Source organism: Zophobas morio, unplaced genomic scaffold, assembly GCF_036711695.1.
Source record: "Zophobas morio isolate AGI-343-1 ecotype UQ-CSIRO unplaced genomic scaffold, CSIRO_AGI_Zmor_V1 ptg000030l, whole genome shotgun sequence".
NCBI classification, from domain to species: Eukaryota; Metazoa; Arthropoda; class Insecta; order Coleoptera; family Tenebrionidae; genus Zophobas; species Zophobas morio.
In genome coordinates this window covers 18,624,047-18,912,404 of record NW_026972135.1, presented here as the reverse complement: position 1 = coordinate 18,912,404, position 288,358 = coordinate 18,624,047, and the positions used below count along the sequence as shown (strand labels likewise).

The following is a 288,358-nucleotide window of genomic DNA, read 5'->3' as shown; positions in this document are numbered from 1 at the left end:
AAAAACTAAATCGTGTCGCAGCTAGTAACTAGCGTCAAACCCTCTCCCACTTCCCCACATTTCCAATTGTTGCACTCGTAAATCTGTCATTTCATCCCCCTAAAAAAATCGAATGTCTTTATTTGAAAGTAGCGTGCTTGTACGAACGATTCATGTAAATAGCTGATATTATCATGACTCGCAAGTACGGCAATACCGTATGTCGTATTGCCTTTCTGTCCGGGTCAGCGAATTCTTTGAACTTAAATTGTCGAAACACACGTTAACTACCGAATTGGTCGTTTGTCAAGAAGCGAATTCGAACGGTAGCCGGCGACACTATTTGCAAAGCCCGTCAAGAATTCAATTATTTATAGCTTCATGCATATTCATCCGCTTTTTTCGCCATGGTTAGCGATTATTGTAATTCCAGGTGTGATTCAGGCCGTCGTAAGACCAAGTTTTAAAATTTCAAGTGCGAACAAATACGAAATTGTCTCTAAAAGTTAAACGATAAAAGTTTAAGGGTCTTATTGTGCTTAACCGTTGGTATCATAATGGTAGGTTTTAATATGGAGCTGTATTCACAACAGTTAAGATTTGACAACTTGAGCAAGTTAATCTAAGAGATAAAATTTAATTCGCCGACTGGATTCTCAGAGGGGCATTTGAGCCTTTGTTGGGCTTTTGTGTCGGTAGCCCTGCCATGTCTTAAGATCCTCGTTTCTGAACATATATCATAAACACCGTAGCGCTCTTTAGTTGGCGGTCGGTAAACTTGCTGATGTATATTCCTGTATCTGTCTTCATTCTTGATAGACGGACTAATTATTACAGCCGCGTTAAAGAGCTCAAATCTCGGGAGCTAACGCGGATTTAGCTTACATGGAAGCGGATTGCATAATTAAAAACGACCCGAGACATATTACCTACCAAGAAAATTCACTTTTAAGAAGGCTACTAACACTAATACCCAGCTAAATATATTTAAAAAAATAGTTGCAATTTTTATTAACTTATTGGTCTACAAAATATTCCGATATCAACACCAAAAAACATTTAGCACTTTGTAAGTACTAAAAAATGGTATCATTTGCACATATCTTAAATTTCAAGCAACTTATAAAGTAAGAAATGTTATGAAAATGTTTGTGTGTAAGGTGTAAAAATTATAATTATTCATAAACATTTTATAGATTTTATACATTTTATCACCACGCTGTAATATATGAAGGTCGTTTTTAAGTTATTGATGAAATATTTTTATATAGCAAAACTTCCTTAGCACTCTAGACTAGAGCCTAGTCCACAATAGTCTCATTATCGTCAGCAAAAATACATTTCGTAGAGAAATTACTGAAGCAGTATTTTTCATTTTAATTTCTACATTTTATCATTATCAGTTGTACTTAAATTTTCCTTTAAATGACAGAAGTTATTTGTGATAAGAATACTGCGATTTACTCCGATTTAAATGGATTTATTTAAAAATTTAAATACAGTTAGGTTAATGTTAAAACTGAAATTTTTAAATTTGCATAAAATGCCAATGGATGGAAACAACACATTATGGTCATTGTGTGAGAACTTAAAGTAGAAAAGCAACAGGAAAAGCTAAAGAAGAAACTAGTACTTATAGGAATTTAAGTCTGAGGATAGAGCAGGCCATAAGTACGGTCTATTTCGACCAATCCAGGTATGTGCGGTATACCTACCGTAATATTACTTTTTACACATCTGACGCATGTTTAATAAACAGCCTGTATATTCAAGATTCAATATATAAATGACAAATATTTATCTAAAAATAAATTTTGAAGGCCTATGTTTCCTACATTTGGGTCCGAGGATTTTTAAAATTATGTTTTCTTTATTCGATAAACAGTCTTATGTGTCACCCTATATATTTTATTTTATTATTTATTGCCCTGTACAAAACGTTTTCTTTTCAAGGTAAAATGAAAGTTGAACTAAATTGATATATTCTATTCCAAAAGAGTCTCCTTACGGACTTTTTATTTTAATGTCAAGTTTATGTGAGACATAATAGTATAATAAGCCTCTTATTCTACCATAACTAAGGGTAATTAAAATAGTAAGTATATAACGGGAAAAAAACACGATGAACGTTGGCTGTGCTTTTAAATGTTTAATTGGTAATTGAGCTCTGTAAATGTCATAATGTGCTGAATGTATTATGTTAAGTTAAGTTTAGCAGTCATTTTTATATATTTATCTGACATGTATGTCAAAAATAGGTTTTTAAAACAAAAGTTTTAAAAACACAATCAGTTACAGTGCACACAATATAATCTTTGATTTAACTAAAATAATGGAGAAACCAAAATTTGCACATTAAAGTATCATTTTTAAAAAAACAACAGTTTTATTTTACATATTTTTTACTTTTTTAAAACCAACACACTAATCACATCATTTCAAAATGCTAAGTGAACCAACTTATCTAACATATAAAGCAGAACATTATCTGTTAACTCTGATTTAATAATCTACTCTGATTTTGTATCAAATATATAGGTTTGATTTATAACAAATACAAAACAAATAACAAATTTTGAGTAAATTTGAAATTTTGTGTCAAATATTATGTAGTCTTTTTTTAAGTGTTAAAACATTTGCACTGATTTTTAAATCAAAAACAACCATGTTTCAGACACATAAAAAATACCTAAAATAATATTTTCGCTTGTAATTTGCAGTCTGAAAGTCCACATTTAAATCTGTACACTAGAAGTTGTGTTGCGCGTTGAGATAATTCTGTTCAGTGTGTGTTTTTAAGATTTATTTATTTATTTTTTATTCTAAGAGATATTAGGAGTATAATATTTCATTCAAAATCGCAAATCATTTTTTATGCTGTTAAGAAGCTAGATTTTCAGGTAACAAAACTTTCCTTTTGAAGGGATGATTTCAAAAAATTACCACAAAAATAGTATTTCGTCATCGATATTAACAAAAGAGGGCAACATGTCCAACAAATTTTATTAATTTTTTTTTTTGACATTGAAATCTCTCAATTGATATCATTTACTTCTGTTCTATCTAAATCAATCAACTAGATTTCGAATTACACTATTGTTAATACTGTTTGGATCTCTGCCTGTTACGAATTACTGTTCAGTTGGTCTAAATAAATATGATAATGCAGCTATAAGGACTGGGGACTAATCATAATGAATTGTTACTCCGACCCCCACTTTTCTTTAAACAAACTATGCATCTTAAGACAAATTCCTAGCCCTTGTTTTGTGTCTTTCAATGTGTAACCTAGTAATTTTGCGTGGTTTATCCGGAAACTTAGTGGTATCGGTATAGTTCTTAGTCCATCATATTACTTGAATGAAAGTGATATTTTGTGACGTCATTTTCTGCCCAAATCAGCTGAGTGACATTATTCATTGATATCAACATTTATTTTTGCTTGAAGGAAACGCAGAAGTAAATTTACTTCTGTGTCAACGAGATTTTGCAAACGGTAGGGTCTATTTTGACTTGATAAAAATTATTTTTTCGCTATACATCATTACCTGGGTTTGATGATAACTCAAATAATAATTAAAAGCTTTTAATTTCTTTTTTTATGGGTGCTTACCCGTTGGGAATAAATACATATTATTACTGTTATTTCTGCTCTGTATTCGGTTCCTTTTGGTGTATCCCAAGGGTTTAAGCTGGGATCCATTTTAGGTATTTCTTTTCTTTACAGCAACCTTCTCGATATCAGCAAAAGAGTTTTATTGTACTCTGATGACGTTATAATATAGAGAAAACAAAAATGTTGTCTCATATCAACAGGCTTAAAATATTTCCAGAACATCATATTATAAACGCAAGATTTTATCTTAATCTGCTGCTTTGCTGTAAAAATATAATTGTGCAGTGAGTTGAAACTCATAAAGATCTAGAATCCATTTCGGATGAATCTGGAGTTCACGGTGGTATAAAATAAATATCCTTCCTCGTCTGTCAGATTTAAGGTTTGCGGTTAGAACTATAATCATATGTACCACAGTCCTATTTACAGGGCGCTTTATGTTGGAACTGCATCTATCTACCAAAATATTTGTAAGGCATGAATAGATAAAAAAAATTAAATTGTACACGATTTTCTTGTTATAACTGGTTAATTAATCACAGTATTGGCAGCATCTGTCAAAAACTTATAAAGTCATCTTTAAAGTTTAATTAAGTATTTATTTAGGGACGACATTAAAATGCGTTCATACTTTTAAAACTAACTAATTTGATAGAGATTTATCTGAAAAGCACAATAGGAACGATTTTTATACTAAATCTATTTACGAACAAGCCACCAAAACACCAAAAAAGCATTTATATTCTTGAAATTCGTTGTTCGTAGCTCTCGCAATATTGAATACGCAAAATAATGATTCTGTTGTTATGGTGTTGTTCAGAAATAAATCCATACGTCGCCCCGGTACGACGCCTATGGGTTTTCTAGTATTTGTGACAATGATGTGGTGATTCATCGTCGGTGATGGCGACCGGACAGCGTTCGCTAAAGAAGAGGCCGAAAGTGGAAGTCGCGATGGGTGTTCCAGACAAGCCTAGAAGCGGTGACGGAGGCCTTTCGAGAAGGACCGCGTGGCTGTTTAAATGGAAACCGTCGTCGGGAGCAGACAGTGGGAGAAGTAGAGTCTAGTCAAATACATTCCAGTCGAGTCGGAGTTATTCTGTACATAATCGCTGTATAGTTAATCGTGCAAATTTGAGTTACTGAGAAATGAAATTGTTGAGTTTTACCCACGCCGATTTTAAACCTAACAATATTATGGTATTTCTGTTTTAGAATACTACAAATTTTTTAAATAGCTTCTATGTAAATGTGACCACGTTTAAGTACCTACTTAGCGTAATTTTATTTGTTTAAGTGTGGACGAAAACATGAACAAACTTTACACGACATACAAATAGATAAGGTGAAGGACAAAAATTTATCAGGAGCACAATTTTGGTGTCTGAATCACTTATAGAACAATACAAAATTATATGAACAGTATGTCTTTTTCAAAAGTGCAGTCAAAATAATTAACTTTGGACAATTGATTAAAAAGAAACAAAAAATATAACAAATTATTCAGAGACAAAACATTATCACGACTGTAATACAGACTTCCAGATGTGTGCAATAAAAAAATGGGGAATAGCTCACAATAAAATTTCAATAAATCTGTGTAAAGTTCACGTTCCTAAGTGGTAGAAATGTCTAGAAAAAAACTATTTTAAATTAAATATAAATCGTTCTAAACACCACTAGTAGTGTTCCTTGATCTATCGTAACTACTGCAATGAATGGCACAGAACGATTACGATTAAGAACCAAAAAACCGGCGCAAAAACACGTGAAGGCCGAGTCAACTATCAGTTGGTTGCCATCGTATGTTCGGTTAACGTCTTTGACAATGGTTTGTCCAATTTAGAACGTCACGACATAGTAATGCCTTATGGTGTGGCTGATGGAAACGCCAAGTTAGCCCCCGTGTGCGCGAATATTTACATCAGTAGTAAACATCTCTGAGATCATGGTACCTTCAAGCCTCAAACTCACAATCATTGCCATGATAGGACCGAAATACTGCAAGCTGAAGAACATATTTTGTAACGAGTCGAACAAGAGCCCGAGATCAGCAATCGCCGACTTGCAGCTGAAGTTGGAGTTTCACAGTTTGTAGTGCATCGTACGTTAAGGGATAAGAATTATTCTACCCTCCTCGGATGAAACATCAGTTATTTTGTTGAAATCAACAGTGTCCAGAAACTATCGAAGAGCTTCAATATAACGAATGGAAGTGGCAGCCGCTACAGTTTGTGGCACTCCCGGAATTTTTTTACGTATCCGTGCAAACATGTTACGACTTGCTGAAGCCTGTATTGCTAGTCAAGGACAAAATTTTCAACATGTGTTGTAAAAAAGTTAGTATTCTACTAAATTGCTCTTATTTTTGTTCTAATACATAATAACCATATCACCCCATACACTTTTAATCGGATTAAGACCATGACTTACGTAGACCGTGGTAACAATTTTATATTTCCATTATCAAACCATTCTTTGGAGGACTAGAGACATGGATGGGTGAATGATCTTACTGAAAAATGCATTTATTTTTGTTAAACAAAAGTAGTGTAAAGTGCACTTCTAGGATTTCTTGATAATCTGTGGTTTTCATTTTGTTTTAAATGGGATGACCACAAAAATTTTCATTAGCTCTTTACCATCATCACGATATCCATAAAATCCATATAACAGTTCATAACAGTCAGTTTTCGGAAATCATTTGTGTAATAAATATCGACACAGACAGACGCACAGGCGTACAGACAAACAGACAGACAGACAGACAGATAGATAGATAGATATACTGACGGAAAAGGAAACATATTTCTTCATACTCTAAACGTCAAGAAAGTACAGTACTTCCCTATCTTAAGTTCGAACAAAACATTAACATCTTAAGAAATTCGCAGACTTCATCAAGAAGCACCAGATGATCAGAACATACTCATAACGATAATTTTAAAAGAAACAAATCATAATGAATGCTAGCTAAAAATGGATGATATATAAAATCTGAAATTAAAATATGTGACATTAAAAACACACGTTTACAATTACTAGTGAATTTTACAAGTTTTTACGAAATATGCTGCTTTCAGGCCTCCGGATGTTAGTGAACAGTAGCAAACAAATAGTACAGTAGCCGCCCACAAAAGTGTTGAATTATATACAGGACATTGTTTTCGACGATCATAAGCCATGACACTTGTTGATGCAGCAGACGTTACTACAGTAAAGCGATTCGGAAGACGGAAATTTACGACGGTGGCTGGCACGTACATTGATGAATCGTTAGAAAATAATTGATGAATCGTTAGGAAATAAAACATAAATTGCAGGCAAAATTCTACAAGTTCGTACGTTCATCATAAGAGTCCGCAAGTTCTAGTTCTACGTCAGCCACTAATGTGTGACATTATTGTAACAAACCAAAAACATAGAATTAGTCACTCTATAACAGTGCAATAAGTGAAACCTGTCTTCAGTATGGGATATTAGTGCACCGTTAACTTTTATTAATTGTTGTAATGTTACGTATCCAAACTCGATTACGTCTCGTGCGTTGATTAAATTCTGAATCTGCTTCAGAAATGTTCAATTTCTTACTGATGTATTTTAATTTAAAACTAATAAACTGAACAAGGTGAAATTTTTTAAATTAGATTATGTAAAATCGATCCAACTGTTTGAACAACAATAACGTGTTCTGGCCGTCTCCATTCAGTATTTGCTCGAAGTAATCGCGAGAATCGAGTCTGTCGCGACTTAATCAGAATTTATAGCAACAGTGGGCATACAGATCCAGAGTAGCGAGTAAATAATTCACAAACAAATTATTTTATTTATTAATTGTATCTGTGTAGGGGGCGTTGATTTAAATCGCGGCAACAGATATTAGCACGTTTAAAGAGTGCATTTGTTTTGAAATATGTCGTTTCGTTGTTTCCAGAACGAACTAACGATGAATTATGGAGACACGTGGGGTAAATTCTGAGCAGGACATATGGAACGGTGGCGGGTAATTCACTAAACCACGCCCGGTTTTTAATTTTAATATAGAATGATGTCACGTAATCAGTATATTAAAGCGGGAGCAGAGTATCTCCGAGGAATCATCACACTCATAATTACTTGGGTTGTGATTTAGAGGTGTTGCTTTATCAAGTTGGAGATGCATTTTTGGACGGGGATGGATGAGACGTGGAAACTGATAGCAGACCGAGCAGCAGGATTTTTACACTATACAGGGTCAAATAGAAAATATGGAAAAAATAAAATACTAAAGAGTCTGAAGTTTTAACTGTCCTTAAGGGGTAAAGTAATTGGAATTCCACGCTGCCGACAGTAAAAAAGTGGGGTTCAGCAGTAAATAATACCCACGAAATCAAAAGGCGCCACCTGGTTTTAACCCTAAGAAAGAAGTTCAAAAAGAAATTAAAAAGCGTTAACAATTTATAGCAGCTTAATAACAAAGTAAGGAGTTACAATTACTTAGAGTTATTATTATTATAAATCGAGATTTTGAATTACATTTCTATAAAAAGTATATCTAACGCACAAAAAGTTAATACTGAAGAACTAATAATTGTGAAAATTGGGACAAGTCTAGTTAATCATTAATTCTTTACCTATTTGAAAAAATTAAAACATTAACAATACATGTATTTCAAACATAGGTAGAGTAAAAAGCTTACTTTAAAATAAAAACTTTTGAATAAAATGAAAGGTGAAATCTTCAATTCAATCACTGAGCTGAATGCTGCACATACGTAATAAACGTAGTGAACGTGCGAAGACACAATACAAATTGGTGGGTTATTAAAAAACAAGTAAAGCGGCAAACGTTGTTCTTAAAGAAAATTGTAATGACATCAACTTTTTCGTGGTCAAATACGAGTATATCAAATTTGATATGTACAAGATAACCAGAATAGTAACAATTTTGTATTCCCAAAATTCGCTTTTGGTTTTATAGATAAAAATAAATTGTTCCGTGTCTTCATTTTTACAAGACCCACAATATAAACGATTTGAAATTTTTTTTGCGGAATGTTTAGACGACCTCATCAAATTTATAGAAAGAATGGAGCAGATAAATTTTGACGAGTGATTTACAATGTGCACAATGATCTTAAGTATTGTGCAAAGGTTGCTACCAATCAGTTTTACACTTTCTAAAATAAGTTGTAAATTCTTTTTTCTACAACGTGAACTTTCCTCAAAAAATCCGCTTGTAGGAATAATAAAGCACACAAAGCTACGGAAGCACACTAATCGAGTTCATCTGGCGATTTTCCACCTTCAGGTTTTCTCGACGTTTCATGATCTGTAGAGTACGAAATAAGTGGTCTTCCGTTTCGTCCGTCCGTCCGTCTATTTGTCGGTCGCCTGTACCAGTTATTATTAGACACAATCTCCGAAACCATTGGACCGATTGTTGTCCAATTTTGCATATCTATTAGGAACATCATATAGATGCTAAAACACTAACCAAAATTTGGCTGATTATCCCCAACACCAATGGGATGACATCATCTCCAAAATTTACAACTTTTTTTTATGATTACATGATGCTGCTACACTTGTGATATAAGAATCCCTGTTCTATTTTTACCCTAGACATCCAGATTCTTAAAAAAAAAAAATTCAGTTTGACTTTGAAACTGGAACACCGAATGGTTTGAAATCCTGCAAACGTTTTAAGGTTATCGTACTCATTGTAAATTGTTAATCAAAATTTATTCGTTTGTCCCCTTTCAAAAACTTGATGACGATTGATTAATTTTGCCTAATAAATGGTCTCTGAGATATTGTGATTTAGTTGTGATTTATCATGCAATCATAATTTTTGGAATTTTCACACATTTTCTGGAAAGTTTGGGAATACAGTACTGTTACTATTAGTAGTAGCGCATCGATCCAAATTGATATGTGTCCTTGGAAAAATGTTGATGGCGTCAGTACAAAATTTTGTAATGGAAAAACTCACTTGAAACAAACGTGTCGCATTTTTTACCTTTACTTTAACATTAAATATTATTTATAAGGGTTATCTTAAAAAGAAATAAAATTCGCAAAATCAAATCTAATAATTTTTCGAAAAACCTGGATTTGTGGTACTGTACTTCAGAAACGAGAGACGTTCTGCCGAAATAACCTTTGACCAATTTTTTTCCATTATTTAATACGATTTATTTAACAAAATTTTGGAATATACAATGTTTGATGGGGTGGTGAACTGAGGTAAGTTATACAATAGCCAGTTTGACTTACAAGGGTGCTTCAGCTTAAGCCGCTTAATTAATAAAAGTTTTACAAGGGGTATGTGAAGTGAGTTTTGTATAGTTGTCTAGGTTGAGTCGGATAATTAGAAAAAATACTAATTAGAATTTAGATCTTATCTGAGGGTTTGTTTACACAAAAGTCTAGTGCTGGAGTTATTAAACAATTATAATGCTGAATTTGGCAAAAAATACAATGAAATTTCCAACCTATATCAGGATCTCAACAACTACAGGACTTATGTTTTAGTAGGTGAAATAATCAAGGCCAAAACACAAAACCATCTCAGAAACGAATAGGAAGTGTTTTATACAGATGTAACTAAAGTTTTTTCCACCAGAAGAGACTAAATATGTAATCTGTTTCATACTATTACCATGTAAAGGTGTTTAAAATCGGAGTGGGTAAAACTCAACAATTTAGTTCTCAATAACTCAAATTTACATAACTGATTGCACAGCGATTATGTACACAATAATTCCGACTGGACTCTGTCTTGACTGAACCAACTGAATCATCGTTCCCGAAGGTAGGCTCTCTTTAACCCATACTTTCCTTCTAGGTGTTTCGTGATCGAGGTGTTTCTGGAATACCCATCGCGACTTTCGCTTCCAGGCTTTTCTTTAGAGAACGCCGGCCGGCCGCTGTCACCGACGATGAGTCACTCATCGCCGTACATACTAGAAACCATTGGCGTCGCATCGGGGTGGCGCATGGGTTTCTTTCGCAACAATATTATAAATTAAATATTTTTGATTATATAATTCATATAACTTTTTAAGCCGATCAAAATATCATATTTTCTTGAAAACCTATTTATTAATAATCAGTTATGCGGCTGACGACGTGATACAATCGATTTTGTGTTTCGTTAGGTCTATTTTGTGAAAAAATCAAGCAACTAACTTATAGTTTCTGTAGTTACGGGGGACACGGGAAGTAAATTATAATCAAAAATGTTTGCAAAATTGATTCGACCAAAAAAATTGATGAAGAGATAGAAAATTTAAAATCCGTGAATATTGTGAAAACTGAGCCATCCAATAGGACTTCGTAAACGAAAAGTGTGTGTATTATATAACCGCTTGTAAGCAAGGATATCTGACGAAATACCATAATTTAATAATTCAGGAAACATCGTTAGAAACTCACATTAGAGATGTAATCAATAGATTTGTTCAAATTGCCAGTGTCAACAAAAGGAAATCTCGTGGAAGATCTTCAGTATCTGAGGATGTTACTGATGCTTTGAGACGACGAATATCTTTGACAAAATTTCCTCGGCAGTCAAGAGTTCCTGTTGCAACATGAAATTGATCAATGGGCCTTGACGAATGGATTACAGAACATTTTTGAAATTAAAAAAAAGAGTGAACACTTGCCTTGAATCAAATCTTGAACATTTGTTGTGATGTTTCAACCAAACATTTAGGCAACCAGTCATACGTGTGTTATTTGTCGTGCGCCCTTGGGCATTTAGTAAGATCCAAACTGAGAAGCGACACGTGTTCATGACATACATCATTTATAGAAACTCGTAAAACCCGGAGAGCTAAGAAAAAGCAACTTCTGTCACTACTAGAAAAGAAAAAATAGTTCTACAGCTTTTATAAGTATCGAAATTCAAAAGATTTCTCAAAGTTTCGACGCCCAATTGCAGCTCTGTAGAATTGACCTGGCGTAGGAATGAAGCGACATCATGTGTAGTTGATTTTTCTTTTTTCTTTAAGAAATAAACAAGTATGGGATACTAACGAGTCGCTTAGCGTATAATACTATTTTTAGAAAAAGAACCCAAGGCGGTGAGAAAAATTTGTCTAAAAGCAAGTGACTGACACCAAACAAAGAAATTGAAGATTTATGTCCGATGAGAATGTTTGAAAAAATGATGGCCAAAACGAACTTCGAATGTGAAGACGAATCGCTTATTTTTGACGCCAACTAAGAACTGGAAAGCAATAAAACAAATGTTTGACACAGGAACGGAAATTAGTACGTAGACGCGTCTAGGAGCAGGAAATGTTAGAATAGACACTAAAAAAGCAAGAATTTCGAACCACTCTAACCGATCTTCGACTGTGAGTGTATTAGCTAGTTCTGGTGCAAATTTGCAAGAAATAAAGTCAATGGGGGTACCATAACAATGTCATAAGTATAAGAAGCTTATGCTTATACGAAAGATTCACTCTCGTATTTCAATAATGTAAATTTTACATTATTGAACCCGGTACATGAAATAACTACAAATATCAGAATAAAGATGTATTTATTCTTAAGTACATGCTGCCATGATTCCTCAAATAATAATTCTTTATAATTACAATAAAGTTATTATTCGTAGCTGTACTCGTCTAAATTCCTGAATATTTCTTATCTCGTGAAGCCATAGCCGTGGAAATCTAGAAGATCATGGAAATATAAATTTTAAACAAATTCGTGTTAAAAAAATTCTGTAGGTATATTATTTTCTAGAATGTGCGTTTTGAAATTGCTTACCAACAGGCTTGCCACCAGGGCTGCGTAGACAATAACGATGATTTTCATTTTGACAAAGATCAACACTTTTTGAAAAATAGCTAACCCAAACCTCTTTCTATAGGTGCTGGGATTGTGATAAATCATAACCTTGTAGCTACTCACCATTAACATAAAATATATCTACATGAATTTTGCTTTTCATTTGGATGAAAACTTCAGAATATGTAAATATCCGACAAATATTATAATGCCATGTTGTCGTTTTACCCATACATGTTACACTTAAAATTTCAAATTATCGTTTTTTCATATCTTTTTTTTTCCAAATTTTACTCTTTAACAGATATACAATTAATGGACTGAGCTTAATGGCTGTCGGGATGGCAAATATTACCGTATCGTAGATTTAACTTTCAAATCAAACCAAATGTGAGTAATACACGTGTGTGCTATTTCTGGGAAAAAACGATTTATAAACTATTACGTCATTGCGTTTTGGACTGCAAAAAATTTAAAAAAAGCCCTTTAAAATAGGCCAATTAAAGGTCACACAAAATAACTTTTTATTGTTAATATTAACTAAATATATAAATTTTTCTGGCGTGTTTTTCCTTATTGCCAAAATACACATATTCGAAGACTTTGAGTTCTGTGACAGCTATAAAGGTGGTACCTTTAACATCCGTGATGTTGATACGAAAACCATTTTTTATGTTACCAATATGAAGAAATAGGTGGTGGACTTTCAATCAAGAAAAGTACTACCTACATTATGAATAACGATGAAAGTGTTATTCACGATATTATTTTTATTCAATTTTGACGTTTTAAACTATTTTTATTGAACCTTTAGCAGCAAGTTTTTATACGCAACTGAAATAAAAAAATAAATAAATTAACAAAACTCTACGTATATTCACAGTAACGGGAAAGTATTGTGATTTTTTTTTAATCTGAAATTGCACAGCAATCACGGCAGTAGTTTCGTAAATAATCTGTCTGATCAGAACAGTTAAATTAAAGTAACGGACCTGTGGTCTTGTGGTGTTTGAATAATTCGTCTCGTTAATCGGTTAATATTTTCGATTATTTTTATGCTCTCGTAGTAAGTATTATAACTCACTATACATTTTTACTTTCTGAGCGTAAGCTAAAGAAATATAGTAATGGAGCCCTTCGAACGAATAGTCACTTTGTTTTCTCGACGTTTCATACCCCTAGAATATGAAAAAAATAGTCTACCGTTTCAGTCTGTCTGCCTGTCTGCCGCTTGTGTCAATTTTTATTAGGCACGTAATCCCCGAAACTACTGGACTGATTGCTGTTAAATTTGGACCTATATTAGGAATATCAAGTAGATGGTTCAGCGCTAATCAAAATTTGGTTAATCATCCCCACCAATAACTTAATGACGTCATTTCAAAAAATTCTATTTTAAAATGCTTTAAGTGTTATACGCATTAACCTCCTAAACTAGAGGTGTACAAATCCACTGTAAGTTTTTTCCTAAACTACCAAATGTTCACAAAAAAATTAACGCAGTGTATGATCACTAACTAATATAAGCGACTATGGTCAAGTGATTAAGACGTCAAGATGCGGACCGGAGGTCGCAAATTCGACGCCAAACTTCAACGTTTCTTTTTTTCTGTTTTTTTTTCTCGCATTTATCTATGTTTATGACGTCATAACAAATTTCTTATTGATCAAATTAAATATAAGAATTATAAAATAATATTCAGAACATTCTGTTCGACTGTGGATTAATTAATAATAATTTTAGTCCTCTGTTTTGAGGCAACAAACACATTCAAATCAAACAAATTTCTACGTGACATTCTTCCGATATATGAACAAACACTTGAAGCTAAAGCTTATTATTGTTCAGAGACCGTTTTTTCCGTTGGTTATATGCTTCAAATATATTTTAGGTTGTCCCCAGTTTTACAATTTACACAATTCCTTGAAGTTGCATCGTAACATCTCAAAATCTTATTTTATAATTTTTCAGAGAAGCGGGATTTGTTGGACTTGGACTTCTCGAGCGAGAAAAGTTCTGTCGAAATAAACTTCGGCCAATTTTTTTTTTATTGTCGCTATCGGTTGGGGTTGCCATTCTGTCACTGTCACTGGGTAGTCATTCTGTGTTGTTTGGAGTATGTTTTGGCAATAAGGTAGTCTTTCTAAATTTTTGAACACTGAATTGAAAACATTCTAATTAATTTAGTAGACGTCAGCAGGTAAAGGAGTCTTGATTTTCAAATTCATAAGGTGATGGGCACTAAGGTAAAAAAAAATTGTAAAGGCAAAGAAAATATTCGGTACTAAAGGGCGTTACAACTCGCTTTTTCTTGCTCGTCGGGCAAGTGCTATTACCACTAAACTACTTTTCGTAGTTGTAGAGAGTAGGTACGCAATTCTTTGCGTCACTACTAACTCCAGTCGGTCCTATCGTTGTGCTCAACAGAAGATATGATTGTCCGCTTTTTGATCGGAAAACCTACGTATTAACATGTCCTACTAATTAGAAGGTTTCAACTAACCTGAAAATATAATGCGATAACATTTAAGAAACAGGCACCTGAATTTTTTGCCACTCAAGAAAAAAGGCAGAGAAAACATTAATATTTTCTTAATTAAGTTTTTTCAGCTGAATTATGTTTTATACTATACTTTCATCAAAGTTTTTGTTATTTAACATAAAATGAACATTTTAATTAGTTAATATTGTTCGTATTTATAATTCTTTTTATGATTATGAGGTCTTTTTTCAATATACATACATATGTTTAAATAATTAAGGGTGTAATATATAATATAGTTGTATAGTTATTTTTGCGACGAGCATAAATTTACGTTGTACATCTCAACGCAATACATATTATAAGTATTATTAATAATCACTACGAATATGAGATGTTAATCAGCTTTCTACTTTTTCCGAATGTTGTATGTAGTGGGTTTAAATTTCTTTTCACATAATAGTCCCCAAGTCATTATTGTCGTGCACGAAATTTGTACTTACCATAAAATTTAAATAACGTTTCATATAGGGTTTCTATAAATGATTATAAGGTCGCAGTAGGTCATATAAAGGTGCCGCCTCTCAGATCGGAACTGTACTAAATGCCCAAAGACGCATGAGAAAGATCACACGCATCTGTATAACTGGTTGCCTAAATGCTTCATATCTTTTTAAAAATAAAACCAATTGATTAAGTACCATAAAAAAAATTATTGCGGTTAAACATCAGAATAAATGTTGAAAATGTTCACCATTTTGTTCAAGACACATGTCCACTCTCTTTTTAAATTCAAAAATGTTCTGTAGTACTAATATCCTTTCGTCAATGGTTTGGATCCATTGTCCAATTTCATGTTTTTTTTTTTTTAGATAACCTTTGCTAAGTCAGATACGATGGAGTCAAAACGACACATTTCAAGTTTAAAAAATTACCATTGTTGTTCTCAAATAGTGTCGACTGCCTTTTGCGAAATGCTAAAATTCTTTTGAAAATTTTCTGTAACATTCCAAAATACCACAATAATTTTATTTCTCTAATTTAAATAATGTTTCATGTGTCTCTTAGCTTGTAGTTTCTGTATCAAATTTTAACAGCATTCTATGAAAGCTTTGTAATAATTTTAAAAATGAATAGAACGATTTATCGTGTTTTACGTGACACATCTCTAGAAAATGCAACCAAAATTTTCCCTAACGATTTCCAACTAAAACAAAATTCAACTTTTTTTGAAAATCAATGGACCAAGTGTACTTAATGTTTTATATATTTTTTTTGAACAATTATTTTTTACGCGCCTTGTAAGTGGTATTTGGATACAGAAGGCAGAATCCTTGAAAATCTTTCAGATTCTGAAACTGATGTGTTTTTATATGTTTCTGGTTCTACAAATATTGATTTTATGTGAAATCTAACACATTATTTCACACTTTTCCGTTTTTAGATATTTGCGAAAATTGTGTAACAAATTTGCAAATTGTAATTATTCTCATATTTTTCAAAAATTAAACACCCCCTATTTTATGATAATTTTTGATCTTGTCTCTAACTAAGCTTCCTTTTGATACCAAATTTGTTGAGATTTATTCCAATGTTGATATTATTATTAGGATAAACTCCAACAAACCAAGAAGAAACGGTACAAGTTCTAAAATATTATAACATTAGAGTTTGAAAACATGAGAACATACTGACAATTTGCAAATTTAAACAACTTGTACGGAATATTTCCTATAGCCCACCATAAATACGTAATTTTCTCCCACCCGGCTGTTGGGACACTCTGTATAATAATAAGAAAAATACCATGAGACAGACCACAAATAATCTCTACATTTTCGAAATTTTCGGATTCTAAGACTCTTGAAAACTCGAAATTAAATCTTCATCAGAATGATTTTATGTATTCTTCCCCTAATTGTTGACAGATGTGAACCGTCAAATTATAAGCGTTGTCGATGTCTGATTTATTTTTTATTCCCGTTAAGTCTCCAACAAACTTTTTTTTTGTAGCATGTCACGCCGCCATTTATCAATTCGTCTAGCAAGAAAATTCCAAAGTTTCGACCCTCTTCTCGTCCGTATTGTTTGAACACGTTGCCTGTTGGTCCTCGGTCGTGTTTTATCACGGCACCCTCCCACTTTGTACACAAAATTACAATATAATAACAATCTGCATGATCTCCTCCGTCGCCGTACTCATTTATACCTTATGATGGCGTGGTGTTTCTCACGGCAAGCCACTAAATTTAATCAAGCGCTTCTTGCCGGGCATCTTCGATATAATGAAAGGACTTTAGTAGACGTAAAGGGTTAGTTAAGATGAACGGGGTAGTAAAAAGAGGTGGGGGTGGTTATTTACACCCTCATCAGTTTACAATGACCCTCGAAGCCGGGACGGGGCCGGGGGCCGCTGCCGGTCGCGAGCTGGGGGCGGCAGGCCCCGAAATACACCGCCGCCCTGAATTTATGCCGATGTGAAACCCAATGCTCAAGATAAGCATTAAGAGTTAGAGCGCCGTTAAGGAGCTCGTCCTGTTGCTGCTTAAGGATAATAGTCTCGAGCACGGATCTGCTGGGGATGGGCATTTTTTGTCACGATTTTCGTCCTGACAGATTTTTATTGTTTTTATTGATATTTTTATGACATATTGAATAAAAGAAAAAAATTAAATTAATAAAAATTTGTTTTAGTACAAACGTATCATCTGAGATAGCAAACCATGCAAGGCTTGCTTCGGTCAGCTGTGTTATATATCTTATTTATTTATTTTGTTTATTTTGTCATAAGTAGTATATTCGTTCATCGACATGACTTTGTTCAAGAATTTAAAATTGAAAATTATTCATATATTTTGTAAGCTGAAATGGACAAAATAATGTGTTTCTTTAAATTTAAATTTTAACTTGTACTAGATGATAGAAAACAGAAGATTTATCTTTGAAAAAACTGAACAGATATACGTTTATTTGACAATTATTTGACATCAACTTTCAGGAGATGATGTATAAGAAATTTTTGATAAGCGTTTTACAATCTTCACGTTAATTTTGAGGTTCGTTTAAACTTCCAAAGTAACTGACAAACCCGAGACAGCGAGGAGGCAAATAGACAAACAGACAAAAACAGGAAACCTACATTTTTGTATTACACCAGCTGTAAAACGCCAAGGAACCGTGAAATTGGTCATTCGTCAAAGTGACCCTATTACACCCCTTCTTTCAGCTATCGCTTGGAAAATAAAAAGTCGTCAAGTGCGCGATTTCGCATAAAGATAAGCCTGCAGGCTAGTATAAAAAGAAAACAATTAAAATATCCGTAAGGCAATCGATGCAATTTGCATATCTCACACGAAATAATCAATAAATATTTCTAATTGCTAAGCAACGTATTTCCACACAAATATATAAATTCTATTGGGGTGTATGTACACGGCACCGATTGCTTCTTTTGTAGTTAATAAGGGTTGCAAATGCGGGAAAAGGATGGCAGCAGTGACGTCGTTTCAACGTTGACGAAATGCAACGAATATCTCGTGACTGTTTCCAATGATATCAGATATTCGAGTAATGTTTGAATTAAATTTTGTATAAATTTGATGGGAGATAACGGACTGGTATCAATTTGACAGGCAGGTTTTGTGATAAATGATGTCGTACTCTTGAACGTATGTTTTATAACGTTTAGATGGCAGTTGATATACAGAACACGTTTTTAATATTACCTTTATCTGAAGGCACCGATTCTATAGGTCATGACAGGATGGCTGGATATATGTGATATTTATTTTCTTTCTGTTGTGACATTGGATGGAAATAATATATGTAATTGCTTTTCCATTGAGTTAATGGAGAAAATAAAATATTTAATTAATAGTAAGCTTGTAATTTAATAAGCTGAGTAGGTATACAGAATCACTAAAAACATTTTAGTTGTGTTGTGTTATTTACTATTTGTCAAATTACTGAAAAGTTTAATTAATTGGATTAATTGGGTTAAACGTATATTTTTATCAACACATTTTTTAAAATACTTATGAACCAAAAAACACGATTCTACAGGCTGTCCAGTAAAAAGTTTGAGTGTAATTCGCACGTCGTCGCTACGCTTGACTTTCTTATGGCGTTGTTGACATATTTGCAGAATGTAATATCTCCATTATTAACAAACTTATTGTTATAAAATTTTAAACGTAGCTTGTCCACAACTTGCACTATATAATTCTGAAGGCAGTTTTTTTTTAATAATTTTGGTGCAATTTTGGTATGACGCATTTAAAAAAATATATTTCAATTACTTATGGAAATTTTGAAACACGGTTTTCACCACTGTTTCCAGCTTGCAAAACTTTAGAAATCGTACCAGATATATTTTCAACTTTATTTGTTGGAACTGAAATATAGTAAAAATAAACGTTCAGCATTTTTTTATTGTGTGTCGTTTCCAACAAAAAAAGTCGACGATATATTTGGTACGATTTCTGGAGTTTTGTAAGTTGAAAACAGTGTTGAAAATCGTGTTACGAAATTTCCTTAAATAACTGAGACACTGATTTTTAAAAATGCGTTATGAAAAAATTTCTCTAAAATAAAAATACGTTCGGAAAGTAAAAAGTATAATCATAAACTATTTTTTTATTTTTATAACGAAAGTTATGGACAATATTTAAAATTTCATAACCATAAGTCTGTTAACAATGAATATATCACATATTGAAAATGTACAGAAAATTCCGTGCAGAAAACGTAGCGACTGGTCTTAAAATTATTCTTTTATTTGTAAATACTTGACTTGTAGAAAATTTCTTGTCTTTTGATTAAATACAATTTTAAAATTAAATTTTACTTTATCTCACAACACATCGCACAACAGACTTTAAAATTTTAATAAAGCAGTAGGATTGACTTAAGGATTACACAGTATTACCTAAAATTGTGTTTATTCCCAGCTCGAGAAAGCTGGCAACATCTCAATAAATACTAATAAACATTTTTCGAAGAATATAACCCGATAGTTGGTATTGCTTATGTATTTAATAGTTTGTGTACGACCATTGACATTTTTGATCAATTACGGGGTGTGTTTCCACGGCAGTAAGTGTTATTTACTGCTGGGTAGAGGTAACACAACGATAAGTGAATTACTTACCGTCTAATCAAGATTGTAATGTTTATGTCTACGTGAAAGCACAGTAATGGAATTTGAAAACTAAAAATAGGCTTCGTTCATGTGTGATGAACTGATGAATTTCTTTCAATTTAATAAAATTAAATAAATACAAATTCATCAAAAGTTATTTCGACAGAACTTACCTCGCCCCTGAAGTACAATAAAACAAATCCAGCTTTTTGGAAAATTTATAAAATTTGATTATGCGATTTTATTTTTTTTTTATGAGAATCTTAACATGTTAAAATAAAGATATGTATGCAACGTTAAAGTGGAAGAAGTATGCTGCTTGTATGTTTCAAATGAGTTTTTCATTAACAAAATTTTGTGATGACGTCGTCAACATTTATACAAATACAGGTATATCACACTTTCGATGGGTGCAATGTACTACTAATGATACCGTTCCGGATTTAATCAATAAGATAAATTGACTCATTCATTAATTTTTATGAGTCACCCTGTACAAGAAGTTTAAAAACTTTTAATGCAGTGATAAATCACAAGTATAGACTCATCACATTTTGCACATTTGGATAGGATTTACTCGGCAAAATTTTGAGATGACGTCATCAAGTTCTCGAGGGACATAAACAGATATAGGTATTTTGGTTATAAAGTTACCATGCTTACGATAACTTTAAAAAGTCTGCAAGCATGTGCAGTTCCTGTTTTAATCAATGAAATAAATTGACTTTTTCGTTAATTTTTTTAATCTCTCTGTGTAAGTAATTCTAAAAACTATGAGTGCGTTGATAAACCATAAATATACAGTTATAATAAGTATTTTGAATATTTCAGAGAGGATTTATTCGGCAAAATTTTAAAATGACGTCATCGAATTTGGGGGGGATTAAGCGAATAAATTTTGCTTAATGATTTACCATGATTATGATATCCACACCCCAAAAGAATTAACGCAACACGTTGATTTTGCGAATTTACTATAAGAAATGTTTTCTTAGGCGACTATAATGTTTAGAGCAAAGTAAAATAAAGACAAAACGATCAAACACAAAATTTACTACCAGAAGTTGGCTTTTTATCTTAGCCATTAAATATTAATAACAATGCAACACAAACAAAAGTCAAATTAATACGAAGTATTTCCACCCCTAGCGTTAATAACAGCGTGCGTTCGTGGAGACATACTGTCGATTAAACCTCTAATGTACTCATGGGGAAGAATTTCCCATTCTTGCACGATGGCATTCTGCATGGCACTAAGATCTCCAAGAACCAATCTACCTACGCTCCTTTGACCTCCATTTCACATGGTCCCATACATGTTCAATGGGATTCATGTCAGGACTCCTGGCTGGCCATGGTAGAAGCGGAATTTCAATCTCTTAAATATTGTTGTATAATGTGGGTTATATGAGGCCGCGCATTATCGTGCATATATGTATAATTTAGTCCTATGTAGACTCCATAGGGCATGACATGTGGTCCAAAAGATCGGTAATATACCGTCCAGCTGTTAAACGAGCTCCTGGTAGCGCCACCAATTCAGTATGTTCGGTGTAGGAAATGCCATTCCAAAACATTATAGAGCCTCCTCCAAAATTCACTTGTGGAAGAATATTGATAGGCAGATAGGTCGTCTGTACACGGGCATACGGCGATCTGAGGTATACAGTATATAGCGCAAAATTGTGTCCCGTGGTGAGCGAGAGTGCTTTGGCAGGTACTCTTGGATGCATACCAACTTCTCGCAAACGAGTTCGTACCGTCTGAGTACCCAGCATCACATCGCAGGCACTTAAAATCTCTTTTTGAAACATTCTTGCTGTGCAGTGTCTCGTCCTGAGAGCTATTAAGTGCAAAATTCGGTCGTGTCGTCGTGATGTTTTCCGTTTACGATCTTGTCCTAGTCTTCTATTCACGCATAGTATGGTATTTTTGCATTAGACTAGAAATGGTCGAACGATCAACGCCCATAACGTTGGGTCCGACCATCTTCAACCAAAGCTACAACCTGGATGGCCGCTTCTTGAAATAAGTTACGCATTATGCTATTAGGAACATTCATTATATGCCAAAATGACGTTTTCAATTCAAACATTTCACAAACATGTGATTTAGTATTCGATATAAGGGTACCATGATAAGATAAGATCCTTTCTTTCTTTTAATAGATCTGTGGCGGCACAATAATAACTGGGTAACCGAAATAAAGATAAGCTCTGCAGCCTTGTGGTCAAGGCATTCGCCCGACAAGTGGGAAATGTGTGGTTCAATTCCCACCGGAGCGCAACAAACATTTTCTTCGCTTACCCAAATTGGTAACCACCGACAGGCAGCACGCTCGCTGCATCCTTCTGCTACCGCCCTGTGCTCGTTGTGTTCGGGGTCCGCAACACCGCCAGGGTTCGAACAATGAACGTAAGAGTACCAGGGGCGACGCCAGGATCTATCTCCTTCGCACACCAGAACGACCGTGCCGTATCGCGGGGGTGGGGGGGAGAGTAGTACTGTGGCGCCATAGTAATAACTGGGTAGCTCTGTAGCCTAGTGGTTAAGGCACCCACCCAGCAAGTGGGAGATGTGTGGTTCGTTTCCCACCGGGGCAGCAAACATTTTTCTTCGCTTACCCAAAGATCCATCAGTTACAAATGATAGGGAACGTTTTTTTTTTTGTGTAGATGAGAAATATTTCGTTGTAACTAATCATAAAGCATGTGTTTTCGTATATTGTGTATTTATAAGATCTCAGAACCTTCGGTTTTGCAGTTTCAAAATTAAATTTCAAAATACTGTTATACAATTTTTATTTTTTTCCAAAAATTTGGATGTGTAGGGTGAAAACTCAACACGGATTCACACCACAAGTGCAGGAGTATCTTATTTTATAAAATTTTGGAGAGGGCATCATTCCATCGTTGGTGGGAATGATCAGACAAATTTCAGTTAGCGTTTAACAACCATCTATATGATATTCCTAAGATACACACAAAATTTGGCAACAATCGGTCTGGTAGTTTCGGTGATTACGTGTCTAACAGAAAAGGATACAGACACCAGATAGACAGGCAGACAGACACGCAGACAAAAACTTTTTTTCGTAGTCTAGAGGTCATGACACGTCGAGAACATATGAAACTGGCAAATCCATTCTCTACACTATTAGCTTATGCTCGGGAAGTAAAAAGTACACCGATTTGAAGTGGATTCTTATTATCTACTAAACTTAACCGTAATTATTTCATTGACATTTTTTGATGAGTGGTTATTTTAAGTTTTCTCAACGTTGATAACTCCTAGAATACGAAAACATAAGTCTCCCGTTTCCGTCTGTCATCTGTGTCGATTTTTATTAGAGAAATAAATAACTTCGAAATTACCGGATCGACAAATGTAAATTTGTCAGATCGCTCCTACTATGAATGGGAAGACGTCATCTCCAAAATTTACAATAGTATAAGTGGTTTTTATGAATCCACAATGAGGTTAAAAATAAAATTAAAATAACTTAAACTTTATCATTTTTCGAAGAATCTGTACTTGTTGGCCTATACTTCAGGGGCGGGGGAATTGCTATCTAAATAACTTTAGACCTTTTTCTTGATATAGTTATTTTATTAGCTACAAAGTTATTTAGGCCCCGAAACAATTGCACACATGTCTAGATTTTTAGATACATTATAAAATAAATTGGTTCATTCATCAATTTTGCTGAGACATCCTGTATAAACAATTTTGAGAAATAGGAACAGACGAATAAAATACCTACATACATACATAGAGGCATTGTATTCTCCACATTTCAAATGATACCTATTTATTTCCCAAAATTTTGAGATAACGTCATCAAATTTAAAAATAAAGCCAAATTTTCTAAACGACTGGCACAAAGAAGCACAATTTTAATAGCACATACATTAAAAAACATGTTTTATAAGGTACATTATTATCACACGAGTTCAAGTTCGTAACCGTTAAGTAAAGTTGTGAACCGTTACGGCGAGTTTTTATAACAAACGAGTGTGACAATGACTTATATACTATTTTTTCCAATGGGAAAATTTAACATCTTTATTTTAAAAAGTCACCAAAATAAATGTAGTTCACACACAAAGCTCCGACAAATATTAAGTTTTATGTTAAATTAAAAAGGAACAAGATTTGCGTTCTCGTTTTGGGCGCTTTGAACAACTTACGGATTTGGTCATCATAGGTCAAAAAACCTATTTGGCTGCAAAAGGCACGCAGAAATAACATGAAAATGATTTGTTAAATTTAAATTATGTTCCATTGTGAAGTCAAGTCGTATGAATTCTATTACAATACTTCCTTAGCTTACTGTCGGCAAGCCAAAATCAAGAGAATAGAGGTCTTTTAAAAACAGGCAAATAGTGCTTAAAGAGAAGATAGTTTCAAATAAGGAACATACTGTTGATATTTTGGGAACGACTGCTGTGGATCCTCAGGTGTCCATTAGACATATATCTGAAAAAACAAATACATCTAGATTTCGATTAAACGAATTTTAAACCAAACCAATTTTAACTATTATAAAATTAATTTACATCAAGCTTTGACGCCAAGTGAGTTTGAAAGAAGATTAACTGTAATGGCTTAGCTCAGTGAAGCACGAGTAATAAGTAAATACCATAAGTAAATTCTGGTGATCAGATGCAGATGTTTTCATAATAATTAGATTATAAATGGAAGTAAATATCTGCAGAAAATCCTCACTAAATATAGAAACAAGAGACTTGGGGCGGCATTATGTTCACCTAGTTGTAAGAAAAATGACGTATTTTCACCTCATAACGCGCCAAAGCAACTATTTAAATCAAATATTTCATGGGAAACGGATTGGAAAAGTGGTGTGATTGACGTTGCTAACCAGGCGTGAACCACAGCATGGAGCAGAATGTAGTTCAGGGTTCGACATTTTGAACTATTTTCACTTTTGGACTATACTTGTTGGTTATTATACGAGGAAAACGTAAAAATGTATATATGTATATCAAACATATAATAATAGAAATCAACTCTGAAAAACATTTTCACAATTTATCACATAGGATAAACAAAAACAGGGTCGAAAATTCTCATTATTGATATATTTTTTGGAAAACAATACTATTTTTTGTTAAATATCTCACGATTAATATTCTAAAGACAGGGGAAAATCCGTCCAAACAACTTTTTTCTTTCAGCTTGATGTGGATTTTCCGACGCGAAACGACAAGATTTCCAATAAACTGCACAAAAAGGGAGGCGGCCATCAAAGAACTAATAAATTGACAAAGACATAAACGATGAATAATCAATTTTTCAAATATTTTACATGGAGCTTTTCAGGGAGAAAATGGCTTAATAAAAGTCTAAGCACGACACAATCGACCAGATGGGGACTCGAAAGGAGTCAAAGTTGCCGATTGGGAATGCGGGGTTTGTCAGCCTTGTGTCTATACACAATGATATCAAAGCCTCGAAAGATATCGCTAATATTTCATATATCTCGTAATTGACGTCTTTGACTTTATCGAGTGTAAAAGGACGCAAGGGGCGGGTGAGGATGTAACGAAGCTTTTTCATCGGGAAATTATGAACAATGAATATCAGTTTTGATTTGTCAGTAATTAAATATTGCGTAATGAAAATAAATACTTGATTCTTGAATTTTTATTTAGTTTTATTAAATCTCGAATGTTCTTTAAATAATGTTGCCTGCTTTGCTTTAAATCTTGCTTAACGAATTCCTGATCTGTAAAACAGCCAAAAACAAGATGTTTATCGTTTCCCAATACCGGAGCACGTTTTTCAACCCCCACAACCGTAAGCAAAATCCCAATTAATTCATAAGACGGAAATGGAGGGGGCAAAAGCTCTCCGGGCGCTTTCGCAGAAAATAAAGAAACTTTTTATCAATCAGCCAGCGATACGTTTCTAAATGGAACGCGAAGTCTTCGAATGAAATCCTCAATTATTAATACACCATTACAGACTGAATAGGAGCTGTATTGCAAAATAAACGAACCAACAGATTGCATTTGTATAGCGCCCACCTATGTCTTCTATAAATACTTGTCCCCAGGCCACGACCGCGTTCATTTCAAAAATAATATAATAGTAGGTACAAGCGTTGAAAAGCGTCCACTTTCCGCTTTCCTGCATATTTGTGTTTAGAACTACCAGAAAAAAGGAACTTTTAGCTTCAGGCCGAGTGTATCCGCTGTTGCAAGATAATTAGAGATCAATAAAAGTGTTAATGCTGAAAGCTGAAGCATTAATTCCGATCAGAATATATCTGTTACCGTTCTGTCTTTGATTTGTCCTGTCACAGTGACAAAGACCTTCACTTCGTTAAAGTTTTGAAAATTGTTCAGATTATAAAAAGAGAACTAAAGAACCTGTTGAACTGACATTTTTATTAAGCTAAAATATTAGTTTTTTACGAAAAGGGCAGTCAAACAGACAAACAAACGGAAAATGAAATACCATATTCGTCAAAACTGTCCTACAACAATACTCCATTAAAAACTAAATTTAAAAAAAATATATTCGTATATGCATTAAGTTTTAATGCCCCAAGTACTAGTTACAAAAATAATACAATAATGGTGCACGCTTTGAATAGGGCCCACTTTCCGCCTTCTTGCATATTTGTGTTTCGATCCGTCTGCAGAACAAACCCCGAGCAAATCGGATTGGGAATTGGCAAGATGAAAACCGAAAATCGTTAGCAAATATTTGAAGTTTGAGATCGCGGTCTTAATGGTGTCGGGGGAATTCGAATAATTGGATCATTCATGTGCACTATTTACCCATTTTTTATTCGATTTAGTGTGTCGAGGGCAAAACATGTGTTTCGTTTATTCACGAGGAAAAAGGGACAAATCCGGAATCGCTTATGAAGATAAATATGCGCGTTTCATTTCATCGGAAAAAAATTAACCTGAGGGTGTGTCGTCACATTAAAGCTTGTTATTCGTATATTAATATCATAAAGCTCACGTTATACATTTTACTTGCTAATGATGTTTGATCGATCTAATAGTGGATAATAATAATGACAGTGTATACCTACCCCTTTTATTTATCCATCATCAGGGTGTAATGTGTTTGTGGAAAAATTAAGTTGATTACTTGCTGGGTAGTTTTTAAGGAAGCGCTAAAGCGAGGAGGGTTAATAAATCTTTATCACACTTGGACACGTTAATAGAGTGATTATTGCGAATGTTTGTCATTAAAATAACCTATTGTTTATTTAGTTTTAATTTTTATTTTAATAGATGATAAGCATTTTTTGCACGATCGGGTTTTTGCGTACTTGTTAAGTAAGTAAATATTACAGCCCTAATTCTGTTATATACATAACACAGTAGGGTGACTGATAAGTGAGTGAAACCTTTATTAACATATTAAAAGAGAATTATATTAATTAATATTAGATTATGTGAAACAATTCGGGGATGCTTATTTAAAATTTGTAGTTCGATATGGGGGACGGCAAACAGACGGACACACAGACAGACGGACAGACAGACAAACAGACGGAAACGAGGTATATATTTCTTCGTATTCTAGAGGTCATGAAAGGTCGAGAAAACGTAAAAGGAGATAGTCGGCCGACGGACTCGATTACGCTTACGCTCGAAAAGTAAAAATTCAATTTTATAAACTACTTTACCAAAAAAACTATGATAATTACAAATATTGCAGTTTCGTAAAAGATTCCAAGCAGCAATAAAGTTTGCAATTTCAGGGATAGGAAAATGTTAACCGAAATCAGAATTTTTTCTGTAATTAATTTAACATTAATTTGCACTTTTTACAGTTTTTGAGATTCCAGCATTAAGAAAATATAAAAAGATGCCGGCGAATTGAATGGATTTTTATTTGTTAATTGTTTGTTACGCATGGCATATTCTTTAAATTAGTTTATACACATAGTTATGTGAGTTTTAAGTCATCGAATATCATAAAAGAATGTTTTTACTTCTCGAGAGTAAGCTAATAGGGAAGTATTGTAATCGAGTACATCCCAGTAAACACAGTTACGTCTTAGCGATGTTAATGCCATTTAACTCTGTCTACGATCTTGTTAGCTGTTACATCCCAAACTGCGTACATTTGCTTTCCCTGTGCTATGTAATGTAATCAACAGTGACCCATGCTTGTAACATACTGGTGACATCCACATTGTTTCAGACTAGAGACGTGCTCGCTGGTACATCATCATAACGTTGTGTTAGTATGTCGCTAGATTCTCTATATTTTGATGTATCTGTTACGTTTTATTTTAAACGCCAATATAACGTATTAAATGGACATAGACGTTACGTATATATCGCAACATCGTAAACATATGACTCTCAGTATATTTTATTAACATGATCTATGCGATATGAATAGGCATTTCAGAAAGTCTAGTTACCATTTAGGGATATGGATATGGAGAGTAAAATTTAGAGCTTACAGTAAATTATTATTTTATTCAGTGTTTGAAAAAATATAATATGTAATAAGTAATAAAATACAAAAATTAATATAAATTCATAATATAAATAAATAAATATATACATGATTTCCTAATTCGAAAATAATACAATATAATTTACACTTAAAAAAAGACACAGAAACTATAAACTGTCGTTGTTTTTTCTTTCTTCAGGCGTTGACTAGAATGCCTTAGCCACTCTGAGCAGCGTTGTTCTACTTCTTTTTCTATTGCGGAATGGGTCTTCATTGTAATTTCTTCAAAAATAAAAATTGTAATAATTATATTTATTGCAAAAAAAAATACCTTTCATAATATTCATTGTTTTTGTCCCAGCCATTTCGGAATTTTCCTACCGAACAAACAAGCTACAGCAAATTCGCTGATTTTTTTTTTTTAATATACGCCCCACATTGTTCTTTTTCCCATTACCACCTATCTGGGACAATAGCAGTTCCTGAAATAAGAAAAGAAGAAAATATTTTTATGTGTATATATCGAGTGACTGAAATAAGTTCGGAAAATAAAACCACAAGATCACGAACTAGAGAAAATTTTAAGTAATTTATCTAGTCCTAATTCAGGGGAAAAAAATATATCAAGATCTACACCTCATTCAGTGCCATTTGTTTTCATCTAAGCAACACACAGCAAAAATAAAGAAAAAAATTAGTCACAATGGAAACTCAAAAAATCATTGCCGCATCATTTACATTTAACAAGATGTTCCGTATTTGTTTCTTGAAACTGGAGCAGCAATTTAATTACTTTGAATCCGTGTGACAATTAAAGGATTTTTTTTTCCCAATCTATTTGGAAGTCACCGCGTATGTATAACATACAGGCTGCTTCATTATAAGACTTTTCTGCAACCCACTATGTATGTAACGTGTTAAGCGAAATGTGTCATGTTTAGTAGGTTCCTAAAAAGTGTTATATTATTACAGGCATCTACCTGTATATAATATCCAAAATTATGTTATATGTAAGTACATATAAATATATTTAGTCCAGTCATTTTAGCATAAAAAAGGGATCAACCTCGGAATGAGAGACAATAAGCTGAATTTTTGTGTAAGCCTTAATTTTGGCGTTCTAAAAGTTGTCTCAAAAGTCTCATGTATGCGTCGTAAGTTATTCAAGGTCAAAGGTCAAGAAAAACAGTTTTTTGCAATTATCTCAGTTTCTATTGCTCCAATGATGTTAATAATTATTATCATAATTGTAGAGCACAAAATTTGGGACAAATTTTATTTGAAATATTTTTTCATGCGCTCAATCGTTTTTGAGATAGAGGACAGTGAGCGCGCAGCGCTCGTCCATACGTACTGTAATGTTTGTATTATTAATCAATTAATACATTGTATTTAATAACATTTTACATATTTTCAATATATTCATAGAATAATACTTACCTACTTTGTGTAATTAAAAACTCATTTAATGAAATATTTATTGTATATCTCAATTTATTTATATCTTTAAAATGTGTAAGTTTTTAAATACTTATTTTTCTATCATGATTATAACTGGGAGGTCTGGAAACAACAATTCAGGGCACCGAAGATGACGATGATGAAACAGAAATTCCCGAACGTCCAGAAGATGACGGTGAAGAAGAAGAAAATTGATACTTTTGTTCTTTAAATTATTAAAAATTTATAGATTTTCACTGCAATCCAATTTCAATCGTAAGAAATATACAGCTGCTGAATAAAGATAAAATTAAAATATATTAACTCGTTTTACTTCCTTAAAATTTACTTTGAAAAAATTAATATAACTTTAAGATATATAATAATCTAACCTAAGATATACTTACAATAAATATGTCATTTAAAGAGTTTTTAATTACACAAAGTAGGTAAGTATCATTAAATAAATGTATTGAAAATATGCAAAATGTTATTAAATGCAATGTATTAACTGATAAATAATACAAATTTTTCAAAATTCAAGGTAGTATTCACAGATATTCACGGTTGATTGCATTACAGTATGTATGGATGAACGCTGCGCGCCCACTGCCCTCTATCTCAAAAACGATTAAGTGTATCAAAAAATGTTTCAAATAAAATTTGTCCCAAAGTTGTGCTCTACAATTATGATAATAGGTGTTAACATCATTAGAGCAATAGAAACCGAGATAATCGCAAAATAATGTTTTTCTTGACCTTTGACCTTGAATAACTTACGACGCAGACACGAGATTTTATGAGACTTTTGAGACAACTTTTAGAACGCTAAAATGAAGGTATATACGAAAATTCAGCTTATTATCTCTCATTCCGAGGTTGATCGCTAATTTGACTGGACTAATTGTATTTTTTTAACTTACAAAGAAGCCTGCTTGTTGTAGTAGGCAGAGATAATCTTCTAATTCCTCAAAATTTGTTTACCTGTGGTCTTAGCGGCATATCTTCTATTACTGTTTTCTTTTTGATTTGTCACATTTGATGACGTTTTCATATTGGAAATTTGTTCACTCGTTTCCTTTAGAATTTCTTTTGTTTGGCACATATTTTTTGTATTTGTTTCAAGTCTAGAGTAAAATTATGTTCATTAGCACCTAGTTCATAAAAAATTGCAGTAACATACCTTTGCGACATGTTGTGGCAAAGCGCCTCACTTTCAAAAACAATCACCATAAGTTCTTCAAAATCAGCGGGCGTATCTTCAGTGATTAATGGTGGTATTTCCAGCTTGTCTGAAAAAACTGTTGTTGTTATTTACGTACAGTTATCAAAAACAACAGAAGCATGTAAAAATTAAAATGATTACTTCATTAGAATTATATTAACTTACCTACTTAGTGTAAATGAATGAATGGCACAATTTTCACAAAACTGCATTAAAAATGAAGTGAGTTACGGATTCACGAGAAAGGTTCGGTGGTTGTGAACCAAATGGCTAAATGGAATTCGACAGCTTCACTGTGAGCGTGAAGTGCAATAACCATAAATACGGAAAAAAGGGATCGTCCGACTCATAGACAAACCAAACCAACAAAGGTCCGACTGCACCCCCCAAACATCCGGTGGATAGTACCTAAATGCAGAAGTTGAGCGTCATTTTTTCATTAGATAAAATAAATTTAATAATATCAAAATTAACCACTCTCTAGTTTTTTTGCTACCCTTCATCGCTTTATAAACGTCGTTATAAAATCAAAATTCGACGAATGAACTCTTCAAAACCTTGTCCCGTTTCAGGGACAATGGGCAAAGAATTTTTATGGCTTTGTTTGTGTCGTTGGGTCTTCCCTATATTACCCCAGATGTTTAAGGTGACCAGACGTTCCGATTTGATCGGAACTGTACCGATTTCAATACTCTAATAATTCCGATTTCAAATTTCGTCCAATAAATATTCCGATTAAAACATTCGTTCCGTGAATGTTCCGATTTCTATAAATCTGATAAGAATAAAGATAAATCCTCGGATAAATCACTAATTTTCATGAATAGTAATTTTATTTTGTGAAAAATTGGGAACAAAACTTGTATCGATACGGTTGTCAGCAGATGTCAGTACTGTTAGTATATTACAACTAAAAATTTTCAAAGCAGTTATATATCAGATTACGATGGAAATGGAAACTAATGTTCCGATTTCGGACTTTTGAAATCTGGTCACCTTACAGATGTTCTATTTATAATTTGCCAAGCAGGTACTTACAAAATAACATTTCAAGTGAACAAGTTTACAGAAATAATTCTTAGAAATTATTGCAATGAAAAAAACTTGTCTTTGGTATATTTCTAATAAAGCCGTTGTATTTTTCGCTCTAAATATAATTATTAATTAAGCATTACGAACTCACTGACGAAGGTCACTTTTTAAAGAATACGACGACCCACATCTAATTGACCATATAATCTTTAACAATAAATTTCAAATAATACCATAGTGGTTTTTTTAAATTTTGATAAGGTGTTGTAAAACTATTTCTGTTACTGTTTTCATTCCAGGTACTGTATTTACGTCGGCAAAGAATGCGGTACGTGGGATTTTAGGGGCGGAAACGTATACCTGCTTAAATACTCTACAGTGGTGTCGAACGAAGACAACAACAGAAACATACCCGATGTATTGGTTATTATTAGAGAGCGGATTTTATGAAATTTGCATATCCGTTATTTTTTGCATATAAATCTTGATATTTAATATGTGAACGAATTATGCTAATTAATAACTGGGAAAGGTTTGGGTTTTATGGTAGTTTGGAGGAACCACTGGGTGTTAAGCCATCCTTCCAGGTAAATTCGGGTCCTAATTACTTTTGGAAATACCGTTCATTTCAATATTTTTGTTCGTTACTTAAGTGTATTAATGGTATGTTTTATGGTGGTCGAAGGGACGTTATCCTATTATTTTTCATCGTGAGTTTGCATTTAAGTATTTAAAGCGATAGAGATGTGTGTCAATATGTAGATAACTCAAATTAATTTATGAATTAAACCTTTTCCTGAACTTATTCTTCAAGAAGGAACTGTGTTTTGTTGTGCCTGCTCTAATCCGATAAGTATTTTTACATCTGTGGACGCAATACGCAGTTTTTCTATTTACAAATACATACTTTAGAATCGCCGGAAAAATTTTTGTTAGAATATTTCGAAAAATATTTAAAAATAAATTGTTACCAAAATAGTAATTAAATAGTCGATTACTACTATTTTTTAATTCGTTCTGTTTACCTATATTTATTTTTGAGTATAAGAATATTATCTTAAAAAATGTCATTTATTTGTCAGTGAGATCTAATTAAACACTTTGCAATGTGATTTATGTATTTTTTGTAATAAAAGGTAAAGTTATTACGCTTTTTTTTATTTTTGGAGCATGTGCAACTGCATATCTCTGCATATGTTAAGAAAGTTATTGCATATTTGCATAAATTTGATGCATGTCATATGATCATATTTCCCAAAATTTTGCTGCATATTTTCCGCTCTCTAGTTATTATACATACACTCTATTACCGACATTAAAAAAAGTCAACACTATTTCGTCATATCTGCTGCTTTATTATCTGTTTTCAGTTAGTTACATATTGGATATGAAATTAAGTGAATTTTTTGAATAAATAATAATTTAAAGATCAACCACGAAAATACTCAATTATAATTATACATTATACATTACCAGTTTATTTTAGAGCCCAAGATTACATTGGAAAAATCTAAACTTTTGAAAATTTCATGTTAAACAGATATACCTATAACTGAATGCGAAAGTCAATACACAAAACTCGATGATCAATTATTGTTTCGTATTCAAATTATTATTTATTTTCCTTACGATCAAAGTGAAGAAATTATTTAATTCATTTTTATTTAAGAACGATATCGCTGACCTTGAAATAGATTAGTTTTTTAATTTCGATTTTTTTCTTTTTGTTGCTTTTGTTGCCGATCAACATATTTTGCATTAGAATTAATAAAATAATGAAATATATCATTTTATTTTTCGAGCTCATTTCAAAATTCTGTATATGTATAATTGTTCCTTTTTGGCAGTGACGCATAGGCAGAGGTTAAAAAATAATGTCTCATTACTAGTCTTAATTCGTATTACCTGTTAGATGGGACATTTTCTAATTCTGATCATAACCTATGTGCATTAAGTCTCTTGTTCTGTTTTATAAAGCGCAGGTCGTTATGGACATATAAAAATAAAATTATAAATAAATATAATTACAGGAAATATAATACGAAAAAAAAAAATTAAGAGCAACTCACTATTGGCGTCATCTCGCTTGTGTAAGATTTAAGACAGAGAAGAAATTTCTTTTTTTAAGACTCAGCATCTTTTGTTTATGAATATACTATTTACCTGCAACACAAACATAAATAATAAATATAAAATAGAGCTATATAATACTCGATATGTATGTTTTTAAATGTTTTTTGCTGTTGCCCTGTCAGAAACGTTAATTTTCGATTTAACATGCCATTTTGTAAAATCAACTGAAAAACACTTTGCATAATTAACTAATAAAAATAAAACATTCCGAAGCATGTATATATATATTAATCAGATAGTAACTACAGTTAACATTACTTATTGGTTACATAACCGTAGTACTCCATTGTGATGTTACAAGGCTTACCTGCCAACTATATCGCTGCGACACAATAATGAGATATCTAGTAAATGCAGTTAACATTAGGTGTTAGTTACATAACAGGAGTACCACAGTGTGATGTTTAAATGCTTATATGCAAGCTATATTGCTGCGACATAATAATGAGATATCTAGTAAATGTAGTCAACATTACGTGTTTGTCACATAGCATGAGTACTCCATTGTGATGTTATATAGCTTACGTTCCAGGTATATCGTTAAGACATAATCATGCGATGTACTTATTGTTCTTTTGTGAGTACGTACCTGACACGTCAACATCACAACTGTGTTTACTGGGATGTTTTCTCGACGTTTCGTGAACCATAGTGTACGATAAAATAGATGTCGCACTTCCATCTGTCTGTTTGGTCGTCTGTCTGACGGCTGTCTGTCGGTCTATCTTGATTTTTATTGGACAGGTAATCTCCGAAACTACTGGTCCGATTATGGTCAAATTTTATAGGTAATTATTTTAGGAATATGGTGTAGGTGGTTAAACGCTAACGAAAATTTTACTAGTCATCCTGATCAACCACGCTATGATGTCATCTCCAAAATTTGCAAAAATAAATCTTATTTACATGTTGTAGAATAAGATAGTCCTGCACTTGTTATTCATGAATCCGCGTTGTTTTAACACAATTGGATAACATTTTGTAATTTAACTATGAAACTGTAAAACCGAACGTTTTAAGGTTATCATAAACATGGTAAATCGTACATAAAAATATAAACGTTGGTCCACCCCAAAATTGATGACGTCATCTCAAAATTTTGCTGAGTAAATCCTCTCTAACATATGCAAATTATTCAAAGCTACTCAAGCTACAATTATGTACCTACATAACAGCTTTTGATATTTACTATCACAATTTTTTTAAATAAAACAGCTGTTTGGGTTTCATAATAATTCGGAAGTAATAATTCCGAATTTTTGCGTTAAAATCAAAAACAAACAAATTCAAAACAAGAGCTCTTCATGGCATCTCCTGTACGAACAATGTTCTCTACAAAACCATGAAGCACTCACCATAATATCAAAATCTTGTCAATCTTTTCTCCGTTTGAATACACTCTGCATCAATTCTGACGAAATGTCAGTTTTAACATGAGACTATTCGATACTACGACAATGTTGTTACACAAAATAGATAACTGTTTAACTTTTTACTTTCCGAGCGTATGGTAAGGAAGTATTGTAATCGAATCCATCTGGTGACTGGCTACTTTCATATTTTCTCGATGTGTTGACCCCTAGAGTACGAAAAAACGGGTCTCCCGTTGTAGATCTCCCCTTACCGTCTGTCTATCTGACGGCCGCGTGTGTCGATACTGGACCGATTGTTGTCAAATTTTATATGTGTATTATGAACATTATGTAGATGGTAAAACGCTAACCTAACTTGGTCTGAATCATCCACACTAACAATGTGACGACGTCACTTCAAAATTGTACTTAGTAACTGAGTTTTAAATTGTATACAATAACATAATCCTACAAGTGTGGTTTACGAATCCGTCTTGAATTTCTACCTGAAACATCCAAATTTTTGGAACAGAATTGGTGTAACAACATTTTGCAGTTTCATTCTAAATCTGTGAAACTGAATGTTTTGAAATCTTGAGACGCTTTAATGTTATTGTAAGCATGGTAATGTTAGCCTAAAATTTATCATTACGGTCATATTGTTTAGAACTACTGATACAGGGTGAACAAAAAAAATAATGAATGAGTAATTTTATTTTATTGAGTAAATCAGGAACTTCATTTTTCCAACAATTTTGGAATACAATACTGTTTACTGATTATTGTAGATATCTTTATATTAACGTATAGGGAACCACATGAAAAAATAAGTTCGCAAAATCAAATTTTATCATTTTTCAAAAAAGCTGGATATGTTTTTTGTACTTCAGGGGCGAGAAAAGTTCTTTCGAAACTTGGACCAATTTTCTTTAAATGGTATATGTAATATTATTGATGGCTTTGGTATTTCCGGTTGCGTCTTGATTTTTTTAGCCGTAGAATTTTTCTGTATTATGAATTTATATTTGTGGTTTATCAATGCATCCATATTTTTTAGAATTACGTATACAGGGTCACTCAAAAAAATTAAGGAATGACACAATTTATTTTATTGATCAAATCAAAAACGGCTCACCCTATTTTACCGAAAATTTGAAAATTGATTATGCTGTACTGTTATTACTAGTAGTACAGACACTGCATGTATTCAAGTTGATACATTTCCTTGCTTAAATATTGATAAGGTTAATACAAAATTTTGTTTTGCAATGACTCATTTGAAACATACGCATATAATGCTTCTTTAGCTGTACTTTAAAAATGTGCAGATATATTTATATTAACTTATAAGAATTACCATAAAAAAATAAAATTCACAAAACTTTATATTATAAGAATCTGTGATAGTCGTCTGTACTTAAGAGGTAAGGGAAGTTGTTTCTAAATAACTTTAGACCAATATTTTTCTATAATCTTTGACTCTGTAGGGTATTGAAGTTAATCTATTCTGTTTCTGAATTAATTATGTAATTTTAGGACCTTGAAAACGGTTATCGTTTTGTCCTTGTAAATTAGAATTTTAGAATTGATGTAAATAGAACCGGCGATCTAGCTCACCCTTGCACTTGGGTTGTTCCTACACTGGTATAAAATGTTAATATAAAATTTGGATTTTTTTCAGAAAATCTGGATCGTTGTATAAAATAAAAACTTAAGGCGAATTCATAAACCACAAGTAGAGGAGCATGTTATTTTATAAAATTTAAATGGTGTTTACCACGCTAAATCTTGGGGTGACTTCATTAAATTGTTGCTGCAGATGATTGAAAAAATTTTGGCTAGTGTTTTACAATCTACCAGATATAAAAATCGACAGAGACAGAAGACTAAGAGACAGACAGTCAAATAAAAACGGGAGACCTATTTCTTCGGACACTATGGATCATGAAACGTCGAGAAAACATTAAAGTAGCCATTTGCCGCATGGCTGCAATACAATTGAACGATGTTAACCAAAAACGTACTAAGCGCCAAATCGCAAAAAATGAGTTAAACATCCTAACAGTCAGAATTTCATTCCAAAAACTAATTTGTAAAAATCCTTTATTTGTCTTAATTATTTTTATACCAAAATTTGAGGTAGAACTATGCGCCTTTAATAAATCTGGGATTATGTTTTAATCAAAAAGGTACCAAGCGACACAGCACTTTTTTTAATTGATTGTGCAGAGTGCTTTGTTTCCTTGTAACTATCCTACAAACTTATTTTTTAGTGTTTTATAAGCGTCAATTTTGGCTTTATAACGAGGGTATTTACTCCGGTAAAACAAGGAAAGGACACTATTTTATTTGGAAAAAAAAGAAAATAGGTCGTGGCGCACAAAAGGTGAGATCTTGTCTTAAGAGCTTAATACCTACTGAAAATTTTACCAAAAAAGATATAACAGAACTGCCTCTGTGGTCTGACTCTTGTGGGCGTCAAAATAGTAATATAAAAACTGTATTCATGCTAAAATCAATTTTATAGCAACATTCTACTTAACAAACGAGTTATTTGAAATTTTTTGTTTCGGAACATAGTTTTTTACCAAATGACAAAGATTTTGGAGTCATTAAGTATATACGCCACAAGATTACGCCAATATTATGTTAAATGGTAGAAAGAAAAATCCACTTATTGTTTAGTTTATGCAGAAAAAACATTTTTGCAGTGAAGCCAATTTAGAGTCTAGTGTCACAAATAGAAGGCATACATGAACAAAAAATTAGATGCTTGAAAACAAGAGTGATTAAACTTACTAAAGATAAACTGCTTTCTATTTTTATGAAAAGTAATCAGGAAAATGAGATCTACAATGAAGTATTGATGCATAAAAGGAAAAGACTTCTAAAAATTTTGGAAAATTGTCTACATTATGGCCCAATGGAAAAGGAATATCGCGTAAAAAGTTTGTAAATCTAAAAACATTATGTCTTTTTATTCCCGAGGATGCAAAACTCTTTTACAAAAACTTACGGAGAATAAACTGTGAATTTTATGTGGAGGGTTTTTCAGATGATATCGATTTCGAATTAGGGAAAACAAATTTAACTTAATCATTTTTGTTTTTGTTTCATGGCATACGTTCCTTTTTATAGCAGGTCGTTATATTAATATAAATATGTTTAATATTTTTCAAAAAATTACTTAGTGCCGTTTTACGGAATAATAAATTTAATATCATGGTTTTCTCAAAAAAGAACCAAGCGCCAAAATGCTTCTTTAAAACTGTAAAGGACTGGGTGTTTTGGATGCTATTAACAAAATAGACTACATTCATAAAGTCATGTATTCTTAAGGCCAAAATTTTATTCAGACATTAATACAAATTTTTAGTTTTTAATGAGAGTTTACTCTAGTATTACTCAAATTGCAATTTTGTCGCTTAGTACGTTTTTGGTTAACGTCGTCCAATTGTTCCTTAGCTTAAGCTCGGGAAGTAAAAATGATTATTATCACTATCGTTGATTATGATTGGTTTTCGTACACACACATTAATCTTGTTATTCTTGAATTTAAATTTAAGTAAAAACAACAACTAGATTCTCTTCGCGATAAACTTTATTTGACAACGTTTCTTTTTTGACAATTGTATCCTTCCTCAGCTTCAAAGTCTGCGCTTCACCACATCTCTCACACAAGTCGGGTGTACAACTTTGGACATGAGGAACGAGAAAATTCACTACGAAATATTGTGAAATACAATAGCATTGAATTTGTGATGTTTTTCTTTGAGAGAAGATAATTGTTGTCGAATGAGTCCTTACAATGACAATTTCTACATTATAAATTATAGTTGCACATATGAAAATCGTATTCGCTGCTGAAGTTTGACACATTTTAAACCACGAAAATGGTGATATGTCCAATCAAAGAATTTGGTTCCAACAAGATGAGGCACTTTCGCATTTTTGAATGAAAATGAGAGTTTCTTGACAACATTTTCGAAGGAAGATAGATCGAGAGACGTAGACCGTTTAAATAGCCAGCTTGTTCGCCAGATTTAACGCTCCTTGATTTTTTTGTGAATTTGACTAGAAGTGGGCAATACAAAATAGTTACACACGTTCTAGTATGTGCCAAATGGTTCGTGGATGGAAGTAATTTATTGTTGTATTAGTAGATACAATATTTGTTTTTCCAATTTTAATAGGATTTGTCCAAAAAATGTTTATGTACGGTCAGTTTTTTTACCATTTAACTACTAGAAAGCTCTATCAGAATTCGAAAGAAAAAATTGGGATTCCCATTTAAATTAATTAATTAATTTTTAGAGTTCTTAATATTATATCGTGTGATAATTTAAGTTTCTGCTCTAGTTGGCATTGACGCTTACGTCAGCCGTTTCAACTACATTATTGACGTACGCGTGTCAACTAGAGCAGAAATTTAAAAATCACAAAAACAAATGTTGTATGATACTCAAGTGTAGAATGCTGTTAAGGTACTTGTATTACAGCATACCTTAAACGTGTATTTTTCAACTTGTATCATAAATAGCTATTTCTTAATTTAAACTTTTTAGTAGGGATAAAACGTATAAGTTTATTCCAATAAGAAATGTTCGCTGATCGTCAGTACGCTGTACCTTCGTCACTGCAAGAAACACCCGTTGGCAATTTAAAGTTTCACAAAACTCCCTCCATATTAAAATTCAATAAATCCTTCATTTCGATGTATACGAAATGAAATCTCTTTAAAAAACTGTCCGCAGTTGCATTGCCGCAATTTGCCTGTCTTGTACACCGTAAACGATCCCAGCAAATGAAAATCTCAAGCAAGGAAATGAAAATCCAAATCCCGATTAGTTTTGCATGCTGGTTGACAAGGTGCATTCACGCGATCGTCACACATTTATTAATACATAGACACAAAATCCCAACCATTCGTTCAAGCTGGGCAAAATTCCCAAGAATTGAAACATCTCGTCTCCGCAAAAAATTCCGCCTCTGTGAAAAATTCGTGAAATTTTTTGCGACTGCACATAGCTCGACAGAGCGAACGCCACACATTCGCAAATAAAAGAACAGCCCTCCAGGTAAGCAGAAAGAACCCGCAACCCTTTGTAAATTTAAATTCTTGAAATACAAGCTCGCAAAACCCTTTCACGTTCCGTCAAAGAACATGGGGGTTTATCGACTGCTGATGATTCGGCTGCGGGCAGAGAAAGACAGAAGGGTTGTGTATTACATAAACGATACCTATTCATCGACGATACGGGTTTGGTCCTTTGTCTTCGCTAATTAAAGACGCAGACCGATCGAGACGGGGCGACAGTTTGGGGACCCCTGGTCATCGATACGAGATTAAAGATCACAAAGGATGTCAAGTTCTTTGAAGCGGATGATGCACTGGACTGCGGTTAAAGTCCATTCTGCGGGCCGGCGATCACCCTCACCATTTTCAATTAAAGAAGGGTTGAGATGCTTTCAGCTTGTTTTACATACTTAATTATTGGCGGATAATCAGACCCAGTTCCAAGGAAAAGAGCCGCTCGCTTTCTAACTTGAGCTCTCATTTCTGCCTATATTTTTGATAAATTATTTTGTTCTTTATGTCAACGCAGTTTTTCTTGATTGCGCAACGTTACGTAATTTTTTCTTTGTGATGTTAACTAGGAGAAATACCTAGTGGAACACAGTCATTTTGATGAACGTTTAGTGTCATTGTCTTTCAAAAGCTTGTAGAAACGAAAATGTCATAAGTTTTCATCTGGCCATGTGGGATTTAATTAAATGTACCTACTTTAAGACTACACCGTTGATGTTTTTTAACCCCTTGAAGAAAACAATTACTTAAACAGTAATGTCTAATAATAATATTGATTTTGAGAGGATGGTAGTTTATAAAGTTGAATTAATTTATAATTCCTTATTCTGTTCTTATTTGCAACAGTTATGTCATCGTTATGGAAACTCGCGGTCACTTCTTTTTTTAATTTTCAAACACTATTGTTTACTCTAACAATCAAAAGAAAAATTCGCAACAACATACAAGACAATAACAGGTTTTATAAAATATTCAGCCTGTAAACCGAATCTCTCAAATTGATAAAGATAGCTTTTCCGAAGTCTATCATCGTCAAGTTTTATTCGGTAGTGCCTTTTACGAAGTTATCTTCGACTTGAACAAATTACTGTTTACTGCCGAAGTAATCTTTTACTTCTTAAACTTGCGGGTTCGTTAATCATTAGACTTCCCGAGCTTAAGTTAAAAAAATATTGTGTTAGAGTCCACTCGACGAATGGTTACTTTAATGTTCTTTCGACATTTCATGACACCTAGAGAAAGAAAAAGTGGGTCTCCGGTTTCCATCCGTCTGTCCGTGACCTGTCCGTCTATCCTTCATCTGTCCGTCGTCTGTCTGTCGTTTGCCTTTCTGTTGATCCCCGTGGAACCTCGGATTTTGACATATATTCACTAGATTTAAAGCCATTGCAAAAACATAGTTAATCTTCTTAGAAACATACGATTCCGTAAGTGTAATAAGAAAGGGGACAAGACCAAAAGCACTGAGTTTGTTTAATAATAAAATGTGGTCCACCGTGTCAAAGGCCTAGGGAAATCAGTATAGATGACATCTGTTGTCCTCGTTTATCTATTTCTTCAGGGATGTATTGTGTAATATTTAATAGGGGAGAGTTGCGTAATTTGAACCGCCTCCTATTTTGGGCCCAAGTCATTTTAGCTAATTGGGCATATATGTATAAGTGACATCTGTTGGTATGGAGCGAATTCTAGTTTGATTGTAAAATGATAACTTGTTGTGTTTGTAAGATAAGTACTTTTGAATTTTTCTACATAATGTTTAGAGTATTTTAAAGTATCTTGCTATAAAATAAAGTTGTTAAGTACTGAGATGAAAAGTGGAGGTTAGATGGACAGAAAATTCGTAAAGGTAGGTACCTAATTTGAACCTGATTTGGTATTTCAAATTGGACCAGGTCAGTTTAAGGCGAGTCGCCACGTTTGGCTCTTGTGGTGTATTCAATCTTATTCAGAATGTGATATTTCCAGTATTAACAGATTTATTGTCATTAAATTTTAAATATAGCTTGTCCATGACTTGTTGGATAAAACGTAATAATTGATTATCATCTTTTTCTAAATTTCTGGTGAAATTTAAGTCAATAACTTAATTATTTATGAAAATTTCGGGACGTTGTTTTCACCACTGTTTTCAGCTTACAAAACTATATAACTGTTTCTTCTTCTTTTCACTGACAAAAACGGTCGACAATGTTTTCCCAAGGATTCATATAGTTTTGTAAACTGAAAACAGTGGTAAAAACCGCGTTCCAAAATTTCCGTAAAAAAAATGGAGACTTTATTTTCAAAGATGTGATGCAAAATTTTTACCAAAATTAAAAAAAGACAATAAGTCTGTTAATGATAGAGATATTGCATTCTGAAAATGTATTAAAAATTCCACGAGCCAAAAGTCACGGGGCGATCTACTACGTTCACCAAAAATCAAGAAGAAGAATTAGCAAATTATCTTCTGCAATTTGAAGAGAACCTGTAGGGTTTAACCATTGCAGGTGTCACGAAGCTGGCTTTCAAATGGGCAGATAAAAATTAAATTCCCCACCGTTTTAACCGTAAAAAAAATGGCTGGCAAAAAATGGTTCTTCTATGGATTTATTAAAAGGAATCCCAAACTATCCTTACGCCAGCCAGAGTCAATTGCTCGGGCAAAAGGCTTTAATAAACAACGAGTCATTGAATTTTTTTTATAATTTAAACCAACTTGTGGATAAATATAAAATTACATCGAAGACCATTTTCAACGTAGATGAATCAGGTTATAGTACGGTTCAAAAAAGAAAACAAAAAATCACTGCCCAACACGGTAATTTACATTCCATCGATGATCATTTCTAAAAGAAAACAACGTGCTCCAGAACTAGGCATTGGTGCTCCTCCAGGTAGTATTTGCGAAATTTCTGACAGTGGATATATTAATTCGGAGCTTTTTGTTGTGTGATTAAAACACTCATTCAATAGTTAAATCTGGTCCTGAGAAACCCGTCTTGCTTTTATTAGATAGATATTGTACGCACGGCAAAAATTTAGAGGCTTTGCAGTTTGCAAAAGAAAATAATATCCATTTGCTCCTGTTGTCAGGTCATGCTACCCATCGACTTCAGCCTTTAGATGTGGCTTTTTTAAACCCTTGCAGAATTATTATGTGCAAGCCCAAGAACCATGAATGCGTGTGCCAATCTTGGAACACCGATATCTGTTTATAATGTGGCAACATTGATAGGAGAAGCGTACGGTTGTACAGCCACTGTTGGAACTGCACCAGGAGTCTTTAGAGGGGCAGGAATTTGGCTTGTAAATTCCAAGTTCATGAATCATGACTTTGCACCATCTACTATTTTACAGTCTGACTCAGCGGAAGGCATAGAACCTCCCACAGCAATTTTACCCCACCAGTTGTTGTATGGTCACTTCTTTCCCTCACCAACAGCAAAATCGCTCCTTACTTAGCTTAGCCTTTCCATCAACTATCTACATTAGAGATACTAGTGTATCTCCTATTTAAACCAGAGATTCGTCTAAAGTATTACATTCCCCAATTGATCATAAGGTCACTCCTACTCCAGGTCAACAACAAAGCTGCTCTTCACTTAGTTCACCCCTTCCATCAACTAGTTGTGCCAAAAATATGAGCGAATCTCTTATTCCGTCTTTCAGAAAACATTCCTCGCCCCTTCAGTCAATAAAAAAACAAAAATTTGTACGAGATTTCGCCACTGCCGACCGGAGGCAAAAGGACATGTGAACGACAAAGCAAGGCATCCCAATCTGCTATGGAATTAACAAGCACACCATATAAGGAAGAATTAGAGCAGAAAAAAAGTGAACAAAAAATTAATAAAACAAAAAAAAGGCAAAGCGTGAAGTTCTTCTCAGAAAATGCCCTGTGTACTCATTGACATGAGGGAGTTTTAAATATGAAGCCACCTCTTTTGCCACGTTGCCAATTTTGTGAATCCCCAAAACCATCCGGTAGCATCTACCACTTTCGTATTTTATAAAAAATCTGCATTCTTTAAATTCTGCGGGTCGTTGGGACACATATTTTGTGTATTTATTTATATCGACTTCGCTACCCACAGCGAAAGTACGATTTTTGCCTGTTTTGATATCAGGAATTTTCACCAGCAACATGGAACCAAAGTCTTCAATGGCATCCAATTTCATCTCAAAAAACTCATCGCATCTACATGCCCTCGCAATTCCAAATATTAATATGACCTGATAAATTGTTATTTTAATAGATTCTTGTAACACCACATCACGTTTTTACCTCTATTCCCAAGTACTTGTCATCTCAAGCATTGGAGATGAACTCATCGAACTGCTCGTTTGTTAAAACTCGTGCTTTTTTCGGCGAATAACCTTCATTTTGCTTCTTCAAGAAAGCACACAACTTAAAGTATCTTGAGATATCCACATCGTGTCTCAAGTTCAACAATGATTTAACCATCGAGTAATGAGACCACAAACTCGAACTTTTCATGCTTTTGCCCATCTCCGAAAAATATGCCAGAGGACACTTTCCATGTAAACGACTGCGTTTTTTTGGTAACACCAAGTAGTAAATCTCTTGAAAGCTGCTTCGTAAACAACACTTGATTTTGTCGGAAAAAGTTTTTCAATTTCAGCTTTCGCTATTACAACTATTTAAGGTGGAGTTTCTGTAAATTCAGACCGTGTGCAAAAAATTGTAACATTTTTTTTGTTTGATAAATTTCCATAACAATATCCAAACACGTTTTTGTAAATCGTTATCAAAATTTTCGGAGACCAATTATAATGTATATCTAAATTATTGATACGTTGTTTTTGATATAATCTTGTAAGTTTGAAGAAAAAATAGCATAAATTATTCAAAGTATAAGTACTTTACTTCTACTACGTTCTTCAGTCAACAGAGTCCGTGCTCAGCACATAAAGCTTTACTTAATTATACTCTTATTTAATAATGTAATTATTATTTTTATATCCCTTTCCTAAAATTCTACTGCTTAATTCAGTTTTGACAGTTTTATACAAGCCAATCTGCATAGGAGTCTCAAGATATAGAAATACTGTTTTAGTCCATTGTACCGTAATTAATATGTAATTCTAGTAGCCTCCTCTGTTTTTAGGAAAAAAATAATTTAAATTGGGCAGCTTGCTACGTGCTTAATCCTCGCTTGCTTTCGATGTATAAACATAAACAACTGAAGTTATGTACTACTAATATATTTTTCCTGTTGGTTATTTGCTTTTAATATTTTAACATTGTCGAGGGCTGTGTGGACTGCGCTCTGCGTGGCGCAGGCGCTGTGGGAGTGTTATTTAGATGTACTTACATATTTTTATTTTATTTAATAATCTCTCGCATTGGCTTTTAATGACGAATGAATACATGAATGAGCAAATGATAACCAGCAAAAAGTCGGTTTTACTTTTAATTGAAACTGAAAGCTGTATTAGTGGCATCGCATCGAGGGTGGTACATGGGAGGTTTGCCCCATTCGACTTTTAATTTGTTTTTTGTATATTTCCACATTACTACGATACGTGATGCTGTGGTTACAATTATTGGATATATTTCGAAATTACCCTGTATATATGTTGTTATAAATTAAAGACCGAAATTTGTTTTTTCTGAAGCAAAAAATAACATTTTTATGAGAATTTATATTATATATTACATATATATTTATATCATTTTGTCAAAAAATCAGATTTACTGCCAGCACGTCGGAAAACCATTTTTTTAAGTACGTTGTGTTAAGACTCTTTATTCATAAGATGTGCATTCATTTACTTTTTGATTTTTCCGAAATTTACGTGCTATATTTCGACGGTTCTGGAAGAATAATTTCAGGACGCTGGTTTTTCACTGTACTTACTTCATAAAAACGTCAAATTTGGGCTGTTCGATGTCTATGTGGGGTTTTGCTGCTCCATTATTGAAGAGGTAATTTGGAATTTTATCGGATAACGGGGCGGCATCCCCGCCGTGTGTTACCTTATTGGTATTTTCGCATATTTATGAATCGAGTAAGGTTGCATCCGCTTGGGTATACAAATTGAATACTTCCCCATGTATTATAAACGAACATTTGAGGCGATATCTATTCTTCGATAACTCGTATTTAAATATTAAGTATCTAAATTGGATGCGTCGTCTTTTTGCGACGAGATGGATTTTTTCAATATGAACAACCCCTAAGACGGAATAGATACATTCACGGGAAATTTTATCGAATAATTTTATTAGCAGGGGGGTGATTTTTTAATGCAAGGAGGATATTTATGGTTTTTATGTTTGGTATTGTGTGACTGTTAAGATAAAGTTATATTGCATCGTTTAGTTGTATCTCTATGAAAGACGTAAAGTTATTTATCAAATTGGTATAGAAATAATATTTCAGGGCTCTCTAACTATTATTTATTTATTTAATTATTGTTGGTTTTATAGATGTCAAAAGAATACAAAAAAATGTTCATGAAAATTATACTTTGACCGACGACAGCAAAATTTTATATAAAGTCGTGATTTTTTACACATTTTTTAAAACAACACAATTATTTTGTATTATTAGTTACATTCTAAATAAAAAGTAATCGGTAATCATTACAAAATGATACTCTATTTTCGTAAATGTTTATTCTTCCCAGTCGTTGTTAATGCTCTCGTTTCCAATCAAAGAATTCATTTTCCAAAATTCACATCAAAATGTAACAATTCGGGTCCTCTTCGTTGTGCCCGCCAACTAGCTTGGTTTCTTCACTAATTACATTCAGTTGAAAATCAAGTTTATGCTAGCCTATTAATTCAATACGTCTTAATTAATCTGGACGTTTCGTGTAAAAACTCAATAAGGAATCATAAACTACATGTGTAGGACTATGTTATTTCATACAATTTAAAACCCATTTAGGTACTATTGTACAATGATTAGGCAAATTTTGGTTAGCGTTTTACCATTTACATGGCATTACTAATATAAATACAAAATTTTGACAACTATCGGCCCAGTACTTTCGGAGATTATCTATCTAATAACAATCGGGACGGCAGACGGACAGACAGACGGACAGACAGATAAACAGACCGACGGGCAGACAGACGGACAGACAGACAGACAGACAGACAAGAACTAAAATTCTAGAACATTTGAATTTCATTATATTTACAAAAAGAAACTCACTGAAATCGGTTCATCCGTTTTTGAGCTGTGATGCCACAAAGGCTTCAACCTTGTAGCACCCCTCTTTTTGGGCCAGGAGTTAAAATCAGCCCTCGTGCTTTAAAATCAGCGCATATCATGTAGATATCAGTGTTGAGAAAACAAAATCAACCAAATTTATTTTTACTTCCCGAGCGTAAGCAAAGGAAGTATTGTAATCAAGTCCGTCGGCCGACTCTCTACTTTTACGTTTTCTCGATCTTTCATGACCCCTAGAAGACGAAGAAATAGGTCTCCCATTTCCGTCTGTCTGTCCGTCTGTCCGTCTGTCCGTCTGTCCGTCTATCCGTCCGTCTGTCCGTCCGTCTGCCGTCCCGGATTTTTATTAGACAGATAATCTCCGAAAGTACTCGACCGATTGTTGTAAAATTTTGTACTTATATTAAGAATATCATGTAGATGGTAAAACGCTAACCAAAATTTGTCTAATCATCCCCACCACTAATGCGATGACGTCACTTCAAAATTGTACATAGTAAATGGGTTTTCAATTGTATAAAATAACATAGTCCTACACATGTAGTTTACAACTCTGAATCGACTTTTCACCCGAAACGTCCAGATTTTTGGAAAAAAAATCAAAATTATAAAACAACATTTTGAAATTTAATTTTTAATCTGCTAACCAGAATGCTTTGAAATGTTGCAGATGTTTTAAGGCTATAAAGAGCATCATGAATCTTTAGTCAAAAACTATTTGCTTATCCCCTCCAAAAACTTGATGAGGTCAGCTCAAAAGTTTGTGGAATAAATCATATCTAAAATGTACAAAATATGATGAGTCTGTACTTGTGATCTATCACTCCATTCATATTTTTTGGATTTGCATATACAGGGTGACTCAAAAAAATTAATGAATGCGTAAATATATTTTATTGATTTAATCAGGAACTACAAAACCGAATGCTCTGAAATCTTGCAGATGTTTTAAGGTCATAAAGAGCATAATAAATGTTTAGTCAAAATATATTTGCTTATCCCCTCCAAAAACTTGATGACGTCAGCTCGAAAGTTTGCCGAATAAATCATATCTAAAATGTACAAAATATGATGAGCCTGTACTTGTCATTTATCATTCCATTCATATTTTTTGGATTTGCATATACAGAGTGACTCAAAAAAATTAATGAATGCGTAAATATATTTTATTGATTTAATCAGGAACTACAAAACGGAATGCTCTGACATCTTGCAGATGTTTTAAGGTTATAAAGAGCATAATAAATGTTTAGTCAAAATATATTTGCTTATCCCCTCCAAAAACTTGATGACGTCAGCTCGAAAATTTGCCGAATAAATCATATCTAAAATGTACAAAATATGATCAGTCTGTACTTGTGATCTATCACTCCATTCATATTTTTTGGATTTCCATATACAGGGTGATACAAGAAAATAAATGAAAGCGTAAATTTATTTTACTGATTTACTCAGGAACTACAAAACCGAATGCTTCGAAATCTTGAAGATATTTTAAAATTATCATAAGCATGGTAAATTTTTGAACAAAACGTATTTGGTCGTCCCCACTAAAAAATTTATGACGTCACCACAAAATTTTGCTGAATAAATCCTATCTAAAATGTACAAAATATGGTGAGTCTCTTCTTGTGATTTATCATTCCATTCAAATTTTTTCGATTTGCATATACAGGGTGACTCAAAAAAATTAATGAATGCGTAAATTTATTTTATTGAGTTATCAGGAACTACAAAACCGAATGCTTTGAAATCTTGCAGATGTTTTAAGGTTATAAAGAGCATAATAGATTTTTGGTCAAAATATATTTGGTTATCTTCTACAAAAAACTGATGACGTCAGCTCAAAAGTTTGCCGAATAAATCGTATCTAAAATGTACAAAATATGATGAGTCTGTACTTGTGATTTATCATTCCATTCATATTTTTGGATTTGCATATGCAGGGTGACTCAAAAAAATTAATGAAGGCGTGAATTTATTTTATCGATTTAATCAGGAATTAGAAAACCGAATGCTTTGAAATGTTGGGAATATTTTAAAGTTATTATAAGCATGGTAAACTTTTGTTCAAAATGTATTTGTTCATCCCTCCTAAAAAAATTGATGACGTCACCCTTAAATGTTGCTGAATAAATCCTATCTAAAATGCAAAAAATATGATGAGTTTGTACTTGTGATTTATCATTCCATTCATATTTTTTAGATTTTCTTAAGAGGTGGTTCAAAAAAATTAATGAAGTCAATTTATTTTATTGATTAAATTAAAGGCAACACTTATTATTAGTATTACACCCCAACCAACCCAATTTGGTAGACACAAAATTTGTTAAAGGAAAAACTCGGTTGAAACATAAGGGTAGCACGCTTATTTACATCGACTTTAACATTACAGACCTGCATTTGTTTTATGCGTTCACTTGGTTCCGCGAATGTGAAATAGACATGTTTATAATCAACCAATTGTGAATTTCACCGTCAAGAATTAAAATAAAACCCAATGTTTTATATAATAAGCGGAAGTCGAAGCAATAAAACCGATGGTCGTTTTGTTTACAATTTCTCTGTTTGACTCTCACGTATGCTGTTACGCCTGTCATCTTAAATTAAGAATGTTTATACATACACGATTTTCAGTTGCCTCTGATACGTATACGTGAGTAAATTGTTTCGTTATTTTATTGATTATTACAAATCAATATTCAAAACGACCCAATTCATTTTCCCGAAAATTTGAGAATATAATAATTTTATTCCTAGTATTACACTACATCTATCCCAACTGATATACGTGTCCTTGCAAAAATGTTGATGACGTCATCGCAATTTTTTTTTAAATTCCCACTACAAAAATGTAATGAGAAAAAAAACACAATAGGCATGCAGTCGTCAAGTTTCCGATAGCGAGGGAAGTATTGTCTAAACTCTTTAGACCAATTTTTTTTAACTGCTGATGCAATGGTGATCATTTGAACGTGCGTGACAATGTCTCGCTTCGTTTTCTGTGCTTTTAAGCACAATGCTGATCAACTTTCGCATTCAAATTGCCCATGAGTGAGGTAGCTTGTCGCACATTTGATTGACTTCAAGGACCTAGGTCTGTTTTTTCAGAAGTCGAAAACATTTTAAAGCAACCGAAAATTGAAAATATCACTGCTCTCTATGCGTTCATTATTATTATTAGAAAACTAGCTGACCCCGTGAACTTCGTTTCACCTACAATTTAATTTTGAATCTGCAAAACCGAATGCTTTGAAATCTTGCAGATGTTTTAAACATATGATAAGCATAATAAATTTTTATTCAAAATATATTTACTTATCCCCTCCAAAAAATTGATGACGTCAGCCCAAAATTTTGCCAAATGAATCCTCTCTAAAATGTCCAAGATAGGATGAGACTATACTTCTGATTTATCATTCCATTCATAATTTATGGTTTTGCTTATAGGGGTTGTCTCAAAAAAATTAATCACTGAGTCAATTTATTTTATTGATTGAATCAAGAATTGCAAAAATCTGTTTATCAAGCCCAAAAACTTGATGGCGTCATCTCAAGATTTTGCCGAACAAATCCTATCTAAAATGTGCAAAACATCATCAGTATACTTTCGTAATTTATCATTGCATTCATATTTTTTAGATTTGTTTTTACAGTGACTCCAAAAAATGTATGAATCATTCAATTTATTTTAGAGAATAACTTAAGAGTTGAAGAAATGACTTCTTTGAGATCTTGCAGACGTTTTAAAGTTATCGTAAGCATGGTAAATTGTTAAGAATATTTACTTATTCCCCCCAAAAAATTGATGGAACGGCCCACTCGATTTTCGCAGATAATTTTGGGAATACAATACAGTTACTCATACTCGAAATAGGAAGTATCTACTCGAATATCAAATCAAAATATTTCTAGTTTTTCTAGATTATGCTAATACTTCAGTAGGTAACAATTGATGCTCAAGTAGTATCTCGATACAACAAAAACGGAAAACAGTGACAGTGTTCAACCATCAAGGCAAAAATCGAGTCACCAAAATATAAGTTAGTATGGGGTAGACACCTTGAGTTGGGAATCTCTATGGTCAGTGTTAGAAAGAACGCACTGCACAATTTATGCATAAATAAAAGCTAAGTATCTTACGACTTCAGTTTTAATTTATCGGATTCCGTGATTCCTTCACTCGACAATGTTTAAATTTTGGGAAAATTTTCGAAACGATTGAAGTCGGTTGATCAAAGCTATACATTTGCATGATATAAATTATAGTAGCCTGCATAGATATTGTAGCCGTCCATAGAGTCGAAATTTGCGAATAAAAATAAAATAAAACCGGTTCAAACGGAGCCGACGGTGGCTTGCAAATTCTGACGTCACTCTGGCACACGTTGCACAGAGACGTATTTAATATTAAATGTCATCTTTTCCGTTATGGTATAACCTGTTTCATTTCTTAGCTCAATCTCGTCAATAAAAACAAAGCTCTGTTCACTGTACACAAGTTGTGGTATGGTATATTCATCGTTGCGAAGGTAGGTGGAGCGAAAAACCCGGTCATCTTAGCAGCAAACACGGCTATAAACTAATCCACGTGGACTGTTTGTTTCCTGTCATATTTTACTTTGCTTGAACCATTGATCTAATAAAGGAGTGGATGGAGCCTTGTATACATTTCCATACGCGAGCGAGTGTAATCAACACAGGAAAGAAATAGCAGGAGTTGTTATGCATCAGTGGGAAAAGGACGGCTGAACACGTAGCACGTGCTGGGTGGCAAAAAATGCTTCATTTGAACGGGAATTAATACGTTTTCTTACGAATTTGTTCAAACAATCAATTATAACAAACGTTTGTTAATGAAAACTATATTTTTACAGTTTACATTAAAATTATGTGTAACATGAAACATTGATGAAACAACAAAAATCATGTTAAGTGGTGGAGATAGTCTTTTAATAAAATGAAATATATATAGAATCTACCATATATATTACGAATTCAGTTAATACAATAATCTTCTATAAGTTAACTAATCTTGTAGTGTATGTTCATTGATAAATCTGAAATTTTTAGGATAAAATCAATTAAACTTTCGATAAAAATGACAGGGTGCCTAATTAAATTAAACAGATTAAATTGCGTGGAATTTTCTAGTAAAATCTATTTTCTAACTCCACGTACAAATAACTAAAACAATAATCAATAGATATAAAATTCCCTCTTTTTGTAGCAACAATCCATTTTTTTCGTAACTCGGAATATTTAGGGAATCTAACAAAAATTTTAAATTATAATTATAAAATCCTTCGTCTCTATATGTGATTATTACCTATGAAATGAAACAGGATTGCTTTCTTTGTACGTTCTTTGCAATTGTACGCACAACACGATCTCACGATGTTTAACAAATAGTCCGATAAAATACAACTTAAGAAGACTATAGTCATTTGAATAAGGTAACTTGAGCATAAAAATCGTAAATTTGCAAAAATACACCTTTAAACACCATGCGACAGCACAAAAGAAACCGCCAGGAACACAGTGCTCTGCAGTTTCGCATCAATGTTTTGCCACCCAGAGAGTCCTATCTCTGTTCCACTGTGTTGGCAACGCGCGTCTCTCTCTAAGTTACTTCCATATAATATTATTTCTATGGCTTGAACCAATTGCGTTGCACCAAACGGTTATTACACTTGTTGAAATACATTTTCAAACTTCCATCTTTCTCTAGATCGTCGGTTTCGTAGCTGTGTGACAAATCGTTTGTCGTAGATAGAAAATAGTAAGATTACAGTGACTCTAAGATTTTCTGCAATCGGCCTTAAATACACCCCTGTGTAATGCGACGCGTGCCGTAGTGACAGAAGTTGCAAGCCGTCGTCGGCTCCGTTTGAACCGGTTTTATTTTATTTTTAATCGCAAATTTCGACTCTATGGACGGCTACAATATCTATGCAGGCTACTATAATAAATTTTAAACATAATTAATATCACTTATAATGTTTAAATATGACAAGCATAAATATATATGATAATTAAACCGAAACTCGTTGTCCTAAAAGCCCGAAATTATTAAAAACAAATCAATTTGTTTAAACATTGTTAAATTATCCCCAAAAATGTGCATTTTCCCGGCCAAAATATGTAAAATAATTTTTGCAATCTCATCGTGACGTACGATGACGTCACTGTCACCTGAGCTACCTGTATAAAGGTCACGTTTTACGGTCCTTTATGTTCAGTATTAATTTCTGTTTGATGGCGGCAAGATCGTCGCGTCATTTTGGGGTAAAAGTGGAGCGTTTTAGCGAATTTCAATTTTATTATTAATACATATTAAGGAAAATTTGTTGTGTTAGTGCTGTGAACACGGACGAAAATGAATATTTTTCCGAAAAAGACCGAAAACAGGGTAAGTAGGACTTCAGTTTTAATTTATCGGATTCCGTGATTCGTTTGGTCGACAATGTCTACATTTTGGATAAATTTTCGAAACGATTAAAGTTGGTGGGTCAAAGCTATATATTTTCGCGATATAATTAAATAAAATTTAAAAATAATGAATAGAATTCATAATGTTCAAATATGATAACTATCAATATATGATAATTAAACCGAAACCCATCTTCCTGAGAACACGAGGTTAGCAAAAACAAATTAGTTTCTTTAAACATTGTTAAATTAACACCGAAAATGTACAATTTCTGATCTAAAATATGAAAAATAATTTTTGCAATCTCATCGTGACGTACGATGACGTCACTGTCACGTGAGCTACCTGATAAAAGGTCAATTTTTCCATCCTCTGTGTTTAGTTTTGATTCCGGTCTGGTAGCAGCAACACTGAAGCTCCGTTTTGGCTTAAAAGTAGCACGTGTTCGCGAATTTCTAATTTATTGTTAATAAATATTAGCGAAAATGTTTTGTGTTACGTGCTGTGAACACGAAGGAAAGTGGATATTTTTCCAAAAATGCCCGATTTTTTTTTTAAATATGTTGTTAATAACATGCATTCAGGACTGATAAAGTACGGCTTTGGAATATACAAAGTGCAGCGTTCATAATTCACAAAATACCGTATGCATAATTTTTAAACTACGGCGTCCAAATTTACAAAATACGGTGTCCTTCACCCATGTTATCAAACCCTTGTCCTCTCTTTTAATGGCAAGACGCACTCCAGACCTCCTCGTATTGTTTGGTTCTTGCTGGGCAACAGCAACGAGCGAGCACAGTCATCGCTCTTTGTTGGCAAACGTGGAGAAATTTGTATATTGTAACTGTTGTAATTGAAGCATTTCGTACTGTATATTGTATGTGTTACTAACTTAACTTGGGTCTTGCCAATTTAGCTCAAGTGGTGCAAATGCTTTGTTTTCACGGTGCATTTGCTTGGGTTTTAATTTTGCAACAGTGCATTCTTTGGTTCCGAGACTGAATTCTCCATGTCGTCAGACGCTCTGGCCTGGGGGGGTTCTGTTGGCCCTTAGACGCTGGGTCATCATCCTAAACGGATGAGGTTCATCATCCTAAACGGATGAGGTCAGTCGGCCCTGTATCTATGCGGCTACATTCTCCCTTGGGCGTGTGAGCGCTGCGACCTATAGATTTCGTTTCGAGTTCCATCGGTGTGCTTGCTTGGGTATTAATTTTGCAACAGTGCATTCTTTGGTTCCGGGTTTGAATTCTCCATGTCGTCAGACGCTTTGGCCTGGGGGAGTTTTTTGGCCCTTAGACGCTGGGTTGCATCGTTCTTTGAGAATGAGGTAAGACGACCTTGGATTTATGCGGCTGCGTTCTCCCTTGGGCGTGTGAGCGCTGCGACCAATAGATTTCGTCCCGAGTTCCATCGGTGTGCTTGCTTGGGTTTTTATTTTGCAACATTCTCAATTTTTGGTGCAATTTCTTCCGGTGGTGTATTGGGTACTAACTTTGCATTTGCATTGTATCTGAATTGTATCTGTATCTGTAGTGTATTCTGTATTGTAGCTAGATTGTAGGTACCTGTATTGTATTTCCGTTGTATTGTATTGTATAACATTCTATCCCTCATTAACAATTCCTAGCCCTCTCCTTTCCTAGCGAGATCTACTCCAGACCTTCCCGTGGTTCTTGCTGAGCATCAACTATCGAGGACAGAAAATTCAAATTCAAAACCAGCAAAGTTTCACAAAAATCATGAAAATCGCTCGTTGGTGGCCAACATGGAGCAAAAGAGACTTTTGTAACTCAACTAACTTTGTTAACTCTATATTCTTAAGGAAAAAAAAAATTACATTTAATTTATCATTTATAAGGACAAATAGTCATTTTTAGATTAAATGCTCACAAAACGCGTAAATGTTCAATTTGTGTCCGGGAAGATACAATGTTTGCAAGTAGATACCTACACAGTACATCGGGTAGATGCTCAGGTATATAAGAGTAATAATGAAGTAGGTACTTCGTACTTCGAATATGAGTATCTACTCAGTTTTATTCATACCGTCCAATGTCTCGCTTCAATGTTTGATTATGATGTTGATTATGAGCACAACGCTGATCAACTTCCGTATCCGAATTACCCTTGAAATAAATCATCGCGATTTCCACCTTAGGTAGTTCGTCGCACATTTGATTGACTTCGTGGACTTATGTCAGCTTGTCGTCTTCTCGGCATTGTAATGAACTTCATAAAACGACACAGAATTATTTTCACAGTCAATCAAATCTGTAAATTTTGTCTTGAGAATTTTAAAATATTGAAAACTTCAAATTAAATCCTCGAATAACGGTAAAGTTTGAAGTTTTGTCGAAACCAACAAAGTGAACATAGGTAAATAGAATGGCAGATCAAAATTAATAAGACACTTTCGCAATGTGTAACTAAATTCACTTTAACTAAGACTTTTCTTAAAATAAACGACGTTTTTTTTACGAAAAAACAAAGAACGATTTGAAATGCAATAATACTTTTTTCACAATCGCACGGAAGAAATAGTTTTATATAACACGTCAGTTAGGCGACAGGTCCGTCAGGAACGCCAACTATTCAAATTCATTCGAAGTGGCGATTCCCATGCAAAATTTTTAATTTTTTTTTATCTTTTAGCCGTCTTATTTTTTATAAATTTTCTTACATATAAACCTTGTCCTGACAATAAGGTACACGTAAAAAAAGAATCGTCCAATTCGGTGCAGTCGTTCTAAAGTTATGAGCGTACATACATTTCGGCGATTCATTTTTATTAATATAGATAAAAATTAATCAAATCTGTTTATGAAACGTAAAATGGGTTGCCTATGCAGAAATATTCAGGCGTGAACAGATAAAATGAAATTGTACAGAGATTAATTCATCTTGTACCAATTTTCCTTGAAACTTCACACTTATTGTATCCGCAACTGTTGTTTTCACATCCGTCATTTTTTGACATTTATCCGTATGGTTTAATAACCAACATGGTAAATCCTCTCCAAGGATGATTCGATAGCAAATTATGTTGTTCGCCCATTATAATAATTACAAGAACCTATGTCATTACTTAAACAGATGAATTAATCTTCAAATAAAATAAATACATCCCTGAAATATAGACAAAATTTTTAACAACATACGGCGACGTAGGGAAGATTTCTATTAACCTTTTGTTCTTGAAGACTTATCTGGTCTTGTTCTCGTCTTTCCCATATTTATCTGTGTGTTATTTTCAAATTATTTTATCTTTAACATTTACATGATACCTTTCAGATAAATTCTGAGGGACAAAGTGCGGATTATTACCCCCAGCACCCCACATGAGTTCAGCATAGCATTTATTCTATAAACTGCGAAATAAAATTATCTCAACGAAAGATTGTATCTCTGTTTTTCAACAAGTTTAAAGAAAACCACAAAAAACAAGTTTCACACAATACAAAAGTTATCGCAATCGCAAAATTTATCAAATGTTAGAAACACAACAGAACAACAAAAACTAACCACTATCAAATATTGCTACCACCATGTATAGCTAGCGTATCAATACCAGTAAAACTTTTGTATTTTTGCGGAAATTCCAAATCAGTTTTGCCGCTCTTGACAAAGAAGAAACCAACTTATACGTTGTCTTCTATTTAAACTGAATTCCAAGGGTGCTTCTTATACTATCCAAAGAACTTCGACTTCGTCATGACCGACTGCTCCTCATGGCTCGTTTGCCACTCGCTCGGCGAACACATAACCCCCTGTACCTTGGTAAAGCAAAACACGTAATGGTATCCAGAAAACCGTAACTCCATCATCATAGTAAACCCAGCATCTTCACTTGTTCTCGACGCTAGTAAGTATAACACGCAACTTCAAGAATATACAGGCAGTCCGCTTCAACTATGGCGCTTTGAGCGTACTGAGACGGGCAACTTCTTGATAAAGAATGTTGGTAACCAGTAAGTAGAAAAATTAAATATCTACGTGCTAATGTGTTATAATTTTTTCATTTTTGTTTGTTAGGAGATATTTGCAAGTACAGGGCGAGGGCAAAAATGGAAACGGGATACTCACTGAGGGAAAAAACGGGGGACCGAGTCAGCAGTGGCAGTACAATTATCTTGACCAGACTATTACTAATTCAGCCAGTGGTAGAGCGTTAGATATACTAGGATTTAATTTTATTGCAGGGACTGGGATAGGAATTTATGATAAACATGCTGGAACTAATCAGAGGTTTTCTCTGCAATATAAATGGGTTGATTAAAGACAAAGCACAAATTACGACCACGATGTTTGGAAAGAGTTGTATTTTTACAGTTTACAAAAATTGTATCCAATAAATATACCGTAGTATTTGTTTTTATTTAAATGTCATTCAAACAATAAATAAATAGTAATAATATTGAAATAGTTGTTTTTGTATTAAGTGCGTGAAATCGTGTTTTTACTCCTCGAGCGTAAGGGAAGTAAGTATTGTAATCGAGTCCGTCGGCCGACTCTCTACTTTTACATTTTCTCGACCTCTCATGACCCCGAGAGTACGAAGAAATAGGTATCCTGTTTTCGTCTGTCTGTCCGTCCGTTTGGCCGCCTGTCTGCCGTCCTGGATTTTCATTGGACAGATAATCTCCAAAAGTACTGGGCCGATTGTTGTCATATTTAAGCAACACAACCGGCGCGGGCAAGTGTTTCAGGAGTGATTGCAGCACATGCATTTCTAATCCTGGTTTTTAAATCTTCACAATTATTATGAATAGGACTTTGGTAAACTTGTTCTTTTACAATCCCCCAGAGGAAGAAATCTAAAGGTGTTAAGTTGGGACTACGAGGGGACCATGCAATGCCTCTGCTAATCCACTTATTTGCAAATGTCTCATTAAGATAGTCCATAACGACTCTGTGATAATGAGTCCTGCTGAAACCACAGCTTTTGTCAGAAGTTGAGAAGAACATTTTCTAATAACCCCGGAAAATCATTTTCCAAAAATGTTCGATATATGTGTCCTATTAAGTTGCCTTCGAAGAAGTATGGGCCAATAACGTAATCTGCAATAATACCAGCCCACACATTTATGAAATAAACATTTTGAAAATGAGCTGTTCTGATCCAGTGTAGGTTATTTTGGGAGTAATAGTGACAGTTGTGCCGATTAACAATCCCGTTGTTGCCAAATCTTGCTTCATCGCTGAACAAAACTTTGAATAAAAAATTGTTGTCCCACTGTAGTTGTTGTTCTTCTTTCAGATCTTGTACTAATGTCACATGGTAACTTGGAACTTATTCGCTCTCAAAATTTTTTAAACGGAAGATTGAGATATTCCTACCTGTCGTGCTATTAATCTTTGGCTCACACGCGGGTCATTGTCTACGGCTTCAATTACACGAAATTCATTTTCAGCACCAGTAGCGGTAAGTCCTCTATTTCTTGTTTCTTTGGGCCAATTTTGTCTTAATGTTTTTTCTAAACATCTAAAGATTTGGTTAACCCTCATCTTATCGCGAAGACTAAAAACTTATCGGAGCTCAAAATTAAGAAATAGATTTATTGCGAAAGTCAAAATTAAGTACTATGTAGCCATATATAAAACGCTAACCAAAATTTGTCTAATCATGTAGTTTATGACTCCGTGTTAAGTTTTTACCTGAAACGTCCAGATTTTTGGAAAAAAAATCAAAGTTATAAAACATCATTTTGCAATCTAATTTTGAATCTGCAAAACCGAATGCTTTGAAATCTTGGAAATGTGTTAAAGTTATCATAAACATGGTAAATTTTTAATCAAAATGTATTTACTGATCCCCCCTAAAAAAATGATAGCGTCACCTCAAAATTTTGCTAAACAAATCCTCTCTTTAATATACAAAATATGATGAGTGTATGCTTGTAATTTATCACTGCATTAATATTTTTTAGATTTGCATATACAGAATGTCTCAAAAAAATGAATGACTGCGTCAATTTATTTTATTGATTAAATCAGGAATTGCAAAACTGAATGCTTTGAAATCTTGTAGACGTTTTGAAGCTATTGTAAGCATGATAACTTTTTAAATAAAATGTATCTGTTTATCAACCCGAAAACATTTATAACGTCAACTCAAAATTTTGCCGAATAAATTCTATCTAAAATGTGCTAAATATAATCAATCTACACTAGTAATTTATAAGTGCATTCATATTTTTTAGATTTTCTTATACAGGATGACTAAAAAGAAATTAATAATAATAATAATATTTATTTATCCAACAGTAGCTTTACACTACACAATTACAGGATAAATGTTATATTCTGCAATAAACCAAAAATACATAAATAAAATATAAATTATAAAATTGATTCCTAAATAATGAACTCTTCAACAAATCATCTAAAATTATTTGTAATGACCGATTTCAGTCTACCTAAATAAATGGTGAAAATATCAACATCTGAACATAAATTATTTGTACTTCTACACATAGACAATATAGGTGACTGCGCATAATGCTTCGTACTCGCTGCAGATAAATAAAATGTGTCCCTCATCCTACTGATTATTTACATTACATAACTAATTAATTTTACAATAAATACAATTTCATGCATAATCCTACGATTGCTTAAAGATACATACGAAAACTCATTCAATAACAAATCATAAGGATAACCATGTTCAACGAAGCTTCTATGCCTCCGATAATACAAGATTTTTAGGTATTTGCCTTGCACTCTTTCAACCATATCAGCATATTTCTTATAGCATGGATTCCAAACAACAGAACAATACTCCAATTTGATATGAATGTAAGCATTATAGAAACTGACAAGTGCTTGATTATTGAGATCACGCGTATTTCTGGCAAGAAAGCCTAAAATACTGTAACACCCTTTGCACAACGTTTCGACATGACTGTTAAATGTTAATTTGGAATCAAATATGACACCAAGATCTCTGAATGTGTCACAACGTTTCAATGCTTTTTGATTAATTGCATATTGGTAAACAATGTTATCCTGTTTCCTTGAGAAAGTCATGACCCTACACTTGTCTTTATTTAGTACCAAACTGTTAGCAGTACACCACTGATAAAGCATGTTAAGGTCAGTTTGAAGTAACTCACAATCTATTGCCGATTCAATAGTTCGATATATTTTTAAATCGTCCGCATAAAGTAAATAATTAGAAGAAGAAAGACTCTGCACAACATCATCAATAAAAACACAAAACAACAAGGGACCAAGCATTGATCCCTGTGGAACTCCAGTCGGAGGTTCATATTTCCGAGACTTGACACCTTGATATTCAACATAGTTTTTCCTACCCTGCAGGTAGGAACGAACAAGCTTAATCAAATCAGCAGACAATCCAAAGACATGTAGCTTATGTAAAAGCAAAGAATGTTGTACCGCATCAAAAGCCTTAGAGAAGTCACAGTAAATTGTATCAACCTGTAAACGGTTGTCAAGGGCATATGATGCATAATCCGTAAAAGAACAAATATTAGTAACAGTAGATTTTCCTTTGACAAATCCGTGTTGTTTGGACGACAGTTGATGAACCATATGGAAGGAAATAGGTTTGTAAAGCAACGATTCAAAAGCTTTTGCAAAGTTATTGATAATCGAAATCGGACGATAGTGATTTACTTCACTTTTACTGCCAGATTTAAAAGCAGGTGTTATACGTGATATTTTCCAACACTCCGGAAAGATTTTTGTTTTTAGCATCAAATTGTATATATGTAAATGCGGCTTCATAAGCACATTTCTACAGTCTCTTACAACGAAAGATGGTACTAGATCAGGTCCTGCAATACAATTGTTCTTTAAATTGCAAAGTGCTGCTAACACCTCAGTATCACTGAATTCCTTTACTATGCAGACATTAACGTTAGAATTACGTAGCAGCTCACATGTAGAATTTACAGCAGATTTTCTTTCATACACAGACTCAAAATGCGACATAAATGCATCGGTAATATCCTGAGGACTATCAATAACATCACCGTTGATGTTTAACATAGAACCTGGAAAACGCATTTGCCCCTTGAGATTGTTTATAAACGACCACAGTTTTTTAGGATCATCTCGAATACAATTAGATACCATTGCAAGATAATTAACATGATCAGTCTTAATACTCGATTTTACAAGTTTGCGATAATTCTTAAATTTAACACAATAAACATTAGACTTGGTTGACCTCCACATTTTTAAGTAATGTTTCTTAACTCTTATGAGTTGCCTAGTTTTTGAAGAAAACCAAACAGGAAATGAACATTTACGTTTACAGACAACTGGTACAGTTAGATGTAAATAAGAATTCAATATAGCATAAAAATGTGTACATGCACTATCAACATTATTACATTTCAAAACCGGAGACCAATCAGTACTGAGAATAAGACTATACAATTCATTAAAATTACATTTCTTAAAATTATATGATGTAGAATTAGATACTACAAAAGGTTTCAATCTCTCAGACGGAAATTGAACATCAAATAACAATACAATATGATGAGAGTCTTCTTGTACTAAGGTAATTTCTGAGTGACCTAAACTATATGTTACATCTTTAGAGCAGAAAATCAAGTCTAAACATCCGTTATTAACATTCTTTACCTTATTAATTTGTACAGCACCAACAGAACTAATAAAATTTCTTATACTAAGAGATTTAGAGCAAGCTACCTCATTCAACAGCGGAACGTTGAAATCACCCGCAACAATGAACTGATCATTAAACAAATCAGTTAATTCTAGCTTATGAAATATATGCTCATATACCAAGGATGGGGTAGATGGAGGAATATAAGTTACAATAACTATGAAATTCAGTCCTCTAAAATGCAATCTTAAACAAATAACATCAACTTTGTAATCATTCAAAAAATTATCAACCAAACCTCGATTTTACCCCAATCATAACACCACCACCGACACCTGAGCTACGATCACACCTAAAAACTTGATAATCAACTGTAAACAATTCAGAGTTTAGTATATCATCACTAGCCCACGTTTCCGTAAGAAAAATAACATCCAGATCATCACTAGCTAGAACATTTTGATAAAACTCAAGAGTTTTAGTCCTTATACCCCGCACATTCTGATAATAACATCTCAGAACCAAAGTCTAACGGTTGGATAGTTACAGGTTTTTTGCAACAACTATCTGAGGCATACCATTAGAATATTTTAAATAAATATTTTCCGCCTTAGCCTTCCTATCATGAAAATCCGTGATAATTTTTCTCTTCAAACCCAGTTGCCTCACAGTTAAATCTTTATTGATAAAAAGTTTGGGGTTACGCCCAAAAATTTTTGAGATTTTTGCTCTTCTTTAATATCAATCCCACTTCATCTTTAGAATTTAACACTATCTTCAAAGGTCGAATTTTATCTTCAGATCTCTCTTTCCCTAATCTAAAAATCCCAATTTTGCCAGTATCTACTTTAACATCTAAATGTTTAAAAATATCATTCACCAAGTTTAAATCGCCGGCAGCTGACTCAGATTCATTCATATTAAAGATGATAATATTTTTTTCTTTGGCATTATGCTCATCAATCTCGCTCAGAACATCATCCATAGTAAATGATTCATTAATGAATCAGTCAGTTTATTTTATTGAATAAATCAAGAATTACAAAACTGAATACTTTGAAATCTTGCAGACGTTTTAAAATTATTGTAAGCATGGTAAATTCTTAATCAAAATATGTCTGTTCATTCCCCAAAAAAATTGATGACGACATCTCAAAATTTTGCCGAAGAAATTCTACCCAAAATGTGCAAAACATGATGAGTTTTTACCTGTAATTTCTCATTGCATTCATATTTTTCAGATTTGCTTAAACATGTGGCTCAAAAAAATTAATGAATGAGACAATTTATTTTATTGATTAAATCAGGAAGGAATTTTCCCAGAAAATTTTGGGAATAGAATATTGGTATTTTTAGTATTACACTGCACCAATCCAAGTTGATCTACGTGTCCTTGCAAAAATGTTGATGACGTTATCACAAAATTGTGTAAAGAACAAATTCAACTCGAAAATGGTGGATATGTTTCATTCGTTATACTTCAAGAGCAAGGGAAGTTCTGTAGAAACAACTTTCGACCGATTTTTTCAAGATAATATCTACAATATAAAATGGTATAGGCTAACCTGAATTTTTTACGTTTGAATCTTAATTGGTTCGAGCTTTCGAAAATAATTTTAGTCGTCTGTTCACTGCAACAATAATAATCTTCCGGTTCATACGTTTTCACAGAGGTTTGCGAATCAGATAACGCGAGATATGACAGGACATTCGACAATGCAGACACTGACAAATATCAAACAATAATACAACGTACTGTAAATCTACCCACATAAAACACTATACATTTTTAACTAACACACCAAAAATAACTCTTCTGAATATGTTCATTACATTGTCTCTAATTTATCAGGATTGCAAAAAGCGCAGCTGCGTTCTGTCCGTGTTTTCACAGTTTTAAATATTTTACACATTGTATGTGCAAAGCAATCGGATTATCTGTTTCTAAAACAAAATAGGCGACAAACACCTTCTAAAAATTGATTTTACCCGATTGTAAGCTAGGGAAGTATTGTAATAGAGTCTATCCGGCGAACGGTTAATTTCATGGTCAGAATGAAATGTTCCGTTTCTGTCTGTCCGCCGTTTGTATATCTGTCGTCTGTCCTACCACTAGCAGACTATATCACATTAATCTTTGAAAATGGCGAATATGAAGTACTTTCCTTCCTCGACTTATCCAAGGCATTTAATTGCGTCTCACATAATATCCTACTTGAAAAACTGGGCAAATGCAATCTACATGAGTCTAGTATTAAGCTCCTAAAATCATACTTTAGATCTCAGGTTGTCAATAAAAACGTAATGTCTCAGATTGTCTTAACATTAATCAAGGCGTACCACAAGGATCTATCTTCGGGTCACTCTTGTTCCTTATATTTATAAACGATTTACCGTCATTACGATAGTACCTTATTGAGTAAAGCAATGACCGCACAAAATAAAGATGAGAGAAGTAAGCTATATCCTAAGAAAGTTAGATTTAAAAAATCTTAAAAGTGTACAAATGGAGTAATTGCTACGCCATTAAATTTTACCAGAAATTGCTAGATCATATTAAAAAATTAGAGCTGGTAAATATAATAAAATAATAAAAACACATCTGCTAGGCATATTATGATATGAATCACGTCTTGACCAATAACGATAATGAATTATCATTTTTTAACCCAGGTTTCTCAGTCATAGATAAAATTGGGACATGTGCAAAAGCTGCAGTTTTAAATACGAATAAATGATTATTATTAATGTTAGATTTGTTTGACTGTATTTCAGAGGCGAAGGAAGTTCTGTCTAAATAAATTTAAACCAATTTACATTAGAATTGTGACCACGATAATCACAAAGTTGTCTGTGTATAGTTACAATGTTTAAAAATGTGTTATATTTTGGGTGAAATTTTCACCATCACTTTTCGTTGCTTTTATTTAGAGTTTTTCTTAATTATGATGAAATACATAATATTAGAGACGCAGAACATAATAAACTTATATTCGAATCGCTTAGCATGGTATGTCTGCCAGTGTTATCCTCTCACTTCTTCGCTTCAGCTCCATCCAAGAAGTTTAAATAGCCCCGATTATGAAAATTCGTAAGCCGTTCGTCGTTACCATCAAAGCGAGTTCACGATTGTCGAGAATTGTGAGACGGGGGCATATATCGGTGAGCCTATCGCAACAAAACCAGACAGAACAAACGTAATATTTCGTGTGTCGAAAGTAAAGGGTTCCTTAGGGAGCCGGGAATAGCAAGGATAAGAAACATTACTTGCTGATCTGCGCGGAGATACTCTGAATTAATCCCGAATATTATTCCAAGACGTCCGTTCGCAAACAGTGGATATAGAAGTTAAAGAAAATTTGCATCCTAATGATTGCGATGTAATTATATATAACGCGTCTTGAGCAGATTCGCCGCACGGCCTCCTTCCAGCCGTCTCTGTCACACCCGCCGCCGTCTTACGGGTCGCAAGAAAAGGAGCGTGTCGACGCGACTCCGGTAAATTATTTAACATTCCGAGATGTTTGAATGTTACGAAGGTGTCTGTTCAGATAGGGTTTCGGTTGTAATAAAATGTTGCTACTGCATATCGGCCGCATTTCGTTTACTTAAATTCGGAATTTCGATGTAAATAAATGTAGTGGAGCTTCCTCGGCAGAATGCTAATTTTCTCTATTTCCCTCATCAGCAGCGGCTGAATTAAGCCGCCTCCACACCTCACTAGCGACGTAAAAATCGAACGCTTTGCTTGTTTATGATCGCATTAGTGAAAAATAACGGGCGACTAAGTTGAACAACTGGACATTTAATCTTTGCTACTAGCGGAAAATTTGCTATTTCCTACACGCAAAATAAATGCGGAATATTTATTCTTATATAAAATTATTTCCGATAATAGTGATTGTTTCACTTTCATTAAAAATAAAGCCAGTTCTATTTTACTTTGCGAGCGTAGCTAAAGCTAATTCCTTATTTTTCTTACGTTTCCTTGCTCCTAATAGCTATCAAATAGCAGGTTTCTCATTTCCGTCTGTCTGTCTGTTGGCGATTTTATTAGACACGTAATTTTCGAAGCTACTGAACAAATTACTGTAAAGTTTCTTAATTTATTTAAATTTGAGAACTGTTTGCGCAATGCATTTTAATATTTAAAGAACTGATACTATTTTTCCGAAATTTTGAACACAGTACTATTTTTATATTTAAATGTAGACTTGCTAAATTGACATTTATCATTTTCAAAAATTGTTATGCATAAATAATATCTGTGTTCAAAAATTCAACTATGTTTTTATTTTAATAGTCAATATTTATATCCAGTTTGCAAAGAAATTGGGTTTATGTTCTGCAAAGGCAATACAACGTTCGTTCAATATTTATTTGCACGACACCCAGCAAATTAATTGTTTGAAATGACGTCAGCAATTTTATAAATGGGAACAATTTTATTTACGTTCCTGTAATCCGTAAAGCATGCCAAAAATTTAAAATTTCCTTCACCTATAAGCTTACTCAAAGAAGTCCAATCGGCTTCTAAGGGCGGAGGGTCTTTAGACTTTTTTTCGTTCTGAACTTTTGATGAAGTATCTTTTTTATATCATAATGCATATAATTGTTTAATCATTAGTTATTCTATTATTCTGATTAATTTTTTCATTGTTCTTTAGCAGTGTCTGTACATCTTCCGCTTGCAGTGCTTTCGATCGCCCTCCCCTCCCCTAAAATTCCCCCCGACATGTGAAACGTTGAAAATGCACATTTGTGAACGTTGAAGTTTGCATATCAAATAAAACTGCGAGTTTCTATTTCATAATATCTCGGCAAATCTGAATGACATGCGAAGGCATTCTACTATAACGCATGTCAAAAGTTTTTCTTACATATCACATTCGCCATGTCCTGATGTGAATAGAACATCCACGCTTGGAAGAACATCGACTATAATAACATGAAAATTCCCTTCAGTTTTTCCGCGGGTGCGAACGTAAACAAGGCAAATGTTTGATTTTTGCCGGAACTAGTGAGGTGTGGAGGCGGATTATTCTGCTGCTAATGAGAGATTAAGAAAATTAGCATTCTATTGAGGAAGCTCGAGTAGATTTAATAATAATGTTTAAAAACTATAATTTATAGCTTATCGAATACATCATTAAAAAATTGGTCCGTTCGACAGAACTTCTCTCGCTCCTGAGATACAATAAAACAAATCCAGATTTTTTCGAGGAATTATAAAATTTGATTAATTGCGAATTTCATTTTTTTATGCGAGCCCTTATAAGTTAAAAGAAATCTTTATATCTATGTATGTAACAGTAAAACAAATGTGAAGAAGCCTGCTGGGCGTACGTTCCAAATGAGTTTTCTCTTAACAAAATCTTGTGATGTCATCAACATCATTTTGGATAGGTGCAGTGTAATACTAATTAATTTCTGAGTCACCCTGTATAGGAAATTTAAAAAGTGTTAATACAATGTTAAATCACAAGTAGAGACTCATCATAGCTTGTACGTTTTGCATAGGATTGGTTCGGCAAAATTTTGAGATAACGTCATCAGTTTTTTGAGAGGGGGTAAAAGAATAAATTTTGCTTAGCGATTTACCGTAATGACGATAACCTTAAAATTTTTGCAAGATTTCCGAGCAATCGGTTTTGCAGTTTCAAAGTGCAAAATATTGTTATTCAGTTTTAATTTTTTTCCAAAAATTCTGGATGTCTAGGGTGAATATTCGACACGGATTTACACACCACAAGTACCGGAGCATCTTATTTTATGTAATTAAGAAAACTTTTTATTATAAATTTTGGAGATGACGTCATCAAATTGTTGGTGGGCATGATTACCCAAATTTTGGTTGGCGACTAAACTGATACCTATTTACTATAATAATCCCACAAAGGCTGATTTAATTTTCTACAAATACTAGAACTCTATACATTACAATAGGTTTTTTATTTTAATGCTATATTATCATCGACTATTATTATAATATCTAAAGAATTAACAAAATCACAGCGATAAAAAATAACATAATAAGTATACAGCGGTTTACTTTAACAATATGGAAAAAAATCTTAAAAAACCTCAAAAACAAGAAAGATCAAAATATCTTTCTTGGAACAGTATACAGTTTAAAATCAAACTCAGTGACTATTTTCGTCTTTACATTTTATATTCAAAAGAAATAAGGAATTCATACTGTAATGTAGAAGCTTCATGACAGAAATTCATTTTACACAGAATAAAATACAGAACGGAATATATTAATAATGACCTTTAGGAAAAACTTATGAGTGTCAAATGACTTTCAATACAAATTATAAGCTATTGTGTAAAAGTTCGATAAAATTAATTTCGATTCTTAACTGTTGTCAGGTAAGTCACTCGATTCTAGATATTTCATTAATTACTGGGACATAAAACAGTCAGGGACTAAAGTTACACGGCACTTTGAGTATCATACAGAGTGTTTTGTTTTAAAGCGAGCGTAAGCTAAGGAAGTATTGTAATCGAGTCCATCGGGCCACTGGCTACTTTGAGATTTTCTCGATGTGTCATGAGCATGACACTTATTAGAGTACAAAAACATACGCCTTCCGATTTCGTATGTCTGTCTGCCCGTCTATACGCCGTCTGTATCAATTTTTGTTAGACAGATAATTTCCGAAACTACCGGACCGAGTATTGTCAAAGAAAAATATAAAAGTTAAAATTATACGAAGTAGATGGGTTTTAAATTGTATAAAATAAAATAGTTCTGTAATTTATGAATCCCTGTTGAAAAAAAAAATCAAAATTGTTTAACGACATTTTACAGTTTAAATTTGAATCTGCAAAACTGGGTGCTTTGAAATCCTGCAGAGGTTTTAAAGTTATCGTAAGCAGGGTAGATTTCAAATCAAAATATGTGTATATTCTGTTGATCCCCGTCAAAAAACTGATGACGTTATCTCAAAATTTTACTGAATAAATCCTATGTAAAATGTGCAAAATATGTTGAATCTATACTGCAATTACATTTTTAGAATTGTTTATACAAAATTACTCAAAAAGAAATTAATGAATGAGTCAATTTATTTAATGGTTTAAATCAGGAACAATAAAACGAGCCGCCTTGAAATTTTGTTGACGTTTTAAAGTTATCGTGTAAGCATGGTATATTTTTAATCAAAAAAGATTTGTTGTTCCTTCCCCAAAAAATAATGTCAGCTTAAAATGTTGCCGAATAAAGCGATTTTTCACTGGTTCACTGTAGGTACTCAGATTATTTAAATTGCTTATACAGGGTGACTCAAAAAAATTATTGAATGAGTTAGTTTACTTTATTAATTAAATCACGAATTAAAAATAAAAATCAAGAATTCACTTGAAAAACTGAGGAAACGAAAACTAAAAGAGCGAAAATTTAAAAATTGAAAATTGGGAAAGTGAAAAGTTGCAAATCGAAAAATTGAAAAAGTGCAAAATAGAAAACACGAAATACGTATTATAAAATCGAAATAAAATTGCAAAGGAAATGAAACAAGGAAAAATTGTGACATTAAATCGAGAAAATGAAATAAAAGTAAAAATCAAGAATTCGCTTGAAAAACTGAGGAAACGAAAATTGAAAAACCGAAAAATTAGAAACTGAGAAACTCAAAAACGGAAGAATGAAAAATTGCGAATCGAACAATTGAAGAAAAAAAAACTCCAGAAAGTGAAAAATTAAAGTAAAAAACCGAAATATTATGAAATCCAAACATTGAAAAATAGAAAAATTGACAAACGAAAGAAGAAAAAACGAAAAATTCTGACACTAAAAAATTGTAAAATCAAAGAAAAAGGAAAAACGAAAGGTTGTGATTCAAAAAAAATTTCAAAAGCAAACAATCCAGATTTTTCGAAAAATTATAAAATTTGGATTTGTGGATGTAATTTTTTTTGTGATAAACTTTAAAACCTTTGAAGATTTTAGAGCATTATTTTGCTAAAAAAGTGGCTGTCTAGTTAATTTTCAATTTTTCGGTTCTTCAGCTTCTAATTTTATAATTTTTATTCAATGTTAAATTTTTGATTTATCGGATTTTTAATTTTTTGATTCTTTGTTTATTCGATTTTCAGTTTTTCAATACTCTTAGAATTTTATAGTTTTTCGACTTTACAATTTTGACTATTCCATAATTTTACGATACAATTCGTTTTTCCTTCTTTTCATTTTTTCGATTTGGCAATTTTTCGTTTTTTTTTCAGCTTTTTCAGATTTTTTAGTTTTCCGATTTTTTTACTTATCGAATAAAAAAATGGAAAAATGAAATGAAGATTTTTAAAAATCTAAAATTTGAAAAACTGAAGAAACCAAAATTGAAAACTCTAACCATTAAAAATTGAGAAACTAAGAAGTCGAAAAATTGCAAAATTAAATAAACTGGAAAATCGGACAGTTGGATCTCCAAAATTGTAAATTAAAAAATTTAAAACTTGAAGTCGAGGAACTGAAAAATCAAAGACCGTATATTAAAAAAATAAATAAACAAAAAATTATAAAAAGGAAAGAAACATTGAAAAAATAAAGGAAATGAAAAGCGAAAAATTGTGATATGAAATTGAGAAAACGAAAATTAAAAATAAAAATCAATAATTCACTTTCCATTTTCCCGAAAATTTGGGAATACAATACTGTTATTATTAGTACTATACTGCACGTCATTACAAAATTTTGGAAACGGAAACTCATTTGAAACATACGTGCACCGTACATGTTTCTTAACATTTACTTTAACATTACAAGCGCATCTATGTTTTAACTTATAGGGGTTCCCAAAAATTAAAAATTCGCAAAATCAAATTTTATAATTTTTCGAAAAAGCCGAATATGTTTTATTGTACTTCAGGACGAGGGAAGTTCTGTCGAAATAACCTGTTCAATTTACTCTGCTAATGTGATTATTGTCTTTTACTTAAATTTTGCGTTATCGATTAGTTTTCATCTTTCCACACTTTTCGTATTTGTATTTCATCAATCTTTGATACATCCTTTCCAGTATTGTCGTAAGAGGCGTTGTTTTTCTTGTTATCAACTATTTTTCGTCTCAATTCTCTCTTTTTACTTCCCGAGCGTAAGCTAGAGAAGTATTGTAATCGACTCCATCGCTACTTTTATGTTTTCATGACCCGTAATATACGAAAACATAGGTCTTTCCTGTCCATCTGTCTGTCGGTCTGTCTGATAATCTCGGAAACTACGAGACCGTTTGTTATTAAATTTTGTATGTGTATTATGAATATCATATAGATGGTAAAACGCTAGCCAAACGTTTTGTAATCATCCCCACCAACAATGAGATGACGTCACCTCAAAACTGTATACAATAAATGGGTTTTAAATAGTGTGAAAAAACATTCTCCTCCACGTGTAGTTTATGAATCCGAGACATCCCGATTTTAGAGAAAAAAATTGAAATTGTATAATAGCATTGTGCAATTTAATTTGGTTCTGCAAAACTGAATCCTTTGAAATCTTGCATACCTTTTAAAGTTATCGTAAACAGGGTAAATTTGTATTGTTTATCTTCCCTAAAAAATTGATGACGTCATCTCAAAATTTTGCCTAAACAATCCTGTCGCAAATGGCAAAACCTAATGCCTTGAAATCTTGCAGACGTTTTAAATTTATCGCATGGATGTAAGTTTTTAATCAAAATATATATGTTTATTCCCAGTATCAAAATCAAAGCGGATTCATAAAGCACAAGTAGTAAAAATACGTGCGTAACAAACAATTTATAAAATGTCGACAGTGGAATTTAAGAAATACCTATACTCAAAAAACAAACAAAAAAGGTCAGAAGAAACTGGAAATATTTGATTAGGAGTTTCAAAGTAATAAGGTGAAAACTGACAATTTTACGTACCTACAAAAAAGTTCATATAGAGGAAACGACGGCTAGTTTTAAGACATTTTAGTTACTACTTTCAACTGCCATAATATTACTACAATTTTTTTTTCTATGTTTATAAAACCAACAATTAAAAATAATTTGATGGGTGTCGATTGCATTTATTGCTTATATAATTTTATATTGGTTTCGAGCTTACTATGACAATTTAAACATCTGCTATCGAAAGGGTTTAAAAATTAAAGCATAAAAATTAAAAACTTATGTTCACTTTTCTTTATATACAAGCGAAAAATAATAAAAAAACCTGATAAAATGTTAACAGTACAATACTACTTCAAGAAAAATATATAAAATGGAATTCTTGAAGTAGTAGATTATATGATCCTTATATAAGTATAAAAAATGCAATTGAGTCTGTAAAAACTTACAATACGAACAGCAATTCTTATTTGTTTCAACACCTGCGGTCCTGAGTAGTGTTGGGTTGTGAAGGAACAGTCTGCTACTTTGTCACTGTTCCTCACATGTCACCGTTCCTCGTGGTGACACACGTTTAAAAGTAGCAGTTACTCTGAGGAACAGTCACTTGTATTACAGCGGAGTCGAATCACAGAAAGACGTGGACCTAACCTACTGGAACTGTATACATGCAATTCAGTGACGGCTTCGAACCATTGCAGACATTTGATATCACATGTGGATGGTAATCGACACTTTCAGTACGTGCTTTATTATATATATTACATATCAGAAAAAATAGTCAATGTCCGCTAATGTACCAGTATCTAAGTCAAGTATGTCATCAAGTTAAATTATGTCCATGAAAAACATTTTTAAACAACGTTTTTGGTTTTCGTTTGGTTATATTTTTAACAAATATAAAAAATGCTTTATACCAAAATGAAATACCTTACTTTTTGTGTAGATTATAGGAATAAAAAAAAATAATGTGTATAAAATACTTTCTTTACTTAAATAAAACGGATTTACACATTAAAACTCTGCCTCAATTCTTAATACATAAAGGTTTCGTGCTGTTGTAATTCCCAGTATAACGTTTGGAACAATAAGTCTGAGCGCGGTTGGTCGAAGAACAGTGACAGAAAGTAGCTGCTATTTGTAACTGTTACTGTGGTGTCACAGGAACAGTCAGTCACGGTTCCAGAGAAGTAGCAGTTTTTCCCATCACTAGTCCTGAGTCCGCCCCTGTCCGCCATTGTTGGCCATAAACTCTCACCGCCGCCACCCGAACAACAAACTCCATACACAAACCCAGACATATTTAGCATCCAAGATAAGGCTTCATTCATTATTAAACTTATTATCACGCTTATTATTCCCATTATCTTCGAACTTCAACAACCCAACAAAAACGTTCGAAGGTGGCGCTATTTAACGTTGTTAAGTTGGTGGGTTGGCACAGCTGTTTTCCCTAGAATCGTTACCGGTTGTTGTCATTATGAATTACACGGACTATTTACGTTTAAACGAACTAAAAATTTTCAAAAATGTGCGAAATAGTTTGCCTAAAGGACTCACTAAATCGACTAATTTGCTCACCGTTAAAGATGGAGTGCTGTACACCTGGGATTTCGCAAATAATTGTGTTCTAACCTTAAATGTGAAAGCAGCCAGAAGTCGAGAAGGAGATAATGTTTCGCATCAGGTAAGTTTGTTATGTGTTGCTAATAGCTTTTGTAGTCAATTTTGTGGATTTTTGTTTGCTGGAAACGTGTAATTCATGGTGGAAGTTGTGTTTACTTTTACATAACCTCAATGTCAAAGTGTGACATTTGTTCACATTTTGATCTTTTTTTGCTAAAAGGAGTTTTTTATGATGCTGAAGACGATATTGGGGTCGTTGTAGCTTTCCTTTTTTATACATTTTCGGTGAAAATTTGAAGAAAGTGTTAATAATTGCGTGCAGGAAGCTGGAGTGACGTTTGTTGAGTGTTGTGGAAGCCAGTGGCGGCACGGATCGGCTGCGATAGGACGTAACGTCAAATTTTAAAAAAATATTTGCTCATTATTCATGTGTTGTGCAGATACCAAAAAGGACCAATATATTTTTGTGAACTAAGCTATATCTAAAGATAGTAAGTTTTGGCACCTGTGACCAGTGAGCAAGAAATTTATCTGTTTCATTTTTAAAAGTGGCGGGAAGTCATTACCTCGTGTAAAATGACTATTCTCATTTTAAACCCAAGTAAGAATAAACGTATAAAGTTGGATGTGATTTTTTTTTAATATTGCTTATGTTATTTTGAAGATAAGAATAGAAAATTAATAACGAGTTTTGGCAGATGTAACGTTGAAAATAAGACATTGTTTTGTGACATCTGCCACCAGCTGGGATAAAGGGTAACATCTCTGGAAAACCCGTATTTTAAAACCAGTCTAGGACTGAATTCTGTAGTTTCTTTAAATTTTAGAAGTTTGAAAGTAGGGTTCTGTTCATTATTACAAATTTTTCCAATACAAGGTGATATGAAAATGCTTTTAAATGTGAATATTTAGTTAAGACATTTTTAGCTATTTGTGTAACTTTGTGACACATGACTCAGTGATTGAATTACTGAAAAGTGATTCAGTACTTGAGTTATAAACACGAAACAGTTAGATTAAACCCAAAGACACATTCTTGTGGGTTTATGCTTATAAACATTTTTTGGGTTCATACGAGTAACTGTCGTGCTTGAAACACCTAAAATTCGTATTACAAAAAAAAAAATTGAAACCTTATTTTCAGAATATCTAGAGGTGCTTTTTGAAATAGTCTTCTAATTTTTTAGTATTATTTTTGTTTACAAAATATTTTCAAGGAATAGAATATGTAGTAAAAGAGCCGAACTCTGTAGTAAAATGTATTTATTTTTTAGATTAAGACATGTTAGACATGAATAGTGTAAGTTTTAATTGACAATCGTTTGATATGGTAATTTGTCCCAAATGAGTAATGCACGAAAAACTGCCTAACAAAATGCGTTAAAAAAATTACTGTATATGTATATGTTGCAATTTAAAAAAATATAGGTTTGGGTTGCCACACCGACGCCTTACATGCGTTATATCTACAGTGCACAAAATTAGGCTTTCCATTTCAAACTAAAAACAATGACGTTTACAGTATTTAATTATCTGAATCCATTCTCAAGATATAAGGCAGCGGAATTTATCAATTATCGAAACCAGTAACAATACACTTGTCTGAAATTTGTATTTTATATTAACATATTTGATTTTAAAAATATTATTAATTCTTATGTATCAGTAACACTAATTCCACCTTTTTATTTCCCGAGCGTAAGCTAAGGAAGTATAGTAATCGAGTCCATGGGGCGAATTACTACTTTCATATTTTCTCGACGTGTCATAACCTCGAGAGTACGAAAAAACTGGTCTGCCGTTTCCGTCTGTCTGTCTATCTGTCTGTCTGTCTGTCTGTCTGTCTAAATCCATTTTAATTGGATCTCCGAAATTACTGTAACGATTGTTGTCAAATCATATACTCCTAGATGGTTAAACGCTTTATAAGTACAATTTGGCGAATCTCCCCACCACCAATGGGATAACGTCATCCCCAATTTATAATAGCAAGTCTTTTAAATTTTATAAAATAAGATAATTCTGCACTTGTGGTGGGTGAATCCGTGTCGAATTTTCACCTTAGACGTCACAAAATTTTACCGAATAAATGCTCTCTGAAATATGCAAAATATTATGACTCTATACTTGTGGTTTATAAATGCATTTATAATTTTTAGAATTACTTAAATTAATGAAAGAGTCAATTTATTTTATTGATTAAATCAGGAACTACGCAACCAAATGCTTTGAAATTTTGTAGAGGTCTTAAAGTTATCATAAGCATGGTAAATTTTTAATCAAAATATATGTTTATCCCCTCTAAAAATTAACGGCGTCATCTTGACAGGGTGGGAATGGCTAACTCCATTTTCCAGAAAATTTGGGAATACAATGATGGCATCACAAAATTTTGTTAAGGGAAAACTCATTTGAAACGTACTTGCAGCATGCTTCTTTACATTTACTTAAACGTTACATACATATGGGTCATTATTATCATTTCGTGGAGAAAAAATGCCTAATTTTTTAATGAAATGATTTCGTTACATGTTTGAATTTATAAATAACTTGTATTGTTCAAAGTCCACACTTAATTTCTTGTCAAAATTTAATAATTACTGAGACATTAATTCTAAAAACTCAATTTATTATTTGGCATGGCATGTGATACTGAAATTCGTTTAATTGAATTGACGTTTTCTGCTTCAAATTGCACAGATTTTTTTCTGATTTGGGGTTTACCATATTCTTTCTTATATAAAAGGAGGATTGACACACAAAAGCCGTTGTATTAAGCTTCATTATTACAATTTTAGGTCGTATGAATTTTGTGACATATTTTGGCCAATAATAATTGCAATGATAATGTAATTTCTCTTGTCTTAGAGGGTCATTTGCTCAAATTGGTCTTATTTTAGTAGGTTCTAGCCCCGCCCACCGGCCCTCTATTTTCTTATAGGGATCTCATTTGTCAAAATCACTCTTATCGTAGCAGGCACTAGCCCCGCCCACCCGCCCTCTCTTTTCTTAGAGGGTATGTCATTTGCCAAAATCGGTCTTATTTTAGCAGCTACTAGCTCCGCCCGCCCACCTTCTCTTTTCTTCGTAGGTATGTCATTTGCTAAAATCACTCTTATCTTAGAGGATATCTCATTTGCCAAAATCAGTCTTATCTTAAAGATACTAATAAAGATATTTTTATTTTAACTTATTAAGGGTTCTCATAAAAAATAAAATTCGTATAATCAAATTTTATATATCTATTTCTTTTAAAACCTGGATTTGTTTCATTGTACTGCAGGGGTGGGGGAAGTTCTTTGGAAATAACCTTCGACCAATTTTTTGTCATTGTAATTTGGATGTTTTTATGTAGTGACAAACAATTGTTAAACAGGTTTGACTTTACCTAATATTTTTGTCATTTTTCATTGGTGAAATTTTTATCAACACCTTTTAAGGACACGTATTAATGTTATTATTACAAATTTAGTTATTATTACAAATTTTTATTCATCTGGCACGGTAGACCATTGAAATTTGGGTAGCAATTTTTCAACAGGTTTTTTTTTCATCTTTGAATGTCAGTTTCAAAATTTCGCAACAACTTTACTGTGATTCGTTTTACTGTTGTCATTTAAAAGGACAGTAATTAGCCCTTCCATGGCTGCTTCTAGAAGTATACATGTAGTTTTCAGATTATAGTAATGGATCTGTATAAAAAGTAATACAATTATTATTTGAAGATTATAATTCTTTCTGTATATGTATTTCAAATTTAAATTCTCAAATGTTGGAAATAACAAAAGTGTTACATAAATTAACATTATTTACTGTAGGGTGCGTGTGTTTCAAAATCTTAGAAACATTTTCAAAATGATTATATACATAGTAACAAAACACCTATATCATTTATATACCTAGTGGAATTCGTAACCCAGAAAGGTAAACCCAGTCTGTATTTTACGTTCGATGGAATTTTAAACTTATGTTTTGGTGATGGATTTTATTAATGTTTACTTTATTATAGAACTTGATCCATTATGATTATCAGTAGGCGGAAATTTATCTTACGGATGCAATTCCCCAGTTGAAGAAAGGTGTGTTTTACGGCGAGTAGCGGGGACGCTTTGATCTGGTCCACAAGGTCGTAGCCAGTGCGTCGCTAGGAGTGTTTACAGCTTGTTAAAAAACTACTTCTATATTACTATATTACTTCAAAAAATAATACTCGACGCCCTTTTTAATTTTTCAAACACAGGAGCACAGATTTGTAATCTTGAAATGTTATATTATGTTGATATAGTCCAAAAGAAAAATATATTTGTAATCAAACTATCGCCGCGACAGCACTGGATCTAGCGTATGAAACACAATTCCGCCCGTTGATGATTATGCACTAAGACTCAGCGAAAAATTTTCTTCGTAATGTTTTATTGTTCTTTTGATGGATCTTCCCTCGCTAAAGTAATTAAATTCGTCCCGTAAAGAACTCTTAAAATCTGTAAAAATACCCAAACACGTGTAAGTATTCAACAATTCAATTAGCCCCTTCCGGAAACCTCTCTCTCGCCTTCCACCCGTTCCTCCTTTTCCGTGAATCCATCGCGGCGAATACTCGAAACATTCGCACTTTCCATGTCTCAGAATTGACATTATTTTGCAATAAATTACGTCGAATTGCACCCTTGACGAGTGTATATGCGAAAAATATCAGGGAACGAGCCGAACGCGCAACCCCCTCGACGGTTTTGCATCTGAAAGGTGACAAATACAACATTTGAGTGTTATATTGTTCGGAATTGGGGTTATTTCTTTTTTCTTTTTCTTTTCTTACTCAACGGGGCGTCGACGGCGTTCTGTATTTTTGATTTAGTGGGTACAAAATTTAAATGCGATGGGGGTAGTCGAAGTCGATGCCTTACTTGCTATATTGTTTGTGTCATATTTTGTAAGGTCTAAGTAAGAGAGTAAGAGGATAAAACTTTCATTTGGTCACCAATTCTTGAACAACTTCCCTGATACAGATCCTCATTACTTTATGACAGATTAGACGTGGTGCTTTGAAATTTACCCAAATGCCGGAGTTGTGTTCAGGAATATTATAGTAGGTCAAATACGGCCTTTTTCGGAGTATGACGACCGCTAAACTTTGACAGAGGGTCATTTCAAATAAAGAAGAATTAAAAATGTAATCAATACGCTGAACTACAAAAATAAATCGAAACTAAACTAAAATATATAAACAATTGGGCGGGATTTATATCATTTTTAGCACAACAGCTAGCGTATAACCTCATTTGTAATTCAATAACCAATAAAAATTTACGAAGAATATTGAATAGATGAGCAATTTTGACAATTGGTAAATTGGGAGCAAGGAAGAAGAACCGGGTAAAAAAACTGTAATTGAATAGACAAAACATTTGAGTTTTACTTGTTCTTTGATTTACCGAGTCAAAATTTAAATGTGACGAGGGTGGTCGAAGACGACGCGTCGCTCTGTGTATTGTGAGCTCCGCGGTACCGGGCCTTTTTTACCCGGTGATAAACTCCTCCGTTCATGTCACATTTCGGTAATAAGTAGTATCTGGATTCGCAAACTCTGTGAGTCGACTTCCCGACAGGTTCCGCTCGAGGAGATCTGAGCTTTTATACGTTGGCGTAGTCGGGCATCCGTTGGCGGCACCGGGAGAGATGGTCCTAATATACCGGCGGGACCGTATTATGATTATAATTTACGTCCTCCGAGTTGTAGACAAGCAAACGGCACGGTAGTATTTTATTGCTGCGGCCCTCCATTGTTATTGTATTTATTGCGAGAGCGCTAAGATTGTTAGAAGGTGGCGTTACGAGCCAAGACACCAGGAAATAATTATTAGTTATATGAGTTTTGAGATACTTATCCCGACGACTTTATTTTATGCACCAACTTCAAGCAGGACTGATATTATTGTGTTGGGAAATTTTAATGGACGCGTTATTTGCGCCGCAGAAACGACCGTTTCAACTTTACACCTACTAAAGAGTAGCGCCGCGATGTTACATTGATGGGGGCGGGATTTTTTACAGGGATTGCTAAAGTGCTGCACTTAAACTAACCCAAGTTTTCTAACCTGCCGTTAAGGAATGAGTTTATGGCGAGAAAAGTGGTTAAGGTTTGCATATGATAACGAGAACTAAATTTCGGCGCGTGCTGAGCCGGCGAAATTTGACCCACTGGCTCGGCGTAATTTTCAAATTTTAAAGATTTGTAGATCATTTAAAGTTCTATAAAACCAATATAGATTGATACAAATCTAATTATCTAGGAGCTGATTTATTTTGCAGGATGGTGTTGAAAAAGGTATAAATATATATAATAATGGTAGTTACAAAACTATGAATTGATAGTTTAGTTTCTAGGGTTATTTCAGAGAGCTCGGTATTGAAGCTATTTTTCAAAAATCCACTTACATATTGGAATACCAACTGCGACTCATGAAGTGAATATGCTGACTCATCGTAATTTGACACTTTTGACACTTGAAAAATCGAAAGTTTAGGTTTCTTATCTTGTAATTGTAGGTACTTGTGACGTTAATGGGAGATGACAAGTGTGAAGGGATCCATTGACAACCCTCCGGCTCATATAGATAAGAATCCAACAATGTGAAGATGATTTGACTGTCATACATAAACATGTAAGAACAAGGGGATCTCCGTACAAAGGGAAGACTTCTCGTAACACTACGCCAACTACATACGAGCTACCAGTAAAAATCGTTAATCCTCGCTCCACTGCAAATAAAAATTAAGAACTGAGCAGATAAAGTAATTTTCCCGGTCTTACAACACTCAGAAGAAAAACAAAGAACCACTATCGTATCGGTCAAGCCTTCCCTCGGGACCTCTAATCCCGGTGCAAGCGTCGCAATTGTGCACTTGGTGCGGCAGGCGGCGCCTTCAACCCTTGAACGATTTAACTTTTCAAGCCTCGCAATAATTGATAAAGTAAATCATTTAATGTCGACAATGGTCGTTTCGGGCTCACAATCCCGCGAATTCCATCAAACCGAAACAATACACAATCACGATGTTGTTAACAAATGACAATTGCACAATGATTTCGTAAGATTTTAATTAAAACGGCGCTCGAACACCAACAAAGAAACAGCTCGACCTGTACAGGTGATTCGGCGAGCTCGCGAAAATTAATACCAGTCGCGTTCCACTTATAAACAAAGATGGCGGTTATTGTTTTACGCTATTTCGACGAAATTACTATTTAGTCCTGGCGGGGATGATTAAGATCCGAGGAGGGTTATTCCATCAGAAACGGCAAACGACTAAATAAGTTTTTTTTTGATTGAACGATGTGCGGGAAAGACCACTAATTTATCCAATGTTTAGCAATTTTATTTCTTTAAATAACTTTAGACAACACAACAATATCACCAAAACACTTACAGCGACATTAGATCTTGTTTTATCACCATGTTCCATTAGTAGCAGCGGACTAAATGCGTCAGATCTACCAGTATATGGGCTGCATCATTAGTCATTTATTCAAAACATATTGCTTGTGACTGACTATCTTTATAAAATAGCATCTGATTTGTCAGGTATACCCAAATGAAATTTTGACTCCAAACATTTTAAGTATCCTGTGCGGGTCCACTAAATCTATTATTGATAAGATAAGTGAGAAGAGGAAACTTGGAATCCCTACAGAAAAACTAAACTCTTTTATATCATACACTCCTGGACAAAATTCACGCATCAGTAAGATTTCTCATTTTTTTTAAATCATACACGTACGTGATATATGTGGCTAAATAATTTCAACAAATGTTGGACAAATTAGAATGGTGTTATTGTAACAGAACTTGAATAAATAACAGAAACAAACAGTAATGTTAAGTGCAAGAAAAACACCAACAATGAAAAGCTTTAAAAAAATGATAAAAATGAAATTAAATCTTAGATTCTCGTGTGGGCATACTATTGATTGACTTCTATATTGGTCATTGGGGAATTTCTCCCATTCAACAAGAACGAGGTGTTCGAGTTCCAGGCAAGTACCTGGAGCCTAACCGACCTGTTTTGGTGTATCTCATAAAAGTTCTATGGGGTTCATATCTGGTCTTCTTGGTGGCCAATCCATCGTTAGAATATTCACGAATCGAAGATAGTCCATTACCTTTCTAACAACGTGAAGCCTAGCATTATTTTGCATAAATAGGAAGTTGTCCCTGATAAATGGGGTAAATGAGGTCGCATGTTTTCCTAAGATATATCTAAAAATGGAATCTTCGGAACGATTTTGCAGGCAGCGAACCTCTCTTCTAGCCTCTGCTAAACTCGTCCGTCCATCTGGTGGCTTGAGGCTTACACTTACTTCATCTGAAAACTAAACTTGCTTCCAGTCGTGGATGGTCCAATTTGCCTGTTCCCTTGCAAAACGCACCCTAGCAACTCGTATGTTCCTTGGTAAGCAGTGACAGTACCTTGTGTTCTACCCTTCAATCTCCTATCATTAAGCTTTCTCCTGGCTGTTCGTGTAGAGAGTGTTACATTTCGAATTGCTGCTAAGGCTCTGTCTAGCTGTAAACTGGTAGAACGCCTTTTCTTAAGGCAACTTCCATGTGATTGATCGCTCATCTCTTGGATCTGTAGACTTTTTACGACTTTGTCCTGGAGTTTTACGATAACTTTCAAGTTCATTGCAGCGTTTAATATTACAACTAATTGTTGTTTAACTCCTTGCAGATTAGCCACATATCGCTGGCTGCGTCCATCGTTGACTAGAGTTACCGCTTTCACTGCTTCCTCTTCTCTTAAATTGCCTTGGCGATTCTTTTTTTTTACACAAAGTATTTTATTCAAGTAATGACTTGAAAAAAGAAAACTACTAGCCAAATTGAATTTATAGCATTTACAAATGAGAAGTTTTATCAATGCGTTAATTTTGTGTAGGAGTGTACAAATTAAGTAAAAAAATTTAGACGTGACATCCGTGAGAAATGTTTACGATTTAGAAACAGGAATAAGAATTCCATCAAATATTATCCATTCACTAATAAATAAAAAAAGTTTGGTAATAACAAATTCCCCTTTATTCTTGTAAAAGAAATATTATTACCGTTATCGACACTGACTAATTGTTTTAAACAAATGACTAGGTGGAAAACATTTGTCACGCATACAAACGTAGACAACCGCTTTTCTACTCGTTACAAAATAAATGTTTGTTCATTATTATCTTAAGTATTTATGTAGAAATACTCATTGAACAAAAACTAAGCAGATCCGTTGATATAACATTTTTATGACAGGCTATACTCTGGTCCATTTACTGGTATATTCGTTGCGAAAAACATGTTTCTCTAACCCTAAATAATTACTCTCTAGGTACAAACTCTCCGATTTTCGAAAATTTGACATTGCTTGTGATTTATGTTTCGTGAACAGATAATAATATGATCTAAACAAGTTTTGGTCATTTGTGAAAATTAAAACAAATTCTCACACGATTTCCGCTGAACTGACCTTTGATATTGTGCCCCAAGATATTGTCAACGTTTTTGCGTGAAGTTTTCCCCCCGTTTTCTGGTACATAATAATTGTTCCTGTCTGTAGTTTTGATACGAATGCTAGCATCTGTGATATGTATGGTGACAATAACTGTGGACCTTTCCCACTTGAAAAAGTCTAATATTAGTGCTGTTTTAGTGTTCTTTTCTTTTAATGATGATGAAATGACACTTTGAAAGCGGAAAAGAGACTTAAACCATCTTAGTGTATGTATGTCTCCAATGGTGTATCTGGTTTTTTGTAGTCTACTGTACGAAATAGATGTTTGTTAGTATGTTAGTGCCCGTAGGTATATTATTATTTAATTTAGTTTTGGAAACGTGCTTACCTATATTCGTACAAGTGGAAATTGTGAAAAGTGCGTCCATTTTTTAAATTAAACAATTAATCAAATAACAAATGATAAAAGGACCTATAGTTACTAGTTGATCGTGTATTTTTTTCGAGAACATTGTTGACCGAGAACCACCAAATGTGTTCAGATTCATCGTAATGTCTCACATCTGTCGTATTTTCGTGTTTAATTCCGTTTGGGCCTCCAAGTTTTGCATTACGTTACTTTGTTATAACCGCATGTTTATTTCCCGAGCGTAAGCGAAGGAAGTGTTGTATCGAGCCCATCAGATGAATGGCCACTTTTGTTTTCTCGACGTTTCATGACCCCAACAGTACGAAAAAAGTAATCTCCCGTTTCCGTTTGTCTGTCTGTCTGTCTGTATCCATTTTTATTAGACACGTAATTTCCGAAACTGCTGGACCGATTGTTGTCAAATTTTGTATGTATATTAGAAATATCATGTAGATGCTTAAATGCTAACCAAAATTTGGCTAATCATCGCCACCAACAATTTAATGACGTCATTCCAATGAATGGTATTCTAAAATGATTTGAATGTTACACAAAAACATCTGCAAGGTATAATAACGTTCTATTCCCGACACGCTTTGAACGTCTCCGTGGCGCAGTGGGTGTATCTCAGCGAGCGGTGACCTGCGGTACTGCGATTGAGATTCGATGCCGAACTTGTCCCTTTCCTTGTTTTTTTTTCTTGCATTGGTATAACGCTGTAACTACTTTTCTTTTATGCTGTGACTAGATTTATGCATGTTGATGACGTCATCACAATTTTTTTATTGGTCGAATTACCCCATTTTCTCGAAAATGTGAATACTACGCACGTCTTTATAGTGGGTAATTCACGAATAGCATCCGTTGTAATAGCTGTGTTTATGCAACCCAAAATACATTTTCACAGGCTACTTCGCGAGTTATTTATTTGAATAATTTTTAATATCAGAGTTATGCAATTTTGAGAAACGTCAAATGTGTCAAAAATATTTTTCAAATTGTCATTAAAAGTACAGCAAATTGAACTTACAAAAAAATACATTTTAATACGGAAAAACAATAATAGAGTAATAAAACTAGTGCAATAAATGCTCAAAATCTGCACCACCGCGCACCAACTTTCCCGTAGTTTTGCTTCTAATCGACGAAACACTTTTCTACTTGGAGCCCTTCTGTTGGGGAATCTGGCTCTGTATAAATTAGCTGCCGCTGCTGCATTTTAGATCACAGTAATTCTTGAAACTTCACTAATCAATATGACGTTCCTCAGAATTGGATAACTCTGACAATAAAAAATTATTCAAATGAATAATTCGCGAAGTACCCTACGAAAATGTATTTTGAGTTGCATAAACACAATTTTAAAACGGACACTATTTGTGAATCACCCTGTATAATAATGATAAAATAAGAATTACAATATTCAGAACATTTTGTTCGATTGTGGTTTAATTAATAATTTTAGTCCTGTTTTGAGAAGACAAACTCATTCAAATGAAACTAACTTCTACGTGACATTCTTTCGATGTATAAACATAAATAAACACTTGAACTTCAGATTACTATTACCTACTGCTGAAGGACAATGGGTATTATTAATGCCTCTGGTTTTTACTTTACAGCGGTTATCACAAAACGAAAATCGGAAGATCAAATTTTATAATTTTTTTAAAGAGCTGGATTTAAAAACCTCATTTATGCTTATACATTCAAAAAAATTAATGAATCAGTCAATTTATTTTATTGAATAAATCAAGAATTGCAAAACTGAATACATATTTTGAAATCTTGCAGACGTTTTAAAGTTAATGTGAGCATGGTAAATTGTTAATCAGAATATATCTGTTTATTCCCCCCAAAAAAATTGATGAATAAATTCTAGCTAAAATGTGCAAAATATGATGAGTGTTTACGTGTGATTTATGATTGAATTCATATTTTTTAGATTTGCTTGAACAGGTGGCTTCAAAAAATTAATGAATAAGACAATTTATTTTCTTGATTTTCCCAGAAAATTTTGGAAATACAATACAGTTATTTTTAGTATTACATTGCACCAATCCAAATTGATATACGTGTCCTTGCAAAAATGTTGATGACGTCATCACAAAATTGTGTAAAGAAAAAAGTCAACTCGAAAATGCTGGATGTTTCACTGTACTTCAGAAGCGAGGGAAATTCTGTCGACACAACTTTCGACCAATTTTTTTTAACGTGTGATGTAAGTACAGATATACCTTTCAGTGACAAAAGACGATCAACAATTAACTCGCTATTTTTTTATTTATTTTATTTTTTTTATTTTATTGATTAACGTTACCCAACAGGCCGGAGGCCCAATTACAGGGTAACGGGGGACATATTGAAAGGACATGGTTATTCCACGCCTAAAAAATTTGAAAACGCAAACAGAAATACGATTTCAAAACCATCCTTGATATTTTACACTATAAAAAAAAAGTATCAGTTTTGTGGAATAAGATTGACCAGGAATAAATAATCTGAATTTTATTGCAAAATAATTATTTAGAGCGACAACTGGAAGATTTTTGCTTTCAATTGTTAGAAGATACCTGAGTCAACAATTTGGTGATATTTGGATAAAACGAGGTTCTGTTCCTCCTTTGCCTGCTCAAAGTCCGTATCTCGGCTCACGAGACTATTGTTTGGGAGCTGTTAAACCAAACACGTTTTAATTATCTTATTAAACGTCAGACTTGTATAACTCAAGCCTGCAGATCATTTGGTTCCGCATTCTTTACAATAGTTAGAAGATCTTTTATGCACATAATTGATCCCTGCGAAAGAAACGGAGCAGATTACATTGAGCATGCATTAGGAGTTTTTGTTATTCTTTGTTTAATTAGTTCATTTTTGTTTCGTTATAACTATCTTTAAAATTTAATTACTTGTATATTCATTTGACAAATGTCTGACAGTTAGAAATATTGAAATTTATTTGAAGGCAAACTTGGAGTCTCAAATTAATTTTAAAATATTTGTTGAAATCCAGCAACAACTGTAATCAGTATTTTAGGTTGCCACACTAAAAGACTCAGGTGAGTCATCTTAGTTGAATAACCCTGAATGTTTCATACATTGATCATAACCCCCTCAGCACTATGCATCAAAGGCATATTACAAAGCCCAGCTGTCCACGTGTATTACATTCCATCACTTTAATAACCCTCTTAGATGTTTGAGCCTTTGTAATTGTTTAATACCGCATAATGTAGATATATTTTATGATAAGCGTGAATTATCAATGTTATCATAATCATTCGTTAGAAAAACAATTTTTGGGTATACTTTATTAAGGTGTATAGTTCGTAATTATACTTGCTTTCTCTGTCCTTTTCTCTTTTTTTTTTTAGTTTTTTAAAAACGATTCTTCTACCTCACACATTTGTAGTTATTAATGTACATGTACTAAGTTTTCACTATAGACGACTGTTGTTGTTGGAAATAAACCATTGTTATTATTTGTATTAATAATATTATTATGTATGAAATCCGCCAGACGAATGACCCAGACGATATCTACGTGACCGAATTAGCTAAAACCGTAATATTTGTTATTAATTTCGAAAGTCTTGTGGTGCGTGGATTTCTTGGGGCACTGCGCTAGTCGTCGCGGGGATGATTAAGATCCGAGGAGGAGGAGGTCGAGGGCGAGAGCCCGGGTCGGGTCATGCGGCACCCCGTTCAACACGAAGGGGGTGTAAATGACCAGTGTCCGCGATCAACAGGTGCCCCATAGTTCAGGCCGCCCTCCTATCGACACCCACGCCTCGCCGATAAAGCATGGGACGCACGGTGATTGAGGAACGCGATTTCAAATATAAATAACCCAATAAAATAGTGATAAGGACGGAACGCAATTGAGGAAATGGGGCGAACGAAAGTCGGCGCAGAAAAATAGACGTGGATGACGGGGATCCCTGGCCATCTCCATCATAGCGTCCCCCAGGACAACGTCATTACGCCTGTACACGAGAAATGACCGGGGAGACTTCGGGCGGATGCTACGTGACGTGGGTCACTCATACGGGGTGCCGCGTCCAAATCGAATAAGGGATATCGCGGCGATTGAAATTAATTGGGGCGGATAATCGCAAACCGGATTAGGTGAGGGGCGGCGAAAGTTGAAGCGATTTAAAAAACGTGGGGCGGATTTTACCTTCGCGTAGGCGGCATCCTGGTCACGGAACCAATTTCTCATATGTAATATTTGTTTTTCGCTTATTTAGTTAAATCCTTCTAAGGACGAGTCGTATTTACCTGTTCTTCTCCAGAGTTTGCAAATTAAGAGATGAAAAACCCTGTTGGGAGTGTTTGGACACTAAGATTACTAGAAGACTAGTAGAAAGAAAATAGATATCTTTGTAAATTATATCCTGGTCACGGCACCAAACGTTTACACTCGCTTGCACAATCTTTCGTTACCATTGAAAATTTTGTGTTTAGCTTTGCTCCTTCAAATTCCAGCTACTTCTAACACGTCAGGTCTTGGGAAGAAATAAGTTAAAGAATGAATAAAAGGTGGCATATATATGTTCGAACTAGAATGTGTTTCCCTTTTTTTTTTTGTATTGAACTGGGACATTCTGATATCAGTGGATAGTAGTAGTCGGCCAGTATTTCATTGTTCCTCTTGCCTTGATCGTGTTCTACGTGTTACTGAACGTTTTTCAAAATTCTAACGTGTTGAAACGAACGTGAACATTTTCAGATTCCTGTTCGTTTAAGACCTTTAAGAAATACCAGTTATCTAGAGGTGATCTATTGACTGAATAGAAGTTTTAAGCGTGTCTCTTTGACGTTGCCAGAAATCTGATCCTGTTCACGGCACCAATCGCTACTCACGCATTTTCCCGCATTGAAATCTTTGAATAAAAGTTCTCCCGCGTCCGCCTTTTCTTCTCCAAGTTCGACAAATCTAAATTCATACGTCACATAAACAACCCCATTATTCCAGCGGACCCAGCCGTCCCGGCAATCAGCCCTAATCTGTACTGTGACAAGCCGGAAGCGCGCATCTCTGACTGTTATATCGGATGACATCCATTCAATTGACAAAGTGTCCCATTGGAAATTCGCCGTCAAATTGAAAACGTCATCGCTGGATAAACCATCTCATTCCGCAAACGCTAAACGTTTTATTTTTCAAGAGGGCACAACCGTGTTATATCGAAAGGACGCGATAAATAAGTCGGTCCTTTTCACTTTTTTAATTAATTCCGTGTCCGGCATTGGAGCATAACATGGAGTAGGCAGGGACAATTCGATTGTTTTAACCAAGGGATAAATGCAAATCAGCCATTGTTAAGTTCTTTCAATTGTGTTACTTAAAACGGTGTAACGCCGTTCTGATTTTTTTGTGTGAAAGAATTGTATTAAGGGTGCTATTGTTTTACTCCGTTACGGTGACTCGATTTAAGCTCTATTATGCCGTTCGGAAACGGCTCAAAAATTTATCGTTTTTTATTATTGCGGGAGACGACGAGGATAAGGTGGCAAGGATTATTACTTCCTCCACTAACATTTTCCGCTCTTATTTCCAAAGCTGATAAAGCAAAAATTAATAGTCGCCGTTTTGAAAGCCAAAAGTTGGTACAAAAACAAAAGCGAGCAATTTAAAATAAATAAATTCGACAAAACGATTGAAGTTAAAGTTATCGTCAGAAATTGGAAGGCCACTTCTGTAAAAAACCTCGTATATTCAATATTTTTTACTAACATTTTCCAAACTTATGAAGTATACGTGTCACAAATGTGCTGATTAAGAGTAATTTGAGTGTGCTAACTTAGCGTAGTCTTAAAAATTCTTATTGATCCCATTTTATTCTTCTATATTTAGGAATAGAGAGAATAGTGTTGTGCCCGTCTTTTTCTTGATTTTCGACCTAATGCTTGAAGAATGGCATACACTAGATTCAATAGTAACAATAGTGACAAAACTGAGATCTCCATGAATCCAACTATCTGGACCAATTTAACGCAATATTCTATGAGAGTTGGTCTTTTAATTTCACATGTTCTTTGTTGATTTTCAAGTGAGCATTCCCCATTAGTATAATTACGGATTGATAATAGCAAAAGATTCAAAAACAGGGACGTGAAGAAACCAATATTGAAAAAATAAAATACCTCCACAGCAAAATAGACTGTTGTAGAACACTGGACAAAACATCCTTATCAAAACAATCTAACCTTCATCTAATTAGTGGAAGAAAGTGATCAGCGAGATAGATTGAACAAAACTCGGAAAAGCATTTCACTATTTTTTAATGTATAAGACAAGACTTCATTCACCCCTTCGACAGACCTTAGGACAAAAGGCGATAACATATTACACACCTGTTGCAGTTTAAGTCTTACATGCACAAGACATGAAGGTCTATACTTGAGTTCACACATAAACATTTTTCGTAGTGAACACACCTGATAAAAGCAGTCTTTCTTGGAACATTATTCTGGACTAGATCTTTATGTATACACTGAACCGCAAATAAATTAGTTTTCTGAAAATTTCAGCACCACCCACGTGAGATAGTATCTCCATTTTCGGGACGTTGTACCTAAAAAACGTTTTTTCCGATGCTAATGAAAATTCTCTGAATATTTGCAATTTCCAAAGTCACCAAGTTCGTATTCCAGAACTGCGTTCTCGGGGATCCAATTTCCTCACTTCCGGTCTCTCGATCTCTCATCGCCCAGTGTATTTGTCTTAATGTTTATAAATATTCCTTCGGCGTGTGAATCCCCTCAAGCATATAGAGATATATCTGTCCCCTCTTCCCTGCCTCCCGAGTATCATTCATTCCGTTGACGGAAAGAGCGCTCGCCGCCTCCGTGCGCTGCTCCCACAATAAACAATGTATCGAAATTTGTCTTGATCAGGCCTGAAAGTAAGCCATTTTTATAATGCAATTTTCTTTCGCTGTACGTGCGCCACGAGACCGGTAAAAAATTACCAATTTGTGTGTGGCAATAAAGTCGGTTCTTTTCGGTTTGGTGGCGTGTGTGGGGGCGGCGAGGCGGCGGACCGACTACCAGGTGAGAGGATCCTTCGGGCCAACACCTTGGAACTCTAACGAAGATTGATATGTTTCGATTGTTGCGGCTAATCGGCTTTTATTTCGGCGGGGCTCTTTCGAATTATATCGCACGACGGAAAACTTGCCCTGAACGAGCTGAAATCTGGATTTTAAGTAAGAAAAACTGGTATCGGTATACGACGGTGTTATTTCTCTTCACGCGTTCGGGCGAAGAAAAAATGTAAAAGTGTAACACAATTTTAGAAAAGCGTTTTAGACGACGTGGAGAAATCGCCGATTTGGTTGTCTAGATTTCGCACTCTGGTCGATTTATTTTCATTTGTAGGTGGAAGGGGATAATTTTATTGATGTACGGAAGGGGATTTATGGAACCGTGATATCTTCGGCGTTGACTAATGAGTAAAAATTGGATTATTGGGCTGAGAGGCATTCATAATGTAGATGCTTCCTCAAGATTTCCCATTTGATCATTACTGTTGAGTTTGATGACAAAACTTTATTGAAAATATAAACGTTACAAGCTGTAACAAAACGGTTTCATGAGGTCCCAAGATTGTTGAAATCTTCTCGTCAAAAATTTAGCCTTATTCGAGTATTATTCACTAAGTGTGAGTTTATTTCTGTTGGAAGTTCTTGCTGAGTCGGCGAAATTCGGGCCATCAGTTACTGGCACTTGTAGGACGTAATATTCGAAATTGATGACAGTTTGAGAGCTCGGGCTGAGGGATGGCGGTCTTTCTCGCCAGACCGGAAACTGAGACAAACCGAAGCTGAGATCAAGAAAAACGAGTTCGTCGTTTGGTCCGTCATTAATTCTACTCGGTTCTTTATTAAAGCAATCGGTCTCTGTAGGTAAAAATCCAAATCAAAAGCCAAACTTTGTAATTTCATCAATCATTACCAGCCCGCCGCAGTCTCCCCCTCCGATGCCATCACATCCAGAAGAAATATCGATTTTGATATTAGACTTTTGCATACCACATCTCCCGAAATTCGAACGATCTTCGAGAAACCGGCAAGAAGTGGGAACTTGGTCCAAGTGAAATTAATGTTGCATTAGATAAAAACGGCGCTCCTGAACCAATGATCTATTACGGAATCGCGGGATATTTTTTTTGCAAATTGCCGTTTAGTTCTGACAAACGATTAATAACGGGAATAAATGGGTCATAAAAAGCTGATTTATGGATCTGGGCAATCTGGATATTCCGCGAGGCGAACGTTGCCAATACCGTCTTATACAACATTAAAATTAACTCGGCGAGGGGGAAAATATCGAAATTATCCTGATTGCGGTCCCGCGCATACCTAATGTCTTCTTTTTATGGGCGTGTTTTTGTTCGGCCGGAAAATTGAATGGGTTTCCTTTCCAGATTAAATTTTCGTTAAGTACGCAGATGTACGGGAAGGGATGATCGCGGATTTCGAACGCGGAAACAAAAACGAGCGTTCGATTAATGTTACTTGATCGTGTGGGGACACTTGGGGGTGATAACTGAAAATGTGAAATTTTGATTGTCGGAGAAATACGCTGGTCAGCACACACGCATTAGCAAAAGTAAAAGGTGTCGGTATGTAAAATTTCAATTCGTTAAGGGATTTGACAGAGAAATTTTTGCATTTTTTACTGCAGGTGATTTTCACTATTTTGTTCTACTAATTTGATTAGAAGTGATAGTTCGTCAATCACAACGACTTTTTATCGGTCAAAAGGATTACTTTTTCAGTCGATTAAACAAAAAAGTGCAGAAAAACTACGGGGTCATCATAAAATACTGCAGTCGACTCACCTATGAAAAACAACTGAAATTTTTCTCGTTCCGCTAATCACGAAAATGATTTGAACTCTTTTGAAATGTTACGAACGTCAAAACAAATCTGTCAAATGTATCGAAAATTGAAATGCCAGGTTTGCGGTTTAATTTCATTTTAAATAAACACGAAAATACGCCAGAGCATCTGTGAACGCTACTGCAATACATTTGACCTTCAAAAATTGTAAATTATTAGAAAAACGTTTAAGGGCTTTGTCATGAATTATACCTTAGGAAGTCGATTAGAGTTGAACAGAATAAATCATTTGGTCTGTTTTGCAAAGAAACAGGAAATCCAAAAAGTTAGGTTAAATTTGTCGAAACCAATGAAGACGATAATTAATTAAAAAATTACTTTTTTGTAGGTACTCTGAAGGTAAAAATTGTGAAAAATCAAAGTCTTGTCACAATTAAAGAACAGTACCACTGTTTTAAAATGGCAATGAGTAGTTTCTGAATTAAATAATTTTACCAAAGTTGTGATCCTGTGAAAGTTGAGTTTATAAATTGTAAGGAATCGTCAAAACATTGTGTAGACGTGGTTTGTAACCCGTGCTTTTCTCTTGAAAAAAACACAATTGAAAGCCTTGATCGTCGTTCCTACAATAGGTGAAAACTGCCATGTCCAAGCATTACCTTCAGCTTTGCAGTTTCTAGATATCGTCAAAGAAATTCTACTCAAAACACGCCCACATGGCCATCGTAACATCAAGATTTTCCAAAATTTCTATAATAAAGAAGATGAAAAAAACAAGAAAATTTCAGGAGCACAGTGTTAAGAGTTCTGTAGATGATTACGAGACCTCTTGAAATAACAGACTGTATAATAAAAATTTTTAACCTTCCTAATAGTAAAGTTACAATTATTACTAAACAATAAGTTGAAGTAAGTTTTAAATTAAGAGAATGCAACTACCACAGAAAGAAAAATGAAAGTTACTGAAGCTAAAAAACTTTATTGCAGTCCCTACATACACTTTTTACATCCCGTTTTGTTTATTGATCACATTCATTTATTTAGCACAAATGTAATGAAATGTAAAATACACATGTATATATTTTATAAAAGATGTTGAAACTGTTGTCCATTTTCCCGCAAACACAAAGCCACTCTTCTTTTTTTATTTTCAAAAATGTCTTGCAACACTTTTCCATTAAGATTTTCATTACAAAGACGTGTAATTTTATCCATTAATTCTTCCAATATGTGGATTCTATTCTTATAAACGTAAACGCTGTCCTTCATCCTTCCAAATATTGAAAAGTCAAGTGGGATCAAGTCGGGAGATGGGGGGGGAGGGCACTCTCGATTGGTTCTTAAACGTATTATGCGGTTGCCATAAAATTCTTTCAAATATCTTAAATGTTCTCTTGTCGTCTGAGGTGTAGCACCATGAAAAAATATCGTCGTCGGGAAACAGCTAACCACACACCAACCTTCACTGCGTGTAATGGTGTTTCTTCAAAAACGTGGCGATTTTCTGTACTCCAAATTCTGAAGTTCTGTGAGTTGACGTAGCCTGACAGATGAAACCAGGTTTCATCAGAAGAGAATGATAAAGCGAGAATCATGTTATCGGCCATATTATAATAATGATTTATTTAACGGTTAGACCAGTTACAAAAATGGAAAAATATGTAAATAAATAACATGGACCAAACAAACAAACAAACAAAAAAAAAAATTAAAAACTAGTTGACAGTGTAGTCCGAATATTGCGCTTGAAAGAAGTGAGAGAGAGACCCACTATATCAATATCACTATATGTTAACGATAAACGCGATATATGACCAACAGGGCTATAAAATCTATAGCAGGTACGTGAAGAAAACAGGGCAAGCAGGTGGGTATGTCTGCCCCTTCTCTCAGGCGCATGCAACTTAAATAATCTCAAAATATCAGAACAAGCAATTAAGGAAGACAATATTTTAAACAGAAATATAAAGTCAAACATCCTTCTCCTTATCTCTAATTGCAATAAACCCAAGTAAGTCAGTATATCACAGTAATTAACATAAACAATACCACATTTAAAGCAAATAAATTTTACAAATCTCCTTTGAATTGACTCAAGCCTATTTATATGAATGCTAAAATAAGGCGACCAAATGACTGTACAGTATTCGAGATTAGATCGTATGAAAGCGTTAAACAACAACAACAATGTACGAATATTAGAGAAGTCCGAGCACATCCGTATAACAAAGCCTAACAACTTAGATGTTTTGGACACAACATTATCAATATGGGCGTTGAAGTTTAATTTAGAATCAAATATAACACCTAGAACGGAACATAAAGATACTTTTTTTAGGTAAGTATTAGACAAAGAATATTGATAAACACTACATAGCGGTTGTCAAATAACTCATTGTCACGGATGTTGTCGATAAGCCATATTTCTGTTAGTGATATAACACTGTAGTAATTAGTCATTACACATAACATTACTATAGAGTTCGCTTATTTTAGTTCTTAATCCACGCACATTTTGGTGGTAGATACTTAGGGAGTTATCGTTTCTTTCCGAACTTGACGAAAATTTCTTTGAGGACCGGAGACTGACCCACTGTGCTTTTGAAAAAATTTACGGACTGCCACACCAGAAGGCCAAAAAGACGGATCCATTAATTTTTAGTAAAATGATGCATCGACAGTGAGTTTGAAAGAGCTATAACTTTCAGGAAACTTAGAGACAAGCTGAGATAACTCACATTTAAAGCTTTCCTTAATGTCATCATTCAATAAGCTGAATTTACTACAAATGAATGATTTAATTTTTTCAGTTGATACCTTAGGATTAACTCTAGTGATATGGATATAAACCTTTTCAACTCTTTCGGACGCTATGAATTCACATTCAATGTTGTTTGAGCCATTTTCTAAAGCTATATTTTTAGCAGTACCAATTATGAGGTGGGTTTTCTGTTTTTTACGACGTTTAATTTCCTCCCAAGGAATGTCTTTTTCTGGAATATTAGAATCTTCAATTTTAATAGGATCTTCTTCAATTTCAATGATACCGTCAATTTTACTTGAGTCTACTTCGGAAACAATTCTTCTCTTCTCAGGTGTTTTTATCGGTGTAACATTGTCATCAAACAGAATTTTTTTTCGCCATTAATTGATTAGGAATTTTTATATGATAATGTGATTCTAAAAGACGAATGAGATCAATGTTTGATGCTGTTAGATCTCTCACTTGCTGCTGTAGTTCGTAGACCTGATTCCTTAAGGATTGTGTTTCTTCTTCAATTGTTTTTTTCACAAGTTGCAGCAACTCATTTCTCGAAGATTCCATTTCAATGTCACCTTCACACAATGTGTCCTTTTCATGCACACAAAAAGGGTTTTTAACCATTATAGCTCTATTATAACAAGAAGGGTGAAAAACTGCTTTACACTTTTTACACGTAACACGATTTTTAACTGAACTACTACAATATTCACATTTAATAACTGGATCGACGGAACCAAGAACCGTATCACTAGCCATCATTCGTTCGAATTGAAACCAACGACAATTCTAGACGCGACGAGGAAAATTTGCTGGTTGTAGCTCCTGGAGCAACGAAATCTTATATGGATGCATATGTAACTTCCCTTTTACGATTTCCTGTCACGTGTTGTGTGGTAGTCCGGACTGTAAAGAGATTTTTGACAAAGAATTCTTCGGACTTTATTCCATTCTCGTCCTTAAATCCTCCACAACGTCTTCACGAAGTGAGATCTCCCCGTCAGTTTTACCTTAGAAACACTACCAGTGTCGATAAATCTGTCCACAAAGATTCTTCCTCGATAGCAACAGGATATTTCACCAGATACTCGTCTTTACAAGCATCCACAGAATACACCCCCCATCCTCATTTAACACCCCATTACGGTAATAGGACATGATCATTAACGTGTTTTTCACCAAAGAATTACCCATCCTAACCTAAAAAAGTCATTTGTAACACTGACCATAGTCATTCTTCTGTGTTCATTGCCTGAGATTATTCCATAATGATCTAAAGTTTTGATAAAAACTGTTTTTTGAGACACTTAAAGTTCGAACACAATCTGTCGTTAAATTATGTGATCAGAGTTGGATTTTCCCGATCAAGAGTGCTTCAATTATTATCTATTCACAACTTGGCAAACACCCGCACTTTTTTTGATAACTAATAGTGAGAAAAGATATGAAGTTTTATGGCTCGGGGACTTAAATCAAAAGTGAACATCTTGGGGAAACTTAACTGAATGAGCTTAATAAATTCGGTGCGGCCAGTGACGAATACTTTTAAGGTTTTTGGGATCTTTATAAATATCTTCTTGACCAAAAAGATGTTTTTGTCTTCGATTTGGTATTGAGAAATCACCAGACAACCGCTATGGAAAGCAAAAACGAAATGTAGTATGTCCGGACTGTCTCCATGACCGAACGTAGTGTGCGAAGAAGGTTTGAGGAAGCGGAATTCAAATCTCGAAAACTGGTCCAGAGCTCAGAGGTCACTGCTTAGCTCGACTATAGTTCGCTCGGGATCTTTAAAATTGATACTTGCTTACTGAATCTTTATCCTGATGTTAAAGTAATTTAAACTTTATTTTATACATTTTCGGATTTTTTTTAAATAAGGGTGGCCCGTTTTTGGTGTAGATTCTTCTATACGTTTTTTTGTAGCATTTTTTTCACTCTGCTGTGATTTATGGAATTCTCAACATTTTGCCAACACATCTTAAATAAATTTTTACTTCAACCCCATTCCGCCCAACATTTATTTTCTCTCTATTCGTTTCCAATTCTAGATTTTGTGATTATTTTTCTGTTGTTCCTATGGGTTTTTGTCTTTCTAATTTTTGTCACAATGCCAAATTATCTATTTTAATCTTCAATTCTTGTTGCGATACATGTTTATCGTTGTGGCAAATTTTACCGCTTCTGTAGAATTTCCATTCCTTTGATGCCCTTTTATCGTGCGTTTTACTGTTCCGCAAATATTCTACTATACTCTTTTCAATATTCCTTAATATCAATCTCTTGTTTCTACTAGTCTTCGATCTTCAAATTGTGTACGAACTCTTTGAATAATAATTGCCTAATACAAATCCGCCGACATTTTGAAAAAATTGCCCGCTGAAATGAAAGTATCTGTTTCGTTAAGACCATCAATCCATCAGTTGAGTATAAATTTCGATGATTTCTAGTTTGAAATTCAGTTTGACTCAGTATTTCAAGATATGTTCTCGATTTTACTGTAAATTCTTTTCTTTTCGCATTTCTTCATACATACACTTGAATATGTAGATCATCGCGACACGCTCGCCGTCTTCCCCTGCGAAATTAACAAAACTAATGTACGTAATCACCTGTTATATGCACGACTCCCAAATAAAAATGACGGAAATTACCCGGACACATTCCGGCCATGACAAAGTGCTCGGGTCCTCACAAAACGCGATATCGCACACAAGCGACACTTCTCTAATGACGAAATTTGTCATCTTTTGTACTCGAAGCGTATTGGCGACGTTATATATGTGAGAGGCACGTGGATATTGTCGACGGACACGCCAAGGATTTTACAATAACCGACCATTGTCCGAAAATACCAAGCAAAATAGACAATTTATTGCAAATATTCACGTAATTACGGCGTGCAAGTGCATAGTAATCCGGCCCCGCACAAAAAAGGCGGAGGAAGACAAAACGGCAAAGAAAAATTAGTAAATACAAATACAAAGTACTGCTAAAATATAATTCCGCCCCGATACATCTACTGGGACACATTACCATTAGCTATGTAAAACAGCGAAGAGTTGGACGAGCACAGCCGTCGTCGGTTCTCTGTCTCTCTCGAACGCGTCGGCGTGCGCGTAAGACAAGGAGGAGGTCAGATCCGACGTGCGGTCGATTTCACCCCGAAAACAACTGCCGAACTGCCGTACTTACCCCCGGGGATCTCGAAATAATTACGGAGCTCAACTTAAAACTCGAGAAAAATTGTGCACCATTTTTATAATCATTCACCTTTCGAGAATAGAATTTACTTTGAAATTCTCTTAGCCGGCAGTAGCGCGCGAGTACAGTCTTGGGAAAAAATTGGTTTCGAGAGTCGTTAACAAATTGAATTTTTTCCAAGTCTTTCATTATTGCGGCGTTTGTAATTTTCGTATCGTGTAAACACACGTACTGGACGTGTATGCAATTTTTGTAATTAGTTGAGGTGTGAGGATGATGGGTGGCATGCCAGATGTTATCGTGGACTTCATGCGGATAAACACGAAGCGATGGATCCACAATTATGTAATTGATTCGGTACGCCCTGGCAGACGCGACGAAAAGTGGCACTGATTGATCAGACTTTTTTCGAGGTTCGTGTCTTGCGATTTTTTTTTTTGCACGGGAGATTACTACGAAAGGGGGACGCATAGACGAATGTTTTTTTGGTATTTTACGAGTTATAGAATACGAAAATGCAAGTTTTCGCTTGTTTTATCAATCTGTATGCCTTGTTGGCATGAAAACCTCAGAAATGACAGCTATAAATTATGACAGATCAACGAATTATTTGTTTTTTATCTCTTCTGTATTGCATTTATACTTAAAATTTTATTTTTGTATCCACTAAAATTTTATGACGAGATTATAGGTATTTCCTTCTTCCTTCTTCCATAAGAATATTATCTTGGTCAATTTAAATATTATTCCTGTTCTTTCTATCCTCTTATTAATTTCCTTTTCTATCTTCCCTTGATTTTCTTGTGACACTATCATCGTACTTTTGATTTTCTCTAGTTTAATACTCATGTTTATTTTATGCATTTCTTTTACAGAGAAAGATTAGATTGCAAAGGACTTTCTGTATCCACCATCAGAGCTGATCATCTACAAATTAGTTCATGTATTCCCACTTGTTACCTAAGCAATGCTCAGGAAGTATTGTAATAGGGTCCATCTTTCAGGTTTTCTGGACGTTTTATGACCCCTAGAATACGAAAAAGTAGGTCTCCCGTTTACGTCTGTCTGTCTATCTCGCGTCGGTGTCAATTTTTGTTAACCAAAAAATCGACTAATCACTGCCACCACCAATCGGATGATGTCATCTCCAAAACTTACAATATATGTTCTTTCAATTTTATAAAATAAAATACTCCTGTACTTATGGTATATGAATTCGTGTTCAGATTTTATTTAAATTTGTATAACAATTTGCAATTTAACTTTGAAACTGCAAAACCAAATCCTCTAAAATCTTGCAGACGTTTTAAGGTTATCGTGATAAATCGTTAATCAAAATTTATTCGGTTATCCCCTCCCATACAATTGATGACGTCATCTCAAAATTTTGCCTAATAAATTCTCTCTAAAATATGTAAAATATTATGACTCTGTACTTGTTGTTTATCAATACACTCATATAGTTTTTAGAATTACGTATACAAAGTGACTCAAAAAAAAATTAATGGATAAGGCAATTTATTTTACTTATTAAATCAACAACAACTCTTCTCATTTTCCCGAAAATTTGGTAATACAGTGCTGTTATTATTGGTATTGCGATGTATTTCTCCGAGTTAGTATAGGTGTCCTTGCAAAATCCTGCTGACGTCATCACAGAATTTTGTAATGGAAAAACCCACTTAAAATAAACGCGTAGCACGTTTTTTTACCTCCACTTTAACGTTACATACGTATTTTTATTTTAACTTAGCAAGGGTTATCATGATGTAAAAAAATAAAATTCGCAAAATCAAGTCTTATAAGTTTCCAAAAAAGGTAGATTTATTATACTGTACTTCAAGGGTGAGGGAACTTCTGTCGAAATAACCTTCGAACAGTTTTTGCATTTCCCACTAACCTACCCGTACAATTTTCAATTTTGTTTTCTTTTTTTAAAGCTTCATCAACCACTGTTGAGAATAAAAGAGAACTTAGCACACATCCCTGCTTTAATACTGTATTTTTTTCAAATACTTCCGATTCCCTATTGTTAATATTTTTTGCTTAGACTAATTTTATATAGCTTCAATATTTCTTTTATCTAATATTTCTTCTTTCTAATGCTTTCCTTCTTTTTTCTCTTCATACCCAGGCCTATAAAGCACATATGAATTTCTCAGTTTCTTAAAATTGCACTTCGCCTCCCATAGATAATAATAATAAAATGATAATTATCATAATAATAGATACTTACCCAAAATAATGTTCTAGCTTTTAATTGATAAAAATTAATCTTTTCCTCTATTTTCAGGAGACAAAATTTTCCAAATTTTATTTTCTTTTAAAACAAATGCAAACGTACTTTTTATCTACCACCACCGCTCATTCCGGTCAGCATCTATCTGTACGTGCTTAATAGTCGAATTCTTTCTATTTGTAAGCTTAAAAAGTTGAAGTTAATCATATATTGATAATACTTATTCAGCATTATTAACAGGTACTATTTCACCCACAAGATAAATTTATAAAAATGTATATAATTTATAATTAATTTGTGTAAGCGTAACTATTAAATCTTTTGTACTTCTTCCACATCTAAAGCCGTATTTGTTACCTCCTAGTGTCCTTTCGTTTCTATTTCCTAGTCTTTTTTCAATTATTTATTTATTATATTGTATTCTTTTTTACCCAAGCTGTTTCAGTGTCCTATATTAATTTTGAGTTGTCTATAGGTCTTCGTCATCTTTTAACAAAATTTTATCAAAGAGTCCTATTTTGCTTTCTTCACCGCTATTTTCTACTTTTTTATGTTTATCTTTATATTTTTTTTAGTGTTGGTACTTTTTTGTATTGAAATGTATTTTCCACGTATATTTTTAATGTCTATGTTCCACGATTCCTTAATTGTTCCCTGTTGGTTCTTCCATTTCTAAATATTCATTCTAGTTTTCTGCTCGTCCATTTAAACCTCCCATGAATAATAATATATTTTCAGTTCTGTCGTGAATTTCTTTTAGTGCTTTTAAAAAAATTCATCTTACTCTTCTTTCTTGCATCTGGTTTTCCACATGTAGTACATATACTATTATTATCAGAGTTACGCAAAGCCGAAGTGATGGGGAATCAATCAGACAAATATTGAAAACGACGGCGCGACGTCAGGCGATAAATTTGGTTGGCCGACTGTGCAGTCTCAACCTCAGTGGCGTTCCATGCAATTCACGGTTTTTCTGATCAAGATCATCATGAAAATTGTGATGTTGAACAATCATTTTCAATTTTAACATCAAGGAGAACTCGTATAACTGAGGAAAACCTAGAAAAAGTAGTAATTGTACAGTGTCATAAGGGATATGCTTCACATTTATACCGTATTTAGCTTTGCATGGCAATAAAATTTTGGTGCATGTAAAAATAACGTTCTTATAATAATCATCTTTTTGTATCGTCTCATATACCTTGATCATTGCATATGTACGAAAATGAATATCTCAAATATGATTGGTTTAAAAGCTAAGAAAAACGTGATTTAAAGGTTGTGACGTAGGAAACATGTTGCAACTTTTCAAACCTATTTAAAGAAGTCAAGCAGCATATGATTTCTTTGAGTGTTTATTTTTAATGTACTAAAACAAAATATATACCTACTTTGAGTATCAGTATAAAAAAATACATATATTACGGTCTATTAGAGTAAACACTTTTGTTAGTTAGTGATTATTGTTTTTTTTTAACGTGTAAATTATGTGACATAAAAGAGAGAAATAGACATTTCCGTAAGTACTTCGACCGAGAATGTTACACGTTTCGGTTGATTTAGAAGTGCTTGCAAATACCCTGCCTAAACGCACACATATCTATCATTCTAGCTACAGTCAATATGAACATTATAGTCATCTTCTGTGTAATTGATCTTAAGGGTGTTTTTTAATTACTATTATATGGGCGCAGCGAGCCGTGTTTACGTGCTAAAGATTATTTTAACGATTTGAGAGATACCAAGTGTGTTAGATCGGCGCTTTTACAATATCAGATATTTAGAGTCGGCAAGGTGGTAACACACGTCGACGGCGTCTCAAACTCATTAGGGGTGGTGTCGACTTGCGGCGACGGCGGAATGTGCAGAGGCGTAGAATGGGCGGATATCGTCGGTTTGAGAGTGATTTACATAAAACATTGGTGTTTTGCAAACGTCTCAGATTCTTGTTTTTAATTAATTTACAGACTATGCTGTTTGCTTTGCTTTGTGTTTTTTATTTTAGTTCCTTAAAATGTTTTTTGTTGTCGCTCACATTTGTATAAAAGTTTACTTTGATTATTTTCATTAGTCAAATATTCACTTTGATATGAATTTTGATGAGATTTTTTTAATTTAATTTTTTTTATAGACAATAGTAAAATTTATAACAGCTGATCTCAAATAAAAGAAGTAGCCAAGAATTAAAGAAAATGCAGGACATAATTTAGTAGCCTAAAGGATATTAGGAATAAATAAATTTAGAGAAAGTTACGTAACAAGTAATTGGAGAAATAAAAAAATGTAGAAGCCGACGGAATATAAGAACAAAATAAGTTAACAAGGAAGAAAATGGAAATAAAAACGAGCTTTATAAGAAAATCTATATGGAGTTTGAATACGTAAAAAAAATATATTCAAAGCTTTCTTTACCTCATGAATATTTCAAGTAGGTACATAGAGAAAGAGTAAATAAAACAAAATGGGAAAAAGGAGAAAAGTAATATACTCATGTATATACAAAGGGAATAAATTTAATGTCAGCTGTGTGAAAAGTAAAAATATCCAAACTTTAATGGTTTGAAAAAAAAAATCTAAAGTGTAACCCGTACTGTAAAATTAAAAAAAAAAAACTTGAATTGTTAATGAAATTCGTTGTAGTGAAACTTTTGGTAGAACAAAAAATATCTCTTGAATTTTTAATATTTATTGTTATTGAATTAAAAAAATACAATGTTAAATGGCAAATAATTTCAGTAAACTATTTCATAATCCAGTGTGACAACAGCGCTCGGACAGGTCAAAAGAGCTCCCACTGGCCATATTGTAAAAAAAAATTAAAGAGTTTCACTCATAAAGGTTTTTCGAATATTTTAAAATTCACACTGATTATTATCTTTTCGTAACAATTTTACTATTTTTTTTTTTTTTTCAAAATATATCAACTGAAAATTGTTTGGAACATTTTTGTATTTTTTTTCTCCAACTGTCTTTCTAGCATGTATATATTTTATTTTGTATGTGTCTTAGTAAACTTTGACAAAGTGATTTTTGTTCTGGTCCTACTGATTACTTTTTTTTAGGTAATTTCATTAATGTTTCCCTAAAACCATGACATTTTTCATATCCTGGCTTGTCACACCTGGAGATGACTTAATTTTTAATAAAGCCCAAAACAATTCACACGTTCAAGAGGCGGGAAAACCCAACGTCAAATTATCCACAGTTGAACAAGAATGGATCTCCAAAAATTGAAAAATCGAATTTTAAAAATCGAAAAACCGATAAGTCAAGAAATCAAAAGATCGAACAATCTAAAAATTAAAACTGCGGAAAATTGAAAAATCAAAAAGTAGACAATCGATAAATCGAAAAATGGAAACGAAAAACAGAAGAATCGAAATGTTGAAAAACCAATATATCAAAACATCAAAAAATCGAAGAAATGAAAAATTGAAAAATGGAAACGAAAAATCGAAAAATTTAAGAACCCGAATGTTGAAAAATGTCAAAATTGAAGTATCAAAAAATTGATAAAGCGATAAATCGAAAAATCGAGAAACTGAAAAATAGAAGAATCGAAAAATTAAAAGATCGGGAAATCGAATAGTCGAAAAATCGAAAATTTTAAAAATTGAAAAACGGAAATACCGTAAGATTAAGAATTTGTAAAATAAAAAATGGACAAATTGAAGAACAGAAAAATTGAACAATTTCAAAATTGAAATATCGAAAAATGAAGTACATAATCGAACAATTGAAAAAATCCTGAAACCGAAATATTGAAAAATTGAGAAATCGGAAGTTGAAAAATCGAGGAATCCAAAAATCGAAAAGCTGTTATAGTACAATTTTGATTTTTTCTATTACAGAAATACTCCAATTTGAAGTTTTCATTGACACACTTGTATTTATGCAAAATGTGCCTCAAAAGATAAAGTTAAAATAGATAGTTCCTAAGTTATTTTGATTTTTTGTAACCTACATACAAGAAAAGCAGTTGAGTTCTAGAATACATATAAATGAAAGGAGAAGAAGAAATAATGTAATATAATTAGTGTTTGAAGACTCATGACGATAGCCTGAACAGATTAGGAAAGCAAGTAAAGACAGCAAAGTCACACCAAAAGTGAAAATAAAGAAATAAATCGTGAAACACATTGAAAACCTGAAAAATTGGCAATGAAAATATTTTTACATAAATATTATAATAAAATGCATCACATATGGCGAACTCAACGGGCAGAAAGGAAATATGATAAAGCGGAAAACTCGACGCCACTGCTTTTCTAATCCCCTATCGTTCATCCCACTCGCGTATCAAGACCGGATGACACCTTATACACTTAATTAGGTATTCTCTCGTTAGAAGGCTCCAATTATATTTTTCACGTGACGTCATCCGGAAAAACCGCCTCGAAAACAATCACCGACAGCGAGTGTCTCTGGTATTAAACCCGACGAGCCTTTTCGTAAAAACACAGATAGATGGAAAGGAAATCCGGCTTATTAAGTGGAACATAAAACAAAAGTATGCATCGATAATAAGATCTCCCGGTACTGACAATTTTCCACGAGACTGGCTCAGTTCGTATTGGATTTTCTTTTTTCAATCAAGCCGCCGGTACAAGTTGGCGTGCTTCGCTTGTTTTTATTGAAAAATTATTCAATTATAAAAGTTTTTAAACAGATTGGAAATCATACGGTTCGCTGAGGGGATGAATTTTGAGGTTAGGATTACCGAGGGATTTTCAGGGAGAGGATGAGCGGGAAAGAGACGATAATTATGTAATTGTTATCGGGAAAATTTACTCGGAGTTGCATACATTTGGGTATTAATCGTCGAGGGCTTCTTCTAACGAAAGTTTAGAAAAGAACTTGTTTAGCAGATTTAGAACGATCTGGTTTATGACTTCAGCGTAGCTGCTTTTCACGTCGTCGAAAATTTCCTTCCAATTTTCGTTAAGTACAGGATTTAGATTATCGCTAAGTCTTCTATCCACACGATTACGAAAGTTGAAAGTGACTAATTCTGGATCCATAGTTAATTCGCCAGACAGAAAGTTGATGTAAGTTTTGTTCTTCTTTTTTATTTCTTGGTACTTGAAGAGATTGGTTATTTTCAGATTTTCTGAAAAGATAAAATTCACGTTTCAAATAATTTACCGTTGAAGACTTACTTAAAATGACGGTGCTATCTCCTTGACCGTTTACAGGCAGCACGAGTATTCTACCTTTCATTTCGTAGTTACACTCCATCTGAATTTCTGGGAAGGTGCCTTTTACATCTAACTTTTTTTTGTCGAAGTCGAATCTGCGACAAATTTTCATCTACATGAAATTTGAACTTTCTGGATAAAAATAATTAATTACAAGACAAATTTTTAGGAACAATATCCGGAAAAAACATAAAACTAATTTGAAACTGGCAACAGTTGTCGAAAACAAAACAAAAAATCAACTTACTCAAACTGTTTGAGTTTCATTTGAGGCAGCCCGTAAAATTTACAGTTCGTAAACTTTTGATCAACTGCCACTGGACCATCACCTCCTGATAAACTCATTTCAGTCAGCTCATAAGGATCCACGTTTGGGATGTTCAACTCACTGTAAGGTCTAGTGAGTTGAGTTGTGCCATGTTGAGCAGCTTTCAAAATACACTCTTTCAAATCAGGTTGTTTGCGGTTACATTTTTGGAAATTTGACGCTAAAACCGAAGTATTAAGGAATTTGAAATTTAGAAGCACATAAAGTTACGTAATTTTATTGCTGTCCCGAGTGAGAGAATAGTTATCACAATAATGGTCTTCATGATCATTCTACTACTAATCTTTATTTAGTAGGAGATATATTTATATCCGTTTTTTAATCTTTGTGCTTACGTCGACATCGTATTTAAGTCTTAATGGACTTTAATTTCAATTGCAGTTGCATGATGATATTTCTGGAAAATTTACACTTGAGGTTTGACCGGAATTATAATTGCCGACACGTAGCTCATAGAAGTTATTATTATTTAATGGATTAATTAAGGAAAAATCTTAGAATTATGGGACACGTGTTTCTTTTTTTGATAATGAAAAACTCGTTTGCCGTGTAAGAAATTGACGTTGAAGAAAATAGTAGCTTAAGTGGAATATTTCAGACACAAAGAACTATTGTTGATCCAATTTAAAGCTTATGTATTATTTGTTCAAATGAGGTCGGTTTCAGTGAATGTTATGTTCATAAAGTAAAAATTGTTGCGGGAGTACCTGATTTATAAAATTTAAATATTATTTAGGGACCGGTTTAATAGAAAACGAATTAAAATTTAATTAACTTTTAATTGAGGTCCGTTCCTATGCAACGTGCATGTTTTAACCAATCACGGGCTCATTCTACATTTTAATCCTATGTTAAATTAATCGAGGATTAAATATTTAATTCGTTTTTGATTAACCGGCGCTTACTATTGTAAATTTTGGAGATGACGTATTCCATTGGTGGTGGAGACCACTAGACAAATTTTGTGTAGTGTTTTATCATCTACACGATATTCCTATCATACCTACATAATTTGATGACAATCGGTCCAGTAGTTTCGGAGATTATCTGTCACAGACGAGAAATAGATGGGAGCGAGAGACATACTTTTCGTACTGCAACTTCGAGACAGTAGCCACTCGTCGGATGGACCCTATTACAATACTTCCTTAGCTTACGCTCGGAAAGTAAAATCAGAAAAAGGAGTCAGAGAAATAACACCGATTTGAACTCGTGTAAATGAAACTTGTCCCAAATTTCCAACTATCCATTGCTCGTTGCGAATAATTCAATTTTTAATTAACGATAAACTGTCGCTTGTTGGTGTGTGTTGCCGATAAAATGTTCGATAAACTCGTAATTACCGGAACGAACACACAGGACTAATGAAAAAGCAAATTATAGGCTATATAGTATTGTTTGATAAATACATAAAAACCCTCGGGTGGCCAACCTCGCCCCCATTATGCATTTAATTTATGGCCCCGCTAACATCCAATAATTAAAATTAAACACTTTAACAAGCAATTGCAAGGTCATAACTTCAGCTAGCATTTACATTAAAAAACATGTAGCTAACCATTACTTCAAATGAACAAAAATTGTATTGGGAGAAATGGAAAACGAGTTTCCAAGTCTGTGAATAAGTAATATATTAAAGTTTTGATTAAAGAGAAGATTTTATTTATGTTTAATGTATTATTGATGTACAGGGTAATAGTCTTAGCATTACATTGCAAGTTTTTACAATATAATACGTTATTGTTATAAACAAATCACGCAAAAAATATTATATGTGTCATTCACAGAGATGTAAAATATATATGTGTTAAGCTTCAGCCCTGCGTCACTCCAGATACAAAAAGACTTAAAAAAGAAATAACTTACTAAAATTTATTCTAGTATATTTATTGTAGTATACAGTGAAGTGTATTCATACATATATTAGCCTTCGTTTTAAGTATCTCGATTCGTTTTGCTCTTTATCTGAGCCTCCAGCGTTTACGAAAAAACGAATATCCATCACCCCAAACGCGAGAAATTCGCCGAGGATAAACGAAAGAAAATCGCCGATTAAAAAAACAAAACGCGACAAGACAAACAATGTGCAATTAAAACGGGACAACCCTTTTTCTGAAGATAATATACAGATAACAAGAGAGCATCGGGATAAATTCGGGCCATTTGCAAGGCAAGCCATGAAAAAGAGCGCCATTAAAAAGTTAATTTAATTAGCAGTTATTGGTGTAAGTCGGTTTAGTTTTTTTTTTATCTCCCGAACACGTGATGGGACCGGAATTAATCTGAAGATAGGGAGGCGAAAGGGGGCGCTAATTATATTTCGCGGGGACGCTTATGAAAGGGGTGTCTTGGGGTCGACGTGGCTTAAAAATCGCGCGGGCGAGAGACGTTTTAAGTTTTTTTTATTTTATTGATGTAAAGTGAAATTAAGCTTGCCGTTTAGTTTAAAAGTTTTTAATGTCGTCGGAATTCTATTTCGAATTATTTTTTCGCTTTGACGATGTAATCTAAAGGAAATTAAAGCCGTAATGAAAATATGCACGTTCTCTTAAGTATGTAGTTCACGAGGGTCGGGAAGGTCGGGGCGAACTTCAAAGGGCACGGATATTATCGAGATTTTCGAAAATATTGCCTATTGATATAACTAAATGTTATGGCACTTGACCGATGCCATTTTATTTGATTAATTCTAAATTGTGGTTTGAATTTACTTACATAATTAACGAACGACACAGTTGAATTTGTAATATTTAATTCCTAGAACAACCTCATTAATTCAAATGTTAAATCTAGCTTCCAAATCAGACGTATACAGTCGTGGGAGGATTGATTTTCCATCTGGATTCTGACTACTAGAAGCTTAATTCAAGTAGACTTGTGGTGGAAATTAAGAACAAATTAGAAATCTGTGTTTATATTGTCTCCCCCAAAATTTGTGTGAATTGTGCTTTTCTTGCTTTTCAAGTTTAACACACAAATACAACACTTCACAATAAAATCAATTATAATTCTGGTTTGATGTAGGTAACAATAACATTTTCTCATTCTTCGTTTAGTTAATACAAAAACAAATTGTGCCTTTATTTTTAGAGAAACGTGAAGTGATTTGATACAGTATGTAATATTTTATGTAAATTTTTAGTCGTGCATGTTGTATTTTTGAAATAACTGATCATCTTATGAAAATACCATAAATTTACGAATCTATGTTCGGATTTTGATTGGTTATTGAAATTTGAATTCCAAAGAAGTCTATGCAATAGCCTTTGCTTGTATATCTATTAATTCTGCCTCTTTAAATACCACTTGGTTGAGATTTTTTACCCTGCGTTTTTAGTTCTTTATAGCATCATATTTCAAAAACTATACAAAATGTTGGCTTAGTTTTTTAACTGTAATATAACCTAATAATACTGATTTTAGTAACGTAATTTTTACTCTACTAGTGTTTTTAGATTTCTACAAAAAAAAACCTTTCTTTGTTACTTGCACAAAAGGAGGATTGCAAAATTTCACTTTTGGAAAATTTGTCTAAAATGGCCAATTTTAACTTTTTCCTACAGTCTTTTATAAGCAAGCCCATCTACCTCTCTTCATTTTAGCAACTACTCCTAATACTGCTAATTAATGACAAATATTATTATTTCACTCGAATGTTTGGCAAATCCGTTAAATCGTTGGTGAGAAAGTAGGTAAATTGTTAAATACAGTATCTAAAAAGTATTAAGGTGGTGTTAAACAAGCCTACCAGATGTGAGAATCATATTTAAAAGCAGTATTACCGATGCTCCTCCCACTGGCACAAGCCCCACCTTAACCGATCATTTCATAGGCCCAGAAACGAGGGGCGGCGTTTACAATTGCACTGCTTGCCTATATTTAATTCCCATTTTAGAATAAATAAAATAAGTCAGTGAAATGGATAAACGTGGTGGGCGGGGGTGAAAGTCTTGTGAGCAAGTAGTAGCCCCGCCCACCCGCCCTCTATTTTACTAGAGGGTATATCATTTGCCAAAATCAGTCTTATTTTACTAGCCCCACCGGCCCGCCCTGTTCTCATTTTAACGAATTTATTTCTATTCAGTATAAGATCCATTTTTCATTCAAAGCAGATAAAATGAATCACTGAAATAGATGCGGGTGGGTTGGCGGGGTTAATTATATGTTCTTCTGTAGACTGCAAATGGGAACTAATAGAACCTAGGCTATGAAAAAAAGAAAAAAAGCGCTAATTGTATTTTTTTTTTTTTTTTGTTATACTATTTGCAAAAGATTTAGTTCTCACTTCAGAAAAAAAACGTAGTGAACGGGTGGGTGGGCGGGGCTAAGTTAAACTTTTCCCATCAGAGTCTTTTATAAGCAAACAATAGTACCGCCCATCCACCCCCTTTCCATTTTAGTGACTACTCGTAATCTGCTAATTAATGACATTATTATTTTGATAGAATATTTGGCAAATTCGTTAAACCGTTGGTGAGGAAATAGATAAATTGTTAAACGAAGTGTCTAAAAAGCATTAAATTGGTGTTAAATAAGCGTAGTAGACGTGAGATTCATAGTTAAAAAAATATATTACCGGTGCTCCTCCCACTCGCGCAAGCTCCATCTTAATAAATCATATCATTGGCCCAAAGAAGAGAGGTAGCGTTTACAATAGCACCTCATTGTGTTCATTTTATGATTCTTTATTCAAGTGTAAAAAAATACATTTTGTTTTAAATTTTAGCTTCTACCACTTGTCAAAATATAATTTAATATCCATTTTACACTAAATAAAACAAGTCAGTGAAATGGAGAGAGGAAATGGGCGGGGCTGAGAGTCTTATTATAAGCAAACAGTAGCCCCGCCCAGCCACTAGTATGAACATTCAGAACAAAAATCTACTGACGAAATTTAAAAACATAAAAATCGCATTTTTATCACGCTTTTATTAGCTTGGGTTGTATGTATCTATGTATGTATGTAACGGAATCTTTGAGCTTAATTTTCATCGGTTTCTAAAAGTCTGATCATCTTGAAACTTTGCACACGTCTCAAGGATCGATGACAATGCAATAATTTGATAACAGTTTCCCATTATCCTTATTAGGACCGCCAGGATTTATAAATTCTTTTATGGATCCTGTGTAGTGGAGTAAAAGAGATAAAGCTAGCGCGCGATCTGCGCATGCCTGTAGTATCTGGTTTACTCTTCGTTGTAATAATTATAGTCTTGATTAAAATACAAATAACGGATATTAAATGAAAAAAACAAGAACGGACTTTTAATTAACTAAACGTGTGCAAAAATGGCTGATCGCATCTTAATTGTGTCAGTATATACCACGGTTATCTCTCTCCGTGTCGATTATACCGATCTATACCGATTATTTCTGTTTCAAGGACAATTTCTGCATAGCTTTGGTTTTACAGTCGGTAAAGAAGGAATTAATTATAATTAAAACATATCTAATCATGAATTCTCACCAACTTAAATAAAGATAACAAATTTTGATTCAGAAATACAAACATGGAGGAAAATTAACTATTTGGGGGGTAAAACTAACCACAATGATGAATTGTGTCCCGTTGGTCCGTGAGGGCGATTGATTTCGAACTAATTCCCGTTGATCGATCATACGGAGACCACTGAGTGGTTCTTTCTAGAAAAATCTAAATAAGTAATTAATTCCCCAATTTATGAATTTGTCGCAGACTAAAAAATGAAAAATAAATAATAGTTTAAGAAACTAAAAAAACACGCTTTTATTGCTAATCGAACTAAAAACTAGAAAATAATTTTTAATGACAGAGTTTAATATTACAGTAGTAGAAGATCAAACAATCAATCATAATAAATCACCTCAAATTAAAATTATAATAAAATTTAAGTTATTAACAGAATAATTCAATTCAGAGTAAAAAGCGTGGGGTGCATTTTACTGCGGTTCATAACTATCCTCTCATAGATAGTTGCCAATAGAATGATTGTAATATTTAAAATATCAAGCACCCCACGCTTTTTACTCTGAATTGAATTATTCTGTTAATAACTTAAATTTTATTAGAATTTTAATTTGAGGTGATTTATTATGATTGATTGTTTGATCTTCTACTACTGTAATATTAAACTCTGTCATTAAAAATTATTTTCTAGTTTTTAGTTCGATTAGCAATAAAAGCGTGTTTTTTTAGTTTTTTAAACTATTATTTATTACACTAATGGATGGGGAATGATAAGAGATTTTCCAAGTTCACGTACCGACTCTTGAGTTGTCGTTAAAATGTGATTTTTACTATGAAATTTTAATGTATGAAAATCAGATTTTAACACGAATAGAAACGAAATGACAAAAACGTGATGATAATTTGTACAAGATTGATGCATCAACTTCTTCAGAAATCGATAGGTTTTTGGATAATTGACCTCCGCAAGAAATGTTAAAGAAAAAAAAGGGTGCGTCGACCTAGGGACACAAGGATGGAGGTTTAACGCTGCGTTGTCAATTTATATCAATTAAACACGTATACGCGGCGAAATCGTTAATTTTGTCTTAAAAAATAATAAAAAACAAAAATATGTTGCATTTGTATCTTTTGACAGAATTAATGATGATGATTGTGTTAACTAAAGTAAATATCCATGTATTGTCAATTGTTGTTTATTATAAAATATACTTTTTTTACTTATTTATCATATACAAATACCTAATTATTATATTAATATTCTATAAAATATAACGCGGCGTTACATGCCCATGTTCAGACTCAGTTCAGACCGATATTGGTGTCGGTGTCGAAGTCGAACTCGACATCCTATTCCGGCGCGCATCGTATACGTGTTATATAATACGAAAAGAAAGGAGTTAAAACTCTAATAATAAAAACCAAAAACATGTTGCATTAGTATTTTTTGACAACATGATTAATGATGATTATTGGGTTAATTAAAGTAAATATCCATGTATTGGTAATTGTTGTTTATTATAAAATATAGTTTTTTTTATTTATTTATCATATAGAAATATCATCATAATTAATTATTATAATAATAGACAGCGGATGGCCATCGGGTTAGGCATGGTCAGACTCGGTACGGCTCGTACGGGATGGGAATTCATTGCAGTTACGGACTGCACTTCGTTTATTTGAGAATAGAATAGCGTTGCTTCGTTACACTCTGTTGTTAGTTCCTGTTCTCCTTTACTTAGCCGTTTTACTAATTACGTTTTCGTTAATTATATTTATGGAATAAGTGACGATAAAACGTCAGTGATTTTCACCCGCTACTGAGTCCCGGCAATCCAGCGCGTCATGATTACGTTTGTTCAGATTGGTGTCGGTGTCGGTGTCGAATTCGACATCCTATTCCGGCGCGCATCGTATACGTGTTCTATAATACAAAAAGAAAGGAGTTAAAACTCAAAAAATAAATATATTTTAAATTGTATTTTTAAAAATTTATGCGTCTAGAAGTTGATTGTGACCAACACCGATACACAACTTCACAGGTTTAAATTGGTAACATATTTTTGAATTCATCTCTGTTTTTTGTAACGAAAATTAGAAAATTTTGAATTTATTATCCCAAAGACCACTTCCATATAATTTCCATATACGAGTATAAGGAAGCACTGTAACAGGGCCCACTTGATGAACGATTAATTTATTGCTTTCTCGACATTTCTTTCTAGTTTCTAGAACACACTGTGGTTATAAAGTGTCGGTCTTCCGTTTTTGTCTGTCTATCGACTTCCGCCTGTCTAATGGCGATTTTATTAAACATATATTCTATGAATTGCTGTTGAATTGGATGTTGTTATCATCTAAATATTTAAACGCTACTCAAAATTTGCTTTTATGCCCCTGCTGTCGTCATCACAAAATTTTGTCATATAAATTCAAGTTTTTGGGAAAAAATTTAAACTGTACAACAAAAGTTTACTGTTACTAACTTATCTTAGTTACTACTGCATTTGCTACTTGTGTTTGTACTGGTTTCGATGAAGAAGTCGTTCACCAAATAAATACGTGTTCTTGTAATCAATTCAAAATTTGAACAGAAGTTTTAGATTGAACCAAAATATATTCTGAAAAATGGTGATATACTTAAAATCTCTGTATTACATACATTTATGTTTCAAAACAAAAAATAGTCGTTAATAATTAAGCAAATTGCGGAAACGACTCTGTTTCCTGAAACAGCTTGTGTCCAGAAAAATGAAAGTGCAGATGTTATGAATGATTTATAAAATTAACGCGACATAAAAAACGCGCGAAAACTAGGTACTTAAAACTTAACTGTTTAATTATTACTACTCTTGGCGTAATAAAACGGTATTAAAGCATTTGACACCCTCACACTTTCCCTGCCAATAGCAAAAAAGTATTCCGTGGTTTACCACATACATAATGCGTGATTATTTTCTTTTCGTTTTGATAAACTGCCCTCTTTGTCCACGTCTCACCCTCCGACAATCACCTGATGCCGCAGCCACAAGAAAAACTCCGCAAAAGTCAACCACCATCATTAACTATCTCCATAGCCAATAAAGCGTCGGAACCCCACCAAATTGCCAGACATCTATAAACCTCGTGTATTTATTTATTTTCGTTCTTAATCTCGCGATTCCACGTGATATATCGTGCGTCTTTTATCTCTTAATTAAATATGTTCGGTCGACGTAGATTGATAACCGTCGTCCTACTCCCGACCGAAAAATCTCCAAATCTCGACGAAAAACCCAACTTTCGAACTTCCATTCCATTACCGAAATTACGGTTAAATATTGACAGAAATCTTAAATTCTAATAACAACGGGCTCGGTAAGATAATTGGGGAGACAATATTAGCTGCCATTGATTCCGAACACGCGATCAGGGTGTGCCATGAATAAATGACATCAACCCTGTAATGACTTTATGAAAATTAATCATCTACCCCCATACGATAATAATCCATAATGCCTATTAGGTGAATAATGGCGCAGTCATTGGGATCGACTGGACGCTGGTCAACAAAAAATAAGAACAAAGGAAGATAAGGGTTGGAGACGTCACACTCTTCAATCTCCAACGAACAATCGTCGATTTGTTTCGTTTAATTTAACCGACATAAATTCATCGAGTTTGTGGTCTATTAACTTTTTTTGTAATTATAAGAAGGGTTGCTTGACGAAGGGTCGGTTTGATCAACATTGAATAAATCACTAATTAGTTAACCTATAAATAAATTTCATTAATTCTTAAAAGGATACTTCTCCCAACACTTGTCGTCCCACATAGTAGTTCACTAGTTTTTATATTAAAATTATATATTATTATTAAAAAAGTTTTTTTTTACTTACTTTCTTCAGGTTTTGCAAACCTTTCGCCGAGTGGATCTTTATGGTTTCAAGCACAAAAGTTGGTGAAACGCCAAGCGTCAGTTTGTTTAAAGAATACCAGCAATAATTAATCTGAAACCACAAACCTTCTAACCTCCGGTTTTTAACCGCATCAATTCAGTATACCAGCATATCGCACTATACATTAGTTTACACTCAATTATCAAACAATTACGAATACAATTAATGCTTAGAAGCGAACAAGGCACGCCCTCGTGTTCTTTTAATTACATTGAAAATTGCTTTTTTCAACAGGAACATCGACAGCCTTTTATTTTTCGCCCCTTTGTGACGTTCCCGTCTAGTGTGTGGGGAAAAAGGAGCACTCGAATGACGTGACGAACAAAACTCCACATTGCCTGACTCTCGTATTTATGGTTTATTCGAGAGGCCCGCATCATTAAAGCGACTTGTCAATTATATCATTAGTAAGTCGTAATTATGCGTTCGTGAACCGCACAAGTATATAATGGTCTCTAGAATCGTGAATGGCAAAGGAGGAAATTCGCGGCGAAGAAAAGGCATCCTTATTTTTTTATTTGTTTTTGAATTCCGATAATCCTACTGGCTGCGCCAAAATTACAAATTTTGTTTTTTCTCAAACCGAATCCTTACGGCTGCGCCATTTTTGGCGTCCTTTTTATTTTTCGTTTCTGTGAGCTAAAATGGCATCACAGGTTAATGTTAATAACCGATCAATCGATGTCCTTTGTCCATAGTAGGGGCTTTAAATGTCATTCGCCGAATCTTCTATTGGGACATTTGAAATATTATACCCCTGTACAGGTGAGAACTCGACGAAATCGGTCATAGATCGCCGGATCCAACCTCATTTATAAAAGAACGCAGAAATAGTGGGTACATGGTTTATGAGCGTGCATCGACAGACAAATAAATGTCACATATTCACGCGAATTTTTAGCGTGCTGGTGTAAATGTCATCGGAAAAACCAAAAGGTTTGGTCGATAATGCATGGGCCAAGGGCCATTTCTTCATTAATGAATCGTGAACGCTGGCTTGTTATATTTCATCGATTACGGATCCAGCGTGATCTTGTCAACAAGGCAGGGGTGGACTGAGTAAGATGTTCTTATCGTAAAATACCAAAGTTAATCAATCATATATAGATATATATTTTTTTATATTGACCACCGCCTCATTTGGCGCACTTTTTTCCTTATTTTTCATTATTGTCTTTTTTAAAACATTAAGTTAAGCGTTTATTATTCTAAAATACCACTTGATAGTTTCAATATACGGATTCATAACATACTTTCAATGCTTTTCCTAAGCGTGCTAAGCTCAGTGTTATTTTTTAACACTGGATCTGTTCTATGTTCACTCTATGTAAATACTTATTATTCCCTTTTTTTTTTGAACGTTAAAAAACTTGCATGATGACCAATGCATCACCAGGAAGAAAACTCGTCATGATCTAACAGTAATAATAATAACTTATATTGGCCGCGTGAGTACAAATAACATGTCAGAATTCAAACAAATAAGATTACATAGATACATAAAATTCACTTAAAAGAAAAAACTATAACAAATTTTCAATATATTTAGTTACTGAAGTACTCCACTAACGTATGAAAAAAATTGTCTATCAAATCATTTTTAAGCTCTTTTAAAAATCGTTTGACACAATATATAATTCTATACCTAAGTAGAAGTGTGTTTTAAATTTTGGTGCAATTATGAATATCATTGACGATTCCCGCTCAGTCAAAGTGTGCACCACAAAAGAACACATGGTGACATAACTTCACATCCTACTGATGTTTTAGGGATATTTATTATTTATTGTTGTTGGGGGGTGTGTAGCTTTGCAATTACGGTTATAACCCTTAACCGCTAATGGATTTTCAGAAGGCTGTAATTTGCATATTTTGCTTTTTTTAAGTTTTGCAGTAAAGAGCATAGTGTGTTTTTAAAAAAAAATCATTTAGAAATGTCTGGTCCATTATTATTGATTGTTGCGTTCTTGTCAAAGGTTCTGTAAATCTTCAGTTTCGGCAAATTTTGGAATCAAAATATTTTTTATTTGAATTTTTCTGTTGACAATCAATAACTGATTACCATTTAGTTATAAGATCCCACCGACTGCGCCATTTTTGCGAATACCTTCTTTTATTATTTTCTACGAGGCAAATTCTGAAATGACGTTAATGCTTTACGGGGTCCCAGAAGCATCAATCGCTTTCGTTCGCCCTCGATCCGCCCCTGCCCCAACCCCAAGACGACCAAGCCGTCCGCGACCATTTCTTCATTAATGAAACGTGAACTCCCGTCCATAACCCGTGTCCCTCCCATCTCTCGCCTCCCTCGTGCAGAATTACAATCTGACGAACAATTACCGCCTCGCAATCGTCATCCTAGAACGTTTACGGCCGAATTACAAGATAATTATCAAGTCAAGGTGGTCCCCGTTCCGAATACCTCTAGGACACACTACATCCGACCCCAACATAAACACCTCGATAAACAAGAGCGCCGGCAATCGGCGGCGGTGTCTCGGCGGCGGCCTTCTCCTAAGCACATAATTACGTAATTTGAGCATGGAGAATTATAAAAATCAATCCCAGGTGAGGTGCCGACAGTCGTGTCGTCGTCTCGTTGCGCAGACCTCTGCCGAACTTCCGTTCTGCGGCTGAAAGGCGTTGCTGCGACACGTCGCCGCCTCCTGGACGAGGCTTACGCCGGACACGGCGGCTGCCCCCCGGGGCCGAGAAGAAGGCAGAGGACAGCACGCCGCTGACTAATACGTCAACGTGGTCACGACGTTACGACGCGCGGAAACGGCGGCGGGACGGCCGCCGGGAGCGCGCTCGTTAACGGCGGACAGAGATTGTAATTGCCGCCAATTCTCGCGGGTACAAGAGGAGGTTACGGCAAGGATGATTGGATCGTAAACGGACAGTACATGCTTCTTTATATGGGTTATATGGCACCGGGTAAGGGCTGGGGCGAAAATACGTATTGGGGATAAAGACATGAAGTTGGCGCAGTCGGAAGGATTCGAGAATATCGTTCAAATCACTAAACTTTCAAATGTGTTTTGTGTGCAGATTAATACAATGCTCGTAGCACTTTTACTAGTTAAAATGTTACTCAGGTATAGTAAAGCACTTCAAATTCTTAATTAATCGTGTGCGAAGCTTAATTATACATGTGTATTTACACTTTGGAAGGTCAAGAAATCACATAACCCCGAAAGATTTACACTTTAATTTCCAAGTGGTAGCTGCAAAGCTGTTCATAATGTACTACTTGATTTACACCTAAAGGATGAAATGGCGCATATTATGTTCTAGATATTTTTTAATGCTGAATGTTTAATCTAAAAACAAAAGAACGTTTAACATCAATCATCAAAAATTATGTTTGTCATTTTTGACTAAGTTACCGGGTACCCCAAGGATTTACGTAAAATCGAAGACTTCAAGAAATTCCAAAATAACCAAGCAAGAAACTCTTCAAGACATGATTAAGGCCAGTCCCCACGTTTTCTCAGCGGAATTTTCGCTCTATTTTCAAAATGTAATATCTCCGTTATTAACAGATCTATAGTTTTCAAATTTTAAATATATGTTGTCCATAACTTTCTTTATATAACGCAAGGGCAATTTTGTTAAAAACAGCTTGTGATCATATTATTTTTTTAATTTTAGTGAAATTTTTGCATAACGTATTTTTAAAAATCAATATCTCAATTATTAAATAAAATTTCAGAACACGGTTTTCAACACTGTTTTCAGCTTACAAAACTCCAGAAATCATACGAGACATATCGTCGATTTTATTTTTTAGAAACGATACACAGTTAAAAAAAGCGTATATCATGGAAGTTGCTAACTTTTATTTTTACTATATCTCAGTCCCAACAAATAAAGTCAAAAACCGACCTCGTAGAATTTCTCAAGTTTTGCAAGCTGAAAACAGTGGTGACAACCCCGTTCCAAAATTTCCATAAATAACTGAAATATTGATTTTTAAAAATACGTTATGCAAAAATTTCACTAAAATTAAAAAAATAATATGATCACAAGCTGTTTTTAACAAAATTGCCCTTGCGTTATATAAAGAAAGTTATGGACAACATATATTTAAAGTTTGAAAACTATAGATCTGTTAATAACGGAGATATTACATTTTGAAAATAGAGCGAAAATTCCGCTGAGAAAACGTGGGGACTGGCCTTAACAAAACTTATTAGTCATTATTAGTAAAATTCTGGCATAAGAACTTTCAGTTTGAAATACCTTAAACACGTTATTATCTCTGCAACACCGAAGATTTCAACACAGTGTCGACGTGTTTCAGCAGCTATGCTTTCATGTTTTCAGACTAAACTAACGAGAAGATGTCAGCGTAGTTTCCGTACATCGAGTGATGTACCTACTTTACTGTTGCTTTATAATCAACCGATTTTTACTTAGTTAATATAAATATATCTCAATTTGAACATATGTGGCGAAACTCCTTTCATTATATAGATTTTAAAGAAACCATTCAATAATAAAAAACGTGGCTGGGACAGTTTTTTTGCAAATTATTTACGCTAACAGCAATCTGAACTCCACGTTTTAGCATATTAATTTAAGGAATTCAGTGCTACACATAGTTGAATATCAAATAAAATTTAATCATTTTCGTTTCAAGTCTCTTTAATCGTAGGGTACCTACACTTAACTAACGTCGAAAATATGCGTCTTCACAATCTCGTCTAAAGTGGAATATATCTACAAAGCTAAATAGAGAAATCTCTACTTTTATCCTGTTTCTTATCCTATCACCGCAGCAGCATGGTTTTGTGAAGGGAAGTATAAACCGAACCGAAGTGTAAAAACGCAGTTCGATGCCAATTGTTTGGACAGAAAAGTTAGGTTGAGGGAAATTTTGGATTGTCTAACTCGTTAACTGAACTGTTCACATCTTATACATATATCAGGTAGGCACCAATGTATGTGTTATAAAGGTTAGGTGTCTAGTATATTTAAACACACTTTGGGTGCATCGCAGGGATCGGTGTTGAGCCCCTTGCCTTTTAATGTTTATATAAACGACGTCATTAGCCAAATTCATGTGAGATATCTGTTATATGCAGATGACCTAAAAATTTACCACGAAATTAAGTCAGTAGAATATTGCTTGGATCTACAGCGTAATATTAATATGAAAAGAAGTATGGGCTTAATTTCGATGTCAATTTTTAAAAAACACACTAAAAAAAGACTAAATGTCAAGTTGTTTGAATTATTGTCGTAAAATATTATACAAAAATGTAAACAATACTCGATGCGTCAGTTACAAACACCACTAAAGTAATAGAACAAACCATCTTTTCACTGAGGAAATACTTCCAACTTGCCGACTTGCGAGTTTCATGTTTTCTCGACGTTTGGTAACCTATAGATTACGAAAAATGTGGTTTCCGTTTGTCTGTCGTCTCTCTGTCGGTCCATCAGCTATCTGTCTATCTATCTATCGATCTATCTATTTATCTGTGCCAGACCCATTTTTGTCAAATTTTGTATGGAATATAATGTTGAGGGTAAATCGCTAACCAACATGTGGCGAAAATGTTTTAAATGTTGATAATAACATACTCCTATATTCGTGGTGTATGAATCCGCTTTGCGTTTTTTTCCCTAAACGACCAGATTTTCTCAAAAAAAAAAAAAATCATAGTAAGTCAGTTTACCACTAACATAGGGTGTAAACGTCCGTCTACTGGGTAATATATCCCACGCACACTGACTTGCGGGTGGTACGTTCAATGTCAAACTTAGCCGTTTCTTCTCTTTTTTACTTCCTGAGCAGCGTAAGCAAAGCAAGTATTGTAATCGAATCCGTCGGCCGACTCTAGATAACGAAGAAATAAGTCTCCAGTTTCCGTCTGTCTGTCTGTCTGTCTGTCTGTCCGTCCGTCTGTCTGTCTATCTGTCTGGCGTTCCGATTTTTATTAGACAGATAATCTTCGAAAGTACTAGCTGTCAAATTTTGTATTTATATTAGGAATGTCATGTAATTAGATGGTAAAACGCTAACCAAAATTTGTCAAATCATTCCCACCAATAATGTGATGGCGTGACTTCAAAATTGTACATAGTAAATGGGTTTTAGATTGTATGAAATAACATAGTTTATGATTCCGTGTTAAGTTTTTAACCCCAACGTCCAGATTTTTTGGCAAAAAAATCAAAATTATAAAACATTTTACAATTTAATTTTGAATCTGCAAAACCGAATGCTTTGGAATCTTGCAGATGTTTTAAAGTTATGATAAGCATGACAAATCTTTCATCAAAATATACTTACTTATCCCCTCCAAAAAATTGACGACGTCAGCTCAGAATTTTGCCGAATAACTCATATCTAAATTGTACAAAATACGATGGGTGTGTCCTTGTAATTTACTATTCCTTTCATATTTTTTGCATTGGCATATACAGGGTGAATCAAAAAAATTAAAGAATGCGAGAATATATTGTATTGATTTAATCAGAACTGCAAAACCGAATGCTTTGAAATCTTGGAGATGTTTTAAAGTTATCATAAGCATGGTCAATTTTTTATCAAAATATATCTGTTAATCAACTCCCAAAAATTTATGACGTCATCTCAAAATTTTGGCGAATATATCCTGCCTAAATTGTGCAGACTATGATCAGTCTGTACTTGTAATTTATCATTGCATTGTTATTTTTTAAATTTGCTTATACAGAGTGTCTCAAAAAAATCAATGACTAAATCAGTTTATTTTCTTTATTAAATCAAGAATTGCAAAACTGTATACTTTGAAATCTTGCAGACGTTTTAAAGTTATTGCAGGCATGGTAAATTGTTAATCACAATATATCTGTTTATTATTGTTCGATTGTGGTTTAATAAATAATTTTAGTCCTGTGTTTTTAAAAGACAAACTCATTCAAATCAAACTAATTTCTACGTGACATCCTTAGATGTATAAACATAAGTAAACACCCAAGCGTCAGATTGCTATTATAAGTGTTGAAGGATAACGGTTGTTAGAGATGGATTATTTTGAGTTCAACATGGTGAGCCATCAGAATCTGACAACGGACTGTAAGTCAGTAGCGTAACAAGCACACTTCAGAAGGAGGTGGTTTTTAAATTTGCGAATGAATCTATTAGGCACTAATCTAAACAAGTACAGGTACCCATCGCAGATAGAAAATTTCACTATGACAGAGAAACGATGACGCCTCTGAAAGTGCGCTCATTCAAAAATGCTGTAAAATATGTTTCATTGTACTTCAGGAGCGAGGAAACAACTTTCACCCAATTTTTTCTCTTAGGTGGTAACTAATAATATCTGCGTATGTTGATAACGTTATCACAATTTTTTTATTACTTAAATTAAGAGCAAATCACTCCATTTACTCGGAAATGTAAGAATAGTGCGTCTTTATTTAATAATAATTATAAAAATACGAAATATAGTAATAACATTCAGAATATTTTGTTCTATTGTGGCGTAATTAATAATTTTAGTGCTCTGTTTTGAGGAGACAAACTCATTCAAATCAAACAAATTTCTACGTGACATTCTTTCAATGTATAAGCATAAACACTCCAAGTTAAGCATGTTATTATTGCTGAGAGGACATTTTTTCCCGTTGGTTATCTGCTTTAAATAAGTATATTTTATATTGTCCGTACTTGTACGACGTCATCTTTGGAATTTGCATCCCCACTGCTCAGGGTCTGTAGTGTTATTTATGTTGCTGGTTTTGGCTTTATAAAGATTTATAACAAAACGAATGCGAAAATCAAATTTTCTTATTTTTCAAAAAAGTGGGATTTATTCAACTTGTAGTTCAGGAGCGAGGAAAGTCCTGTCGAAATAAACTTCTAGCAATTTTTTCGTGTTCACAGTGTGGTATATATTTAAAGAACCTATTTTGGTTTCTTATCGTGCAAGGTGATCACTTATGCTCGTTTTACAAGCTCATTAAAGTTTTTAAAATTTTGCGGATATTTCTAGATTTCAGGTTACAAAACCTTCAACTTCCTTTTTTTTTGTCTACGGTTTATAGATTTTAAACGCATATAATTTTTTTTTCTGGTCGGGCATGCCATGCTCATTTTGAAACAATTTATCGAAGACTGGCTTCTGTATACAGAAATTTCCTTGGTATTTGACTACTTGAGACTATAGAATTAGTCACTAAATCTGGTTTATTTTTTAATGTTCGGTCGTATAAATTGCATTGTTTTATATTAAAAGCTCCCGTAAAGACCACCGATCTGTGGAATTTGAGGAAACATTGTTATTGTCATTAAATAAACTGAGTGTTAAAATGCCTTATAAATATAAAAAAATGTTCCACACTCTTATCTGACTATTTCAAAGTACTTTTCATTGCAATCGTTAAAAATATGACAAATGTTTTAAAATCAAACACACACTTTTAATTAGTTCTTAGAGCAATTATTTTGCCCGGACAAACCAAATTTAATTCGGTCATTGCAGGTGCAATAAGTTTTGAAATTGACCACAATGATTTTCTTAATTGGAATATTATACTTAGACTTAACTCTCTGATTATAAGACTGAAAGTAAAAATAGACGTTGTAAGAATAGAAATTGTCCGGCATCTAGCACAATAGTACATTTTGCGTACAAATTCTATTCCTTCTTAAAGTATTGCTTGTACGGTGTTTTTAATTTTCAAATTGTAGATTTTTCGATTGGCCGTATTCATTAACATTGTACATAATTTGACTCCTGTAAGAGACAGTACCAACAAATAATTTTAAGGAGCAACTAAAAATGTTTGCCGGAATTAATTACACTCCACATGTTGTTTTTCGAACTGGCGCAGTCGATAGGATTCCCATCTGACCCACTCCCAACCCGTCCAACTCTTCTCCGTTATCCGCAAACTGCAATTCGCAAAAGTGCACTTAACAACATCATTCTAATTTTTTAATTGGGTCATCAAGGCGAAAGTTATGAGTCGCCATTTCAACTGCACCCGTTTCGTCATTTTCATCCTCGATTAATTTGATCTATATTTTTACAAAGTGGAAAGCGATGTAACACAGCAAGACCAGTTCAATATCTGACAGTAATTAACTATGTTTATGCATGCGATGGCGCTGTGCCCACTAAAAATTAAATATGGTAACTGATTAGTATTGCCGGTAATGGCTTCGCCACACCCTCGATTAATACTACATGCCACTGTGACAAATTTTACATGTTTTATTCATACCGATCGAAAAACGAAACGAAGTAAGTGTCATCGTTCGGCGTCTCTTTTTATCGAAACAAAAAAGAAAAAGACGCCGATGTAGTACGGAGGGTGAGCTTTATTAGAGCGAAGTCTAGTGTGAATGATACCTTGTATTTATGAGTTATTAGAGATATTAAAAAATAACTGCCGGAGTTGCTTTTATCATTAGAGTGACATCAGGTTTGATCTACGTTTAGATAATGTCCCTTTTTCATTTGAGTTTAAAGAGGTCGGAGTGGCACGAGGTGTTGTTAAAAATAAGTAATGTTGATAACGTAATGGGTATCTTTTAATTAAGTGCTAGATTACCTTAGACATAACATGATAAGGAAAATAGTGCAGTTGGAACTGATTTACTTAACTGAATTTATTTGTTTCTCACTCTTATTTTAGTATGAATTTTTTCTTTTGATCTTTAAATTCCCTCCCAATTATTTAAAATTTAATAGAGTAGCAAGACTCAGCAGATTTCTGTTTTATCAATACATAACTGGTACTATTGGAAATACAAAAGAAAAAATTCGAAGACGATGCAAAATATAAACATAAATTAAAAAGGCAAAATCTTATAAAATTGTCACTACAGCTTTATTAAACTCTTATTTTCATAGCTACGAGAATTTTCCAAGAGCTTTTACTTTCCAAATACCATTCAAAAACAAACAATTTGTATAAATGAGTTACTTGAGCAACAAACAATGAAATCGCTGATCCATTTACGTACGTTTTCTGCATTAGATGTAGATGTACCGGGTGTTCTAAGATGATCGAAAATTACCTAATACTTATGCCCTCCATTTATCTTCGTCCGTCCGTCCGTCTGTCTGTCTGTCTGTCGTCTGTCTGTCATCTAGCTGTGTATATTTATAGTAGATAAATTTGATGAGCTTAGAGCATTTGCAAGATTTCAAATTTTAAAGGTATGTTAAAAATAAACAGGATCGTTACAGAATAGGCCCAGTTGAGGACCTACATAATTACTGCAAGTTTTATTAAAATTTTTTACATTGTTTGAAGTTTAAGTTATTCAAGGCGCTGGTGTAAGTTTTATTTTTATACATAATTATTATTTTTTGTGCATCCTTTTAATCATCTTGATGTGTAGACATTAAAAGATTCAGAATATGTTTACTCAAGGACAAGCCAGTGTAACCAACTTAACGTGGTTAATCATTTCTAAAGTAGCTTTAAAAAATGAATTAAATTATGAATAATTAAACTTATACTTACAATTTCTTTATCACCTGGACTTGTTTTTTACCGTATATCTTCTATTCCCACAAGCTCCTTTTTCGTCTCGGATGCAAGACGTTCTAGATGGCATCGCGCTGCATTTCCTCCGCCGTTAAATTAATCATTCGATTTTAATTTAGCTCGACTATTACTACAGTAATTTACACGTAGTTAACTGGAGAAAAACGCGCGACTCGAAATGAGCAAACGACAATTTTTTCCCGGCTTCGGCAATTAAATATCTAATTAAAATCATCCACTATCTTTACGGGCCCGCCGAGACGAAGATCCTGTTTTAAGGAATTAAATTCGTCTCGGGAGATTTTTTCTTCGGAGCGATGTAGTGTGCATTTTTTGTGCGGGCATCTCGATTTTCGAATCGGCAAAAGTTGCAATAAATAAATTAATTAACGGCGGAATTGTTGCAGGAACGATGAAGGGCAAACATTTTTATAATTAAGTTCGTTTCCGGCGTGTATACTAGCGAAATGAATTATTAAAAATGCGCGCCTTTTCCCGGCTCGGAAAATTAACCGAACGTCACTTAATATTTCATAAATTCAGTATTTGTTCTTTCATTTAAGAAACCTGGAAAAATACAAATTGACATCGCTAAAGAACAAGCTAATTTTTATTTATTTTTAATTGAATACCTAATAAGGCGATTTTCCCTCGACATTGCCACCGTCGTCGTCTCGGGGAAAAGATCCAGAGGAGATATTTTTAAATATCGCGACTTCCCAAGTTAATTTTCTCATTGAAAATTGAAATGAGAAAAAATAAGCTGGATTTCCTACGAACAAATGTTTGTTAATAAAACACAGACGGCGAAAATGAACATTATTAATTCAAAAATATGATGCGAACCTAATTATGACGAAAAATCGCGACCATCCCGAGAAAAACAAGCAAACATCTCACGGCAAAAACAACATTGACAAAATTATTTTGTCAATTAAAATGGATTATTTTTAATACCCCACTGGATTTGTGTAACTTTAAAAGCCTAAATTAAAATATGATGTTATAAAACGATAATAACAAGAACATCTTTCTTTTGATGTATTTTGCTGAATTTACCAAAAATTCATAAATAACACTCGTAGAGTATAGAAACCTAGCAATAGCACGCAAATCATTATATTGTAGATTGATCATTTAAAACTATTGGAGAAAATTATTTAAATTCACGAGGAAAAAGAAAATAAGTAAAAAGTTACCAAATTTTAATATGCCTTTATTGTTTTCAGGACTCTTTAGTTAAGAGATTAGTAATATATATACTATTTTTCTTATTGCTAGTTTTATCCCCGATTTCATTGTTCAGTTATCAAAGTTTCTTACTAAATTAAATAAATATACATCTGTTTTTCAAGTAAGTGTATTGTAACTTACTACCATTACAGAAGTTTTGATTACCACTGGATTTTATCTTATATATTAATTATTTTTTAAATTATTGGTTATCCCTTTTGACATAGTGTTTGGTAATCTGCCTTTCTACTTTCATTCTTATTTCTGTTTAACTTTTTTATTTCCTTTTTCACTTTGGTCGCACTATGTTCATTATTTATTTTGTTATTCCTGCATTTATTTATTTCATCTTTGAATAAAAAATCCTTGTCTCCTACGGAGTGAAACAATGATCGATCTTTTGCAATCATTATTATTCACCTTAACTCCAAATTCGCAACAGAAATCGCCCCCTAAATCCACCACCCTCTGTGGAAAAATGCTCGTAGCCCACCGGCGCTTCTTAATCGCGTTCTTAAAAAAGGAACCTGATAATCGTTCGGGTAATTTGAATTGTGCGGAGATGAATTTTTCGTAATTTCTTTTTTAAATTGTTTTGGAATTAGCCCTCCCCCATTACACCGCCCCGGCATAAATAGATGGAAAGAAGCGCGCGAAACTCGGATGGCTTTTATAGGAAAACGTTTTAATACAGGCAAGAATTAACTCATCCTCTCTATTAAGTTATTAATTCAGCTCCGAGTGTACCATAAATTATGGAATTTTTCAAAGCGCATACCACAAGGTAGCATCAAAACATAATATAGTATTTAATAAGGCCGTGAAAATTAACACCACCGTGCAGAATTACAAATTCCATACACACGATAACATACAACCTATACACGATCGGTGCGTCGACTTTACGTTCTTCTGCGTTTTCCGTCTTCGTCATCGCGAGGGTTGCCGGCGAGGGTTGAAACGGGATGGAACAGTGCGACGCGGGGCCAACAAGGAGCAAGAGTCTTTTGTACATACTGAATACATGTAGCACGGTGAAAGTGTCTTCGTAAATTTATTGCAATAGTATTAACGAAGGGGTATGCGAGACAGAGAAAATTATATCGTGATATTGTAAACCGAACTGAAACGGTTACAGCGGCTGCAATGCTTGTATAAATTAATGGTACTGTAAATTTGGTGCAGGGTTATTTAGTGGGACGGAAAAATTTGCGCAAAAATTCCAGGGAGGAAGAGGCGAGGGGTGCAAAGAGACGTTTTGGACGAGTACGTACAAAAAAAAAACATCAGAGTAGCGGAAACTCGACATTTAAAACAGACATAAAGTTTCACTTGCCACAATTACAAAAATTGTAGAATGCTAAAGAACCTGAAAAATTGCGAATGAAACAAGAAAAAAATCAAGTTGTAGCCAATATTCAATTAAGCCAAGGCACAAATTATTGCTGATGGAAATAAATTACTACATAAAAAAATGCAATAAATGTCTAAGGTCATCCAATTCTAAATAGATACTTGTATTTTTTTCAATAGAACTAATCGGAGTACAGACCTAGAATTATTATACAGGATGCGCCGAAAACACAAACAGATACACCTTTTACCAACTACGACATCTAGAATTTACAATCGTAATTGACTTAATTATTTTTAGTTATTATTAAAACATTCATATTAGATGTCTTATTGAGATTACAAATCTGTTCTACGAAAATCAATAAGAAATTTTTGTCAAATCTAAAGCGGACTCTTGAGTCTTCTGACCAAATTCGTATTATCAAGAAATTGAAGTGGCAAACTTCACAGTGGCCTGAATAACGATACTTCCAAGTCTGTTTCTGTAGTACTTTGACGTTGGTCTTCTGTACTTTCTTTTGAAATTTCTGGATGATATCTATGTTGCATTGGACAACACAGTCCCACCACTGCATACCATATGTCCATACCGGCTTAAGGATCTGTTTATAAAAGAGTATAGGTAGATTGTCTTCGTAATAGCCAATAGATTATCTTATACCTAACGCCGAGTTCTTCTTTTTTGATTTTTACGTTGAGTACCCTTGCGTCTGAAGAATTCATTTAATTCAGTATTTCTGCTCTATTTGAGCTGTGAATCCAACAGTTATGCGTATTTTCGGGGCGATAGTTTATTTAGTTAAGGTATACCTAAGTTATTCGCACCACACTCTAGCAAAAAAAGATTGACTATATCGAGAAAAATAGCAGAGCAGACTTTTCGTTGTTCCAGTGCGTCGTGGTTTCGGCAACTTTCATATCATGCGTACGTACTTCAATTTTAAAATTTCCCTAGAAATGCTTTCGGCTTAATGTTTTCTTTCATTTCAGTAGCTACTTCTTTTGGAATAGTTCGCATGATTTAACCTTGCTTTTAAGGTGAGCTTTTCCCTGGTCGAGATCTTCGTTCGATTGAAATGCCATTTCAAAATGTTCAGCAATTTTACTGGTCTTTTGCAGGTTGCTTTTTGTGCAAGTTCTATCGACATCTCTTATTGGTAGGTTTTTAGTGGTTTTCCAAAGTGAAAAATCAAATTAGTTCTTGGAATATATTGTTACGATGATCGGTGATTAAAATCGGCATGGGTAAAACTCAACAATTTATTTCTTAGTAACTCGAATTTACAGGATTAATTACACAGTGATTATGTACAAAATAATGCCGGTGCAACTTGACTGGATTTTCGCGACACTCGCTGGACTCGACTTAACTGAATAATAATCGTCCCCGAAGGTGGCCTCTATTTAAAGCCATACTTCCGCTCTAGAAGTTCCGCAATCGAAGTCTTTCTGGATTACCCCTCGCCACTTCCGCTTCCAGGTTTTTCTTTAGCCGCCGTGAGTCATCATTGCCGTACATACTAGAACCCATAGGCGTCGTACCAGGGCGGCGTATGGGTTTCTTTCGTAACAATATGTATGTCCATGTATTATCATATACTGCTTGCTACATATTTCTATTAGAGGCTTGTGTGCTTTAGCTTTAATAAAAGGTATTCCATTGATAAGTGTAAAGACAATAGAAGAATGTTCTATATCCATTGTTGTATGTTTAAGGAGTCCAAATATAGATCTTTTTAAACGCATGTCTTGGTGGAGAATAATATATAGTAAGATCAAAATACAGTTAGTTGTGGCCTTTACCACAGTAGCTTGAATTTGACTCATATCCTCTCATAATTATGCTTAACTGATTTCTTAATTATGATTGTACTTCAATTTTAGAACTTTGTTACTTTTGAAGTGAACCATTGTGTTGTCCGAATCACATGAGCATTGACCTTTGAGTTTGTCAAATATATTTTTGGTCCTTAGTGTTTTAACTTTTACCAATTCTAGTACGTGAAGAGGCAAATCGAGATGTGACATTTTTTTTTGCATTCCAACTCAGTTTCTTAAATTTAACTTAGTATTCTAATTCCTTACCTTGAATTCCTGGTAAGTCATGCAACATATTCAGTCTTGAACAAGAAGTATCAGTCAACAGTAACAGTGTTTTGAATTAAAAGTTGATACTTCTTTTTTATTTTTAGAAATGTTTTGTAATGTATATGGTTGTATGGAAAATAGCCTCTTTTACAGAAAATTATTTCGGAAAATCTCACTTCAAATGTCCTTCGTAACGTAGTACTTTTGGTTTATTTAATTCTGCTTTTGCCACTTTAAATTTGAATCACCAAATTTAAGTATTAAATAGAGAACATTCAGGCGCGGATACAGGATTTCGTTTAGGGGGGGGGGGGGGGGGGAGTTTTTGTGCGATTTTACCTATCTCCCAGAAATTCGTTCTAAACAAAAAAATTTCTAAAACTGTACCTATTATACTCTTTTTCACATAACATGGGTGACATTTGGTTGTTTTTGTTTTTTTGTTACACGTATACTGGACAGTAGAACCTCGATAATCCGATTTAATTGGGAAAAAGGTGTGTTCGGATTAACGATTTGTTCGGATCGGCGATTTTCCTAAAAATCTGAAAGGGAATTGAATAACAACTTCATACACAGTTGAAAACAAACTTCAAGAAATAAACCTTAATTTTATTAAACAAAATTAAAGAATTATTAAGCAACAAAGGATATTAGATTCATTCTAAAAAAATATTACTCTGTGACCATAAACACGCTATCTTTTTGGAATCAACACGTCGGGATCTATACCCTGAATTTTTTCAGAATTTTTAGACGAATTTTTCAAAAATGAAATTTTCCATTATGTATTACCACCATTATGCAAATTTCGACCCATTCTCAACGATTTTCGAAATTTAACTAAATACATTTTCTTTTCTAGATTTTGGGCCTCAGAAGTCACTTCGGGCTTCATTTCTTCGATAACTTAAACCATTTTTCCAGATTCGTCCAGTCGAAATAACGGATTTTTTTAAAATATCAAAAAATTCGAATTTTCCGAAAATAATGCTCGGTTACCATTAACATGCTATCTTCTTGGAATCAGCACGTCGGGATATACATATATCCCTGAATTTTTTCAGAATTTGTAGGAAACTTTTTCAAAAATGAAATTTCTCTCATGCAAATTTCGACCCATTCTCGACGATTTTCGAAATTTAACTAAATACAATTTTTTTTCTAGATTTTGGGTCTCAGAAGTCACTTCTGGCTTCATTTCTTCGATAACTTAAACCATTTTTCCAGATTCGTCCAGTTGAAATATCGCAATTTTTTAAAATTTCAAAAAATTCGAATTTCACACCGAATTTTCCGAAAATAATGCTCGGTTACCATTAACATGCTATCTTTTTGGAATCAGCACGTCGGGATATACATATATTCCTGAATTTTTTCGATACTTTTTCAAAAATGAAATTTCCCTCATGCAAATTTCGACCCATCTTCGACGATTTTCGAAATTTAACTAAATACTTTTTCTTGTAGATTTCGGGCCTCATTTCTTCGATAACTTCAACCTTTTTTCCAGAATTAGTTAATTAATTCAGTGCATTGAAATATCGCAATTTTTAAAAATTTCAAAATATTCCATACAACATATGCAGAAAGATCTTGCGTCATTTTTGCAAGTAGGTGCGTGTTTCCAAGTTCAGTTCGGATTGCAGAGTTTTTGTTCGGATTACAGAGATATTGACTTCAAGTAGCCTCTGTTCGGATTACTGGATGTTCGGATAATCATGAATTTGGATTATAGAGGTTGTACTGTATTTACAAAATGAAATGCGATTTCAAAATTTTGAAATTGGTCAAAATAAAGTACCTCGGTCGTGTGTCGGGGGGGGGGGGGGGGATTGCACCCATTCCCCCCCCCCCTGGATCCGCGCCTGAGCACATTAAACCAATTTTGTGACATCATCTGAAAAATATATAAAATAAATTAGTCCCAAAAATATAGAAATAAACTGTTCGAAACACGTCGACATGTGTGTCAATTTTTTCAATGTTTTGCGGTTCTTATTAAGTTTCCGAACAGCAATTTTTAACGCTTTTCCGGTACATTTAAGTATATATCGTACTCCTATTCTTTTAATAGCTCTTCGGATATTCACACTTTTACTTAACACAAAAATTGCTTTTTCTACTTTGCGTTAACAATGGCGGCATTGTTAAACCGAAAACAGTTTAACAGTGGAAGTAAAACTGTTTTTGGTAACAATTTGTTTTGTAATGTCGATTCCATGTTTTCTACAACATTACATGCACTTCAAATCTAACCGGTCAAAACCATAACTTCATTTGACAGTGTTCCCATCTAGATAGATCATGTTAAAAAAAAACCCTAAATAATAATCGTAACCAGATTTTCTATTTTACTTAATAAAATCATGAGCAAGGTAGAAAAATTTGTATTTTACACTCGTTTAATAAGACATATTGTAAACGCACATTATTAAACTAGTTTAATAATATACTATTAAAACGTGACATAAGGGTTCATAATCCTTTAGTGAACTGCAGATGAGTTTCTTTTTGTATACTTAACCTAAGAAATACTCAAAACGATCATCAGACACTTTTATATTTTTATATAAAAAATGTTGGATTTAAAATATCATTTCAAAAACTTACATTATCACACTACCTAACCTCTCGAAATAGCAAAAAAAATCATTAAATTTAACGTAGGATTCTAAGAAATAGTGGTATTTTAAGAATATCCTTAATTAGCATAAGCTGTCTTAAGTTACTGTGAAAAAGACAGAATTAAGACACCATTATGATCAATTCGAGTATTTTTTTTTTTTTTGAAAAATCACAATTTTTTATTTCTTTGAATTTACTCAGTAAATAGTCTTCATATTGTACTAAGAGTGAAAAGTACCTTCAGATCTCAATAGATTGCGAATTTCGATCAGCTGTTAATAATTCCATTGTGTGATTATAATTATATGATTGATCATCAAAGCATGTTTTAACTTGTTATGAAATTCCATTTAATTGATAAATTTGATGCGGATGTCGCACATGCATGTTCAGATGTCGACGTAATTTAACCACAAAACACATTAATAGCATGTGACATTCAGGGAAGAAAATTACCAGGAGTGGTTTTAAAACCGCAAGAGATTTTTTTGTGGAGATTCAAAATGCAAGGATAATCACAAAAATTTTTAAAAATGGTCTAAAGTTATACAGAACTTCCTTCACCCCGGAACCACAATCAATTTAATTTTTTTTTGTAACCCCCATCTATTGAAATGAAAATAGGGGCGAGTTACTGAATTACACACAAGATAGCATACTACACCTTGTGTTTCAGGTTAATTTTTCACCAAATAGTACCATGTTTATAAAATTTTGAAAAACTTGGGTAATTTCATTAATAAATAAATTGCTTCTTTAATAAATTTCTTGAGACATCCTATATGTGCACCTCCACGAAATAACCGTAGATTAAGAAATAGAATGTGTTTTGTAAAATTTTGGTGACGTCATCAAGTTTTTGGAAGGGCTGAATAAATAAATTATTCTGCGTTCTTAAACTATGCTCACTGGATGTTATTTTTCCAAAAATTTAATTGAGTAAATTATAAATAAGCATAATTAGAAGCATATTATTTCACACACCTTAAATAAGATTTACTTAGCAGAATTTTGAGATATCATAAAATTTTTGGTGGAAATTAGCAGAGAAATTTTGTTAAGTGTTTTATAATCGCCACTATGACGCTAACTGAACACTCGAGAAATGATAACGAGTAACCACTCCACCTACTGTTTTTCATTGGTTTTTATTTTAGCAAAATTTCCTTAATGTCACTTTTCATGTGAGTAATACCGAGGATAAAAAGCGGCGTCTCTTTAAAATCTAATGATTGAATGCATAAAACCCAGAAAATACGATTGGCTGTTAAATCCAGCGATCTAATTCACCATTAAACAATGGCGTTTCTTTATTTCCTCCACCACTTCCCGATTTTTCCCCGACTTAACCCACCCAAAGAGTCGCAAAAACAATTCCGCCTCCTCTTAATTCGTTGGGATATTAGAAATACGCCGACACATTTACACTAACGAGACAGGAAGCTATTATTTCGGACGGTGTAGTTGCGATTATCGTCGATATTTTCTCGTGGAAAGCATCTGCACGTCCGATCCGAACGTAAAAAACCCTTTCGACTCGAAGATTGTCCCGGAGAGAGAGATCGGTGATGGGTTACGTGGTGCGGCCGTTTCGACCGATTAAAACCGGGGGGCCAATCAACGTCCTGATAACGGGCGAGTGTCGCAAGGGTTGTCGTTATCTCAGATGTGATTCCTATGCAAATCATTCTGAGGCACTTTTGATTATTCCGTTCCTGATGGAACTCTATCAGTTTCCTGCTGCGAGGCGCAGGGGACGGCGAAGAAGGATTCGAAGTTGGACTTTTACGGAATTTAACTATACAGGTGTCCAATAAATGGCTACTAATAGAACATTGCAGGTGAATGGAGTTTTCTCTAGTGCCACCGTCTTTGTTGAGTAACTGTTATTATATTTAGTGACTACGTGGTTACTACGGTTTCATATGTTGCTGAAAATTGTCAAATTAGTTCTATTATAGCGAGACTCTTTTCATGAAAATTAAATAGTTTATGGTCGACTTCAAAGGTCATCTAACTATTGGCAGTTTTATTAGGCAACCAATATCCGAAACTCTAGAAGCGAGTATTTTGAATTTTTAAATCGCACACTAAGAATGCTAGTTGTCGAGCGGATATTAAGTTTTAGTTAGAATATGTCCATCTTTCAAAAAATTTAATCATTTCACAGTTTTGGCAACTAAATGTCATATTAAGTGTGCAGCATTGCATGATCTCTTGCCTTTTTATCTTAAAACACAAAATTTAGAATCAAATTATGCTATATATAATTTTTTGTATATTACTTATCAAACTTTAAAAAACTGTAGGAAACTAACGCCATTGTAAGGCTTATTTCCCTGCAACGTTTGTTTATGTTGTTTTTTATTTTTAGAATTGCATTCATTGAGTGTCTCAAAAATCTAATTTTTCCGAAATTCTCAGTTTTCGTATTCAGTATTAACGGTGTACCTATAAAATCAATATATTTATTGCCAGTCAAGACCTAGAGACATTACTTAAAAGGAATATGTAATAAGCCTTATTTCGATTGCATCTTCTTAAACGCCACTTTTTTTATTTTACTTCAGTTTGGTCACTTATTCTTGTTATATTTGAGCTTTCCTGCTAACTAAGTTTCAAAAAACTTAATACTGATACTGCCGAAATAAATTATCTGTGTATAAATCACCTAACCAGATTTTGTGAAGCCTTAAAGTACGATATTTAAAAGACTGTTCGAAAAACGTATTGTTTACTAGGAGTATAATTTAAAAATGCAGTGAACAATTCGGATCATTTTTTTATATATGTACGGTCGCTAAAAAAAATGGAAGCAGTTGAATATCTTGAGAACAGTTTGTTGAATCTTTTTGAAATTTGGGCTGTCCCTGGGAATACTCAAGTTCTATTTTCTAAAATTTTTTCAAGTTTTTTTTTTTAAACAGCATTAGTTGTCAAATATTCCGTTTTAAAATAATGCATTTTTTTCTGAATTCAGAAATGTAACGAGGTTTCAAATGAATCTTTTAGAATATTAGGAGGAATATCAGCAATCACATTTAATATTCTTTCTTGGAGTTCTTCGATGGTTTGTAGTCTATTAGCATAAACTCGATTTTTACATGATTCCACAGAAAAAAGTCAGGTGGGGTTAAATCGGGTGACCTAGCTGGTCGCTCATCAGCTCTCCGTCGTCCTGTCCACCTTCCTGAAGAGTTTCATTAAGTAATGCGTCTATACGAATGACTTAGTACTCCACTCGCACTTAATTTATTTCTTTAGGTATTAAAAGACGTCACAACTATTTAAGAAAATTAGACAATTTATGGTTGTGGTCCCCTTGTTTTTTGCTTTAGATCTGTATTTTTTTGGAAAATTTGAAAATATATCTTAGAAATTATAAAACCGACTGCTTTAAGCTTATTGTACCCATGAACAATCGCTAATTCAAATCTGTTTGTTTATCCACTGCAAACGACGATGACGTCACCTCAAAATTTGATGGATAATGTAATGTGCAAATATTATGCATCTACACCTCTGGTTTATCAATGTGTCTATATTTTTTGCTAATTAATTAATTCCTATTTATAAAATATATAAAGTAATATGCGTCCATACGTATGATTTACTAATTCATCCTTAATTTTTCATAAACATTTCTCGTCAAAACTAAAACATCTCTGTTTGGCGTTTCGGCAAAAGTACTATTTAAAAATTCCTTTTCAACACGGCAAAATCAACAAAGTTATTATTCCCCGCATATTTCAGTGGTTAATTGTTGAAACACATTTTCAGTTCTAGTGTAAATTTTCTAAAATTCGTGTTGCTACATAGAAAGAACAATTATTTTTGGAAAAAAAATATTATCGTTTATGACCAAATCGACCGTACTGGGGTCAATTTCAAGATGCCGCGAAATATATTGAATGTTTAAATTATTCATCAATTAATATACATATAACAGTTCAATAAGAACACACTGTATAAAGGTCCATATTTTCAAAGATTTTATCGAGAAGTTAGTAAACAGAAGTCGCACTTTCAAGTATGAAGTGTCAAGTTTGCCTTTATTTTTTTTATATGTTCCCTTAATTGTCACAACAAATGAATTCTACAAATTAAAGTGCTTTAGAAAACAAATTTGAGAGCGGGTTTTAAAATTATTTAAGCATTAACCCTATCACATGAAAATTTTAAGAGTAATTTTCCTTCAGAAAAAATCAATATTTTGCTTCAAAATAAATAATAAAATTAAAATTTTATACAACACTATTCACTAAAAAATTCTTATCCACTGTATTTAACAGAAATGTTTGGACAAGGCTTTTTTTATGTACTAGATTTTGAAAATAAATTAATTAATCGTGTCAGAGTTATGATGTCATCAACACTTTAAACTATTGAGTTGCATTTACAACAATACGGGAGCCACAATATTGTTTTGACTTATTTAAATTTTATATAAAACATCCTCACAAGCAGCAAACTTCTTTAAATCAAAAAAATTAAAATTTTCGAACGCGTACTGGATTTATGAATCTTTTATAATATATATATCTGTATGAAATATAGATACGAAAAACGCTACACACTTTTTCATCAGATTCTTAATTTTCTCTAAGGAGCAAAGAAGCTAACAATGTTTTGACATATTTTGATTAATATGATTTTACTAATTCTAACGTAATTACATTTTGGTCTTTACTTTTATTACTTTTCCTTTGTAGTTTCATGCCAAATTTTCAATTTTTCATTTTTTCTTTGTTTCCTCGCTTTTACGATATTCAAGTCTTCGACTTTTCATACATATTTAAATTTTTCAGTTTTTGATTTTCCAAGTTTTGGATGTTTTAGTTTTTATTTTTTTATTTTTCAACGTTTTTTCTTCAATTTTTCGATTTACAATTTTTCATTTCCCTTTTTGTTTTTATTTTTTCAATTTTTCTTTTTTCAGTGTAAGATTTTCCAATTTGTGTATTTTTCAATTTTTCGATCTTTCAGTGTTACAGCTTTTCTACTTTAAAATTTCCACGATTTTATAATTTTTTGATCCATTATTTTTTTCGATTTCTAAGTTTCTTGATTTTTTCGTTTTTTAGTGTTTCGATTTTTCTTTTCAGCGGCTCTTCGATTTTACAATTTTTCGAGTTTTTCAAATATTCGAATAAAAAAAATGGAAAAATTGCAAAATTGTAAAATCAAAAATGAAAAAACGAAAAAGGTATAATATGAAATTTTGGAAAAATCTAAAAATAGAAACCAAGAACTTGAAAATTTGAAAAATCCTTTCGAAAATTAACAAACTTAAAAATTGAAAAAGTGCAAAATCGGAAAATCGAAATATTGAAAATAAAAAAATACCGGACCTAGTTGTCCATACAATAACCTCTTTTTGGTAACGTCAACCAGTTTCTGGTGAGAATGAAAGAATATACTTTATGTTTAATGTTCTGTAATCTCTCTTTCAATATTAATGTTTTACCAAAAAAAAAAAAGTATTTTTACGTGTTTTCTGCGGGGCTCAAACTTATTTTTTTTATTACAACCTTTATACTCCATGAATGTAAAGTTAGAAATCGAATAGTTAAATGTTATGAGACAAAATTTACTGCAGTAATGGGAAACCTGCGTTTTTGTAGTCTGCAAGAGTGAATTATCAAAAAAACATGAAGTTAAACATCAAAATGTCATGGCAGTGCTTCCTTTCGCCATAATAAAAATAAAAAATAATTTAAAATAAATGGAAGTGGCAAATAAAAATTTTATTCAGTTATTCAGTATGGCAAAATTTTTTAATATACTTATGTGAACAAAATAGAATACACATTTATATAAGATAATAGTGAATTTAGAAACAAATAAAAACAAGAGTATTTTTAAATAATTATGCACAGCAACAAGAAAAGCGATTTATGCCTTTCAAGATATACACACTACATTTTTTCGTTCCGCATACTTTTCCATAAATTGATTGATGAAAGCCAGTGTTATTATTTTCTGGAGAAACTATGCCACGACTGACATTTCAACATGACCTTAAACGAAACACAATTATCCTGATCCAGTTACGCCACTGAGCTCTCCTAAAAAGAAAAAAATACACAACACTACGATGCAATTTGACAAAAATGGCGCGCATTTCGTGCAATCAGCGAAGTGAGAACGTGACGAAGTCAGTCGCAGCGGCTACCTCCAAATAAATTACTCACAAATTGGAGAAATTCACTGTAAATTTTCATATGATTAGCTCAATTTATTTGTAAATTTGAGCTATAGCGAACAGGTGTCGAGCGAATGTATGCCAGAAAGGTCTAAACTTGTTTCTTTCAGCTCGCCTTTACAAGAATACGGAGCGTGCATTTCTAATAACGTGCAAATTTCTGCATCTCTGTAGGATCTTTTCTCCTCTTTCTGGCGAATTTTTACTTTTTTTTTTTTAAATTGCCAGAGGGTGCAATTTATTTTCATGCCGGCGAAAGTTCGGATCATTTCATGTCAATAATAACGTTGCTAACTTTTCTTATTATTATCTTCGGTAAATGATAACATGCGTGCTTTAGTCTTAAATAACTTTACGAAACTTGGAATAAAGGAAAAATTGGCTTCCGAACTTGGGCGTAATCAGAATGTTAACGCAACATTTTTTTCTGACGTAATAGGCGCTCCAGGTTAGTTGTATCATTAGTCGGTAAGGATTTTGATGTTGTGGCCTTGTTTTTCTATTTGAGTTTTATACATTAGTTTGATTAATGCGACGTTAAGGTTAACCCGGCGCATCCACCATTTTTAGTTACATTTCTCCAATTTAGATAAGATATTCGCTTTTTCTTTGTCTTCAACTTTTAAATATCTATTAATGTATTATTTCAAAAATAGAAAGAATTTGTAATTTTTCGTTTTGTCGCGTATTCTGCTATTTTATTAGTTTTAATATTGTTGCAATATTTTTAAATTTCATTTATTTTTTCAGTTGCTCTGTATTAAATTATATTACACACAATACATGCATTGCTTTATAACACAGATTTTCGGAATTAAATATTCCATGTATTTATGTATTTACTTTAAAATTCAAAAAGAGACACTTTTTTCTATTCTTTTGAATTTGTTTTTTATATAAAAATTATTTAATACTTCTCTACATCACAAACTCTAGATGAAAGATGTAACAAATTCTAGTTTTTCTTCCTCTATTAAGCAGACATCGTGGCAAAAAACTAACACAAATGAATAATTTCAGATTTTGCAAACAATTGAAGCAAAAAACTAACACAAGTGAATAATTTCAGATTTTGCAAACAATTATTTTAATACTTGGTCATGGCCTCGTGGGCAAGCAATATATGCTGAATTTAATGTACTTTTTTTAATATAATTTCGTAATTATTTTGTTTTCTACAATAGAACGAATGAAATTATTTTATAAAATATCAGTCTAATTTCTCTCGAAAATTCCTGCTACCAAACTTATTAGCACAACCCAAAGTTTTTTCGCGTAAATCCCTGTGGCCAGTGTAAAAAAAAATTGGTCGAAGACTATAAGTACATCAAATCCAGCTGTTTCGAAAAATTATGAGATTTGAAGATGTAAAGGTAAAGAAGCGTTTGCTTCCAGTAGTTATTCTATTACAAAGTTTTGCGATGACGTCATCAACATTTTTGCAAAGACAGGTGTATCAATTTGATTAGATACAGTGTAATACTTACTAATAATAACAGTACTGTATTCCCAAATTTTCGAGAAAATGGATTGAGTCGCTCTTGAATTTTGATTTAATCAATAAAATAACGAAACAATTTAATCACGTCCACCCTGTGTAGTAGCAGATGTGCAGCTCAACTGAAAAGTATTTATAAGTACTCGTAATTTAAGACAAATCGTCGCCTGAGTACTTGTTTGATCTACAGACCAGAGCGCGCTCAGGCCAATGTCGACTCTAAGCGTTCAGAAGCGATTTGGTTGTGTTGGAGTGTAATTTGTGCGGGAAATAGTTGTTTTATACTAGCAAAACGTCTTAAATTAAGAATATTATTGAAATCGTAATAATCCAATGAATTTGTTTAGGGAAATTGTAATTGTTTTTATGTTTTGGACATTGTGTTCTGATTTGTATGAATTTTTAAATGTTTTTAGTGTACATTGTATGATATTGGCACTGAGAAAAAAAATGAAAAATTAAAATAATCGGAAATTTGAAAAATCTAGAAATCTAAAAATCGAAAAACCAAAATGTCAAGAAATCGAAACATTAAAAAATCGTAAAACCAAAAAAATTGAAAAATCGAAATATCGAAGAACTGAAAATGGAAAAATCCAAACATCAGATAAATCGAAAAAATTTAAAATTCAAAAATCTAAAATTTAAAAACCGAAAAACGAAAAATCGAAACTCCCAAATTTACATAATCAGAAAATTGAAAAATCGAAAAACCGAAAATCCGAAAAGTAAAAAATCAAAAAACCGAAAAATCGAAAAATCAAAAGATCGAGTAATCGAGGAGTCGAAAAGTCGAACAATTGAGAAACCGAAATAGGCCAAAATCGAAAAATCGAAAAGTTAAAAATCGAAAAAATTGATAAATTGAGAAATTGACAATCAAAACATCGAAAAATCCAAATCTCGATAAATCGAGAAATTAAAAAATTTAAAAATTCGAAAAATTGAAAAATTGAGAACTCAAAAAAAAACAAAAAGTTAAAACTTGAAAAATTGGAAAAGTAAAAAAATAAAAAAACCGAAAGACCGAAAAATGGGAAAAACGGAGAAACCGAAATGGGCCTAAATAAAAAATCGAAAAGTTATAAATTGAAAAACTGATAAATCGAAAATTTGAAAAAAAAACGATAAATTGAAAAACGGAAAATCTAAAACCGGGAAGTCGAAAAATCGAACATTTGAAAAAACAAAAAATTGTAAAACAGAAAATCTCAAACTGGGAAGTCGAAAAATCGAAAGATTAAGAAATCGAAACATTTGAAAAATTCGAAAACTTGAAAAATTGAAATATCGAAGAAATGAAATGAACAATCCAGAAATCGAAAAATCTATAATTTAAATATTGAAAAATTAAAATATCAAAAATTGAAAAATTTAAAAAGTAAAAAAAAATCGACACATCGAAAAATTCAGAAGTCAAAAATCTAAAAGTCAAAGAATCGAAATATTGAAAAATCTCAAAACTGAAATATCGAAATACTGAAAAATCCAAAAACTGAGAATGTAAAAAGTCGAAAAATTGAGAAATCCAAAAATCAAAAAAGTGAAGGCGAAAAATCGGAACCTTAAAAAATTGAAAAATCGAAAACCTGAAAAATGTAAAAACTGAAGAATTGAAGTAGGAAAATCGAAACACTCTAAAGTCAAGAAATGGGAATCGATTAATTGAAAAAAGGGAAAATTGAGAGTTTATAAAGCCAAATTTGAAAAATTGAAAAATTAAAAATTTCAAAAAACGAAATTTCAAGAATAGAAAATCTAAAACCAGGAAGTCGAAAAATCGAGAGATTAAGAAATCCAAACGTTAGAAAAATTCGAAAACTTGAAAACTTGAAATATCGAAGAACTGAAATGAAAAATCTAAAATTTAAAAATCAAAAAATTGAGAAATCGAAAAATCAGAAAAGTGATGTCAAAATATCGAAACCTTAAAAAAATCGAAAAATTGAAAAATCAAAAACCTAAAAAATCTAGAAATTGAAGAATTGAAGAACAGGAAAATCGAAACACTCTAAAAGTCAAGAAATGGGCATCGATTGAAAAATCGAAAATTTCAAAAAACGAAAATTCAAAAACAAAAAATCTAAAAATCTAAAACCAGGAAGTCGAAAAATCGAAAGATTAAGAAATCTAAACATTTGAAAAATTCGAAAACTTGAAAAATTGAATTATCAAAAAACTGAATTGAAAAATCCAGAAACTGAAATATCGAAAAACCGAAAAATGAAAGAAAAACTCAGAATCTAAAAAATTAAAAAATTGAGAAATCGAAAAATCAGAAAAGTGAAGCCAAAATATCGAAACCTTAAAAAAATCGAAAAAGTGAAAAATCAAAAAACTTAAAAATCGAAAAATTGAAAAATTGAAGAACTGGAACATCGAAACAGTCAAAAGTAAAGAAATGGGAAATTTGAAAAGTCGAAATATTTAAAAATCGTGAAATTGAAGAGGAAAAAAAAACGTAAAACTAACATCAGAAAATTGAGAAATCGAAAAACTGAAAATCTAGAAATTGCAAAATTGAGAAATTGTATAATCCAAAAATTTAATAATAAATAATCTGAAAAATCGGAAAACTAAAATTTCTAAAAACTCAGAATTCGAAAGTTGAAAAAGCAAGAAATCGAAAAGCCGAATAACCGAAAAATCTCAAAGTAGAGGATAAAAATTCAACGCGGATTCTTAAACCGCAAGTTCAAGACTATGTTACTTTTTAACATTTAAAGTATTAGTAGTAAAGTTATTTTTTTTTTATTATAGATGCATGTACATACCTGAATAATTTGTTTTCTCCTGGAAATTATGGTCGAAATCGGTTAGGATGTGTACCAAATCACGGATTACGTGTTATAGATCAAATCGTTTCTGAACTCTTAGAGTCGACATTGGCCTGAGTGCGTTATGGTCTGTAGATCAAACAAGTTCTCACACGACGAAATAGCGATAACGCTTGTCGAGATTGTACACGTGAGAGTGAAACAGAGAAACTAAACTAAACGACATTTTCTGCAAATTGCAATAACTGGATCACAATGCGATGATTAAGACTTTTTCATTGCTTCGACTTCCGCTTATTAAATAAAATTTTGATTTTCGAGATTGTAATTCACATTCAGTTAATTATAACTTGTCTAGGTCTAGGGGAGGCTCTGCCTCAGCTCAGAAGACAATGATATTCTGCAAAATTCTGCGATGACGTCATCAATTTTTTTAAGACTGATAAACAGCTATATTTTGATTAAAAATTTAACATGTTTGCAATAACTTTGAAACGCCTGCAAGATTTGAAAAGATTCGATTTACCAGTTCCTGATTTAATCCATAAAATACACTGACAAACAAAAAAACCCGGACTCTTGAATTTTTTGGTCACAATTTTGTAAAAAATTTCCAAAAAGTAAAACTTTAATGTATTCATTAACCGAAAACATTACTTTATTACACTTTTCTCTTGCACGTTTGTACCGGTACGGTAAAAAACTTGTCGAGAAACATGATCTTACTCTATTTTAATGCACGTGATTAATTTTTGACAGTTTTGACAGTGACAACTGGAGAATGATATGATGTGTCAAAGGTGCAGTAATAACATCCATATAATCACAGCCAATTCAAATTCCTTTTCTTTTCGAACACTCAATTAAAAAAACTAAAAATGAAAAAAAAAGTTTTGTTGATATATGTTCCGCATACATACAGTGAGGTAAGGACCAAAATCCATTGAGAAAAAAAAAAACAAAAAGTAACCGGATAACACAATACATATTATTTTGAAGGAGTTAAGTTAATGTTTATCATAATGTGCACACACGAAGGGGCATCTTAAGGTTTTTATTTTATTCTATTAAGTGCGAAAACACCCCTGAAGAGTTTCATTTGAACCAAAATCTAAATATATCGAAATTAACCTGAGAAAAAAATACTGTTTTTGTTACGCCACTGTAGTGCCTTTTTAATTTGTCCCTTCGGCAAACAACCCTGAATGTGACGAACGGTACAGGGGGTGCAATACCTAAATATATTAAAAACGTAACGCAAAAATTCCTTAATAAAAAAATCGTCCACGTAGCGCCCGGCACCTACTTAAAATTTTCCACCTTGTTCATCTGAAATATCTGCAAATAGCTGTAGTAACGTTCGCCACCCTCCCCGTTCTTAATAACCTCCCTTTATTTTTAATTCTCGCCGAAAGCAGACATCACATTTCAAGCCTTATTAATCTCCGCGGAATATTTTCAAGAATAAAAAATTAAAACCCAAAGCATAATGTTTTGTGTTAACGGGGGGCGAGGGATGATGCTGCCCGGTCGCCTACCCCCTGAATATATTAATTGAACGACTGTGCATTTTTCTTTAAAGCGCGACAACAGTTTTTATTGTTAATCTCACTTAATAACTCACGGAGCGCCTCGTTCGCTCCCTCTCCAACTTTCGCGCTCCCCCGGCAGAAGTACGACAGAGAGGGCGCAACCGGAACGTTTGGGGTTTTTTCCCCGGCCCAGCGAAATAAGTTGGTATGAATTAGTCAACAACTTTTAAAGTCGGCAAATGTAAACTGCCACTTTTTATTTGGCATGCTCGAATTATTTGCATAATATTGTTCGCAATCCTCTTTTAAACTCGGGGAGTGACCGTTTTTACCATTCGACGTCTTTGTTCTTTTTCCGCTGGGAACAAATCGTCAGAAGTGGGATCGACGATTCTTTTCAAACGAATGCAGTATTTATTAATGACGACGTGTTTTACAATTGCAAACAATGTTTTTTTAGGTAACGAGAGCCCTCGCCGGAGAAGGTTTTGTTTTTGCGGAACTTGAATGCTCACAAACTGTTCACTTTGCTGGATTGAGACTTTTTTTCAGCGCTACGAAATTTTTAATACCGGAGGAATTGACCTTTAAGAACACTGAAATTTATATTACGTCTTTGAAATACAAGTTTTACATTACGAATTGCCATTATTGTTATGGCTTTAGTCCCAAGCCCCTGGGAACACGGTTTGCTTACTATCACGTACAGATCTAAATAAACTCCTTTGTTTATTTTAAAAACATTAGTTGTGGAAAATAAATCCTTGAAATTTGCCGAATTTTGATCAATAAATTGTAAACTATCGTAATAGAAGTACTTTAACACGCAACCATAGGTTTTTGAAAGTTTGTCTTTGATGGTTGCATTTTCAAATTAATGGTAATCTGACAAGACGAAAATTCCATCAATTGTATCAACGACGAATCTTTAAAAACCCCTAGATTTTTTGAATTGTTTTTCATTGCTCTGTCGATAGTACAAGAATGAGCCAAATGGGGTAAAAACTTAAAGCTTACTGCTAGTATAAGAAAAAAAAAATATTTACACCAAATTTACTTCTCCTGTAACACGACCAACACTTTACTTATCAGAGGAAATTTTTAAAACCATCATAAAGCCAGTTGCTATACCTTTGAGTCTTCTGGGGTATTCAATACATTTTCAAAATGTATTATCTGTATTATTAACGGACTTCTTGTTATGAAATTGAATTTTTTTTTAAACAACTTATCATCATCTTTTTTAACGTGTTCATAAAATTTTTCATTACATTTTTTCAAGTTATATCTTAATTGCTTATGCAAATTTCGGAGCACAGTTTTTACCACTGTTTCATTTGCAAAACACGAGAAATTACAGAGAAACGTTGTCGAGTTTTTTTTTTTCTATTTCAGAAATGAAATACAGCAAAAGCAATTTCTTCAACAAAAGCTGTGTTTTTCAACAAAGAAAAAACTGGACAATGTTTGTGCTGTCATTTCTAGATCGGGAAAAAATATATATGTATACTATAAGTACATATGTTTAACTTGGACATTTATGGTGGTTGACCAGAATACGCGGTAGATAAAAAGTGCAGTTTTGTTAAAAAAAAAAAAAAACAAATTTGATGGATTTTGTTTCCTCAAAACAGGAGAGGACTAATTATTATTTAAGATATACAATGGAGAAAAACATTGTGGATATTATGATGGAATGATTAGCAAATTTTAGTTGTAAAAAGTAGAAGTAGTAGAAGTAGAATCCAACAAATTCCGCTTCTTAGAAAAGTTAAAGAAAATTGGTGTTTTCTGATAACCTTTACATAGTAAAACCCAGGGGTATAAATAACACATCGAACCCCCTGCGTCCGCAGATATGAAATGTATTAAAAGCAAATAACCAACGGGAAATACTATATTATTATCAGTGTACATACTTAACTTCAATTGTTTATGTTTATATATCGACAGAATGTCACGTAAAAATTTATATAATTCGAATGAGTGGTCTCCTCAAAACAGAAGACTAAAATTATTAATTAAGCCACAATGGAACAAAATGTTTTGAATGCGATTATTATTACTTTTATTAGATCATAATTAAATAAAAACGTGGGTATTCCCACATTTTCTTAATTTGGGCCACGTTGAAATCAGTTTGATTTGAATGAGTTTGTCTTTTCCAACAAGACTAAAATTATTAATTAAACCATAATCGAACAAAATGTTCTGGATGTTATAACTCTTATTTTATCATTATTATACCGGGTGTCTGGAAAATGGCGGGCTAACTCTTCGCTACGCTCTTAACAATCAACTGGTGAGTTTGGGAAAAATAGTAAAATAATTCCTTCTCACATTTTGGTGTAGTTATAACGATTTTAAAATTGATTCTTTTGCTACGTTTAATAATTAAACAACTATTCGTTATCACAATAACTAGTAATAAATCTTTTAGTTCATATTTCTAACGCCCATGATTATGTTTAATTACCATTTCAGTTAAAATATACAATAAAGATATGGTTGTGTTGTTTTTGTAATAATTTGATAAAATTCTATTTGACAAAAATGTTTGACGTATCAAAAATTGTCAAAGTTTTCAAAACCCTACGTTTAAAATGTTGGCAGCTAATTTTAGCGCCCCGTATTTTATTTTCGAATAAATTTAAAGGAATCTGGTGTTTTGTTGTTGAATGAACTTGAAAAAATCTTTTGAGCTATTAGTGTTCTATTTTTGGAAAAATCTGACCTGACCTGTTTTTGAGTTATTTTTTGGACTCCGTTTTTTTATTAATCTTGAGCTTTAATAATAATAATAATGATGATTTATTGACGGCAAATTTTAGCCTTTACATACATAAAAAGATACATAATAACTATTAGTAACTAATTATACAAAATGCGGCGCAGTGTCGCCTTAAAATTATTGAAAGTGTCATTAAAAAAATCTACGTTGGCTGAAACTAGATTACAAGCTAACAATATACTATTGAGAGGCGAGTACAATGCATAATATTGACCGTAAGTTTCAATATAAAACAAAGGAACTTTACGAACTGCATATTGGGGCACATTAAATTTAAGCGTATGAAGAATTGATGGTGCATCACATATGTTATTAAGAAGCTTGAACATGAAACAAATTTTAAAAAATTCCCTACGATCACATAAGTTATTTAAACCTACATAAATTTTGCACAGTTTAGGGGAGCCTCTAACACCATAAGGAAGCGAGCGCATTATAAATGTAATATATTTATTCTGGACAGATTCAATTCTATCAATATGTGTCTTATAAAATGGTGACCAAACGATACAGGCATATTCTAAGATTGACCTAACATACGTTGTGTATAGAATATTTAGTGTTCGTAAATTTTTAAAATCTCTCCCATATCTTTTGATACAGCCAAGTGCTCTGTTAGCTCTTGCAATTACATTATCTATATGAGCCGCAAATGTTAACTTGCAATCTAAAATGACACCGAGATCTTTAATGGTAGTTGAAACTTTTAGTTTATTATTATGCATGAAATAAACAGGAGATGACGATGATATTTTTTTACTAAATTTAACGATATGACATTTTTCACTGTTTATGATCATGAGATTTTCGTCACACCATCGAAGCAATGAAACTATATCACTCTGCAGGAACATTGTATCATTAAGGCCCTTGATAACCCTATATATTTTTAAGTCATCAGCAAATAAGCTAAAAGCACAGACAAAGTTATTACCAATATCGTTAATGAACAACGAGAACAAAAACGGTCCTAAAATTGACCCCTGGGGGACACCAGAAGGTACATGTCGGAAACTTGACAAACTTAGACCCAGTTTAACTTGCTGGCATCTATCACAGAGATAACTTTTGAACCACCGTAAGAGAGAGCCACAAATACCATAAGCGTTTAACTTCTTTACTAAAATACTGTGATTAATTTTATCAAACGCTTTGCTTAAATCGGCATAAATAGCATGAACCTCAAACCCAACACTCATGGCTTCAATTAACTCATTCGTAAAACAAAGTAAATTAGTGACAGTAGACCGTTTGTTAATAAATCCATGTTGGTATGGAGTAATAATATTTTTATATACGGTAAAACATTTATTGTACACAATTGATTCAAATAATTTACTTGGTGTAGACAGAATCGAAACTGGACGATAATTTTCAACATGGTGTTTACTGCCAGATTTGTGTACTGGTACTACATGTGCTTTCTTCCATAACATGGGAAATTCACCAGACTTTAGAGACAAGCTAAATAATAAGCTTCTAGATATTCCCGCATTCCTGGAAACTTCCCTCGTCCCAGAACTACAGCCCAACAACTCCCGAGGAATGGAATAATCCAAAAACGAAAATTGAGAAATGAAAAAATTTTTACAATCGAAAATTGAAAAACCAAAAAATCGAAATCCGAAAAGTCGAAAGATCGATTGAAATCGAAAGATTGAAAAAAACGAGATTTTGAAAGATACCCAAAATTTAAATGTTGAAAAACTAAGAAATCGAAAACTTAAAAAATCGAAAAACTAAGAATCAAAAAACTATAATTCGAAAAATCTACAGTTAAAAAAATTGAAAATCTAAAAATCGAGAAATCGAAAAATCCCAAAACTGAAATGTCGAAAACTTGAAAAATCTAGTAATCAAAAAAATTGGTCTAAAGAGTTTAGACAGTACTTCCCTCGCTGTCGGAAACTTGACGACTGCATGCCTATTGTGTTTTTTTTTCTCATTACATTTTTGTAGTGGGAATTTAAAAAAAAAATTGCGCTGACGTCATCAACATTTTTGCAAGGACACGTAAATCAGTTGGGATAGATCTAGTGTAATACTAAGAATAAAATTATTGTATTCCCAAATTTTCGGGAAAATGAATTGGGTCGTTTTGAATATTGATTTGTTATAATCAATAAAATAACGAAACAATTTACTCACGTATACGGCGCCGGTGTGTAATATGTAGAGAGCGGATTTCTGTCGGGCTAGGCAAGGCCAAACTCGGTACGGCTCGTACGGGATGCGAATTCATTGCGGTTGCGGACTGCACTTCGTTTACTTGAGATTAGAATAACGCTGTTTCGTTGCACTCTGCTGTTAATTCCCGTTCTCATTTACTTAGCCGTTTGATTAATAAATCGTTAATTATATTTATGGAATTAGTACTGATTAAATTCAGTGATTATCTATTACCCGCTACTGAGTCCCGGCGATCCAGCGCGTCCCCACCTATAATCGTGACGTAGCCCGACAAAAATCCGCTGTCTAGTAATATGAAAGGCAACTGAAAATCGTTTATGTATAAACATTCTTAATTTAAGATGACAAGCGTAACAGCATACGTGAGAGTCAAACAGAGAAACTGTAAACAAAACGACCATCGGTTTTATTGCTTCGACTTCCGCTTGTTATATAAAACATTGAGTTATATTTTAATTCTTGACGGTGAAATTCACAATTGGTTGATTATAAACATGTCTATTTCACATTCGCGGAACCAAGTGAGCGCATAAAACAAATGCAGGTCTGTAATGTTAAAGTCGATGTAAATAAGCGTGCTACCCTTATGTTTCAACCGAGTTTTTCCTTTAACAAATTTTGTGTCTACCAAATTGGGTTGGTTGGGATGTAATACTAATAATAAGTGTTGCCTTTAATTTAATCAATTAAATAAATTGACTTCATTAATTTTTTTGAACCACCTCTTAAGAAAATCTAAAAAATATGAATGGAATGATAAATCACAAGTACAAACTCATCATATTTTTTGCATTTTAGATAGGATTTATTCAGCAAAATTTAAGGGTGACGTCATCAATTTTTTTAGGAGGGATGAACAAATACATTTTGAACAAAAGTTTACCATGCTTATAATAACTTTAAAATATTCCCAAGATTTGAAAGCATTCGGTTTTGTAATTCCTGATTAAATCGATAAAATAAATTCACGCCTTCATTAATTTTTTTGAGTCACCCTGCATATGCAAATCCAAAAATATGAATGGAATGATAAATCACAAGTACAGACTCATCATATTTTGTACATTTTATTCGGCAAACTTTTGAGCTGACGTCATCAGTTTTTTGTAGAAGATAACCAAATATATTTTGACTAAAAATTTATTATGCTCTTTATAACCTTAAAATATCTGCAAGATGTCAGAGCATTCCGTTTTGTAGTTCCTGATTAAATCAATAAAATATATTTACGCATTCATTAATTTTTTTGAGTCACTCTGTATATGCAAATCCAAAAAATGTGAATGGAGTGATAAATGACAAGTACAGACTCATCATATTTTGTACATTTTAGATATGATTTATTCGGCAAACTTTCGAGCTGACGTCATCAAGTTTTTGGAGGGGATAAGCAAATATATTTTGACTAAACATTTATTATGCTCTTTATGACCTTAAAACATCTGCAAGATTTCAGAGCATTCGGTTTTGTAGTTTCTGATTAAATCAATAAAATATATTTACGCATTCATTAATTTTTTTGAGTCACCCTGTATATGCAAATCCAAAAAATATGAATGGAGTGATAAATTACAAGTACAGACTCATCATATTTTTACAGTTTAGATAGGATTTATTCGGCAAACTTTCGAGCTGACGTCATCAATTTTTTGGAGGGGATAAGCAAATATATTTTGACTAAACATTTATTATGCTCTTTATGACCTTAAAACATCTGCAAGATTTCAGAGCATTCGGTTTTGTAGTTTCTGATTAAATCAATAAAATATATTTACGCATTCATTAATTTTTTTGAGTCACCCTGTATATGCAAATCCAAAAAATATGAATGGGGTGATAGATCACAAGTGCAGACTCATCATATTTTGTACATTTTAGATATGATTTATTCCACAAACTTTTGAGCTGACGTCATCAAGTTTTTGGAGGGGATAAGCAAATATTTTTTGACTAAAGATTTATGATGCTCTTTATAGCCTTAAAACATCTGCAACATTTCAAAGCATTCTGGTTAGCAGATTAAAAATTAAATTTCAAAATGTTGTTTTATAATTTTGATTTTTTTTCCAAAAATCTGGACGTTTCGGGTAAAAACTGAATTCGGAGTCGTAAACTACATGTGTAGGACTATGTTATTTTATACAATTGAAAACCCATTTACTATGTACAATTTTGAAGTGACGTCATCGCATTAGTGGTGGGGATGATTAGACAAATTTTGGTTAGCGTTTTACCATCTACATGATATTCTTAATATAAGTACAAAATTTCACAACAATCGGTCGAGTACTTTCGGAGATTATCTGTCTAATAAAAATCCGGGACGGCAGACGGACAGACGGACAGACGGACGGACAGACGGACAGACGGACAGACAGACGGAAATGGGAGACCTATTTCTTCGTCTTCTAGGGGTCATGAAAGATCGAGAAAACGTAAAAGTAGAGACTCGGCCGACGGACTCGATTACAATACTTCCTTTGCTTACGCTCGGGAAGTAAAAATTAAAAGTCGAAAAATTTTAAAATTTGAAAAATTAAAATATGTACATAGCCACTAAAAAATTTAAAGATCGGGAATTCGAAACATCAAGAAATCGTAAATTCAAAAAATGGAAAAATCGTGAGTATAAAATTTCTTTATTATTTATTTATTTATTCCTGGAAAGAATTTGACAGTACTTGGAGCCTCTAGTGTCTTTTTTATAATAATTTAATTAAATTTCTTAGAGAGTCATTCTGCAAAATCAGTCCTAACAGGTATTAACCCCACCCACCCGCCCTCTTTTTTCTTAGAGGGTATATAATTTGCCAAAATCAGTCTTATCTTGGCAGTTACTAGCCCCGCCCACCCACCCTCTCTTTTCTTAGAGGGTATATTATTTGCCAAAATCGATTTTGTCTTGGCAGTTACTACTACTACTGGTTGTTATGGTTATTGTCCTAAAAAAAAAAAATAAAAAGTCGATTTACTAAGAAATCAGAAAGCAAGACGGAAGTATTCACGTATTACTGAAAATTTAATCGGCCATTTTCCAGACACCCGGTATAAAGACGTACGTATTCGTTGCATTTTCGAAACAATGGAGTGAGTCCTTGTTAATTTTACCAAAAAAAAAGCAACATGTATAATTCCAGTCACAGCGTTATACCTATGCAAGGAAAAAAAGGTAAGGCCAAGTTCGGCGTCGAACCCACAGTCGCAGTACCGCAAGGTCGCCGTTCTCTCCGATACACACACTGGACCACGAAGACGTACAAACCATGTTGGGAATAAAACGTTATTATATAGTTTCCGCAGTTCGAATTCGGTTTTATGATAGTATCCCATTGTGTAAAAGTTAACTTCCTTAACAATAGATTACTACTGTCTATGATGTGACAGTCATAAATAAGAATTTAATCATTATACAGTATAATTTTAACGACATGGTTAAATCCTTTATTTATGACTGTCCCATCACCGGCAGTAGTAACCTGTTGTTAAGGAAATTAACTTTTACACATCATAAAACCCAATTAGAACTGGGGAAACTATACCTTGTAAAACTGAAAGTAAATTCGTACACTACAACTATATGATTATATTTTGGTGTAACATTCAAATCATTTTAAAATACCATTCATTAAAATGACGTGATCATGTTGGTGTGGATGATTAGCCAAATTTTGGTTTGGCTTTTAACCATCTACATGATATTTCTAATATACATACAAAATTTGACAATTGGTCCAGCAGTTTCGGAGATTATGTATCTAATTAAAGTGGATACAGACACCAGACAACCAGACAGACAGACAGACAGGCAGACAGACAGACGAAAACGGGAGACTGGTTTGTTCGTACTGTAGGGCTCATGAAACGTCGAGAAGGCCCTACTATAATACTTTTTTAGCTTATGCTCGGTAACTCGGTAACTAAAAAGAAATGTTGGTTGAAGCGATATATACTTAACAATCTTTTGTGAGGTTATTGTTTTTTTTTGTCTAGACAAATTAATGAATTCGGATATCTTTGATAGGCAAAACTAAAAATAGCATTCATTAAATTCAAGAAATAGAAGGAAGTCATGTTTAAAATCATTTGTAACGTATTTTTTTGGACATAGACCTATCAATTTCTAGTAAACAAAATAAAGATTGAATATGATATGTCAGATACACGAATAAAGTACAGAATCTTAGGGCATATTTAATTTTTATTTAATTTAAAGTACACACACTAGCTACAATATAATGAGTGCGTGGAAAAGATTTAATTTTATATCAATTATAAAAGTACTTGCCTTGAGATAAGTATATTTGGGTATAATTCCAAAGGTAACAGCAATAACTATTGATCAACCCTGTGATATATTCTGTACAAGTTTCAATTTTTTTTCTTACATAAAACTCGTTTAGTTCTACGGTATGTTTTATTTATTACTTTGGTAATAATAAATTAGATATTAGTTGACATCATCAATAAAACATATCAAAAACTGACGACTCGACGCTTGACAGATCAGTATACAATTTCGCGTAATTTGCTTAACGAAAATTATACCTTGTATCACTAGCAGAGAGCACAGGAAACGGATCCGTGTAACGAATGTGGGTATTCATGGAGAATGGAGAATGTGAAAGAATTACTTTCCCGCTTAGGTCGCTGTTGTCTGAATAAAACACCAACAGTTTGTCTCAGTTAATTAAAACTAAACTGATCGTTAATGGTCTAGTCTTCACTCTCAATCAAAATCTTCATATTATCCGCATCTGAACTTCTAATAATGTGTTCATTTTCCACATAAATATTAAAATGGATCATTAATTTAGACTATAAGAAACGTAACTCTTAAAATTCACCCTTGGGATGCGCCATAATATCTTAGGTATTTGGAAAAAATAATTAACTAGTAAGTGAGCATTCGACTGATACAATACTCATTTACATAATGTCGTATAATTTCAATTCGAAAATAGTATTGTTAAGTCTAATCTATGAAACCTAAAAGATCATTGCCAAACTGCTGATTTAAATCCTCCAATACCTCCTTTATGCGGCGAAAAAAGAATAATCGTTCCGTATTTATATTTTTTGCAAAGTGCGCCGCCAACAAAATTGATAAACGGCCGGCAATTAAGTGGAAAAATTCAAGCCGGGCGACCGCATCGTTTTATATCCTGATATTGATGCATAAAAAATAAGGAGATCGCCCCGTACTAATCCCGGTTATTGCCTAATTTAAATCGGGCCCGGGAAAAGCGGGCGTATAAATTATTGAAATTATTATATTAAAAAATCCATCTAAGAAGTCAAAGAAGCTATTATCCACGACCGTTTTGCCGTTAACTAAGAGCTATTTTTCCACGGCCCGAGGCTTTTTCGGTCTCGTAAAAATAGATTTAAAATTAACGAACGACTTACACTCCCCCTGGAAAAACGACTCGCTGTGTATCGGCAAGGACATTGTGGAAATTTCGAACGTAATGGAACTTTGCTACTGCATTTAAGAGGAAATATATACATACAACGCGATACTGTGACGTAACACCGAATGAAATGCTGAGTCGCTAAAGTTTCACCTGCTCTCAGCCTGGTTTTACACCTTAATAACATTAATTAATCTCATGAGTTTTGCAATTTTTGATGAATACCATACTATAGCTATAAAAATAATAATTAATACTTTACTATATCGTCAACGGTTTCAAAATACAGTTAAAAAGAAAACTTATATTAGTAAGCTAACAATATTGTTGTTTCAGAACTTGCTGCCGCTGCTGCCCGTCCTTTTCCAGCCGGAATTTTTGGTGGCCAACGACACCGGCACGCTTCTGATAGTGGCGGGATCTTCCGGTATTCTGGTTATGGAGCTTCCTGCGCGTTATCCTCCTTACGGCGCCTTCGAGAACAACAAAGACGTAGTTTACTGCAAGTAAGTAGCACTTGCCAACAATTTCGGAAATCGATGGAAAGAAGAAAACGCCAAACCAAAACGCAATCTTTTTTAATCAGTTTACTTGAGCATAATCGCGAAATCTGGCCGGAATTGAAGCGAACAGAACCGGCGCGGAAGGAACGAACGGCTCTTACACACCATTAAACAGACCACCACTATATTTCTAATTACTTTCCGGAGGATTTTTTAATTTTTTATCGTCGGTCTGGGTTAGTTCCACTATAGAAATCTGAATATCATGCGATCGGGATAATTGAAGCCGTGTCGTGTGAAGTCAAGCCGTATAACCGTGCCAAAATCATGGCGTAATGTGTACTTTACTGTATGACAGTTAATTTAATTTTTAACGCTACCTCTATTCTTTTAATGATTCATAGGTGGCTCAATTGAAAAAGTGCCAATTTATCAAATCTGGTACAGTACAACGAAGTTCGACCGCTTCTTATTCACAAAAATTATAACTAGTGATTCAATAAAATTTGTATTATTTTTGTAACATCGTAATAGGGCCCATTTCACGAATCATTGATTCGATGATTTCTCGACCTCTCATACCTCCTAGAATATGAAAAAGTGTCTTGCCTGTTTCCGTCTGTATATCGTCGGTTGTGGATTTTATTGGACAAATAACTTCCGAGAGTACTGAACTGATCGTGATGAAATTTTATATATTTTAAAAATGTCATATAGATAGTAAAGTTCTGACTAATTTTGATTCTATCGTCTCAAAATTTTGATAAGCAAATCCTATTTAAAATGTGCAACATGAGGTATTTGGTGTATGATTTAATATACCCACCTTTTTTACCTTGCGCCTGTAAGTTTTTCAAAAAAAAAAAATCTGAATTGTGCAGCAATATATTACGATTTAACTTAGCAACAACCAACTCGATTGCTCTAAAATATTACACATACTTTAAGGTTATCATGAACGTGATAAATGGTTGTCATTCATTTGTTGATCCCTTCCAAAAACTTGATGACGTCATCTTAAAATTCTGTTAGTAAATTTGACTTGAAATTTATAGTGTGACACTCCTTTATTCGCGTATTCAAATTTTAAACGACAGAAACACCGCTCATTGTTAAAAAATGAGATTTATAACAGCAAATTTTACAGTTTGTACGCAATATAGAAAGGCACTTTTTTGAAATTTGCGGAAAATTGATTTATTAAGTACAGAACAACAAACAAAATTTATTTAATCATGTCTCTTATAAATTGAGGTAATGAAGTCTTCGGAAAAGTCTATGGTGGTCGTATCCGAACTGCGGTGCAAATTTTGCTTAAATATCAGGTACGTGGATACTTCTGACCGAATTGTGGTTGGCTCTCGAACTGTAAGAGTTTAAGGGGTTCTGACATTGCTCTTAAAGCGATTGAATGAATTGAAGAAGTGTAGAAACATCATTTAATGCTTTAAATTTAAATACTTTTTAGACTCAAACAATAAAGTGAATTTTTTACATAAAAACGAAAAACGATATATAGAAAAAAATGTGTTTTATTAAACGATTTCAGAAATTATATTTTTCGGAATTATACATTCAGTAATAATAACACCTTCCATCGATACAATTTATTAATATGTATGTATGTGATCAGCGATTTGTTTTTCGTAAACAACAGAATGGAAATGTAATCAAAGTCGATTTGTTGACAACAAATTTACTTACTAAAGTTATTTACTGAATTTGCGTAATGTTTTTGATTCATAATTTTGAGTATTAAATAACTGTATCCATCATTTAGGTACCTAGTTAAAGCGAGACAGCTAAAAATTTTACCGCAGTTCGGTTGCGGATTAAAAATGCACCACAATTCGAACAGGCCAGCGTATGGTATGCAGGTGTTTCATGAACAATATGTTTCGACTTGCAACGTTATATGTAATATAATTTTTTATAACTGTTTATACAGGGTATTTAAAAAATGAGCAAATTCTTGAAACAGCAGTGTTTTATTTATTGGAATAGACGTTATTATAAATAAATAAAAACAATTGGAACTTCAGATGTTGTAGTTTATCTAAGAAACTGTACTTGAATTGGTTGTGCTTCAGGGGCGTAGAGAGTTCTTAACTTTAGTGGTCCCTCGTTTCCGTCTGTCCATCTGTCTCTCTGTCTGTCTGATGTGTGTATGCTTTTTGATTAGGCACGTATTCTTCGAAACTACCGGACCAATTGTTGTCAGATTTTGTATGTATATTATGAATATCATGTAGATGGTTAAACGCTTGCTAAAATTTGTCAAATCAACCCTATCAATAATGTGATGACGTCACCTTAAAATTGTATATAGTAACTGTGTTTTAATTTGTATTAAATAACGTATTCCTACACGTGTAGTTTATGAATCCGTGCTGAGTTTTTACCCAAAACGTCCTGATTTAAAAAAAAAACTTCAAAACTGTATAATATTTTCCAATTTAACTTTGAAACCGCAAAACCGAATATTCTGAAGTTTTGTAAATATTTTAAGATTGTCGTAATCATTGTAAATCGTTAAGTCAAATTTATTCCTTTATGTGCTTCCAAAAAACTAATGACTTCATCTCAAAATGTTGCCGAATAAATCCTCTCTGAAATATGCAAAATATTATAAGTGTATACTTGTAGTTTATCAACGCGCTCATCTTTTTTAGAATTACTTCTACAGGGTGACTCAAAAAATTCATGAAAAAAATTTTGCCGAATAAATCCTACCCACAATGTGCAAAATATGATGAAATTGCTTATACAGTGTAATTCATAAAAATTAATGAATTAATCAATTTATTTTATTGATTAAGTCGGGAACGGCTCAATTCACTTTCCTGGAAATTTGGGAATACTATAATGCTATCATTAGTATTACACTGTACCTATCCTAAGAGATATTTTTATAATTTTTCGAAAAAGCTGAATTTATTTTATTGTACTTCAGGGGCGCTGTAAATTCTGTCGAAATCACTAACCTTACCTTACCCTACAAATAACATCTCAAAGCATATTATTCTTTGAATATTTAACCTTTTTCTGCAATGACATCATTAATTTTCTGGTGAAGATGAAAATTTTTAATTAATGTTCTGGAAACTAATTTCTGCACACTATGATGCATGATGAGATGCGAGTTAGTTAACAATATTTTGAGACTATAGAGTTTTTAAAGGAAAAGGAGAAAAAGGTGAGTAGACAAATTTGGAATACAGTAATTTGTAATATACACTACAATTTTAATATTCAAAGTAATCGGTTCGGCAGTTTTGAAAATTTTCTATTTTAGCTTGGTCAAATATAATTGATTCCTTATTTTTATTTATCTCGAAAAAGTCTTATTAAATATTGCAAAATTTTGTTTATTTGATGGACTTCACTGTCTCTAAGAATAATTCACTTTAAAATAAAGTAAATCGACAACAAAAATGTATTAATAAATTATATTTTTTCCTGAAACCACCCTATTTGCTGGAAAAACTGCAATAAGAAATGTAACAAGGAAAGTACAAGGATTGATCAGTAATAACTTTAGACCCATTTTTTAAATCTTTCTATGATGTATAGTTACCACCCGTAACCTTTTTAAATTCAAAGACGTTTTACTCTTTTTTGCAAATTCAGTGAATGCAATTTTTCACTATTGAAAATACCTTTTGAATGGATATTTTTTGTAATAATGTGTGACAGTCAACTAATACAAAAATTTTTACAAAATCTACCCAAAGAGACATAAAAAATACGTTCAAAGACAGCCATGGATTTTTGAAGATTTGTCTTTGCTTGGAAACTCATCTTTTCAGATTACCGTCAAATGAAAGTTTGAGTTGAAAACGCAACGATCAAAAACAAACTTTCAAATGGCTAACTTGCAATGCCCTATTTTATATCCTATATTTATAATTAGAACACCGTCGTCCTCAATTCACGACGTGAATATAAGAAAGGACGAGAGCTTAACGTATGATGGCTAAAACATTTTTCTTTTGTTTTACTTAAGACTATATCAACCTAACTAAGAAGAAAGGACGCGCTTGTTTGAACTGCAGTGATCCACATTTGAACATTTGTTGTAGTTTTGATCTTTGTTCAACGTATCTTGCAACATAGACTAATTTTTTAATTGGGTACGTGATATGAACTTCTTAAACATATTTTGCTTACTGCGCACTTCCATTAATGAACTAAGTAAACTTGTTAAGTTAAAAGAGGTGAACTGTTGCTGGACGTTGCACTGCTCCTTCCGTTGTATTTATTTGTATGAGAAGCTATGTTATAGTAGCGATCTCATAAATATCGGCTAGGGTTTTTGGGATTTTTCGGAAGTAATTAGGCAAGGTGTCTGTGAAGGGCTAAGCACCTTCTCATAAGCAGCCGCCGTACGAGAGAACTTCCAAACTGCAATTAGGAGCAAACGTTTAGTTACAATAAATTATAAAATATTTCTATACGGGGGAACTTTAAATAATGCCACTTTGGAAGCGCGGATAGGCCACGTAATGTATTCCCAACAAACTTCGCTAATATAACACCGGATTAACAGCAGTACCAAATATATACAGTGAAGCGACGAGCTTTAACAATTCTACTCATCTGCATAATAGTCATCATAAAACACACTCGACCATCGTCACCCTTTCGAAACGTTCGCGCCATCAATGACACCCCCTTTAATGAGCACACGTGAAAGCGGCATCAATAAAGAGTAAAGTTTGACGTCGCGCCGTTCGAAAGTTGAGGACCGCTGTTCCTCGAGAAACAATAAAGAGAGACACCTAATAATGTTAAAAAGGCCATAACGTACAGCTGTTATTATGTAAATAACGGTGCGTCGTCATATAATATGTCAAAGTTTTTGATTAGTTATCATTCGAGAACTGAGCGAGGCTTTTAAATTTATGGTAATTTCTATTTTAATTTTTTATGCCAACGACACCGGTTCCGTTCGGGAATTTAACTTTTTTTACGTGCTCGTTAATTTTTGACGGGCTCTCCTTAAGCCTTTCGGCACCCGATCGATGGACGTTCGAAAGCGCCCGATTTTCCGACCACATCATCACGTATTAATGCACCGTTTTGCATTTTGACGAGATGGCCGGCGAAAAAAACGGCGCGGTACTTGCGATGCTAATTTGTTTTCTTCGGGGAATGTCGGCGTCGTTGCAATAAAAACGCCAACTGAAGGGTGGACGGATGGACATAGCGGATCCGAAATGAGCCGGCCTCTGCTTGATGAGGATAAGTCCGAACGGACGCTTAGTATTCATGAAGGTGGGATAATACAGGCGCAATGGATAAAGTATTATACACAATGTAGAAGTTAATATTTCATACGGATGTGTTCTGGAAATAAAATGAATTATAACTTTAATGGTCTGATGTAGATATAAACTAATGGTGTGTGCGGTAAACGTTGGCTCGAAGAGAAAAATTCGCACTGAATGGTCAAGCTTAAAACTGTGGACGCTGTTTTCGGATGGAAAGGAAAATAAGAAAATTTGAGGCGATGAGTCAGCGTTGGTTACTGGCTTGAATTTAAATAATTGGTTATAACAAACGAAGTGACTATCCTGCTTTTTGTCGTTACCTTCTCATACAGACCGTATTGTGGAGGTCTTCTTTTAAGCGTGACAAACATAGTTTTCAAAGGACCAGAATATTTATGGCGCAGTAATAATAATTAGACGGGGAAGTAAGTAGATTTTATGAAAGTAGTAAAGTAAACAAAAAGATTATATTGTCGTGTGCACGACGTCGAACATACTCTTATACTACTATCAGCGATATCATGTCCACTGTTTGTTATCAAAGGCGTTATCAGAAGTAAAAAAAACAAACAACAATCATCAACCGCATTTAAAAATTCAAACAAAGTTTGAAAGAGCATTAATAGAGCTTCCAAACTTCCAAGATTTCTTTTGACCCATAGCGCCATTTAGATTTTTGACTTGATAGCCGCCCATCGTTGTTGGGTGAAGGTGCAAGAACGAAGATAGCAACGTTATGCGTACAGCTTGAACCAAAAATCGACCTGTATTTTTCACATAATCCCGTACAGCGCCTACGGTCCCGTCTGTTTCGTTTTTTTTTGAGCCACACATGAAAAAATAATCATCTCTAACATTTGCATCAAACAGCGTTACGACCTTTCGTCGCGCTTTATTTTTGAGTTTCTTTATTATCTGTTTTCGTTTACTCCTACCCATGGCTTTCCAATCTTATATTCCAATTTCTCTTACATTTTCTCTCACGATTGCTACTCTTATTTCCTCTTGGAACTATAATATGTTTACTATATCTTTTCCTGGCCTCCTAAATTCTTTTACTTTTTTATATTTTCAAAAAAATATTTCATGAAATTTTTCTTTCCCATATAAGTTAGATAGTCAATACAAATCTCTTTTTCCATTCGTTATCTACTTTCGTAGATAATTACGTACCAATTTTTGTAACTCTTGATCTATTTTTTGCTTAGATTTTTTATCAGTTATGTACTTATTTCTTATTTCTGTGAATAACAGATTTATCCCGCAAATTGCTAATAAAATTCAACTTTTATTAACATTGACGAACGTCAAACTCAAGGTAATGGCGGTGTGAAATAAAGTGGGGGTACCAATCAAAAAGTGGCAAAGTCTTCATCACAAGCTTTCCTTATATTTATAATTGCTGATTTCCGTCTACCATTATTTACACATACGTAACGTTTTAAGGTTGAAAGTGACATTCACTTCCATCTCTTGGGTGGAAAGTGATCGATAAGTGACATATGTCACTTTCGACCCTTGAGATTGAAATAAAGTATGTAATAGCTCACTTCCAGACTTTTAAAAAGTTTGAGTTTCACATTCCTGATCGATTGTGAATAAAATTATTTTTCGTTTTTACCTCAAACTAAAAGAGGGATAGTTGTTATTATTTCCAAACCATTCTGCGACGCATGTGTATCTGTCCGTTATGGATGGTTTGTGGTATGACTTGTCTGAGAAGGCTATTGAATAGTCGTTCAAGGCTGAATGTCCATCACTTTCTTTACCATTTTCTTTTTGTTCGTCTTTATATATACCATTTGTGCAAATAGATGTGGGTTATATCTATATATGTTCGGTGTATAGAATCTTTGTTACTTTCTTGAGCTTCCTGCAGCGCCAAAACGGCCTGTGTGCATTTTCATGGCCGCTATTGAATATTTTGACACTTAATCCTAATCTTCTCCTCTCTAGTTTCCATTTTCCTCTGCTCTCCGCATGGTCTAGATTTCACCCTAGTTCATTTTAACTTTCGAACACCAATTCTGACATAATTTTCTTGGCACGTCCTGTTTTGGGTTGTTTCTTTATTTATCTCTGCATATGTGTCATATTTGCCTGCCTCTTCTGAATATTTTAATTATATTGCATACTTCATAAAAATTTTTAAATGAACGATATTTAAGTATTAAAAAAATAGCTCCCACCAAACTGTTCAAGTAGTCAAAGTCCACCAGTTGAAGATAAGGAACCTCGTAATTAGAACAGGCCTTCGAATAGTCCTCGGACAACGGGGTTCGATAGGACCTTGATCAGATTTTGGACGTCTGTCAGACTTCGGGTCTCGGTTGGACTTCGGGCTTCACTTTGGCTTCAGGCCTCAGTTTACTTACAGAAAATTATCTGCACATCATCAAGTTATGAGTATGAATACGAGCCATAACAACTAAATATTGGGACACAGACAATTTCTCAAAAAAATCCGGTACATATTTTTGATATCATTCAATTCGTTTGGACTAAATGCAAATTTTGCATGGGCATCTATTTTGGGAGAGAGTGAGGTATTTTGCCAATTTATAAATTTTCTTAGAGAGCAAAAATTGTCACCTAAATAAAAAATGTGCTATTTTTGCTGGCATTTAAATGTTGGGACACCTGAGAAAATTTGCAAGTATACCAGCGAAATACAAACGTAATAGCTGGTAAATGCTGTCATTATTATAGGGATCGTATATTTCATGCTAGTGTTGGTTTTATTTAGAAAAAAGTAGTTAGCGGTGAGCTAGTTTTAGTAAAAGTTTTGAAAATAATAATTTCGCAGTACTGCAAGGGAAAGTCGATAAGAAAAAGTGTAGATTTGTTCCAAATAGCTTAGTCGTCGATGGGAAACATCGTAAAATATTACGCAGACAGAGGTACCATAGGAATAAAAGGCAAAAATTCTCGGTAGGCCACCACTTGTGAAGCCGCCTGATCAACGACAATTGATGAAAATTTATAAAAGTGGACGACGGAGTACTTCAAGAGAAATTACTACTTGCTGGAATAGCGATAACCAACGATATTTTTCAAGACAATATTGTCGCGTATGGATACACAAATCAGGCCTTGGTTTTTACATTGTAAATCTTAAATAAAGCTATCTTTGATGGACTTTATTGTTTATTTATATTATTTTAGGCTAAAGTAAAACCACAATTAAAAACTGCCCACAAGAAAAATCGGTTAATATGGCCAAAAAAAAAATTGGAGAAAAGTAATATCTTAACGCTGAGTTCAAATTTGATGTCTGGTTGATATAACAGTCGAAAAACAGTTATTGAAATAAAAAAGGAATTTTAATATGGATTATCTCAAACAAATGGTCAAGTTTGCAAGCGGAAAATTGGTTTGGGGGTGCATGTCTATTAACGGAATTTACCAGTTAACAACGTTCATAGAAGGGAAATTACAAATGCAAACAAATGTCAAGAGACTTTGTAAAAAAATATTCAGCACTACTGAAGCAGTCTATCCTGTTGATATTTATGATTTTTAACAGGATGATGCTTCAAGTTACACACCTACAACACTTATTACAAAGAATAATAATATACATGTTTGCCCCGACCATCGAATAGCCCAGATCCTAATCCAGTAGAGACGGTATGGCGTGAAATAAAAAAATATTTAGGAAATCATCAATGACAAGCGATTGTCAATCTTCAACAGGAAATTTAGCGAGCGTAGGATACGGTAACAACTCCTGTGTATTGCAGAAAATTAGTTGAAAGTATGATAGCAAGAATTCCTGCAGTTATTAAGGCAAAAGGAGATGTGACCAGTTACTGAATTTGCTGCGTCCCAATATTTATGTGTCACAAAATGTTACGTTGTTTTAGAGTTTTATGTCACTGTTTGAGTTAGAAATCAGTTTTTGTTTTACTGTAAACATTAACAGTTTTGAAAAACGAATTAATTGTAAAATTTTAATTATCTAAAATAAATTACATTTTTGTAAAAAGTTTGGTGACTTTTTTATAAAATATCTTTGTCGTCCCAATATTTAGTTGTTAGGGCTCGTATAAGCTAAATATGAAGTCACAATAACCTTAAAAGATGTCCAGAGAGTTTCTGCGATAAATTATAGGTTTTTGTTGTAGGATTTTTAAGTATTAGACCAGACAATGTTGTGATGAATTGATTAACATTTTGGTGTGGATGAGAAAATAAATTTTATCATCATACTAAATTACACCCAGAATTTCACCGTCTGTCCAGTAATTTAACACTACCATAATACTTGCCGAGTGTAAGGCTAAATAATACAAGTAATGCTGTTATTATAAGTTTTTATAAGTAATAACTATATTATGTCGCGTGAAACCAAGTGAATCTCTCCCGATTTAGTTACGTATCGAAAAGAAAATGCACGTACCTATAGTAGATATATAGTTTAATTATTTTCTAGTACCTGCGTTAGAACTACTAAATTTATTTGCTACATTATTATTACACATAACAGATATGAATAAAAGGCAGTAAAGAATTTCGTGTCCCTGCCTACCACCGAAGAAGTCGAAAAGACTATCTTTCGCAGCATGTTTCTCCCCGTGTCTTTAATAAAGTTGTCGGAACTGTAGACGTAATTTTAAAGTATATAGCAACACCTGTATCTAAATTTTCAAAGAACCATTAGCAGTGTCATAGAAACGACACAGTGTATTATAGCCCCCGTGATATATTCCCGAGACAATTTAAACTTTGCGTAATTTCGAGTGTATTTATGCGCTGTTATTTCATTTCGTCTTCGAAATTACACCCCCCTGCTTGCACTCACACACAGAGAAAAAAATGCACGGCGAGACCGGTCGTTAACCGCAAGTTATCAAAAATTCAACTCAATCCAACAAAAGGCGTTAAACAAACATTTAATGAAGCCCAATCTGAAGTTTGCACCATAAAAATAGGCCAATAAAAGTTGGGGTGGATTTTAATACTTCGACGCGGCGTGTGATTGCCCACCGAATTTTTCATTAGGACGGACTTTTTACAGCGCTTTCCGTCGTACATCAAATGAATTCCTCAGGTGTTTTAGTGGCGGCGCGCTTTACGGCCGCGACGACTTAAGCAATACACGAACGCCTCGAGGGACCGTTCACACCTAACTGACCCTCTAAGATTTTTCGAAGCTAAAAGCGTCCATTCAAATGGCAAACTTTGTCCTCGCGTTTTACGGTTTTACGACGAATTAAAACTTCCACCTCAAATTACGTTTTTCGCACCCTCGCATCCGATATGTGTGAAGTCTCAGCGGTGCCGTTCGCCGCCGATATATGCTTCAACCCTTTTAGAGAACAACCTTTTCATTTCAAGCTTTCGGTATTCTTAGACGGCACGAACCTGTCCGTGCGGAAGCTACACTGGACGCCGCAAATCATGTCAACGGGCAGAACGAGCCGAACTGGCTTGTGATTGGTGGAAAAATTATTCTTAAGCGAACTGTAGGTGGAATAGATCAATTCTGATTGGCTCGTATCGATAGAATGTCGATATTTATGCGGTCAGAGACACGACAAATCGCACAGGAGGCGTTTCAAGAAAAAAAGTGGATTTTTATGATATCGCGCATTGTCTCCTGGAGGAATTGTCACCTGCAACATTGCCACTTCGTGATCAAGATCACGTGACGGTGACAAGTGAGTTATGCGATATGTTACTTTTTTCGGCAGCTATCGGGCTACTCACGAACTAGTTAGGTTTATCTTCATTTTACGTGTATAGTTTATACTTACATATCGTTTGTTTGTGTTGACGATATGGTATCGTATTTTTTCTTAAACCAATGGACCGAATAAAACATTTTAAATGAAAAAAAGGACCTTTAACAATTGTCAAGCAATATGATATACAGTGCCCCAGTTAAAATTCCGCTGCCTTATATCTCGAGAACGGAGATATTGAAATTCCGTAAACGCCATTGTTTGTAGATTGAAGGAGGAAGCTTAATTCAGTATATTGCAAATGTAACGCATACATTGCATCAGCGTTGCGACACAAACCTGTTTTTTTTAAGTTGTAACACATATATTCTTTTAATATCACTGTTAGATTACATTAATGTAAAACAATTGCTAGTGTCAATTTTTAACGTGAGAAATTTTGATCTACTGCAATATATCTTTGCTGTTTGTCGAAAATGGTTCAATTTTTTAAGTGTAAAAAATTGGTCCAAGGTTATTTCAACAAAACTTCCCTCGCTCCAGTAGTGTAACACACACATAACAATGTGTTCCCAGTTTCTCGGTATTTATTTAACTTCGACTGTTTATGTTTATACTTTGAAATAATTCCACCATTAGTACGTTGACGTCATATCATCGCCTCAAAATATGCATTTGTGTTGAAAGAAACTAAAATTTGATTGAATGTGTCTTCTCAACACAGGGGAGAAGACTAAGTAATTAATTAAGCACACTCGGTTTTTTTTTTCCAAAGAAATATAGATAACAACAGGAACAGTACAAGAAAGCAAACAGTCTTCGCGATAAACTAAGGTAACCTTGTACGAACACCACTTGTACTCCTAGAAAAGGTTGCTATACAATTTTATTTTCTTTGCGAAAATTTGGATGCCTCGGAGAAAATCTGAAAATAAATTCATAAAAAACAAGTACAGCAGTATGTTATTTAATAAAATTTAAGTCCTACTTAGAATGAGAAATTTTGAGGGCATGCTATCACATTGGTGGTAGGGATGAATAGCCCAAGTTGGTTAGCGTTTTATCATCTACACCATATTTCTAAAATATGTACATATAAAATTTGAAAACTGTCGATGCGGTAGTTTCGGAGATAATCTGTCTAATAAAAACCCGGACAGACGGCAGACAGATAGACGGAAACGAGAAACTTATTTTTTCGTACTCTATGGGTCATGAAATGTCGAGAAAATATAAAAGTAGCCAGTCGCCCGATGAACTCAATTACAATACTTTCTTTGCTTAGATCTATTGCTGCGGCTATATATACAAGATTTAGCAAAATTGGGATCGTTGCCTGATTTAGAAGATTAAAAAAACCAAATCGGGTATCTTTGAGCGTTTTTTAAACATAACTGATAGGAAGTTTTGTGTTCACTGCGATAGACGACAGTTTTTGAAACAGATTTTAGTTTTTTTTTTTTTTTTAATAAACTGCTACTTCATTTCACTTGATTTAATTTTCTTATATTTATAACTTTGTCAACTGAAGTTGAAAAAACACCTAAGCGTTTTATATCATCGTAATTGTAATCCACCAAAGTCCGTAAAAAATATTGTATACGTTGCAATTGATGAAAAAAATTAGTTAGCGTCGCGACACCGACGCCTGGCATCTGGAAAATGGCGGATTAATTCTTCAGTACGTTATGTACGAGGGTTTCGAGAGTCCCAAAAAGATAATAAAAAAATTCTTTATGTTGTAGATTAGGAGAAAAACGTAATTTTATAAAAGTAAAATTGGCAACACTGCACGAACCTAATGCGTGAATACCTCCGGCTTACTTTGTGACTGAAATACACCTTTTATTTTTTTTTTAGGACACTAACCGTAACAACTAGTAGTCATTAAATTAATAAAACAAGCTGCTATTTTTTATTAATAAATAAACCAAAAAAAAAAACATTTAATAAGATATTTATAAATATATATAAATTATAAATAAAAACAAAACCGATAAAAAAATCCTTTAAAGCGTAACCAATTAACCACTAGAGAAGATGATCCAAATTCCTATCATTTTTTGTAAAAGTAAGTTAAGTTTAACTTTTTTTTAGTTTTATGAGCAAACAGTAGAAGCGCCCACCCACCCCTTCATCATTCCAGTGACTACTCTTAATATTGTTCAGTTCTATCTCACAAGTTTTAGCCCCACCCACCCGCCCTTTATTTTTTTAAAGAGTATGTCATTTATCAAAATCAGTCTTAACAAGTAATAGCCCCGCCCCCCGCCCTTTATTTTCTAATAGCTAGTACTTGCTAAGATAAAACTGATTCTGGCAAATTACATACCCTCTAAGAAGAGAGAGGGTGGATGGGATGGGCTAGTAGCTGCTAAGATAAGACTGATTTTGGCAAATGAGATAGCCTTTAAGAAAAGAGAGGGCGGGTGGGCGGGGCTATTACCTGCTAAGAAAACACTGACTTTGGCACATAATATACCCTCTAAGAAAAAAAAGGATGGGTGGGCGGGGCCAGTACCTCCTAAGATAAGACTGATTTTGTCAAATGACTTAAATGACGTATCCTAAGAAATTTCATTAAATTATTATAAGAAAAGACACCGGAGGCTCCAAAGCACTTTCAAGTTCTTTCCAAACAGGAATACCTAGATCGTCAAAATTGTTTTCAATTTTTCAAAAAAAAACGGGGCCCCAAAATTCTTTTAACCAATTTACAAAAAGAAATCTCCATGGGCTCCCAAAATAATACACCATGGGTATGATGATGTTTGCTGATTTGTACCTTTCGCTTTGTATCAGGAAAACATTGTCAAATGGAATTTTATCAAATTATTACAAAAACGGTACAACCACATCTTTGTACATTCTAACTGAAATGGCGATTAAACATGGTCAGGAAAATATGAACTAAAAGTTTTATTACTAGTTTTTGTGATAATGAATGTGTTGTTTAGTTGTTAAATTTAGCAAAAGAACCAATTTTAAAATAATGATAACTCCACCAAAAGGTGAGAAGGATTTTTTTTACGGTTTTTTTATTCCAGACACCCGGTATGTGTCATATTGCCAATGTACGAAATTAAGGTTACCTTTTCAAGCTTTAAAACAATCAATTCAAAACAATTTTAATATCTCTGTAATGTTCTCAAGATATTAGGGCGCAAAATTTTACCTGGGACACCCACCCGGTATAGACAATTTATTTTTTTCGCCGACTTTCCGAAAACTTAATATCTGCATTAGTTTTAAACCATAGCCAATCTTGATTTTACATGATTTAGCAGTACGCTTCCACTGAATTTTTACAAAACACACCAGTATAGTATATCACCTCCAGTGATATTTTATACGAGTACATACTTAGTTAAATTATTATGGCGCAGTCGGTCGGATGCAGTGAATTTAAAATCGTTTTCTTGTAGACCTAATAGGGCATCTTAATTAAACAAAAACGTTGGAAAATAATTGATCGAAAGTAGTAACTAAGCGGCGAAAATTCTTTTTTTTTTTTTCTTTGGCGGTACAAAAGGTTAGTAATGTCCATATCACTAAATTTTCAGAACTGATCAATCTAGGAGTATGGTTTGAGAAATGTGGTATATTTACATGATGCGTGTGACAATCCCTTAAATCGCATTTCAGTTGTCAAGAGTGATCCTTTAGAGAACCTGTTGCCAAATTTTAGCCTTGTAGAACGTATAGTTTAAGTGTGGCACCCGTTCGAGTTCAGCACTTTTCCGTTTTTTACAAAAATTTTAAAACACGAGTTTCATACGGTGATAAAACACTTTTATTTAAAGAAATGGACGATGCGACGGCCCAGATTAAAGCCGAGTGGGATGAAATTCACAGGAAGTCTGCACCAGCATCGAAAACCATTTATTTTTTGATAAATAAATTTAAACATGGTCGGGCATCCAGTTGAAGTAACGAAAACGCACACAACGAACATTTCCATGCAGCATTTAGTCAGAATCCAAAGAACTGTTTACGTCATTTCTTGACAATTGACGAAAATTGGATTCATCATTACACACCAGACTCAGAAAATGAATTCAAACAGCGACCAAAATTGGCGCATAACAATAAAAATTTGGAAACTAGGTGGACCAAGTGCATAGCCCCCAAAGAAAATTATATTGAAAAATAAAATAGATTTTTCCCAAAAAAATGTGTTTAAGTGACTTTTTTTTACCACACTTATTAAATCGTCCTCGTATGATTGTAAACTTGTCCGAGTAAAATATCACTTTCCAGACGATTAATGTAAATAATTGTGATAGTATTTGCATAGAGACTGCTTCTTTCGATTGAACCAAAAACAACAGATATATATATACCTACATATTTCAATTGAAGAAAAAGTGTACGTTAAAATTGGCGTAGTCAGTAGTAAACCTACTACTGGAGAAAGTGTCACCTGCAACATTACTACTTTAATGTAATGTCTAAATGGTAAGACATCTCAGAGAATTAATACCGCGACGTTGCCGCGTTGACATGGCATTTTTAAAACAAGGAGTTCCAGAAGGATATCATCGGTAACATTAACTATGTTTCAATGTCACTTCCCTAATAACGACGTGCTAACCCTGGGAAGTATTCCCGTTGTGTAAAAAGGAGCAATACATATAAGGAAACTATATTAGTGTCCAAATTTCTTCTATAGTTTCTAGGTAATCCGTTAACGGCAGTGGATCTTCTGCCAATGAATGAACCTTTAGGTCCCTAAATGTTGGCGTCGAGTATAAGCCGAATGACATCTCTCGGCGTACACTAAATAATCATTTCTCGGTGTTAATTCTAATGCCCGTCTCCTGTTCGCATCTTTCCATTAGCCTTGCCACGGCCGCCTAACTTTTTAATGTCCCAGTCACTTAACCGACGACGCTGTGCGCGCGTTTTGACTCCTTTACCGGTCGCGTGTTAATTACGATATGTGCAGGGCCGGGCCGGCTCGCATCGCACATTTAACTTATTGAATCGTCGAGCCAAAGCCATAGACGTGCCGTATTTCACGACATGAAAGGCAAGGAAGTTTAGCAATAGCCGAATACATCAACCTGCATATTTTCGCCGTCTTTAATAATTCACGAGGTATTCCGGAGCTCCGTTGTCGTTCCATCAATGACTACTCGTATCATGACAAAAGAGTACGTAAGAAATTTGTTTTGTTGCCTTATAAGTGCACGCTTTCTCCATCTCGTGGTTTATTCAATGAATCGCCCGGAGTTTGACTGTGATGGCCGGACGATGAGCACACGTTACGATTTTGAAATATTCAGATGACAATTCTTCACGTTCGGCGGCCGTAAAGAAGAAACGGCTCGGGGACACGAGAGGCAAACTAATAAAGATGCGGCTCGAGCTTAGGCGTCGCCCGGAAAAATAAGAAGGGAATGAATTAATTGGCCCAAATAAGAGAGGACGCGTCCACTTTGCAAATGCACCCACACACACATATACGGTGCAAGAACATGAAGGATTACGACCCGGCGGAGGTATTCGTTTTCCTTTTATAACAGACAGCAAAGAACATTAGGCATGAGGTAAAATTACATCCCACATAGCCTTTTAGTTGGCACGTCACAATTATTTCTCGCCGGGTAACTTTTATACAATTTCCAACCCTTTTCTCGCCGTGTCTGACGGGACACACGAATAAAAGATGTATTAACGTCTATATGAATGTGCGGCTGTGCATACGTTAAAACATCTGAATATTAAAACAAACACGCGAGGATTAGCCGTCTATCTAATTATGGGGACCGAAACCCGAAATCCCAGAGGATTGCCGCCACTCGCAATAATTCGTTATTCTATTATTATTTGAAATAACAACAGCGAGCTTTCTTCAACTATAGAACATTTTTTACATCACTAGAAACGAAATGCAAAACTCTGCTCATGAATATGTTGAAACAGAGATTCTTCTAAGGCTGCTTTGGTAGCTATAGTTACAAGCATTTGTAACTATATATAGAAAATGTTAGGTCTTTTATTAAGTTATTCAAGTACAGGGTTTCTATAAATGATTATAGGAGCGAAGTAGGTCATGGAAACGTGCCGCCTCTCACTTTATATGGACTTACTTTACTAAATGTAAGTCGCTTGTACCACACTAGCACACGTGAATTCTTAGAGTCTGTAGCAATAAACTATAATTGATTCTTTTAACACAACCCTCATTGTCTTAAAGATCATGCAGCATATCATTCATTCTTAGCCATACTGGCCAGAACCATTTCTTAACCTGAGTGCCTACCATCTTCTCAAGGGTTCATATTTCACTAATTTTTGATGTTGTATTTACTAAATCTAAAAGGAATATCGTGCCTATGTACGATACTCAGGCCATCTTAAATGCTTTTACACGCTATCCAAAATATTTCTAGGGAAGAAATCATAAATGCTGTTAAGTTACTAAACAATTAGATGGCGATGTTTAAGAGTGCTGACAAAGCAGACATAGAAAATTGTAAGCCGATTTCTAATCGTCTAATTTTTCTAAGGTTTTCAGAATGCTTATTTTATTATAATTATTATCAGCGTTCGGCTTTTCGTTAGCTAACTGGTCTCCTGATATAAGCAGAGGGACACATCCTTAATTAGCTCCCAGAATTGCCTATGGAAAAAAAACATACCTTAAATAGGTACCAAACCCATTGTCGTATAAACAGTCGGTTCGTTGCCTTCTAAAGATCCAGTGGCGTGTGGTCTTAAAATTAAACTATAATTCTTCAACCGACACAACCAGTGCTAGTTGGTGGCTCATTATTCTTTAAAGATTATTTTAAGGCAAACATATGCCAGATTATTCTTCCCATCGATTATTTTCTTCTTTATTTTTTCGGAAAACCTGATTAATTTTTTATACAACTATGACTTCAGTCGAACGGGCGAAGACATCGCGTGAATCCCCGAAACAACTAACAATGAATAATTAACCATTTTGCACACACATACCTTCACGCAGATCGACGTGTATAAGTGATCAGTTATTCCGTCGCATCCGCAACGTATATCAACAACCGGCTGGGGCAATAAAGCGAGCCATCAAAGGTGGATGTGCCTGATACATAATAAAGTAAGTTAAAATACGCCCCCTATCTGCGGCAGCCGCAACCAACTATATCTTATAATCAAACCTAGCCGCACACTTTATTATTTATTCATTAATTAATCTATACCTACCCTCCGTCCGTGATGTTAGCTCCTCTCGCGTCGTTTTATCTCTCGCTCTGCTCCGCGTCTTTATCTAAAATATCGGCGCTGTCCCTGATAAAATTTGAATTTATAGAGTGCGAAGTGCGAACCGGAGGAGATCGGAGCTTCCGGAGGCGATGGATCTTCCACTATGGGTATACGATGCTTGCTATTTCCTTCTATAGACCGGGCGCTCATTGGATATGTCTGAAAGCTGTTTTGACCAGTTTCGAGTGATGGTTGTTTATGAGAGTCATGTACGCGGCTATAAAAGTTGCAGGTGCTGAGTCGGCATAATTTGTTAAACTGTGTTGGTTTAACTTAAATGTTGGATTATATCTATAGTTATTGTGGTAGCTGCCGGTTTTTCCTCTTTTTTTGAAATATTTTTGTTTTTTGATATTCCGTTATTAATTTCATAAATATTTTAGGAATTGCTATAAAACTGTAATCGGTTTTTTCGCCAAAGGGCAAAATAACGGAATTAAACGTATGGCTATTAATTTTTCAGGTGTGATAGGCTCCTTCGTGGTAGATTTTTTTGTTACATCGTTGTTCTTGAGATGTAAATTTTCTAGTTCTCTTAGAGAACTTGGTGATTACACTTAGATAGACGTCTAGGATATCGTCACGGGTTGCATTTGTGCGAAAATTCCACTATTTTTTATCCAATCAAAATGAATCATGTACTTAATCATACCATATCAATTATTTCTTTTGAATCTCTTTTGGTATTATTACTTCCCGAACGTAAGCTAAGGAAGTATAGTAATCAAGTTCATCGGACGAATTGCCACTTTTATGCTTTCTCGAAGTTTCCTGACCCCTACAGTACGAAAAAAGTAGTCCCCGTTTCCTTTTGTCTGTCTGTCTGTCTGTCTAGTGTCTATATCTATTTTTATTAGACACGTAATCTCCGAAACTACTGGACCAACTGTTGTCAAATTTTGTGTGTATATCAGAAATATCGTGTAGATGGTTAAATGCTAATCAAAATTTGGCTGATCATCCCCACCAACAATTTGATCACGCTATTTCAATGAATTGAATATTAAAATGGTTTGAATGTTATAAAAAAATATACCCCTACGCTTGTGCTTTCAGTTTTTCGCTTAATGTGCAAATTTTCTCTAAACAATTGCACGGTATAATTACGTTATATTACCACCACGCGTTATAAGTCCTCGTGGTGCAGTGCCTACATCGGGCAGAACGGCTACCTAGGGTCGTGGCTTCGTGGGTTCGATGCCGAACCTGGCCCTTTATTTTATTTTTTTTTCCTGCATTGATAATACGCTGTGGTTATTTTTCTTTTGTGCTGTACCCATTTTCTCGAAAATGTGAAGAATACGCACGTGTTTATACAAATAATGATAAAATAAGAATTACAATATTCAGAACATTTTGTTTGATTGTGATTTAATTAATAATTTTAGTCCGCTGTTTTGAGAAGAGAAACTCATTCAAATCAAACTAATTTCTACGTGACATTCTTTCCATGTATATAAAAACATAAATAAACACTTGACCTTCAGATTGATATTACCTAGTGCTGAAGGACATTTTATTCCGTTAGTTATGTGCTTTAAATATATTTTACATTGTCCGTACGGCGCAGGGGCTGCAAGAGTGTTATTTTTGCGATATAACGCTTATCACAAAAGGAAAATCGTGAAATAAAATTTTATAATTTTTTTGAAGAGCTGGATTTGTTGGATTATACTTATAGCCTTCGACCAATTTTTTATTAATGAAATTAAGAAACTCATTTTGTAGAAAAGAATAGTAATAATCATATTCGAAACATGTTGTTCCATTGTGGTTTACTTAATAATAATTCTAGTCCTCTGTTTTGGGAAGGCAACTCATTCAAATTTATATCGATGTATAGACAAATCGAAGTTACGCATATACACTGATAATAATACACTCTTTTCCGTTGGTTATTTGCTTTGAATATATTTCATATTATCCGTGTGTCTACCGACGGCGCCTCCTTGTCATTTACACCACTGGTTTTTACTATATAAAGGTTATCAGAAAACATTTTTTTTATTTTTCAAAGAAGCGGAATTTATTGGACTGTACTTCAAGGGCGAGGGAAGTTCTGTCGGAGTAACCTTGGACCGATTTTTTTTAACATTCGTCATTTATATGGTTCATTCATCAATTTACTTGAAATTCCATAAGAACTTTCCAGAACATTTCAGTAGTAACATTTCAAAGTATTATACTTTTTATAACTTTTTACGATTGTCTTAAGTTATTTGTGATTTTTTTAGTTGTTTCTTTACTTCAAAGGAATCTTTTCCATTTTACTGAGTCCTAGTTTTGTTGTTCTTTGTGATTTCCAGTTGTTCCATATTTTACTTTAGTATTCTTATTTATTCTCCCGCTCTTCCTTTTGTTCAGTCAAATTCACTTCGTTCTTAGTCATTCTAGGATCTATTAATGAATCATTCGGTCAACAATTTGGTTTCCTTTTTCTTTAGATCCGATCACGTTATAGTAAAGCCATGTGGCCGTGAGTAGTCAAAACTATGTAGTACAATGCAATACAAGCCCAGGCCCGTTGATGTCGTATTTTTTCGAGCACAGCATTGTTGATATGTCAAATTAAATTGTTTTAGATATACTACATTCTTATTTTTTAAATTAATACTTAACGTCCATTTGATTTTGGCTACAACTCCCAACTTTTTTTTAATGACACCCTATTTTTTAGATATTCATGTAGAGATTTTTTTTAATTCTTTGATGTATATTAATATGTAATATTTTCAAACATTATTAAAAAAAATGTATTTAATTATTATTGTCGTTTGGAAGAAATTTAACTTTAAAATTTAATTACTTCTATAAATTAACAAAAGCTAAAAAAAAATTCAAACTTGGTAACAAAGATTTTAGCATGAATAAACGATATTTGTAGACGCAAGTAGTTGTGTTAACAATTTCACCAAGAGCCGTTTTTACACAAAAATTAACTACATTTTTACCACATCTTTTCAGCAAATATAACATCATGATAGAGAGGAGGCGGAGAAGTCTAAACCCCTCGCTGCTGGGTGCTGGGTATCGACAATACTTTTGCGTGCAATAGTACTGTAACCTCATTTGACATACACCTGTTAAAACTTGTATGACTTAAGTGGCTTAAGCCAAAGCACTCTTATAAGTCAAACTGGCTATTGTAAGCTTTATGGACCAGAACCGCAAGATTATTACTGTCCATTGTTGGCATAATGTAGCTGTGGACTGAGTAAAGTAATACAATAGCCAGTTTGACTTATAATGGTAGTTTGGCGTAAGCCGCTTAAGTCATACAAGTTTTAACAGGTGTAATTCAAATGAGGTTACTTTACTGTATGTTCCTTCCCCACGGATAAGTGAGCATTTCGTTGACACATCGGAATTTGCGTACTCGACTACTTCCATTCAAAATTATTAACTGTGGTGTCACCTATTGAGCATGTGCGTAACAACGAAAATAACATTGCCGCTTATGGAAGAGGATGAAACACGGGTTGTATTAATTTCACGATTTAAATAAACAATCTGTGATAAGTGTGATGGTTTCCCTATGTACCTTCGTCAGACTGTAACCATTCCCACTACACTGCTTTAGTTTGTTGAATACATGTCATATCTTATACTCCTAATGCACTGTGTCACTCAATAATTCTTATGTAAAAAACCTACAAGATTCTAATATGAACTTCTACAGTGTTCAAGACGTGATTGATAAAAAATTCAGGATATACTAAGATGTAGTTTTTAAATGCAACCCGTGTTCTTATGGCCAAAATACACGTAGTCGTCGCAGCCACCTTAAATCGGGTTGTCATCTTAGATATCTTTCTATATCATTCTTTATCATGTCTGCTTTGATCCCCCCTGACAGGGTTCTTTTCCGTTCTTAAAATTTTCAAGATATTGTTTTATATCATTTGTTGCCATTTCTGTTTTTTCTCTTTCTGCATTGATTTCTGTCCTCTCATCTATGAATTTCCACACTCTAGTTAATACATTTTCTATCAACTTCATCACCTATTACTTAATAGATCTTAAATAAGTTGGTTCCTCTCCTTTCACGTTCACCGCTTTCTTCTTAATAGTCCAACATCAGTTACTTGTAGCTGTTTTTTTTTTTTCAAACATTAAATAAGACATAACTATACTGGCCTATAGTTGCATGTTCTCCGAATGAAAGGTATCCAACGGAACGTATTGACTTATTTGTTTTATGGGTTGTATCTGGATGTACTCGTGAATATTCTTAGTTCTTAATTGTGTTAGCGTAGTTTCAGTTCAGTCGTCATTACCACATTACCTTTAAAGTCGATTCTACCACTGAAGTCGCCTATTATCATTATTATTATTTATGTTAGAATATTGTCTTACTTGTGAGAGTGAAGCCATTTACATTGTTTTTGAGTGTTAGTTTTTCCACATAGGCGATACTCTTTTTCTTATTATATCAATCCCTAATCTTCTTAGCTTCTTTTACAGTTTCGGTAAATATTTTCCTAATAGTTAGTGCTTTTTGTGTTCCGATGTTCAAGGTCTGTTTCCGCAGCTTAAGTCCACCCATATTCAAAAAACCTGGTTACATTTTTGTTAGAAATTTGGCTGTCCTTTGGTCAATGTCTCAGTTATTAATTTTGTCTTCTCCCGCCGTAGACAATATAGTCCTTATGCATGTGTCAATGTATTGAACGCGAGACCAGTGTTTTGTTTTAGTTATAATTCCAACTCCTTTATTTACTCATTTTCTTTGTTTTGTGCCCCCTTATCGCCTTATGACTATTTACTGTCAATTTCCGTTCATTCCTCTCGCAATGAAAACATCCACGTATATTCCTCATCCATCCCCACAAGAACACCCCCTTAAAATACCAGCCTCTTCCATTCCCGTATCGATTAACCCTCACCTCTAAAAAATCCCCATCGCAACCCTTCCATTTTATACACACTGACCGCCGTTGTCAAAGTCAATAAATCTTTTCCGTATTCGCAACGCCGTCGAAAATTTCCCCAATCAAAAATCACGTCTCTCGCCCAACCCCATCCCAGGTCACACATGACAACGTGAGGGCGGTTGGGACAAAGGATGCGAACGTTCGGTCTTCCTTAAAAAACCCCCGCACGAGAAAGGGGTGAATTATGGGACATTAAATTTACATCTAGGACTATACGTGATTTTTCACTGGGGAGAGATATTAAGCCGCTTCCAAACAAAATACCGACATCAGGTATAAAAATCGGGAATTTTTCAAGTCCCGAGGGTGGGGACGGCTCTCTGTATGTGTGTAGACAAAAGGGTTCGGAATCGGCAAAATGCAAACGACAGTCCTGCTGGCCTCGCTTGGTCTAATAAAGGCAAAAGATAATGTCTCGCCTGTAGGAATTATTAAAAGTCCGGCCACCCTTTACTCTTTCCCTATAATTCTTCTGGCGCTCGAACATTCGTTACCCGCACGGTCACTTATTATTCGCAGCGTGCGAATATTTTAAAGAAAATTGCCGCAGGCTTTCAATTTTGCTAAGCTAATCATAGTAATTGTGATTATAATGTTTGGGTGTTAGCATCCTTTTAACGCTTTCAGGGAAATAGTGAAAGAAAGAACTTTGCGGACAATAGAAACGACCGATCTACATTTTACTCGCACAAATTACCTAGACTCGTTATTAACGCCCTGATTCTGTCGGTCTAACCTTACCCTAAGTACTTTATCCTTGAAATATTCTGATTCTACGTTTTTTCTGCAACGTGTCCGCAAAATTTAGAATTCGATTTATTTTTATTCCAAGCCTTTGCTTTTTATTGAACTAATCTGAGTACGATAAATGCCGCTTTACAGTAATAAAACATTTTACCGGACTAAACAAGCAAAATCAACTACTTTATTCCAATTTATCTAAACAGAGCACCACCTTGTATGAGCTATTTCCTGTTTCCGTCGAAAAATGCTGCAATATAGTTTCAGCTAACGAAGCGTAGCAGATGCACGACCCAAGCAGTGTCCTGTGTAGTACTTTTTCTATATGATTTTTACAGAATTTAATCTTAACAATTTCTAATATTATAAGTTTCCGTTTGACTAAGATCATATTGTGTTGAAGATGAAACGGGCTACTGATTTCCCCCTGTAAAAATCTTCTTGTGTATTTATAAATATTTCAACTTCGGTTGTCTGGCTTCTTCTCTCCCTTTTTGGATCCGTGGTTTTGCTTTATTATAATTAATATTTCACTAACGAACGTTTAAGCTAGTTTGTATTTTTAAAACGCGATGTGCTCATTCCGAGCTATTAATCGCACTTAGCGCGGAACAAATCTCGTCGTCTATATTCCGAAACAGGGTCGGCTTAAATTTTTGCCCAACAAATACCTTTAAAGTCCTCGCGTTTCTTTTAATGTGACAACGGAACATTAAAACAACATTATAATCCCAATAACTGCAGTTTGAGGCGGTGTACTTCTAATCCTGCCCAACTTCAACAATTTCCGTTGAACTCTGACAATGTAGGAACCATCCCCTTCTTAACCCTATACAGAATCGTTAACTTTATTACCTGATGGTAATCGGAGTCGCATGACGTGATTATTGGTTTCGATGTGGCGCAGTCGGTGGGATATGTCAAACGTGTTACTGTCCCAGAAATGAGTTCACCGTCTTCAATAATGTGGCCACATACCCTCTTGGGAAAGTACTAAAGCGAAATCCAAATCAATCTGTCGAATTGAAAAATGGCCGTTTCATTCAAATCCCGGCGCTCGGTCCACTACGACGGTCCTTCCGGTATTTAAAAGTCTTTTATTGCCGGTAAATCTGCACCGCAAAAATTAAAATTCATTGTGCACCCTCGTACGTCATGATATATGACTTGAAAGGGGTAGGAAAATATACGGTAATTAAGAATCCTCCCTGTATGCTCTCCAAAAAATACTAATATATTTCGCTGTATCACTTTTATTTACGGTATCTTTACTCACGTTTCACCGTCTCTCTCCCTTCAACCCTCCGATCCGTCGTAAGGACAAAGACGTAACGTTTAAAATGTGACACGAGCGCCGAAAATTACGTTTAAAATTGTAATTTTTATCATTTTGTGTGTTCTTCGGGTCCCAGCGGAGACGTGCTTCATATATTTTTTAAAAAGGTCGAATTAATATGATGCCGTGGTTTTTTCGTAGTGTGTGTATGTGTGTACGTAATAATTTTTCGACTTGGTGGCGGCGCGGCGGTGGCTGGGGGCGATGAATATTCAAAGTTGCCTCGGGTAATTAAGAACACATAGGTTATAATGCGGAATTATGTGATTCCGCAAGCGAGCTTTAAGATTTTCCGGAATTTGCATAAAAAAGCAATAAAATTATTGCCGGATTAAGTTTTGGCAGTGCGAGCGAGAATCCACGTATCTCGACGGTTTACCGGAATAATGCCAGAGGAAAACTCCGGTGGTTATGTGTTTAGTTCGCGCTGGAAGGGCGCGAGGTGCACAGGAAATGCTCCTTCGGAGAACGGACAAGACGCTGCAATTGAAAGAGATTTTCATTCGCATTAGAATTGGCGCAGTCGGTAGGATACACCGAAAATTGCCCAAATTGTATTTGTAGGCGTTCTAAAGTTGCCTTCAAATTGGTCAACGAATTGCTTCCTTGGAAAAATAGCACAATTGAAAAAATTTTTTTCCCTTCGGTTCAGTGAAAAGTCTTGATGTTACGCATTTCAACAATATGTCTCTTAAATTCTTGCAAGGTTTGTTTTCCGGGAAAAAAAATGTAATTGATTCTTCTATTTTGTGAATATTAAAATTGTAATTTATTAGGAATTTTTTAAATTATGTTTATGGCCTTTAAAAATATTTTTTGTTGTTTCAGTAAATTGATATATAGATATAAATTACATGTCCGGTAAAGTGTCACTTTCCGGAGTAATACTCTGTGTGTTTTTTAAAGTTTCCTTCACAATAGTCAACGAATTGCTTGCTCAGAAATGCAAAGGTGATAGAAAAACTCGCTTTCGCTTTAGTATCATCTCAAAAATCGTAATTTTACGCCTTTCAATAATGAATTTATGTAAGACCTAGTTTTCGGAAAAGAGTCGTTAATTTCTCCAAAGAGAGTATATTAAAATTTTGGTTTTTAAGAATTTTTACATCCCAAGCGTAAGCGAATGCAATATTCTAATCGTGTCCGTCGGCCGACTCTTTACTTTTACGTTTTCTCGACATTTCATGCCCCTAGAGTACGAAGAAATAGGTCTCCTGTTTCCGTCTGTTTGTCTGTCCGTCTGTCTGCCGTCCCGGATTTTTATTAGCAAATAATCTCCGAAAGTACTGGGTCGATTGTTGTCAAATTTTGTATTTATATTAGGAATATCATGTAGATGGTAAAACGCTCAGCAAAATTTATCTAATCATCCCCACCAATAATGTGATGACGTCACTTCAAAATCGTACATAGTAAATGAGTTTTAAATTTTATAAAATAACATAGTCCTACACATGTAGTTTGTGACTCTGTCTTGAGTTTTTACCCGAAACGTCCAGATTTTTGGAAAAAAAAATCAAGAATGTAAAACAACATTTTGCAATTTAATTTTGAATGTGCAAAAGCGAATGCTTTAAAATCTTGCAAATATTTTAAAGTAATGATAAGCATGATAAATTTTTAATCGAAATATATTTTACTTTTCCTCTCCAAAAAATTGATGACGTCAGCTCAAAGTTTTGCCGAATAAATCCTGTCTAAAATGTGCAAAATATGATGAGTTTTTACTTGTGATTTATCATTGCATTTATATTTTTTAGATTTGCCCCATATTTTCTCAGAGGATATGTCATTTGCCAAAATTAGTCTTATCTCGGCAAGAACTAACCCCGCCCACCCGCCCTCTATTTTCTTAGAGGGTATGGCATTTCGCAAAATCAGTTTTATCTTAGCAAGTACTAGCCCCGCCCACCTACCCCCTGTTTTCTCCGAAGATTATGTCATTTGCCAAAATCGGTCTTATAATATCTTAGCAGATAGTAGCATTTTGGCAAATGACATACCTTTTAAGAAAATAGAGGGCGGATGAATAAGGCTAGTATTTGCTAAGATAAGACTTATTTTGGCAAATAACATACCGTCTGAGAAAATAGTTGTGCGGATGGGCGGGGCTAGTACTAAGACAAGACTGATTTTGCCTCTATTAATCTTCTAAAAACTTGTTAAATTAAGGGTGTTAAATTGCAAATTTCCACAGTAACGAGTTAAATACCTAAATCTGAGGGGGTGTTTATTTTTTATGTTTCATTCTATTTCAGGAGCGAGGGAAGTTCTGTTAAAACAACTTTCGATCAATTTTTTAGATTTGCTTATAAAGTGTGACTCAAAAAAAATTAATGAATCAGTCAATTTGGTTTATTGAATAAATCAAGAATTGCAAAACTGAATACTTTGAAGGCTTGCAGCCGTTTTAAAGTTATCATAAGCATTGTAAATTATTAATCAAAATATATGTTTATTCCCCCCAAAAAATTGATTACGTCATCTTAAAATTTTGCAGAATAAATTCTACCCAAAATGTGCAAATTATGATGACTTTTTACTTGTGATTTATCATTGTATTCCTATTTTTTAGATCTGTTCAAACAGGTGGCTCAAAAAAATTAATAAATGTGTCAATTTATTTTATTGATTAAATCAGGTGGCGCTCTAAACCATAAATCAAATTTCAAAGTCCACCATTTATTTTTTAAGCAAATGTTTTCATGATGATGTGGCGATTAAACTAAAAGAACAATTCAAAAACAAAACGGGGACTTTGGAGAAATTTCGGAAAGAAAACTGAGACGCCAGGATAAATAAGAAAATACGAAAAATTCGTAAATATCCTAGAGAAAACAATAATAGGAAGACACTTACGTGGCAGTCGAATCAACAAATCAGTGCCTATAGAATAAAAAAATAAATAAATATCAAAAACTAAGAACTAGGAAAAAACATAAACAAAGACAAGGGAGATATTGTTATGTTCAAGACAAAAAGTATGTTAAAAAATTATATTATCTACGGATCTACATATGGAATGAAAAAGAGAAAAAATAAGAACAGAAAGAAAAAATTTAACTCGACAACTCTAAATTTACGACAAACTACGATTAAGTTTCAAGGGTTTTGGAAAAGGAATACCAAAATCAATTATACTGGGTGTCTGGAAAATGGCGGATTAACTCAGCTGCGCTCCTAACAATCAATTGGTGAGTCTGCGAAAAACAGTAAAAAAAATCCTTCTCACATTTTGGTGGAGTTATAATGATTTTAAAATTGGCTCTTTTGTTACGTTTAACAACGAAACAACACATTCATTATCACAATAACTGGTAATAAAACTTTTAGTTAATATCTCTCTCGCGCATGACCATGTTTAATTACCATTTGACTTAGAATGTACAAAGATATGGTTGTGTTGTTTTTGTAATAATTTGATCAAATTCCATTTGACAACAATATTTGTCTGATACAAAACAGCAAAAATCGAGCAGTTAAAATATTTGACGTCTCAAAAATTGTCAAAAGTTTTCAAAACCCTACGTTCAAAAGTTCGCAGCTAATTTTAGGTCCCCTGGTGTTCTATTTTTGGGATAAATTTAAAGGAAACTAGTTTTGTTGCTGGATGAACATGAAAAAATCTTTTGAGTTAGTAGTTACTAAGAAAAGACTGATTTTGGAAAATAAGATATCCTCTAAGAAAAGAGAGGGTGGGTGGGGTTAGTAGCTGCTAAGATAAGACTGATTTTGGCAAATCATATATCCTTTAAGAAAATAGAGGGTGGGTGGGCGGGGCTAGTAACTGCCAAGATAAGACTGATTTTGGCAAATGAGATACCTTCTAAGAAACGACAGGGTGGGTAGGTGAGGTTAGTGGCTGCTAAGATAAGACTGATTTTGGCAAATGAGATGCCTTCTAAGAAAGAGAGTGTGAGAATATTGTGTTTTTAAGGTATTTTCAGTTTTATTTGGCCAACTGGTGCTGCGCCATTTTTGAAGACGTTTCATCAATATGGTTCATTTTTTATTTCATCGGACTCAAATGAAATAAATCCATAATTAAAATTATTTATTACTAAAAAAATACAAAATTAATAAATTTAATAATAATTTAAAAAAAGCTAAACATTAAAAGTAACATAAATTGTGGAATCTGTATTCCCAACTATTTCATCCGGGATATTACACTTTGTTGACATTTTGTCTCGGAAAATTCAGCAAAACAAACAATAGAAACAATAACCTTAGAGACTAGCATTTCATAGATGATCATATTTTCAATTAAAAATTTTTTTTTTCAACTTTAAACAATGAAGTGGAAATAAAACTCATTGCGACATAAGTCCGGTAAACTTTTATAATAACTTGTTTCAAAATTATAACATAAATTACTATTACGAATTTGAAAAAGTCCTGGGTGCCGCAGTGTTTTTTTTTTTTAATTCGGGAGACTTGGGTACCCATGGTGTATTATTTTGGGAACCCATGGAGTTTTTTAATGGGTTTTTAAATTATTTAAAAGAATTTTAGGAGACTTTAGTGTTCTATTTTTGAAAAATTCTGAACTAACCTGTTTTTGAGTTAATTTTCGCACCCCGTTTTTTTTTGCTTCCTGCTGGGAAAAGATTTGAAAGTGCCTTGGAGCCTCTAGTGTCTTATCTAAGCACTTACTAGACCCTCCCTTTACTTAGAGGGTATGTCATTTACCAAAATCACTCTTATCGTAACAGGTACTAGCCCTCTAAGAAAATAAAGACCGGGTGGGCGGGGCTAGTGCTTCCCACGATAAGGCTGATATTGCTAAATGGGATTCTCTCCAAGAAAATAAAGGGTGGGTGGGCGGGGTCAATACTTGCCAGGATAAGACAGTTTTTGCCAAATGATATACCCTCTACCCTTCATTTTCTTGAGAGCTCTGCCATCTGCCAAAATCAGTCTTATCTTAGAAGGTAGTAGACCCGCCCACCCACCCTCTCTTTTCTTCGAGGGTATGCCAGTTGCCAAAATGAGTTTTATCCTAACAGGTACTAGCCCCACCCACCCGCCCTCATTTTTCTTATAAGGTATATCATTTGCCAAAATCAGTCTTATTTAGTCAGCTATTAGCCCCGCCCACCCACCCTCTCTTTTCTTAGAGGGTATGTCAGCTGCCAAAAAATTTGGGAATACAATACTGTTAGTTTTGTTATTACACTGCACCAATCCAAGTTGATAAACGTGTCCTTGCAAAAATGTTGATGACGTCACCACAAAATCTGTAAAGAAAAAACGCAACTCGAAAATACGGGATATGTTTCATTGTATTTTAAGTGCGAGGGAAGCTCTGTCGACACAACTTTCGACCAATTTTTTAACTTTCAAAACTTCTCAATATTTTACAACTTTGAGACTTTAAAAATGCGTTTTGTTGTTTCAACTCTATATTTTGGGTTTTGTTTGGCAATTTATCAGATCTTTGTTAACAGGAATATGAATATTAAAATATGTAAAAAAGTTTTACATCGCACCCCTGAAACTTGCTTATTTACTCAGTAATATCATTATCTGGGTACATATGACTTTAAATAACTTGATCGTTATTTGATAGATCATCTCCGAAACTACTGGACCGATTGTTGTCAAATTTTATGTAGGTATGTTAGGAATATCGTGTAGATGGTAAAACTCTAATCATAATTTGTCTAATCATCTCCACCAACAATTTGGTGACGCCCCCTTATCATTATGCATAGTAAAGGTTATCTAAATTTTATAAAATAATATATTCCTCTTCTCGTGATTTATGAATCGTCTTTGAATTTTACCACAATTAAATAGATACTTTAGAAAAAAAAATCTGCAATATTTTCCACGTTTTCAAATATGGATGTAGTCGATATCTTGCTTATAAAATCAGATACTTACGATTGAGTTAGTTCGAAGATGGATTCTTTACATTGTGAATGGTATTATCTCTGTTTACCTTGTAGGGATTATCCTAATATAAATAAAACTTTGCAAAATCAAATTTTATCAGTTTTCGTAAAAACTGGATTCCTGATCAACAAATACTATTTCAATTGGTATCAATGAATTTTGCTTGAAATTGATAGACCTGTCACCCCACCTTACTTCCTGTTGTCAAAACTGATATGGTTAAAAAGTACGTCAAAATTTGAATGAATTATTATCAGACTGATTGTCGTCCGATCGCCAGCGTTATTGCAGTCTGGCCTACAACTTCGAGAATGCTTAATAATAATTACTACTTTTTCTAGGTTTTCCTCAGTTATACGAGTTCTCCTAGATGTTAAAATTCCTTAAAAATTAGAAATGACTGTTCAACTACACAATTTTCGTGATGATCTTGATCAGATAAACCCTGAATTGCATCAAACGCCACTGAGGTTGTCGGCCAGTCAAAGGATTTTATACTTAAAATTAAATAAATAAATAAATATATAAATAAATTAGATTATTATTATTTATTATAATAAATAATTTATTTAATTTAATTATTCTTTCTAAAATCACTTATTTTTTAAATTCAGCGGGTGTCGATTTTTTTCGTTGTTATTGTAGTAATTTTCTTGGTCGCTTTTTTAACAGAAACGAACGTAGATCTCAGTCCACTATTTATATGATGTTCCATTATTATACAAGTTGCAAACAAAATTACTTGATTATAATTTGCTGGTCACCACTCGTTAATTATAATATTTTTGTAAAATGTATACCATATTTTCGGACAGAGGGAGTATCATATATTTTTAAGCATTAAAATTGGCGCAGTCGGTGGGATAAACCTAAATTATCTAATTGCCTTTGAGATGCAATGCGTATTCCCTGGAAATTGGTGCAGTCGGTCGAATGTGCAAACATGTTCGATCTTCGCATTCCGAACTTGTCCCTATGTTTATCCGCTGGTCGGGCGATTAATACCACAGCACGAATAAATCATTCGACAGTGTGAGTCGTAAAAATGGATATCGCAACGGCCCGAAAACAAATACCAAAAAATTAAAACTGTTATCGACCACGTATCCAAATATAATAATTCAAAGGAGTATATCGCCATTCCCGATGGACCACTAAAACGTGGAAAGACGGAAAAATACACATTCAGCACGACCGCTGCGCTGGTCGGGACAGATAAAAAATCGACGGTTCAACGTTTGCACATCCGCACACACACATCCACAATTAGCAAGAGGGTAAGGGATTAGCACTCGAAGCGGTTCAAAGTCAATCGGAAATGCATCGGTTTTTATTGACTTAATGAACAGCGATAGCGGCTAGTGTCAACAGATTACGGCTTTTTTCAGGAAAGCGGAGTTAGTTAATTATTTTTTAGAGGCTTTGAAGCGTTTTATAGCTTGTCGAACATGATCCCTGGCGTTTTCGGTTTATGTGATTGTGCTTACGCGTGAAAATTCCATCGAATTGCTTGGTTGTGGACGATTACATGTAAATTTGAATAATAGGTGTATTTTAAAGGCCGTCTGGTATCTGTCAAGTTTTAAAATGATAAGTAATTATTACACAGTCACCATGTGCGTATTAAAAGTTAATACTGTTATTGTTATTTTTATAAAAAGCGTTAATGTGGTTCAGGTTATCCCACCGACTGCGCCACCCCACTAATGAGTAAAATCTGACCGCGTCTCCAGACAATTGCGGCCAGGCCGCCTCTGTGCGTGTCCCTCCCGAGGTCGAAGCTTATTTATATCGGCATAATATCCGCAGAAGTTTCCTCGACACTTAACCCAACTTATCCATTACCGCTGATGTAAAAACATGTCGCATTACCATTTCGGGCGAACGGCGGGAATAAAAATCATAAATCCTCTAGTTTACCACCGCCGACTCTTATTTTCCTAATTAGAATTTCTTTTCATTACTGTCCGGACATTTATTAGAAGGTTACGTAGCATAATTAATATGCGGCGTTCGTCGACGGCGTCCACGGCGGCACGCGACGTCTTCGTCTTGGACGCCTCGCGACGCCTGACGTCGCCGGTACGACGTTTCCAAGCCGGCTTATTATTATCATGAAGTTCCGTATTAAATTTAAGACTTCTCGACTCACTGATGCTAGATTTTTAATTGTTATTTCGCCGTGTGCCTTTATGGGTGTATTTAATTAAACAAACATAATGGTAAGTGGGGCTTTTAGGCTGCGTAAACGCTAAATTGGTTGGAGGAGGGGGTGAGATTTGGTTTTGTTTACTAATTTATTTATTTAAATCGCTTTTCTTGCTTTCTGGCTGAGGCGTTGCACTGTGAACACAAAGAAATACAAAAATATAGCAAACCATAATACGCACTAACTAAATAAACTACTGAAAAAGTTGTAGTCATAACATCTACATATTTTTTAATAAACCACCTAAGTTTTCTCTTAAACATTTTTAGCTAAATTGTTAGAATCTAAACAATTATCAAAATAATTTAGTTATAACTGGAAAAAATAGCCAAAAACGCTTCCAAAACCTGACAAAGTTTATTTCGGGAACAAAACGCTTTGTATGAGTTTGTATAGTTTCAAACCCGGTCCGACCCAAGCCTGAATTGCTTGACCACCACGAGTTCTTTTTTCAATTAATTTTGTGACGTTTCTAAATAATAAATGCGTGTTTTTATATATTTATTTATTTTTTAGGAGTAATAAGTTGGGCTAATTAGTTTAATGTTTGTGTCTGGGTTGTTTAATTCAAATTAAATTTTGAACTCAAATTCAAATCTGTGTAACTGTGTATAGTTATTTTAATCATACTATGCTGGATTAGAACCACAGCAGCATAATTATTTAATTCAGTTAGAATAAATTTAAACTTTAGTAGTACACCAATATTTATTAGAGATTTCATACAGTAAATAGGAATGCAACTTAAAGTCATTCCAACTTCGTAAGACTAGAAAAATAAAAATAGCGCAAAATATCAAATAAAAAAGTTGATACACCAGATGACTACAAGCTTTTTGGACTGATTATGTGCTTAATAGACAAGGCAATCCCAAAGCCCCTAATGTACGAAAAAATGGGTCTCCCGTTTCCGTCTGTCTGTCGTCTGTGTCGATTTTTTTTTAGACAGATAATCTCTGAAACTGCAGTGTTCGATTATTTATAAAATAATATTCTCCTGTACTTGTGCTTTATGAATCCGCCTTGTTTTTGTTTCTTATAGTTGTTATAATTTTTATTGCATACCTTCTTCATTCACATAATACTTAGCTACGTAAGCCTGACTCATAGACCTGTCCTTCGGCTTTACAAAGGTACGGTCCGTGGTTCGGTCCCCGGCGTCGTTTCCGCTTTTATTATATATTAATATTATACTGCGTGTGTCGAAATTGACACGAACATTGAAAATGTTCCGATTGTCCAATAGGAAAACTCACTAGAAACGCAGGCATAGCCTGACCATTCACCCGATTTCTCCTAGAAAAGTCACTAAATCTACGCGAAGAAAAGTGTACCATCCGCGCGCAATTTGAAATTTCAAAATGAATCAAATCTCAAGCGCTATGATAAATAAGTTTTACATTAGTCGAGAATTTTTGTAGTGAGTTTCGTTTGGGAGTCATAATTTTACTATACGAAAATGAATTTCTGGCTTCGAGTTGATGTTTTTTGCTACAAAAATGTCGCTTGTTAATAACAGAAAGCGATGTCTATTATCATTATACCTCTGCATTCTCATGAAAATTGTTTGAAATATCATGTTTTAAGTTTCTTGTTGTCGAAATAAGTCTACACATATTAAAAAAAGGCAAAATATAGCCCCGCCCACCCGCCCTATAGGAATTGTGATGATTTTTTCTTATTCGTCGTGAGCCAAGAAGGCGGAGCTTAAATGCAAAATCCTTATGTCTCTACGAGAAATTAAAAATCTTTTTGAGTATCGTGTTGTTCAAAGAATACTATGTATATTAAGAAAAAAATAAAGCCAAAGATTAGGCTGCACCCATACCCGCCCCGATCACAATTCTCAATTGTGATGATTTTTTCATTCGTTTTCAGATCGAGGGGGGGGGAGGGGCTTAATTGCCAGATCCATGCTTGTTTACAGGAATTTACCATTGTAAATATGTTTTAAGTTTCTTCTTCTGAAAAGACAACTACGTATATTAAGAAAAAAGGCAAAATATAAGCCCCGTCCACCCGCCCTATCCCAATTGTGATGATTTTTTTTTAATCGTCGAGAGCCAAAGGAGCAGAATTTAATTACAAAATTTTTATTATATGGAAAATGGAGCGCCCTAGGTGTTTAATTAAGAAAACAAAAAAATATAACTTAGCTAGATAAATGCAGCGCTATTTTTACTGAATTTGTTTTGTCAACTTTAATATAAAAAAAAATAACTTTTTTTCAGGAGTCACAGCTTAGACGAACGTTTGTTGTTCTGCAGCGAAGTGATTAAAGTCCGACGAGTCCGTTTTCATCCCGGTAGTCCCAAAAATGCTCACATTTTGGTTCTTACATCCGACAACACCCTCAGGTGAGTATCCTACCCAGCCAGAACGTTACTATATAATTTTTACTTTAGGTTATACGCCATCGAGAACTCCACAGCAATTAGTTTGGCCGCTTACCAAATAGGAGAGACACCACTTGGTGTATTCCCCGGAACTAAAACATCATATCTTGCCGCTTTTGGCGAAGTGGGAGTCGATTTTGACTTCGGGCAGCCAGAGCTCGACCTAGACACGAAATCGCTTTTCATCAAAGAAAAAAATTTCTCCAGTTTGGTATGGCCGGTGTATGTTTTACGAGGGGATGGAAGCGTCTACACAATTAATATACCCGCAGATCAAAAGTGGGATTATTCTGATTTTGGGTTTTCTGTCAAATACAGTATTTTATTATTCCAGAACTAAACCAACAGTTACTGGTCCTCTTCCAAGAAACACCCGACAGGACCCACAAGAAGAAGCCTGTTCAATTATTTGTCTAAATACAAATCCGGAAGTTGTGTGCATTGCTAATTCCAACGGTACGATTTATCATTCGACTTTACTGCCGATTGAAGAGGAAGAATACGCGAAGGTATACGAAAAATGGTGCATAATTTTTGGTAAACGTTGAACTTTTTTAGTTGAAAAGTGAAACTCCAAATACCCCCCAAAAAGAGCTACTGTGCTTTGAAAGTATAGAATTGGAGTTGGGGTTGTCGACTACAACGGAAGACAACGCATACACTTGTCCGATTTTTTTACATAAGGATGAATCCAGACCTGGACGGTATTTTGCGACGCATTCAGCTGGGATTCATTCTGTGTCTATCACGTGTTTGAAGGATTTGCAGATTTACATTAATGGGAGTACGGGTATGTATTCAAGACATTTTGGTGAAGAGAAAATCTTGAAGGTTTGCAATTTGGATAAACCTGAAATCGTTAAAATTTGTGATTCAAAATGATTTGGATCTCTGAAATTTGTTTCCACATAGGTCTGGAAGCTTTGTTAGCGATCATTTTAGTTTTTTGCAACATACGTTTGAAACATGAAATTAAAATTTCCAAAAAATTCCGGGTTTTGAAATTTAAAAAATTAAAATCGTTTTCTATATATCTTGTTCGTGTTAACATTGAATTGTCAAACTTTTTTTAACTAAAAATTTGATATCTTTAGTTGTTTGTTAGAAAAGTTGTGAAAAATTGGTGGCGATAGAAAAAAATCAGAAAAAGTCTTTCACAACCATTAATAGAATTTATTTAAAACTGTAATTTTGATTTATTTTTCGATATACTAGTGTTCCATGTAAAGTTTGATATATCAAAATTGTATTTTTTAGATGGAATACCATATACCACGTGTTTCTTTTATTTGATACAACCCCTGTAACTTTTTTTATTTTTAAAGATTAACATATAGTTCTTTGAGCAAGTTTGTATCATTTTAAAAGATCGCTTATGTGAATAAATGACATGAGTGTCAATTTTTCAAGCTACTAGATTATTGTCATGAATAAACTAAATATGAATTTTTCGTCTATTTTATTGAATAACTTTTTAAGTATTGATTTTAGAATATTGGTTGCTTTTGATTTTTTAGAAAAAATCAATCTTTCCATTTATGAAAAAATATACCTAGTGTTCCATAAAAAAAAATTGACGTCATTTCTGGTTCTACCGGAAGTGATAATAAAAATGGGAGTGTGTGAGTAGATCTTTTAAAATAATATAAATTTGCTCAAGGAATTACAGGTTTATCGTTAAGAATAAAAAAGAAAAAAAAAATGAAGCAACATTTGTATTTATTTACACACCGTGTATATTTGCAAAATGTCAGTTGTTTTATTAAGAAACAGCTTGTATTTTATTACTTCCCAAGCGTAAGCTAAAGAAGTATAGTAATCGAGTCCATCGGGCGAATGGCCACTTTTATGTTTTCTCGACGTTTCATGACCCCTACAGTACGAAAAAGTAATCTCCTGTTTCTGTCTGTCTGTCTGTCTATCTAGTGTCTGTATCCATTTTAATTAAATACGTAATCTCCGGAACTGCTGGAGCGATTGTTGTCATATTTTGTATGTATATTAGAAATATCATGTAGATGGTTAAATACTATCCAAAATTTGGTTAATCAATTCCACCAACAATTTTATGACGTAATTTCAATGAATTGTATTTAAAATTATTTGAATGTTATACAAAAATATACTCTATACTTCATTTTTTTCGTTAAATCTTTGCAAGTTATAACGTTATATTGCCAACACGGGATATAAGTCTTCGTGGCGCAGTGACTTTCTCGGGAAAGGACGACCTATGGTCGTGGGTTCGATGCCTAACTTGACCCTTTACTTTTTTTCTTGCATTGGTAATACGCTGTAACTACTTTTGCTTTGTGCTGTCACTAGTATTATCCATGTTGATCACAAATTTTGTATTAGTCAAATTAAGCACAAGTCACGCCATTTTCTCGAAAATGTAAAGAATACTTTATATTTGCTTTATATAATAATGATAAAATAAGAATTATAATATTCAGAACATTTTGTTCGATTGTGGTTTAATTGTAATATAAGTCCTCTGTTTTGAGAAGACAAACTCATTCAAATAAAACTAATTTCTACGTGACATTATTTCGATGTATAAACATAAATAAACACTTGAGCTTCAGATCGCTATTACCTAGTGCTAAAGGACATTTTATCCCGTTAATTCTGTGTTTTAAATATATGTATTTTACAATGGCCGTATGGCGCAGGGGCTGCGGGGGTGTTATTTATGCCTCTGGTTTTTACTTTACAGCGATTATCACAAAATTAAAATGGTAAAATCAAATTTTATAATTTTTTTAAACAGCTGGATTTGTCGGATTATACTTATATCCTCCAACAAATTTTTATTCGTCATATAAGAATAATAATAATCATATTCAAAACATTATTTTCCATTTTGGCTTAATTAATCATTTTAGTCCTCTGTTTTGAGGAGACAACTCATTCAAATTAAACAAATTTTTACGTGACATTCTTTCGATGTATAAACATAAACAATCTAAGTTAAGCATATACACTGATAATAATACACTCTTTTCCGTTGGTTATTTGCTATGAATAAATTTTCATATTGTCCGTATGTCTGCGCAGGGGGTTACAAGTGTCATTAAACCATTGGTTTTTAATATACAAATATTATCACAAAACAAAAATGTATTATAATTTTTCAAAGAAACGGAATTTGTTGGACTGTAGTTCAACAGCGAGAGGTCGAAGTAACCTTAGACCAATTTTTATATATTCTAACTTGGCTGTAGTAGGCTTTTTTTTACCCGGCTTGTTGGTGTTTATTCTTGAAATACTTAGTTCCAAAATCAACAACAACAAATTTGATGTCGAAAAAATAAGTTCGAAAATGTTTCAAAGTACAGGTGTCCCATGTGAAAAATATGGGAAAACCAATATTTTGCAAATATTTTCGCCCTGTATAAATAAACTAAAACACTTTCAATTCTTTATACGTTTGTAAAGGTGACCGTCATCTTTAAATATGTGTAGTGAAATTGAAAATCCGAGATTTACTTAATAAAAGAGACAAATATAAAATACATTCTTTGATTGTTATACAAGAAGGTTTCAATAGGCGGACAAATGAAAACGTGAAACCTACAGTTTTTAGTCCACAAGCTGTGAAACGTCAAAAATCATAAAATCAAACGTTAATCAAAATGAATATTTTATCGTTTGAGGAGTAAAAAGTTATCTGAAATTTGTTTTTCTTTATACAAAGTGCTGTTGACAGGAGTGCCAAGACTATCTTTCACTCTCTTCGCCAACCAACATGTAAAATTTAAGAAAATCTGTCAAATTTTCGCCAAGAAAAATCAGTTTCCCTAAAAAGAGCCATTCAAACCACCTGTGTTGAGCTGAACTAAGTTATTTCGTACACACGTAACATCACTTAAAATTTTGCGGCTAAATTGTACTTCAGTTTTAGAAAATATTGGCCCATAATTCTTGTTTAATGCAAAATCCACTACTGAGACGTCTTCCTTTCATGTATTTCTTACTTTAAAAAAACCTGTTTAAAATCTGAATTCTAATTACATATTTCAATATTGTATAAAATTTTTGGAAATTTACTTTATTGAAAAATTACCAAAATTTCAGAGAACCAACCTATGGATGACATTTTCAACCAAGAAAGCAAAGCTGAGTACCTCGTCTGCACCAAAACCTCGGCATCTGAGAACACAAACCCGATAATAGGCTTCGCTCTCTACTACGAACCCACATCGCTAATCGCTATTCTAGCAGACGGCAACCTGCTAAGCTTAGGAATCCTAACCGCTGAAATTTTACCAACGATCGAAGAACTAGAAGTCGAGGATAAGAAAGGTGACGTCCCTTCCCCACTCAAAAAAATGCTGCGTGATCCTTTCGACCACAACATCCAGAAATTGCTGCGAAGATCATCAAATCAGCCCATCTTAAAACTGGGAGGTGAAGGGAAGCATTCACAGAAGGAATGTTACGAGGTTAGTTACTGTTTTTTTGTTGTACTAGAGAAATACCTTGAATTAATTATAATTCTGCAGAGTTAGGACAGATTTTTATTTAACGTAAATTTCTTACTTTTTTAAAATATTCTAAGATGTTTGTATATACATTAAACTGACTTTAGACCATAAGATAATAGTTTTAAGTACCATTTAGCTTATTTATTGCAACATGTTTTAATCATGTTTATGTTTAGTTGTTGCAAAGAGCCTCCCAAGTCTTCCGGGAGTACTTCGAAAACCACGCGCGTGCGCGTGAAGAAATCGAAAAGCGAGTTAAAGCCCTTCAAATGATGAAGGAGTTCCAACTGAAGCAAATTGATAACATGAACGCCGAAAAACATGCACTAAGAGAAAAAGCTGAAAATTTGGCCGAGAAGTACGAAGATATTAAAGATAAGCAAGACGAAATGATGAAGAGGTGTGAGAAGTTGTTGGTGGTGGTGTCTCAGAAGGGAGCCGAACCGTCGGATTCTGAGAAGGAGTACTTGAAGGAGTTGGAGCTGTATAGAGACAAAATTGAGAAGTACAAGACGTCAATCGAGAAGTTGAAAATGAAGGTGAAGTACCAGAAGATACAGATTGCGAACTGGAAGGCTCAGGAAGAAAGGAAAGTGTCTCAGATGAGTGAAACGCATTCGAACACGATTAAGAATAATTTAAAGGAGACGTAAGTGTAAGGATTTTGTGTGGTAGTGAGTAAATGGTGTGTTTTAGGAGCGAGAAGATTCAGGAGATGGTCAAGGAACTTAACGAGTATAAGGAGAGGCTACATTTAAAATAGTGTTTTTACTTTTACTTTTTGTTGAACATCGAAATGTATGTATGAGTGGTTTAATAAAGTAATGATTTTTGTAAGAGATTTTTAAGTTACCATAACGCCGACGTCGCACGCGTAGGTATTTATAATTCTGCTCTTTCAGCAAAAATCTATTTTTTCTATTCCACGTTGTGTGTGGTCCGCGCAACGCCAACTTGAACATGTTTTTTGTTAGTCACATTTCATCTACAAACAATTACAATTAAATTTCTATCTCTCAACCTTTGTGTGAATCAGTGTAGGTAATGTAATTTAAGGTTAAGGTGCTGCCCACGTAATGAAATAGTTGTGTATGTTTAATTATTAAATAAGTATTCAAAAAATATAAGCACCACAAAGTCAGTATTTACAGTAGGTATGAAAAAAGTTTTCAATTAATTCTGTTACGCATTATTACTTATGATATAAAACAAAATAAAATAACAGAACCGAATCTAACACGTACTAACCTCATATATCACGTAACGAAGAAATTTAATGGTTAGTACAATACAAAATTCTCTGTTAGAGTTATCATTGTTTAGCTATAATACTAGTAAAAACCAAGACAACATTTCAAATAAGTACTTAAATGTTGAAACATTACTTTATAAAAAAACGGCAAAACATAAAGATAAGCAAATTTGAGAAAAATTGCTATGATTTTATAATAAATTGCAATTGATATACCTGTCTATCAACTTCTTCAGAAAACCAATACATTTTTAAGAACCAACAATACACACTAATTGTGTTGAAATAATAATATATACATATCATCTTCCAAAGATTACTATAATAAACAAAAATATCTGAATAAACTAGGGGCACTCAAGGAATTTTTGCCAAATTTTTGTAATTTGGTAGCTCAAATTGGGGTTAGGTATACTAAAAGATAAAATGATGTGATAAATCCTACGGTTGCGTAATTGACTTTTTGAACATAAAACAAAACGGAAGTTATTATAACAGACTAATTATTGCAAACATCTTTCATATCAGTCTGCTCTCTTTTCTCTTTTTAGCGGTTCATTTCAATTTTCAGATTTTGTTCGTTTCTCAAATACTCCTATGTTTTTCGTTTTGACGGATTGGGAATAGGAGGGATAGAATTTTCTAAGAATGCACTTCGGTCACTTGCGTCGTTGTCTTAAAAGAGATAACTAGGTAAAACGCTTGAATTTATTTGTTTAAAAAATTCATTTCTACTAAAATTTGCCCCTGGTTGACCTGTGAGATCTGCTTAGGATTCAGGATTCTCCTAACAAAAACCTTCAGCAGTTCTAAAATTCAACTGTACCTTATCCCTTTTCTTACCTTTTTTTCTAAGGCAATAAAAAATAGTTCCGCTAAATCGTATGGGGTTATTTTTTCATAATATATTAGATAGAGAGAATTATAAAATTGAATTTTGCAATGAAATGCAAAGAAACGTGCTACGCGTATGTTTCAGATGAGTTTCTCCTTTACAACATGTGATGACCTCGTTAATATTTTTGTAAGAACATTCACAACAAGTTATCAATTTGGTTAGATGCATGTAATATTAATAAAAACAATGTTATACTCCCAATAAAAATGAAATGAGCCGATACGATCACTAAAATAAATTGACTCATTAATTAATTTTGTTGAGGCACCCTGTATAAGCAATTCCAAAAAATATGAATCCAAAAATACATCGCAAGTATGGACTCATCATATTTTGCACATTTTAGATAGGATTTATTTGCCAAAATTTTGAGATGACGTCATCAATTTTTGGGGAGATGGGTTTTCCAGAAAACTTCTATCACAGAACATCTAGAAAGGAAGCATGGGTTTAAAGTGAGGCCACCTTCGGGAACGAGTCAGTCTCAGCCAACAAGTGAAGTCCAGAGTGGGAGAAGTAGAGTCTAATCAAATCCATTCCAGTCGGAATTATTCTGTATATAATTCCTGTGTAATTAGTTGCGTACATTGGGGTAACTAAGAAATACATTGTTGAGTATTACTACTATCAATCAACGTAACAGTATGTACGTACGTATTTTTCCCGTTTTCTGGATTAATAAAACAAACATTTTACTTTCAATACTTATTTCATTACTTTCTTTACATTAAAGATACCTTTAAAGTAAAATCGTTGAAATAAAATATGGAGACCAAGCTAACCATACTTTACGGCAACTTGTAAGTAATTTTAGTCTAAACAATAATATACAAATTTTTACAAAAAAAATGTAACAATAATGTTTAGAAAAACATAAACAAATCAGAGCAAATAATTTCAATACGAGGCGTTTTTAAAAGGTATGCAAAAATAAAAATTAATAAATCAGCCATCTCAGACACCCATATAAAACTGTTTTCATTGTATATATCTCTCTAAAAAAAAAAAATTGCCCCCTCCGCATTTTGTCTCTCAAATTAAGTGTCCGATTTAAAAAAATCTATCTTTTTTTAAATAATGGGAAAAATGTGTTTTTCTCCAGCCGTCGTAAAGCATAACACTTTGAATGACAATTTCAACACTAAAAGTAGACGTTTTTGTAATTAAGAAAAAACACTTGCGTTACTAAGGCAACATTTACTTTTAGTCCTAGGATTTAAAACAAATGATAATTAATCTCAAACTATATTTTTTCGTCGATTTTGAAAATATTAATAACGTTGTCTTTGTTAATAATTAAACAGATTACATAATTTCTAAATTTTAAAATTGATATTAAATGTAAAATTAGAACAACTTTCAGAAAATTGGATTAACGATTTGCCGTCAATATTATCCCTTGTAATAGCAGTGTTAACAATGTTTGTCAATGTTGCTGCTATTTCATTGTCAGTTACGTCTTTGGTAATATTTACTTCGTTACTCTCTTCGGTGGTTTTTGAGGAATCACTCCACTTGTACTCGCTTCATCTAACCAAAAAAATGTTCGCGTCCAATGTTCCTTGTGTTTCACTGATTCGTCTATGTACACGCTACACTATTCGATTTCCACCCTCCGTGTCTCTTGAGAGATATATAACATCCAGCATCTACAAGGAGACTGACAGACGTGCGACGTAAACAATCTCCGTTATATTCATTGGGATTTTCCAGTTTTAAAAATTTAGCTACTTCTCGTAGAGCATCGCTAATTTTGTGAGTCCCAACTACTTGTCGCTGACACTTTCCATTTAAGTATTTAACGAAAAATCGAAGTTCATAAAAATGTTTTTGTCCAAGAGCTATATATTTCTAGTAAATATTAAAATATTTTTCCCCATAACGGTAATGAGGAATCGTTACGAGTAAACCGGATTTAACATTTTCAATATTGTCTATTCTTAATTCGACCAATTCCTGACACCGGCATGCGCCACTCACTCCGAAAACGACCTGTAGGACAACTTATAAAGTGGAATCATTTCCTTAACTTAAGCTAAGTTAAATTTACTTTCGTAAATAAATATTTTTGATCTTGTCATGACCGAATTTAAATCAAAATTTTCGCGCTGAAATTAATAGCAGCGCAAAATCACATTTGAATAATTTGAATTTGAGAAAGAAACAAAAATTTCATTAAAAAAAAATCGTTAAACATAGGCAACCAGGTGCACGGTAACGCTTGCTGGATAGTTGGACAATTAGTAGCGCTAGGGATTTTAGTTAGAGGGTTGGTGGTTAGACAGAGGACGGCATGGCGGAGCGTCAGTCTGATTATGGTTTTGTGAATGTACACACGTGGTAAGAGCTAGTTCAGAAAAAAAAACTATTCAGAAATGCTTGAATTTTATGGTAGTGTAACCCTTATACCTAATTTCAGTTGATTTGTACAATTGGTTCTCAAGATATTTAACCGGTTCTAGCGACCCTGTATAGTCATTAATAATTAATACTTGCTCTTCCCGCCTTTTTCTGAAAAACATGGTACGTACTATGAGCAGAGACAGGATTTGACGCATTTTTCTTAAAATCTCGTCTGTAGTCGTGAGACTTGTATCTCTTTAATCTTTTCTTCTAATAAATAAACTTTTATGAAGGTCCCAAACGGTCGATCAGCTTACCTGCCTAGTGATTGACAGCTGTCTAACTCTCTCCATAGTGTTTGCATTGTGGGTTGCCTAATTTAGAAAACAGAAATACGGGCTCGGTCCGACGGAGCATGTTCATCATTTTAGCATTTTTACTACAACCTTGCTTTCTTTTTATAAATCCTTTTTGAAAGAACTTTGGAAAAAGAACATCAAAAATTGTTCACCTGAAACTTTCTGTTGAACTACGATTCACATTTTTTACCTTGAAAGTAAAATTAGCCCGCCGCAATTTTTTTTTAACAACCAACGAATTGCCATAAATCAGTAGCACACACAAAATTGTGATAAGTAGTTTTTTAGCGAATTTTACTTCAAAAACGAAAGAACATTTTTTATTAAGGTGATTTTGAGTTTATGATCTGTGCTTCTCATGTCGAATTTCCCGTTTCTTTTTTTACATACCTCTCAAAAACACCCTGTGCACAATTAAAAAATGCTTGTGTGAATTGTCATCAAACTTTTTTACTAAAAGTCCGCCAAAACTTCAGTTTACTTTGCAATAGTTACACGTAGGCAAGAATTTTAAATGAAAATGAACTTTTTTGAAACTCTGTGTTGGTTTATTACCGAATTAAAAAACCTTTACAATTATTCACAGTCGCAATCACAGTCACAATCACAGTCGCAGTCGCAATCACCACACTTTCCACAGTCGCAGTCGCAGTCGCAGTCACCACACTTTCCACAATCGCAGTTACAACATCCACTGTGGAAATTACAACAAAGATTCAATATGTAGTCCCTACTGTCACAGGTGTAGTAAATACAACAGTTGCCTTCACTTAATTTATCATTTTTTCTGGGTTGTTGGGTAACAACCTGTTCGGCTTGGCATAAAATCTGCTGTTCTGGGATAATTATTACATCTACTAAAACTTCATCTTCTGTAAGGATAAAATCTGGAACCATAGCGCACTTTGTCTGCAAAAAATAACAAGATTAGTACGAATATGTATTTACACAGAATATTGTTACGAAATAAACCCAGACGCCGCCCCGGATTACCGGAAGTCTCGATTGCGGCGTCCAGAAAAACGCTCGAAGCGGCGTTCGCTAAGGAAAGGCCTAGAAACGGAAGTCGCGATGGATTCCAGAAAGACCTCGATTAGGAAACATCGAGAAGGGAATACGAGTTTAAATAGAGGCCACCGTCGGGAGCGGGGAATTCAGTCGAACCGCGAGTCCAGCGAATGTTAAGTCAGCAAGTCGAGTGGACCACGGAGTTATTCTGTACATAATCATTGTAAAAGTTAGTGTACAACGCGAGCTATTAAGAAATAAATTGTTGGGTACATCGTAACAATATTTAATTTTAACTACATATTAAATAGTGCAACCTTGTTAAATTAAATACAAAAGTATACCACAACAGACAAGAAAGTAACTTTCCTCTGTTAATTCTAATAGCTTTTTCTTCTTCAGTTTCACGACAAGATACAATAGACAAATACAAGTGTTATTATCTAATCTTGAAATGCAGTAGTGCAAATTAGCACAACATAACGTATAGGTTTTGGGACAAAGGGATCATCATGAATGATGAAAAATATTTCAAATTATCCCATTCAGAAACGAAGGTTAATGAGGGATTTTATGCGGAAGCGAAATAAAATTTGAAGATAAAATTTTGGTATGGTGTGCCACAGTAGGTAGGCATTTGATCTAAATATCCAGCACTTTATGAGGCACATTAGAACAAAACTTTGTAGAATAGAGGACAATGGACCACTTAGTGTTGCTCTGATTTTTTTTTAAGTCTCAAAAGTTAAGTTATTCGACGCTCTTGAATTATTATTTTTTAACTACAGCAGGGCCTCTTCCAAAAATTATTATTCTTTCTGTTAAAAATAATGTTTCGCGCCGTATAAATTTTGATTCATGTACTTTTTTTTACTATGTCACTGCTTGTGTTATTACATTGATATCCCGAATCAGCTTTAGCCATCAAAATACTTATGAAGGAATATATAGGTATGTTACTCAACGACGAAGATAGTTTTGTTATCAGGTTATGATTTTATTTATAGCTGAATTTACTTACTTGAGCGTCTGTTTTGATGTGTTATTATCATTAGTTTGTTTGTTTTTCTTTTTTTAATTCAAGCCAAAGAGAATCAGAGTTTATTCATTTTGTATATTCGTACCTAATACCTTGAACCTCTAAGTTCTAATGGAGCAAAGATATTTTGATCCTCTTCTTTCTTTAAAGTCTAGGAAACTATGACAAGGAAGAAACTTAAGTAATACAACTGAAACTAATATTATCCACTACATTTAGAGGTACGATTTACAACAATATTGTTACTTACTATAGATCCTTCTGTTTGTGTACTCACACTAAAATCACAAATTATCTCGTAATTTTAAAGTAATTATGCTTAATTCTAACCTGGTAGTTGATTTAAGTTGCCCCATTTGTTCTAATACTTATTCTTTACAATATATAAATAATATTACACTAACCTCACCAGGAGGGTTTTAATAAAGATTCATTCTCGATAAAGCAGCATAACTCTAAAATGTCAGGCAAGAACCAGACTGGAGCCATTCCAGTCAATAATGCGCAGTTCACTAAAGTTAACCCTACTTTCAGAGAAAATGTTTTAATTTATTGCTTGTGTTTTTATTATATATTTCCAGGTAATCGTTTTCTAAGAGAGCGGGAGTTATCTGTTTAAAATCCCTAAAACAAATACTACTTTGTGTAGAAATAGGAATGTTTGCTACATTGAAATGAAGTTTCAGGTACAGGAAATACGACAAACTCATCAAGCTCTCGCTGATCGCCCTTCAGACAAGACAGGAATCAATAAGTGGTAGTTTATCAAGTAATGATAAAATCATACTGACAACAAAAAAAAAATGAAACGACCCGCGATCCCGCATCGAATTTTATAACATAATGAGATTATATAACATTAGAAAACTGTTTGAGAAATTTACAGTTGACTTTGACTGTTTTTCTTATGGGTAAACTATTACGTTTCTAATATTTACTGGTATAGAACAAAAGTGGAATTTTGGCCTCTGTATATCCATCATTAATGAAGCTAGGAAAATTAACGCATGCATTATTCCGTGCTCCCAACTATACCCTTCAAAAATGAAACCTACCTTTTGTAAATAAATCTTTTTTTTTATTATTTATCATTTTCAAGTAAATGCCAAATCTGATAATTTTCCACGATTGCAACTTATCGATAATTTGCGCTAGTGTAAAATTATCGTTGAAACTCAATTCTAATTGGTTGTCATACGAAAATATAAATGATTTGACTGGATCAATTTTTTGCAGGAAATAATCAAAATTTTAAAAATACAAAAATTGTCAACGTTTTAATTAATTTTCAATATGTCCACATTTTTTTTTATATATAAATAGAGAATGCGCAGATAACTAAAAACCTGACTTCGCGAGTTCAGAAATGGAATGGAAGTTGTCACATTGCCAGCTAATAAATTAGGTTCATTTCTTTTAGAATTAAACAATGCAAGAAGTCCAGTCAAGATTAGAACCTAATTCACTATTAATTAATGATCTAATTATAACTCCACAGATGTGATTCGATTTTACTTACTAAAAAAAAAATGAGACCATAATAGTTAAGAACGTCACACAATAAACGTAAATAACGAAATGAATATTAAAAAAGATTAAAAATAGAAATGCAAACAGACAAATATCGAAAGAAAACTAGGACATAATATGTAATGTCTAAAATGAAAGGAAAAAAGGAAATTAAAAAAAATAACGTTTCTGACCACGTCACATATTTAGATATTAATCAATAATCATTTGAGCGCCTTGCTTTTGCCGCATTTTACTTAAAAAAAATTTAACATCATCAAATTTTTGGTAGAAATGCTAATTAACGATTTATCAAATGTAAGATAGGTTCTAAGAGAAAAATTGGGTTCTTTTAAAAATATGTGTCCTGGAAGTGTAGTATTTTGTTGATTTCACTTGACAACCTTTTAACTTTTGTTTTTAGTTATTTTAAAATAATTTATTTTTGAAGGAAACATTAGTAATTAGAAAATATCAAATTAGACTAGAAAATGATAACAATTTAAGTCATGTAAGAGAAAACTTTTCACAACCAGTCATTTAAATATGTAGACAATTACGATTGATGAACATTTAATGACTGCAACAAGTAATTTTTCCCTAAATTCGAATCAGTTGCACATACCGATCCAACCAAACGTATTCCAACTGCGTCCAGAATACCTGGCAACAGAATTTAGTTTACCTTAAAAAAATGAAGAATTTTGTGTTTTTTGCTTGTGTTCTAATAACAACAGTTTGCCACAGCGCACGATTGCGTAAGTCCTTTATACTTTTTCATGAGTTCACGTCTCCTAACAATCAGGGATTTTTAGCCCCCACATTTAAAAAATGCAACAGAAATGAAAACGGCTTCAATGTTTGCTTAAGCAACGCTATCGAAGACGCAGTTAGAAATTTAAACAAACCATACAAAGAAGTAGGTCTGCCAAGTCTGAATCCGTTGCAAATTCCAGCACTGACGATCGAAGCTGGACAGGGAACCGTGGCCTTCCAGCAAAAGTACAAAAATGTGACAGTGTGGGGTTTTGATAAAATTAATTGCCCCAAAGCTGAGTAAGTACAATTATTATTGTTGAAAAGTTCTCCAAACCTGTTTTTAGAATCGATTTCGAGAAAAGGACGATTGTTGTTGGTTGCACAACCCCCTTGAATAAAATGGAGTTTTATTACGCAATCAGCGGAAGAATTTTGTTATTGCCGATTTTCGGAAAAGGTCCAGGTTCAATAACTCTAGGTACGTAAAAAAAATTGAATAAAAACGAATATAAAAATATTTGTTTGTAGAGAACCTGAATGAAACCTTCACTTTTCACTTTGAAGAGTACGAAAAAAAGAATAAGACGCATTTTAAAGTTGTAAGTACGAAAATTACGATGGAGCCAGGACGGATTACGTTCAATTTGGAAAATTTGTTCAATGGTGATAAAGTGTTAGGCGATAATGTTTTGCGAGTTATGAATGAAAACTGGAAGGAAGTTTTTGAGGATGTAAAGGCTAGTTACGAAGATGCTTTTGGACAAGTCTTTGCGGCTTTGTTCAATAATTTGCTAGCTAAGGTTCCAGTGGAGCAAATTTTTGATAACTAATTCGAGGAAACATTATGATGTATTTGACATTGATTATTTATAAACGAAATAAAAAAGGACAGGCCCGAAGTTGTTTGTTTTTTAACACACCCAGTCGAGAATCTACAGACGAAATTGTAGGACCACTTAGTTTGAAAGTCACAAGCTCACAAGTAAATATTAAGAAAGGTTGACAATTGCGCTGAGTTTTTCTTTTTTTTATGATAATCATTTGTTTATGATTTTTTATAGTATAAAAGTAGTAACTTTTGACTATTTTTGCAGTAAACTTACACCTTAGCTAAATATTTGTAGTTTTACGTAATCTAACAAAATTTCTAATATAAGAACGAGAGTTGTCTGCAAGATTTTTTCTAACACTAATAGTAATAACTTATCCGAAATTTTCTTTCTTTAAAATAAATTATTTGAGACGCATCACAGTATATGAAATGCAAGGATTACCGTGGTAGTTGTGGTACTATAATAATAACAATAAATTAAAAAAAAATTGCGAACACGTTCTAGAAGAAATAAGAAAAACAACAACAATTGGAATGGATTTGTAACTCCGATTGCTACTTGGTGGTTGATTTAAAGAAGGCCAAATCCAGTCTCGAACGTTGTTTTATAAGAGCAGTTAAAAATTTTTCGAACATTATTTCGAAAAATTACAAGATTTGATTTCGCGAATTTTATTTCTTTATGGCAACCCTTATAAATTAAAATAAAGATATGTGTATGTACTATGTATATAATAAAATCATTTGTGCTTGGATTATGTCATATTGTTCGTAAGTTTTGATATAGATTGAGTAGATCTGCTTGTATTGCATTATAAACAGCCTAGCAAATTTTCTTTCTATGGTTTATATTCCACCGAGATGTTCTATAAATGAATGCATGATGTTTGTTGAATGCCTTTTGGCTCTACATTGTCTGTACAACTCAAAACTTATTATTGTAGGAGACTTTAATACTCCAGAATTTTTGTAGTCCACTCTGATTGATGATGATAAATTAAGCAATCTATGAAATATTAGAGATTTTTTTAAACTTACTCAGTATAATAATATCCTCTATACAGATGATCGAATACTAAACCAAAGATCCAGTAGTATTGGAGGATGTGTAACATCCGTCTTTACATGTTATGTTTTCCTTGTGAGAATCAGCGATCAAAATGTATTCACTTCAACAATAATCGTCACTATAAGTTTAAAAGAGCAACCTTTTTATCTCTTTATTGTGAGCCAACAGTTAATTTCAATTTTGTGAAGAATATAAAATATGTAGATGTAGCTGTTCAGTTATTGTAAGAAAAATTGAATGGAATTTTCAAAAAATGGGTATCTCAAAAGCAAACCCCTTCAGCCATTTTCCTGTTTGGTACAATAAACAAACAATTACGTTGATAAAGTTAAAATATAAATCTTCTTATGAAAATTTTAAGGTGCTACGAGCCGAGTTAAGAAAAAAGTTAAAGAAATATATACTTGTTATTTGAGCAATAGCACCACTTTGAAAAAACAACCAAAAAAAAATTGGAATTTCTTTAAAGCTCGTAATAATTTCATCACTCATATCACGTGTACATATTGTGGCATATGGTGAACATAAATTTGATAATCTCCAATCTATTGTTGATGCTTTTGCGAATTTTTTTGGGACTGCGTGCATCTGATCGACCATCGGCTAGTCTTGACAATAATGATGGACTCAACGTCAGTCACTTTGGTATCAAATCAGTAGACAAAATAACGGTGTTACTGGCGCTAAAGAAACTAAAACTAAATATAACAGCGGGTCCAGATCTGATTCCTTCCGTCTTAATAAAAGATTGTGCAATAGTTCTGCCTAGACCTTTAAAAGTCATTATTCTAGAATAAGAAGCACGATACTGATATATGTACATATTTTACTGCAAACCCTCAGATATGAAATTTCCTCGTCTTACTGTCCATTAGTAACGGATAACTTTCTCTTTACTGTCTTTATTAGTCTTTTTTTTGTTGTTTTTTGTTTTTCTTACTTCTTTTCTGTGATATGGGTTTGGTAACTCAGTATTTGGGCTGTATCCTGTTGAGTTATTTCAAATTTGAGAAATATATTCATCAAGCGGAAATTTGTTCAAATTTATTGCAAATTCAACACATCACAATCGCACCGTTGTACTGTTAACACATTCGCTGGCAAGGCGGACACCGGTGTCTGTTCATTTCCTCTTTCACTACACCGCGGCGGACACCGGTGTCCGCTGTAACTTGTTTTTTACACTGAGCGTACACTGAATTAAGCGTTGTAGTTGGCAATGTGCGTAATTTGCCGTATGTGGTTTTCTAATAAGAACCACTATTGTCCAGTTATATGACGTGTCCGCCACATGTGTCCGCCTCGGCGCCTGTGAAAATTTCAATTTCTTGCTTACTAGCTTACTGCAAGACGCCAGGGCAGACACAATTTACATTTTTTTGCACATATAATAACAAATTACGTAAAAGGTTTTAAAATACATATACAGGGTGGCTTTTTTAAATCTGAAACTTTCCAATATCTCGAAAAATAAGCACTCTGCGAAAAAATGTTCAGAATCAAAATTTAATCATTCAACGGAGAAAACGCATCGGTACTAAAATTGTTTCCACTCCCCTCTCCTTTATTTTCCGAGATGTTTAAAAGCTTTGGGTTGAAAAAAGTGTATATTGCTTTATTAAATAAAAACATACATCATTCATTCTAATAAAATGAACAAAACACATCTCAAAAACAAAAAATAAACTCATTTCGCCGAGAAATGCAAGTTTAGACACGAATTTACTTGTGTCCGCCTTGGCGTGGTAAAAACTTCAAACGTGTCCGCTGAATGTGACTTCTTTGACGCTAGGAAACGAAGATTTTCGTCAGTCAAAACATAATTTGTTCGATTTCTTTAGTGGTGTTTATATTCAAGACATGGAGTATTGTTTATTATTATTATTATTATTATTATTATTGAAGTCATAGAGCAGAGGCTGGAGCCTATTATGCTCGACGCGAGGAACCCTGTACTGGGAGCTGTTATTCACTACCATATCTATTAAGGGGGCACTCGAACGACGACTGGAACATCTGTATGTACATACTTTTTTTTTTCAAAGATCCATCAAGTGGTTGTATAGTTTATTTTTAAAGGAGGCAGTGCTACTTGACTCGATGAGATCTGAATCTAAACTGTTTCATACGTTGAAAACTCTGTTTGATAGAAAATTTTGACGCCACCTGGTCTTGTACTTTTCATGATTCAACTTCATTGAGTGACCGCGAAGATGATAGGCAGCAGATAATTAAAAAATATTCGAAAGATCTACACCAAATTGGCACGTAAGAATGTTGTAGGTGCACACAATGATACGACGTTTTTCCAAAGAAGGAAGTTTAAGTGAAGAAAGTCTAGCATCGTAAGGTTTATCCTTTAAAGTTTGTACAGTTTTTAAATAGCGACGCTGCACTTTTTCTAGTAATTGTTTGTTTCCAATTAAGCTCGGTGACCAGATTACACTTGCATACTCTAAAATGGGACGTATGTAGGAGACAAGTAAAGTTTTGGATAATTCTTCCGTTGGACTTACAAATGCTTTTTGTATTAGATAAATACTTGACTGTATTGTTACGATAAATTGTTGTCTAATAGTACGCCTAGGTCCTTGATCTGATTAACGGATTGTAGGACATGGTTATCAAGAGTGTACGGTATGTTTGGGAGTTTGGGTTATCCCAGACGGAAAACGACACATTTTTTGTTGTTCAAGGGCATTAACCAGGTGGACGTCCAGTTGCGTGCTGTAAGCAAATCGCTTTGAATTATTTGGGCGGATGTTAAGGGGTTGTTCAACAATCTGCCGTCATCAGCATAAAAAGCATGAGGTGATTTTAACAAAGACAGAATAAATAAAAACAGTCGGATATGTACACAAGAAACAGTATCGGGCCCAACACCGATCCTTGAGGGACACCTGAAAGCACTTCCCGGTTGGAAGAATAACAAGAACCCACTCTTACTCTAAAGCTACGTCCTCTCAGAAAAGCTTCAATCCACTGGAGTAAGAGACCTCTGATTCCGACATTATCTAACTTTCTTACAGGCCGACGGTGAGGAACGCGATCAAAAACCTTTTCAAAGTCTAAGTAAATAATATCGATCGCTTTATTTTGATCCAAAGATATCGTCTACATGTTAAGACACTGAAGCAAGCAAGTAACGGTAGATCTTCTTGATAGGAACCCATGTTGATTAACAGAAAGTATGCTTTGATCGTTTAAAAATCGAAACATTTGATTCCATATGATTCTTTCCATAACTTTGCTGCATATGGAAGTAAGGCTGATAGGTCTATAATTTTCTGCTATCGTTTTATCGTCTTTCTTATATATGGGTGTGGAGCCATATTGGGGGAAGAACTGAGTTCTGAAACGAAAGAGTCATAATGTGGGATAAAGGACCAGCAATCCAACTAGCACATTTTTTGAGTACAAGAGGAGATAAACCGTCAGGTCCGGGCGAGCTTTTTCAGAAATTTTGATTAACTCTGCAAGAACCAGTTCTTCGGTAAAATCAATATTCGAAAGAAACAGTTTTTATGGGGTGATAAACAAGGAGGTAGATTGGCATGAGGTTCAGAAGTGAACACACTTTGGAAGAAGTCAGCCAAAAGATTGGCCGATTGATGTTGATCACAGTCATATTGCGAGCCAGAAACCTTAAATTTGTTCCACAACGTTTTTTTTTATTTTAGCTTGTTTTAGAAAATGAGAAGAGATCCAGGGCTTGGTAAGAATATACTTAATATGAAAGGTAATAGTGTTTTGAGAGGTGAGATCAGATAATAATTAATTAATGCATGCATTATTCCGTGCTCCCTACTAACTATACCTTTCAAAAATGAAACCTATCTTTTGTAAATAAAAATCTTTTTTTTTTATTATTTATCATTTTCAACTAAATGTCAAATCAGATCATTTTCCACGATTGCAACTTGCAATTCTAATTGGTCGTCATACGAAAATATAAATCATTAGATTGGATAATTTTTTTTTGTGGGAAATAATCAACAAAATGCAATCAAATTTTCGGCAGAAGACTATACTTATTTTTAGATCCCAAATATTTTTTAACATTTCAAAAACAAACTAGCTACTCAAGATAAAAAAATTTAAAAATTTGATGCCATTTCAAAGGCTCGCCGATCGCTGCTTGTAAAAATAATAATTTGCGCAGCTGTAAAAGATGGAAATTTTAAAAATACAAAAATTTTCAATATTTTAATTAATTTTCAATATGTTCACGGTGTTTTTTTATATATAAATAGAGAATGCGCAGATAACTAAAAACCTCACTTCGCGAGTTCAGAAATGGAATGGAAGTTGTCACAATGCCAGCTAATAAATTAGGTTTGTTTCTTTTAGAATTAAACAATGCAAGAATTGAATATTAAAAAAGATTAAAAATAGAAGTGCAAACAGACAAATATCGAAAGAAAACTAGGACATAATATGTAATGTCTAAAATGAAAAGAAAAAATGAAATTAAAAAAAGTAATGTTTCCGACCACGTCACATATTTAGATATTAATCAATAATTATTTGAGCACCTTGCTTTTGCCGCATTTTAATTAAAAAAATTTTAACATCATCAAGTTTTTGGAAAAAATGCTAATTAACGATTTATCAAATGTAGGATAGATTCTAAGAGAAAAATTGGGTTCTTTTAAAAATATGTATCCTGGAAGTGTAGTATTTTGTTGATTTCACTTGACAACCTTTTAACTTTTGTTTTTAGTTATTTTAAAATAATTTCTTTTTGAAGTAAACATTAGTAACTAGAAAATATCAAATTAGACTAGAAAATGACAACGATTTAAGTCATGTAAGAGAAAACTTTTCACAACCACATTCATTTGAATATGTAGACAATTACGATTGATGAACATTTAATGACTGCAACAAGTAATTTCACCCTAAATTCGAATCAGTTGCACATACCGATCCAACCAAACATATTCCAACTGCGTCCAGAATACCTGGCAACAGATGTTCTGGACGCAGGACAATTATCTTTAAAAAATGAAGAATTTTGTGTTTTTTGCTTGTGTTCTAATAACAACAATTTGTCACAGCGCACGATTACGTAAGTCCTTTATACTTTTTCATGAGTTCACATGTCTGCTAACAATCAGGGATTTTTAGCGCCCACAATTAAAAAATGCAACAGAAATGAAAACGGCTTCAACGTTTGCTTAAGCAACGCTATCGAAGACGCAGTTAGAAATTTAAACAAATGATACAAAGAAGTAGGTCTGCCAAGTCTGCACCCGTTGCAAATTCCAGCGCTGACCATCGAAGCTGGACAGGGCACCGTGTCCTTCCAGCAAAAGTACAAAAATGTGACAGTGTGGGGTTTTGATAAAATTAACTGCCCCAAAGCTGAGTAAGTACAATTATTATTATTGCTGAAAATTTCTCCAAACCTGTTTTTAGAATCGATTTCGAGAAAAGGACGATTTTTGTTGGTTGCACAACCCCCTTGAATAAAATGGAGTTTTATTATGAAATCAGCGGCAGAATTTTGTTATTGCCGATTTTTGGAAAAGGTCCAGGTTCAATAACACTACGTACGTCAAAGAAAAATTAAATAAAAACGGATATAAAAATATTTTTTTGTAGATGACCTGAATGAAACCTTCACTTTTCACTTTGAAGAGTACGAAAAAAAGAATAAGACGCATTTTAAAGTTGTAAGTACGAAAATTACGATGGAGCCAGGACGGATTACGTTCAATTTGGAAAATTTGTTCAATGGTGATACGAGTAAAGTGTTAGGCGATAATGTTTTGCGAGTTATGAACGAAAACTGGAAGGAAGTTTTTGAGGATGTGAAGGCTAGTTACGAAGATGCTTTTGGACAAGTCTTTGCGGCTTTGTTCAATAATTTGCTAGCTAAGGTTCCAGTGGAGCAAATTTTTGATAACTAATTCGAGAAAACATTATGATGCATTTGACATTGATTATTTATAAACGAAATAAAAAAGGACAGGTCCGAAGTTGTATTTTTTAACATACCTAGTCGAGATCTACAAACGAAATTGTAGAACCACTTAGTTTGAAAGTCACAAGTAAATATTAAGAAGGTTTGAAAATTGCGCTGAGTTTTTCTTTTTTTTATGATAATCATTTGTTTATGAATTTTTATAGTATAAAAGTAGTAACTTTTAAGTATTTTTGCAGTTACACCTTAGCTAAATATTTGTAGTTTTACGTAATCTAACAAAATTTCTAATACAAGAACGAGAGTTGTCTGCAAGATTTTTTCTAACACTAATAACTTATTCGAAATTTTCTTTCTTTAAAATAAATTATTTGAGACGCGTCACAGTATATAAAATGCAAGGATTACTGTGGTAGTCGTGGTACTACAGTAATAACAATAAATTAAAAGAAAAAAATGCGAACACGTTCTAGAAGAAATAAGAAAAACAACAACTCATTGAACATCAGACACAAAAACACAATTGGAATGGAGTTTGTAACTCCGATTGCTACTTGGTGGTTCACTTAAAGAAGGCCAAATCCGGTCCGGAACGTTATTTTATAGTAGTTAAAAAGATTTTATTTCGCGAATTTTAATTTTTTATGACAACCCTTATAAATTAAAATAAAGATATGTGTATGTATATTATAAAATCATGTCTGCTTGGATTATGTCATATTGTTCGTAAGTTTGGATATAGATTGAGTAGATCTGCTTGTATTGCATTATAAACTGCCTAGCAAATTTTCTTTCTATGGGTATCTTGGTTTATATTCCACCGAAATGTTCTATAAATGAATGCATGATGTTCGTTGAATGCCTTTTGGCTCTACATTGTCTGTACAACTCAACACTTATTATTATAGGAGACTTTAATACTCCAGAATTTTTGCAATCCACTCAGATTTATGAAAAAGTAAGGAATCTATGAAATATTAGCGATTTTTTTAAACTTACTCAGTATAACAACATCCTCTATACAGATGATCGTATAGTAAACCTTGTATGTGGTAATTTCAACCTCATACGAGCCGAAGATCCAGCAGTACTAGGAGCATGTGTATCATCCGTCTTTACATGTTATGTTTTCCTTGTGAGAATCAGCGATCAAAATGTATTCACTTCAACAATAATCGTGACTTATAATTTTAAAAGAGCAGCCTTTTTATCTCTTTATTCTGAGCCAACAGTTAATTTCAATTTTGTGGAGAATATAAGATATGTAGATGGAGCTCTTCAGTTATTTTAAGAAAAATTGAATGCAATTTTCTTGTTTGGTACAATAAACAAACAATTACCTTGATAAAGTTAAAATATAAATCTTCTTATGAAAATTTTAAGAGCTGAGTTAAGAAAAAAGTTAAAGAAACATATACCTGTTATTTGAGCAATATCACTTTGAAAAAACAACCCAAAAAATTTTGGAATCTCTTTAAAGTTCGTAATAATAACATTTCATCACTCCCATGTACTATGGCATATGGTGTACATAAATTTCCAATCGGGCGATCGGGGAGAAGAACTGAGTTCTGAAACGAAAGAGTCATCATGTGGGATAAAGGACCAGCAATCCAACTAGCACATTTTTTGAGTACAAGAGGAGATAAACCGTCAGGTCCTGGCGAGAAGTTGATCTTCGACTACAGAGGTTCCAGGTGGTCGATAGATATATACCATTGAAAAGCTTTGGCAGCTGGATACACAGGTTACGCGTATCAGTTCTATGTTGCCGTAGTTTTTACTGCAGCTTGTAACTGAAAACTGTTTGAAAATTGTTCTATTTAACAAGGCATAGACTCCTCCACCACGCGAAGTACGATCCGTACGATAGAGGATGTAGTCGTTTAAACCAATCAAAGAGTCTGGGACAACGGGAGACAGCCATGTTTCAGTTAGCAGAATGCAGGCAGGATTTTTTTCTTGTATATATAGAGTAAGAGGGTCAAGTTTGGTGTACATCACCGAATATTGCGCGATTTTGTTTCGATCATGATACCATGTTTCGACATGGCCAGAAGACCTACGTACTGGTTGCTATGTTGAAAAAATGCCAGATTTGAGTTTCTCAAGAGCTGACTTGTAAACAGGACAAGAATGATCCCAGACCACGTGACTTGTGTCAAATTGTTTGCCTTCTTTGATAGATATTCGAATGCAGTTTATACATTTCAAGTTTTCGGCTACGCAGGCACTTAGTTTATGCTCACAGCTGCTTTTTGTACAGGAAATTTTCTTCTTGCACACGCGGGACGTATGGCCAAAATTGTTGCAATTGAAACAGCGGTTAGCATCTAGTCCGTCAAAAGCCATACAGTAACCGTACCCGGTAAAGAGTCCGCCAGCTGCCATTAATCTGCCATACGATTTTTTATCGACTTGCAGTAGAGCTTGGTACGTAGACCGTTTTTTCTTCGTTACCCAGAAATTTAAAATTGTTGAGCCAACTGATTTGAATCTCAAGTTTTGATCCGAAGATAAACACCCAACCAACATACCGCCGTTTTCTGTACTTTTCATTTTTGCAATCTGGATTTTTTCATTAGCAGGATCGATGGTAGAAGCAGTGTCGGTTTTCGTTTGGGCGAAGTTTTGTTCCGGATTCTTAGGTTCAATTATGACAGCTGGTTTCGTTTTCTTTTTTAATATCGAGGAGAATGAAGTTACAAGTTCCGGCTCCATGAATGTATCTTTTATCTGACGTTCGGCGTTTTTAATCAGATCAGTCTTTAAGTCGGAGAAAACTTCTTTCAGATTGCTAACCATTTCCTCGAATTTTTTCCCGAGAAACGCGTTCAGACAATCGGAATCAAAACTAAAACATTTTTTTAAACAATCCGAACATTTCCAGTTGAGACCTGGAACAGATTCCAGCTAATTTTGCAGGCTTTCGGGTACATCTACACATTTAAAGTGAAAACGCTTTTCGCATGTACCTGAGCAGGATAAATAGGCTGAAGATAGACGAGTTTTGATAGCGCTATGACACGCAAAGAGGTAACATGGTACCTTAGATTTGAAAGAATTGTCGAATGATGGAAATTAAGAAAAAGTATACTCTTTTTTTTGGCAAGCGATTTTTTTTTTTGACCGCTGGCCCAACGAACACCAAAAAACTACTGCGGCTTGGTAGATAACGACAACACCGAAAGAAGATATACGATAAATTGGTAATTAAAATGGAAAGTTCTCACCAGATTGGGATGAGGTGTGGATCACCGACTATTATAAACCAGGTAAAGTGGAGAACTCTCCCTGAATATGCACTTTTGTTAAATATAAATCAAAGGTAAACTTAGAAAAACACTCAGAAACTCGGAGCACGACGTGAACACCGCACCGTGAGCTCGTATATTCGTTTAGTTTACATTTTTGTAAAATATTTTGCGACGATAATTCAAACGAGTTGACATTTATTTTTTTATGAAGTAACATTAGTTGCATACTTCCAATGCGTTGATGCAGGCATTGATGCACGTTTTTTAAAACTGAAGATAAAAGGAATTAAGCCCTTACTTACTTTCATCATTTCAGAGCAGAGTTAAAAAAATGTCTGAGTATACATAAATGTTATATGGTTCGTATATTATTGTTAAACCACTGGTTAAATATTTTAGTTATTAGTGGTAGTCTTTATTTAGATCTACATGTGTAAAATTAGTTGCCTATATTGTAATTTGTTGTTTTTGCGCATTTTTATTTATACAAGTAATGTGAGTAATACATACGAGGTCATCGTTCAGATCGCAGGAATTACCCAGTCTGATTAGCTATAATCCCTGAAAAAGTATGTTTAAGTGAAAGAAAACATGATCCAGTAAAAATAAGTTAGTTTTAATATAAGTAGGTTCAATAAAATATGTCATGTTAACATATGTCCTCTGGATAGTTGATTTACAATCGAGGTAATATTGCTACGTTTTGTTTTTTCTAACCAACAAATTTTTAAAACTTTTACAAAGCGTTTTGACTGTTTACTGTTAGTTTTTCGCATGTAAAGTAAAGATATAATAGGAAATTGTTAAACAAGACCCTTTTCAAAGTAGGTATCATTATTTGTTAAAGTTGGTATCTAAGCAAATACTAGATTACCCAATTAGTGCATAATTTTAAAAATAATTCCTTTTTCGTTCTGAAAATCCAAACAGAACAGAACACAAATGTACCATATGCGCCCAATAGACATATAATAGATAACATTACTTCCAGATGTAGTTAAACATAACATCCAGCACCAGCCTGTTAAAGATGCAGATTCTTGAAGATCCCACTTTAGTGAGTATATTTGTTTACTATATATATACTAACATGTATAAACAACATAAATTACAGAACATTTATTACAATACTCAGACCGGTACTTGCGTGGCCCCAAATGTTCTCTAAAATATCTTATCTTTGGTGATATGACTACGATAATTTATGCTACAACGGATATCGCTAAAGATAATGACTTAAAAATTAAAAAACTAAAGTTGGCGCTGCCTGTCAAGGTTTAGCTGGTACTACTGCTCCCAATTTACCGTAACTTAGTTGACATTGTTTTGAATTTCCCGTATACATTTGATATCACAGCTAACTAATTCGTTTTATTTTTGATCATTTCTTTCTTTTATAGCTATTCCGTAAAAGAAAAGGGACAACGAACAAAGGAAGCGACTATGAAAACCTAATAATAGCTGAATTAATATTATCTTTCATAAATGATGACAAGGTGAAAGACTTTAAAGTATGGTCGAACGATGACAACTTTGGACTCTTCGACGATATCGTTATAGAAATCGAATTCGTTAACGGTAAAATAGATAAATATGCCATGCAAGTCAAGTATTCGAATGATGCACGGATTTTGACGAAAAATAGTTTAACAGAACAGAAAGGAAACTTTAGCATAGAGAAATATCACGCAGATTTCAAAAAATCAAAAATCTCCGATTATAAAATACTTCTTTATACTAATCGAAAATTTGACATTTCTGAAGGATTGGAGATCGACAGGAACATTAAAACTAGTAATTTTAATTTAATCATACAACAAGTGGAAAATAGTACACTAAATTCGGGACGTTGTTTTAAGCTGGCTTCTGAACCACCAGATGCGTTTTTTGACAACTTTTTCTTACTGACAAATCAGACAGACGTTGATGGTATTAGGAAAAATATTGAGGACTATTTTCACCAAAAATTTAACTGCCATGACTACTCGTTTAAAAAATTCATCGATTTTGTTACAGAGTGGAGTAATTTAGAGGGCAAAATGGTGAAATTATGTAAACGTTTGGTACAAACGAAAATAACTCTGATTTTATTATCAGAATTGTACCACCCACTCATCATCAACGGGAGCAACATAACCCCTCACATGAACCTACTAAGAAACATTATCATGAACTGCCACACTATTTCGTTTGTTAAATGTACAGAAAATGTCTTAGTCACACTTTGGAGTGATTTAGAATCTGAATCGGCCAAGCCTCTACTAACAAAATTGTCACGGTTGTACCATATCTCCATAGATAATAATATCTCTATATTGTTATGGCTCATGGGCAACTGTCCACTCATTGTCACACAAAATCCTGTTCTAGTCAAAGCAATAAATTTGTGCCCTGACTTAAATTTCGTAATACTGGATGACTCCGAAGGAACAAAAGTGTCAAATCTCGATGCTAGATTATTAGCCGATGTTGTAACAACCTTCAGATGTTCCCTACAAGGAAAATGCGATATCAGCTTGGAGAATGTGTTCAGGGAGGCTAAACTTATTGAACATATTGCAACCGATGATCTTATCAAAATGGTAGACTCTGTTTGGCACATAGAGGAACTAGAAATTTTGCCTTTTCCATACATTAGTAGATCTTTGTCTAGACATCTTTTTGACTCGGAAGTTCTAGATGGAATAAATTTTGGTTTATCAGGTGAAGCTTTCGTCATCATTACCAGCTACAAGAGATGTACGTGGATGAAATACCAGACCATGAACAGTGACAGCTTTTACGAGGTTGAAGAAGAAAACTGGGAATTTTGCAATGGGAAAGTCATCTTTGTCACTGACAAGGAATATACCAAAGAACAGTTTGACGAAATCTGTAACCTAAATAAAGGTAAACGCGAATATCACCACTTTAGATTAAATGGGCAATATCTGGAGTGGATAAGAAGCAAAGGTGGCATTAGAAAATACAAGAAATTTCTTCGAACGGGTTATGTGTCAGAATTAGATTTAATGCACTGCCAAGATGACAACAAAATTGATATTGTATGTGCCGGACCTGGAATGGGTAAAACCACACTAATGAAAAGTATCAAAAATAACACTTCACCTACATGTTGGACAATTCTAGTCGACACACGAAACCACTGCGGTTATTTTACGAACAAAACGATCTTCATTGAACGCATTCTGTCTGAAATGGATACTTCAGTAAGAAAAATTGTCGAGATTTTATTAAAACAGAAACGGGTTCAGTATATATGGGACGGCTTGGATGAAGTTTCCTCCCAAAATTTATCAAATATTTTGGACTTAATTGAAGAACTGTCTCAGACAAGCGCGAAACAATGGATAACATCACGTAACAACGTAGAACAACTTCTTGAAACACGGTTCAACGTTTTGTCAAGAAGACTAATCAGATTTAACCATGACGATCAAAAAAGATACATCGAACAACGTCTTCAGTGTTCGGAAGTCGATTTAGGTGGTATTTTCCAGAAAATCAAAACGAACATCCACCTACTGCCAACTAACGACATTCTGGGGACTCCCTTACTGATTTATCTTTTGACAGAATTGTTTCATAAAGATCGAGCGATTTATAAAACCAAGACCGAAAAAATTTTCTCAGTTGTCGACCTCTATGAACATTTCGTCGACGAAAAATTCAACATTTACTGCATGGAAAAAGAAAATATTGTTTGCGGGAATGACCTTGTCACTGAGAGAAACGCAGCTTTCAAACGACAACAAATTGAGCTTTACGAAAGAGTGGCTGTCAAAAATTTTGCTTTTGTTGGCATTAATACTGTTTTTCTTAATGGAGATCGGATTGGAATTATGGAGGTTAAAGAGAATAATCGAGTCGAGTTTATTCATAGGTCATTCGCTGAGTACTTTGCAGCTTGCTTTTTGGTGAAAAATCGTGACGCAGTTGTAACATTGCCTGACTTTCTTTGTAACGACAAGTACAATAATGTGAGATTTTTCTTTGATTTGCTGTTGGCTAAAAATTGTCCAGCACATGTGGCTGTGCTTTACAAAAATGTAGACCTACTCTTAAAATGTACCAAGGACGAAGTTGCTCGTAAAGATCAAGCAGGAAGAAACGTACTTCATGTGCTATGTACTTGGGGTGAAAAATTTGAAAGTATTAATGTTCAGAAGACGCCAAATGGATATCAAATTGATGAGTACTCGTTCGCAGCGACTGATATTCCGTGGTGCGATCAAGCCCTAAATACTGTTTGTGAAGTTTGTGATTCTACAACTCCAGACAACTTGTATAAATTTACCGCGCTCGATTATGCATACGAATCTCGCCGTTTAGGTTTATATATCAAATTATTGCGACATGAAGTACAGTTTGAAGACTACGACGACGTGGAAAGAATATGTTGTGTTATATGTCACTGTGTGATTATGGATTTTGTTAAAGTGTTTTTTATTATCAAAAACATTCCCCACATCAGTATCTCCTCTTGCGGAAGTTTGGGAAATCTAGCTGCAGATAATAACTCCTTGAACTGTCTCAAATATTTAGCAGACAAGTGCTATGACGACATCCCTGAATGGACATTAATACTGTGTGCGTTAGGATATTGCGACAGCGTCAAATATTTTATCAACAACTATTCACATATCAACGTTGCAAATGTTGTGTTGATAGCGATTGAAACCCAACAAGTGGATATTCTTCGGTTTTTAATAAACGAGAAAAATGTCGATGTTGATTTATATGACGATTTCTGGTACGGAGGGACCTTATTATATATCTCATCAAAACTCGGCTTGACAAAAAGTGTTCAGTGTTTAATTGATAATAAAGCTGACGTAAACGCTAGAAACAGTATAGGGAGGACACCCCTACATGTTGCCATAACGCCTGAGATCGTCACACTATTGCTTGACAATAACGCCGATGTTAATTTAACCGACAATTTTAACAACACACCACTTCACATAGCTGTGAGTAGAAGAGATGACGTCGCCAGTTCACTATTAAGATGTCAAAGCAATTTGCAAGAGATGCGTGGACGCAGCCCTACTTACAGTCCTTGTCCAATTAACAGTATTGAGATTGTCATGATATTAATACAAAATGGAGCCAATGTCAATCATGTAAATGATAATGGAAACTTACCCATTCACTCGGCGTGTCGTAGTAGAAATAATTCCATTTTTGGCTTCTTGATCGCCAAAGGAGCTGATATAAATGCAGCTAATAACCTCGGAGAAAAACCAATACACTTGAGCTGCGAAGAAGGATGTCTTGATATGGTACACTTGTTGGTGAGACAAGGGTCTAATATAAACTCGGTTACCACGTATGACGAAACCCCATTGGATATGTCGAAGTCGGATCAAATTATTCAGTTCCTAAAAAGTAATGGTGCCATTTCAAATAAAAATTGTAAATAGTGTTAAATTGCATATGCTGTAAATAAAATAGTGTTGGAATAAGGAGGAGAATTTTAATTTATATATTTTTGGGATGTGTGTGATAGGTTGACGAAAAATACACCGACTAGATTTTTACTCAGTACTTCTGGAGACCGGAATTGTAGATTAATATTCACATTAACAATGACAATGGGACAAAAAATTCTCCATTTGGTTCTAGGCTCATCACTCTACTTCCGCCATGCGGTCCCGTGCATAATTTAATTATGCCAACACCCTATCCAGAATTTTAAGCAACAAAGAATTTACATAATATCAAATTATGTATTAATTCAAATTATTACTTAGATCAAAATGAGTTAAACAAAATTGCGTCATGAATCGACTGTAAAATACGTGTAAAACCCTTAGATCATATAATAAATAGATACCAATACTCAAACTGAAAGCTGTGACTAGACATGAAGCTATCTGTTGTCGTTTTCTACGTCAAGGGGAGTAGTATAATGCTATCCTTGTGTGATCACCACATCTTCATCTTTGTTATATGCATTTATCTGTATCTGTCTATTTCACTTCCATCCTTGTATCGCACCAGCACAACAAATCGCTTTTGACAGATGTTTCTTCTAACCTCTCTTTCGAGTTGTTGTACAAAAAACAATTTTAGAATTTAGAACAAAGATCCTATTTTAAGTGATGTAATCATAAAGGATCACAATTTCTTCCCAATAATTTACTATTCCTTTCGTTATCTACTGTGAATTATTTATAAAATCAAGCTGTCAACATCTTTCGTACGAAGTTAGTTCAGACATACTTCCTAAAATTTAGGCGCGCAAAATTCAAATAGTGATCAGGCAAGGATAGCTTCATTGTAATCCCTCCATGCACAAGAGAGACGTGTGACAGGAGGATGTCGTCACAGGCGCTCCTAGGGAAAGAACACGGCGTGTGGTATCTATTTATTATATGATCTAAGGTAAAACCATGTATTGTGGTGTCCCAATTTAAATTCAAATTTCGCGCTGAGGGAAAAAAACAAAGCCGCGAAACTGCATTTGAATAATTTAAATTTGAAAAATAATTTAAGAAAATTGTTGAAGATAGGCAACGATGTGTTGCTAGGGTGGTAGCCCGTCCTAGGGAATTAGTGAATGTCAATCTTTAAGTTGGTAGTTCGCTAAAGGGGGCGGTTGCGGTTAGCAATGTAGAGAATATGCTCTCACTTGCTGTTTGCTATTTTGGTGGGGACTCCTGGTGTAACGGTACCAGGTGAAAATTAAGGGTCATTTAAATTTATTTTGAAGTTTCACAAAATAGCAGTTGTTTACAAAAAAATTAATTATATCGATGGCGATGACATCACAAATTCCCCCACAATTGATTATTATTAATGTTTTCCTAATCTGAATTGTTGTGAAGTTTCATACCCTCGTGGACTCGAAAAATTCTTTAATATTTTCTTACAGATTTAAGAGTTTGTTTCAAGTCTAATTGTTCTCTTGCAGGTCTAATAATATTTTGCGTCTTGAATTGAACATTTATTCTCGACGGCACCACCCTAAAATCTAGCGTTTCCGAGACTAGCTGATTATGAATTTAATCGTATTCAATATGTAATTTTTTGTATGTGATGTGGGAGTTTCGGTCCATGAGCTAATCTATAAATGTGATTTAATGAACTTGAAATAACACATGATTTAACATCGTGTAACTCTTTGTTGTTTAAAATTGTTGCTAAAATGTAGCATAATTTAACATCATGTAAATTATTTGTTGTTTAAAATTGTTGATAAAGTGTGACGTAATTTAACATCATGTAAATTTTTTATTGGTTGAAATTTTTGAGTCTAGCGTATAGTGAACCAAGAGCTATAAGGTTATATGGCCATCATAAAGTCATCCCATTGTGTCGAAGTTAAGTTGTTTACAATAGAAAAGGTTTTAGGGTCGTAAATAACGTGTCCACTGCAGCTCGACCGGCTCTTGTGGTTTCGTTCAGGGGCGGCTTTCACTAAATATGAAAATCCACCACTCCACTATTTCTTTACTACCTGCAGCCGCTGAGGGTTCCGAAATAACCACTCGCTTTGAAAGCCGGCCCTGTTAAATATGAGCAAGAAATGTTTAGAAGATGATTTATTGCCAACCGGTAAGCTTAGTGCGAACCACACAAAGGGGGTATTTATTTACGGTCAACTACTTTTATGATGGCCATATAACCTTATAACTCTTGGTTCACTATAATTCATTTAAGTAATTTTAATACTCGTTCAATCATCATTATAAATTAGAAACACATAGAATTTGAACTTAACTGAAATAAATAGGGTTCTAAAATTTTGTTCACATGTCAAATTTTAGCGGGATGTTTGGGTTACCACGATATCTAAAAGTTTTGGGTGTTTTTACTTAAGTTTTTACATTATCCACACTTGAAAACTTCTCAGTCGAGATTTATAATAGTTCATTCATGAAAACTAGTCTAAAACAATTATTATTATTTTGATCTTGACCGTATTTAATGTGTATTGTGTATTCTATTGTGCCTTATATTTTTTTTTCCTATGTGCTTTCTGCTTTGTATTATGTGATATGAGGATTTGTTGAATCCAACATATAACCTTGATGAACTAATATGGATGTGGTTTAATTATTATTAACTTGAATTAGTGCATAATTTAACCTCATGAATTCCTGTTGTTTGAAATTATTGGTGAAAGTGTGGCGTAATTAAATGTTGCTTGCTTCATTTCTGGTAATTCTAGTGCGCATTCAGCAGAATACACGATTTGTAGTCAAAGCTAGCGATTTTTTTTCTTTGAACAATTGTAAACTTTGCTACACATTTCACGCATTCGCTCAATGGCTGGTTGTTTTGCAATCCAAGGTGGAGCGTATAATATGCGGCAGGTTTTTTGGGAATAAGGATATGATGTGTGTTATACTGGTCAATATAGTAAAATCATTGAGGAAGGGTGACAGATTACGACGAGAAACTTAAATTCCGCTTTCGTTACGTTGTCTCTAGCACATTTGCTGGTTTCTCAACTGCCATAATTTAAATTTGCCACCACACCATGGTAATAACTTGAATATTTGCTTCCAGTTACTTTACTGGCAATTTCTTTTTTTTTCTTTGTACGTTTTTATACAGTGCGTTTTTTAACGGTGTCGTAAAATTGCGTTAGAACCATGAACCATCAAAAAGCCTAATGTCAACTGTGAATTTACAACCAGGACACAAAATTATACGTGTTGACGTAATCGTCAAAATTTCACATTTCGGATCAGAAACTTATCGTTCACTAATTATACTCGTTAAGGGGACCATGGCGTTGAATGCAATTTAATTTTCTTTAAATCCTATGGTAAAATTACAAACAAAATTACTAGTAGGTACATGCCAATTTTTAAACACGTGCTTTCACTGCACCACCAAACAACAAGTGAGGTCAAGAGACTCCCTAAACTACCAACCTAGAGAGTAATACTCGCTAATTACATAAAAACGCTAAAATATTGGTCAGGTTATTTTTAACTATGGCACTTTCCATATTAAGACATAAATAAAGTTAAGTCCATCCAATTTTTCTACGTAGGTTTTCGAAGAGCACTGATAAAATTGTCTGCAACTTATTAAAGTTTTTTGCGTCTATTTACCGTCTAGCCACTTGTCTACAATGCTGTAGACATCCCACATCGATCGCTTGCACCAACTTAAAGCAGGATTTATAGCTATTCCGCATACGGAAACGGGCCCGGATGACGCAACGGAAGAAAGTTCAACATCAAGCATCTTACGTATAAAAAGTCATTACAATAATTACCATCTTCATTCGAATGACTATAGGGCATTACATGACTGAAATGAAACGAAGCCATCCATTCCTCCCTACTTTCCCCTACACTATAAGGGTCAGTGTCACGTAAAAGGTATCATTCTATCAATGAATATCAAAACTTTTATCTTCCGAATTCCTCTAATTTCGAGACAATAATGGTGAGGTCGTGGGCTTAGAACAATAGTCAACTCAACAAATTTTACAGTTTGGAATTGTTTAAAATTTTTGGGACGACACGAACTAACGTTAAAGAAGTTCTAGCTAGAACTGACTCAACTAACTTTGTTTCAGTACATAATTATATTAACGTTAATCAAATTTTATTTTCTCACCTCAATATATATCGGTGGAGTAGTTTCGGAGAATATCTGTCTAATAAAAATTCGAACAGACGACAGACAAACGAAAACGGGGACCTATTTTTTCGCAGTCTAGGAGTCATGAAACTTTGAAAAAACATAAATGTTGCCAGGCGTCCACTGGACTCCATTACAATACTTCTTTAGCTTACGCCCAGGAAGTAATATGCTTTAAAAAGAGATCTTAGCTACTAGCGTTTTTGTAATATGGTTTTAGCTTTTAAATAAGTACATATATCCATTTCAAACTCTACTCGTTTCTTTTATCGAAATTTGTAAAACTGAATAACATGAGAAATTTTGCATTACGTAAATATAAATTAATTTTTTCACAAGATTATGACCTGAGATGCATGCTAGAACTGATTATGCTTTAAGGGCAGGGAATGTTTTATATGAATAACTTCTAAACCTGTAAAGTTTAAAGTAACCAAAATTTACATTTCGTTTTTAGTTTTCTTTTGTCTCTGCTGACGATTATTCAAGTTATACTTAGCCGCCACTTCTCTCAAGCTGTGAATGTATTTTGGCAAGCAAAATTAATTACTTGTTACGCTAATCCAACTATTTGATAATTAAGGATGCTTCTCGCAGTTTCAAGAATTTTCATTGGCTACCACAACACTGAAATTTAAAAGTTATAAAAAAATATAGAAAAAGGTATCGCGAAAGTGTCAAGAAAAACCTCACCTGATTTTCTTCCAGTGTATGACCGTGTTTTTTATTTGCCATTCTTTAACTTCTGTTCACACTTCACTTTTAATCCCTTTAAATCAGTGACCGTAACTTTCCGCTTATTCTTGTCGAAAACAATCGTCAACAGAATTTTTTCCGACCAAATGCGCGAGCCAAGAATAAATATAGAAAACCCGCAATGAATCAAATTTTCTTCCCAAATACACTTTATCTCCTTCACAATCCTAATCCAAGTGCGGTCCAACAATACGCTATAAATTAACAGCGATTAACTTTAATCAAGATAATTGTCACTCTGCACACCAACCTCTAATTACTCAGTTCGACCAAAACTCACCATGAAAATACTCGACCACACACGATTTTCACCACCCCTGAGACAAGTAAGTCACAAGCTTTAAATCTTCATCTTTTAACACCATTTTAGACGTACGTAGCCTTCGGTCCGATCCTTATCACCACCAGTTTGGGAATGACCGAAGGCTTCTCTGCAATCCTGCTGCCGCAACTCAACGCTACCTCTCTTCACATAGACGAAGAAATGTCGTCGTGGATAGCTTCGATGGCGGCGTTACCCATGGCCTTGGGGTGCATTTTGGGAGGGATTCTCATGGAGAAAATTGGCAGGAAGGGTACACATATGCTTACTTGTGTGCCCTGTGTGTTGGGATGGATGGTGCTGTATTTTGCGAACAGTATAGGGATGATTTTGGCTGGGAGGTTCTTGACAGGATTCTGTGTGGGGCTTCTGGGGCCTCCGACGGGGGTGTATATGAGTGAGACATCAGAACCGAAGTATAGGGGATTTCTTTTGGCAGCGATAAGTTTCGCTATAGCACTAGGTAAGCACACGTAAAATTTTATTATTAATGTTCAACAGAATGCTATATGTTATAAGTAAATTTATCTATGTAATAATCCAAACTCTTGCTCAAAATGCACGGCGAACCGCTAAATAAAATATAAATTTAGCCCGAAATGTTATTTAGTGCACTAAAATAATTTTTTCACATTTACAAATATAAATTATTTGGTGATCTTATTAAAGATTTTATAATATCTATATAATGTTAATTTCACAGAGTGTACGTTATTTTGTTGAAAATCTAAAAGTATTAAACAATACATAAAGTACGTTTTTTTAAGTCAACGTCCACAAACACCCTTGACATAGCAAAATAGCAATCTTCAATGTTTAAAAAAATATCCGAAAGTTTGTGTCATAATTATCAAAACTAACTTTTTTATTTCGCTCCATTTGTATCAAAGGTATCAAAACTTACATCTAAAGATGTTGTGTCTTGGAAATAAGCGAAGACCAAATCATGACTCATTTAGACGTTTTGTTTACACCGTTGCCATGGAAACCGCGCCTCTAGTCGCTGTATTTGGCTGGGATCCTTGTGATTTATCATTCCATTCATATTTTTTGGATTTGCATATACAGGGTGACTCAAAAAAATTAATGAATGCGTGAATTTATTTAATTGATTTAATTAAATTTTTTATCAAAATGTATTTGCTCATCTCTCCTAAAAAATTGATGACGTCACGTTAAATGTGTCAAAGTTCGCTACTTCACGATCGATTCCACTCCAATATGCAAGAGAAGAGATCGCCCACTTTTCTTGCTTTAACCAATTTTTGACACGGAATTATTATTGTTCCCAGTTAAAATTGATGAATACGATCTTCTCCGGATTAAACGTAACCAAAAACTATTCTAGCTACCCGCTACCTGTGCCTTAATTAAAAACACCTTTTTTCACTAGCAGCCTGGACGCATGCAAATGTTGACTCATTTAGTGGTAGCAAATTCAACTTTTGCTACCACGGGTTCAAAAAGAAAAATTGAGGTTATGTACGCAATGTTTGATGTGATTATTTCTTAAAAAATGAACAAATGTGTGCTACAAACATTACTTGAGTATACGCATGGTAGTTGGTAGACGGTAGAAGATAAAATGATTAACTCAGCGACAAGTATAAACGGTTTTCTTTGCGTTGAAGATTTAGATCAAGTTTGATTAGAAATCAAAACAAAATCATATTGCGTCAAAAAATTGAACGTTTATTTTTCAGTTTATTGTCTTATGGTTTCTACTAGTGAAAAAAATAGTATATTAACCACGGTTGCAAAGCCACTTCTAGACCTCGCACTTAGAGCCCTCTACGCTGCGCGTCTCGGGTTCTAATTTGCGCTCGGTCTAGAATGCTTGGCTCTGCAACCTTGGCTAATAATATACTATTTGTCAACTCTCTATTTTCCAGGCCTTTTTCTGTCCCACCTCATCGGAACTTTCATCAGCTGGCAAAACACAGCCTTGGCCTGCTGCTCCTTCCCCATCATCTGCATCATCTGCATGATTTTCGCTCCCGAATCGCCCACATGGTTAGCAAAAATGGGCCGAATCGAAGAGGCCAAAGCCGCCTTCCGCTGGTGTCGAGGAGACTGCGACGAAGCCACTAAAGAACTCGACGTCCTAATCAACCGACAAACCCTCCTGAACATAGAAGAAAAGAAGAACTTTCTTGAAATTATCAAAGACTTGCAGAAACCCGAGTTCACCAAACCGCTGGTTATCATAGTGATTTTTTTCATTACCTGCCAGTGGGCTGGTCTTAACGCCATTACTTTCTATTCAGTGTCCATTATCCAGCTAACACTTGGAGGTACATTCGACGAGTACCTAGCAATGTTAATTATAGACACCATCCGCGTTTTCATGTCGATCTTTGCTTGCATCCTTCTAAAGAAATTAGGGAGAAGACCCTTAGCTATTATTAGTGGAACAGGAACTTTCGTATCTCTTTTTATACTTAGTTCTTTTACCTTCGCTGTTAAGTTTTATCCTGGTATATCTGCATATACGTTCGTTCCGTTGATTTCATTGATTACGTATGTGGCGTTTATCACGGTGGGGTTTGTACCGTTACCGTGGACCATGATGGGTGAAGTGTTTCCTCTGGCAAATCGAGGAATGGGAAGTGGGATTTCGGCTCTTTCTGCTTATGTAGCGTTCTTTTCGGTAGTTAAAACTACACCTTCGATGTTTGGACGGTTTGGACCAGAAGGCAGTTTTTTTATTTATGGAATGTTGGCACTTGTTGGTACCATCATTTTGATTTTATTTTTACCCGAAACGAAGGATAAGCCATTGTATCAAATCGAAGACAATTTTAAAAGGAAAAAATAAAGATGTTTACTGTTTATGTGTGAAGGAATTAGATTTTTTTGTAACTTACACAACCACAAAATGTAATAATAATAAGTAATATTTGGTATCATATTTCCAGTAATACTGAAGTCATTTGTTTTGGACTTTAAGACGTCCCTGTAGGAAAAACTAGCATCAAGAAGCTTTTCAGCAACTCCTTTTATCCTCCAAATGTCATATGTACTGGATTTAAAAGGTTGTATGTTCACCTCAGTTACTCCAGAAAACTGTGTCACACCTCTTTCGTACCTGTGTGTAAAACTCTACATGGTTAAGACTAACTCAGAACCTTCCAAGCAGGTTTGTCTGAATAACATGTCACTTCAAATCAGGCATACATGAGGAAATTATTAGTGCAGTAGTAGGTATTAAAATACCCAAATAATAACACTTTCAAGAGATCTTGAATTTAAAAATACCAAAAAGAGATTTAATTCTAAAAGACTGAAATAAAACGGTACGAGTTGCTCCATACTTGTCTGGAGGTCCCAGCATCATTCGTAGCCGTGGTGGATAAACTCATTATGTTTCCAAAGTAATACGAAAATTAAGAAACTTTTCACTACCCCTCGAGTCCAACCCAAATAGAATCGACACCATTTGGTCTTGGTGCTTAAAAGCTGCCCAAAACAGGTATGGAGTGGTATGGACTTCCACTACTGGTTATCGGGCCGACGGATGTTTAGTGTCCGAGGGACTGCTGGACGCTGTTAAGGAATACCCCTTAGGTCCTGGACCTGTGAAGGGCGGTTTCAGGAAGTGAAAGGTAAATTAGAACCGAAAGTGTTCGCTCCATAGCGTCTATTAATACGCAACTAATACAGGTCATAGGGGATGTGACTAGATAGCCAATCGTAGCATAGGTAAGTCTTATCTACGGACACGTACTTAACTAAACGCTAGGCAATAATAAACGAACAGTAAGCGACAATAAACATAAACATTGAGAGATGGGAAATATAAACAATAAACTAGGCGAAGTATAGTGAATCAGGCCGCGAACTCTTATGGTTGGAGTATAAACGTTATACTTAAATAACGGGGGGCGGGGATTGGTAAGTCACGCGTGTTTATTGGTGTCATGGAGCTTAACGCAGGTGGAAGAGTTATTCCAGTCGTTCGTAGTGGATGGGAGTTATGCTCGAGAGCAAAATTTCTGGGCGAGAACTTGCACTGTATGGTATGAGGGTCCCAGGTCAAGGACGTACAAATTAATTTGATACTGGGCCTCGAGGATTTGACGGACGAGCTTCATCGTGCTTACAAAGCAAGGACGCACATGTAACCGATAATCGCGGCATTGCAAGGGCAGAATAATGTTGACCAGCACAATTATCTAGGCCAGTGGTGCAACGAAGTGAATTTTCGCGAGCCGGATACCGGGACGCGTACCGAGAAAGTTGGGGACGAATCCGCGATCGCCGCGTAAACGCGGCTGAAAAAGGGGATTCTTTTTCGAAGCCTTGAAGAGCGAAGTGCTGTGGCGGAGAAAAGAGTTTTAGAAGTGCAGAGCCCTATGAGAACCGTCCACCGTAAGTACCTACGTACCGGTTTTGAATCGCCGCCCCCAAGTGGAAAACCGTACCGCCGTCACCGTCAAAAGTCGAAACCGTCGAGCACGCGTCGTGTTCCGCCACCGCGTTCCTCTTTTGGGTCGCCATACCGTTCCCGCGCAACTTCCCGTTTCAAGGTCGCCGCCCCCAGGTCCAGGAGGAGTCCATCTTCAAGGAAGTCGCCGTCAAGGAGGGAACGACCGTGTCGGACGTTTCATTCTTATTCTTTTTGTTTATTTACTTTGTTTTGTAGTTCTTTAAGATTAGCCGTAAGATTTATTATTATTTTAGCCGTGTAGCCGATTTATTGTAAAATGTTTCTTTCCGAGATCCGTATCTCCGGCTTGAGAGCAACTCCGGTGGCGCCCAAGCAACCGCCCCTCCCGACCGAAGGCGCCACCCCCGGTGGCGTGAAGGCGTCCCCATAAGCCCAGGTCGGCGAGACGTGTTTTTATTTCACCGGCAATAGTCGGCCCCAGGGCTTGACACCGAGGCACGCCCCTCCCACATGTTATCGAAGAAATTCCGGACCGTCACCGTACCGTCCCGCCGGAATTTCGTCGTAGTGGTGACTTACTTGATAAAGCCAACAGATTAAGCAGCGACCTGAAGGTCGGAGTAGATTCGGCGGAGCGGTTTTTCAACCACGTAACGACGGAGGCTGGCGAAAGCTCTTGGAGCTGCTTCTACCTGACGACGGAAATTGGATATCAAGACCCAACTGGGCTCTTAGACGTACCAACCAAATGGCATTCTACTCAACTCCATTAATTCAGTTCTAATGCTAATTTCTATTTATAGGAGTTTCAGGTCGTGAGAACGCGTTGGTGGAGACAAGTTTCCCACACTTTTTAGCTGTTAGCTTGAGCGCCGGTCTCTTGCTGCACCCAGGTCATCTACGATTTTAATTGACACTGAAGATTGGTTGGATATTTTACACCTAGATTTGGCGTTGGCACAAAAAAGTGTGGTTTCTAATCATATAAGATCAAGGAATGTGTTGTAACTTAATTCTTGGACGAAAGTCTAGGTAGACAAGAAACCAAGGTGATTTTAATGATGGGATTTTCGGTCCGCCATACCGCCTGCCGACAGATCGCCAGGCTTATTAAGACTCGAAGTCAAGGTCCACAAGTACCCGTAGAACTCAGGAGCGCGATGCACTGCATCGTACGGTTCTCACAAATCAGCTGTATACATGAAAATGTAAAAACGTCTGACCCGATGCAGAACACTTGTATTCTGGTGAAGCTCTACCTGCGCGTTGGGGAGCTATTCGACTAGTATGATATCTAGACAGAATTAACTCAATAGTTGTGGGGTTGCCATCCACCACCGAATTAGGTAGTCGCTCTTTTCACGTACTTATAAAGGGTTGCAAATCAAAATTGCCCACGTATCTAACAAGCTAAACAACCTCAGCTCCGATGGGTAGCGAGTGAAAAGCGTATCCTGGGACTTTGAGAGCTTAAACAATCTGTGAGGAATTAAAGTCCATGAGGCGGAGCCTTTAAGCAGCGGGTACCTCAAAGTTTGCAAGGCAGTGAGGCTCTGGCAAAGATTTATCAGTACCCCGGGGCGGACTTCAAGCTCCACCGAACGGGTGCCGTCCTCCAATGTTAATCCATTCGAGGGGGTGATGTAAAGTTTCTTCATGATGGTTTTCCCTTCGGTACCGATTACCAGAGATATCATGTCTTTCGCGTCTCTCATTCTGTAGGGTGTGTAGCACCTCTTATGTATGGTTCTGTATAGAACTAGTTGAAATAGTTCAATTTTCAGAGATGCAAATGCCCAATTTTGAGAATGGGCTGATTTATGAAAATGTACAATGTCCGTATGTTCGACAGGTACAGATAAAACACAGATTGAACCTCAATTTACGAAATTTAGCAAATCTTGAGGCTCATACCGTTAGATGAAAAGTTAATCCGTTGGGTGAGAAACTGCACACCTTATTACCATAGCGCCTTTCAGTGCCAGGGCTCTATGAAGGTATAATACTGACTCAGAGAGAGTTCCAGGAAAATTGCACGGTCCAGGCATCAATATGGGAATTAGATCCCTTCTTTCGATCTCGAGTATTAGAAATATGTCCGTTTTTTCCCTAGGGCCTGCTGTGTTGTGCCTCAACAGGCGCATAACAAGTTATATTACTTATGCCCTTCCTGCTTTTGCTCGCGAGTTTACGACAATTCTGTCTAAATCGACATCAAGTCGAAGGCCAAACTACTGGCTTGGATCGCATTACGGACCTGCTGTGTTGTCGTGACCAAATGTTGCAGCATTTGGACCCTAACAAAATTATTTATTTGGGTGTAGCCGCATTTCCTTGGAAATAGAAGAGCTAAACTGCATGTGGAGGAAAAGGTAAAAACTACAATCATTATAAAAAGAAAATGATTAAATATATGTTAGGAAAATGGCAAAAATAAGACATAAAGCTGAACTTACATAACTAAAACATGCATGATTGTAATACTTAGAAACGCTACGCAATTGTGTTCCATTAACAAAAATCTTAAAACCAGCTAAAATAATCCATGAAACTGATTAATATTAATCCTAAAAAATCCACTAATAACTTCATGCGATTAAAAACTTAAGAATAACCTACTAAATTCCTAAATATGTGCGATACCTTCTAAAAATAATAATAATACATGTGTGATAACTAAACTACGAAAACTGCAAGATATGAATTCGAGTAATGCATTTTATCATTTAATAAACTATAACTGGTATTTACACGATAGGTAAGTACTATCAAAACTGCTAAAAACAAAAAAAAAACAATGTGGTGACCGAATTTGAATCAAATTTTCGCGCTGAAATGAATTCACAGCGGCGCGAAATCACATTTGAATAATTTGAATTTGAAAGAAAAAATGCAATCAAAAAATCGTTAAACATAGGCTTGGGGGTAGTTCTGCATGTTTTAGTTAAAGGGCGGTAGTCGGGTTGGTAGACAGAGGGCAGCATGTTGAAAGCGTCAGTCTAGGTGTGTTTTTGTGAATGTAACCACGTGGTACGACCTGGTTTAAATTATTTGGTTTCGTAGTTGATAAAAGGGAAGAAGCTTTTGTTTAACGACAATTAATCGTAACGATGAGATGGCGCCCAGTATTCTCCAATCCGCGCGGCTAATTCTTGCGGCCTTTTAATCGAAAAACATGCGATCTTCCGACGCGGACCACCTGGTGTAATTTGTTTTATTGTTTGTAAATTCACCAATCAAGTTAGTTCTTCTTAACCGTCAGCTAGTGCTAACACCATTTAACACTCAGGATTATTTAAATAAACCACTTGCTAGAAGATTTCATGAAATTCACTTAGTCAGAATAACAATTCTTTATTTAACAAGTTATAAATAAGTTTCTGGATGCATATACGTTAGTGTTACATTATAACACATTTTAATTCTTCACGCAAGATTGCTAATAGTTCATTTACGGCAGTTAAATTAACAAAATTCATTGTACTGTGAACTGACGGGGAGTTGAAATAATTTCTTCCCTTAGGGGGATATCGTCGTTATTATCATCGTTATCATGATTACATCACTGAGGTATATTCTCACAACGCTAAAGATTGATTACATCACTGAGGCATGTCCCCACAACGCTAAAGATTGATTACATCATCGAGCCATTTCCTCGCAACGTTAAAGTTTACACCATCGGGGTACTTCCTCGCAACGTTAAAATTTACATCATCGAGGCATTTCCTCGCAACGTCAAAATTTACATCACCGAGACGCTTTTTCTCCCAACGATGACTGGATATTTTTGTGTTTATTTATTATGTGTCTTGTTAGGGTAACCAGTTCACGGTATTCTAAACTCTCAAAGTAAATTGTTTTTTTGAACTAACCAATCACTTGGTTCATGATATAATTTGACATAATGTAAACTCTTTGTTTAAATCGTTGATAAAATGTGGCAAATATTAATCTCATGTAAATTTTATTAACTTTGTAATTTTTCACCGCATACAATATTTCTCATCTCACAATCTTAACCTCAGTAATTTTCTTTGTTGTATAATTTTTATTGAACGTAAATTTTCATTCTCTGCAGTTTTAACCTCACATAATATTTTTATTTGCACAAGTTTATCTCACACCAGATCTTTTGTTTTATAAATCTTTGCTAGTTTTGTTTTGTAAATATTTTGTTGATGAATGTTTCGATCGTATAAATTATCTGATGTCAAATTTTAATCTCACATAAGACTTATTTGTTGTTTAAAATTTCACAAAATTGTATCGACAATTTAAATGTTGTTTATTGCTCTTTGAAACTTTAACACTTGTTCAGTTGTCGATAATATTAGAGTCATAAGATTTGGAACATTTAAAATGGAACTGAGGTTAAATAACACCGAAACACGTAGCAGAAGCGTAGGGCGCGGCTCCTAGTGGGGGGCTAGCGGGATATTGTCGCGCCATCTGCACAAAGGATGCAGGCTTTGAATATATTCAGTGGGAACGGTCTGGACGATGAGACGTTATCAGCTTGTTTATAGCCGTGACTTCCGATCTCTAATTTTCGACCGTAATGGCCTGGTTAGGACGGCATGTTCGTAATGGAGAGATGTTTTGCGGTAGGCTTGCAATAAATAGAATCACCGTCGCGGGGGAGAACGGCTCCGGCCGGGCGCCCCAAACTCCGCTTATGCTAGAACGCCCCATATTTTTGTTGTACTCCTGTTGACTGCCGTAACTTTAAATTTGACGCCACACGCCCGTAATAACTTGTGTATTTGCATCCAGTTACTTTATTTCAGATTTTGCTTTGTTTTTATTAAATTTGTTATATTCAAACATTTGCATTGATTCAAAATATAAACGTAGGGTTTTTGCACTTGTTCGATTTCCCATACCTATGTGTATGTCAACTCGCAGTTGTCTCTTTCTTTCATATTTTTATGTGTTTCATTTGCGATATATTGTATGTGAGTGAATAAACCATAGGGCGTTTTTGGGGCTGAGGAATGAAGGCGAGATGGCCAGCCACGTGTCGCCCGCGCTCGCAGATTCTTTTCCTCCTAGAGAGGGGGTGCGATTTTAGCCCCCTCCCAAAAATTTTGTCTATTATTTCTTGCGCTCTCTATTCGCACGTATGAAAGAACGCCTTCCCACAATTTTTCAAGAAAAAAAAAAAAACAAACACAACATGGTTCCTTTTGGTTAGACCAGTGGTTCGCAAACTTTTATTATTGATGGCACCCTAAAATATTAAACAAAATTTGACGGCACCCCTCCAAGAACAGTTTTAATTGTAACTAATTTATTATCAAAAACACTTTATCACATGATTGTATAATATGGAATTGATGTTAAGATTGTTTTATAAATATTTTTTCCATAATTTAAGCTTGTCTTTTAAAGCCAAAACTTTTTCACTGGAGGTTAAAATATTTTCATTTCTACCTTGCATACTTGAATTTACATATTTTATTTAAGTGTTCAAAAATATTAGTTAAATATGCTAGTTTTGCACACCAAACGTGGTCTTGAAGGAGGTCAAAAAATTGTTCAATATTTTCTGATTCAAAAAACGTTTATATCTGTTTTCTTAATTCCCAAAATCGAGAAAGAACACGGCCTTTAGATAGCCATCTTACTTCAGTGTGAAGAAAATTAACATGTTCAGAACACATTTTCCATTACTAAACAGTTGTACCATATTAATAAAATCAGATCATCAATTATTATTTTTTAAAGTTGGTTTTGTGCTTATATTTATTAAAATCATTATAAAATTTTCACGGCACCCTCCTGGGGGTTCCGCGGCACCCCAGTGTGCCGCGGCACCCAGTTTGCGAACCACTGGGTTAGACGATCACAGCCAAGGCCAAATTTTGAATTTTTTAATTTTTCGTGGGCCTTTCAAGGAGACCTTCCCCTGAGAATAAAAATAAATAAAAGTAACCGGATTAAAACATGGACTTAAATCTACGGTAATTATGAAAATTCAACATTCAAAAAGAGAGATAAGTAGTTATTATTACTTTAATTAATTCGCTAAATACGCCGGGTGCGAACACTTGTTCACGAGAAAATCACTGGTTATAGGGTAGTCAGATGAAAGCAAAAATGGATAGCCAGGGCCTTTCAGTGAAGCTAAACGCTGAGAAAATAAGTACCATAAAAGCTCTAAAGTAGTCTAAAGTATGGTGAAATCATTAAATCCGCATGAAATGCGAGGTTTCCCAAAACTATCGCAAAAAAATAATCAGAAGACGGAATCATATTGGACGCTAATAAACTAAAAAAAAATATCAATTATTGCAAAGGAATCAGATTAAAATAGTTCCGTGGAAACGTTGGATTAATTTTCATAAAAGGCGATCTGTAAATTATCAGAAAATCCTACCCGACTACCAAAAGCCTGACGCACGGCCGAGAGTACCGCCCACAAACGAGAACATCAAATTCCGTTAACGCTAAAAATTCCTTCTGCCCCGGCACTATCTGTTCACACCAAACGCATCGGAAAACACCGACAAAACGCATAAATTAAACTGTTAATAGGTACGACCGAAGTCGAGAACACATTAGGGTAGGTAGCGAGAGCGAGATAAGTGAAGTGAGACTGAGGGTAGACTTACACCGATGCAGCATGGTAATTTTTCTGACTTCTTCTTAGTCTCATCAATTTTTTTTAAGTCCGGATTTCTTCAAAATTCAGCCAAAAATAGTGGAAAAATCGCAACCAGACGGTCAGGGATGAATATCGCTTTCTGCGCCACTGCTTTTATAGGGATTTTTGCCCATTTATTTCGTCTTCCGCGACATTAGCGAGCAATAAAAAAGCTTAAGTTATGGTTTGTCTGGGACGTGACTTTAGGTCTTATTTTGCTGTTTTATAAGGTTTAGTTTGGTTTGAATAGGATTTCGACTCTGATGGATTTACGCGAGTTCGGCGTCAGATTAACTCGTATTGTTTTAGTTTTGGTATGAATTCTAATGAAAGTAATTGCAATTGGCGGTTTTTATGGGTGTACAGTTCTGCGTATGTTGTTTGCAATGTCTGACAAGCGCAATGGTATTTGATATTTGCAAATATGCGAATTTTGTTCTTACGTTTGGGGACTGGTGGTCGATTCTGATTGTCTGTTTGAATGGTACTACATGCAGATTTGGACATGTGTGTTAAGTAATTAAGATTTGCAAATTTGCGAATTTTGTTTTTATGTTCTGGGGATTTGTCTTTCGTCTTTTTGTTGCGATTTTCCATTGAACTGATTTAGTTACGGCCCGTCACAGTGTTATTAATTCCATGCAAATACGTGTTCCATTTAAGAATAAGATGGTACAGGGTAAGTAACTGCCTCTATTTTCTGTACGACGGTAAAATTTACCCAGTTCGATTTTTCGGATTCGAAAAAGCTGCTAGTGTGCTACGAAGTCCAAACGTCGTTGCAAAATGATGCTGTATTCAATTTTTTTTTTTTTGTATTTCTTGAGGCAGTATGTCTCTTAGTAGTTTGTGGAAAACGAGGAAAAATGTCACAGCTGGAATTGGGATTCGGACCCACCGTTTCCCACTTGCCGGAAGAGTGTATTCTATCACTTTCCACGTTGCACTGTGCCGCTACAGTACCTACTCCCTCCCCAGCCAACTCGAGTACGAAGGAAATAAGTTGTTGGCGTCGCTCCGACCACTCTTACGGTCGTAGATCCAATCCTGATCTGCGGACGTGTTGTCTGTCGATGATCACTAATGTGGAAAACGATGAAAAATTCCACTTGCTAGGTGGGTATTCTACCAACTGAACTATCCGGCGTTGGGATCTACCTCTCAGAAAAGTACAACGTAAGTATGCACTTTGTAACTGACGTTTGGGTTTATGAATGAAGTTCGAAGACAAACGAGAAGCAGTTTAGCCGACGATTTGGAATAAAAGGCGTTAAGTTAAACTGGAGAAACCTAATTTTCGGTTGGTCTAAACAAGTTAAACTGGAGAAACCTAATTTTCGATTGGTCTAAACAATTTAGAATTTTCTGTTGTGCATGCTGGGATAAACTCTGTAAAGATAATTTCTAATAAGTGGTTGGAAACCTGGCGATACTCCATCGCAATTACTGCGATCTTATAGATTTCTACCTGGTGGTGTTTCATTATTCTGGGAAGAGGCGTGACGCAAAGAACACTTACTTGTCGCAGAAAAAATTTCTATATTTCAAAGTCGTAATTCACGTTTACCACATTTAAAAACATTACTAAATTTTAAGAATTTCAAAATATGGTCTGTTACAAGCCGAGATACTTAATAAATCAAGACTGAAGGAAGAAAAAAAAAAGACTTTAACATCATATATTCGAAGTGTGAATAATAAATTTGCTGATATACATTTGAACTCTATGACCAGTATGACATCTTGATCCTCACGGAGACCTGGCTAAAAAATGATGTGTCTAATAATGAATTATTTGAACCGAATATTTTTAATGTCTATCGTAAGGATCGTGATCTTGCAGCAACGGACACTAGTCGAGGTGGAGGAGTACTGATTGCTGCTAAAAAGCATCTTCTAATTGAAACTACTATTGATCCTTACTCGCTTAATTCTGGCTTTGATGAGATCAGGCATATTGACATTTTAATTGCTAGGGTTAGACTAATGTATAAATCGGTATTTGTAATTGTCTTGTATATACCTCCTTCTGCCGTAGTTGATGATTATGCTCGTCTTTTTGAATGTCTATCTTCCATTAACCAATTATTCAGTGCTAACTTAATTGTTATAGGCGATATAAATATCTCCCAGTTCTATAGTTTCTCTAAGATGGGAGGTACATCAAATAACGCTATCAATGCCTGCATTAACTTTGCGGAATTTTTTAATCTTACGCAATGGAATGGTGACCTAAATCGTGATAATCGTCTCCTTGACCTTGTGTTTTCTAATTTTCATTGTTTTGTTTCTAACCCTGTTGAAATTTTAAGCACTGAGGATTCATATCATCCAGCGTTGTGTGCCGATTTGTCCTCCTAAAAAACTAGTAAAGGTGGCAACCCTTCTGGCATTTGTGGTGGATCCCGTAATTTCAGGAAAGCTGATCTTTCCTCATTGTATGAGTCTATGTTGAATACTGACTTCTCTTTTCTTGACGCGAGTGTTGATGTAAACAAGGTTGTTGATAACTTATATAAAAAATTAGAACCCTTATTTTCTTCATTTGTACCTATTAAGAGAAAACCTTCAAGGCCTTATCCTAATAATGGACACATTATTTCTAACTTAAAACTAAAGGAGAAAGCGTGGCAAAAATATAAACGAAATAAAACAACGGAATCCTACAATGCCTTAAAAAGCATACGCGCCACTGTAAAACTCTTAATTCGAACTTCCTACAAAGAATATTTGCAAAATATCACTTCTGATATTAAGAGAGATCCAAAAAAGTTTTGGACGTTTATTAAAAATAAATCGAATCATGCATGTATTCCAGCTAATATGGTTTACAATGATAACAAACTTTCCAACCTTCAACACATTGCTGATGCGTTTGCGCATTTTTTGCCAGGTCTTTTCATTCTGTTAGTGGCACCTCATTGAATACGTCTGTTGATAGTGATCTTGTGAGTGCGTTAAATCAAAATATATTAAATGTTAGAAAAATTAACGAGTCTGAAGTGCTTACAGCCATCAAGAAACTAAAGCCGACGTTAACCGCTGGGCCCGATGAGATTCCGTCATTCTTTGTGAAAGACTGTGGCATAATTTTAGCTCCTCCACTAACAGTTATATTCAATTTGATTCTGAGTAATTCAAAATTTCCTGACAAATGGAAGTTATCTAGGACTTTACCTATTCATAAAAAATGAAGCACTGCGGAAATCAGTGAATATAGGCCAATTGCTTTCATCAACAACTTTGCTAAAGTGTTTGAATTTGTAATGCATGCTCGCATCTTTTCGCATGTTTCGCAGCACTTGTCACCGATGCAGCATGGTTTCATTAAAGGAAGGTCGACTGTCACGAATTTGATGATCAAGACACAATATATCTCAGAAATGTTTGACAAACATCTTCAAGTTGATTGCATTTATTTGGATTTTAGCAAGGGTTTTGATCGCACTGATCATCGTATTCTACTGCAAAAACTGGAGAGTTTTGGCTTTTCCGACGGTTTGCTTAGTGTCTTTAAATCTTATCTAAGCAACAGATATCAGTATGTATTTTGTAACAGTTGCTCCTCACGTCAGTTTCCACAGACATCTGGTGTACCGCAGGGCTCGGTCTTGGAACCATTGTTGTTTATAATGTATATCAATGACATTATAGATGTTTTGGACGTTCCTTCCTTGCTTTATGCAGATGATTTGAAAATCTTTTTTCGCGTACAATCATCTTTGGATTGTATTCGTCTGCAAGACAACTTGAATCGTGTGTTGCTATGGTCGAAAAAAAAACAATTTGCTGTTAAACGCCGATAAATGCATCGTCAAGTCATATTCGATTAAACTTTCAAATGTTGTATACAACTACGTCTTGGATCAAAGAGTCCTGCAACGCCCTGATTATGTATGTGACTTGGGTGTCACATATGATGCTGAATTAAGTTTCCACGAACACTATGAGGTTTTCTCGACAACGGCGCATAAATCATTAAGGTTTGTTGTTCGCAACGCGACGGAATTTAAAGACCTTGATGTTCTAAGGCTTCTCTTTTTATCATACGTCAGATCCGTCTTGGAGTATGCGTCGGTGGTATGGAGCCCTTTTTATCAAACCTACATTTCTCTGTTGGAAAAAACGCAGCGTCGATTCTTAAAATTCTTGTCATATATCTGTGATGGTGTTTACCCTACAAGAGAAATTCCAAATGATATACTGTTACGTAGATTTGGCTATCAGAGTTTGGTCTGCAGGCGAAAAGCAGGTTCTATCTTAATGTTACATAATATTTTAAATTATCATATCAAATGTGAAGATCTTCTTAAGATCCTAAAGCTACGTGTGCTAAAACCAGGTTTAAGATCATATTTTTTGTTGCATATGCCTGTCCCAAGAACAAACATATTGAAATCGTCTCTGGTTTATCAAATGCTTCAAAACTATAGAGAGGTGGAATCGGAAATTGATATATTTTTAGTACTTCGCCAGCAAAAATTAAGCAGTTTTTCAGTGTCTAACTATATATTTACTTAGTTGTTTTTGCCTTTATTTTCTAGTTTTTATTCCTCAGTAATTGGGCTCTCAGCCTGTTGAGGGATTACTCATAATAATATTAATAATAATAATAATAAAAATAATAATATATTTATTTACCAACAACCATATAAACTAAATATCAAGATCATCATCAGGGTCTTCTTCATCCCAATCGTCTATATCGTCGAACGCGTAATGGATTTTTCCATCAGAACTGTTAGTTTCCCTGTAACGTTACATAAATTATGAACAGATGATGCTTAAAATAAGTATAAGTATGACCAATTTTTTTCACATATGTTCACTCATCAGTAAGAGTGACAGTAGTAACTTTTGCTTTCTTAGTGTGGCAACAATTAAAAAAAAATGACAATATCATTGGGACTAATAGCTTTACTTACTTTGGCAAATAAGGCAAAACTAAATTACTCCTTGACTCTTTATCCTTCTCTGAAAGTCCTATTTTAAACGTTGACATGTTTTCTGGATTGATTTGTTCAACAGTTTCACGAATAACATCCTTGTCTGGTTTCTTAATTGGCTGTGTTATAAATTTGCCAGAATCACAGTAATACTCCTCAAGCTACAACGTTTCAGTTATTGGTTGTTATGCACATTAACTCAGAATAAAACCTGTTTAATAATCTTCCGTTGACTTTTTTTATACGTGTATAAGACTCTTTTAGGTTGCAATTCCATATGTAATGTCGACAAGTGTTGGAAATACTGAATGACTTTATCCCGATCTTCTAACAAATCTGTATGCAACACTGTAATAATCTGTTGAACATCTAAAATCCCCACAATTACCAACCACACAAAATTCGCTGTACAACTTACTTTTCTTATTTTTAATATCAGTGAAAGTTTGATATGCCCCCAATAATCCATACCTGTATAAAACGTGTACCAACGAATCAATAACAACCACGCAATTCTCCTCAAGGTTTGAAATCACAGTTTCCATATCCGATGTAGTCAAAGACATCCAATTGCGTAGATCGCTTGTAAAGTCATGACATTCGCTACCAGGATGCTTATTCTTAATTTGATTAAAGTTACGCTCAAATACGAACAAATGGGTGCGATAATCTTGTTTATTCTCATGATTTTTGAGTAAGTATTCTAGAATTTCGCCACCTTTAGCTGTCACTGAATCTAGACAAACAAAATTACAGTAAGGGATAAAATAAGAACCAAAGGGGTGACTCACCCTCTATTAGTACGAATTTTGTGTAAGGTAGCGTGTTTAAGTACGTTGTTAACATTTTGTAAACAGGGAAATGCTGCAGACTTAAAAATTAGGTTATGTTGTGGGCGTAAGGGTTGCCAACTAGTGTGACATTTGAGAATCAATATTTCTGTATAATTTATTCGTTACACTTATTTCTACACATGGATGTACGTCCATTGTTTCAGTATAACAATAAAAAATTAAGTCTGAACTAGCCCTTAGCGTAATTTATAACAAAAATTATCACTACTATCTACTGGTTGGCACAACCTGACACAACTGTCATGATTACGAAATGTCACTTGTCAATGATTCATCGTTCCAAAAATGAAAATATTCCACAATAATAACAAAAACAATGTCTGAACCGAGCGTTAATGTAAGTAACGGCCCCTCAGACGTAAATTTTACACAAAATTCGTGCACGAATTTTGAGGTTATATTTCAGGACACTAGTGACACCGAAAGTTTGGAAGATGAAATCGAGCCCAAGTTGAAGTACGTACGTCTCTCCAATGACCTCCAGAACATTCTTTTAACATCGTCTGCCACCTGCATAGGTGTCCATCCGAAGGTAAATTTTATGTAGCCATGATTCCGATTAAGTCTCCCTTAGTTTGTATGCATAGGGTCCCATTGGGGCGTCATCCACCTGCTCGACCACCAAGGCAACAGTATAAAAAGCAAAGAACTGCGCCCCCACACGGTCGGAGTTAACCAAATTTGCATAGACGGGAGTGGAGAATATATTGCCACTTGTTCGGATGATGGGAAAGTCTTCATTCATGGACTATTTTCAAAAGAAAACAGCCTCCACTTGAACGTAGGACGGTTAGTGAAAACTGTCGCGTTGGATCCGATGTATTACAAATATGGAGCAAATAGACGCTTTATCACAGGAGATGACAAATTAACCCTCTACGAACGTACATTCCTGGGTAGCTTGAAACCAACAGTTCTCTGTGAAAGCGAGGGATTAGTGAGGAGTTTATGTTGGGGGGAGAACTTTATCGCGTGGAGCAGTAACATAGGAGTTAGAGTTTATGATATTACAGCAAGATGCTCTCTTGGTTTAATTAAATGGGAGGAACACCCAGGGATTTCCATTGACAAGTTCCGATGTAACTTGCGATGGGCTGATAGTCGCACCCTTTTGATTGGGTGGGTGGATACCGTAAGAGTTTGTGTGATACGGAGGCGGAGTAATTATGAGTTGGTTAATAGAGACCTTCCGGAGTATTTAGTAGATCCAGTTTCTACGTTCAAAACTGAGTTTTACATATGTGGCATAGCTCCTCTAGATCACCAATTAGTCCTACTAGGTTTTCCCAAAGAGTTAGATGAAAACCAGAAGTCTTTGCGTCCGCAGTTGTACATAGTTGAATATAGAGATAACGATTATTCGGATGTTTGTACTGATAGTTTATCACTTCGAGGATATGAAGAGTACACTGTTAATGATTACCACTTGGATGTTTTAATTGACGAAAATAGATTTTTTATCGTTGCTCCAAGAGATGTAGTTATCGCTAGTCCATATGATTTAGATGATAGAATTCAGTGGTTTATTCAGCACAAGTTTGTTATTTTTTTGTTGTTGAAAATGTTTTATTTAATTGTGTATTTTAGTAAATTCGAAGACGCTCTTGATATTTTAATGCAGAATGATAGTCGACATATACATAGGCATACAGTCCAATCAGTTGGTATAGATTATCTGGATCACTTGTTAAGTAGGGAAATGTACGACTCTGCTGGGAAATTGTGCATGAAAATCTTCGGAAAAGATTCAAACACTTGGGAAGACCAGATTTACAAATTCGCAACAGTTCATCAATTAAGGTTGTTTTTATTTTTGTGGATACTGTGGGAACTGATTGCAAAGTTTTAGGTCTGTGAGTCCGTACATTCCTCGTACTTTAGAATCTAAACTGAATCCGCACATTTATGAAATGATTTTGTATGAATTTCTCAAGTTGGACGCTAAGGCAAGTATCAATAATTTTTTTTATAACAGACTGAGTAATTATTTTTTAATTAATTGGTTTGAAAACCATACATTAAAAAATTGTATCCAGTTTTAACTTCTTGAAGATCAGAAAACTTTTTTTTTTTAAGTAAATTTTTCCTTGTTTTTTATTACTTATTTACGGTGTTGCAAAAATTACCAAAAAAGTTTTTTATTTGTTTTGGGCAGAATTATTAAAGCCTATAGCTTATATCTTAATATAATATCCGGTTTTGACTTTTACAAAAAAAAAGTCAACATCAAAAAATCGATGAATTAAAACATAGAAAAATTGAGAAATCCAGAAATTGAAAAGTTCCCAAACTTGAATTATCGAAAAACTGAGAAATCGAAAACATGAAAAATCGAGAAATCTAAAAATTGAAAAGTCGAATAATTATAAAAATTTTAAAATTCGAAAAATTGAAAAATCAATAAACTAAAAAATCTAAAATTTCAAAAACTGAAAAATTAAAATATCGAAAAACTGAAAAACCGAGAAATCGAAACATCAAAAAAACGAAAAATTGAAATAGTTTACGTTCTAGAATCGAAAAGCCGAAAAGTCGAAAAATAGGAGGAAATGGTCCAAAATCGAAAAGTTAAAAAAATGAACAATTTAAGATTAAAAAACGCGGTAAACTGAAAAATTGAAATAAATATTGAAAAATCGGTTTCTCGTTAAACCAAAAAACAGAAAAATCGAAAAATTTAAAAATAAAAAAATTTGATAATCAAAAATTAAAAATTTTACAAATCGAGAAATTGAAAAACCGAAAAATCGAAGAATCGAAAGATCGAGCAATTGAAACATCAAAAATCGAAAAGTTAAAATATCGAAAAATCCATAAATCTAAAAAATAAGATAAGATAAAATTTATTGTCCAACAGAATATAATGTTCCATTAATAGGACAATTACATGTATGAAAATATTAAACTTAATCAAAACCACTCAACTTAACTTAACAATTAATGATAGGAATTATGATTAATGATAAAAATCGAAAAGTCGAAATTCCCAAAACGAACTGTGGGAAATTAAGAAATCTAAAACCTGAAAAATCGAGAAATCTAAAAATCGAACAGTGAAAAATTTTTAAAAATCGTAAAACCAAAATATCAGGAAATCGAATAAGAAATAATAAAACCGAAAAATGTAAAATTTTAAAAATTAAAAAACAATAAACTGGAAAACCAAAAGTTTAAAAATTCGAAAAACTGAAAAGTCGAAAAATCGAAACATGAAAAAAACGAAAAATTGGAGAATCGATAAACTGATAAATCGAGAAACCGAAAAATTCCAAAACGAAAATGGCGAAAAATTGAAAAATCGGAAAATTGAAAAGTCGAAAAATCGAGAAGTTAAAAATTGAAAAAAAAAAACGATAAACCGAAAAATTGGAAAATAAAACATTGAAAAATTTAAATCAAAAATTTTAAAATCGGAAAATTGAAAAACCGAAAAATCGGAAACCGAGACATCAAAAATCTGAAAAACATACAATTTTAAACTTTCAAAAATTGAAATTTTAAAATATCGAAAAATCGAAAACTCGAGAAAAAATTAAAAACTTGAAAAATTTTAAATCGTAGACTTGAAAAAGTTAAAAATCGAGAATTTGAAAAATTGAAGAAAAATTAAAGAATCGAAAAATTAAAAATCATAAATTTTAAAATCAGAAATTGAAAATAGAAATATTGACGTACTGAAAAATCGAAGAATCGAAAAATCTAAAATATTTAAAATTGAAAAATTAAAAACTCGACAAATCGAAACATAAAAAAATTGTTTTTTGTTACTTTATTTTCGGTGTTGCAAAAATTACCAAAAAAGGTTTTTACTTGTTTTCAGCAGAATTATTAAAGCCTATAGTTAATCTTAGGAATAATAATTATCGTTTTTTTTTCCTACAAAAAAAGTTAGGTAAATCTATTTTTCTTAATGTCTATGTATAAAATATTTAAAAAATTGGTCGAAGGTTATTTCGACAGAACTTCCCTCGTCTCTAAAGTGCAGCCCAACAAATCGAAAATTGCAAAACCGAAAATTCGGAACCCCAAAAATCCAGAAATTGAAAAATTCCCGAACTTGAATTATTATCGAAAAACTGAGAAATCGAAAGCATGAAAAATTGAAAAGTCGAAAAATCATAAAAATCGAAAAATGTAAAATTTAAAAATTTGAAAAATAAAAAACTGAAAAATACCAAAACGAAAATGCCGAAAAATTGTAAAATTGAAAAATTTAAAAATCGGAAGATCAGATAATTGAAAAGTCGAAAAATTTAAATATTTAAAATTTAAAAAGTCGGAAAATTGGAGAATCGAAAAACTTAAATCGAGAAACAACAATTCCAAAACGAAAATACCGAAAAATTGGGAAATCAAGAAATGAAAAATCGGAAAATTAGAGAGCCGAAAATCGAAAAACCGAAAAATTAAAACATCGAGAAATGAAACATCAAAAGATTGAGAAATCAATAAATCGAAAAGTTGAGAAGTCGAATAATCGAAAAATTGGAAACTCGAAATAGTCCACAGTGGAAAACTTAAAAAAACTGAACAATTTAAAATAAAAAAAAGTGGTAAATTGAAATAAATATTGAAAAATCGGAATCTAGTTAAATCGAAAAACAGAAAAATCGAAAAATTTCAAAATCAAAAAATTTGATAAACACAAAATCAAAAATTTTACAAACCAAAAAATTACATAATCCAGGAATTTAAAAATCGAAAAGTCGAAATTTCCAAAACTGAACTGTGGAAAATTAAGAAATCTGAAACCTGAAAAATCGAGAGATCCATAAATCGAAAAGTGAAAAAATTTTAAAAATCATAAAAGCAAGATATCAAGAAATCGAATCAAAAAATAGTAAAATCGAAAAATGTAAACTTTAAAAATTGGAAAATCAATGAACTGGAAAACCAAAAATTTAAAAATTCGAAAAATTGAAAAATAGAAATATCGAAGAACTGAAAAATTGAGAAATCGAAAAGCCGAGAAATTAGAAAATAGAAAAATCGAAATATCTAAATTTAAAAAAAAAAATAAAAATTCAAAAAACTGAATAATCGAGAAATCGAAAGATCAAAAAATCGAAAATTGAAAAAATTTAAAATTTAAAAATCAAAAAGCCGAGAAATTAAAAAATTCAAAATCGGAAAATTGAAGAATCGAATTACTGAAAGCATCTAGAAATTGAAAAATTCCATAATTGAAATGACGAAAAATTGGAAAATAAAAACTGCAACATTGAAAAATTAGAAAATCAAAAAATCGAAAACCCGAAAGATGGACAAATCGAGAAGTAGAAAAATTGAAAAACCGAAAAATCGAAACATCAAAAATCTGAAATATACAAATTTTAAAAATTCCAAATATTGAAGGACTGAAAAATTGAAAAAGTAAAAAATCAAGAAATCGAAAATTTGGAAAGTCCCAAAGTTAAAAACATCGAAAACTTGGAAAATCGAAGTAAAAATAAAATTGATTATGCGAATTTTATTTTTTCATCAACATTTTTGCAAGGACACGTATATCACTTTGGACAGGTGCAGTGTAATACTAATGATAACAGAACTGTATTCCAAAATTTTCGAGAAAATGGAGTGGGCCGTTTCCGATTGAATCAATAAAATAAATTGACTTATTTATTAATTTTATATGAGTCACCCTGTATAAGAAAAAAACTTAATGCAACGATGAATCATCTTTTGCATATGGGGGGGGGGGGGGGGTAAATTTTGCTTGACAATTTACCATGATTACGATAACCTTAAAATATTTACAAGATTTCAGAGCAATCGGTTTTGCAAATATTGCCAAATATTATTCAGTTTTTAATTTTTTTCAAAAATTCAGTGTGTCTAAATTCGACACGGATTCACACACCACAAGTGCAGGAGTATTTTATTTTTTTATTATAACTTTTGTAGATGACGTCATCCTATTGGTGGTGGGGATGATTAAGCTAAATTTTATTTAGCGTTTAGCATCTACATGATATTCCTAATACACATACAAAATATGACAACAATCGGTCCAGTAGTTTCGTAGATTATTTGTCTAATAAAAATGGATACAGACACCAGACAGACAGCCGGACGGAAACGGGAGACCACTTTTTTCGTACTTTAGAGGTCAAGACAGCTCGAGAAAATATGATAAATTTGTTATTAAACTTGGCTTCTACTGAACTACTGAATTAAACATGAACTTATAAAATCAAAAACATTCCTTTCAGGGTTTCCTCAGCCTGGTCAAAGAATGGAATCCGAAGCTCTACAACGTTTCAGCTGTGATAAACGCCGTTTTGGAGCACTTGCTCGTCTGCGAAATCGACAAAAACCTTTACCTGGAAGCATTAGCAATCCTTTACAGTTTCCTTCAACGTTATGACAAAAGCTTATCTATGTACCTCAAGTAAGTAACCCTAACCGTCCAACATAACGTCAAACAACATAAAATTCCCTAGATTAAAACACAAAGATGTGTTCACACTAATCCAAAAACACAATTTATATGGTGTAATCCAGGATATGCTCATCGACCTCATGGAACTAGACCACAAGCAAACCATTGCTCTGCTTTTGGATAAAAACACCATCTCCACTGATAAAATAGTAGAGAAGCTGCGCCCAACGGAACTACATTTATACAGGGTGCGTTAAAAACTACAACCGAAAACGTTAAAGCCGCGGTTTAGTTTTTAGACGAATACGACAAGAAGAACCCAAAGGGGAAGTACCACAGGGAGTTGGTGAAGCTGTACGCGATTTTCGCGCGGGAAAAACTGCTTCCGTTTTTGAAAAAAAGTGATCATTATCCCATACAAGAAGCCCTAGATATTTGCAAAAAAGAGAAATTTTATCCGGAGATGGTCTATTTGTTGGGTAGAATGGGCAACATTGAGGAGGCTTTACACCTAATTATTAATGAACTGAAAGATATGCAGCAGGCGATTTCGTTTTGTCAGGAACACGATGATCCTGATTTATGGAATAATTTAATCAATCATTCGTTAGACAAACCTGGTGAGTCGATTATTATTATCTTTATTATTACACTGGAATTATGATTTTGCAGAGTTCGTCAATTTCCTTTTACAAAGTATCGGAACTTACGTTGACCCAACCGTTTTAGTACAAAAAATCAAAAATGGCATGCAAGTGCCAGGGCTAAAACACTCTTTAGTTAAAATGTTGTATCAGTATAATCTTCAGGTGTGTATAAAAATATATACTGCGTGTTCACCCACTGAAGGTCCACCATCTTGATTTGTGTGGGTGCTTTACGTAATTGTTTTTTGAGGTTAAATGCGGTGTTGGTGGATCTTTAAAGAGAGTATAGCGAATTCAGCGACCAATGATTATATTTTTGATGTTTTAATTTATAGGTATCTGTCCAAGAAGGCTGTCAAAAAATCCTAGTCTCCGATTATTTCAATCTGTTGCGAAAACTTGTCCGAACTCAACAGAAAGGTCTGTCCGTTTCGGAGGAAATGGTTTGTGGGGCTTGCCATCGTATGGTCATTGAGAAAGACCCATCGCGTACTACCAATATAACAGTTTTCAATTGTAAACATGCCTTCCATGAACACTGTATGCCGAAAATTATAAGCAGATGTGGAATTTGTTACCCATTAGACACCAAATAAAGAAGTAAGTAAAAGATAGAGTAAGGTTTGTTAGTGTATATATGTAACATAAACTAGGCTAAGCTAAATCAGTTAAGGTAAGAATAAAAGAACCCCAAAGTTCATTAAAAAATCTCTTAATATGATATTATGTAATTCGAGAATAAATGTTCAAATTCAAGCTGTGAAAAGATAATTCGGATCAAAAAAATAACACTTTAATATATTTAATACAAAATAAATATAAAATGCACCTCCCATTTCCAGTCCATGATGATATTAATTTAACTGATTATAATTTTCAAGGTCCTTTCTCTCAAAATGAATCAACGGTTAAGATTAGTCTAAAGTCGATCAAGTGTTCTAGGAGAAGTTATTTATGAAGGGTAGATAATGTAATAACTTAAGTAAAAACATCCAGAAGATCAAGATCTATATCATGTGTTTAGATACACTATTGTTGTTACATTATACTGTAACCATACACAATTAATTTTAAAAAGTTTTACATATTTTAGATTAGAAAATCACTATAAAAAAATAAACTGATATTACACTAATTACACTTGTTGAATGAGGACTGTGGCGTTGAATGTGATTCATTTTATTTAAACAGTTGCCCTATGGCAGATGTACAAAGAAAATTACGTACCAATTTGACTGTGTTTTCACTGCAGGACGCTTTCAGACTGCTTCCTGTCTGTATTATCAACTACCAACCTACAGGATGAACATGCACTGGTGATTGCCTACATTATTCAATGCTTTTTCTTGGCTTTAATTTTTCAAATACGGTTTCGCAAGGTTGTTTTTTTTCCTCAGCGCTAAATTTAAATTTTAAATTCAGGACACCACAACATATACAGAGTACAAAGGACTGAAAGTATGAATTAAACCAGAATCGAACAAAATGTTCTGAATATTACAATTCTTATTTATCATTGTTATATGAAGACGTCCGTATTGTTCACATTTTCGAGAAAATGGGGTGACTTGTTCTTAATTTGACCAATAAAAAAATTGTGATGACGGCATCAACATGGATAATACTAGTCACAACACAAAAGAAAAGTAGTCAATTTTTTTATTGACTTATAAGATTTGATTTTGCAAATTTTATTTTTTTTATAACTCTGCGTACAATAACTTCAAAACGTCTGCAAGATTTCAAAGTATTCAGTTTTGCAATTCTTGATTTAATCAATAATATAAATTGACTCATTCATTGATTTTTTTTGAGACACTCCGTATAAGCAAATCTAAAAAATATTAATGCAGTGATAAATCACAATAAACTCATCAAACTTAGCATATTAAAGATTTGTTCAGAGGTGGCGTCACCAATTTTTTAGGGGGGATGAGCAAATACATTTTGATCAAAAATTTACCATGCTTATGAATAACTTTAAAACTTCTTTAAGATTTCAAAGCATTCGGTTTTCTAATTCCTGATTAAATCAATGAAATAAATTCACGCATTAAATATATATTTTTTAAGTAAACATTTATCATGCTTATGGTTTTGCAGATTCAAATTTAAATTGCAAAATGTTGTTTTATAATTTTGATTTTTTTTCCCCAATCTGGACATTCGGGTAAAAACTCAATACAGAGTCATAAACTACTACTACTTAAAACTCATTTACTATGTACAATTTTGAAGTGACGTCATCACATTATTGTGCGGATGATTAGACAAATTTTAGTTAGAGTTTTACCATCTACGTGATATTCCTAATATAAAACAAAATTTGACAGCAATCGGCCCAGTACTTTCAGAGATTACCTGTCTAATAAAAATCCGAGACGCCAGACAGACAGACAGTCGAAAACGGGAGACCTATTTCTTCGTACTCGAGGGGTCATGAAAGGTCGAGAAAACGTAAAAGTAGAGAGTCGGGCGACGGACTCGATTACAATACTTCCTTTGCTTACGCTCGGGAAGTAAAAAGACAATTAGAACCTCCGAGAAGGTTTCACATTTTTAAAAAAATACATTTGGGGGGCCCAAAATATCGAAGGTTATTTCAACAGAACTCCCGTCGCCCCTGAAGTGCAGGCAAATAAATCCCATTTCTCTAAAAAATTATCATTTTTTGCGAGTTTTTGTTTTCTGATAAACCCTATAAAGTAAAAACCAGTGGCGTAAATAACGTTCCCGCAGCTTATTTGGCTTGAATTTTTTCCTGAATTTTTCATTGTTTTTGTTCTTTCATTTTTTCGAGTTTTGAAGTTTAAATTTAATTTTTCAATTTTTCAACTTTTCAATTCAATTTCTAGATTTTGCATTTTTCGATCTGAGTTTCTCGAGTTTTCAATTTTTAATTTTTCCATTTGCAATTTTCTTTGTTTTTACAATTTGTCAATTTTTTGTTTCGTCAGTTTTTCAATTTGCATTTTTTTTTTATTTTATTTTTTTTTTTTTCTTTAATTTTACGATATCATTTCGAGTTTTTAGTTTTAAATTTTCCAGTTTTCCGATTTTCCAACTTTTGGACGTTTCAATTTTTAGAACTCTTGGACGTTTCAGTTTTTAGATTTTGCAGTTTTTCGATTTGAAATTTCACGAGTTTTCAATTTGTAGATTTTTCAATTTTTCGCGAAAAACGAGAAAGTACAAGTGATTCTACGTGACCTGCATTAGCAATACAATCCAAAATTATTGAATAATAAATTGACTTGATGTTTTTTATTATATCTCTTGTTCTTTGGAGCAAAAAACTGTTGAAAAAAAATTATGTATATAAAGAAAAAAAAAACAAAGATTAACCCCACCCACCCGCCCCGATCTTAATTGTAATGAGTTTTTCATTTGTAATCAGACAAGGGGCGGAGTTTAATTGTAACATATTACTCCTATTTCTCTAGAAAATTCTACTCTTTTAAAAACATATTTCATACGATAATTTCTTGTAGAGAAATGAAGATTTAGCAACTAAACTCCGCCCTTCAGCTCAGATGAATAAAGCATTCATCACAATTGAGAAGGGGTGGGTGGGCGGGGCTTATGTTTGGTCCATTTTTTCTTAATATACAAAGTCTTCTTTTCCCAATAAGAAACTGACAATATGTTTAACTATCCTGTTGTTGAAAGAAAACTATATATTAAAAACAAAAATTAAGCCTCACCCACCCGTCCCGATCTCAATTGTAATGAGTTTTTCATTGCTAATCAGACCGAAGGGCGGAGTTTATTTGTAACATCAATATTTCTCTAAAAAAAAAATTACCCTTTTAAAAACATACGAGTATTTCATATGGTAATTTCTTGTAGAGAAATGAGGTTTTTGCAACTAAACTCCACCCTTCAGTTCACGATGAATAAAATTTTCATCACAATTGAGAAGGGGTGGGTGGGCGGTGCTTATCTTTTCCCAACAAGAAACTGAAAACATGTTTAACTATCGTGTTGTTAAAAGAAAATTCTATCTATTAAAACAAAAAAACAAAGATTAAGCCCCACCCACCCGCTCCGATGTCAATTGTGATGAATTTTTCATTCGTTGTTAGACCGAGGGGCGGAGCGTAATTGCAAAATACATATTTCTCTATTCATTTGAATGACTTTGTCTTCTCAAAACAAAGGACTAAAACTATTAATTAAACCACAATTGAACAAAATGTTATGAACATTATAATTCTTATTTTATCATTATTATATGAAGACGTGCGTTTTCTCACATTCTCGAGAAAATGGGGTAACTGACTCGTTTTTAATTTGACCAATAAAAAATTTGTGATGACGCCATCAAGATGGATAATACTAGTCACAGCAGAAAAGAAAAGTTGTCACAGCGCGTTACCAGTGCAAGAAAAAAAAGAAGGAAAGCGTTCAGTTCGGTATCGAACTCACGACACAATGTCACCGGTTCGTTGAGTAAGCTACTGAGCCACTGAGCGACGAGCTCATATATCTCGTGATAGTAATATTTATAACATTATATCGTGCAATTGTTTTTGCGAAGAATTGGAAGTTTAGCGAAAAAACTGAAAGCGGATTCGTATACTACAACTATAGGAGTATATTTTTGTATAATATTCTAATCATTTTAAAATACAATTCATTGAAATAACGTCACCAAATTGTTGATGGGTGTGTTTAGCCAAATTTTGGTTAGCATTTAACCATCTACATGATATTTCTAATATACATACAAAATTTGACAACAATCGGTTCAGCAGTTTTCGAGATTACGTGTCTAATATAATTGGATACAGACACCAGACAAACGGAAACATAATACTACTTTTTCCGTACTGTAGGGGTCATGAAACGTTGAGAAAACATAAAAGTAGCATTCATCTGATGACATCGGTTACTATAGTTCCTTAGCTTACGTTCGGGAAGTTAAAAATCAAGGCCGATTCATAAACCGCAAATATAGGACTATGTTATTTTATAAAATTTAAATGACGTTTACTAAAAAAATTTGAAACGACGTTATCAAATTGTTGGTGAAGAATTTTAGTCAGTAGTTTACCATATACATGATATTCTTATGAACATACAAAATTTGACAACAATTGATTCAGTGGTTTCGGAGTTATCTGTCTAATAAAAATCGATTGCAGACAGACAGACGGAAACTCTGGGGGTCATGAAACGTCGCGAAAACATGGAAGTAACCAGGCGCGCTCGATGGACCCTATTACAATACTTCCTTGACTTACACTCGGGAAGTAAAAAACGTACAAAAGCGGCTTTAGTTTTAAATAACTGCTTGCTTTTTTCGATAATATTTGCTTTACCAACACCAGTTACTACCAACTTGTGTTAGACAGATGTCAAGATTTAATTGACCCTTTTCCTGTAAGCAAAGTGAGTAGACATTATATAAATTCCAATGATACAGAGTGAGACAACTACGCGCAGGCGAAGTCAGATTTTTGGAGCGCCAAGTTAAAATTAACCAATGAGCGACAGATTACGCATGTGTAGCCGGTTGCATTCTGTCAAAGCGGTTTGTTGTCACAGCACAGTATAGATATCAATCAGTAGAGACAACTCGCTGTTTTTACTGACCCGTTTTCATGGGTGGTCCTTTGTCTTGTGACCGTATGAGGGCGCGCAACGCAAGGTACTTCTCTTTCTTACACATTGGGACATTGAACTGCGGTACTTTTGTTATCTAGTGACGTTAATGCGAATTGTGAAATATTTGAAATTTGGCAGTTTAGTTGCATTGGTTTTGATGATTTAAGGCTGATCTTCCGGTGTAATTATTGCAGTTAAGTGTAACTTTCATACAGACATTTTAAAAAGCGTTGTTCACGTTTTCATAGGACCATTGTTTACTGTTTTTTTTTTTTTTGTAAAAAAATTAAATGTACATATATTAGCATTTTTTAATAAAGTTGAATTTTACAACCATTTACAGCCATCATGAAAAAGAAATTAATGAAACGTAAAATCGTAATCAGAGAAGCGGGCCACATCTAAATTTCAACATGGCATCCCTGTTATAGGGCGCTTAATTAATTATTTATTATAATAGACTGTGTGGTTTCTAAGATCAACTAGTTATAAAATGTTATTGTTATTACACTATTTTTAAGTCTTTTCCAAAAATTCATTTGCACAAAGTGTAGTAAATTGTGTACACGAATCAATTTTAAAATAAAGCGTTTGTGATCCTTTTTAAATTAGGTGGCGACATCTAGAAATATTTTGGACAACGACCACCGATGACGGCTTAAAATTCGGGTCAAAAAGATCAAAGGTGCCGACACGAGTTGTCCATACTGACTGTTGTCTATACTGTGGTCACAGGCCTTTGCTCTGCTGCCGGAGTGCCGGATACTATTTCCAACGTGGTTTTGAAGATGCGTGCGCACGGAAAGTCACGATGGAAGTTTTACGATCTTACAGGAAAAGGGTCAATTGTGTGTACTCGCATGAACAAAACTACCTTCACGTTTCTTCAATCGATTCTTGCCACATTCCATAGCTTATCAGTTGATGATGTTCATTCTTGTTAACTCCAGAGATAATGCCTTTATGCAATCAAATTACCTTTAAAGCGATATTTGGGATGTCAAGTTTAAAAAATATACACATTTATGCAAAGAAAACGATATTTTCTTTAAATAAAATACTATAGTATATAATCACAGATATTTCCAAAACTCGTAATCATCCTCGTCGTACGCATCGTGCGGAGCTTCGAAGTACTCGCTCTGTGGCAAGAGAGCAGGAGTGAACGACAGAAAATACTTGGCGGTAAATTCGAAAACGTCCTCCGGTTTAAGGTGAAGAATAGTTTGCACATAATCAGACAACATAGCTTTGATTTCCGGATGATCTTCCATGTAATTTTGAATATGTTTTGCCTTAGAAACCTAAAAAAACTTCCTTTAGTACCCTAAACAAGCACTTTTGTCAAAAAATCCCCAGCAGGGAACAGAATCGTTTGTTACTTTGTGGGAAACTGTAACCATTTCAACTTACTTTAGAGTCTAAATATAACGAGAGTAGTTGCATATCGTCCGTTTGGAATTCCAATGGGATTCCCGATAGTCTGTCGTCGCGTATCTGGATCAAAGGATTTAATTGCAAAAGGTAGTCGCACAACTGCCATTCCTGTTTCAGGATTTGGCCGTTCAGAGTCATGAGAGCGATACATCTGTGCTCAATTCCGCATTCCTCTATTATTGTCCGGTAGATTTTACAAACGTCTAATTTTTTATTGTTGACTACACCGCTAGAGGGACCTTTGCATTCCTAGAATTGAATTGAAAGTGTTAAACATGTTTCAAAAGAACTTAGAGTGGGAGATATTTACATAAATATTTCTGCAGAGGCTTCCGTCGATGTATAGCGTAGTGGTTTCAAAAGTACCGACAAATTTCGTCATGGCTAAATACCTCATCAAGATAAAGTTGGAACCTTCACAAATCAAATTCCTCGCCTTTTTTGGACTGTAAAACATGTCCTTATTTTTATCGTGTCTCAAGTAGTAAAAGTTTTCTTGGGAGTTTACGTAGAGGATTTGCTGATCTAGGTATTCGTCCACATGTAGGTATCTTAACAGTTCAATTTAGTTAGGTTGCAGCCAATGAAAAAATAGCGAATGCGATATGAGTTTACGAGAATGAAGTGCGAATAATGTGTTAAACTTACTCTCTTCTTTTCTCTTCCAGAGTCTGCAAGTCTCTGTCCACCCACGCCGTAATCCTCGAGCCCCCATTGTGCCCCATATAATCAAGTTGTGACGACAAATGAACAAGAAATTTAGGAAACAAGAAATCTCCTCTAGTCTTTTTGTTTTGGTACTTGAGAGGGCCTCCACTTGCTCGCTGAATGTCAAGACACAACCCACCAACAGGAACGGGCTGCGGTTGACTCGCATCAAAAGTACTTACCAACAGATTTTCACTGAACATAATATTCTTGAAGATTTCGTCATCTGTAAAGGGCGCTTGTTACGATCAATTATTTTTCTAAATTTTGTAAATATTGCTATTTAAGTAAATCGTGATATTCTCTGTTTTCATACGTATAACCAATCAATAAACTTACTAATATCGAAATTAGGAATCACGTCACTTATGCGCATCCAACCGCTCTTCATTATAGGTTTCTTCATTTTCCTTCTTGGTTTAGGCTTGGTGGATTTCTTAAAAATTTCGGACATAATCTGTCCCGCTATTTTCAGCCCGGAAGATATCGATTCGACGCTATCTTGCAGAGAGTCTCTTAGGTAACCTGCTGTGTCACCTTCTTCTAGCACTTTACCTAGAAGAGCACACGCACTTTTGGGCTCATCATAATCTATAGACGGAGGTTTAATTAAAGAATCAAGTAATTCTTCCTCATCTTCGATTGTTGAAGTCCCAGACGGAAACTGATCCGATAGTTCTTCAGCCGGCTCATCTTCTTCCCAAAGCGCCGACAAATTGGTTGCGGGCTGGTGAGGCTCCTCGGAAACACTCTCACGTAAACCTTTCCCTCCTTCAGAACTTGGGTGGGGACTCGTTTGTTGACCTTGCTCTTCTTTCAAACTTTGCTTGGGACTCTCATCTTCTTGTGCACTTCGTCGTGAACCTCCGTCTTGGTTTAAACTGTGTCGGGGATCGTTGTTGCCATTCGTTGCGACAGGAGGTGGATTCTGGTTGTGGTTCAAACTTCCCCTGGGACTGCGTGAAGAACTCATTTTCAAAAATGGCACTCCGAAAAATGTCAAACTATAAATTTAAATACGAGGAAACTACATTATCGACCTCGAAACAGAAATTTTAAGAGACCATTGGAAATAAAACCTTTAAATTGTAATTCAGTGACAGATGGAAGCGCAAATTTTCATTATTTAAAAATTCAAAGTAACAAGCCTGCGGGTTTTTGTGTACGTCCCGTTTCCTACAACTGGGCCTCGGCCTGTTAAAAACTACATAAATAAAATAAATAAGTAAAATAAAAATAAACATCTCCATTTATGTATTTGAAATGATTATCATAAATTGTAAATATTCGGTAAATGTGTGGAATCTGGATATTTGTTTGTCTGATATGTAGTACGATTCGGGTCTAAATAGACGATCTTTATTTTCGTCTTCGGTCGTCGTCGAATCCTATAACCGACATCGTTGATTCTCGTCACGACAGTATATGGACCTTCCCAATCTGGTGACAACTTCAGGCAACAATCTTTCCTTCTTCAGGGATTATAAAGCCATACCAAATCCCCTATCTGGAATCCTGCTGAGTTACCCTTAAGGTTGTAGCGTGTTTTCATTATGTCACTCGCCACCCGGATCTTGTGGCGTACCGTTTCATGAACATTCAGCAGTTTCTCCTTTGGTTCTTCATTCGGGGAGCCGAACAAGATGTCACAAGGAAGACGAAGTTCTCTTCCGAAAACTATGCGTACCGGTGTCTGACCCGTCGTGTCATGGACAGCTGATTGGTAAGCCAGTAGGAACAATGGTAGGTGTCGATCTCAATCTTTGTGATGTTCGGCCACCACCTTCGAAAGATGTTCTCCCATGGTACGATTGAACCGTTCTACCATTCCATTTGACTGCGGGTGCAACGGTGTAGTTAGTCCGTGTCTTTCGTATCCCTAGTACTTCAATAACCCTTTGGAATAGGTTTGACACAAAGTTTCTGCCTTGGTTTGAATCATGTTCCATTGGGACCCCAAACCTGCTGATCTAATTGTCAATCAGCGTTGTTGCAACCGTCGTGGTTTCTTGGTTCCGTATAGCATAAGCTTGGGGCCATTTGCTGAAGTAATCGCTGACGACCATTATGTACTTATTTCCGTCCAGGGTCACCGGGAAAGGACTTGCTATGTCCACTGCAATTCTTTAGAAATCGAATTTTATTTTCTCTATTCTATCTTCTATATTTTTCGTTCGATCTTCCATTATTTCTCTAACTCACTTTTTAACCGATGCTCCATTTAGATCATATTTCGTCCGACAATATTTTCCATATTTTCTAAATTTATTTTTAGGTCCTTCATTTTTTCTTTGATTTCCTCTATTTCATTCTTGTTTGCTTCTACTTCCTTCTGGAATTTTTCAGTTAGGCTGATTTGCTTATTTATGTTCACGTCTATAATATCCATTGTTTCGTTCATTCTTTCATCTCTTGCATCCATCATTTCGTTCATTTCTTCTTTTTTGCGTTCATTTTCTCGTCTCTTGTGTCCATCTTCTCGTATATTGTCTTGTTTCTTGCGTCAATTTTTTCGTCCATTTTCTCCAGGCTTTTCTAATTTGCAGACCACAGTTTATCTTGCAGACTGGGGGTTAAAAATGCTTCAATCAAGTTAAAACTCGATATTTGCTTATTTCTCAATACCAAGATTGTTGATTAAAAACTTCGATCCGTTTGGAGAAACCGTTAAAAACTACCCCCACAACAAACTTGCAGACTGGAGCCTAAAAATACTCGAATCAAGTCAAAATTTGACATTCGTTTGTTTTTCAATACGGAGATTATTGATGCAAAATTTCCGCCTATTCGGAGAATAAGGGTTAAAAATACTTCAGTCAAGTCAAAACTCGACATTTGCTTATTTATCAAAACGAGGAGTGTTAACACAAAATTTCAATGCATTCGGAGAAATCCTTAAAAGAAACAGACTAGGGATTAAAACAGCGTCCGACTCAGTGATCTCTCTCTACTATTAGATCACTGGTCGGACTGGCTCGTCCGGCTACCCAGCGATCGCCCTAAAAGCTCAGGGTCCCTAACGAATCACTTCAAAAAATTATGTTATTATTTAAATTTAATTTAGTTTTTTTAATTAATTTTTTTATTATTTTATTGTTAATTTAATTAATTTATTAATATTTAAATTTAAAAAATATATAAATTACGAATAAGTATAGGAGTATTTGTTATAGATACGTGAATTGCGATAATTTGAGTTCATGTTTATCACTATTAGATAATAATCAGCTGCTACTATGTAAGAATGCATAAGTTCGACATTTTTTCGTCCAGTTTCTCATTTTAGGGTGTGTTTGTACACGTCATTTTTGCTGTTAACTTGGTTCATTCAGTACATACTATATGCTGGTTTTGAGTTCTTTGAGGTATAATTACACTTTCATCATCAGTCAAAAAATACAAAGTGGTGTCCAGAAGAAAAAATTTAAAATTCATAGGGAACAAAATCTTAAAGATATTTTAAAGAAAATTAGAGACATTTTTAACTTCTGAGAAACCTAACGTAAAAAAAGGCGTTTTGAGAGAAAGTTTAAATTAATAATACTTGGGAAGTTCAAACTTAATTTTATTTGAATTTCAAAAAGAACCCAGAAAAGTGCCAATTCCTTAATTAATTATTATTAATAGGAAAACAGATAAAGATCCGTTATATTCAATACGACGCAAAATTGTCTTCATATATAGGTCTTACTTTGGATGGTGTCCACGTCCATTTCTCTAACTTTCTGGTAATTTGTTCTTCTTACCAGCCGTTGTTGTAAACCTTTCTACTTAGTATTGCCCAAATTTTGTTTTCAATTGTTCGCACTGGGGGTACTATGGGGGGATTATCTTAGGTACAAAATTTATATTATTTCTTTCTAACCAATCCCTGGACATTGTAATATAATGGCATCTTGCTAAATCTGGCCAAAATATTACATCCTCGTTATTATGGTGTTCCCATATATTGTTATGTATTGACCGCGTCACTTCTAATACGGCCAATGAATGGTGCTGAACCGCCAGCCGAAAATATAGCCCATCAAACCAAAATTTTATCTTCAAACTTTGTCTTCGACTTCATTTTATTTGTAATTTCTTCTATACTGTTTGTATAAAATGCATCCTTCCATCTCTGAATAGGCAAACGTAAAATATTTTTCATCGCCCAGCACAACCACACGATTGTTCAAAAAATGATAAATTCTCAATAGCTGCCAACATCTGAGAATTATCTCTACTGCGATGCTGTATGTTTTAAACATTTAGCTCTTTTTCTGTCTCTCAAATTGTCGCTCTGTTTCTGTTATTTTGTTAAATTAAATTTAATTCTGTGTTTGTTTGTCTTCTTTTTTTTTGCTAATTTATACATCATGTGTCAATAGTGAATAGTTCTTTAATGAAATAACGATCACTAGTTAAATTAATAATTTTTAAAGTTTGGTTTTGCGAAATTTTTCAGGGTGATCGGTTTTTTTGCCGGTCAGTGTATATACATTAAAATAAAGTTATAAAAGGTAACAAAAGAATATTTTTCATAATTAACAATGCATATTAAGATCATTAGGTGATGCCACAGTTGTAGGAATTAGCTCGGTTTGCGCGAAGGTGGAGATAACACGACGACCGTCGCAACGAATCTTAACCAATTAACAACTCAAGTAAATTTGCTGCTGCTGCTTTTATACGCTTTCTTATGAAAATATTTTTGTTTTATCTCTAGTATCCCGCAAACGCTTTCGAGCACGCCACTGGAACAATCAGTTTCTCGGAGGACTACCTCTATCTTCCCTCCTCTCATTGTACCTCTATGGTGCGCACCTACTTTAGAAATATGTACTCTTTACATGTGTCTAAAATTTTTCTGCTACTTGTACTTTAAATGAATGTGAACTATCAATCATTTTTATAAGTTGCTTCAAGCTGACTAAACTTTAACATGATAATTTTTTGTGTAAAGAACTCAGCAAGTGGTAACTTTCGACTCAATTGGAGTATTTTTAAGCTCCATTATGAAAGATTGCTTTGGGGTACTTGTTAAGAGCAGCTTAAAAAAGGCTGTTTTTTTTTGTATTATCACTTCGCGCATAGGTAAAAACTAAACACTAAGTTTCGATTGGAGCATTTTTAACCCCCAGTCAGCAAGGTTATTTTGGGGGTGATTTTTGAAGGTTTCTCCGAATGGGCTGAAATTTTGCATCAATAATCCTCGTATTGAAAAACTAGCGAATGTCAAATTTTGACTTGATTAGAGTATTTTTAAGCCCCAGTCTGCAAGGTTGTTTTGGGGGTAGTTTTTAACGATTTGTCTGCACGGGTTGAAATTTTGTATCAACAATCTTCGTATTGACAAATTAAGAAATATCGAGTTTTGACTTTATTGGAGCATTCTTAACCCCCAGTCTGCAAGGTGATTTTTGAGGGTTTGTTCAAATAGGCTGAAATTTTGTATCGATAATCCTCATCCGTATTGAGAAACTAGCGAATGGCAAATTTTGACTTGATTAGAGTATTTTTAAGCCTCAGTCTGCAAGGTTGTTTTGGGGGTAGTTTTTAACGATTTGTCTGCACGGGTTGAAATTTTGTATCAACAATCTTCGTATTGACAGATTAAGAAATATCGAGTTTTGACTTGATTGGAGCATTTTAACCTCCAGTCTGCAAGGTTGTTTTGAGGGTGATTGGAGTTTTGACCTGATTGGAGCATTTTTAACCCCCAGTCTGCAAGGTTGTTTTGGGGGTGATTTTTGAGGGTTTCTTCGAATAGGCTGAAATTTTGTATCGATAATCCTCGTATTGAGAAATTAGCGAATATTTTAACAACCTTGCAGACTGAGGCTTAAAAATACTCTAATCAAGTCAAAATTTGCCATTCGCTAGTTTCTCAATACGGATGAGGATTATCGATACAAAATTTCAGCCTATTTGAACAAACCCTCAAAAATCACCTTGCAGACTGGGGGTTAAAAATGCTCCAATAAAGTCAAAACTCGATATTTCTTAATTTGTCAATAAGAAGAAATTTATTTTGACTTGATTGGAATATTTTTAAGCCCCAGTCTGCAAGGTTGTTTTGGGGGTGGTTTTTAAGAGTTTCTCCGAACGGGTTGAAATTTTGTATCAATAATCTTCGTATTGAGAAATAAGCAAATGTCGAGTTTCGACTTGATTGCAGTATTTTTAACCCCTAGTCTGCAAGATAAACTGTGCTCTGCAAATTAGACAGGCCCATTTTCTCCATTCTTGCGCTCATTTCTTCTATCATTTCTTTACTTCTTGTGTCCATTTTTTCCATTTTTGCGTTCATTTGTTCGCCCATTTTTGAAAGCATAGCCCTGATCTTGTCCTCAAGTGCTGCAATCCGAGCTCTAGTCTCGATAGGAGAAATCTTCAGAATTCTTCTCCAACTGACCGGAGATATTCCGTAAAATCGATTATTAATCTTGGATTAACTCAAATCAACTCAACTCAAACTTACACGACTAATTACACAGCGATTATGTAATTTTGGCGCAACATTCACTGGATCACTGGACTCGACTCGTTGGCTGAATCAACTGAATGAGCCTCGTTCCCGACTATGTTCCTCTCGATGGATCGAGAACGCCGCTTCGAGGTTTTTCTGGGTTGCCCATCGCTACTTTCGCTTCCAGACTTTTCGTTAGCGAACGCTGCCCGGCCGATGAGTCATCATCGCTGTACCATCACGGCCAAAAAAATTCAAACACCTAGCCTGCTTATGTCATCGAGTTTTATTTAATTTTTCAATTGTAAGTGGAATTTCTCTGTCACGTTGACGTTAAAAGACGTCAGGAAATCAGAGGCGTTCATTCTAAAGCCCACACAAAATAAATTTCACAAATACAATTGAGAAATTAAATAAAACTCGATGACATGAACAGGTTAGGTATTTGAATTTTTTTGACCGTGATAGTACATACTAGAACCCATAGGCGTCGTACCGGGGCGGTGTATGGGTTTCTTTCGTAACAATATCAATAATAGGATTTATTTATTTAATTGGTAGTGTACCATTTCCGAGGCTAAAGTGACGCAGAGCATGTCAGAGGTGAATCTGTAGATAACAACGTACACAGAAAAGTATTAACAAAACTGTAAAATTTTATTAAAGCAGTGGGAGTAACGAAATAATTTTGCGTTGTACAAGAATCAACTGGAACTGAACAGACTCGGTTGGAGGTGAAAAATACCATTTGTACTAGCAGAAGACACTACCTCAGATATATTCTATGCGTCAGTCCGTCAGTAGCGACAAATTGAAAAATTTTGGAGTTTGTTGAGTAGAAAAGTGTTCGCTAAAGGGTGATAAGCTAAAAAAGATGCTAATCTCCAAAGAATAATTCCCAGGATGCGCAAGATTCATTGATCTGAACACAGTTCAAAACCTAAATAATGCAATATATTAGGACAAAATGGGGTGTCATTGAAGATAACAGACCTCTGTCAATTAAAGGTTGCCTTGTATTTGCTTAAAAAGTTAAGTACCTCATTTACCACCTTAGAAGACTGTGGCACTCTCTCCAAAAACGCTTGCTGCATTCCCCCTTTGGCTGGCAATACTAATACGTTGCTTTAGGAATGATTTTTCCAGTCGTAAACCAGACTTGCCAATTAACAGACACGCAATATCTTCATATTTGGAATTTGTGTCTTCATTCCAGGAACGCATTCTATTCTTGATACAATATTTTGTTTTAAAATTTGTCTCAAAACCCTCATGACACCCATTAATTGCCAACTCCGTTCAGAATTTCTGATAAGTTTTACTAAGTAAGTAACCAAAAAAGTAACTATCTCTGTGAATTTTCTCAAATGATTTTTTAAATGAAGCAGTAAATAATAAAACTGTCTGAGAATCAGTTTTTGAAGATGCTTGTGTTCTGTGAATTACATACTGTGGTATTACCTATATCTGGATCACGGTTGTAGAATAGATAGGTTGATACACTAGCATACATTTGCATATCCCTGGCCAGCGACGCCAATTGCCGATCGCGTCGCCTGGTTTTTGACGTTTTAGGGACACAGAACTCTATAGGCATCTGTCTATAACCGATGTAATTAATAAAAGAAATCGTATTTATCGACTCCGATCAAATGTCATTTACAAATTTTGTATTGTTCATAAAGCAATGTAAACGAAAATCCCCAAAATAACTAGAATGATTTCCGCTCGACAAGGTAGAGGCGCTAGCTGTATGTGTCCTTTCCATGGATATAGGGATCGAAAAGAAGCGTCGCCATCCCAAGCCATTAGTGTACAAACCTATCTATTCTACAACCGTGATCTGGATCTGCTCTAATCTGTGCAGAAACATCTTCAATTCGGTTTGTCAGTTCTTCAACAATCAACACTATTGATAGGAGTTTGGTAGATTATTAACAGTTTCATGTCACAGTAACCCCACAGAAAGAAATCACCAGGATTGAGGCACAGTGTATACTGAGGTCGGGGGAACAAGGTGGCCATAATATTGGCCCATTCTTTCCTATCTACTTATCTATAAAATTTAGATCACTTACGCAAATAGTTATTTGAGTATCTAATAAGTTTGGCGATTGGTACCTCTGATCAACATGCATGCATTTTGATGCATTTGTTTTGTTAAAAAGTATTGTCATTTTGACCGTTTCGACGGTGCTAATTTTAAAGTTCAAGACTTCAACGTAATTTGGTGAAAATGTCGAAAGTACACGTAAGAACTTTCCTCACATATAGTTTTCTCCACAAAACACTTATAAAGTCTCCACACAAATCATTTTTAAACACCCGGAAAAACAGCGGTACACAGGTTGCGACATTACCGATATAGCTGTAATGACAAATGACAGTAGTCTGAGAATTTTGAGATGACAGTGACATTTTAAATTTCGCAGTGTTGAGCACCGTGTTAAGTAAACTAATGTAATTCAAATTTATCTCATCTTATTCTCATTTACATCTAAAAAATATTAAATTAAAACAACACCCTACAGAGTTTTTACAAAAATACAAAATGGTAAGTAAATGTTTAATTTAATTAATAACTCAATGCACTGAAGTGTTTATATTTACTGCCACTTTGAGGTTATGTCAAATGACTCTGCTTTTTCACTTCTTACATTTTTACTTTTTCCAGTCGATTTTGGCATACAACGGCGGCGCCATGGTTGCCATGAAGGGCGACAAGTGCGTCTCGATAGCCTCTGATAAACGTTTCGGTATCCAAGCCCAAACTATCGCCACCAACTTCCAGAAAATCTTTGAGATGGGGCCACATCTATACGTGGGCCTGCCGGGCCTGGCCACCGACACACAAACCGTCATGGAAAAACTCCGGTTTAGAAAAAACCTATATGAACTTAAAGAAAACCGTCTCATGTCGCCGAAAGTTTTCAGTGCGATGCTGTCAAATATGCTCTATGAAAATCGGTTTGGACCATTTTTCGTGGAGCCTATCGTTGCCGGCTTGGAGCCAACTACACATGAACCTTTCATTTGTAACATGGATTTGATTGGGTGTCCTAATCAACCCAATGACTTTGTCGTGGGAGGTACAGCAAGTGCACAGTTGTTCGGAATGTGTGAGGCTTTGTGGGAGCCCAATTTGGGGCCTGATGAGTTGTTTGAGACCACTTCACAGGCGCTGATTAATGCGTTTGATAGAGATGCAATTTCTGGTTGGGGGGCTGTGGTATATGTCATGTGAGTTAAGCATATATTATACAAACTAGTTTTTACCATTTTTTTTTACAGTGAGAAAGATAAAGTCACGGTCAAGAATTTGAAGACGCGGATGGATTAAATTTTTTTTTTAATTTTTTCACTTGTCAAACGGTATTTTTAGGTGGAAAATAAAATAATTAATTTTGAGTCTGTGTACAATTTCTACTGTTGAGGATTTTATTTAGTAGACAATATCTCGACATTCCTATGTAATGAGCTCACGTAATTAAAATTTTGGTGAGGACTGATAAATTTTTGGCGATCTCCAAAGTATGTGTAGAATTTCAGAATGATTAGTTGTTGTCTCTAAAATAAATCGTAAAATGTATCATTTTTAATCTTTGCACAAAATTAACAACATTTTCGGATTGTAAAATGGATCTATAAGGCCATAAATGATACACTGGACGAAGAGACGTGTTGGTACATAATGAAACAAGAAGTGTTTTTAAATCTTTACGGAGGATATTAACATTTTCTTGATCGAAATTTATTTAGACAAAACTTCCATCGCGCCTGAAAACAATCCAACAAATCCCGCTTTTTTGAAAAATGAAAAAAACTGATTTTGCGATTTTTAATTGTTTTGTGATAACCTATATAGAGTAGAAATCAGTGGCTTAATTAAATATCGCCCCTGCGTTGCGGGGCCCAAATCCCAAAGGGGGCAGTCAGCACAAGCGCGGACAATACATATAAAATATATTTAAAACAGATAACCAACTGGAAAAATGTACTTTTAGTAACAATATGCTTAACTTCAAGTGTTTATGTTCATACTTCGATGGAATTAGACGATTCGTACATTCCCAGGGTTAAAAACTAAGCATCAGCGGCCGCATGCAATTTTTGTGTTAAAAGAAAATGAAATTTAAGGTAAACTATTTTTGAATCGACTAAAAATTAAATGGAAACGTTGCGGCTCGAACAGGACCATCAGGTTGGTTTGCGTGGTTACATACTATATGCGACTAAAGAATGAGAAGGTTTAAACAATAACAATTATATTTTTTATTATTTTTATATTTCATGAAATTTAAGTTATGTTTATTATTGGTGGAGATGATCAGAAAAAATTTGATTAGCGTTTTACTACTACATGATATTTCTAACATACAATTTACACACAAAATTTCACAAGTCGCTCGTAATTTCTAAGAGTACCTATCTGTCGAATAAAAATTACACGGACGTAAAAGGGAAATTTATTTTTTCCTTCTTTAGGGTTAAGAAATGTCGAGAAAACATGAAAGTTGCGTATTCAGTGCTATTTCTCCATTCTCTAGTCAAGTCTTCTGCTTCAATTTTTATTAAATGAAATTTGTCCGTTATATTTTTAATAATTTTAAATGAAGTGTTAAACATTTCTGCTGTTTGTTGAACATTTTGCTGTTTTTTCAGCAAAAGCTTGTCCACATTATCATTTTCTTTGAAATGTTCGTTTAAAATACCTACCTTTTCAAACTTTTTAAATTGATTACTTTTAAAGATCGACATATGTATTTCAATCTAAAAGAGGTCTTGAAGGTAAGTATTAATTTATTTTTACTATTATTATTTTAGTTTATGTAGTAGTAAAAATATTGCCAAAAGAGCAAACCATTGACCAAAAAAACACACACACTTTCAACTAAACCATAGAAATGTCTTCATTTTTAACAAAAACGTTAAGTATTGTTACGTTGATCGGTGAATAAAATCGGCGTGGGTAAAACTCAACAATTTATTTTTTCTTAACTAGATCTACACAACTAATTATGCAGCGATTATGTACAAAAATTCCGGCGCAACATTCACTGGACTCGACTCGTTGGCTGCATCGACTGAATAATAACCGTTCCCGACGGTGGCCATCCATTCCTGTCGATGAATCGCGAACGCCGCTTCGAGATTTTTCTGGATGCTATATCAGGCATCAGCAACCCGTTATTTGTCAGGATGACTTGGTGACTAAGATAATTAATACACTGCTTCGCAAAATTTTATTTTATTTTGTTTATTTTTACTTCCCGAGTGTAAGCAAGAAAGTATTGTAATCGAATCCGTCGACTTATAATTGAATTATCAGATCTGCTTACATTTTAAGGGATATTAGCAAAAACTAGATCCAAAATGTCACAATAAATATTTTCTATAATGTTATGCTGGTGAAAATTGACGAAAGCAGCAAAATTATTTAAGGCCGACGTGTATCCAAAATTGTTGAATTATATTTAATAAAACGTAATATTGCGGCCTTTTCAGGTTCGAGTATGTTTCGCAGAGGTTCATCAATGAATCCTGCGCTACTAAATAACTGTTCACTAGGAACACTAGCTGGTGGAGGCGATAAAAATCTGCGTGCTATTCCAGATAAAATTTTTAACTCGTTACTATTAACGCTCCACCATTTAAGTGGATTTTCACTTGTATTGACCCTTGTTTTATTACGATAAGAGAGCAATTCCTTCTTGAGGGCAGCGTCAGGGCAACCATTTTCTGATATTTCTTGACTCTCATCTTCAATTGACGAATCTAGCATCATGGCGAGATCGCTTTTTAAGCATGGCTTTCTGGCTGTACCGGACGTTTCAGGTTCTTCCGTATCTTTCACGAGGGAATCTCCCGTTCTCAATTTTTTCGTTCCTTTGAGATTTGGAGATATTATTCGAGAGTTCGAGACATCATTCTCAATGATTGTCCTGATCTTCAAAATATCGTCTTTAATCTTTTTCTCGATCACTGGTGTAAAAAACTTGTGCTTATAGCGAGGGTCTAAGTAGGTGGCTATGACATATAAATTGTTCTCTTCCAACAAAGTAGAAAATTTTGCTGAAACTTCAGTTTTCAGAGTCGTGACAGCCACCCGAATTGAATCAGAATCCTTTGATCTTGTTAAATAGTCATCAAGTTTTTTTGCAAGCATTTTAATTATTGGAATCACAGATGATATAAGTGTATGAGAGTTACTTAGTTCCCGTGTGGCTTCTTCAAAAGGTTTCAATAGCTCAACACAACATTCAATAATTTTCCACTCTTCTGGCGAAATAGGGTCAATTTCACTGTCATTAATGTAAAGTCTTAATGCATCTTTTACCTTTAAAAAACGCTCAAACATGTAAAACGTACTGTTCCATCGCGTTGCACAATCTTGGAACACTCTGAGATGCGGTTGATTCAGTCTGTCCTGAATTTTTTGCAGTTGTTTTTGAGCAATGATGGAATGGTTAAAATGAGTCGAAATTTTCTTACATTTTTGTATGGCGACTGTTATGTTTTCCTGCGATTGTAAACAACTTCGAATAGCGAGTTGCATCTTGTGAACTGTACAATCCAAATCATTGAATACTGCTAATCGCTTAGTTCTTTTCATATTGGAGTCTTCGTCTCGAATAATGCAATGCACTTGTTCTTTTGAAATATTCCATTCAGTAAGCATCATGTCAAATTTTTCAGCAATTATGTCACCTGTGTGATGGTCGTCGAATGTCTCACATTTCAATATAATTGATGATCGATCAAAGTTTTCAGAGATTCCATGACAAGTCAGACAAAGCAAAGATGCATTAGAGCTTGGACCCGACCAAATATCAGAAGTAAACGCCATGTAATCAAATTTTTCGATCAATTCTTTAACTTTGTTAGCAACTTTGCCATACAATTCCGTGCACACAAAATCAGTAAAAAAATTGCGCCCTCTTAAATTATATCTTGGTGATAATTCTTGTATCAGTCTGCGAAAACCGAGTCCCTCTACAAAATTAAACGGTAAATTTTGAAGTGCAATCATTTCTCCGATGAGTTCGTCAATTTTTTTCGAATTTGAATTGTTAGTATCCCACTTTTTTTCTTTTTGAACTGCTTCCTCTATCGAAAGTTGTTTCTTTGTTTCTTGTAGTGGAGTGACGATTTTATCTAAAAATAAATACACACAAATTATAGCTTCTTATGGAAATTAACAAAAACAAACGGATGAAAAATGGCCTTAAAATGAAACTTTTATCGGATCGACTTTTTTTGTATTAAATACAAAATATATGAACTGAATTAATTTCTTAAAACAGCTTATCTGAGAATCTATTAAGAATAATATAGATACTTTTAAATAATTAATAAAAGAAAAATGCTTTATTAAGGCTAATAAATAAACATTGTTGATAATAAAACTTACGTGCTTCAGCTTTCATCTTCTGCATTTGTTTTTCGTTACTCGAACTTTCGAACAAACTAAACTGTTCTGGGTGCATGGATTTCAGATGATTTTTCAAAGACGAAGTGGTACGGCCCTTGCGAGAATATTTTTTGTTACATATTATACACTGAGCTTTATTTCGATCATCATCTGGTTTAAAATAAGTCCAAATCTCACTTCGCGTCGGTGGTGCCATTGTAGCTTCACTTGTTCAATAACATAAAAAACAAAACGTTCACACTTCACGCAACCCAGACTAAACACGTTGTGACGTATCAGTAGAGATGGGTCGTAAAACCTGGTAAAACTGTAGGAACCGTTCCACTGTAGCGCTACCATCAAGTAGCGGACTGTAGCGCTCCTTGCGACAAAAGTAACACGTTCCACTCTGCGTTCCACTTGGAACTTGAAACGATATTTGTACGGGAGTTACGGGACGGAAATTCAAGGAACGAAATCATAAAACACGTTTGTCCGGAACGTTACAAGAAACGCAAATAGTGAGGGGCTTGGGAACTGAAAAAAAAAGAGAATAATCTTTCTCTCATTAAAATAATTGTGTGTTTATCAAGACAAAAAAGATATCAGGAAACGTTTATAAGTAGGTACATATTTATTTTATAATATTTATGAAAAAAAAAGAAAAACAAAATGTATGCAACGCAGATCAAAAGTAAAGTTTAACAATGTAAGGATCCAATTCGAATTTTTAAATTTCAAATGAATTTCGCGCGCACAAGAAATGGTTGGTAAGAAGAAGAAGAGGTTGGCAACCAACCACCCCAAAGAAACAGACATGCGCAAAAAAAGCGAGGGTGGTAACTATCCGCTTTGAAATCACCCACTTCCCTCTGACCGCTTCGAACAAACGGTCGACTTCCGTTTGACCGCTTCGAGAGATCACACCACTTCCTTTCAACCGCTTGGAGCAACAGGTCGTATTTTTAATTGTGAGTTATTCTGTGCCTTTGCTGTTGTCTTTTTATTTTCCAGTGTCGATCCGTTCCATTGGAAAACCTAGCAGCCCCCGTTGAGCCATTGGGTGTTCCTGATTTCTCATCGTTCTTACGACGAGGTTTTTGTGTTCCTTTTTGGCGGTAAGCCGTGTCGAAATCTTCGCATCTTTGGAGAGGTATGTTTTGAACACATGTTTTCGACTGGATCCTGTTTCGCGGCGAGTTTCAAGTCCCGACGGTGCTTCTGACCTTGTGACTCATCGACGCGTGCGCTTTTTTTTCACTAATCTCGTTTTTTTTCTTTCATTTAAAATCCATCGCAGTAGGGCTTTACAGGAAGTGATTTTTAGTTCGGGCCATGCTTTATTTAGCTATATTTGTGAAATCTGTATTTTGGATGGCGGCAGACGAGTTGTTATTTTCACTGTTCTTTGTTCAGGCAGCAGCCATTTTGAGGCGCCCATTTTGTTTTTTTAACCGAGCACATGTTTTAACTGTTGAATCTATTGAACAAATTAACAAACATTGTGGGTAATGGGGGGACGTGCCTTTTATTCCTTTTATTTAGCCCATCGTTTACACAACGCCACAGGATTCATCGCATATTTGCATCGCATATTTTCGACGCCTATTATTTGGAATGACGAATTCGTCCAACGCCATTTTGGACCTGCAGATTGTCTGCCATGTTTTTGTTTATGTGTTTTGTTTGGGGAAATGTATGTGTAATAATGGCCCACAATGTAGCTGAATAATTTCACGTTTTGAATTTTAACCAATAACTTGACTGGACACGAATTATTGCTAATCTCATGTAAATTTGTTTGACTCTGCAATGTTTCACCTCATGCAATTTTTCTTTATCTCACAATTTTAGCCTCAGTAATTTTCCTTGTTGTATAATTTGAATTGAACGTAAATTTCCATGCTCTGCAATTTTGACTTAACATGATATTTTATTTGCACAAGTTTATTTCACACCGGATCTTTGTTTTATAAATCTTTGCTAAGTTTTGATCTTGTAAATGTTTTGTTGATGAATATTTCTACCATGTAAATTATCTGATGTCCAAATTTGATCTCAATTAAGAATTATTTGTTGTTGAATTTTCGTAAGAGTGTGTGGCGAATTTAAATGTTGTGGATTGCTCTTTGTTGAAACTTTAACACTTGTTCGGTTGTAATTTCATATTAGAGTCATAGAGTTTGAACATTTAAATGAAATTGTAGTAAATAACACATAACTCGTAGTGTACGTGGGGCGCGCGACTCCTTCTCAAACTGACGGGATTAATCGCGTCACCTGCACAAGTCCGCGGGTTTTGTATAGCTTCAGGGGGCGATCGCGGGTTCTTAACGCTGTCGACTTGGCCCAATAGTCGAGACCCAACTACGGATCTGCGATCGTAACCGCCTCGTTTCGCAGGGCACGTTCGTAATGGAGATGTGCGTGTGAGCAGGCTTTGGTGTAGATAGAATCACCGTCGTGGGGGAGAACAGTGACGATCAGGAGTCCCAACCTCTACTTGCGCTACAACGCCCCCTCTGGGTATTTTCTGTGCTCGTAAATGAATTTGATATTTTGTAATATATTTTGTTCGATCGCCACACTCTCATAATGATTCGGGTTCTGCCATCCAATTTACATATGTGTAAGTCTTGTGTTTGTTCGGTTTTCATATGTGTATGTCTGTCAATTCGCGAGTGTTTTTCGTTCATATATCTTAAGGTGTTTGACATGTAATATGTCGGTGAATAAAACCCCAGGGGGTTTTGGGGAATGAAGACCGATGACACCTTGGCCCTGCGGACTCGCCAGAAGGGCAATTTGAGCCTCTGTCGTCGTTCTTCGTTTCTTTTTCCCCCTTAGGAAGGCTTTTGACCAACCTAATTTTGTCTATTATTTCTGGCGCTCTCGACAGTGTATGCACTTGTATGAAAGAACGACTTCCCGTCATTTTTCAAAACCACAAAAAAAAAACACACAACGTAGGTTCTCATTTATTAGACGATCACAGCCAAGGCCAAACTTTGAATTTTTGAATTTTTCGCGGGCCTTTCAAACTGTTTCAAGGTCAAATTTTTAAGGCGGGAAGTTTGGGTTATCACAACAATATAAATAAACAGATAAAATAAAAAGCAAAGCGGTTTTATCATAAAGCAATCGGCAAAATCAGCAAGTGTTGCATTTTGTTTGAGGGCGGTAATTTTTTGTAAAAATGCGACGGTCGATATAAATGACTCAGTATCAGAAAAGATATAAAAGCTTATTTATAAAATAGTTTATAAATACATTTTAATTGAATACATGTATTTCAATCAGAGACTTTAATACATAGACTGGCTGTGTCAGGAAAAACGTGAAGTTTTTCGATCGCCATATTGCTTATAACCGTAAGTGCGCGAAATTTTAATTTTCCGGTCACAAAATGCAATTTAAAATGTTAAATAAAAAAGACAACAAATTGTAATTATTTATTTAGCATAAGACTATCTATATGTATATGTAAATTCCTTTAAAAATATTAATGTCCTTGAAACAAAATTAATTTCGTGAATTTTTGTCTTAAAGAGATAGCTTTTTCACGCTCAGTACTTAAGCGGCACTCATAACCTATTCCGAGAGTCAAATAATTTCTCAAAATTAATTTAAGCAATAATTTAAAATAAGAATTATTTACGTCCAACTAATCCATACTAAACAATGTTCATTATGTAGAAAAAAAATGTATGGTCCTACTTCGCAAAGTTAAGGCAAACATTTTAGTTACCAAATCATTTTTAATGGCCATATTTACAAACAATCTCGTAAGTCCCGACACACAACCAGTTTTATTTCGAGGTCTAGAAACGTTCTGTGCTAGAAACTACTGCTGCTAACCACCACAACCTCACTTAATTTGTCATAAAAGTTATAGCAATGGCGTCCATACTACCATGCGCCGTGGCTTCACCAAAATGCATTAGAAATGTTACTAACAGCCAGCAGTGGCGGCTGGTGGGTCAAAATTTCGGGTCGGCCAAATATTTTGAGTCTACACCTTGGTGTTATATATTTTCGTAATGTATGGCTGCTACTCATTAACCACTGACATTTTACGTGCCAGGATGTACAAAACATCTCAAATGTTTCGACCTGTTAAAATAATTTTTTATAGGAAATTGACAATGTCAGTTTGATTCCAAATACTATTAATCCTTAATTCTACTTGTTCTGCTTTATCATTAATTGAGAACCACCGAAAACATTATTTTTACTGAGTTCCGCGTCGACCGGCGGCTATACGGCTTGCCGACCCCGGACATCCACAATTAAATAATAATAATTAAATAATGACATGCAGTTAAAAAATATAAAAAAAGTAATAATAAAAGTACCAACTGTTAACTATCTTCATTTACATTTATTTTTTTTTAATGTATATGACAAATTGTCAAATAAATTAATTGAATAATTGAAAAATTAAAATGATTTAAAACTTTAAATTCGTTTCTGAAATATCTGAAAACGCTTAGATGCTAAAAATACAGAAAAAGCGCATTTATGTTGTAGCTAAGTTATGTACGAAAAATAAAATTTTAGATAATTTAATGTAATTTTTTTCGTTTATTATTCATACACAGAAAAATGTATTAAATCGACAATTATTATTAAAAAAAATAGTATGCACTGAAGAACATCGAAGCCGTTATTGTTTTGTAATTTGGTTAGCTATCTTAAATATTAAGCGTTTTAAAAACTAAATTCGCGTTGCTGGGTACGGCGAAGGAGGATTTCGCCGGACCTGGCACAACATACGTTCCGCCAGGTCTTTGTCTACTACAGTGTACTAGACAAAGAGAACAATGAAACCGTAAGCTGCTACGAAGTCGAAACATCGAGTATAATGCATTCCTGGATACGGCTTGCCGAAATCTCGCCGGCAAAGCGTGTTTATCAGCATTTAAAATTAGCAACAAATGCTTTATTTTGTACCTACAATATAATAAAATATATTTTTAATATATATGATCTATCCTAACGTACATTCAAACTTTATTTCTTTTTTTATTTTCTAATTTCAAAGCTTACTAAGTATTTTAAAATGACTGGTACGGCGTGGCCGACCCTGCCGCCCCTGACCAGCCGCCCCTGACAGCCAGTCTATGTATTTAAAGTCTCTGATTTCAATAGCAACCGAAAAAAAATGTAAAATCTCAGTCCAGTAGAAAAGCTTGCAAGATTGGGAATTAACACAGAAAGTTGCGAAAACAATACTAAAAATATTTGTAGTTTTGTTTATTTTCTTATTATTTTTTTTTATTAAAATGAAAGTAGAGTGCCCGTCCTAATTGTTGTTCTCAATATTTATTGTGTCCAGAATGTCCGTTCGCTACATATTGGTACTCGAGATATTTGTTCCAAGTTGCAATGAAGCGGACAAGTGGAAGCGTCGTACTCATACGCCACTCGTGATGAATACTGTTACGAAATACACCCTTACGCCGCCCCAGTACGACGCCTATGGCCGTCGAGAGCTTTCTGGACGTACGCACGGCGCCGGCGCTGATGGGTGAATCATCACTGCTGACGATGTCGACGGCCGAGAGGCGGGCGCATAAAGACAGGTCTGGAGCCGTCTCGAAGCAGCGTCCAGGGGAGTCTCGAAGCGGAGTCGCGATGGATGTTCGTGAAAGATCTCGATCAGAGAGAAAATAGAGGCGACCGTAGGTAATGGATTCATTCAGCCAGTGAAGACAGTCAAGAGCGCCGGAATAATTTCTGTACATATTCGTGGCAATAGATAGTGTTGTAATTCGAGCTAAAGAAATAAATCTTTGAGTTTTACCAACGCTCGATTTATTATTCGCCCGTCAAACGTAACACTGGTGTCGGAAGTGGGATCAATTGTGACATAAATCGGGATTCGAATTCGGTTGGTGCTACTAGGGGAGACCGGAACAAAGTGAACTTTCGAGAAAATTCTCTCCCGCGGTAAGAGTGGAATAACCGAATTAGACTTTCATCACCTGACATTGGCTTCGAGAATAGACGTCCGTCAAGACTCTAGAAGTTTCTAGAAGAAAATTTTATGCCGACCACCACAAGAGCGCAAACAGTCAACATGGAGGAACAACTGACAAAAATGATGAAAATGTTGAGCGAAAATCAAAGAATAATGGAAGAAAGTAGAAAAGAAGATCGAAGAATAATGGAAGAAAATCGAAGAATAATGGAAGAAAGTAGAAAAGAAGATCGAAGAATAATGGAAGAAAATAGAAAAGAAGATCGAAGAATAATGGAAGAAAATCAAAGAATAATGGAAGAAAGTAGAAAAGAAGATCGAAGAATAATGGAAGGAAATCTAAAAGCTATGCAAACTACAGTTTTGAACAGCCGAAGTGAAATCCTCCAAGTCGTGCGAAATGAAGTGGACGAGGTGAGAAATGAAATGGAAAACAAGATCAAGGAGCTCGAAGAAAGGTTGCAAACACCACGACCTACAATTACGACCCCTGCAGAATTCAGTCAGGTGAGAGTTCAACCCTCTATTTTCGATGGGCAGACGTCGTGGACTACTTATAAGAAGCAATTTGAAGCTGCGGCCTTGTGGAATAGCTGGAATGACCAACAGAAAGCGACGGCTTTGGTAGTAGCACTACGAGGTGCGGCCCTGGAGATTCTACAGACATTATCAGAAGAGAACCAGAAGGACTATACCGCCTTGACGACCGCCCTCGAACTCAGATTTGGAGATGAACACCTCTGGCAAGTTTTCGGAGCGCAGCTTAAATCTAGGATTCAGAAGAGTAGTGAATCTCTTCAGGAGTTTGCGGCACATGTTAAACGTTTGGTACACCTCGCCTATTCTGAAGCTCCGCAAGACTTTCAAGACAGACTGGTAGCAGAAACCTTCGTGAACGGGGTAAGAGATAGTGACGTAAGAAGAGTCCTGCAGATCTCCGGGTTCAAGAAACCATCCGAGGCACTGATTCGAGCGTTAGAAGTGGACGCCGCATACAACAGCTCACCTCGTTCCAACGTTAAGATACGAGGTATCGGAGTTGATGGCGAAGTAAACCCTATTCAAGAGAGTTTCGACAAAATGAGCGAGAACTTTGAGAAACTCGTCCGCGAAATAATTGCCGAAATCAAGACGGGCAGTTCGAGACAACATGGAGGGCGCCTAGAATGTTACAGGTGTGGGCCTCAAGGACATATTAGGAGGGATTGCCGTGTTAGATCGCCAGCGCCGATGAGGAGATCGCAGCCGCGACCTCCTCTACATCAGGAGCAGGAAAACTAAAGGCAGTCGGTAACTCGGGGCGCGTACTGGCTGCTAAAAAAGAAGCCCCAACGACTATAATGGTTAGAAGTATCGCGGGGAGCGTCGACAGTCCGACAATCAGCGGAAAAATCAATGGACGGGAATCGAAGATCATCATCGACACAGGAGCCGAAGGGTCCCTTGCACGCAGATCCAGGTTACAAAATTCCCAGATTAAATCAGTATGTACCGCCACGAATGTAAAGACGGTCACGGGAGAAACAATACCGGTTCTGGGTACAGCGGTGGTGAATGTAGAGCTCGGTCGACTCCGAATAAGGCATGAAGTTCTGGTGGCGGAAATCGCAGACGATTTCATTCTGGGTATGGACTTAGATGGTAATGCAGAAGTCATCGTTCCCGCCAGAGTAGAGACGAACCCCGGATACAGTTTGGGGATGGTGCAGCCGGCAAGTGACTCGATCCACAAGCTCCTGATCGTGAGCACCCTAGTCAAAACCGACCGTGGCATACCCTTACGTGTAGCAAACGTGTTTCCCAATGCAGTCAATATTAGACAAGGGGAGATTATTGGAATGTGTGAGCCAGTCGCCCGAGTGTTGAACTGCGAGGAAGAAGACGTTGAGAATGAGTCTAAGGAAGGGTATACCAAAGGCTTGGGGGTCAAGTGGGACCAGCTGTCTGTTCGTGAGAGAAAACTGGTCAAAGGACTCATTCGTAGGCACCGTAATGTCTTCGCCACAGAGGAGGAACCATTCGGGAAGACCAACATCGTAGAACACCGAATAAACAATGGTGACACGCAACCGATCCGTCAGGCTACCCCTAGTCAAACAAGAAGAAGCTACAAGACTCGTGGATAACATGTTGAGAGATGGGGCAATTGAAGAATCCAACAGCGCGTGGTCATCTCCAGTAGTCTTGGTTACCAAGAAGGACGGGACTACCCGATTTTGCGTCGATTACAGGAAACTGAACGACGTGACGAAGAAAGACAGTTACCCCCTTCCTCGAATAGACGATACCTTGACGACCTTATCCGGCTCGGCGTGGTTTTCGACCTTGGACTTGAAGAGTGGCTACTGGCAAGTAGGCTTGCACCCGGACGACAAAGAAAAGACTGCGTTCTCCACCGGAAGTGGCCTCTATCACTTCACCGTTATGCCCTTCGGATTATGTAATGCGCCAGCAACATTCGAGCGGCTGATGGAGATGGTGCTGAAAGGATTGACATGGAAGACCTGTCTGGTATACCTCGACGACGTCATGAATATGGGCAAAACGTTTGACGATCATCTGAAGAATCTCGAAGGGGTGCTAGAACCAATGGAAAACGCTCGTTTGAAACTACATCCCAAGAAATGCTCGCTCTTCCAGAAAAGAGTCGAATTCCTGGGCCATATCGTGTCGGAGAAAGGAATAGAAACCAACGAAAGTTCTTGCTATCCGGAATTGACCTATACCAAGAGACAAGCATGAACTACGAAGCTTCTTGGGACTCTGCACATATTACCGACGATTTGTAGAAGGGTATGCCGACATCGCAGCACCGTTAGACCAACTGACGGAGCAGAAGGCGACTTTCAAGTGGAGCAGTACATGTGGGATGGCCTTTAAGAGACTGAAGACGGCTTTGTGCACCAGCCCCATTTTGGCTTACCCCAGGGACAAAGGAATGTTCATCCTCGATACCGATGCGAGTAACTCGGGAGTTGGGGCCGTATTGTCGTACAAGATGGGGAGGAAAGGGTTATCGAATATTTTAGCAAATTACATTCCAAACCAGAGAGAAATTACTGTACCACAAGAAAGGAACTGCCATTGTCAAAGCCGTCAACCACTTCCACAAGTATCTATACGGACAGGAGTTTCTGATCAGGACCGACCACGCTGCCCTCTCGTGGCTACTGCGGATAAAGAATCCCGAGGGCCAAGTAGCGCGTTGGCTGGAAAGACTACAGCAGTACCACTTTAGGATCAAACACCGAGCGAGTCGACTTCACAACAACGCTGACGCTTTGTCAAGACGTCCGTGCGGAGAGTGCAAGCACTGCGACAGGATCGACGCGGAAGAAGGGAATTTGCCCGTCGTCGAACGATTTTTGAGCAAGATGCAGAATGGACAACGGCGCGGTTAAAGCGTGAACAAGAAGTAGACGACATCATCGGGCCAATACTAAAATGGAAGGAGGAAGGAGTCGAACGACCCGGCTGGGCAGAATTGTCCCACCAATCCCCAGTTTGAAGGCGTTATGGACCCAATGGGATTCCTTGGTCATGGAAAATGGGCTCTTGAAGCGAAAGTGGGAGAGTCCTGATGGGCGTACCTCTAAGACGATGCTGGTACTCCCCAAGGTAAAGGTTGCCAAGGTCTTAGAGGAAGTTCATGCCGGAACATCTGGAGCCCACTTCGGAGTGAACAAGACTTTGTCGAAAATCTGGGAGAGGTTTTATTGGGTAGGCTATCGTGACGACGTCGAAAGTTGGTGTCGCAAGTGTACGACGTGCGCGGCCAGCCAGGGTCCTCATACCAGGGCGAGGGGAAAAATGAAGAAATATAATGTTGGGGCACCTTTCGAAAGAATCGCCATCGATGTGGCCGGTCCGTTCCCTGTAACAAACGACGGCAACAAGTTTATCCTGGTGGCTAGCGACTACTTCAGGAAGTGGCCAGATGCCTATGCCATTGCAAATCAGGAAGCCGTCACGGTCGCGAAAGTACCGGTTGACAATTGGATCAGTAGATTTGGCGTCCCCTTGGAACTTCACTCGGACCAGGGACGCAATTTCGAATCCAACGTCTTCCAAAGAGTGATGCAGCTACTGGGAATACGCAAGACAAGGACAACGCCACTACACCCACAGTCCGACGGCATGGTGGAAAGGTTCAATCGGACTATGGAGCAACACCTTTCGAAAGTGGTAGAAGAGCACTAAAGGGATTGGGACCAGCACCTTCCACTATTCCTGTTGGCCTGCCGCTCAGCTATCCACGACACCACGGGTCAAACACCTGCTCACGTTGTATTTAGGAAGGAATTGCGGCTGCCCTGTGACCTAGTCTTTGGATTGCCATCCGAAGAACCAATGGAAGTACGTGACTACGTGGACGAACTGAAAGAGAAGTTGGTCAACGTGCATGAACTAGTGAGGGGCCGGATCAAGATTGCCAGTGACCGAATGAACACCCGTTACGATGTGAAGGCCAACTGTGGCGGATTCCAGGAAGGTGAGTTAGTGTGGCTGTATAACCCCCGAGGGAAGAAGGGACGTTGCCCAAAACTGGCTCTTGACTGGGAAGGTCCATACACTATCGTCACTAGAATAAATGACGTAGTTTATCGGATCCAACGTGGACCGAAGACGAAGATGAAGATCGTTCATCTCGATCGACTAAAACGGTACGAAGGAAACAACGAAGACGATTCTGATCGGGACGAGCCGTGTCGAAGCAGCGTCCAGGGGAGTCTCAAAGCGGAGTCGCGATGCATGTTCGTGAAAGATCTCGATCAGAGAATATGGGTTTAAATAGAGGCGACCGTAGGTAATGGATTTATTCAGCGAGTGAAGACAGTCAAGAGCGCCGGAATAATTTCTGTACATATTCGTGGCAATATATAGTGTTGCAATTCGAGCTAAAGAAATAAATCTTTGAGTTTTACCAACGCCCGATTTATTATTCGCCAGTCAAACATAACAATACGTTCCAAAGTAACTAGTTACTTGGAGCGCTATTTTCTTGTAGCGGTAGCGGTTGTAGCGCTCCACGCGTGGAACGATTTTGCCCATCTCTACGATCAGATCTTGTCTCTTGACGAGTGTGAAACGCAACATCGAAAGCAAAATTCTTGCCACCTTATTGGTAAATGTCTTTCTTGTCGCGACTTGCAGCACATTTACATCCGTATCCGCATGAGTTCCGCATTGATGGATGCGGATGCGAATATTCGCAACATTCTTGCTCACCAACGACAATGAGCATATTTTTATGTGTAAAATGAATAGCATCTATAAGAGATTAAGTTTTATGTTACGTAGTCCGAATAAAATATCCAGAATTTTTATTTCTGATATCCATTACAAATAAGGACATACCGCACTGTGAGAGCAATACTCACCTAAGTCAAAATTTGCCGAATTCTTAATGCATAAAAAAGTTAATGTAGTTTTAGTATATGTAAGTATAAACGATTTTTAATAGTTGCGTAATGCTCAAATTCATCATAATGTTTATATTGCATTTCGGAAAATTACGTGTGCACTTAATGCAAGACTGCCGTATCTCAAAAATAAGTGAAATGCACGTAAGCTATGAAGCTATGAGATTTCAGTCGATGTTGATAATCTGATACTCCTACTAATTTAGGTACAAATTGAACACAACAAATGCACAATGTCTTCTGATATAGATAAGAATTGACCGAAAACATGGAAATCAATTTTTCTTTGAATAGGAAAGGTAGGAAAGTTCCGATGGAATTTTGTAACTTCGTATAGAAAGGAAGTACCTATATCAGGAAATAATAGTCAATCAATTCCCGAACATCACGACAACTAGTAAATAGTATTTATGAAGATCCTTTAGCAATACGTAAAAAATACGATGGACTGAATCAATTATGTATAAAAAAACGAATTACGTAAAATTATAACACATTTTATAACAATTTAGCCATAGTAGATGTGGAATGAATTAATACTGTGATCGTTTTGTATTTTGTCAGATTTTTTTCATTACAATGTGTTGCTAGTTTGCTCTTGTCTTAGATTTATTAACACGCAAGCCAAAATATTTGATATGGTGTACCAGTGCAATAGTCACGTCAGTCAAAATTTCTTGTTTTCTATAACGAGTAGAAGGTTCTATTCTAAAGGAATAAAAACACGGTTAATAATAGATTGACAATATACGACTATAATGTATTTCGAAGCTTTTGGTATTTAAGACACAAATAATATATAAACACTTGGGAATTTTAAATCATCATTACTCAAAACATGCTGTTTTGAAGTTACGTGTGTATTGCTCTCACAGTGCGATACATAATGCAATAGTACACTTAAACACATGTCAGTCCGATTTCGATTCAGATGAATCTTTATTATTCACACGGTCTTTTCTTTTTTCTTAAATTTTAAGAATAGCGCAAATCCGACCCTGTGCAGACAGCTACTTGCTCAATGTTCTTGGATAAATTCGGATGACCTAGTGTGAAGTACTCCCTACCATTGTACTGTCGGTTTCGTTATTACTTATTAGCAATACAATTGTAGGTATAAGGTAGGTATATTTTAATTTCCTAAACTATAAGTTGCACTACACCCTTCAACTTGCAACGCCACTGCAACAGAACATTCTTTGGATGTGAGATTTCTGGAAATATGGAGTTTTGTAAGTTGAAAACAGTGCTGAAAACCTATTAATTTTTTAACATACGTTATGCAAAAATGTCACTAAAATTAAGAAAAAAGGATACTCGCAAACTGTTTTTAGCAAAACTACCATTGAGTCATATAATGAAAGTCATGGTCAGCTTATAATTAAAATTTCGCAACCATAAGTTTGTAAATAATGGAGATATTACATTCTGAAAATGCACAGAAAACGTGGCGACTGGCGTTTCCTTCAGTAGTTGTGTGAAAAAAACGAATAGTACGTTTAAAAAAATTACATAAATTATTCCAGTTCTATAAAAATCATAACATATCCTTCTGTTACACCCTCCTCCTTTCTGCGTTCTCTGTTCGCTATATCACGCAATTTGTCACAATTTCAAATAAGCTCCAGATTAATAAATCCGTCGTCAATCTGATTTGTTTTGGATAGGGCATATTTAGCTGTTATTAGAACTTATCCCCTAGCTCTTCACGCTCGTTGATGCACGTGCAACCCGAACAATAAGGGATGAACTGAAACCACCCCAGTTATTTCACGTTCTGACGAGAAATATGACTTGTAGCGCTTTAAATATGCATGTTGCACCCTCACCAGAAATGGAAATGAAGTCGAAATTTGTTCTTGTTTTTTGTCGTTTAATTTTTTGTATATGAAGATATTAAGGGTGGGTTTCTACGGTGGAGTTGTTTCTGTTTTGACATATGATACAAATTAAAGGGTCTTTAAGCGTGTAATACGATTAAGTTCAACCCTCCCTGATGATGTTCAGCCCTTGAGATTTGTCAAATTCATTATTATATTAAATCTGCTTTTCTGATCGAGAAATACAGGGTGAAAGAAACTACTACACAACTATACTGCATCTACATTTTCAAATACGTTAAAAACAATTAGATTTTAATGTAGATTTTTCTAGAATATTTTGAATTTTATGACTACTAAGTCATAAATAAAGTCGTAAATAAAACTTAACTCATTTGAATCAAATGAAATATTGGTTTTAGCTTTAGCACTTCTACTTAAAGTTCCAAAATAAAACAAGAGAGTTGAAAGATGATACAATAAAAAATTAGAAATGAGAAGAATGTTTAAGTGCCGTTGTATAATTTTCTAAAATTCAGTTTAACGTAATAATTGTTTCAAACTTGCATGGTTTACATAAAATTTCAATGACCGTAACTGGTGCAGAATTAATATGTTTGTAATTGTTCTAGACCAAAAGTACTACTTACAATAACACAGTTAACACACATATTGCATTACCATGTAACAAAAAAAATAGCAACTTCTAGAACAGAAGAACAAGTTGATGAGAAAAATAAAATTGGATCAAACATTTATTGGAATTTAACCCAACAAGCGTAATTTTAAAAAGAAGAATGAAAAAACTGGTCGAAGATTACTCCTTCGCCCATAAAGTGCAGTTTGACAAATCTAGCTCTTTTGAAAAATTATAGCTCAGGTTCCCCTAGCCTCCCCCTAGCTGCGGACTTAACTAGAGGTTATGAAATATCGAGAAAATATGAAAGTACCGAATTGCCCGATGGACTCCATTACTGTACGTCCTTAGCTTGAAAGTGTTTATGTTTATACATCGGAAGAATGTCACGCAGAAATTAGTTTGATTTGAATGAGTTCGTCCCCTCAAAACAGAGAATCAAAACTATTAAGTAGTAAGCTAAAATCGACAAAATGTTCTGAATATCGTTATTATAATTATTATGAAATAAAGACGTTTGTTTTTTGATCTTTTCGGGAAAATGGGATGACTCGTTCTTAATTTGATCAATAAAAAAATATGAATGCAATGATGAATCACAAGTAAAAACTCATCATATTTTGTACATTTTGCGTATAATGTATTCGGCAAAATTTTGAGATAACGTCATTAATTTTTTGGGGACAATTAACAGATATATTTTGAATAACAATTTACCACGCTTACAATGACTTTAAAACGTCTGTAAGATTTCAAAGCATTCAGTTTTTCAATTCTTGATTTATTCAATAAAATAAATTGACAGAT

General features: G+C 34.3%; 11 protein-coding genes and 1 long non-coding RNA gene across 21 annotated transcripts; 6 read left to right on the top strand and 6 right to left on the bottom strand.

Annotated features, from left to right (window-relative positions):
* Positions 1 to 28,603: 28,603 nt before the first annotated feature.
* Positions 28,604 to 30,889, bottom strand: LOC135139085 (uncharacterized). The gene is made up of 3 exons (XR_010282115.1): positions 30,826 to 30,889; positions 28,794 to 28,944; positions 28,604 to 28,744 (listed from the first exon to the last, which is right to left on the bottom strand). It is a non-coding gene; the product is annotated as an uncharacterized LOC135139085 (long non-coding RNA).
* A 43,378-nt stretch (positions 30,890 to 74,267) lies between these two features.
* LOC135138326 (nuclear pore complex protein Nup88) lies at positions 74,268 to 198,102 on the top strand. Its single transcript, XM_064068278.1, has 9 exons — positions 74,268 to 74,514; positions 156,875 to 157,044; positions 192,611 to 192,736; positions 192,785 to 193,054; positions 193,110 to 193,284; positions 193,334 to 193,565; positions 196,856 to 197,223; positions 197,442 to 197,914; positions 197,962 to 198,102. Exons 1-9 carry the CDS (start codon positions 74,308 to 74,310, stop codon positions 198,026 to 198,028), a joined length of 2,088 nt encoding a protein of 695 aa, XP_063924348.1. The 5' UTR covers positions 74,268 to 74,307; the 3' UTR covers positions 198,029 to 198,102.
* On the bottom strand, positions 106,113 to 115,438 carry LOC135138836 (protein takeout-like). Its single transcript, XM_064068860.1, has 5 exons — positions 115,329 to 115,438; positions 107,150 to 107,336; positions 106,859 to 107,099; positions 106,573 to 106,706; positions 106,113 to 106,523 (listed from the first exon to the last, which is right to left on the bottom strand). Exons 2-5 carry the CDS (start codon positions 107,208 to 107,210, stop codon positions 106,228 to 106,230), a joined length of 732 nt encoding a protein of 243 aa, XP_063924930.1. The 5' UTR covers positions 107,211 to 107,336; positions 115,329 to 115,438; the 3' UTR covers positions 106,113 to 106,227.
* Positions 198,103 to 200,228: 2,126 nt separating the features above from the next.
* Positions 200,229 to 228,014, bottom strand: LOC135139154 (chorion class high-cysteine HCB protein 13-like). Of its 3 annotated transcripts, none has more exons than XR_010282128.1 (4): positions 227,822 to 228,014; positions 227,573 to 227,755; positions 222,665 to 222,900; positions 200,229 to 203,026 (listed from the first exon to the last, which is right to left on the bottom strand). XR_010282128.1 is itself a non-coding variant. In XM_064069279.1 (3 exons), the coding sequence occupies exons 1-3, from the start codon at positions 204,518 to 204,520 to the stop codon at positions 202,694 to 202,696; spliced, it is 387 nt and encodes a 128-aa protein (XP_063925349.1). In that variant the 5' UTR covers positions 204,521 to 204,826; the 3' UTR covers positions 200,229 to 202,693. The 3 variants fall into 3 exon arrangements, 1 of the variants encoding a protein (XP_063925349.1); XR_010282129.1 differs by having other exon boundaries at positions 227,679 to 227,755; XM_064069279.1 differs by lacking the exons at positions 222,665 to 222,900; positions 227,573 to 227,755; positions 227,822 to 228,014 and adding exons at positions 204,415 to 204,442; positions 204,495 to 204,826.
* On the top strand, positions 218,029 to 222,985 carry LOC135139151 (uncharacterized). 4 transcript variants are annotated; one of them, XM_064069274.1, is made up of 3 exons: positions 218,029 to 218,144; positions 218,511 to 218,576; positions 218,920 to 222,985. In XM_064069274.1, exons 2-3 carry the CDS (start codon positions 218,550 to 218,552, stop codon positions 222,940 to 222,942), a joined length of 4,050 nt encoding a protein of 1,349 aa, XP_063925344.1. In that variant the 5' UTR covers positions 218,029 to 218,144; positions 218,511 to 218,549; the 3' UTR covers positions 222,943 to 222,985. The 4 variants fall into 4 exon arrangements, with proteins under 4 accessions (XP_063925344.1, XP_063925343.1, XP_063925345.1 ...); XM_064069273.1 differs by having other exon boundaries at positions 218,029 to 218,206; XM_064069275.1 differs by having other exon boundaries at positions 218,031 to 218,128.
* A 22-nt stretch (positions 228,015 to 228,036) lies between the features above and the next one.
* On the top strand, positions 228,037 to 231,048 carry LOC135139153 (facilitated trehalose transporter Tret1-like). The gene is made up of 3 exons (XM_064069278.1): positions 228,037 to 228,210; positions 228,255 to 228,669; positions 230,099 to 231,048. The coding sequence occupies exons 1-3, from the start codon at positions 228,166 to 228,168 to the stop codon at positions 231,022 to 231,024; spliced, it is 1,386 nt and encodes a 461-aa protein (XP_063925348.1). The 5' UTR covers positions 228,037 to 228,165; the 3' UTR covers positions 231,025 to 231,048.
* A 12,813-nt stretch (positions 231,049 to 243,861) lies between these two features.
* Positions 243,862 to 245,226, bottom strand: LOC135139047 (elongator complex protein 5). The gene is made up of 5 exons (XM_064069131.1): positions 244,983 to 245,226; positions 244,610 to 244,927; positions 244,403 to 244,560; positions 244,171 to 244,352; positions 243,862 to 243,995 (listed from the first exon to the last, which is right to left on the bottom strand). The coding sequence occupies exons 1-5, from the start codon at positions 245,035 to 245,037 to the stop codon at positions 243,902 to 243,904; spliced, it is 807 nt and encodes a 268-aa protein (XP_063925201.1). The 5' UTR covers positions 245,038 to 245,226; the 3' UTR covers positions 243,862 to 243,901.
* Positions 245,227 to 245,267: 41 nt separating this feature from the next.
* Positions 245,268 to 260,179, top strand: LOC135139045 (vacuolar protein sorting-associated protein 41 homolog). Of its 3 annotated transcripts, none has more exons than XM_064069128.1 (11): positions 245,268 to 245,382; positions 245,452 to 245,577; positions 245,620 to 246,581; positions 246,633 to 246,845; positions 246,895 to 246,991; positions 251,258 to 251,436; positions 251,489 to 251,675; positions 251,720 to 252,047; positions 252,100 to 252,236; positions 252,410 to 252,674; positions 259,790 to 260,179. In XM_064069128.1, exons 1-10 carry the CDS (start codon positions 245,362 to 245,364, stop codon positions 252,668 to 252,670), a joined length of 2,511 nt encoding a protein of 836 aa, XP_063925198.1. In that variant the 5' UTR covers positions 245,268 to 245,361; the 3' UTR covers positions 252,671 to 252,674; positions 259,790 to 260,179. The 3 variants fall into 3 exon arrangements, with proteins under 3 accessions (XP_063925198.1, XP_063925197.1, XP_063925196.1); XM_064069127.1 differs by having other exon boundaries at positions 245,440 to 245,577; XM_064069126.1 differs by having other exon boundaries at positions 245,268 to 245,577.
* LOC135139046 (ciliogenesis-associated TTC17-interacting protein-like) lies at positions 258,707 to 267,337 on the bottom strand. Of its 2 annotated transcripts, XM_064069130.1 has the most exons (6): positions 267,318 to 267,337; positions 260,169 to 260,785; positions 259,770 to 260,055; positions 259,432 to 259,672; positions 259,098 to 259,370; positions 258,707 to 258,988 (listed from the first exon to the last, which is right to left on the bottom strand). In XM_064069130.1, exons 1-6 carry the CDS (start codon positions 267,320 to 267,322, stop codon positions 258,758 to 258,760), a joined length of 1,653 nt encoding a protein of 550 aa, XP_063925200.1. In that variant the 5' UTR covers positions 267,323 to 267,337; the 3' UTR covers positions 258,707 to 258,757. The 2 variants fall into 2 exon arrangements, with proteins under 2 accessions (XP_063925200.1, XP_063925199.1); XM_064069129.1 differs by lacking the exon at positions 267,318 to 267,337 and having other exon boundaries at positions 260,169 to 260,883.
* Positions 267,338 to 268,457: 1,120 nt separating this feature from the next.
* LOC135139048 (proteasome subunit beta type-3) lies at positions 268,458 to 269,685 on the top strand. 2 transcript variants are annotated; one of them, XM_064069133.1, is made up of 3 exons: positions 268,458 to 268,528; positions 268,952 to 269,517; positions 269,569 to 269,685. In XM_064069133.1, exons 1-3 carry the CDS (start codon positions 268,514 to 268,516, stop codon positions 269,615 to 269,617), a joined length of 630 nt encoding a protein of 209 aa, XP_063925203.1. In that variant the 5' UTR covers positions 268,458 to 268,513; the 3' UTR covers positions 269,618 to 269,685. The 2 variants fall into 2 exon arrangements, with proteins under 2 accessions (XP_063925203.1, XP_063925204.1); XM_064069134.1 differs by lacking the exon at positions 268,458 to 268,528 and adding an exon at positions 268,685 to 268,831.
* A 1,621-nt stretch (positions 269,686 to 271,306) lies between these two features.
* LOC135138728 (zinc finger BED domain-containing protein 4-like) lies at positions 271,307 to 273,958 on the bottom strand. Its single transcript, XM_064068713.1, has 2 exons — positions 273,689 to 273,958; positions 271,307 to 273,432 (listed from the first exon to the last, which is right to left on the bottom strand). Exons 1-2 carry the CDS (start codon positions 273,903 to 273,905, stop codon positions 271,715 to 271,717), a joined length of 1,935 nt encoding a protein of 644 aa, XP_063924783.1. The 5' UTR covers positions 273,906 to 273,958; the 3' UTR covers positions 271,307 to 271,714.
* Positions 273,959 to 279,169: 5,211 nt separating this feature from the next.
* Positions 279,170 to 281,797, top strand: LOC135138681 (uncharacterized). Its single transcript, XM_064068658.1, has 4 exons — positions 279,170 to 279,335; positions 280,345 to 280,846; positions 280,897 to 281,253; positions 281,341 to 281,797. Exons 1-4 carry the CDS (start codon positions 279,170 to 279,172, stop codon positions 281,795 to 281,797), a joined length of 1,482 nt encoding a protein of 493 aa, XP_063924728.1.
* Positions 281,798 to 288,358: the final 6,561 nt, after the last annotated feature.

What these genes read in the sequence shown, in the direction of transcription:
- LOC135138326 (XM_064068278.1), top strand. Translation starts at nt 74,308, where the DNA reads ATGAATTACACGGACTATTTACGTTTAAACGAACTAAAAATTTTCAAA. An exon ending in AAGAGGAAGAATACGCGAAG is followed by an intron (nt 193,285 to 193,333) that starts GTATACGAAAAA and finishes GAACTTTTTTAG; the next exon opens with TTGAAAAGTGAAACTCCAAA. An exon ending in AAGAATAATTTAAAGGAGAC is followed by an intron (nt 197,915 to 197,961) that starts GTAAGTGTAAGG and finishes GGTGTGTTTTAG; the next exon opens with GAGCGAGAAGATTCAGGAGA.
- LOC135138836 (XM_064068860.1), bottom strand. Translation starts at nt 107,210, where the DNA reads ATGATCATGAAGACCATTATTGTGATAACTATTCTCTCACTCGGGACA. An exon ending in CGGGACAGCAATAAAATTAC is followed by an intron (nt 107,100 to 107,149) that starts GTAACTTTATGT and finishes CTTCGGTTTTAG; the next exon opens with CGTCAAATTTCCAAAAATGT. An exon ending in AGATAGCACCGTCATTTTAA is followed by an intron (nt 106,524 to 106,572) that starts GTAAGTCTTCAA and finishes TTATCTTTTCAG; the next exon opens with AAAATCTGAAAATAACCAAT.
- LOC135139154 (XM_064069279.1), bottom strand. Translation starts at nt 204,520, where the DNA reads ATGGGGCAACTTAAATCAACTACCAG. An exon ending in CAACTTAAATCAACTACCAG is followed by an intron (nt 204,443 to 204,494) that starts GTTAGAATTAAG and finishes TTGTGATTTTAG; the next exon opens with TGTGAGTACACAAACAGAAG. An exon ending in CACAAACAGAAGGATCTATA is followed by an intron (nt 203,027 to 204,414) that starts GTAAGTAACAAT and finishes TATTTTTTGCAG; the next exon opens with ACAAAGTGCGCTATGGTTCC.
- LOC135139151 (XM_064069274.1), top strand. Translation starts at nt 218,550, where the DNA reads ATGCAGATTCTTGAAGATCCCACTTTA. An exon ending in TTCTTGAAGATCCCACTTTA is followed by an intron (nt 218,577 to 218,919) that starts GTGAGTATATTT and finishes TTTCTTTTATAG; the next exon opens with CTATTCCGTAAAAGAAAAGG.
- LOC135139153 (XM_064069278.1), top strand. Translation starts at nt 228,166, where the DNA reads ATGAAAATACTCGACCACACACGATTTTCACCACCCCTGAGACAA. An exon ending in TTTCACCACCCCTGAGACAA is followed by an intron (nt 228,211 to 228,254) that starts GTAAGTCACAAG and finishes ACACCATTTTAG; the next exon opens with ACGTACGTAGCCTTCGGTCC. An exon ending in AAGTTTCGCTATAGCACTAG is followed by an intron (nt 228,670 to 230,098) that starts GTAAGCACACGT and finishes TCTATTTTCCAG; the next exon opens with GCCTTTTTCTGTCCCACCTC.
- LOC135139047 (XM_064069131.1), bottom strand. Translation starts at nt 245,037, where the DNA reads ATGTTAACAACGTACTTAAACACGCTACCTTACACAAAATTCGTACTA. An exon ending in AACGGAAGATTATTAAACAG is followed by an intron (nt 244,353 to 244,402) that starts GTTTTATTCTGA and finishes GAAACGTTGTAG; the next exon opens with CTTGAGGAGTATTACTGTGA. An exon ending in GTTTTGCCTTATTTGCCAAA is followed by an intron (nt 243,996 to 244,170) that starts GTAAGTAAAGCT and finishes GTAACGTTACAG; the next exon opens with GGAAACTAACAGTTCTGATG.
- LOC135139045 (XM_064069126.1), top strand. Translation starts at nt 245,362, where the DNA reads ATGTCTGAACCGAGCGTTAATGTAAGTAACGGCCCCTCAGACGTAAAT. An exon ending in GCATAGGTGTCCATCCGAAG is followed by an intron (nt 245,578 to 245,619) that starts GTAAATTTTATG and finishes AGTCTCCCTTAG; the next exon opens with TTTGTATGCATAGGGTCCCA. An exon ending in GCAACAGTTCATCAATTAAG is followed by an intron (nt 246,846 to 246,894) that starts GTTGTTTTTATT and finishes GCAAAGTTTTAG; the next exon opens with GTCTGTGAGTCCGTACATTC.
- LOC135139046 (XM_064069129.1), bottom strand. Translation starts at nt 260,802, where the DNA reads ATGAGTTCTTCACGCAGTCCCAGGGGAAGTTTGAACCACAACCAGAAT. An exon ending in GATTCCTAATTTCGATATTA is followed by an intron (nt 260,056 to 260,168) that starts GTAAGTTTATTG and finishes CGCCCTTTACAG; the next exon opens with ATGACGAAATCTTCAAGAAT. An exon ending in CGTTATATTTAGACTCTAAA is followed by an intron (nt 258,989 to 259,097) that starts GTAAGTTGAAAT and finishes AAGTTTTTTTAG; the next exon opens with GTTTCTAAGGCAAAACATAT.
- LOC135139048 (XM_064069133.1), top strand. An exon ending in GGGGCTGTGGTATATGTCAT is followed by an intron (nt 269,518 to 269,568) that starts GTGAGTTAAGCA and finishes TTTTTTTTACAG; the next exon opens with TGAGAAAGATAAAGTCACGG.
- LOC135138728 (XM_064068713.1), bottom strand. Translation starts at nt 273,905, where the DNA reads ATGGCACCACCGACGCGAAGTGAGATTTGGACTTATTTTAAACCAGAT. An exon ending in GAAGATGAAAGCTGAAGCAC is followed by an intron (nt 273,433 to 273,688) that starts GTAAGTTTTATT and finishes ATTTATTTTTAG; the next exon opens with ATAAAATCGTCACTCCACTA.
- LOC135138681 (XM_064068658.1), top strand. Translation starts at nt 279,170, where the DNA reads ATGGCCGTCGAGAGCTTTCTGGACGTACGCACGGCGCCGGCGCTGATG. An exon ending in GGGCGCCTAGAATGTTACAG is followed by an intron (nt 280,847 to 280,896) that starts GTGTGGGCCTCA and finishes TTAGATCGCCAG; the next exon opens with CGCCGATGAGGAGATCGCAG. An exon ending in CTCGGTCGACTCCGAATAAG is followed by an intron (nt 281,254 to 281,340) that starts GCATGAAGTTCT and finishes CGTTCCCGCCAG; the next exon opens with AGTAGAGACGAACCCCGGAT.